Here is a 258559-nt window from a genome sequence, read left to right as displayed (position 1 = left end):
TACAGCAAAGTTGAAGACAGAAGAGAAGCCGGGCTATGCGAACAAGTGAATTAAGGTGAGTTAAATTATTTTTTATTTATTTTTAACCCCTCCAGCCCTATTGTACTATGCATTCTGTATTAAGAATGCTATTATTTTCCCTTATAACCATGTTATCGTCTCCTAGCAACCGTGCGTGAAAATCGCACCGCATCCGCACTTGCTTGAGATTTTCACGCAGCCCCATTCACTTCTATGGGGCCTGCGTTGCGTGAAAAACACACAATATAGAGCATGCTGCGATTTTTCATGCAACGCACAAGTGATGCGTGAAAATCACCGCTTATCTGCACAGCCCCATAGAAATGAATGGGTTCAGTGCGGGTGCAATGCGTTCACCTCACGCATTACACCCGCGCAAAAATCTCGGCCGTGTTAAAGGGGCCTTAAGTAATGCAATTTGGGGGCGTGGCTAGCGGCGCATGGAGCAAGTCGCATGATTTCGCGCTCCTGAGCCCTCAGCCTAATCTCGGCCTTAAAGCATTGAAAGCCCTGCTCTCTGCGCTCCTCAGAACGGAGGACGAGCGGCCCTGGACCTGCGGACATACCTGGGCAGCATGCCGAAAGGAAAGAGACGCCGGAGTCCTATGAAACTCACCAGCTTCTTCCCCTCCGCTGGCGCGCTCCAAAATCGCGACTCCCGCACCTCTGCTGCGCTTCCCATCCTGCTGCCGGCCTCACCTGCTGCCTCCTCACATAGAGGTAACTCAGCGTCCCCCTCCTCCTCGCCGTCCTCTGGAGTGGCTGTCTCTGCATCTCAGCCTGCTTCTAGATCGTCTCCAGGGACTCAGCAGAGCAAAGCAGCAGCAGCACAGGGGCAGGGGGCACAGAAGCCAGTGACTACCGTGAGTCCCAAAACCTCTGGGAGTGATCCTGTTAAAACTCCTCCCACAGAGGCAGTTATAAATGGCATTAAATACCTACTGGCTGATCTTAAGAAATCTCTGCAAAGGGACCTGAGGGATGCTGTCCTTCAAATCCAGCATGATATTTCTTCCCTGGGATCCAGGACTGCTCATGTAGAATCTAAAATGGCGGAATTAACAGCTGCCCACAATGAGCTAGTGGACATTACAAATGCCCATAAAGACGAAATTTCAGCGCTAAAGATTGCTGATATGGAAGATCGCTCTCGCAGGAATAACCTGCGCTTCCGCGGCATTCCGGAATCGATTTGAGGAGACGATCTATCATCCTACCTGCAGGAGTTCTTCGGTTGCCTCCTGCCTCAGATGTCTACTGCAGACATTCTTGTTGATAGAGCGCATCGGCTTCCTAAACCGAAATCACTACCAGCATCCACACCGCGTGACGCCATTGCACACATCCACTTTTTTCACGTTAAGGAACTGATCCTGCGAGCTGTCCGTACCTCTTCCTCCCTGCCGAAACGCTTCAAGGACATCTCCATATTCGCTGACCTGTCAACGGCTACCTTAGCGAGGAGAAGGGAATTTGCTTCCAGCACTGTTCTACTTCGTAAACACGGAATTTCCTACAAATAGGGCTTTCCTGTCAAACTACTCATATCCTACAAAGGCGCTTAGCATGTGGTGTCTACTCCAGAATCCGCATCTAAATTATGGCAAGATTGGGAACTATTGGCTCCGGATCTTCAATCCAAGTGGGCACAATCGTCCTCTTCTCCTCGCGTCGATGAAGAGTGGGTCACGGTCGACCGCCGCAAATGTAGGACTGTCAGTACTTTGGATGGGTGATATACCTACTCCACGGTAGTTCTGCTTGAGTACTCGTGCTCTCTCTAGCTCTTTTAGTAGAGCTTTTTCTTCCTTTTTATTACCGCTGATTTAGCTCGCGGTTATGTCTAAGTATTGCTATATACTGACCCCAATGTTCTACTTATTACTTTGTTCAACTGTACTTTTCTCACTGTTGTTGTTTTTTTTTTTTTTTTTTTTTTTTCTTCACACTATAGTGAAAGTTGTTGTTTTCATGTTTCCATGCTACATCACTATTTTCTGTATGCCACAGTACTTAGGCTCTTTTGCCATGTGGCCTATACCACCGCAGTGCCTTCGTGGTCTTCTAGGAGTAAAGCCTTCCTTCGCATCTCCGCCTGTTTTACATTATGGTATTTAAGATTGTCTCTTTGAACGCCAAGGGACTTAACTCCCCTTACAAGCGTTCCTTCCTATGGAAGGATGCCAAATGTCTACAGGCGGATATAATGTGTGTGCAGGAGACACACCTTTTGCCCCAGGACCTTTCCAGACTAAAACATAGAAACTTCCCGCATATATTTTCCTCGCCTGCTATTGGCCGGAAGAAAAGGGGTGTATCTATTGCGCTTAAAGATTCTATTGCCTTTACGCTAGACAAAGTTGTAGTGGATGAAGGGGGTAGATATGTTATCGTGATAGGCCTAATTAATAATGTCTGCTATACCATAGTCTCCCTTTATGCTCCAAATAAGCGTCCGTGTGCCTTTTGTAAGTCTCTTTTTGTTAACTATTTCTAAAATTAGGAAAGGACACCTGGTATTAGTAGGTGATTTCAATAAGGTTATGTGGCTGTCTGTGGACTCTACCTCTTTAACTAATGCGCAAGAGCCATCAGCGATATGTACACTTTCAAACTCCTATGACCTGTATGATATATGGCAGATTCAGCACCCTACTGAACGTGATTTTACCTTTTTCTCGTCTGCCCACAAAGTTTACACTAGAATTGTCAACTTTTTGGTAGATATTTCTCATATTGCATCATCGGCCATTTTAACTTTTACCTGGTTTGATCATGCGCCTATCGCGCTGTCTATACACAAGCAATACTCGCCCTCTTCTCCATCTGTGTGGAGGCTCAATAACTACATTCTTCAGAGCCCGTGCTATTCCCCTCAAACTAGTCTATGTTTACAAACTATTTTAAGGATAATGATAATTGCCAAACCTCTGGTATTCTGTGGTGTGCCATGAAGGCGACTCTTAGGGGCCACTTTATCAAGCAGTCCTGTTATGACAAAAAATGCAGACTTCAAACCTCGCTTCAGTTGCAATCTCAGCTAGCAGAGCTTCACCGTTTAAACAAACTTAAAGGGAACCTGTCACTGGGATTTTGTGTATAGAGCTGAGGACATGGGTTACTAGATGGCCGCTAGCACATCCGCAATACCCAGTCCCCATATCTCTGTGTGCTTTTATTGTGTAAAAAAAACGATTTGATACATATGCAAATTAACCTGCGATGAGTGCTGTCCCTGAGATGAGTCAGGGACAGGACTCATCTCAGGTTAATTTGCATATGTATCAAATCGGGTTTTTTACACAATAAAAGCACACAGAGCTATGGGGACTGGATATTGCGGATGTGCTAGCGGCCATCTAGCAACCTATGCCCTCAGCTCTATACACAAAATCCCGGTGACAGGTTCCCTTTAACTACTCCTCTAGTAGAGCAGTGGAAATCTCGCTCATTAACTCTCCTTTACATGAACTTAACTCTTATCAATATGATCTCATGCTGAGGAGACTTAAGCTTCAACATTACTGGCAGAGCAACAAAGGACGAGCTTTTCTGGCTAAACAACTGAAGTCCCATGTCAACAAATCCAAAATTTCTTTTTTTATCTCGCCCAGATGGCTCACGGGTGTTTGACCCTTCAGGGTATCGCTGATGAGTTCACTAAGTATTATGCTGCATTATATAATCTTTCTACTGACGCTTCCACGCCACAACAGTCTTCCTTCAACATTAAGTCCTTTCTGGAGCAGCTTCCTTTGCCCACGTTAACAAGCGACCAGAGCACTGTGGTATCCTCGGATTTCTCTCCAGGCGAGATCTTAGCAGCGATTAAATCCTTGAAACCTGGCAAGTCTCCTGGCCCGGATGGCCTCACAAATGAGTTTTACAAACTTCATTGTGATCTTTTGGCCCCGTACTTGACCAGACTGTTCAATGGCGCAGCCATCTCTGTTACTCTCCCCAGCGAAATTCTGGCAGCCTTGATTGTAACTTTACCGAAACCCGGGAAGCCACCAGATGCTCCTCCTAATTTTAGGCCGATTTCTCTTCTTAACGTGGACTTAAAAATGTATGCAAAGGTCATTGCTACTCTCTTGACTAATATTTTGCCAACGTTAATAAATGCAGATCAGGTTGGATTTGTGAAGGATCGTCAGACGGTTGATGGTACACGTCGCTTTCTAAACATTATGTCTGTGGTGGCTGAGGGTCGGACGCCTTCTCTGCTCCTATCTCTGGATGCTGAGAAGGCATTCGACCGGATCCACTGGGGCTATCTTGAGGCGGTTTTGGGTAAATTTGGGTTTCCTCCTAGACTCTCCTCCTCTATTCTAGCCTGATATTCCACCCCTATGGCTAGGGTCTTTACTTCTAGAGCCCTGTCCTCCCCTTTCTGCATCACGAATGGCACCTGGCAGGGGTGCTCCCTTTCGCCCCTGTTGTTTGCCTTATTGATGGAGCCATTCGCCCAACATATTCGTCTGTCACCTTCCATAAAGGGTATTTCAATTGGTACAGTGGATCATAGGATAGGCCTTTTCGCAGATGACGTTATTATATCTGTTTCTGACCCATTACTCTCTCTGAGGGCAGTCATGGAGATCATTGATCTGTTTAGCCGAGTCAGCTACTATAAGGTTAACTCGCATAAATCGCTCATGTTAAGTATGTGGCTGCCGGATGACCTTAAACAATCTGTGGCTTCGAAATTTCCCTTCAAATTGGCGGAGGGTGGTATAACCTATTTGGGCATTACTTTGACCTTTCCCCTTAAGAACTTAACATCTGTTAATTATTCTACACTACTTGCGCAACTTAAACAGGATACCTTAGCGTATTCACATTATCCTCTCTCATGGTTGGGCCGCATCGCAGCGGCTAAGATGTTTTTGTTGCCAAAAATTTTGTTTTTATTCAGGAATCTACCTATTGTTGTCCCACGTCATCTGATCGCCTCATTGCAAAAACTCATATTACAATTTATTTGGAAAAAACAAAGAGCCAGGGTGGCAGCAAATATTTTATACCGTCCTGTTGGGAAGGGAGGGTTGGGCTGCCCTTGTCTCCTTACTTATTATAGAGCCGCTATACTAGACCAACTTAAAAGCTGGTGGGTTCTCGATACTTCTAAAAAGTGGGTCCAAATGGAAACTAGTCTCACCAAAGCACCTTCGTTGCAACATTTACTTTGGCAGGGAACTCTCTCTAAAAGGCCCCCCCCGATCCATCTCCGTTACCGCCCAGGCAGGACTGTCACTGTGGACGAAATGCCCATTGATAACTAAACTTCTTCCTTTCCAAATCGTGGACGCTCCTCTTTCTGCTTTTACTACTTGCTTACCGGACACTAACTTTGCGCAGTGGGAATCTAGGGGTATACTTACTGTCTCTCACATGACCTCTAACAACACCCTCCTGTCCTTTACTGACCTAAGAGACCGTTTTCAGGTACCTAAATCAGATTTTTACAAATATCTTCAGCTACGTCATCTCCTATCCTCAATGAACACTAAGCAAGAGGCTTTGCCCACCACCTATGCAGCTTACTTCCAGAATCCTTTGGTACATAAGGGAGTTATTTCTGTGGCGTACAGGGAGCTACAGTCTTTTGTCCCTACGCAGAAATTTCCCTTTCAAGAATGCTATTATTTTCCCTTATAACCATGTTATAAGGGAAAATAATACAATCTACACAACACCTAACCCAAACCTGAACTTCTGTGAAGAAGTTTGGGTCTGGGTACCAAACATGCCGATTTTTCTTACGCGTGTGCAAAATGCATTACAATGTTTTGCACTTGCGCGAAAAAAATCACACATTTTCCCGCAACGCACCCGCATCTTATCCGGGACAAAAAAAAGACGCCTGTGTGAAAGAGGCCTAAAACATATTTATTACATGATCAGAATTGAGACTACTCCTAGGATTTCAAGAGCTTGTTTAGACAGAAGTAATAACGGACAGAGATACAACCCTCTTTATTTATTGTACTCACAAACACAGATGAAAAGCAGGCATATCAAGAGCATAAAATCCATGCAGATTTCTCATTTACAGGTCCAACTCAAGTTTCGCTGAAAAAAGCAGTGGGGAACGGTATCTTTTACTGTTAAAGGCCATGTACAACTTCGGAGGCAATTTTTTCATGATTGCAGGTTACTCATTTTTGGCAAAAATATTTTTTTTTCATTTAGCCTTTATTAAAAATATTGAGCTGTTCTATCACAAAGGGTTAACTGTTTTTCTAGCTGTGTGACTGGTACTTTCACTTTGTGCTAGTCATCTAATAACCCTTATCTCTAAACTACTGGGAGGTCATAAACACTTATTTAACCCCTTAAGGCCTCCTGCACACGACCGTTGTGTGCACCCGTAGCCGTTGTGCCGTTTTCCGTTTTTTTTCGCGGACCCATTGACTTTCAATGGGTCCGTGGAAAAAACGGAAAATGCACCGTTTTGCAGCCGCATCCGTGATCCGTGTTTCATGGCCGTGAAAAAAATATGACCTGTCCTATTATTTTCACGGCCAACGGTTCACGGACCCATTCAAGTCAATGGGTCCGTGAAAGAACACGGATGCACACAAGATTGGCGTCCGTGATCCGTGGCCGTAGGTTAGTTTTTATACAGACGGATCCGAAGATCCGTCTGCATAAAAGCTTTTTCAAAGCTGAGTTTTCACTTCGTGAAAACTCAGAACCGACAGTATATTCTAACACAGAAGCGTTCCCATGGTGATGGGGACGCTTCTAGTTAGAATACACTACAAACTGTGTACAAGACTGCCCCCAGCACCCGATCTCTTACAGGGGGCCGTGATCAGCACAATTAACCCCTTCAGGTGCGGCACCTGAAAGGGTTAATTGTACTATCATATCCCCCTGTAAGAGATCAGGGCTGCCAGGCAGCAGGGGGCAGACCCCCCCCCCTCCCCAGTTTGAATATCATTGATGGCCAGTGCGGCCCCCCCCCCCCTCTATTGTAATTATTCGTTGGTGGCACAGTGCGGCCCCCCCCTTCCTCCCTCTATTGTAATAATTCGTTGGTGGCACAGTGTGCGCCCCCCATCGGCCCCCCTCCCTCTATAGCATTAACAACTTTGGTGGCCAATGTGCGGCCTCCCATCTCCCCCCCCCCCCCATCATCATTGGTGGCAGCGGAGTTCCGATCGGAGTCCCAGTTTAATCGCTGGGGCTCCGATCGGTAACCATGGCAACCAGGACGCTACTACAGTCCTGGTTGCCATGGTTACATAGCAATAGTACAATAGTAGAAGATTCATACTTACCGGCTGCTGCGATGTTCGTGTCCGGCCGGGAGCTCCACCTACTGGTAAGTGACAGCCTCAGGTCTGTGCGGCGCATTGCTAAATGAACTGTCACTTACCAGTAGGAGGAGCTCCCGGCCGGACACGAACATCGCAGCTCCCAGGTAAGTATGAATCTTTTACTATTGTACTATTGCTAGTAACCCGCTGCCACCAATGATCGGGGGGGGGAGATGGGAGGCCGCACACTGGCCACCAATGTTGTTAATGCTATAGAGGGAGGGGGGGGGCCGATGGGGGGCGCACACTGTGCCACCAACGATTTATTACAATAGAGGGAGGAAGGGGCGGGGCGGCGCACACTGTGCCACCAACGATTTATTACAATAGAGGGAGGAAGGGGGGGGGGGCGCACACTGTGCCACCAACAAATTATTACAATGGAGGAAGGGGGGGGGGGCGCACTGGCCACCAATGATATTCAAACTGGGGAGGGGGGGGGGGGGTCTGCCCCCTGCTGCCTGGCAGCCCTGATCTCTTACAGGGGGATATGATAGTACAATTAACCCCTTCAGGTGCGGCACTTGAGGGGTTAATTGTGCTGATCACGGCCCCCTGTAAGAGATCGGATGCTGCTAGGCAGCAGGGGGCAATCATGTACACAGTTTGTAGTATATTCTAACTAGAAGCGTCCCCATCACCATGGGAACGCCTCTGTGTTAGAATATACTGTCGGAAATGAGGTTTCACGATCTAACTCATATCCGACAGTATATTCTAACATAGGGGCGTTCCCATGGTGATGGGGACGCTTCAAGTTAAAATATACCATCGGATTGGAGAAAACTCCGATCCGATGGTATAAAAGGGACTCCGAACTTTACATTGAAAGTCAATAGGGACGGATCCGTTTGAAATGGCACCATATTGTGTCAACGTCAAACGGATCCGTCCCCATTGACATGCATTGTAATTCAGGACGAAACCGTTTGGCTCCGCACGGCCAGGCGGACACCAAAACGACTTTTTTTTCATGTCCGTGGATCCTCCAAAAATCAAGGAAGACCCACGGACGAAAAAACGGTCACGGATCACGGAAAAACGGGACCCGTTTTTGCGGACCGCAAAAAAATACGTTCGTGTGCAGGAGGCCTAAAGAGGACCTTTCACCGATCCTGACATTGTGAACTAAGTATCATGACATATACAGCGGCGCCCAGGGATCTCACTGCACTTACTATTATCCCTGGGCGCCGCTCCATTCTCCCGTTATGTCCTCCGGTATGTTCGGGGGACTTGGTTATAGTAGGCGGAGTCTGCCCTTGTTCTGCGGGCGTCTCCTCCTAGGCTGTAGCGCTGGCCAATCGCAGCGCAGAGCTCACAGGCTGGGAGGGTTTTTCAAGATTTGCTTCTAAACTTATAAGCCTTGTAACATCCCCAAAAAATTAAATATAATTTTCAAAATGATCCAAACATGAAGTAGACATATAGGGAATGTAAAGTAATAACTATTTTTGGAGGTATTACTATGTATTATAGAAGTAGAGAAATTGAAACTTGGAAATTTGCAATTTTTTTACAAATTTTTGGTAAATTTGGTATTTTTTTTATAAATAAAAATTAATTTTTTTGACTTCATTTTACCAGTCTCATGAAGTACAATATGTGACGAAAAAACTATCTCAGAATGGCCTGTATAAGTCAAAGCGTTTTAAAGTTATCAGCACTTAAAGTGACACTGGTCAGATTTGCAAAAAATGGCCGGGTCATTAAGGTGAAATAGAGTCCTTAAGGGGTTAAGCTATTCTTATCAGTAAGATGAGAACGGAGATATAATGAGTGTTTCTAATGTAACAGAGCAGAGATAAGGAGTCCGTCTGCTCCTGGTCTGATGGAAAAGACAGAAAATCCAAAGGGTGCTACTACAGCATCTCAGCTCTGTACAGAAAAAAGGATTCCATATTTTTAATAAAGACTAAGTTAATTTAAAAAATGATTTTTAGCTCAAAATGAGTACAATGCAATAATAAATAAAAAAAAATGCCCTCAAAGGTGTACATAGCCTTTAAGAGCTTGTTTAGACAGTGAATTACAGGGAGGTTCCAGTTTTTATGTCATTACACAGAGCATGCTCCGACAATACACTTTTTCAGTATACAAGTCTTAAGAGTCGGGTGCATAGAGCCTGTCTGGTGCAACCCAACGTATATGTGTGCTTTGTTAATAGCTGTATGTACAGATATACACCTCTATACATAGGGCTTCAGATGGAGCTAGCCATAATTTTTTTTGGCCAGATTCATACAGAAATCCTCGGTATCTGAATGAAGATACAGTAGAGGCCTTGTGCACCTCTATGGGAGCCTATTACATTTAATTTAAAACCATAATACAGCAGTTTGGATGAGGTGTTAAAGAGAATAGGTCATAAGAAAATGACCTAATGCTTCAATCAGCGTTTGTGAAATATATTTTTAAGGATTTTTTTTGTTTTAATTTCCATGTCACTATATTTAAAGCGTCAGTAACGTAAAAAAATAACATTTGATATGTCATAGAGACACCAACCTCTAGAACAAGGAGAGAGAAGCAGGTGCATATCACGCTTTCTTTCCTCGCAGCCGAGGACGGAATCAAAATGGGCCCACTTCTATGGAGTCCGTCTTGTACAACGAGAAGAGATGATGTGATATGCACGTGCTTCTGTCCCCTTGTTATAGGGATCGGTGGGGGTCTCGGCACTCAGAACTCCACCGATCTCTGCATATCAAAGATTTTTTGAAAATTCAATGACTCTTTAACCTCTTAAGGACACATGACGTACCGGTACGTCATGATGTCCTGGTACTTAAGGACACATGACGTACCGGTACGGCAGGCGGGATCGCGATCCCCCGCCCGCCTCCCCTTGAAAATTCATTGGTGTTCAGTGGGTATACCAGGGTGCCAGCACATTGCTGGCACCCTGGTATAAACGGCTGACATCTGCGATGCAATGTCAGCCGTTTAACCCTTTCCGGTACGTCATGATGTCCTGGTACTTAAGGACACATGACGTACCGGTGCGGCAGGCGGGATCGCGATCCCCCGCCCGCCTCCCCTTGAAAATTCATTGGTGTTCAGTGGGTATACCAGGGTGCCAGCACATTGCTGGCACCCTGGTATAAACGGCTGACATCTGCGATGCGATGTCAGCCGTTTAACCCTTTCCATACAGCGGTCCTTACGGACCGCTGTATGGAAAAGGTTAACAGCGCAGGGAGCTCCCTCCCTCTCCCATCGGGGGGCTGCTGTGCCTTTGCAGCCCCCCGATGGAGAGGGAGAGAGCCCCCAGACAGCCCCCCGAGATATCCCCTCCTTACCCTTCCCCGTCTGCGAAGTTCTGAGCAGACGGGGAAGGTTCCCATGGCAACAGGACGCCTCTCAGGCGTCCTGCTGTCCATGGTGCTGAACAGATCTGTGCTGAAAGGCATAGATCTGTTCAGTGTAAGTAAAATACAGTGCAGTACAATATATATTGTTCTGTACTGTATTATACAGACATCAGACCCACTGGATCTTCAAGAACCAAGTGGGTCTGGGTCCAAAAAAAGTGAATAAAAGTGAAAAAAAAGTAAAAATCAAAAAACACATTTATCACTGATAAAAAATGAAAAAAATAAAATTCCCTACACATGTTTGGTATCGCCGCGTCCGTAACGACCTGATCTATAAAACGGTCATGTTACTTTACCCGAACGGTGAACACCATAAAAATAAAAAATAAAAAACTATGATGAAATTGAAATTTTGCCCACCTTACTTCCCAAAAAAGGTAATAAAAGTGATCAAAAAAGTCGCATGTACGCCAAAATTGTAACAATCAAACCGTCATCTCATCCCGCAAAAATCATACCCTACCCAAGATAATCGCCGAAAAACTGAAAAAACTATGGCTCTTAGACTATGGAGACACTAAAACATCATTTTTTTTGTTTCAAAAATGAAATCATTGTGTAAAACTTACATAAATAAAAAAAAGTATACATATTAGGTATCGCCGCGTCCGTATCGCCCGGCTCTATAAAAATATCACATGATCTAACCCCTCAGATGACCACCGTAAAAAAATAAAAACAAAAACGGTGTAAAAAAAGCCATTTTTTGTCATCTTACATCACAAAAAGTGTAATAGCAAGCAATCAAAAAGTCATATGCACCCCAAAATAGATGCCAATCAAACCGTCATCTCATCCCGCAAAAAATGAGACCCTACTTAAGATAATCGCTCAAAAACTGAAAAAACTATGGCTCTTAGACTATGGAGACACTAAAACATTTTTTTGGTTTTAAAAATGAAATCATTGTGTAAAACTTACATAAATAAAAAAAATTGTATACATATTAGGTATCACCGCGTCCGTGACAACCTGCTCTATAAAATTACCACATGATCTAACCTGTCATATGAATGTTGTAAATAACAAAAAAAAAACGGTGCCAAAAAAGCTATTTCTTGTTACCTTGCCGCACAAAAAGTGTAATATAGAGCAACCAAAAATCATATGTACCCTAAACTAGTACCAACAAAACTGCCACCCTATCCCGTAGTTTCTAAAATGGGGTCACTTTTTTGGAGTTTCTACTCTAGGGGTGCATCAGGGGGGCTTCAAATGGGACATGGTGTAAAAAAAAAAACAGTCCAGCAAAACCTGCCTTCCAAAAACCATATGGTGTTCCTTTCCTTCTGCGCCCTGCCGTGTGCCCGTACAGCGGTTTACGACCACATATGGGGTGTTTCTGTAAACTACAGAATTAGGGCCATAAATAATGAGTTTTGTTTGGCTGTTAACCCTTGCTTTGTAACTGGAAAAAAAATATTAAAATGGAAAATCTGCCAAAAAAGTGAAATTTTGAAATTGTATCTCTATTTTCCATTAAATCTTGTGCAACACCTAAAGGGTTAACAAAGTTTGTAAAATCAGTTTTGAATACCTTGAGGGGTGTAGTTTCTTAGATGGGGTCACTTTTATGGAGTTTATAATCTAGGGGTGCATCAGGGGGGCTTCAAATGGGACATGGTGCCAAAAAAACAGTCCAGCAAAATCAGCCCTCCAAAAACCAAACGGCGCACCTTTCACTCTACGCCCCGCTGTGTGCCCGTACAGTAGTTTACGGCCACATATTGGGTGTTTCTGTAAACAGCAGAGTCAGGGCAATAAAGATACAGTCTTGTTTGGCTGTTAACCCTTGCTTTGTTAGTGGAAAAAATGGGTTAAAATGGAAAATTAGGCAAAAAAAATGAAATTCTCAAATTTCATCGCCATTTGCCAATAACTCTTGTGCAACACCTAAAGGGTTAATGACGTATGTAAAATCAGTTTTGAATACCTTGAGGGGTGTAGTTTCTTAGATGGGGGTCACTTTTAGGGAGTTTCTCCTCTAGGGGTGCATCAGGGGGCTTCAAATGGGACATGGTGTAAATAAACCAGTCCATAAAAATCAGCCTTCCAAAAACCATACGGCGCACCTTTCCCTCTACGCCCCGCTGTGTGGCCGTACAGTAGTTTACGGCCACATATTGGGTGTTTCTGTAAACGGCAGAGTCAGGGCAATAAAGATACAGTCTTGTTTGGCTGTTAACCCTTGGTTTGTTAGTGGAAAAAATGGGTTAAAATGAAAAATTAGACCAAAAAAATGAAATTCTCAAATTTCCTCCCCATTTGCCAATAACTCTTGTGCAACACCTAAAGGGTTAACAACGTATGCAAAATCAGTTTTGAATACCTTGAGGGGTGTAGTTTCTTAGATGGGGTCATTTTTGCGTGGTTTCTATAATGTAAGCCTCGCAAAGTGACTTGAGACCTGAACTGGTCCCTAAAAATTCAGTTTTTGTAAATTTCTGAAAAATTTCAAGATTTGCTTCTAAACTTCTAAGCCTTATAACATCCCCAAAAAATAAAATATCATTCCCAAAACAATTCAAACATGAAGTAGACATATGGGGAATGTAAAGTCATCACAATTTTTGGGGGTATTACAGAAGTAGAGAAACTGAAACTTTGAAATTTGCAAATTTTTCCAAATTTTTGTTAAATTAGGTATTTTTTGGTGCAAAAAAAAATATTTTTTTGACTCCATTTTACCAGTGTCATGAAGTACAATATGTGACGAAAAAACAATCTCAGAACGGCCTGGATAAGTCAAAGCGTTTTAAAGTTATCAGCACTTAAAGGGACTCTGGTCAGATTTTCAAAAAATGGCCTGGTCCTAAGGTGTAAAAAGGCTGTGTCCTTAAGGGGTTAAAAAATAAATAAAAATCTTTCAGTTTTTCCCCTGCCATCTTAGCCTGAATAGGCCTGTTCAGATCACGTTTCAGTAGTCATCTAATATCACAGGTAGGATTACAAGATAACACAGGATCGACTATTCACAAGAGGTGACTATTGCTTATCTACTATTTCCATGTACAATGACCTCTGCACAGGTCACAGAACAGGTCTATACAACTTTCCCATAGAAGTCATTTTTTAAGACTCACTATGCCAAGTTTTGACCAAAAAAAAAAGACGCACAGGCCCATTATGCAACTTTTTAAATGCCTGTGTGCCTAAATTTAGGCACATGCAGCATACTCTTAGGGCAAATTCACTAACTTGTAGGCCAGGAAACTTCAGTCGGACTGGAGTAGATTTTAATCTAAGCACACAGACTGGCAGAGGATATCAAAGATAAAACGCTTTGATAAATGATCCCCTTCCAGTCTACTGTGTCTGTGGCCCATGGTGGCTGCTGTACAGCATTCCTAACTGCTGTTATCAGCAACTCAGGCAAGATGGCTGCCCCATAATCATGTTCTGGTAATAGAATAAAAATAAAATCTACAATCCGAAAATAAAAACAGATTAGAAAAAAATATATAAGTCACAGATGCCCTTTAATCAACTTGATCAGCTCATCATACAAATATATAAAAGGCAAGCCATTTTGCCAATGACTCACTTCTCTGAGGTGTAGCGGTGGTCACATGGTGTAAGCACTTCAGCCAATCAGTGGGAGGTTGAAGTAGACATACTGTACATATTACTAACTGTGACTGCTGAGGCATGGCTTCTCAGCCTGTCTCATCTACCTCCATGGACCAGTCTAATAAATGTGCTGTTTTACATGTAAACTATATTTAGTGGGGCAGATTTATCACAACTGTCTAAAAGAAAAACTGTTGCACATAGCAGTATGGTAGCCATCATACTGCTTTTATTTTACCAAAGCAGCTTAAGAAATAAAAGCTGAGCTCTGATTTTATATCAGGACACGGAGGCTCCTATTGCTATCCCTCTCTTTACTAAAAATCACAGCAGCAAAGAAAAAAACATTAAATACAGAAAAAAACATGGCAACAAGCCCACCCCTCAGTCCCAGTGTATATACAGTCGTGGCCAAAAGTTTTGAGAATGACACAAATATTAGTTTTCACAAAGTCTACTGCTAAACTGCTTTTAGATCTTTGTTTCAGTTGTTTCTGTGATGTAGTGAAATATAATTACACGCACTTCATAGGTTTCAAAGGCTTTTATCGACAATTACATGACATTTATGCAAAGAGTCAGTATTTGCAGTGTTGGCCCTTCTTTTTCAGGACCTCTGCAATTCGACTGGGCATGCTTTCAATCAACTTCTGGGCCAATTCCTGACTGATAGCAACCTATTCTTTCATAATCACTTCTTGGAGTTTGTCAGCATTAGTGGGTTTTTGTTTGTCCACCCGCCTCTTGAGGATTGACCACAAGTTCTCAATGGGATTAAGATCTGGGGAGTTTCCAGGCCATGGACCCAAAATGTCAACGTTTTGGTCCCCGAGCCACTTAGTTATCACTTTTGCCTTATGGCACAGTGCTCCATCGTGCTGGAAAATGCATTGTTCTTCACCAAACTGTTGGTGGATTGTTGGAAGAAGTTGCTGTTGGAGGGTGTTTTGGTACCATTCTTTATTCATGGCTGTGTTTTTGGGCAAAATTGTGAGTGAGCCTACTCCCTTGGATGAGAGCAACCCCACACATGAATGGTCTCAGGATGCTTTACTGTTGTCATGACACAGGACTGATGGTAGCGCTCACCTTTTACTTCTCCGGACAAGCCTTTTTCCAGATGCCCCAAACAATCGGAAAGAGGCTTCATCAGAGAATATGACTTTGCCCCAGTCCTCAGCAGTCCATTCACCATACTTTCTGCAGAAGATCAATCTGTCCCTGATGTTTTTTTTGGAGAGAAGTGGCTTCTTTGCTGCCCTTCTTGACACCAGGCCATCTTCCAAAAGTCTTCGTCTCACTGTGCGTGCAGATGCGCTCACACCTGCCTGCTGCCCTTCCTGAGCAAGCTCTGCACTGGTGGCACTCCAATCCCGCAGCTGAATCCTCTTTAGGAGACGATCCTGGCGCTTGCTGGACTTTCTTGGACGCCCTGAAGCCTTCTTAACAAGAATTGAACCTCTTTCCTTGAAGTTCTTGATGATCCTATAAATTGTTGATTGAGGTACAATCTTAGTAGCCACAATATCCTTGCCTGTGAAGCCATTTTTATGCACTGCAATGATGGCTGCACGCGTTTCTTTGCAGGTCACCATGGTTAACAATGGAAGAACAATGATTTCAAGCATCACCCTCCTTTTAACATGTCAAGTCTGCCATTTTAACCCAATCAGCCTGACATAATGATCTCCAGCCTTGTGCTCGTCAACATTCTCACCTGAGTTAACAAGACGATTACTGAAATGATCTCAGCAGGTCCTTTAATGACAGCAATGAAATGCAGTGGAAAGTTTTTTTTGGGATTAAGTTAATTTTCATGGCAAAGAAGGACTATGCAATTCATCTGATCACTCTTCATAACATTCTGGAGTATATGCAAATTGCTATTATAAAAACTTAAGCAGCAACTTTTCCAATTTCCAATATTTATGTAATTTTCAAAACTTTTGGCCACGACTGTATATCGTGTCTTCCACTGGGATCCTCTTTCCTTGCTGCTTCCAAAAGATAAGTACACATGTTTTATCTCCTTATCATGGCAGCCTGTTATTTAGCGCCCCCCTTGTAGTCCACTTATCTTTGGGGATTCCTCTTGGGGCGACTTTTTTGTCTTATACATGTTTATATGTATTTATATATTTATTTATATATATATATATATATATATATATATATATATACTGCTCAAAAAATTAAAGGGAACACAAAAATAACACATCCTAGATCTGAGTTAATTAAATATTCTTCTGAAATACTTTGTTCTTTACATAGTTGAATGTGCTGACAACAAAATCACACAAAAATAAAAAAATGGAAATCAAATTTTTCAACCCATGGAGGTCTGGATTTGGAGTCACACTCAAAATTAAAGTGGAAAAACATACTACAGGCTGATCCAACTTTGATGTAATGTCCTTAAAACAAGTCAAAATGAGGCTCAGTAGTGTGTGTGGCCTCCACATGCCTGTATGACCTCCCTACAATGCCTGTGCATGCTCCTGATGAGGTGGCGGACGGTCTCCTGAGGGATCTCCTCCCAGACCTGGACTAAAGCATCTGCCAACTCCTGGACAGTCTGTGGTGCAACGTGATGTTGGTGGATAGAGCGAGACATGATGTCCCAGATATGCTCAATTGGATTCAGGTCTGGGGAACGGGCGGGCCAGTCCATAGCATCAATGCCTTCGTCTTGCAGGAACTGCTGACACACTCCAGCCACATGAGGTCTAGCATTGTCTTGCATTAGGAGGAACCCAGGGCCAACCGCACCAGCATATGGTCTCACAAGGGGTCTGAGGATCTCATCTCGGTACCTAATGGCAGTCAGGCTACCTCTGGCGAGCACATGGAGGGCTGTGCGGCCCTCCAAAGAAATGCCACCCCACACCATTACTGACCCAATGCCAAACCGGTCATGCTGGAGGATGTTGCAGGCAGCAGAACGTTCTCCACGGCGTCTCCAGACTCTGTCACGTCTGTCACATGTGCTCAGTGTGAACCTGCTTTCATCTGTGAAGAGCACAGGGCGCCAGTGGTGAATTTGCCAATCTTGGTGTTCTCTGGCAAATGCCAAACGTCCAGCACGGTGTTGGGCTGTAAGCACAACCCCCACCTGTGGACGTCGGGCCCTCATATCACCCTCATGGAGTCTGTTTCTGACCATTTGAGCAGACACATGCACATTTTTGGCCTGCTGGAGGTCATTTTGCAGGGCTCTGGCAGTGCTCCTCCTGTTCCTCCTTGCACAAAGGCGGAGGTAGCGGTCCTGCTGCTGGGTTGTTGCCCTCCTACGGCCTCCTCCACGTCTCCTGATGTACTGGCCTGTCTCCTGGTAGCGCCTCCATGCTCTGGACACTACGCTGACAGACACAGCAAACCTTCTTGCCACAGCTAGCATTGATGTGCCATCCTGGATAAGCTGCACTACCTGAGCCACTTGTGTGGGTTGTAGACTCTGTCTCATGCTACCACTAGAGTGAAAGCACCGCCAGCATTCAAAAGTGACCAAAACATCAGCCAGGAAGCATAGGAACTGAGAAGTGGTCTGTGGTAACCACCTGCAGAACCACTCCTTTATTGGGGGTGTCTTGCTAATTGCCTATAATTTCCACCTGTTGTCTATCCCATTTGCACAACAGCATGTGAAATTGATTGTCACTCAGTGTTGCTTCCTAAGTGGACAGTTTGATTTCACAGAAGTGTGGTTGACTTGGAGTTACAGTGTGTTGTTTAAGTGTTCCCTTTATTTTTTTGAGCAGCGTATATAGAGTTTTTTGCCTTTTCCTTCTGCCCTGTAGCTCTTTTGGCATAGGGAGGTTTTTCCTCCTCAGTTCTGCGCTCTGTGAGGTTTTAACCCTTCCTGTCCCGGTGGTGTTCTCCGGTCGCAGGGGGAATTATCGGCGCCGCTTTCATTGCTCTTGGCAGGGCGGTTTTCATTACTACTGTGTCTTACCTGTTCCCGATCTTCTGGGGACCCACGCTCCTCCTCCTGTTCTTTATCTTGGGCGCTTAGCTGACCTGTTCTCTGCCATCTTGCGCCCGAGATCTCGCGAAATCACGCGAGATCTCGGGGGGGGGGAAGAGTGTTTTTTTCATTCACGGCGCTCTTTCTCCTCACGTCGGGTAACCACGCCCCCTCTTCCTCCCGCTTCTCGTTGGTTATCGCGGACGTTGTCTGCAGTCTCCTCCGGCCCTGCAGGCAAACGGTTTTCTTCCGCTTTTGATGCTGCAGGCCACAATCTGTTTTTCTTCCCTACTGTGCCCCATTATTCGGGTAGGAGTTTTTTCTGAAGGGTCCATCTGGCGAATCTGTTAGCCCCTTATTTATTTAGTTTTCCTCTGTGGGGTGACTTACCCCCAAGCTTAGGGATCATGTCTCGCCAGCCCTCAAGTTCTGCATCCCCCCCTGCAATACCCTCACAGGACCCTGCGTCCACAGGCCAAAGGTCCCCAGCCCATATAAGGGCTATGGTGCCCGCGGCCTCAGAGGCACAAACCCTTGCTTTACAGTAATCCATTTCAAATGCAATAATGACGGCTATGGGCTTTATGTCCTCCATCCTCACGCATTCTATCTCCCAAGTCCTGGTGGCCCAGCCCCATACCGCGCACCAGGGTGTAAATTCAACACTGCTACCAGCCCCTTCTGCCTCCAGAACCCATATGACTGATGGCTTTGATCCATCAATTGAGAACGCGATTGGATCGCGTAAGAGAGCCTGTCCGCGCCAGGCAGAACGTGCGTGAGGATGGAAGTCGGCGCGGTCACAGCCCGAACTAGAGTCAGACTCCGATAGGGAGTCTGAGGAGGAGGCGCAGTTACACTCTCTGCATGGATCAGAGGATGATTTGATTGATATTGAGGTAGACCAGACTTTACAGGGCGATCCCTCCCCAAGTTTACCACCTACAGGTGCCTACCCAGAGGTAGCATCAGGGTCGGCCGTTTCCCTTATGGATCCGGCAGGGGAACCAATGTTTGACCCTGATTCTTTACATCATCCCCGGTCCTCGGAATGGCTCCCAGCCACACATGTGGCACAAAAGTTTGTGAGACTCCGGTGGTGGACCCGAAAATGGTCCAGTTTTTTTACAAAAACGGGATTCAATCCCCGCCCTCAGTGCATACCAAATAGAGTCTGGATATCCAGCATGCAGAGTGTGGAGCTAGCTAAGCAGCCTTCAGTCTAGGCTATATCTCCAGTGAGACCACAGCTACAATAAGACTATTATTAGTGTATAAGTTTGTATCAGTGATTCATTTTAAGGATAAATAATAAATGTTAAATTTTAGATACCTTAATAACACGTTGTCAACCCAGAGACAATTATTGGTCCTAGTGACCAACTGTAAATTATCTTAGTGTCTTATGTCTCAACACGTGTGAATGGGTTAAATGTAAATATAATAGAGGATAAAATCCTAGACATCACGGGGCCCCTGGCAAATTTTTTTGACATGGCCGAATCGGCTAGAGCGGCCGGTAAACAGGTGGACCCTGAGGAGCTTAGTGGCTGGATCCAAAGGGCCATCTGTCTCACGGGTAACGCCAATACATCGCTCGCCATAGAAAGGCAGAAGGCGATATTAATGAAAATTGAACCCAAGCTGGCCAACTTAGCACTCTCAGAAGCAGGCAAGGATGCCCAAGGGCTCCTATTTGGGGACTCCTTTATTAAGGAGCTAGGGAAGTACGTGGGTGCCTTCACGGCCCTCGACAAGGCACAGTCGTCTATGCGTAAGGTTTTTCCGAACCGTTTCTCCGCCAGGGTCGGCAGTTCCAGGGGCCGTCTGTCCGGCCGGTCCTCCATCCATACCCGTGGTTCGGGTAGAGGCTCCTTTGCTTATCGGGCATCATTACAAGAACCGCGCCACCAACCTGCATTCTTTCCACCTCGAGGCGGTCCAGGACGATCCAGAGGATTCCAAGGACATCCTAGCGCCAGGAGGCCATATGGTAAGACACCATCTTCCTCTACTTTCTTCAGTCACTTGCATAGGGGGCAGACTCTGTTTCTTTTCCCATGCATGGACAAGGGTCACCTCCGACCCATGGGTGTTGTCCACGGTCTGTGGGTTCGACATAGATCTCGGGGCCAACCCGGTGGGTCTGCCTCCTCCACACCCCATGGTGTTGTCCGGCCCGGCTCGCGTCCACAGGGAATTAGCAGATCTATACCAGAAAGGGGCGATAGAACTTGCCCCCATGGATCGCGTAGGCGTGGTCAGCAACATCTTCTTAGTCCAGAAGAAAGGAGGCCAGATGCGCCCTGTCATAAATCTAAAAACGTTAAACACGTTGGGCCAATATCGCCACTTCAAAATGGAGGGCATACATCTCCTGAGGGACATGCTCCTCCCAGGAGATTGGATGGCCAAATAGACCTGAAGGATGCCTACCTGACGGTCGCTGTGGCACCCAATTCCAGGGATTTACTGCGTTTTCAATGGAACGATCAAATTTGGAGGTTCACATGTCTCCCATTTGGCCACACCGTGGTGTTTTACCAAACTGATGCGTCCGGTAGTGGCTTGGCTTCGCAGCCGGGGAGTGCGGTTGATTATCTACCTGGAAGACATCCTGTTCATGGCCCACAGTCGGTCCGATCTTCAGGAACATCTAACGATGTCCACGGCACTCATTTCCAGCCTGGGATTCATCATCAACCAGGACAAATCCTTCCTTTCTGGAGGTCCCAGTCTTGGTTTCCCCATCTGTTAGAACTACTCGTCGACGAGCCAGTCCTCTTGCCCGCTCACCCTTACCTTCTCGGAGGGCCAGCTGGTCAGCTTCACTCGTTGCTTTTAGAAGGAGTCTTGCATCTCCTCGCCTGCAGGGTGTCGGGTGTCCCTGGGACGTCTCAGGCATTTCGGAGACGACTAGGTTCTTACTGGAGAATGCATGGGCCCCCGGGACCAGACGAGTCTATCGAGCAGGCTGGGATGCCTGGGCTTGTTGGTGCCGCTCTCGGGATTTGGATCCCGTTAAGGCGCCTGTAACTGCTATGCTGTCTTTCCTGTCATCTTTGTTCGACGAGGACAAGGCGTACCGCACTATCAACCTTAGCAGGTCTGCAATCTCTTCCAGGCATGGTGGGTTTGATGGGTGCCCAGCTGGACAGCACCCTCTGGTTTGTAAATTACTCCGAGGCTCTCGACTCTCCCGCCCACCGAGACCTCGTTTTTCTACGACTTGGGACGTATCTACTGTCCTAAACTTTTTCATTAACTGGCCATCTAATGGACAATTGTCGTTACGACAGTTGTCCGCGAAGCTGGTCACCTTATTGTGGCGAAAGCCACTTCGCCACAGTGTTTTGGAGGGGGCTGCCAGCCTCCTGCCCCTGGATTACGGCCCTTTAAGATACTTTTCCTGTTTCGCGGTTTCAAGTGTTCGTGTAGTTTGCAGTTCGGCAGACTGGTGCTTGCAGTAGCTGCCTGTGCATTGGAAAGGGGAATATCGTCTGAACGGAGTTGTGTGCTGAACGGTCCGTTACACTTATTATGCCTGATTTCTTGCAAAAGTGTGTCAGATGTTCGGGCATTAGACCATGATGCCCGCTCGTTTACTTCGGAGGGAGTTACGTTCAACATCTCCCCGGCGTACGAAAACCAACATTCGTTCAGTATCCTATCTGTTTTTTCCCTCTTTACCGCAGTTGTGTCCAGTGGCTTGTCTGCAGGAATACAAATCACGCACAAGTAGTTTGCGTTCTTCGAATTCAACTCATCTGTTCATTTCATTCCGCAGGCCTTTTTTCCCCGTGGACAGCGTTACGCTCTCTCGGTGGGTTAAATGGATCTTATCCTTAGCGGGGATTGATGATTCTATTTTCACCACGCATTCGGTTCGGAGCGCGTCGGCCACTTCCATGACAGTTTCCGGAGCTCGGTTGGAGGATGTCATGAAGTTGGCAGATTGGTCTAGGGCAAGCATGTCAAACTCAAAAGCTAACATGGGCCAAAAAAAAAAAAATTAAGTTTATGTGGGCCGCATCAAAAAAAAAAAAAATTTTTTACAATATAATGCAGACGGATCCGTTCTGAACGGATCCACCGTCTGCATTATATGAGCGGATCCGTCTCAGACGGATCCGCTCTGAACGCAAGTGTGAAAGTAGCCTTAGGGGCGAGAACCTGGGATCTTTCATCCCTTGTCCTATTCAGCTCTATTAGGGTGAATAGGACTTCACACTGTCCCTGCTGCTCTGTGCCTTGTGCACACAGCATCAGGGATGTTACCATGGCAACCAGGGCTTCTGTAGCGTCCTGGCTGCCATGGTAACTGATCGGAGCCCCAGGCTTACACAGCTGGGGCTCCGATCAGAAGCTGCCACTGCACCACCAATGAGGGGGAGGGGAGAGGTCCCTGTGGCCACTGCCACCAATGATTTTAATACTGGGGGGGTTGAGAGGGGCTGGCGCACTGTGCCACCAATGATTTTAATGGGATGGGGGGTTGAGGGGGGCACACTGCACCACCAATGATAAATTTCCCCTTTATACAGGAGGCTGGTACTGGCAGATCAGCAGTTAACCCCTCAGGTGCGGCACCTAAGGGGTTAACTGCCTCTGATCGCAGCTCCCTGTCAGCGGCAGGGTGCCGGCAATGCGATTCTGCTGCCGGCACCCGCCTCCTGTATTGTGTTAAAGACTGACTCTTACTATCAGGCCACACAGAGCGGCGCCCAGCGATGTCTCAGCACTCACCATTAGTTCTGTTCGCCGCTCCGTTCGCCTGCAGTGCTCTATTACTGTCTCCTCTCCTGCTCCACATGCTGCTGATTACTATCGGAGCGATGGGAGGAGACATCAGCTTCACCAGTCGGCGTTCCTTCTTCCTGGCTGTAGCGCTGTCCAATCGCAGCGCAGGGAGAAGGAACGCCCACTAGTGAAGCTGATGTCTCCTCCCATCGCTCCGATAGTAATCAGCAGGAGAGGAGACAGTAATGGGGCACTGCGGGCGAACGGAGCGGCGCCCAGGACTAATGGTGAGTGCTGAGACATCGCTGGGCGCCGCTCTGTGTGGGAAATGGGAATAGTCCTATCATTGGTGGCTCAGTGCGCCCGCCCCTCCTCCCCCCCTCCTCCCCCCCTCCTCCCCCCCTCTCTCCTCATTGGTGGCGCAGTGCGCCCGCCCCTCCTCCCCCCCTCTCTTCTCATTGGTGGCAGCGGCATCAGCACAGGGGGGAGGGAGGACAGCGTCCTTCTCCCCGTGCTGCTGAGAGAACATGAGCGCGCCGATAGCAGCGCGCTCATGTTCAGAGATACTAGACTGCCGGGCTGCAAAGATATTCATCGCGGGCCGCATGTTTGACACCCATGGTCTAGGGTGTCCAGCTTCCGGGAATTTTATTTTCGGCCACCATCTCATGCTTTTTCTTCTGTGGTGGCTCAACTTTAAACTTGCAATAGGAGCCTCCGTGTCCTGATATAAAATTTCATGATTTTCCTATTCCATGACGTAAAGTCATGATTTTATGAAGGACACGGAGGCGAGTATTGCCCCACCCCTTTTTTCTGCCCTCCCTGTTTTGTCCATAATTTTAGTTTGATACGCTGTATATTGCCTCCATTACATTGGTTTTCTGTTTTAACAGTGACAGTTTTTTATATGCATTATGGTGATCGCTGTCGAATTTCTCAATACGTTTTATCCAACATTTCTCCATAGGTTGAAGAAGTCAAGCCTTGGGGAGCATGAGAGCGATAGCAATACTCGCCTCCGTGTCCTTCATAAAATCATGACTTTACGTCATGGAATAGGAAAATCATGAAATTGTCTGCTATGGGCAGTTTTTTTTTTACAAACATAAGTCCACTACTCAATACAGGTAGAGTAATATTGAGTAGTGGACAGTATAGAGCAGGTTTCATTGCCCCAGTAGAAGCATATTGAGTGGTGGATGCTTTTGTCATGGGTGAAGTACAGGTTGCCTTGCACCCATCTTCAAGATAACACAGCAGTGTAGTATGAGGATTTTCCATGCAGATTCTGTTGCATTTCTGCACCAGAACACACAAGTGTATTTGCTCCAGATCTCACAAGTCGGTGTGTATGTATCTCTCCTTATAGATATGAGGGACCCAAAAAAAAAAAAAAAAAAAGGCAACACACAGAAAGGGTTCCACAACTTCTGTTATCGGGAGGATTACCATCCTGTAAATGCTTCTGCTTTTTGTATAGCCTCTAAAGGCATTCAGTCATTGAATTGCGTAATGTTACGCAATTCAACGTAAACCCGAAAAAAAACTGAAGCTCGTTCAACCCTAATAACTACTAGATTAGTGGGAGATCTTACACTGGGACCCTTCCGATCAAGAGAACTGGTACCTCATACCTCTTAGAGCTGATGAAATGGAGCAACAGGTTGGGTATGCACACTGCTGCTCTATCTCTGCAGGAGTTCCAGAGATAGAAGAGTACAGTGTTCAGCTATTTCCATAGAGATGGAGGGGCAGTTTGCATGCCTGACCTGCTGTTCCGTTTGGTATGGGGTACCCATTCTCAAGATTGGTTAGGGTCTCTAGCGGTAGGACCGCCACCGATTTAATGGGAATCCCCTATTCTGTGAAAAGGGGATAACTTAACCAGATTACCCGTTTTAAAGGGATTCTGTCAGCCATATTTTTGATACAGAGCTGTTCATATCATCATATCAGTCGCCTTTATCTAAATAAAAATATACTAGTTTTACCCCCACCTGTCCTTTCCGTTTTGATAAAAATCGCTTTTATTTATATGCTAATTACCTTTATAAGGTGCCCAAGGGGCTGTCCCTCTGGCCGTTGGAGCCCAGCGCTGCCCCGCTGTTAATTATTCACTCCTGTCCTTGGGCTCCAAGATGAGGGGGCACGGCTGGGCTCCAACGGCCAGAGAGACAGCCCCTTGCGCACCTTATGAAGGTAATTAGCATATAAATAAAAGCGATTTTTATCAAAAATGAAAGAACAGGTGGGGGTAAAACTAGTATATTTTTATTTTGATAAAAAAGACTGATATGATATGAACAGCTCTGTATCGAAAATCTGGCTGACAGAATCCCTTTAAGGGGTTTATCCAAGAATAAGGGGTTGTGCCAAGTTTATAAGTTATCGGGATAACTATCTTGGGGTGAGACCACTTGAACCCACTCCGATCCTGAGAACCCAAGCTCCACTCCTTTCTGTGACCAGTGCTTTGCCACTGCTTGGTTCTGACAATCAAAGCAGCGAGGGAGGAGCAGGCCACAGAAAGGAGTGGAGCTTGGGTGCAACAAGAGAAATATTGATGCCCTCATTGCACACAGCCTAATTCGCATATTAAGAAAAATATCAACTCAAGAACGGAGCCTCAGATCAACAAAAGAAAATAGAAAAAATGTGATTTTTGTACTCGCCGTAAAAAAAAATTCTCATTCAATTTATTGGGACACACAGCACCATGGGTATACGCCCAGCTACCACTAGGAGGCGACACTAGATAACAAAAAGGTTGGCTCCTCCCAGGTGGGCTATACCTTCTCCACAGACACTAGGCTAATCAGTTTGTACCAATAGCAGTAGGAGAGAGAAAAACAAAAGCAAAGAATCAACATGTCCTGGACCGGGGAAGAAAGAAGAGCAGCAGCCCAGTGACAGAAAGAGAATGAAAACAAAGGGTGGGATCTTACAGCGAGTACAAAAATCCAATTTTCTAGTTAATGTCATTGGTGGACACAGCACCATGGGACGTCCAAAAGCAGTCCCCGAGGGTGGGAAGGAAATCTCATGCAAAAAGTTGGACACACAGGTGAAGGAGAACCATGTGACCCAAACAGGACCAGGAGAGGCCATAGCATGAAATGGTAGATAGAAAACTAAGGAAGTGAGCCGAGAGGCTCCAGGACCAGGAAGAGTCCAAAGAAAAAAATTATGGGAGACCACCAGGATCCCAATGACAAGTGCCTGGGAAAAAGGCCATATGCAAGAAGGGAACAAGTGGAACCGTACAAAGGAGGCGAGAATCGAGCCTCAGAAAAACTGGAACAAAACATCACTGTGAAATGTAAGACCACATGAAGCCTCAGGAAAAAAGGAACCAGTCGCAGGCCCTAGTGATACAAGTGGAGACACACTCGTCTGAGATATATTGGAGTAGAAGAGAGAGGACTCCAAACAGCCTAAGAAGGAACAATTCTCAATTGAGGGAAAGCTCCATCTGCATCATAGGGAATTTTAAGGAATCACATGAGGTTGTAAGGGAAGTATTGTCTGAATTTTGGGGCATCTTACGTGCTGATCCGGATATTGGACATCTGGTTGGAGAGAGACCAGCCATCACATACCAACGAGGCCGGAATATTAAAGACCGCCTGGTACATAGCTTCTACCAACCTGTCATAGCCGGTAGCAACTGGTTACAGAATCCGTTGAAGGGCACATTTAGATTCGGCAAATGTGCCTGCAGTTCTAACAAAAAGGGTAGCACCTTTACAAGTACATCCACGGGCCGGTCCAACGGGATTAGAACATTCATTATATGTAAGACCATGGGACTGGTGTACCTTGCAACCTGTACATGTGGTACGCAGTATGTAGGCAAGACCCTGAGAGAGTCAGGTGCATAGGTGAACATCTTGGAGATATATGCAAAGAGGCTGATACTCCAATTGCGCGCCATATGACAGAATGTCATTCGGATGACACGGCCAGCCTGAGCTTCCAGGGCATTGAAGTGGTCAGACCATCACCAAGAGGCAGTGATATAGACAAGTGTCTGCTTCAGAAAGAGGCCCAATGGACCTTTCTCCTCAGAACAGTTAGTCTGGAGTTGTTTTTTATATGTCATATGATGCGCAAGGAACCTCAGTGTCCTGTTTATGCCCTTGATGGATATGTATCCAGCAGATTAACCCACTTGTCCCCAAATGAATTTTGAAGTGATGGTGGCTGATTTAACAATTCTTTTGGTACCTTTACAGAGTTCAATACCAACTAGGACATCACACTATTGAGGGCAGTAATATCAGGACAATAATGTGTCCAGGTATGCTAGAGTGAGGTAGGACCACGGTTTGATATCATATTCACCTATAGCGCCCATTCAACCTTGACACCTGATGGGGCATGTATTGTGCGGCCCTCACCACTTAATATTGTGATATCCAGCTTATCAAATTACATGTATGGTGATGGCAGTAGAGTACCCACCGGGCACTCATAATTGGGGACATTTTGGATGTTCCATGGTGCTTATAAAATCGGTCGTACTCTATGCCATCCCTATGTTATCTTTATCTCCGTGATGAGGTTGAGATAGACACCTGCAGATAATAGTAATCATATTGAGAGTTATGGGCAGCCTAAACAGGGTTAATATTTTGTTGTGGTCTCTTTATGAACCGATCCCTGCTCTCTGTATTTTGGTGTTGGTTTAGAATTGTTTATTGTACTTTGCGGTTGGCAATTCTCTATCTACATGTCATGTCTTATATATTTATATCAATATAAGTCATTATTTGAAGGTTTTCCCTTTCAATAGGGAATCTGGCATTATATTTCCTCTAGTGGTTAGATCGCCTGATATGTAAATAAATCCGCAGTGATATTATTTACCGCCATATTAGATGCCTGTAATAGAAAGGTTTTGGACCTGTGTCCATGGCCGGTGTTCCGTGAAATTATGGTACCTGTTAAAATCCGGTACCCTAGTCACTTCCGGTAGTGATGTAGGCGCACCAGAAGCTTCAAAAGGAGGTTTGATCTTAGAGCCCGGCACCTGATTGGCTGATAAGAAGGTGTGTTGGCGCCTGCACACAACCAACCTGGGTACCGTCATTTTAGATGCTGCACTTGTGAACACGCACAGGAAGGGAGGGACGGACGGACCTATGATTTACGGGCTGAAAAGGTGTGTTGGCGCCTGCGCACAACCAACTAGGGTACCATAATTTTACATGCAGCGCATGTGAATGCGCACGGGGAGGGTACCTATGATTTACGGGCTGAAAAGGCGGCGTGTTGGCTCCCGCCCCTCCACAAGCACAAGCTGTAATATTTCAGTACCATGTCTGCTTGACAAAGCAATCTGGTTCGCACATGCGTGGTGGCCTGTAAATAAAACAGGCGCTGCATGTAACATTACGGTACCCTAGTTGGTTGTGCGCAGGCGCCAACACGCCTTTTCAGCCCATAAATCATAGTTGTGCGGGTTCACAGGCGCAGCATGTAAAATGACGGTACCCAGGTTGGTTGTGCACAGGCACCAACATGCCTTCTTTTGAGCCAATCAGGTGCCGTGCTCGAAGATCACACCTCCTTTTGAAGCTTCCTGTGCACCTACGTCACTACCGGAAGTGACGAGGGTACCAGATTTTAACAGGTACCATAATTTCACGGAACACCGGCCTCCATATGGTGCAGCTGACGTCTGCCCGGGGGAGTCTCAGTGAGCGCTCCTGCCTCCCGAGTAGCGTTCAGCTGATTAGACGTGCTGGCCATCAGTGGGCAGAGCCGCTTGGTTAAAGTATCCTTGTTTCGGCGGCCGCACAAGTAGTAACTGCACTGCCACGTGAGAGGTGGCGTGCTCGCTTCATGTCTGTCTGTCTTTTATAATCACGACAATCTGGCATCAATAACATTTAGGCTCCTGCTGAGGTGGTTTTACCAGAAACGTGTCGAGCAAGCATTGATCCATAGCCAGTGTGAGCAGACAAATTGAATATGTATTAGGCAGCGTCAGTTATATTATAATGTGAGTGAGTTCAGCATTGCGGTAGGGGTGTTGGAGGATAGGGGGGCTGCTTAGGTATTACACTGAAGGTAAGAGCAGTGTTTACCATTAGTTATCAATCACATCCTATACCTCACCCCCGCCTCCTCGCTTTAGATATTATACATGAGCTACAGATTTAAATATAGGTACCCAGTCAGACCTACTGTGTGCACTATAGGCCGCTCCCAGTTGAATATATAGGAGCTAATGTACCTGTGTATACACATATGTACTCAGCTAGATCAGTAAACAGTACCGTGATAGCTCCCAAGTATGGTATTGTGTGTTTATAGTATCTCTTAAAGGGAACCCTTCACCAGTTTTTAACCATAAGAATCATCGGCATCCTGAGATAGTTCTCCCCCACCCTAATCATCCTAGTTTTTTTTTTTTTTTTTAAAACACCTCCAAGTATTTCTTTTACATTCCACTTTCGCTGTTTTCAAGTTATGTAAATTAAATGCTTAACTCATCACTTCCCATTCCTAACCCCACCTCCCGTTATAATAGTGACAGAATCTAAAGCTCTTACCCTCCTCCCGAACTTAGGACCCATCGCGAAAATCTAGACTATTCGCGATTACAAAGTGCCGATATTTGCAATAAATATTCGCGATTAGAATATTTGCGAACAACACTACTATTGATCATATAATGTATACTGTGCAGCTGCGAGACTTGGAAGAGAAGAGGTGGAGATGAGCAATCGTACAGGGTGTGTCTTATTTATTTGTGGGCATGGCTGCACTCCAAGAGTCAGAGAATGCTGGACTCATCTCTGAAGCATGGAGGAGACAGGACTCGAGGTGAATTTACATACAGTGGATATAAAAAGTCTACACACCCCTATTAAAATGTCAGGTTTCTATGCTGTAAAAAAAAATATGAGACAAAAATAATTCATTTGGGCAGGGATTTCTGTCTGGGAAGTGACCCGAGGACACAAAGGAGGAGCAGGACCTATTTGAAACAACCCGAGGTCGATTACGGTCAGTGTGAGGGTACCCCGTTAGCAGAGGAGTCCCTGGGGGGGCAGAGGCGGTCGCATTTGGGCAGGCAAATGGTCCAATAACTCCAACTTAGATTGGGAGTGTAGGGCTAGATTCCCTATGGCCTGGCACAGGGAAGGGACCCATTGAGGAAGGGCCTACGCAGAAATGGGAGGCAGAGAGCCTGGAGACTAGGCACTGCGCACAAACAGGGTCAGGCTCACCGCAGGGCGACTTTCTACAGCAACAGGCGCACAAAAAATATGTTGCAACCCCCGAAGGTGGGCTGGGAATGGGGGGGGGGACTTCTCAGCATTGCCAGCCTGGAAGCAAAAGAAAAACAAACAGTCAGCCGGAGGCTGTCCTACCGGACCCCAGGTGCTGTGTCCCCGAAGGGGTGCTGCACCAGCCACAGAAGCGTGCAGGAAGGCTGTATGGGATGGGATGATCCTTGATGCTGGCAAGATGGAGGCCCTGAAGCTGGAGTTAAGTGAAAACTCTGCCCAAGGGGCTAAAGCCCGAGCTTAAATGAGATTAGGGAGGGGGGGGGGGGGGGGGGGCGACTCTTCCCAAAAGGCCACAGGAGCAAAGAGGGGCCAGTAAAAAAGCCCGGGAAGCCAGAAGGGGACGAGAGAGGATGCAGCCTAGTCAAGGTAAAGGCAGGGGCCTCGATTAATGAAGCGGATGGAAAAAGTGAGCTGTCAGCAGGAAGGAACCGCGGGAAGTCGGGGTCCCTCCGGAAAGGGAAAAAAACGGCGTGAGGGGCTCCTGAGAAGGAGCGACGCTCAGGGAGAGGAAAAACGGGGCAAAAGGCGCACCTGGGACCAGAGGACAGGCCAGAGAAGATGCGGCCTAGTCCCGGCAGAAGCCGGGGACTAAGGTAGAAGGGAAGGCCAGGGAGGGGCATGGGTGGCCAGGAGGAGAAGGGTTTCCGAGGCCCCCCGAATAAAGTGAAATCCACCCCCTGGCTAAAGAAGGGGAACTAACAGAACCCGTGGGAAAGGGACGCAGGGGGTAATACTTACCGTCCTGCGTCTTCAGGCGCCGCAGGCTCACCCCTTCGGCAAAATCGCACTTACGTAGGATTACCGGCATGCCACTGCAGATACAGTAATGGGGGACTGGGGGACCAGCGAGGTACTCAAAGTACGTGCCCACAGGGGGTGCAACTAAAAAGTGGATATCCACAATGGAGCCCCATCCTGCAGCAGGCAGAGACCCGCAGACGAAAAGAAAAAGGAATAAAATAAAAGAATAAAAATAAAAAAGCAGGAAGACCTGCAAAAAAACAGCAGGTCAGGTCTGCCTCCTACGGACACTAGACTGAAGCGGATTAGCATAGTGTCTGTGGAGAGGGTATAGCCCACCTGGGCGGAGCCAACCTTTTTGAAATCTAGTGTTGCCTCCTAGTGGTAGCATGGTGCTGTGTCCCCCAATGACATTAACGAGAAAATGCATCTTTGCTTTCCACTTCTGTTAATGGGATGAGTATGATCTTGTGTTGATGAGTGCCACAGTTTCTTTATCAAAGTATTAGAGGTTGACAGGATTAGAATCATGTAAGACCTGCTAGAGTGAATAGTCCAAAAAAATTAAGACTCAACAAAGACTGATTATAGTCATAGTTTATTCCCACCCAAAAATACTACAAATAAATGTAACTATTTTATTAAATTTAGAACCAATTACAAATCCACTATGCAAGGAGTGAACCCACCAGACATGGCCGTTCTTGAATGAGGAGTAAACAAGACAGCTGACCATTCAATGAACCACCTACCAGTGTCTGTCTAGACATCTAAAAGCCTATGTACAACATCTAGTTCAGGGATGCCCAACCTGCGGCTCTCCAGCTGTTGCAAAACTACAACTCCCAGCATGTCTGGACAGCCTACAGCGGGGCATGGTTGGAGTTGTCATTTTACAACAGCTGAAGGGCCGCAGGTTGAGCATCCCTGCTCTAGTTTTCTCTCATTTCCAAGAACTGTGTTCTCAGTATTATCTTAGGCACTTTGATGAAATAAGAACTTGCTGCTGGCTTCTAATTTGAATCCACTCCACTGAAATATTTCCTTCCAGGCCAATAAGTACTGTTGGATTGGTACTCTCTTGAAGAATCCTTGTGTCCGCTGAATTAGTACCAGTTATCTTCTTACATTCAGCAAGGTAACAAATATATAGATATAAGTATTTAAAATAAAGGTCCAATCTTTTAAACAGCCATTTAAAAGAAAATAGAAGTGTTTATACAGTCTAATGTCAGGAGGTGGAGAAATTATTTGAGCTTCCTAAAACAAAAAGACACAAGAGTGTTAACGCAACGGTACGAGAATGTATAAAAGCATAGGACATGACTATCAATTAATAGTTTATCCACAGAGCAAGAATACAGTCTTCTGAATGACATCTGTCTCAGCAGAGAGAAGCAAATCGCTTTTTTCCTCTGAGATACAATCTCACAAATTATTCACAGTCACTTCTATTCTCTTAAAGGGGTATTACCATCTCAGATGATGGGGACATATCACATATCTGACAGGTGAGGGTCCCACCTCTGGGACCTGCACCTACATTGAGAAGAGATCGTGGAGGGCGCACTGCGCATGTGCAGCCGCCCTCCCATTAACTTCTATGGGAAGAGCGCTTGGCGGTGGGCTGATTCTGCAAAACCCGGGGTCCTCTGGCCACCACCTTCCCCGCAAGTATCAGACAATGGGGGCATATCCTAGCGATATGCCTCCATTGTCTTAGATGGGAATACCCCTTTAATATCACACGTATTTGGGATTTAAAAGGCATTTTATTTTCCTTTTTATCATCGCATTTTTAAAACCTTTACGTTTCCATGTGGGAGCACTATTTTTTTTTTTAAGGAATTATAATGCTGTGTGTCCCTGCCCGACTTTGACTGTAATGAATTGTACTGACATAATACTGTACAATTCATTACAGCTGATGTCGGTCAGGGACACGTAGCCCAATAACTGATATGTGGTCTTTATGTGGTTACATTTCTCCTCTTCTTAATGGGGGAAGTTTAGAAACCTGTATTAAACTGGTACTGCCCAAAAATAAAAAGGAAAAGTGTAGGGTACAAAATATACATAAACCTCTTAAATGTATGTATACTAATGCCATAAGCCTGACTAATAAAACTGGGGAACTGGAATTAGTGATGTGTGAGGAGGACTATGACATAGTGGGAATAACTGAAACATGGCTGGATAATAGCTATGACTGGGCGGTTAACGTACAGAGTAACAGTCTGTTTAGAAAGGATCACTAAAACCGGAGAGGGGGAGGGGTCTGCCTTTATGTAAAGTCCTGTCTAAAGCTCACACTCCGAGAAGATATTAGTGAGGGACATGAACATGTGGAGTCACTGTAGGTAGAAATACATGGAGGCAAAAACAATAATAAATTACTAATAGGAGTTTATTATAAACCACCTAATATACTAGAGTCCACAAAAAATCTGCTACTAAACGAGATAGACGAGGCGGCAAATCATAATGAGGTGGTTATTATGGGGGACTTAATCTACCCAGATATAGACTGGGAAACTGAAACCTGTACATCTCAAAGGAAACAGGTTCTTGGCAATAACCAAAGACAATTACCTTTCCTAACTGGTTCAGGACCCGACTAGAGGGATGGCCATACTGGACTTGGTATGAACCAATAGACCTGACAGAACAACAGATGTGCAGGTCGGGGGACACCTGGGAAATAGTGACCATAAAGTAATAACCTTCCAATTATCATTCACAAGAGTGTTTCTTCAGGGAGGAACAAAAATACCAAACTTAAAAAAAAACTGGATTTTTGTACTCGCCGTAAAATCCTTTTCTTGTAGGATGCATTAGGGGACACAGCACCATGGGTATATGCCCAGCTGCCACTAGAAGTAAAACGTTTTGGCTCCTCCTATCTGGGCTATACCCACTGCAGATGCAGGAGCAAACCAGTAGGTAGAAAAGCAGTAGTAGCACAAGAAAAAAACTATAAGCCAACAAGTCCTAAACCAGAAGGGACCAACAGAGAGACTTAGCCAAAAGGGTGGGATCTGTGTCCCCCAATGCATCCTACGAGAAAAGGATTTTACGGCGAGTACAAAAATCCAGTTTTCTCTTGAATGCATTGGGGGACACAGCACCATGGGAAGGCCCAAAGCAGTCCACAAGGGAGGGCTACAATAAAACAGCCATGCAACGCAACTAACTCACGGCTGCTTGCAGAACCCTGCGACCTAAACTGGCATCAGCAGAAGCCAAGGAGTGGATGTGCTAAAATTTGGAAAAAACATATGAACAGAGGCCCAGGTGGCGGCCTTACAGACCTGGGCAGCTGAAACCTGATGTCTAACCGCCCAAAAAGCCCCGACCGCCCTAGTAGAATGAGCGGTCAATCGAAATGGAGGAACACGACCCTTGGCAACATAGGCCTCCTTAACTGCCGACCTAATCCAACGGGATATGGTGGCCTTGGAAGCTTGCAGGCCCTTGCGAGAACCCTCAGGGATCACAAAGAGGGAGTCCGACCGGCGAAAGGGTTCAGTCAACCTAAGATAGAGGCGAAGTGCCCTAACAACATCCAAACGGTGAAGTAAACGCTCCCTAGGATGAGAGGGGTAAGGACGGAAGGACAACCTCCTCATTAATGTGGAATGAGGACACCACCTTAGGGAGGAAAGAAGGCACCGGACGCAGAACAACCTTATCCTGATGAAACACCAAGAAAGGGGATCTGCAAGAGAGCGCAGCAAGTTCAGAAACTCTGCGAATAGAAGTAATCGCCACAAGAAAGGCGACCTTAAACGAAACAGAGGAAAGAGAAATATCCTGTAACGGCTCAAAGGGAGAGGCCTGAAGAGCGTCCAAGACAACGTTCAAGTCCCACAGGAGGCCGAAAAGGCGGAACGCGGTGAGCGACCCCCTGCAGAAAAGTCCTCACTTGTCGCCGAGAAGCCAGGGGTTTCTGGAAACGAACAGATAGGGCCGAAATCTGACCCTTGAGAGAGGCCAAACGAAGACCCTTGTCAAAGCCCGACTGGAGGAAAGATAAGACCCTGGGAATGGACAGGTAGAGAGGGTGAAACTGAGCAGCCTCACACCAGGAAAAATAAGTCTTCCAAGTACGATGATAAATTCTGGAAGACTGGGGCTTGCGTGCGTGGAGCATAGTCTGAATAACAGACTCCGAGAGACCGCGGAACTTCAGAACCGTGGCCTCAACAGCCACGCCGTTAAACGCAGCTGATGTAAATTCAGGTGGAGTAGCGGACCTTGGAAAAGGTGGTCGGGACGCAGAGGGATGCGCCACTGCGCGTCTGCGAGTAGGAACAGAAGATCCGCGTACCATGCTCGGCGAGGCCAGTCTGGGGCCACCAGAAATCGCCAGAACCCGGGCCAACTTCAGGCGCTTGAGAACCCTGGGAAGGAGCGGAACAGGAGGAAAAAGGTAAACGAGACCGAACAAGGACCAGAGCATCCGAGGCCAGCGCCTGAGGGTACCGAGACCTGGCGAAGTAAAGCGGGACTTTGTGGTTGAGACGAGAGGCGAAAAGGTATGTCCGGCGTGGCCCAACGCTGACACAGACGAAGAAACACCTCTGGGTGAAGAGACCACTCGCCCGGGTCGGGGCTTTGGCGACTGAAAGAGTCCGCCGCCCAATTGTCGACACCGGGAATGTGGACTGCGGAGAGGACCGGAACGAAGGACTCCGCCCACCGAAGTATGCGGGATGCCTCTTCCATGAGCCTCCTGCTTCTGGTTCCTCCCTGATGATTCAGGTACGCCACCGCAGTGGAGTTGTCCATCTGGACACTAACTGGAAGACCGGAGAGAAGGTGTGTCCAATGAGATAGAGCCAGAAAGATCGCCCTGAGCTCCAGAATATTGATATGCAGGGAGGATTCCACTGCTGACCACAGGCCCTGAGCTGATAGGGATCCGAAAACAGGTCCCCAACCCGTCAGGCTGGCGTCCGTGGAGATCACCTGCCAACAAGGGGGAAAAAAGGACTTGCCCAGAGATAGGGTGCGAGGTAGAAGCCACCAGCACAACTCCTTGCGGACAAGACGGGGAAGACGAAACAGACGGTCGAGGCCAGGCTGGGACTTGTCCCAGCTGGATAAGATCGCCAGCTGAAGAGGCCTGGAATGGAATTGTGCAAATGGGATCGCCTCGAAGTAGGCAACCATCCGGCCTAAAACCCGCATGCATGTCCGAAGAGGTAGAGGGGACAGCTTGCGAAGGCGAACCACTGCATCTCGGAGAGCCACTACCTTGTCCTGGGGAAGGAACACTCAACAGAGGCGAGTGTCTAAGGTCATGCCCAAGAAATCCATTCTCTGGCGGGGAACCAGGGAGGACTTGGGGAAGTTGACCAACCACCCGAACTGAGATAGGACAGACAGGGTGATACTGAGGCTGGTCAGGTTGTCTTCCAGAGACAGAGCCTTCACCAACAGGTCGTCCAGGTAGGGAATCACTGCCACCCCCCGAGTGCGGAGGAGAGCGATTAGAGGGGCCAGAACCTTGGTGAAGACCCTTGGGGCGGTCGCTAAGCCGAAGGGCAGAGCCACAAACTGGAAATGCAGAGAACCCACCGCAAAGTCAAGGAACCACTGATGGGCCACGGCAATGGGAATATAGAGGAAATCACCGACCTGAGTGACTCCATGCGGAAGTGTTGGATCCGCACCAGGCGGTTGAGCGCCTTCAAATCAAGGATAGGACGGAGGGAGCCGTCCTTTTTGGGAACCGTAAAAAGATTTGAATAAAATCCCTGGAAGCGTTCCGACTCGGGGACAGGAACGATCACTCCGAGGGACTGAAGGGAATGAATGGCCCAGAAAAATCAGCGCTTTTACGGGAGACTTGGGGGGGGAAGAGGCGTGACATGAATAAACGACTTGCAGGAAGAGTGGAAAACTCTATTCTGTAACCGTAGGAAATGATCTCCAGGACCCATGCGTCGTCCACGCTTGTCTGCCATGACTCCTGAAAGTCGAGCAAGCGCCCCCCACATGTGGTAAAGCGCAGTCATGCAGAAGAGGTTTTCGCAGACTGGGGCTTTGAAGTCTTGGGGCGAGAGTGCCAGACAGGTCCCCCCCCCCACCCCCGACTTCTGGTCCGAGCGGGAGGTAGAGTCCCGAAAGGAGCAAAAAATTTTGGACCTCGAAGTCGCCAATGGGGGGGGGGGGGGGGGGGTGGCTTCTGAAATAAGCTCCACCAGGCATTTCCCAAACAGCTTTTCGCCCTGAAAGGGGAGAGAGTTAAGAGCTTTCTTTGAAGCTATGTCTGCCGCCCATGAACGGAGCGAGACCGTACGGCGGATAGCCACCGAGTTAGCAGCCGCCCTGCTACATCGGCAAGCCGATTCCAGGGAGACATCACATAGGTAGCGGGAAGCCTGGAGAAGCTGAGAGGCAAGAATAGAAACCTCACTTGGGGCAGAGTCCAGCAGTGAACGGACGAGCTGCTTCGCCCAAACCACGCAGGCTTTGGCAACCCAGGAGGCGGCAAAAGCCGGCTGAACAGCGGAGCCTGCCGCTACAAAAACAGCCTTAGCCAAGGAATCAATCATCTTGTCAGCGGGATCCGACAAGGAAGCTGCATCGGCCAAGGGAAGGGTGGTGGCCTTGGCCAAACGGGCCACCTGAGGATCAACCAGAGGTGGGACTGACCAGAGGTTCACGGATTCTGCACTGAAAGGAAGCAGAGCGTCCGAACCTTTAGAAATTTGCAGGCGCTCATCAGGCTGACTCAATTCTTTGGCTAGGAGTGCGTCAAGATCCGGGTAGTTAGGAAAACCCAACATGGAACGCCTGGAAACGGCGGAGGGAAACCGGGTCTTGAGAAGAAGAGGGAGTACCCTCTTGCACGTTGAGGGTGTCTCTAACCGCCTTAATGAGGTCCTGCATGGCCGCAGATAAAAGTAGAACTCTGCTCTGATACAGAATCGGAGTCAGAGGTGTCCCCAGAAGCGGCAGAAGACGAGACTTTGCCTGTCTCAGACATGTCCAGGGAGTGACCCGAGGACGCTGAGGAGGAGTGGGACGCAGCTGAGATTACTCGAGGTCTTTTGCGGGACCTGGTATCAGAGCGTGGGGGAGCCCCTTCAGCAGCATGGTCCCTGTGAGTGGCAGAGACTGCCGCAATTTGAGCAGGCAAGCGGTCCAGCGACTGCACCATGGACCGGGACAGGCTGGCTAGGTCGCCTATGGCTTGGGACAGTGATGCGGCCCAAATCAGGAGGAACCGCTACCGCAGGGGGGGGCCAGGACGTCAGAAGAGGGCATGGGCGCAACGCACTGCGCGCAGAGCGAGTTAGGTTGCGGAGGAAAAGCTTTACTGCACGTAGTGCAAGCATAAAAAGTAGGTACCCCAATAGGCACCCGGGTTTTAGGGTCCGTACTAGGGATCGACCGATATTGATTTTTTAAGGCCGATACCGATAATTTGAGAACTTTCAGGCCGATAGCCGATAATTTATACCGATATTCTGGGTATTTATATTTTTGAGAAAAAAAAACATTTCCTACACAAATCTGCTGAAAATTAATATGTTTATTGTTAACGTGTATTTATTTTATTTTTTTTGTAAATCTTTTTCATTTATACTTAATATTTTTTTTATTTATTTTTTTACTAACTTTTAGCCCCCTTAGGGACTAGAACCCTTGTCCTATTCACCCTGATAGATCTCTATCAGGGTGAATAGGATCTCACACTGTCCCTGCTGCTCTGTGCTTTGTGCACACAGCAGCAGGCAGCTGAACATGGCAGCCAGGGCTTCAGTAGCGTCCTGGCTGCCATGGTAACCGATCGGAGCCCCAGGCTTACACTGCTGGGGCTCCGTTCGGAGGAGGAGGGGAGAGGGGACCCTGTGGCCACTGCCACCAATGATTAATACTGGGTGGGGGGGGCGCACTGCGCCACCAATGATTAATACTGGGGGGCTTGGGGGGGGGGGGGGCGCACTGCGCCACCAATGAAGTTAAATCTCTCATTCATATACAGGAGGCAGGAGCTGGAGAATCACATAGCCGGCTCCCGACCTCTATGAGCGGCAGCTGCGATCCGCGGCACCTAAGGGGTTAACTACCGCGGACCGCAGCTGCCGTTCATAGAGGTCAGGAGCCGGCTATGTGATTCTGCAGCTCCCGCCTCCTGTATATGAATTAATGAAAGACTCATCTTCATTGGTGGCGCAGCGGCCACAGCCCCTCCCCTCCTCTTGTCTTCTCTCCTGTCATTGGCGGTAGCGGCAGCAGCAGCACAGGGGGAGGGAGACACTGCTTCCTTCTCCCCTGTGCTGCGGAGGGAACACAGAGAGCGCTGAGAGCAGCGCGTTCTGTGTTCCCAATACGTTATCGGTATATCGGCAAAATAGATGCCGATACCGATAACTGTCAAAATCCTCAATATCGGCCGATAACATCGGTAAAACCGATAATCGGTCGATCCCTAGTCCGTACTAGCAGAGGACATGATGGCGCGCAGAGCGAGATATTGAAAAGAAAGAATTGTACAGCCGAAGAGGCTATCCTACCAGGCCCCCAAGGCACTGTGCCCCGCAATGCAGAAGATGATGATGCAGGAACGGTCAGGATGGCGATCCGGCTTTGAGCAGAGGACATGAGCTGCAAAATGGAGAATCTTCTCCCTCAGCTACAGCATACAGAAGAGACCGCCCCCTAGAAGAAAACCCTGTGCTTAGCAGTGATAGGAGCAGGCAAAGAGGTCCCTCCCAGATGAGAGGAGGGGTCGGGTCGAAGCATGGGAAGAAGGGGGGGCGGAGCCAAGTCGCGGCCTAGCGGGCCGAAAAGCCGGGTGCTAAAGTAGAAAAAACGGCCGGACCAGAGCTCCGGTGGCCGGACTGGAACCCCGCCGCAAACTGGAGCCCCGGCGACCGGACCGGAGCCCCAGCGGCCGCACAAGCAAGTGGGGAGAGAAGCGCTTCTCCCTCAGATAAGAGGGCCCAGCAGGGTGAAATGTGCCCTGGGAAGGAAGGTGACCAATTACTGCGCCAGTCGCAGCGCTCCTCACACTGAGCAGGCAAGCGGTCCTGCAAAGAACACTGCCCCCCTGGTCTAACAGAGTGCCAGGCAAGGCTCCCAATAAGGGAGAAACTGCAGAGTCGGGGAAGGGGGGGAGAAAGAAGAAACCTGCAAAAAGAAACAGAAAGAAAAAAATAAAACAATAAAATAGCAGAAAGACCTGCAGAAAAGCAGGTCATGTCTGCCTCCTAAAGACACTAGAAAAAAACTGGTTTGCTCCTGCATCTGCAGTGGGTATAGCCTAGATAGGAGGAGCCAACACGTTTTACTTCTAGTGTCAGCCTCCTAGTGGCAGCTGGGCATATACCCATGGTCCTGTGTCCCCCAATGCATTCAAGAGAAAGCTAAATTTAGCCAACTAAGAGGCCATAGGCCTAACTAACTGGGACAAAGTCCTCTAAAATAGAAATACAGCCACAAAATGGGATATTTTTTAAAAGCATCCTAAAATCTAATTGTGAGAGGTAATTACCTTATGGGAATAAAAGGTTAAAGGAACAAGAAAAAAAAAAAACAATGTGGATAAATAGAACTGTAAAGAAAGCAATAAATGACAAAAAAAGCATTTAAATCACTAAAACAGGAGGGTAGCGAGGAAGCACTGAAAAACGATAAGGAAAAAATAGAATATGTAAAAAAACAAATAAAAGCGAGAGATGAATTCCAAAAGAGCAAAACTAACCCTAAAATGTTTTTCAATTATATAAATGGTAATAAGTATAAATCTGAATGTCGGCCCTCTACAGCAGGCATCCTCAAACTGCGGCCCTCCAGCTGTTGCAAAACTACAACTCCCAGCATGCCCAAACAGCCTGCAGGCATCAGCCTACAGCAGGGCATTGTGGGAGTTGTAGTTTTACAACAGCTGGAGGGCCGCAGTTTGAGGATGCCTGCTCTACAGAGTAACGAGGGGGAGTTGCAGAGAGTGATTAGGAGAAATCAAAGCTATTAAATATTTTTTTTCTCCACTGTATTCACTGAAGAAAATAAACTGTCAGATGAAATGCAGAATGTAAAAGTTAATTCCCCATTAAAAGTGCCCTGTCTGACCCAGAGAGAAGTACAGCGGCGTCTTAAAAAAAAGATTAAAATAGAGAAATTGCCAGGACCAGATGGCATACACCCCCGTATCCTAAGAGAATTAAGTAATGTCATAGCCAGTGTTAAGGGAAATATAAATTGATATTTTGGATAATACCAATAATTAATATTCATAAAATAGAGAATCTAACTATGTTAGCTAGCTAATTGCATAACTAACTACCTCTGTTGCCTATACACTCCAGTGAACTTACACTATGTGCGACTTACTGCTACGGCGGCGACTAATAAAGACCATACACTGTACTATGAATAATAAAAATATTACACAATACAATTATACAAGTCTAATAATACGCTATATCTACATATATTTATAGATCAATGGTTATAAAAATATATACATATAGACGCACACATCGCAATACAAGAATAGCACTACAATAAACCGTATTATTAAACACGATACAAACCTAACTACACAATACACAATTCCCATTCCACCCCACACACACACACACACACACACACACACACACTTACTATCTATACATTACACTCACTTATAAATACAAGCAACCCAACCGCCTGGCTACTCGCTGTCCCTACGGGGTACAAGGGGTAAAACACAAATGGTGGCACTGCAAGAGTTAATACTTGCAGACCAGGATATAGACAGGGATGAGCTGGACAGCAAGGGTTAACTGGGCAGGGGTAACCCAAGAAAGGGTTAACAATGCACTGCTGTAGGGGTATAAGGCCGCAGCAGTAAATGGGTTATAAAGGGCAGGTGTATCAGGGGTTAATGCTAGGGCTGCACACAGGGTCTGAGGGGTTGATGCTGCAAGGATTCAGCAGCAGGCAGGGGTTAGGGAATGGTGGACGGCAGGAAAGGGTTAATTGGGAGCAGAGGTTAATTGTGCAGCAGCAGGGGAGGCTGGGGCTGCAGGGGTACAGAGGACTGTGGGCTGGGTCACTAGAGCAAGGTACAGCAGGAGTTACTACTGGGGTACAGGGCAGCAGGGGTTAAGGAGGAGGCAGGGAAAGCTATACTTAGCCAGCTGCAGGGCTCAACTTCTCAGCCCCTCTGGCTGCTCCGTCCTTCTGCTCTCCTCCTCTGGGTTCAACTACTCTGGACTCAGCCCCCTCCACCTCTCTTCTGAGCGCTGCCAGCCTCTTCCCCCGGTCTGGTCAGGTATGTGCAGGGCTGTGTGGGGTTAGCGCAGCTCCTTCCTTCCTAGCGCTTGCTGCGCTCTCTTCTCTTAGTGGGGGGGGGGGGGTCTTCACTCTGGTCTTCAGAGCGCAGTGCAGCACATCACTGCCTGCGCTCTTCTTCTTGCAGGGGGTGGGTAGACTCCTGAGCGCAGCATAGCGCTCTGCCGGGAGGCAGGTAGAGATTCTGTCTCTAGTGCAGCCTGTCAGGAGAAGGGGTGTCTCTTCTGAGCCCGGCTGCGCTCTTATCTTCTAAGCGCAGCACAGCGCACTGCTTCCGGGAGGCAGGTAGGGGTCCTCTCTAGCGCAGTGAGGACTGCGCCATCTTCCTGGAGGGGTGCCAGTCTTGTGAGCGCCGCACGTGCTCTCCTGGCATCTGGCTGGTGGGGGGATAGTGTGTCCCGAGCGCAGTGCCGCTGGGGTATTTAAACCCTGTGGCACTTTCTCCCGTTTCCCCGCGCTGCATGCGTGCGCACGCACACCTGCAGCCAGGTCCACGTGGGCTGGCGCGGTGATATGACGTCACCGCACCAGCCCGCACTCCCAGGCGGTGGGATCCTTTGAGCCTCCCGCCTGTGGAGATATCACATGCCCCTGGCGCTGTAATTACAGCGCCAGAGATAAGCAGCACACAGGGGCATGGGAACTCTTTGTTACCATGTCCCTGTTAGGCATACCATCTCCGGTGCTGCCGGAGATGTTAACAAAGGGCAGAGCATCTTTATTGATCCTCTGTCCTTTGAAGAGGCCGAAACTGGACATAATTGTCCAGTTGTCAGCCTCTCCCTCCTGTAGGCACATTCCAGAAGGATATATGGATAGATAGATAGATATATATATATACAGTGGGGGAAATAATTATTTGACCCCTCACTGATTTTGTAAGTTTGTCCAATGACAAAGAAATGAAAAGTCTCAGAACAGTATCATTTCAATGGTAGGTTTATTGTAACAGTGGCAGATAGCACATCAAAAGGAAAATCGAAAAAATAACTTTAAATAAAAGATAGCAACTGATTTGCATTTCATTGAGTGAAATAAGTATTTGAACCCTCTAACAAAAAAAGACTTAATACTTGGTGGAAAAACCCTTGTTTGCAAGCACAGAGGTCAAACGTTTCTTGTAATTGATGACCAAGTTTGCGCACATTTTAGGAGGAATGTTGGTCCACTCCTCTTTGCAGATCATCTCTAAATCCCTAAGGTTTCGAGGCTGTCTCTGTGCAACTCTGAGCTTGAGCTCCCTCCATAGGTTTTCGATTGGATTAAGGTCCGGAGACTGACTAGGCCACTCCATGACCTTAATGTGCTTCTTCTTGAGCCACTCCTTTGTTGCCTTTGCTGTATGTTTTGGGTCATTGTCGTGCTGGAACACCCATCCACGACCCATTTTCAGTTTCCTGGCAGAGGGAAGGAGGTTGTCGCTCAGGATTTCACGATACATGGCTCCGTCCATTTTCCCGTTTATGCGAATAAGTTGTCCTGTGCCCTTAGCAGAAAAACACCCCCAAAGCAAAATGTTTCCACCCCCATGCTTGACGGTGGGGACGGTGTTTTGGGGGTCATAGGCAGCATTTTTCTTCCTCCAAACACAGCGAGTTGAGTTAATGCCAAAGAGCTCTATTTTGGTCTCATCAGACCACAGCACCTTCTCCCAGTCACTCTCTGAATCATTCAGGTGTTCATTGGCAAACTTCAGACGGGCCTGCACATGTGCCTTCCTGAGCAGGGGGACCTTGCGAGCCCTACAGGATTTGAATCCATTGCGGTGTAATGTGTGTGAAGGACTTTTATGCAATTGCCTATATGCTTCAGTTTGATTCTCTCCCTGCTATTTTGAGGACTATATTGTTCGGTTCCAAGTGTCAAGAATGAATGTATTCGTGTACCGGACAATGATGTTGAGATTATGTTTGTATGTGGGATAGAAAGTACTTGTGTGAAATTGTTAAGAATTGTAAATGTTCTGGCCAGCAGATAATTGAGCTGTGTGTATTGGTAAAACTCAATTGTCTAGCCTGGCCCAGAGGAGGAGTTTTAGGATAATTGAGCTGTGTGTATTCTTAAAACTCAATTATCTAGCCTGGCCCAGAGGAGGAGTTTTTGCTGCATAAATTGTGAGTTCTGTGTACCAGTAAATCAGTCTTGTTCCAGCATTAAGTTGACTCATGTGTGGATTATTCGGCGATTCCAGGGATATTCCTACTCGTGGAATATTGGGTGATTTTCTTTTATGGGAAGAAGGGAATGCTTGACGAGGATATTTTCTACTACCGTCACAATTGGTTGGCAGCAGCGGGATTTTCCCTTCTACTTTCCTTTACACCAGGATTCCAAGCAGACACTGGGAACAGTGAATGGAAGGCTGGTACACCTTGCTTAAAAGAAATACACTTAAAGAACTACTGGAAGTCCGTGGAAGGATTGCTAGCAACAAAACCAAGCGGGTCATTATAGCAGAAATTAATGGAGCTAGACCAGGAGAACTTGGTTGCAGCAACGCCAGCAGTACAAGAGATGGGGACACCAGTGATTCAGGAGGAGGAATCACCAGCCAACAAGTCAATGAGAGAGAAGCTAGCATGGTTCGGTCCGAACCCAACAGCGGATGTGGTGCTGAAAGTGATGAACCTGTTAGCGGAGGAGGCTAAACAAATAAGAGACGCAGAGCTACAGTTAAAATTGGCAGCAGTCCAACGAGCAGCCGCACATTCTCCAAACAGTGAGTACAGCACAGCAGACACAAGGAAGATTCCGTTTAGCGCTTTTAAAGCTTTTGATGAAAAAGACTGTGACATTGATAATTACCTGGCAGATTTTGAGCGACAATGTAACCTGCACCGAATAGATAGAGGAGAGTGGGTCGCAATATTGTCAGGCAAACTGTCAGGCAAAGCTTCTGATGCTTTCCGGACCGTGCCAGAGCAGGAGATCCATAGCTACGCCAGGGTTAAAGAAGTGCTCCTGGCTCGTTATGCAGTAACCCCAGAGTCCTACCGACAAAAGTTCAGGGACTCACGCAAAACCACGAAAGACTCTTACGTGGAATGGGCATGCCAGTTATCCCTGTCGGCCTCTAACTGGGTCAACAGCAGCCAGGCCACCTCCGCAGAGGACATTTTACAACTAATGCTCCTGGAACAATTTTACAATCACATCCAGACGGATGTCAAAGACTGGGTGAGAGATCGCAGGCCCATGACTCTACCAGAGGCCGCTAAGTTGGCGGATGAATATGCGGATACTCGCCAGACGAACCCGGTCACACCACGGGTACAACCTCCACGACCAACGGTGCCCTCACACCCACCAGCCGCTAGATACCAACCTCCTAACAGACCGGTGACATCTAGCCCTCGCTATCCACGCCAGGAGGACAATGAACAACGCTGCTTCCGGTGCAAACAGCTGGGTCACTACAAGCAGAATTGCCCCATGGATAACAACACCAGGTCAAATTGGTCTCGACCTGGGTACCGCCCACCAGCAGCAGCCCATTGTGTAGACTCGGCTTGGGATCCCCAGGAACTGGGTCAGGAAGAACCATTGGGCACCCTTTACGAAGCCCTCATGGTACAATCTGTTATTACGGACAACAGGAAACACCATTGTCAGCTGGTCATGGTTAACGGAAAAACCGCCCGGGGATTAAGAGACAGTGGGGCAACCATCACGTTGGTACAAAGACACCTTATTAAGGCATCAGAGAAACCGGGGAAATCAATTGCTGTGAGAGTGGCAGGGGGGGCAGTATACCGTATTCCTACTGCACAGGTACACCTAGACTGGGGTGCGGGAGCTGGCAATGTTCATGTGGGCGTCATGAAAGACTTACCTTCTGAAGTCATCCTGGGCAACGACATTGGCCCCCTGACTTCGGCGTTCGCCTCTACCCCCGCTCAGGAGGCCCACGCAGTAACCACCAGAGCACAAAGTCGCGCTGCCGAGAGCCATCCGCTTCCTACTGAGACCCAGGTAAGCCAACCCAACCTATCCTTGACTGTAGAACCCCTACCCTGGGACACCCCAGAGGATTTTGGGCGGGAGGTGACCGGAGACCCTTCCCTCAGAAAGTATCGAGAGAAAGCCAGGAGGGGCCAAGGGGGGTTAGAGAAGGAGCAATTTATCTGGGAGGAAGGCCGCTTGTACAGGCTCACCGAGACCCGGGGTAATACACCAGGGCCTAAGCAAAAACGCCAGCTGGTAGTTCCCCGGAAATACCGCCAGGAGTTATTGAGGATTGGGCACGACGTACCCTTGGCAGGCCATTTGGGAATACGCAAGACAGGGTATCGGATAACCCAGAACTTCTTCTGGCCTGGGGTGTCCGACGACGTCAGGGCGTATTGTCAAACGTGCGAGGTATGCCAACGTATAGGTAAAAAGGGAGACCACCCAAAGGCTAAACTAGTTTCCATGCCCATTATTGAAGAACCGTTCACAAGGGTAGCCGTGGACATTATAGGGCCCCTGGCCCAACCTAGCCGTTCCGGCAAGCGGTATATACTCACCATAGTAGACTACGCCACCCGTTACCCCGAAGCGGTAGCTCTCTCTAACATACAGGCTGAGACCGTAGCAGAGGCCCTAGTTAAAGTATTTTCCCGAGTAGGCTTTCCCAAGGAGGTTCTGTCCGACCAAGGTACCCAATTTACGGCCGAGGTAACCCAGCAGATATGGAAAACCTGTGGAGTTAAATCCCTGACTAGCTCCCCATACCATCCCCAGACTAACGGCCTGTGCGAGCGCTTCAACGGAACGCTAAAGCAAATGTTGAAGTCGTTCACGGGGGCATACAAGGATTGGGAGCGATTCCTGCCACACCTTCTCTTTGCCTACCGAGAGGTACCGCAGGAATCGACCGGATTCTCACCCTTCGAACTTCTCTATGGGAGGCGGGTGAGGGGGCCCTTAGATCTCATCAAGGATCACTGGGAGGGGCAGACAGAGATTGAGGGGACCCCGGTTGTACCTTATGTCCTGGAGCTGAGGGACCGCATGGAGGAATTAGCCCAGACAGTGCGAGAGAACCTCCGGGCGGCCCAACAGCGCCAGAGGGTATGGTATGACCGACGGGCTAGGCACCGGAGCTTTCAGATAGGCCAAAAGGTCATGGTATTAAGGCCGGTCCGAACAGACAAGCTCCAGGCCGCCTGGCAGGGCCCCTATAAAGTTATAGGACAGATATGCGACACTACCTACACGATAGCCAGCTGCGAGGATGAAGATGTGAAACGAACCTTTCACATCAACATGCTCAAGGCCTATCAGGAACGGGCAGAGGAGGTAGCCGCTATCTGTGCACCAGCAGGAGAAGACACAGAGACCCTACCCCTTCCCGACCTATTGGGCAGTAACGAAGGGATGACCCAGATAAAGAAAGTCCAGCTAGGTGAACAGCTGGAGCCGCAAGAGCGGGATCAAGCTGTCCGCTTACTAGAAACAAAACAGGCCACATTCTCTCAGGAGCCTGGATACACACTCCTAGCCATACACAAGGTAGAGACTCCAGGACAGGCACCCCTGAGACAGCCTCCCTACCGTATCCCCGAAGCAGTCCGGGAAGGGATGCGGAAGGAGATAGATGAGATGCTTCGGCTAGGCGTAATCGAACCCTCAGAAAGTCCTTGGGCCTCGCCGGTAGTCTTAGTGCCAAAGAAGGATGGGACAACCCGCTTCTGTGTAGATTACCGGCGCCTCAATGACAAGACAGTTACAGACGCCTATCCGATGCCACGGATGGACGAGCTGCTTGACCGTATCTCTGCAGGGAAGTATCTGACCACAATAGACCTATGCAAGGGATATTGGCAGATTCCCCTAGCAGAAGATGCCATACCCAAGTCGGCCTTCATCACCCCGTTCGGCCTATACCAATTCCGGGTTATGCCGTTCGGGATGAAGAACGCCCCGGCCACCTTCCAACGGATGGTGGATCAGTTACTTAGGGGTCTCCAGAGCTTTGCATGCGCTTACCTGGATGACATCGCCATCCACAGCGATACCTGGGAAGCGCACCTAGAGCACGTAGGGGTAGTATTAGATAGGATCAGGGGGGCCGGGCTGACCCTGAAACCCGACAAATGTCACTTGGGTATGGCGGAGGTACAATATTTGGGCCACCGAGTAGGATGTGGTAAGCAACGGCCGGAGCCGGCTAAGATCGAGGCCGTTGCCAATTGGCCCACTCCCCACACCAAGACACAAGTCATGGCTTTCTTAGGCACAGCCGGCTATTACAGACGCTTTGTACCCGACTATAGTGCCCTGGCCAAACCCCTGACCGACTTGACCAAAAAGAAGCTACCCCGACAAGTCCTGTGGTCCCCGGAATGCGAGGTGGCTTTCCAAGCACTAAAGACTGCTCTGGTTAATGCTCCGGTGTTGGTTACCCCAGATCCTAACAAAAGATTTATTGTCCATACAGACGCTTCAATGTTTGGACTGGGGGCAGTACTAAGCCAGATCGGGGAGGATGGAGGAGAGCACCCGGTGGCATACCTGAGTCGGAAGCTGTTGCCAAGGGAGGTCAGTTATGCCACCATTGAAAAAGAGTGTTTGGCCTTGGTATGGGCACTCAAAAAGCTCACACCTTACCTTTATGGCCGGGCGTTCACTCTCATCACCGATCACAACCCCTTGGTGTGGCTTAACCGGGTTTCAGGGGACAACGCCCGTTTGCTACGCTGGAGCTTGGCCTTACAGCCCTATGACTTTACGATTCATTATCGCCCAGGCAAGCAAAACGGGAATGCCGATGGATTGTCACGCCAAACGGATTTAACCTCGGACTAAAAGCTCTGAACCCGTCAACCCTACTGGACCAGGAAAGGTCCAACCGAGTTGCCGGAGCAGGGAGAAAAAGGGGGGCCATTGTGAAGGACTTTTATGCAATTGCCTATATGCTTCAGTTTGATTCTCTCCCTGCTATTTTGAGGACTATATTGTTCGGTTCCAAGTGTCAAGAATGAATGTATTCGTGTACCGGACAATGATGTTGAGATTATGTTTGTATGTGGGATAGAAAGTACTTGTGTGAAATTGTTAAGAATTGTAAATGTTCTGGCCAGCAGATAATTGAGCTGTGTGTATTGGTAAAACTCAATTGTCTAGCCTGGCCCAGAGGAGGAGTTTTAGGATAATTGAGCTGTGTGTATTCTTAAAACTCAATTATCTAGCCTGGCCCAGAGGAGGAGTTTTTGCTGCATAAATTGTGAGTTCTGTGTACCAGTAAATCAGTCTTGTTCCAGCATTAAGTTGACTCATGTGTGGATTATTCGGCGATTCCAGGGATATTCCTACTCGTGGAATATTGGGTGATTTTCTTTTATGGGAAGAAGGGAATGCTTGACGAGGATATTTTCTACTACCGTCACAATGTGTTTCCAATGGTTTTCTTGGTGACTGTGGTCCCTGCTAATTTGAGGTCATTAACTAACTCCTCCCGTGTAGTTCTAGGATGCTTTTTCACCTTTCTCAGAACCATTGACACCCCACGAGGTGAGATCTTGCGTGGAGCCCCAGAGCGAGGTCGATTGATGGTCATTTTGTGCTCCTTCCATTTTCGAACAATCGCACCAACAGTTGTCACCTTCTCTCCCAGCTTCTTGCTAATGGTTTTGTAGCCCATTCCAGCCTTGTGCAGGTCTACAATTTTGTCTCTGACATCCTTGGACAGCTCTTTGGTCTTTCCCATGTTGGAGAGTTTGGAGTCTGCTTGATTGATTGATTCTGTGGACAGGTGTCTTTTATACAGGTGACTAGTTAAGACAGGTGTCCTTAATGAGGGTGACTAATTGAGTAGAAGTGTCTAACCACTCTGTGGGAGCCAGAACTCTTAATGGTTGGTAGGGGTTCAAATACTTATTTCACTCAATGAAATGCAAATCAGTTGCTATCTTTTATTTAAAGTTATTTTTTCGATTTTCCTTTTGATGTGCTATCTGCCACTGTTACAATAAACCTACCATTGAAATGATACTGTTCTGAGACTTTTCATTTCTTTGTCATTGGACAAACTTACAAAATCAGCGAGGGGTCAAATAATTATTTCCCCCACTGTATATATATATATATACACACACACATACACACACTAATTTAATCAGTTTCTATGAGGAGGTAAGTTCTAGACTTGACAGTGGCAAATCAATGGATGTCGTATATCTGGACTTCTCCAAAGCATTTGGCATTGTACCACATAAAAGGTTAGTATATAAAATGAGAATGCTCGGACTGGGAGAAAACGTCTGTATGTGGGTAAGTAACTGGCTGAGGGATAGAAAACAGAGGGTGGTTATTAACGGTACACACTCAGATTGGGTCACCATCACTAGTGGGGTACCTCAGGGGTCAGTATTGGGCCCTATTCTCTTCAATATATTTATTAATGATCTTGTAGAAGGCTTGCATAGTAAAGTATCAATTTTCGCAGATAACCCTAAACTGTGTAAAGTAAGTGACACTGAAGAGGACAGTATACTACTACAGAGGGATCTGGATAGATTGGAGTCTTGGGCAGATAAGTGGCAGATATATAATTAGGTTATGCACATGGGAAGGAATAATGCAAGTCCCCATTATATACTAAATGGTAAAACACTGGGTAACACTGACATGGAAAAGGACCTAGGAATTTTAGTTAACAGCAAACTAAGCTGCAAAAACCCAGTGTCAGGCAGCTGCTGCCAAGGCGAATAAAATAATGGATTGCATCAAAAGGGGCATAGATGCCCGTGATGAGAACATAGTCCTACCACTTTACAAATCACTGGTCAGACCACACATGGGAGTATTGTGTACAGTTCTGGGCTCCTGTGAACAAGGCAGACATAGCAGAGCTGGAGAGGGTACATTAGAGGGCAACTAAAGTAATAACTGGAATGGGTGGACAACCGTACCCTGAAAGATTATCAACATTAGGGTTATTCACTTTAGGGTACTTTCACACTAGCATTATTCTTTTAATGCATAGAGTTACGTCCTAGGGACTCTATACCGGAAAAGAACTGATCAGTTATATCCCCATGCATTCTGAATGGAGAGAAATCCGTTCAGGATGCATTGGGATGTCTTCATTTCAGTCTTTTTGACTTTTCAGGACGGAGATAATACCGCAGCATGCTGCAGTTTCATCTCCGGGCCAAAAAACTGAACACTTGCCTGAATGCCGGATCTGGCAATTTTTTCTATAGGAATGTATTAGTGCCGGATCCTGTATTCAAATTGCCGCATTGACGGATCCGGAATTACGGTCTGCGCATGTGCAGACCTTTAAAAATGTGAAAAACATAAATACCGGATCCGTTTCGCCTGATGACACCGGAAAAACGGATCCGGTATTGCAATGCATTTTTTAGAATGATCAGGATCCTGATCAGCCTGAAAAATGCCTGATCAGTCAGAAAAAATGACATGCGTTTGCATACAGTTTGCCTGATCAGGCAGGCAGTTAAGGCAACGGAACTGCCTGCCGGAATCAAACAACACAAGTGTGAAAGTACCCTTAGGAAAAAGACGACTGAAGGGAGATCTAATTACTATGCATAAATATATCAGGGGTCAGTACAGAGATCTATCCCATCATCTATTTATCCCCAGGACTGTGACTGTGACGAGGGGACATCCTCTGCGTCTTGAGGAAAGAAGGTTTGTACACAAACATAGAAGAGGAGGATTCTTTACGGTAAGAGCAGTGAGACTATGGAACTCTCTCCCTGAGGAGGTGGTGATGGTGAGTACAATAAAGGAATTCAAGAGGGGCCTGGATGTATTTCTGGAGCGTAATAATATTACAGGCTATAGCTACTAGAGAGGGGTCCTTGATCCAGGGAGTTATTCTGATTGCCTGATTGGAGTCGGGGAGGAATTTTTTCCCCTTAAGTGGGGAAAATTGGCTTCTAACTCAGTTTTTTTTTTGTCTTCCTCTGGATCAACTTGTAGGATAACAGGCCGAACTGGATGGACAGATGTCTTTTTTCGGCCTTATATACTATGTTATACTTACTGGCTAAAACCCCTCTGCTCCAGCACCACCACTGCAGTCATGATGTCATGTTCTTGGCTGCGGCGAAACATATACTGTACACTGCACATGACTGCTGCAGCCATCTGCTGGCCTCAGAGGTATATGGAATGTGATCAAAGTCAGTGAATGGCTGCAGCAGTCACACTTAGGCTGGGTTCACACCTGAGCGTTTTACAGCGCGTGCCTACGTGCTGTAAAAACGCTCAACAAGCAAAAACCAATGCTTACCTATCGGCATGGTTCTCACCTGAGCGTTTTACAGCGCGTACGATCGCGCTGTAAAACGCCCCAAGAAGTACAGGAGCTTCTTTGGGGCGTCTTGTCGCACGTTCCCGTACATAGACTTCCGGGAACGCGCGACAATGGGCGTTCGCATACTTCCGGAGCCGCATATGCGAGACGCCGGAGAATCGCGCATACAGAGCGCTCCGGTCTGAACTGGCTGTTAGTATACGGGCACATCACTGCTGCAGTCATGTAAACAAATGGGTTTAAACCAGTTAGCATAACTTTAAATTAATGCCTTCCGTTTGCCTTTTTTTTTTATTCTTGAAAAAAACCTTTTAAAGTGGATTTTGTTGCAAATATTTCACAATATGCATTGCATATCACAGACTGCAAGGTCCATCCACATGTACCGTACAGCCAGTATGAGCAGTTTTCATAAATGAAGCGGTTCAGGTGAATGTCTCCTAAATCCAGCGCTGCACTGCGTTACTGCCTGACAAATATTTTCCAACCTAGTGCAGGTAAGAAAATAAAAGCAGCGCTGTGACTTTGGTGGTGTACATTGTACACAAGGAAATAATCTAAATATTAATGTTAGTAATACCTTTTTAATGTGCGCAACACTGTCAAAACAGATTTCATTTACCATCTGGTGACGAATTCAGGAACAGTTCTAAGTATCCTTGTTCTAGAATGGGAAAAGAATATATGGTAGTTACAAGTTGAATATATACACATTTTTAATATATACTAGTGAATCTCAATAAAATCTGAATCTCTGAAAAGTTAATTTATTTCAGTAATTCCGTATAAAAAGTGAAACTCATATATACAGTGCCTTGCAAAAGTATTCACCCCCCCTTGACTTTTTTTGTGTTTTGGTGCCTCACAACCTTGAATTAACATGGATTGTTTGAGGATTTGCATCATGTAATTTACAAAACATGCCCACAACTTTGAAGATTTTTTTATTATTATTGTGAAGCAAACAAATAGGACAAAATAACAGAAAAAGTCAATGTGCATAACTATTCACCCCCCTAAAGTCAATACTTAGTAGAGCCACCGTTTGCAGCAATCACAGCTCCAAGTCGCTTTGGATAAGTCTCTATGAGCTTGCCGCATCTTACAACTGGGATTTTTGCCCATCCCTCTTTGCAAAACTGCTCCAGTTCCTTCAAGTTGGATGGTTTGCGCTTGTGAACAGCAATCTAAGTCTGACCACAGATTTTCTATTGGATGGAGATCTGGGCTTTGCCTAGGCCATTCCAACACATTTACATGTTTCCCCTTAAACCACTCAAGTGTTGCTTTAGCAGTGTGTTTGGGGTCATTGTCCTGATGGAAGGTGAACCTCCATCCTAGCCTCAAATCACGCACAGAGTGGTACAGGTTTTGCTCAAGAATATCCCAGTATTTAGCACCATCCATCTTTCCCTCAACTCGGACCAGTTTCCCAGTCCCGGCTGCTGAAAAACATCCCCACAGCATGATGCTGCCACCACCATGTTTCACTGTGGGGATGGTGTTCTTTGGGTGATGTGATGTGTTGGGCTTGCGCCAGACAGCATTTTCTTTGATGGCCGAAAAGTTAAATTTTAGTCTCATCAGACCAGAGCACCTTCCTCCATACATTTTGGGAGTCTCCCACTTGCCTTTTTGCAAACTCACAATGTGCCTTTTGTTTTTAGCTGAAAGTAATGGCTTTCTTCTGGCCACTCTGCCATAAAGCCCAACTCTATGGAGCGTATGGCTTATTGTCGTCCTATGTACAGATACTCCAGTCTCTGCTGTGGAACTCTGCAGCTCCTCCAGGGTTACCTTAGGTCTCTGTGCTGCCTCTGATTAATGCCCTCGTTGCCCAGTCCATGAGTTTTGGTGGGCGGCCATCTCTTGGCAGGTTTGCTGTTGTGCCATGTTCTTTCCATTTGGTTATGATAGATTTGATGGTGCTCCTAGGGATCATCAAAGATTTGGATATTTTTTATTTATAACCTAACCCCTACTTCTCAACAACATTGTCCCTTACTTGTTTGGAGAGTTCCTTGGTCTTCATGGCAGTGTTTGGTTACTGATGCCTTTTGCTTAGGGTACTTTCACACTAGCGGCAGGACGGATCCAACAGGCTGTTCACCCTGTCGGATCCGTCCTGCCGCTATTTTGCCGGACCGCTGCTCCGTCCCCATTGACTATAATGTCCGACTTTTTAGTCCGGCGGCCTCTCACCGCGAACTGCGCCGGAGCTCCGCCCCCATCCCCATTATAGTCAATGGGGACGGAGCGGCGGCACGTCGAAATAGCGGCAGGACGGATCCGACAGGGTGAACAGCCTGTCGGTTCCGTCCTGCCGCTAGTGTTAAAGTAGCCTCAGGTGTTTTTTAAAAAATGATTACTTAGCGGTAATTTGATTTTCCGAGCCTATGACAGCACCACAAGAGAGAGGATCCGCCCCCACAGACAGGAAACCTGCAGAATAAAAGGGCGGACACTCTCTTCCCAATTTAGTGGGATATCCAAGCATCGGAGGAAGTCTGCCAATATAGTGTTAGATGAATAATCATAATTTTTTTTATTTTTTTTTTATGAAACACCCATGTAAATGTAAAAGAACCAAGATAACCTAATAGGGAGGGAATATAAGGGTGCTGTCATGGGCTCTGGAAAATCAAATTACCGGTAAGTAATCATAATTTTTCCCTTCGCCCATGACAGCACTACGAGAGATTTACTAGAGGAAAAATCAGGGTGGGAGAGTAGAAAGAAGCACCTTTTACCCAAAGGACGACCCCGAAGGAGAGGAGTTCATATCAAGCCGATAGTGTTTGAAAAAAGGTTGAAGGAGAAGACCAGGTAGCCGCTCTGCAAATATCCTCTATGGAAACAGAGGATCTTTACGCCCAGGAAGTAGCAACTGCCCTGGTAGAAGGTGCCTTAAGACCAACCGGAGGAGACAACCCGGAAGCAAGATAAGACAAAGGTATAGAAACATAGAATGTGTCGGCAGATAAGAACCATTTGGCCCATCTAGTCTGCCCAATATATCTGAATACTATGGATAGCCCCTGGCCCTATCTTATATGAAGGATAGCCATATGCCTATCCCATGCACGCTTAAACCCCTTCACTGTATTTGCAGCTACCACTTCTGCAGGAAGGCTATTCCATGCATCCACTACTCTCTCAGTAAAGTAATACTTCCTTATATTACTTTTAAACCTTTGCCCCTCTAATTTAAAACTGTGTCCTCTTGTGGTAGTTTTTCTTCTTTTAAATATGCTCTCCTCCTTTACCGAGTTGATTCCCTTTATGTATTTAAAAGTTTCTATCATATCCCCTCTGTCTCTTCTTTCTTCCAAGCTATACATGTTAAGGTCCTTTAACCTTTCCTGGTAAGTTTTATCCTGCAATCCATGTACTAGTTTAGTAGCTCTTCTCTGAACTCTCTCTAGAGTATCTATATCCTTCTGGAGATATGGCCTCCAGTACTGCGCACAATACTCCAAGTGAGGTCTCACCAGTGTTCTGTACAGCGGCATAAGCACTTCACTCTTTCTACTGCTTATACCTCTCCCTATACATCCAAGCATTCTGCTGGCATTTCGTGCTGCCCTATTACATTGTCTTCCCACCTTTAAGTCTTTTGAAATAATTACTCCTAAATCCCTTTCCTCAGATACTGAGGTCAGGACTGTGTCAAATATTCTATATTCTGCATTATCTTGCACTTATCCACATTAAATTTCAGTTGCCAGAGTTCTGACCATTCTTCTAGTTTTCCTAAATCCTTTTCCATTTGGCGTTTCCCTCCAGGAACATCAACCCTGTTACATATCTTTGTGTCATCAGCAAAAAGACACACCTTCCCATCGAGGACTTTTGCAATATCACTTATGAAGATATTAAACAAAATTGGTCCCAGTACAGATCCCTGTGGAACCCCACTGGTAACATGACCTTGTTTTGAATGTTCTCCATTGACTACAACCCTCTGTTGTCTGTCACTCAGCCACTGCCTAATCCACTCAACAATATGGGAGTCCATGCTCAATGACTGCAGTTTATTGATAAGTCTTCTATGTGGGACAGTGTCAAAAGCCCTACTAAAATCTAGATATGCGATGTCTACTGCACCTCCACCGTCTATTATTTTAGTCACCCAATCAAAAAAATCTATAAGATTTGTTTGACATGATCTCCCTGAAGTAAACCCATGTTGTTTTTCATCTTGCAATCCATGGGATTTTAGATGTTCCACAATCCTATCCTTTAATAGGGTTTCCATTAATTTGCCTACTATTGATGTCAGACTCACTGGTCTATAGTTGCTCGATTCCTCCCTACTACCTTTCTTGTGAATGGGCACGACATTTGCCAATTTCCAATCTTCCGGGACGACTCCTGTTACTAATGATTGGTTAAATAAATCTGTTAGCGGTTTTGCCAGCTCACCACTAAGCTCTTTTAATAATTTTGGGTGTATCTCATCAGGCCCCTGTGACTTATTTGTCTTCACCTTAGACAGCAAACTTAGAACATCTTCCTCTGTAAAGATACATGCATCAAATGATTTATTAGTCATCCTTTCTAGTGGAGGTCCTTCTCCTTTTTCTTTTGTAAAAACTGAACAGAAGTATTCATTAAGGCAGTCGGCTAGCCCTTTATTCTCTTCTACATACCTTCCGTCCTTTGTTTTTAATTTAGTTATTCCTTGTTTTAATTTCCTTTTTTCATTTATATATCTGAAGAATGTCTTATCCCCTTTTTTTATAGACTGAGCTAGTTTTTCTTCTGCCTGCGCTTTAGAAGTTCTTATAACTTGCTTGGCCTCTCTCTGCCTAATCTTGTAGATTTCCTTATCTTCATTGCTCTGGGTTTTTTTATAATTACAAAATGCTAGCTTTTTATTTTTAATGATTTGGGCCACTTCTGCTGAGTACCACAGTGGTCTCTTCCTTTTTTTGCTTTTACTGACAAGTCTAATGCAATTTTCTGTTGCCTTCAATAATGCACCTTTTAAGTAGTCCCATTTCTCCTGGACTCCATGTAATCCGTTCCAGTCTGATAAGGACTCATTTATGACTAATTTCATTTTTGAAAAGTCTGTTTTTCTAAAATCTAAAACTTTTGTTTTTGTGTGGTGGGACTCTTTCACAGTTCTTATATTAAACCACACTGACTGGTGATCACTAGATCCCAAGGTTTCGCCTACAATGACATCATATACCGAATCCCCATTTGTGAATACCAAATCCAAAATGGCCTCCCTCCGGGTTGGCTCCTCAACCGCTTGTTGTAGAGATAACCCCAGTAGGGAATTTAGAATATCTGTACTCCTGGTAGAACTTGCTATTTTGGTTTTCCAGTTTATATCTGGAAGATTGAAATCTCCCATAATGATAACTTCTCCTTTCATTGTCATTTTAGCTATTTCTTCAACTAGTAGATCATCTAGTTCTTTAACTTGACCAGGTGGTCTATATATCACACCTACACGAGTTACTGCATGGTTAGCAAACTGCAACGTAACCCAAACTGACTCTATGTTGGCCTCACCAACTTGTATTAGGTTAGATTTAATGCTATCTTTCACATACAGGGCCACTCCTCCTCCTTTCTTGCCTTCTCTGTCTCTTCTGTATAAAGAGTACCCTGGTATGGTTATGTCCCAGTCATTTCTTTCAATAAACCATGTCTCCGTAACAGCCACTAAATCTACATTCTCAGATGCCATTATTGACCCAAGTTCATTGATTTTTTTACCTAAACTGCGAGCATTTGTAGACAGGACTCTGAGCTTATAATTTCTTAACCTCTGTGCTTCTGACCTGTTCTGGCATTGTTGGCATATAGTAGAGACAATCCACCTAGCTATAGAACTTTTTGTGGCCGCCTTTCCCTTATTCACTCCTTGAAAGAGTACAAAGAGTGAAGAAGATCTGCGTCACTCTTTAGTGCGAGATAGGTAATTAATCAAATCAATTAATAATGTCTAGGCAGTGAAGAGATTTTTCTTTTTGAGACCCAGGGTTTCTAAACAAACAGTGAAGGAAGAACAATCTCCTGGGACCTATGAAATTTTAAAACGACTTTTGGAAGAAAAGCCAAATCAAAACTTTATCCTCTAAAATAATGGAGGATAAATGGAGATGGTCTGAATCTCATTAATCCTGCAAGCAGATGTTAAGGCTATTAGAAGGCACAACTTCAAGGTGAGACATTTATTGGAGATGGTCTCTAAAGGCTCAAATGGAGGTCGAGTTAGAGCCTTTAACACTAGGTTTAAATGCCAGGGAGGAGGTCTAGTGGAAGTTGTTGGGGTGAATCTGGCTACTGCTCTAAAGAACCTGGACACCCATGGGACCCCTGCTATGTCCTGATCAAACAAAGCTGACAGAGCTGAAAACGTGTACCTTCAAAGTACTACTTGCTAGCCCTAAATCCAGTCCCTTCTGAAGGAACTCTAAAATTAGATGAATAAGAGCAGAAGAGGGGATGTCAATCTGGATCTAGGAATTTTTGCCAAATCCTAGCATAAATAGCCACCGTCACTTTTTTTCCCTACTCTTAAGAAGGGTAGAGATTAGGGCGTCAGAGAATCCCTTCTTACCTAACAAGTACCTTTCAAGTTCCAGGCCGTTAAATGGAGATTTTTTATGCCCGAGTGAAATACTGGGCCTTGGCTCAATAGATTCCAGAACTCAGGAAGAACCCAGGGATCCGAGATGGACATGATTCTGAGCCAAAATGGGGCAATGAGAATTACACTCGCCCAATCTTCCCTGATTTTCCGTAAAACACGAGGAATCGAGGGAAGAGGAGGAAAGTCGTAAGCTAGGGGAAAATTCCAGTTCTGAAGGAAAGCATCTATCCCACAAGAGGATCCCGCCGGGTCTAGGAGGAAGAATCTCTTGAGCTTACTGTTCTGGTAAGTAGCAAAGAGGTCGATGTCTGGTTGTCCCCAGAGGGCCGTTATTTTCTTGAAAATGAATTGGTCTAGAGTCCATTCGCCCTGAGAGAAAAAGAAAATGGCGACTCAGAAAGTCTGCCTGTCCATTTTCCACACCTTAGATATGTACTGCCGAGACCGAGGCAGTGTCTTTTTTTGAAAATAGGAGGATTTTCTGGCCTTCCTGCATCAGAGTTCTGCACCTTGTGCCCCTGTTTGTTCAGATACGAGACTACTGTCTTGTTGTCTGTAATGACCCTGATATCTTTTCCTCTTATTCTTGGGAGGACAGAGCTCATTTCAAGGTGTACCGCAGTTAGTTCTTTTAGGTTGGAGGATCCTCTTTCCTGGGTATCCCTCCAACGACCCTGAAGGGAGATCTCTTGGATGAGAGTACCCCACCCCCAAGGGCTTGCGTCTGTAGTTAGTAAAGCAAATCCCAGCGAGTGCTTACAACGAACTTCAAGGGTTTTATTATTTCATATTATATCCAATTAATACATGGATGCATTTCAGCATATCCAGCTTTCATCAGCATAAACATAGAAAGTAAATCTCCATCTTTATATAAGAATACAATTCACATATCAATGAAATCAGACCCATCTGGGGGCGGTAAGTCACATGATTAAATAGCAACCAAACGTAATTTCCTAGTTACAAAATAACAAATCACCATATCACTACTAAACAATAATCATCAGTGTATAAATAAATAAAAAGATAAATGAATAAACAGGAGCTTAACTTGATGCAGCTCATATTTTATCTTTGATTCGCTATCTGTAAGGCTACTTTCACACTGGCGTTTCTGGGTCCGCCTGTGAGATCCGTTTCAGGGCTCTCACAAGCGGCCCAAAACGGATCAGTTCAGCCCCAATGCATTCTGAATGGATAAGGATCCGTTCAGAATGCATCAGTTTGCCTCCGTTCAGCCTCCATTCCGCTCTGGAGGCAAACACCAAAACGCTGCTAGCAGCGTTTTGATGTCAGTCTGACGAAACTGAGCCAAACGGATCCATCCTGACTTACAATGTAAGTCAATGGGGACGGATCAGTTTTTACTGACACAATATGGTGCAAATGAAAACGGATCCGCCTCCCATTGACTTTCAATGTAAGTCAAAACGGATCAGTTTGCATTATCATTTTTTGTTCATGGTAATGCAAACTGATCCGTTCTGAACGGATACAAGCGTTTGCATTATAGGTGCGGATCAGTCTGTGCAGATACCAGACGGATCCGCACCTAAACATAGGTGAGAAAGTAGCCTAAGAAACATTTTTTTTTTTTTTTACAGATAGCGAACCAATGAAGAAATATGAGCTGCATCAAGTTAAGCTCCTGTTTATTCATGATTATTGTTTAGTAGTGATATGATGATTTGTTATTTTGTAACTAGGAAATTCTGTGATCTACCGCCCGCAGATGGGCATCTGATGTCATTGATTATGTGAATTGTATTGCTATATAAAGATGGAGATTTACTTTCTATGTTTATGCTGATGAAAGCTGGATATGCTGAAATGCGTCCATGTATAATTGGATATAATATGAAATAATAAAATCCTGAAGTTCGTTATAAGTACTCGCTGGGATTTGCTTTACTTATGCTGTGGTCTCGTGTCCTCCCTGTGACGGTGCGCCCTTGGTCCAGAAGCTGGCTATTGCTTGGATTACTGCGTCTGTAGTTAGACATATCAGGTCTTACAGATTCCATGACACTCCCTGAAATCAGATTCTTCTCCTCAAGCCACCACCTCAAGCTCTGAAGAGTAAGGTCTGATAATCTTATTTTTGCCTCTAGAGTCGTTCTTCTCCCAGAATGACAGGATTTCCCACTGGAGTACCCTTGAGTGGAGTTGTGCCCATCTTACTGCCGGGATGCATGATGTGAGGGACCCCAAAATAGACATTCCCTTCCTCATTGTGATCACTGGGTTCCTGATCAGATCTCAGATTTTTTTCCTGGACAAAGGATTACTTTTTCCTGTGGTAAAAAACATTTCTGGGAGGAGGAATCTAATATCAGTCCCAGAAAAGACTGTCTTCTGGTGGGATCTGGTCTTGACTTTTCCAGATTCAAAATCCAGCCCAACTTGTTCAGAATTTCTGATATGGTCAATACTGCTGCTCTGCAAGCTTCTTCTGTTCCCACTATCAGAAAAATTGTCCAGATATGGTAGGAAGAGAAAATCTTTTTCCCTTATGTGAGTTGCCATTTGTGCAATTATTTTCGTAAACACTCTTGGAGCCATGGACAGGAGAGCCCGGAACTGAAAATGTCGAAGGTAACCCCCTATTCTCACTGCAACTCTTAGGAATTTTTGATACTCTAGAAAGATTGGGACATGGTAATATGCATCTTTGAGATCAAGTACTGCCATGAAACAGTGAGGAGGAAGGAGGTTTATGTCTGATTTTATAGTTTCCATTTTGAACTTTATCTGTAAAAACCTGTTAAATTTTTTTTATTATTGTCCTCAAGGACCCGTCCGTTTTTTTCCACTAAAAACGGGGGGAGAGTAAAACCCCTCACCTTCTTCCAATTTTGTTACTGGCACTAAAACAGATTTTTCTACTAATTTTAGCACCTCGCTTTCCATGGCCGAATTTCCTAGAGCAGAGGCCTGATCTTTTGTAATTAAGAATCTTGCTGGCAGGGCCAGACAAAATTCTAGTTTTAATCCGTTGTGAATGGTGTCTAGTATTCATGAACTTGAAGAAATCTGGGACCAGCCAGGGAAAAAATGTTTTCAATCTGCCCCCTACCTGACTTTTGGAGTCATTGCTGGTCTTCTTTCTTTTTGTCTCCAAAGGATTGGTTGAAAAAGAAATTACTACCTCTCCTTTGGTTCCAAAATCTGTCCTCCCTGGATTTGTCTCCTTCTTCACTACTTCTAAAAGGACAAAAAGGGAGGTTGAACCCATTTTTTTTTTGGGGGGGGGGGGGGGGGGGGGGGGGGATTGGGAGAATTTTGTCGACCGCTTTATCTAGTAAGTCATCTAGAGTTGGTCCAAAAAAGGTACTCCCCTTCACAAGGGACCCCACATAGTTTATTTTTAGATGGGAAGTCTCCCACCCAATTTTTTTGCCAGAGTGCTCTACGGGCTGAATAAGACAAAGCGGCAGATCTGGCCGCCAGTCTAACAGATCAGCTGAGGTGTCCGCCAAGAAGTCATCTGCTTTTCTTTATAGTTGGCAATGCTGATAAAATTTCTTCCCTGGGGCCTCTAATTTTTTTATTGATTTTCTAATTCAGAGAGCCATACTATCAAAGACAGGGCCGTACAAGTAGAGGCTATGCTCGGTCTGAACGAAGAAGTAGATGCTTCCCATGCCCATTTAAAAAATGTATCAGCTTTTTTTTTATCCAGTGGGTCCTTTAATATCCCCATATCATCGAAGGGAAGAGCCATCTTCATAGATACTTTAGAAATGGCTTTAGAAATTCTTGGTGCTTTATCCCATGTGGCACAATCTCTCTTTGAAGGGATATTTACGTTTAAGATTTTTAGATATGTAAACATTTGTTAGGTTTTTTCCATTCTCCTTTGATTAAAGCTAAAACATTTTTATGAACCAGAAAGGCGCTATGGTGTCTAGATTCTAGCCCCCCAAAACATAATAACCTAGATGGACCTGGGTTCTTTTGTCTCTTCAATGCCCATAGTTGAACGTACGGCTTTTAGGAGTTTCTCTGTGTCTTCTATAGGGAAACAGGGTCTACCACTTATTTCACCTTCTTCAGAAGACGATAGGGATGAATCATCAGACTGCCCAAATAACGAGGAATGTATGTCGTCTTCACCAGAAATCAGACAAAATATGTTCCTGCACAGTATTATGTCTTCTTATTTTGGACTCTTCTTTTAAAATAAGGTAGAATTAACTTCCTATTTGACTAGTGCCTGAAGACATTTGTAAAAAGATGGCGATTCTTCAGCCACCGTTTTATCAATACATGGCTGACACATCCTCTTCTCCCATTCAGATGACAACCCAGTTTTACAAATAACACATTCCTTATTCTTCCTTTTTGTCACCACCATCCTAGGTTTTGTCTGTAATGCATTAGCATAAGTACATCAGCAGAGAGAAGCACAATATTATGCCCAGAGCACTCACCCCTTCAGAGGTACCAAGGCTGGAGGGACTGCAGACTCTTCCATGCGCTTGTCCTCCTCCATGCTGCTTCGGTTACTGCACCAGAGCGCTGCTAGGACGCCGGCTTTCCATCCACAGTGTGCCCTCATAGGCGCTTCTTTGATGGCGTTACGTCCGACGCATGTGCCGGTCACGTGATACATGCCTCTCTCCCCGGCCTAACTCCTTGCGGGAAGCTCCTCCTCCTCCCCCTGGGGTCCGGAAGTCTGTGCCTGAAGTGCATCACCGATGCCACCAGGCACTGCATGCTCCAGCACACAAAGTACTCCCCTCAGGAGTTTTGCTGTGCCTCTGCCCATCCCTTTCAGCGCACCAGAGATGCCGCAATATAATCCCGGGAATGGCAGGTACGACGGGGAGAAATTCAGTCCACTATAGGGGTCAGCGTAGGTGCACCACCAGAGGGAGGGAACCTGAAAGGAAAAAAAACTGCAGGCTTCCCCAGAGACAGGAAACCACACTGAATTGGGAGGAGTGTCCGCCCTTTTATTCTGCAGGTTTCCTGTCTGTGGGGGGCGAATCCTCTTTCTCGTCGTGCTGTCATGGGCGAAGGGGAAAAAAAGGTGTGTATATGTAATGACAGATTTTATTTATATATTTTGACTATTGTATCCATCACATAAAATTCAGATTAACAAAACATTGAACTTAAGGCTGTAATGTAACAAAATACGAAAAAAGTCAAGGGGGGGGTTATTAATTTTTGCAAGGCACTGTAGATTCATTACTGAGAGAGTGATCCATTTCAAACATTTTTTTTTTTATTGTTGATGATTATGATGGCCTACAGCTAATGAATACCCAAAAGTCAGTATATCAGAAAATTAGAATATTGTGAAAAAGTTCAATATTGTGGTGTCATTCTCTAATCAGCTAATCAACACAAAACCCCTGCAGAGTCCTAAGCCTTTAAATGGTCCCTCAGTCTGGTTCAGTACGCTACACAATCATGGGGAAGACTGCTGAGTTGATAGTTGTCCAGAAGATAGTAATTGACATCCTTCACAAGTGCTGTATCTAAGTATTTTAATGGAAAGCTGAGTGAAGGGGAAAAAGTGTTTTAGAAAAAGGTCCACAAGCAACAGGGATAATGGCAGCCTTGAAATGATTGTTAAATGGCAATTCAAAAATGTGTGGGAGATTCACAAAGAGTGGACTGTGGCTGGAGTCAGTGCTTCAAGAGCCACCACTCACAGACATATCCAGGAAATGGGCTACAACTGTTGCATTCCTTGTTTTAAGCCACTCATGACCCAGAGACAAGTCAGAAGCATCTTCTATGGGCTAAGGAGAATAAGGACTCTATTTTAGACCACTTCATGCTTCTTTCTGCTGACAAGCTTTATGGTGATGCTTTTTTTCCAGCAGGACGCAGCACCTGCCCACACTGCCAAAAGTACCAATCCTTGGTTTATTAACCAGAGTATCACTGTGCTGTGCTTCATTGACCAGCAAACTCACCTGACCTAAACCCCATAGAGAATCTATGGGGAATTGTCAAGAAGAAGATGTGAGACAACAGACCCAACAATGCAGGCGAGCTGAAGGCCGCTATCAATGTAACCTGGACTTCCATAACACCTCAGCAGTCCGCAGGCTGATCGCCTCCATGCCATATTGATGGAGTAATTCATGCAAAATGAGTCCTGACCAAGTATTGAGTGCATGTACCGTACATACTTTTCAGTAGGCCAACATTTTTGTATTAATCATTTTCTAATTGGTCTTTATAATATTCTAATTTCTGAGATACTAACTATTGGGTTTTTATTAGCTATAAATGTTGATTATGGCTTATAAGAAATAAGTGTTTAAAACAGATCACTCTGTGTGTAAGGAATACACTGCTCAAAAAAATAAAGGGAACACTTAAACAACACAATGTAACTCCAAGTCAATCACACTTCTGTGAAATCAAACTGTCCACTTAGGAAGCAACACTGAGTGACAATCAATTTCACATGCTGTTGTGCAAATGGAATAGACAACAGGTGGAATTTATAGGCAATTAGCAAGACACCCCCAATAAAGGAGTGGTTCTGCAGGTGGTTACCACAGACCACTTCTCAGTTCCTATGCTTCCTGGCTGATGTTTTGGTCACTTTTGAATGCTGGCGGTGCTTTCACTCTAGTGGTAGCATGAGACGGAGTCTACAACCCACACAAGTGGCTCAGGTAGTGCAGCTTATCCAGGATGGCACATCAATGCAAGCTGTGGCAAGAAGGTTTGCTGTGTCTGTCAGCGTAGTGTCCAGAGCATGGAGGCGCTACCAGGAGACAGGCCAGTACATCAGGAGACGTGGAGGCGGCCGTAGATGGGCAACAACCCAGCAACAGAACCGCTACCTCCGCCTTTGTGCAAGGAGGAACAGGAGGAGCACTGCCAGAGCCCTGCAAAATGACCTCCAGCAGGCCACAAATGTGCATGTGTCTGCTCAAACGGTCAGAAACAGACTCCATGAGGGTGATATGAGGACCCGATGTCCACAGGTGGGGGTTGTGCTTACAGCCCAACACCGTGCTGGACGTTTGGCACTTGCACCCTGTGCTCTTCACAGATGAAAGCAGGTTCACACTGAGCACATGTGACAGACGTGACAGAGTCTTGAGACGCCGTGGAGAACGTTCGGCTGCCTGCAACATCCTCCAGCATGACCGGTTTGGCATTGGGTCAGTAATGGTGTGGGGTGGCATTTCTTTGGAGGGCCGCACAGCCCTCCATGTGCTCGCCAGAGGTAGCCTGACTGCCATTAGGTACCGAGATGAGATCCTCAGACCCCTTGTGAGACCATATGCTGGTGCGGTTGGCCCTGGGTTCCTCCTAATGCAAGACAATGCTAGACCTCATGTGGCTGGAGTGTGTCAGCAGTTCCTGCAAGACGAAGGCATTGATGCTATGGACTGGCCCGCCCGTTCCCCAGACCTGAATCCAATTGAGCACATCTGGGACATCATGTCTCGCTCTATCCACCAACGTCACGTTGCACCACAGACTGTCCAGGAGTTGGCAGATGCTTTAGTCCAGGTCTGGGAGGAGATCCCTCAGGAGACCGTCCGCCACCTCATCAGGAGCATGCACAGGCGTTGTAGGGAGGTCATACAGGCACGTGGAGGCCACAGACACACTACTGAGCCTCATTTTGACTTGTTTTAAGGACATTACATCAAAGTTGGATCAGCCTGTAGTGTGTTTTTCCACTTTAATTTTGAGTGTGACTCCAAATCCAGAGTGTGACTCCATTTTTTTTTTTTGTGTGTGATTTTGTTGTCAGCACATTCAACTAATGTAAAGAACAAAGTATTTCAGAAAAATATTTAATTAATTCAGATCTAGGATGTGTTATTTTTGTGTTCCCTTTATTTTTTTGAGCAGTGTATAATCTAGAAAAATCTGAGGCGGCAATACCGATCCTGAAATACAGCCTGTATACACAGTTCTCTGTCAGTCTTATATCAGTGAATGGAGCAGTGGAAGGACATGCACTGTCCACTGCATTCAGAAAGGGGACATGGGGACTGTGGATATTTTTTGTTGGATAATCCCTTAATATTTTCTTCCCAGAAAATGAAAGGCAGGCATTCACCAATGGGAATGGCAGCAAGACTTACGCATGTGGCATCTGTTTTTGGCCATGGCAGATACAGCATCCTCGTGGGTCAAAAATCTTACTACTGCTTCCCCAGAAGTACCTCCTGCATCTGCACTGTATTCAATATTTATCTTCAGTGGCATCACAGGGTGGAAAAACTGTGGGAACAAAAGTGGTATTTAGAGCAGTATCCTAAAGGCTACTTTCAGAGCTCTTGGCAGAGGTGGACTTCTTTCTTTTTTTTATTTTTTTTTACTGCCCATCATTAACTCACATTTGCAATATCTTGCCCAGAAGCATGGAAAGGGAGACCTCGAATGTGGATATCATGGACTGGTGATACAACTGTGAATTCACTAGCATCCACAACCTTCCCAGACATGTCCTTCCCATAATCTGCAGGAGGAGAATAACACAATGCCAATTAAGTTCCCTTATTCATCAATTTCTACTCCTTGTGTTAGTACAATTCTATCCTCCACCAGAGCGGATTACGGTATATCTCTTTATATATCAGTAACGTAATCCGGTCCAGAAAAATTGCCAGTCAGTGGGATCATTTATCACACAAGACGTTTCAATTTGCTTCACACTGATGTAAATGACCCACAGGGTCCAGTAAGAACCATATTGGACATACAATAGTAAATGTACAATGGCGAGTGATCCACTTGATGCTCATATCTAAATATCCTTACATATTGCAATTTTTTTTATTTATACTCTTTCCTATCTACAAATGTAAAGTAAAAAAAAAAACTGTAGGTCTCTTGCTCTATTACACAAAAGATTTTGGGGCAAGCGTATTAATCCTATAGATGGCGTACACTCCGGCACTCTAAAGAGGCACCAAATCTATTACAGTGGCTCAAGCTGCATGATGAATTTGGCGTGCGCCCAGACCCATGTCTAACTCTATACCAATGATTAGTTAACTTAAATATTGGAGAAAATTTTTTCATCTCATACCTTGCACTTCCTTGCTAAGCAATATATTCTTCCTTCTAAACCATGCCCCTTGGTAGGAGAGGTGCAGCAGATTATTATTTTTTGCTTACTTTTTGGTGCAAATTAGGTCAGAACTCAGACAATAGTAAATATTTGGCTAAAAGACCTTGGAATATAAACCAGGAGGTAATGTCTATGACCTACTTCATATTCATTACACTGGTTAGCAGGTAGTCCATTCTAAAGGCAAACATACACCATTGCAGTCAGCCAGCAGATACAGTTGCAAGAAAAAGTATGTGAACCCTTTGGAATGATATGGATTTCTGCACAAATTGGTCATAAAATGTGGTCAGATCTTCATCTAAGTCATAACAATAGACAATCACAGTCTGCTTAAACTAATAACACACAAATAATTAAATGTTACCATGTTTTTATTGTCCACACCATGTAAACATGCACAGTGCAGATGGAAAAAGTATGTGAACCCTTGGATTTAATAGCTGGTTGAACCTCCTTTGGCAGCAATAACTTCAACCAAACATTTCCTGTAGTTGCAGATCAGACGTGCACAACGGTCAGGAGTAATTCTTGATCATTCCTCTTTACAGAACTGTTTCAGTTCAGCAATATTCTTGGGATGTCTGGTGTGAATTGCTTTCTTGAGGTCATGCCACAGCATCTCAATCGGGTTGAGGTCAGGACTCTGACTGGGCCACTCCAGAAGGCGTATTTTCTTCTGTTTAAGCCATTCTGTTGTTGATTTACTTCTATGCTTTGGGTCGTCGTCCTGTTGCAACACCCACCTTCTGTTGAGCTTCAGCTGGTGGACAGATGGCCTTATGTTCTCCTGCAAAATGTCTTGATAAAACTTGGGAATTCATTTTTCCTTCGATGATAGCAATCCGTCCAGACCCTGACGCAGCAAAGCAGCCCCAAACCATGATGCCCCCACCACCATACTTCATAGTTGGGATGAGGTTTTGATGTTGGTGTGCTGTGCCTCTTTTTCTCCACACATAGTGTTGTGTGTTTCTTCCAAACAACACAACTTTGGTTTCATCTGTCCACAGAATATTTTGCCAGTACTGCTGTGGAACATCCAGGTGCTCTTGTGCAAACTGTAAACGTGCAGCAATTTATTTTTGGACAGTAGTGGCTTCCTCTGTGGTATCCTCCCATGAAATCCATTCTTGTTTAGTGTTTTACGTATCGTAGATTCGCTAACAGGGATGTTAGCATATGCTAGAGACTTTTGTGAGTCTTAAGCCGACACTCTAGGATTTTTCTTCACCTCATTGGGCAGTCTGCGCTGTGCTCTTGCAGTCATCTTTACAGGACGGCCACTCCTAGGGAGAGTAGCAGCAGTGCTGAACTTTCTCCATTTATAGACAATTTGTCTTACCGTGGACTGATGAACAGCAAGGCTTTTGGAGATACTTTTATAACCCTTTCCAGCTTTATGCAAGTCAACAATTCTTAATCGTAAGTCTTCTGAGAGCTCTTTTGTGCAAGGCATCATTCACATCAGGCAATGCTTCTTGTAAAAAGCAAAGCAAACCCAGAACTGGTGTGTGTTTTTATAGGGCAGGGCAGCTGTAACCAATACCTCCAATCTCATCTCATTGATTGGACTCCAGTTGGCTGACACCTCACTCCAATTAGCTCTTGGAGATGTCATTAGTCTAGGGGTTCACATACTTTTTCCACCTGCACTGTGAATGTTTACATGGTGTGTTCAATAAAAACATGGTAACATTTAATTCTTTGTGTGTTATTAGTTTAAGCAGACTGTAATTATCTATTGCTGTGACTTAGATGAAGATCAGATCACATTTTATGACCAATTTGTGCAGAAATCCATATAATTCCAAAGGGTTCACATGCTTTTTCTTGCAACTGTATCTCTTCTAGCCTCCTCCATACATGTTCTTCTCAGCCAAACTTGTATGTGTGTTCAATAGACAGACACTACTGGGAGCGGCTTAACTCTGAAATGTCCTTTATTCTTTCGCTGACGGAAGTTTCCTTAACCCCTTCACGTACTTTAATGTAAAGGTCTCTTTAAATGGGCCAATTTTGCAGGTGATTTTCGGGAAGGAAGCATTCCTTTCTGACAAGTGCCTGCTCAACATTGAAGGAGACCACTGCATGAACGCTTCCACAGTATGGGGAGGAGAGATCACCAATGCCATCGCTCGTCCCCATACACACTCATTTTTTGCCGGCAGCAGAGCGTGTTTACACAGCACAATCTGCTGCCGGCAAACGATTTAGGCTGTCACATTAGCGTTTTCAATTCCGCTATCGAGATCTGTCATAGGATCTCAACAGCGGAAGAAAACACTTCAGTTTTGTCCCCCTTCATTGTCAATGGGGACAAAACTGAACAAAACAGAATGCACCAAAATGCATTCCGTTCCGTTTGGTTGCGTCCCTACCGCGGACAGCGTTTCAGTCCGCGATGTGGTGCGGAGCAAGACGAATCAGTCTTGACACACAATGTAAGTCAATGGGGACGGATCAGTTTTCTCTGACACAATCTGACAATAGAAAACTGATCCGTCCCCCATTGATTTTCAATGGTGTTCAAGAATAGAAGATATAGATATATACACACACACACACACACACACACACACACACATATATATACAGTACATACATACATGTATTATAAAACAGGCAGCACAAGGCGGGACACACAGATGAGGAGCAGGACCCAAGGAGAGGCCGGGAGATCAGTGCACAAAAATACAGGGAAAAAGAATACTAGCTGAAAGAGCATACCTCAGTCTCATAGCAGCAACGCCCCAAACACAATGCAACAGAGGCGATTGTGGAGAGCATACCTCAGTCCCCACAATCGCCTCTGTTGCATTGTGTTTGGGGCGTTGCTGCTATGAGACTGAGGTATGCTCTTTCAGCTAGTATTCTTTTTCCCTGTATTTTTGTGCACTGATCTCCCAGCCTCTCCTTGGGTCCTGCTCCTCATCTGTGTGTCCCGCCTTGTGCTGCCTGTTTTAGAATACATGTATGTACTGTACAGTAATTTTTTTGGTGATTATGGCTATATAAGACACAATACAACCGGATCCGTTCATGACGGATGCATGCGGTTGTATTATTGTAACGGAAGCGTTTTTGCAGATCCATGATGGATCCGCAAAAAACGCTAATGTAAAGTAGCCTTAGGTGTCTGCATGAATGAGCGTTTCCTATGAACACCCGTTAGCGATTATCTGGTAGATTCTCGGTCAGTGTAAAAGGCCCTTAACTGTATATCTGAAGTGTGTGAGGCGATTATTGAGCAGGCTCGCAGGTTAAGTGCGCTCTATATGCAGCTGGTGCCGGCTGTGGAATACTGCTGACACCTGCAGCATCTGAAAGGTTAGAGGGAAAGGGTTCCATTTGACCTCCGATCAGCACCTCAGTGGCTAAATTGTGGGTGCAGATGATTTGCTACAGGATTTAATAGGCAGTATAGATGATCCCCATAGACTGCAATAGTATACTTAAGCAGTCTATGGTAGTAGCGCTTGAACAATCATATGTTCAAGTCCTCTAGTGGGACTAAAGAAAAAAGTTATTCAAATCACCTCCTTTCTCAGTTTTACATATAATCTAACATATACATACAGTGCACCCTGTATAAAAAAATTAAAAAATACAAAATTGTTTTCCTTTTCAATTAGACTACATTATTTCTCCATTTTTCATTTCATGACATGTTAAATTAAATACTGCCAGTAAAAAAAAAAAAAAAACACACAAACAAAAAAAAATAAACTGTGGATGGCTATGGCATTGCCTCTAAAGAGAGGCAATGAGAAGAAACGTCTGCGGTCCCTGAATGTTGCGTATTCCATGAAATACCCTGCCAAATTGCGGATAGTGGCCTTGGGGACTACGACTTTCCACGACAACCCAGAGGAAGCAAGGAAGTGGCTGGACCGTCATGAGAGACAGCTGGCGGCAGAGGGAAACTGATGGCCGGAAGATGTGGTGATAATTTAAACAACCATCATTGAGGGCGTGTGGTGTGTCAGTCGGTATGTGTGACAGTATGACTGGTGAGATTATTATAAGTGGGTTATAATGTAGAGAGTAAAATGGCTCCTAAAAAACCTATTAATGGAGGGGTCATCTTGCATTGGGTTCAATACTTCCTGTTCTAAGCGGTGCAGATGGTGTGGGTGTATGTCGCATACTTTGTGTATTTGCTAAGTGTGACGAGAATTGTTCTCTGTTATTTCCTATAGATTTTGCTGATACCGCCCTACATTTGGGGTAGATAGGCTAACTACTGGTGCTTGGCCTTGTCGGCGGGTGCCAATTGGATCCCACGGGCCTGGTAACACGGGTGTCATTGGTGGGGCCCCGCTGTTGAGGCTAGAGCGCCTTTTTGGGTTTTATTTGTTTACTTAGTTTAAAGACAGGGGAGGGGAGCGGTTCCCATTCTTGCTAGTTAGAGTCTGTAAAGTTAGAGTCCTAGAGCATGACGTGAGAAATAGGTTGTGCCCTTTAACAGTAGACTCCCAGGGTCGCATCCGATTTAATGTCCCGATGAATAAACTACTATCATGGCAGGGATAGTTCACTTCCTCAGCTGGAATACCAGAGGGGTGAAGGAATGTAATAAAAGGAGGGCTATTCTAGATAGTGTCAAACAGCACTACCCTGTGACATGCTGCATCCAGGAAACACATTTACTGGAGGACCAAACGAAACTGCTCAGTCCGCATTGGGCTGCACACTGCTATCATGCTACATACTTTACATATGCGAGAGGCGTAAGCATTTTAGTACACAAATCCATAGCGTTTACTTGCATCTCACATAGGATAGATAGGGAAGGGAGATATATTTGCCTACACTGCACGCTGTATACTATCCCGTGTGTAATAATAGGGGTTTACATCCCACCGCCTTACTCTCTGCAGGTGCTAAAATCTATTCTGAGTTATTTGGCGGAAGTGCCGGATGTCCCAGTCATAGTTATGGGAGACCAACAGTATTGTTAACCCTGCACTAGATAAGATGGGATGGGGCTCTCATCCTCTTGGGTGCGGCCTCACCCCATTTGGAAAGCTTCTGCGGGAATCCCTTTTGTTAGATTTCTGGCGGTTGAAAAATCCATTGATGAAACAATATTCGTGTGTCTCCTCTACCTATGACTCTTTATCAAGGATTGACCTCATATTGGGGAATGCTGGTATGGGGCGTTTTATCCGGGATATCAAATATCTACCACGTAGACTCTCGGACCACTCTTCAGTTCTGGCGATCGCTGATTTTCAGCCCAGCAGGATACGGAGAAACATGGTCTGGAAGTTTAACCCGCACTGGCTGTATGTGTTACCAGATCTGGGGGGGGGGGGGGGGGAATAGGTGACAAACTGAAGGAATATTTTGACATCAATCTCCCATCGGCATCTAAACTTGTGGTGTGGGATGCCATGAAGGCCTATTTAGGGGGCCATTAATAGTGGATATTAATGCTAAAAAAAACTAAACTAAACTGACGGTGCAAAGATTGGACTGCCGCGGTGGGGCTCTTGGAGGCAGCGCATGTCGCTGCTCCAACGGCGGACACTGAGGCAAAGTGGAAGGAGGCGCAGGAAAAATTAAATGACAAATTGTTGCAAAAGGCAAAGAATAGGAGATTCTTCCAGAAGCAGTCTTATTATGAGGAGGGCGAAAAAGCGGGGAGGCTGTTGGCCTTAATTTCCAGAGCTCAACAGCAGACATCATATATAACAGCGCTCAGGGATTCAGAGGGAGTAATAAGAGATGATCCTGACATGATAGTTCATATTATGCAGTCCTTCTATTCATCGCTGTATAAGTCCAAGATCGCAGCTTCAGAAGAGGAAATTCAGAAATTTTTACAACAGCTGCCGTTGCGTACCCTTTTGGTGGAACACAGAGATATGTTAGATGCCCCAGTAACCCTTAAGGAGTTGGAGGAGGCATTAGGATCCATGTCTAATAATAAGGCACCAGGGAGAGATGGCCTACCACCAGAACTATATAAAAAGGTATGCATCCATACTTTTGCCGCAGTTGCTGGAGGTTTGCAAGGAGGCGAAGGAAGCGGGGCGCTTGCCTGCCTCGATGAATGAAGCTATAATTGTACTCATTCCGAAACCCAGTAAAAATTACAAAGAAGCAGATTCTTATAGACCTATTTCGCTCCTGCAGACTGACGTGAAATTGCTGGCGAAAGTGATGGCAAACAGACTAAATCGGGTTATTACGATGCTTATTCACGCAGACCAGGCGGGCTTTATGCCGAATGCATCCACTGCTGTTAATGTCAGAAGACTTTTTTTGAATATTCAGGCAAGCCAAGTCCACACCTCGTGTGTGGCGGTCGCATCTCTTGATGCGGCCAAGGCATTCGACAGTGTGGAATGGCGATATTTATGGCTATATATATTTATGAATATATATTTAAGGCTGTATTGCGGGTTAATTGTATTCTGTCGGACCCCTTTGAGTTGCATAGGGGGACGCGACAAGGGTGTCCCCTGTCACCGCTTTTATTTGTGGTGGTGGTGGAGCCTTTGGCGGAAGCTTTGAGACAAGCAGTCTCAGTGCAAGGTTTTCAGTATGGTGAGCTGACTGAAAAAGTTGCTCTTTATGCTGCTGATCTACTGCTGTTCATAGAGGATTGGAGGAACTCTCTTAAAGGAGCCATGCAGATCATTAATGACTATGGTACATTGTCTGGTCTCCGCATTAATTGGGCGAAGTCTGTGGTTATGCCATTAACTAATGGAGGTGCTCCGACCCCGGAGGACTCCATGGGTCTAACGATAGTAGACCCATGGCCCGTTATTAGCTGTCAGTGAAGCGCATAGAGTCTCCCAATTGTACCTATTGCATAGGGTCTACAGAACGCCGGTGGTCCTGAAAAAAATGGGATATAGGGGCGATGACCTCTGCCCAAGATGTGACATGCCCAATGCGGACTTAATTCATCTCTTGTGGAACTGTCCGAGATTGAGGCGGTATTGGACAGAGGTCATAGAACTAATAAACACTGTCTTTGATGTAAGCCTTGATGTTGCACCCCTATCATGTGTACTAGGATACTTTGAGATCTTGCCGGGCATGGCAAAAAAGAAGCTGGCCATTGGACGGATCCTATATCAAGCTAGGAAAACTATTGCATTCCACTGGATAGACACACCACTACCGACGATACACGAGTTGGTGGCTAGGATACACAATCTGGTTCAAATGGAGAAATATGTTTATCACAAGAGAGGTTCCATAAAAATTTTTGAGACAGTCTGGTTTTCCTGGATGCAGCATTACAGTAATATACACTCACCTTAATAATTATTATTAGGAACACCTGTTCTATTTCTCATTAATGCAATTATCTAGTCAACCAATCAGATGGCAGTTGCTTCAATGCATTTAGGGGTGTGGTCCTGGTCAAGACAATCTCCTGAACTCCAAACTGAATGTCAGAATGGAAAAGAAAGGTGATTTAAGCAATTTTGAGTGTGGCATGGTTGTTGGTGCCAGACGGGCCGGTCTGAGTATTTCACAATCTGCTCAGTTACTGGGATTTTCACGCACAACCATTTCTAGGGTTTACAAATAATGGTGTGAAAAGGGAAAAACATCCAGTATGCGGCAGTCCTGTGGGCAAAAATGCCTTGTGGATGCTAGAGGTCAGAGGAGAATAGGCCGACTGATTCAAGCTGATAGAAGAGCAACGTTGACTGAAATAACCACTCGTTACAACCGAGGTATGCAGCAAAGCATTTGTGAAGCCACAACACGCACAACCTTGAGACGGATGGGCTACAACAGCAGAAGACCCCACCGGGTACCACTCATCTCCACTACAAAAAGGGAAAAGAGGCTACAATTTGCACAAGCTCACCAAAATTGGACTGTTGAAGACTGGAAAAATGTTGCCTGGTCTGATGAATCTCGATTTCTGTTGAGACATTCAAATGGTAGAGTCCGAATTTGGCGTAAACCGAATGAGAACATGTATCCATCATCTGATGGCTACTTCCAGCAGGATAATGCACCATGTCACAAAGCTCGAATCATTTCAAATTGGTTTCTTGAACATGACAATGAGTTCACTGTACTAAAATAGCCCCCACAGTCACCAGATCTCAACCCAATAGAGCATCTTTGGGATGTGGTGGAATGGGAGCTTCGTGCCCTGGATGTGCATCCCTCAAATCTCCATCAACTGCAAGATGCTATCCTATCAATATGGGCCAACATTTCTAAAGAATGCTATCAGCACCTTGTTGAATCAATGCCACGTAGAATTAAGGCAGTTCTGATGGCAAAAGGGGGTCCAACACCGTATTAGTATGGTGTTCCTAATAATTCTTTAGGTGAGTGTATATAGCCCATAGGCCAAGCACAATGTGTTGTTTTACTATTACTATAGCTGGCGCGCTTGAAAGATTTGTATGTAGAGCGAGTGGATGTCATGTGTTACCGGGATGAGTGTGATTATGAGATAGACATATGAGATGTGAATTGGGATATAGGGCACAATGTGCGTATGTTAGTACATGCTGATCTACTGCCGGACTCATTACTGGATCCATGCACTTTGGACTCTACTGGTCACGAGACTCTGGGAATGGGGGGGGGGGGGGGGGGGGAGAATCACCCTTGTTCTTAATATATTATTGAAAATCATATAAAAATATCCTTTTTAAAAAAAAAAAAAAAAAAAAAAAAAAAAAAGAGAGGCAATGAGCGCAGATTTTTTTTTTCCGCTAATGTATAGGGACAGAGATGAGGAATAATATTTATTACTAATAAATGGACTATAACTATAATATATAGACTATAACTGTCTAATCTATACTGTAGGACAGCTTCTCCCTGCATTGACAATAACGAGCGCTTTCTGCTTGCTGTCATGTATCCCCCAGTGGCTAGTTAGTTACTCCGTACCACGGATACAGCAGAATCCCTCTGTCAGCGCTAGCCACGCTGATCAGTGAGAAATGGCAAATAAATATATATTTATGGTATAGGTAGGAAAAAGGCAGCACTCCAAAAAATAAAATTAAAAAAACACTTTATTAACCTTAGTGGCAATGGCAACGTTTCGGCACTACATCAGAGTCTTTCTCAAGCAAAGTAACAGGACACAGTGAACAATATATATACAGCCACAGCTGATTGCGTCATAGCATTATGTCCATTATGACGTGGGTGTATATATATATATATATATATATATATATATATATATATATATTGTTCACTGTGTCCTGTTACTTTGCTCGATAAAGGCTCTGATGTAGTGCCGAAACGTTGCCATTGTCACTGAGGTGAATAAAGTATTTTTATTTTATTTTATTTTTTGGAGTGCTGCCTTTTTCCTACCTGTTGCTGTGGGATTGACATTTCCCAGTGGGCCGTGCACCCATTACAGTCTTGAGGCTGTGCTGCCCCTTTTTTTCATTTTATATTTAGGGTATAGATATTAATATACTATACAATATGTGACTGAGCAGTGAGGGCAGCAGCCCAGCCAGTCTTCACAGTCCGTACTGTACTAGGAAGACGGATTTGCCTTAGTAACGCTCATTTAGAGAGCTCTGCTAAGGAACATTTCTCGGCAAGGTTATAAATGTACAACTTCACTAAATAAATTATATTAAAAAAAATATTCCCCCAACCCACAAAGAAAAACTTGCTTGGCCTAAAAAGGATCAATAAAAAGTAGAAGTGAAAGGGTCACTGGTAGGGCTGCAGTAAACGATTATTTTAGAAATAGAGTTCTCTATCGATTATTCTAATAATAAAAAATGAATTAATAGACTGTTTTCCTTTATAAAAACTCATCAGACGCCCTGCCATCAGTCCCCAACACCCTTCATTCCCCCCTATGTGATCAGCCCAAGTGCTTCAGTTCCCCCCAGTACCATCGGCTCCACTATCCCCCAGTGACTTCAGCCCCCCCCCCCCTTGTGCCAGCAGCTCTCACCCCCCCCCCTTGTGCCAGCAGCTCTCACCCCCCCACCCCTTGTGCCAGCAGCTCTCACCCCCCCACCCCTTGTGCCAGCAGCTCTCACCCCCCCACCCCTTGTGCCAGCAGCTCTCACCCCCCCCCCCCCTTGTGCCAGCAGCTCTCACCCCCCCACCCCTTGTGCCAGCAGCTCTCACCCCCCCCACCCCTTGTGCCAGCAGCTCTCACCCCCCCCACCCCTTGTGCCAGCAGCTCTCACCCCCCATGTGCCAGCAGCTCCCCCCCCCCCCCATGTGCCAGCAGCTCACCCCCCCCATGTGCCAGCAGCTCACCCCCCCCCCCCATGTGCCAGCAGCTCACCCCCCCCCCCCCATGTGCCAGCAGCTCACCCCCCCCCCCCCTTGTGCCAGCAGCTCTCACCCCACCCCCCCTTGTGCCAGCAGCTCTCACACCCCCCCCTTGTGCCAGCAGCTCTCACACCCCCCCCCTTGTGCCAGCATCTCTCCCACCCTTGTGCCAGCAGCTCTCACACCCCCCCCCCCCCTTGTGCCAGCAGCTCTAACCCCCCCCCCTCTTGTGCCAGCAGCTCTAACCCCCCCCCCCCTTGTGCCAGCAGCTCTCACCCCCCCCCCCCTGTGAAATCATATCTCCCCCCGCTCCTCCAGACACCCGGATTGCTCAGCGTCATTGGTTGCTATGACACTGTGCACTCCGGGCGCCCAGCCTTAGTCGCACCAACTTACCTTTCCAGCAGGGGCGCCGCTAACACTCCATCGTTCCACGCTGCTCTGCGTCTGACGTCACACAGTGCGTCAGGTCACGGCATGCGTACGTCAGGACCATGTATGTGCTGTGGAGTGTCCGGAGGCCCCCTGCTGAAAAGGTTAGTATTGCGGGCTAGCGGGAGACCACGGAGCAGAAGTAATAGCAAGTGCTTCCCTCCCGCTCCATGGTCACGTGACAAACGAATCTTTGAATCAAAAAATTTGCATCGAGGATTTTTTGTGTAGAATTACTCGATTCAATCCAGCAATCGTTTCAGCACTAGTCACCAGGTTTCCAGTAAAAGTTTGATGTGTTATAGCGACATAGCAAAAGTTTTGATCGGTGGGGGTCTGGAGTGCTGAGGCCCCTACCGATTGCTAGAACGAGAAGTAAGAAGCGCTTGAATGTCGCACTCTCTCTCCTAGCTGCAGTAAAGGAAATTAGATGGACTCAGCATAAACTCTAAGGGCCCGTCTCATATGGGTCACCTGCAGTTAGGAGACAGCATGCTATGAGAGTGCTTCTCTCTCTTTGTTCTAGCGATCATGGTCTCAGCAGTCATATCCCCACCGGTCTCTGACATCAAAAATTTTCTGAAAACTCAGTGACCCTTTGATTATGCAAGGTGTACATGCATACTGTTTAGGCTACTTTCACACTAGCGTTTTCAATTCTGCTATTGAGATCTGTCATAGGATCTCAATAGCGGATGAAAACGCTTCAGTTTTATCCCTATTTATTGTCAATGGGGACAAAACTGAACTGAACGAAACGGAATGCACCAAAATACATTCCGTTCCATTTGTTTGCGCTCCCGTCGCAGACAGAATAACGCTGCATTTTTCTGTCCGCAATGTGGTGCGGAGCAAGACTGATCTGTCCTGACTAGTGTTCAGCGAACCCGAACTTTACGAGTTCGGGTACCCGGACCTGAATCTTGCAGCAAAGGTTCAGGTTTGAGCACTTAATAAAGCTTGTTAAAAGGCTGCAGGGCAGCCAATCAACAAGCTTTTAAGCTGTGGGCACTTAGAAGCCATCACAGCCATGCCTTGTAATGGCATGGCTGTGATTGGCTGGTGCATCATGTGACCCAGCCTCTATACAAGCTGGATCACGTGTAGCACCGCCCATCAGCTCCGAGTAGTGCAGGGACAGGAAGCAGGCAGCTGACGTGAGAGAGTGTGTTAGGAATCTCATCTGGCTATTTATTCTGTGGGTGACCTATAGCGATCTTTTATGGGTGCAATGTACCATCTTTGTAACCCTGACACAAAAACATAATAGTTAATCTGGCTGTTAGATCGGTGGGTGACTAATACACATTTTTTGTGTGAGGTACACCTGCACCGCAACCATGACAGGAAAATTAATATAGGTAATCTGTCTGTTAGTTCAGTGGGTGACCTCCAAAAATGAGGAGAGTGTCAAATAAGGGATGTGGCCATGATAGTGGTGCTGCTGGTGTTGGTGGAGCTCCTGTTGCAGGGAGAGGACGTGGTCGATCTGTACCAGCTACAGGCCCAAATGAAACATCTTCCTCAGATGCACGTAGGCAACAGAACGTACAGCGTTATTTTGTAGGTCCGAATACAGGTGTACGAACGGTGAGCTCAGAACAAGTAGAGGCTGTAGTAGATTGGGTGGCTGACAGTGCCTCCAGTTCCTTCACATTGTCTCCCACCCAGTCCCCTGCTGAATGCGTAGAGTTGGCACCTGCAGCCCATGAGCATCTGTCTTGCACCTCACCCCCTTGCAAATCAGCCAAGCAGTCTGAGCCCCAAGTCATGCAGCAGTCTTTTATGCTTTTTGACGACTCTGCTGGCAGGTTTTCCGTGGGCCATTCACATAGCCCTGCCCCAGAAGTGGAAGAGATTGAGTGCACTGATGCCCAACCACTTATGTTTCAGGATGTGGACAAGGGAGGACCATCGCAGCACGTCTCTGATGACTACTAAACACAGGTGCCAACTGCTGCGGCTTTCTGCAGTGTGCAGACCGGCAAGGAGGGCAGATGATGTGGAGTTTGATGAGGTCCTAGACCTCACATGGAATCAAGGTCATGCGAGTTTGGAGGAAGAGGCGCCAGCCGCACAGCAAAAAAGGGAGCAGGGTGCAAAAGCAGAGTTGCCGTGCCCTAGCCAGTACGCCTGCTACTGCCCACCGCACCCAGGGACTGAGCACACCCAAGCCAGCTCGAAGGAGTTCCCTGGCGTAGCCGTTCTGCAGACAATGTGCTGACGACAAGACGCGAGTGGTTTGTGCGCTGTGCAATCGGAGCCTGTAGCGGGGCATAAATGTTCTAAACCTGAGCACAACCTGCATGACCAAGCATCTAAATGCAAAGATCCTCCTGCTCCCTCTTCTGCTGCAGTCTCGACCTCTTCCTCCCCCTCTGGAGTGACAGTGGCACCTGCCACCCCGCAAACAGAGGATATGGCAGCAACACCACCACCACCTCCACCACAGTCACCAAGCATCTCCACACTGTCCTATGAAAGCGTTCAGCTGCCCATCCCCCCAAACACTGGAGAGAAAGAGGAAGTACCCCTCTACCCACCAGCGATACCTGGCCCTGAATGCCAGCATTTCAAAATGACTGGCCTTTAAAATGCTGTCATTCCGTCTGATGGAGACAGATTTTTAAAAACCTTATGGCGGTGGCTGTCCCACAGTACGTGGTTCCCAGCCGCCACTACTTTTCCAGGCGAGCCATCCCTGCCCTGCACAACCAAGTGGCGGACAAAATCAGGGACGTTGTATTTCTCTAACAGCACACTGGGTAAATGCAATGGAAGCTGGGCCTGAGGCAGATAGCAGTTTGGCGCATGTCCTACCACCACCGAGGATTGCAGGACGTTTCTCATTACCACCTCCTCCTCCTACACCACTTCCTCCTCTACCGCCTCCTCATCTGGTCAATGTAACACCTGCACCACCAACTTCAGCACAGCCAGGGGGAAATGACAGCAGGCTGTTTTGAAACTCATCTGTTTGGGGGAAAACCCTACACCGCGCAGGAGCTGTGGACGGGCCTTGAACAACAGACCGATGAGTGGTTGGTGCCAGTGAGCCTCAAGCCCGGCCTGGTGGTGTGCGATAACGGGTGAAATCTCGTAGCAGCTCTGGAACTAGCCGGTTTGACGCACATCCCTTGCCTGGCGCATGTACTGAATTTGGTGGTGCAGAGGTTCCTGAAAAACATCAAACATCTTCTAAACGTAAGTGTTGGTTCCCTGCTTATTAATATATCAATAGAACATCTTTTACCCTTATGTCCAGGGTAGGTTTGCTTGCATTCTAGTCTGGCTTACAAATTAGTATCATAGAAATATTTGGAATGATGCTCTTTTAATATCACTAATTAAAAGTTTTTTTTTTAAATAGGTAGCTACATATTTTCTGTGATAAAAATTATATATAATATATATATTTTTTTTTTTTTGTGTGTGTTTTTTTATTTCTATTTTTTGAGTATTCATTCATACTCAACCCCTCCTTAATTCGCAGGGGGGGGGATATCTGGGCAGTCATGGTGGACTCAGATGGCATTCCCACCTGACAGCGGGGGCACAGTGGAAGCACAAGGTGAAGGCAGAGGAGGAGGAAGAGGTCGCCACCGTAGCTGGGGCACCACGTTCATTAAAATGAAGCAGACATGGATCCCACAGGACTTGTCCGTACCTTGTGCTGAATAGACAAGTATACCGGCCGCACCTAGCCATTGTTATACGCCAGCGCACTTTCTCTTTGCGTTCTCTTTTCCATTTCCCAATGTTTTGGGGCCTTCACAAATTTATTAAAAATAAATAAATAAAAAAAAGTCTCGGCCATCTCCTCATCCACCGCCACATCTACCGCCTCCTCAACCTCCTACTCCACTTTGACCTCCGCCTCCTAGTTCAAGATTGTTTTATACATTTTTTTCTATTCTATATTATTTTAAGTCATTTCCATTTTTTATTCGCAGGGCAATTGTCCTGCTCTTACCCCCCATTTTGCAGCACTCTAGCCTTTACTATGACTATTTTACAGCCATTTTAGTGCACCAAAGTTCAGGTTCCCATTGACTTCAATGGGGTTCGGGTCCCGAACCCGAACTTTGACCTGAAACTCAGACGAACCGAGAACCCAAACATCCACGGGTCCGTTCATCCCTAGTCCTGACACACAACGTAAGTCAATGGGACAGATCCGTTTACTCTGACACAATAGAAAACGGATCCGTCCCCCATTGACTTTTAATGGTGTTTATGACTGATCCATCATGACTATAGAAGACATAATACAACCGGATCCGTTCATGACGGATGCAGACGGTTGTATTATTGTAACAAAAGTGTTTTTGAAGATCCATGACGGATCCGCAAAAAACGCTAGTGTGAAAGTAACCTTAACTGTAGGTTCACACAAAATTAGATGCAAAATCAAAAAACATCCAGTAGATCATCATAAGGACAAGCCAAGTTCCATTGAGACCTATTATAGCCAGCTCAATGAAACGGCAGCTTTTCAGGACAGACCTGCAACCGCCCTGACAGCGTCCTGCTCTCCTGTACATGTTGGAGCTACCTGCAGAATACTAATGTATGTCTCTTGACTTGCTGGCAGTTTGTAACAATATAAATGTCATGTGGGAAACTCAGCCACATGACGGTTTACGTTTAACATGTGCATTTAGTCAGGTCCAGAAATGTGGTAAAATGGAGACTAAAATATCCAGTATCTCACCATTCATGTGATTGTTCTCACTGGCTAGGTCAGACTGCCGCTCTTTATTTTCATTATTAATGGAAAGGTCTGGGTCATAAAGTTCTTTCATCGTCGGGGCAAAAGTGACTCCTTTCCTTTTTCTAACAAGGAAGCGAGCATTTTGAATTTCATTTTTTCGGCTTGGAAAAATTTCAATGTACCTTAAAAAAGATAGACGAGAAAGATAAAAATTAACACATAGTATGCCAAAAATGTATTCATATCTGAGAAACAAGGAATGTATGCATATCAAATTACTGTTCAGCACAGGAGGTCATAAACAAGTATTTCAATAACAGAGCAAAAATTTGCGTCTTTTTCTATAAAGAATGATATCAAACATGATTTCCTAATTACACAGTGAAACCTTTAGGACAACCTTTCAAAATTTAATTGAAAAAAGTGGTTTTCTGGGGGTGGTCTTCTGGAGAGGGGGGCTTTTTGAGAGGTTTTCTGGTTATATATAACTATAACAAATCTGGATCTTCTGAAAAACCGTAATTAGACTTACCGGTAATTCTGTTTCCTTGAGTCCACCATGACGGCTCTAAGTGGGTGCAGCCTTAATTTAGGCAAAATATAATATAATATATCTTTTTTTTGTGTGTGTTTTTTGATTTTTATTTTTTGAGTATTAATTCATACTCAACCCCTCCTTTATTCTCAGGGGGGGGGGGGGGGGGGATATCCGGGCCATCATGGTGGACTCAAGGAAACAGAATTACCGGTAAGTCTAATTACGGTTTTTCCATTTCATCCACCATGACGGCTCTACTATGAGAACTACCAGATTACTAAATAGGGTGGACAACTGCTTGCAGAACCTTGTGACCGAAGGCCAAGTCAGCAGAAGCCGAAACATTAATAAAGGTAATGTTTGATAAAAGGCATTTATACTTGACCAGGTGGCCGCTCTACAAATTTTGTCTAAGGAGACACCCCCTTTTTCTGCCCACGAAGAAGCCATAGCTCTTGTAGAGTGGGCTTTTATATTTGTGGGGCTGTTTAGACCTGACTTTTGATAGCAACAGGCAATGGTAGATCTAATCCATCGTCCAATGGAGGCTTTGGATGCCTTTTTTCCCTTGTTTGGACCTGCGTATTGAACAAGACGATTATCATCCTAAATTCCTTTGTTGCAGCTAGATACTGTATGATAGTATCCCGAACATTCAGGAGCTGAAACTGATCGTGTGATGGACAATCCTTGGGAAAAGATGGAAGGACAATTTCCTGATCTCTGTGAAAGTCTGACACTACCTTCGGCAAGAAACCAGGATCCAAACGTAATACTATTCTGTCTGGAAAGATAGTGAGGTATGGTTCCCGGCAGGACAGCGCCTAGATCTCGCCCAATCGTCTGGCTGAAGTTCTGGCTACTAGGAAGGCCACTTTTAATGACAGGTGTTTGAATGAAATATCCTGAATAGGAAAAAATTTAGATTTTGTAAGTCCTCTCAGGACCAAGTTCAAGTCCCATTGAGGCGTCCTAGACGTTAAGGATGGTCTTAACCTGGAGGCGGCTCTTATAAACCTCCTTATCCACCTATGACTGGCTAAGTCCTGCATCATAGCAAGCCCCCAAGGCTGAGACCTGTACTTTAAGAGTACTTGGTCTCAGGCCCAGATCTAATCCTTTTTGAAGAAAATCAAGTATTTTCTCAATATTTGGGGCAGAATCTACCGGAGGGTTCTGGCCTAGCCAGCTACAATACTTCTTCCAGATTTTAAGATAAATCGCAGAGGTGACTACTTTCCTGCTGGATTTGAGGGTGTTTATAACCTTTTCAGACAGACCTCTGCTTTTTAGGACCTCGCGCTCAGGATCCACGCTGATAACTTGAATAGTCCTGGATTCTGATGAAAGATTGGACCCTGAGAAAGGATGTTCCCCTGTGGGGGAATTCTCCAGGGTTCTTCCAGAGCTAGTTCCCTTAGTACTGGGATCCAATTTCTTTTGGTCCAGTATGGAACAACCAGTATTACTGTTACTGGGTCTGATCTCATCTTTTGCAGTACTCTGGGTATTAGCGTCCAAGGGGGAAAGGCATAGTCTAGACCCCAAGTCCACCTGATTGAGAATGCGTCCACTGCCCAAGGGTTGTCCCTGGGGTTTAGGGAGCAGAAAGGATGGACTTTTGCGTTTTTTTCCTGACGCAAACAGGTCTATCTGGGGAGTCTCCCATCTCCTGGTGAATACCTCTGAGTTTAGGGCCCATTCTCCTGGATCTATGGTCTTCCTGCTGAGAAAGTCCGCCTGTATATTTTCTGTACCCTTTAAATGGATAGCTGTGAAGGAGGGAACATTTCTTTCTGCCCAGAAGAATATTTTTTCCGCCAGATTTTTTAAGCTTGGGGATCTTGTGCCCCCCTGATGCTTCAAATATGCGACTGCTGTTACATTGTCTGAAAGGATTTTCAGGTGTCTTCCGGATATCTTGTCCTGTGACGACTTCAGAACCTCCCAGATCGCCCTCAGTTCTCTGTGGTTCGAGGACTTTATTCTTATGATGTCCGACCAAGTGCCCTGGTAGTTTAGTGAGCCTACCTTTGCTCCCCATCCTGTGCCACTTGCATCTGTATATATTTGTATTTCTGGATTCTTTATCCAGGGTACACGTCTTAGCAAGTTTCTATTTTCCGTCCACCAGTTTAAATCTGATCTTACGCGGTTTGGGATGGAGATTCTTTTTTCTAGAGAGCACTGCCTCTTGTCCCAATTCTTCAGGATCCAAAACTGGACTATCCTGGTATGAGCCTGGGACCAAGATACTGCCGTTATACATGAGGTCATCATTTCCAAGAGGCTCATGGCACTGCGGATGGAGCACTGAGACTGACATTGGAACTTTCTTGTTTTGTCTATAAAAGGATTTTATTTTCTCCTGAGGGAGGGATGTAATCTGGGAAACAGAATCCAGGATCACTCCCAAAAATGTAATTCTGGTTGATGGAATTATGCACGATTTCTTTAGGTTTATTACCCAGCCTAGGTCTGAGAACCTGTGTATTAGGTCGTTGGTAAGGCTGGTTGTTACCAGTTCCGAGTACCCTAGAACTAGGAAATAGTCTAGGTACGGAAATACTTTTATTCCTTCTGCTCTGAGGGGGGATATCATTTCCACTACGAGCTTCGTGAATACCCTTGGGGCAGAGGAAATTCCAAAGGGTAACACGGTGAACTGGAAGTGATTTACTTGTCCCGAGTTGTCTACTATGGCGAATCTGAGGTATTTCTGAGATGTTTTGTTTAAGGGGACGTGATAGTAAGCGTCCTTTAAGTCTATGGACATCATGAAATCTCTGATTTATAATAGTGCGGAAGGCACCGTCTGGTTTCTGAACCAGGAATAAATTGGAATAGTAACCTCTTCCTCTTTCCGCGCTGGGGACTTCTGCTACCACTCCTGAATCTATAAGTTGAAGGACCCCCTGCCAGATTTTTTCTAGAGTTTTCGGGCTGCGAGATGTTATTCTGAACTTTTTTGGAGGGACTGAGGAAAGATGTCTAAGGCCCACGGATTTTTGGTGACGGATTCCCAACGGGACAGAAAATTCCCCAGTCTCCCCCCTACTCTGGCGTCATTGTTTATCCGATTGTTTATCCTGGGGGTTGAGAAGGAATCCTCTGCCTTTCCCCCCTTTCTGGTAACTCCACCTACCCGACTTCCCTTTGACCCTATAGAATCTAGTCTGGGAATTAAAGGAATGAAAGGGCTTCTTTTTACTTTCCTCCGGAAAACCTTTTTTGTCTGCAGCTTTCTCAAGGATGGAGTCTAACACAAGTCCAAAAACGTATTCCCCAGAAAAAGCTATAAAACATAGCTTGGCTTTTGAGGTTCTATCCCCTCCCCATGGTTTCATCCACAATGCCCTTCTAGCTATATTGGTGAGAGCAGCATCCTTGGCGGCAAACCTCACAGACTCAGCTGAGGCATCCGCCAAAAATGTGGTGGCTGATCTAAGGAGTGGAATAGAATTTAATATTTCCTCTCTTGGGGTTTTATTTTTAATATGGTTTTCCAACTTATTGAGCCAGAAACACATGGACCTAGCTACCGACATCGCAACTATGTTTGTTTTAATACCAAACATGGACGCCTCCCAGGATTTTTTTTTAGAAGTGAGTCGGCCTTCCTCTCCATCGGGTCCTGCAATTGTGACGAGTCCTCGAATGGGAGGGAGGTCTTTTTGACTACCTTAGCCACCTGGACGTCAATTTTTGGGGTCTCATTAAACAATTTTACATCAGCCGGATCAAATAATAGCCTATTCCTGAATTCCCTGGATACCCCCAGTCTTCTCTCAGGATCTATCCATTCATCCAGGATCATATCTTTTATGTTTTCGTTCACTGGAAATACTTTTAGTTTTTTGGCTCTGAGTCCGAAACATCTCATCCAGGACAGATCGTGTTTTTTTCACCTCCTCAATGTCCATGGTTGCTCTGACAGCGCCCAATAATTCCTCCATGTCCTCGGATGAGAAAAAATATTTCTTACTATCCTCCACAATTTCTCCCTCCGATAGAGCGTCAATATCAATATCATCTGTCTAGAGATGGAGGCCTCCTCGTCCATGTCCTCTGAATCAGAGGAGGATGGAACAGACACCCTAGGTTTTTTCGCCGGTGGAGTAGGAGGGACAGATCTGAGAGAGGCCAGGGAGGACTATTTCGCTCTGAATTAAGGATTTGACCTCCATCAGTATGGATGGTTGCTCCTCTTTTACAAGGTCATTGATGCAAACTTGGCAGAGTTTCTTTTTGTGATTTTCTGGAAGTCTCTTGCTACAAGTCGCACACCTATGAATTTTAGTTTTGGTTCTGGGCTCTTTTACTCCCTATAAAAGAGAGGAGTAACCAGGTATCAGTAGACATGATAAGTATAGCAGGTCGATAGGATAAATCATTTCTTTCTCCCCACAGGGGAACTCACAGTTGGAGTAGCCGAGGGGGCTTCAGAAGATTCCATCTGTACTGCAGGGGCGTCAGGGACAGACATCTGTAGTTTGGAGCACTAAGAGGAAGACCAGGTTGTGTTCCATCGCATATTCAAACTTGCCGCTTCTAATACCCAGAGCTGCGTCTGAAGTCATTGCGGTGCGCGCATGTGCGAGCGTCCGGTCCAAGATCCGCCCCTTCAGCCTCCTGCCGGTCCGTAGCAGAGTGCAGCGCTGAGGCTATTCCACCAGGAGTAGGCAAGCAGCGTGTCTCTGCGACGTGTGGTCAGCTTCCTCAATGTAGGGAAGGGGGACCGACGCTGTGAGGAGAGATACAGGCCCCTGCAGACAGGAACGAGATCAGCTCCATTGGTATCCTCTGCCCAGCTTTGGACTATTTAAAATAATAAAGTCTTCACCTCCATCAGGATGCCTCTCTGTGAGGTGCCCCCGTAGGGACAGGAAACACTGAAGGTAAGAGTGGGTGGTGGCCTTTTAAACTCTGTGTTCCTGCCCCTACAGAGGTCAAGGGGTCAATCTCATAGTAGAGCCGTCATGGTGGACGAAATGGAAAGATTAAATTTTAAGTTTAAAGGAGCCAATATCAACTGATATGACATTATGTGCCCTGTGTTTCAGATTTAGGGATACTTCAGGGGGTTTACATGTTCAGGTACATCCTTCAACTGCCTCCTGAGCTGCGATAGGGAAGAGCTGTAGGGGACACTGCCCCTGAGCCACCAGCATGAATGGGGAGATCTCTGGATCCATGTGAGGTACAGGGCTGGTTCTAGCTTTGTTAGAAAAAGGTTGTCATGTTCCATATGATGTCTGATTTTCATTTTTATTATACATTAAAAGGGGTTATCCTATGATTAAAGGTGCTACTGATCACCCCATGAATGATCTCGTTTATTGGGTGAAAGCATCCTTGAGTCAGCATCCAAAAATAATCATTTCAAAGCAGCATTCCTAACAACTGCCTCAGTCAGTCCATGAAAAGGGGCCTTTAGTCCTTTGTCTCGGGTTTAGAAACAATGGGGAACCACCATTCTCCATATCAAACGCTGAATGAATCGGAAATGCCTTAAAAGGGTTATCCCATGATCCCAGACATCATATAGTACATGACAACCTCTTTCTAAGAAAGCTAGAACCAGCCCTGTACCTCACATGGATCCAGAGATCTCCCCATTTAATGCTCTGCTAGATTGATATCAAGCTGGCCGCTCAAAGGGAGTGTCTTTTCTGCTGCAGCTAAGGGGGCGTGTCCATGCTCTCCCTATCCCAGCTCAGGAGCCAGTTGAAGGATGAAACTGAGCATGTGCGGCCATCTCAGTGAGCAGGTCAAAGAAATAAGAAAAAACAAACAGCAGGTGGCGCTACACAGACACATTTTATTGACTAACTCTGGGGATATGCTAACTTTTTAATTACATATAAATACAAAAGTATTCAGACCCAGGTGCTGGTTTATAAACTGTAGAATATTTTCTGTGGGACAACCCCTTTAAATGTGAATTGCCAGGACATTCCTTTTAGTGATACAATGAACAAGTATACCCTATAACTGATATAATAAAATGCAATACTAGTATGCAATGCCAATGGTACATGAAAAAACACACAAATTACCTGCTGCCTATTTCCTTCTTGTGTCTCAAAAGTGCTTGTTCTGCATGTTCTTCAGAAATAAACTGTACAAATGCCTCTCCAGACTTGCGCCCCCGGTGGTCAAACACAAATGTTATGCCTTCATCGGCTATACTCAGGCCTGTAAAGACATGGATTTTCATAAAACAAAGACGGCTGTACTGAAAATGTGAACTTACCTTTTCTAAAGCAGGGCTGTGTAACTAGCAACTTACAGAGTGAATGTGTCCCCACTGCATATAGTAGCTAGAGCTGTATGGAAAAATGACGGACCCTGATGGGTGCATTGCCACCACTTACAGCATCAGAGTTTAGCCTATTTGCAGAGCTTTACAACCATTGAATCCTCATGTTTAGTATTAGCAATAAGGCCGGTCATACAAGAGATAAAGTATTAGGCTGACCATAGTTTTAAAAATTGGTGCAAACAACCATTCATGATGGCTGTGGGCATAGCATACTACTGTCTGCTGAAAATGTGATCGCTAGGTCTGAAAAAAACGTGTATGCTGACTTTGGCCGTTGTGTGCAAGGATCGGGAAGTCCGTTTTATGGATTTTTCTTTTTAAAGCAGACTCCCTGGTCGGCCAGGTTAGTCTGCCATGTTGACAGTGGGATTCTTGGTAAAAAGTTGTCTTAGGGTAAGTCCCAAAAACAACCAATTGGACATCATGCGATAGGAGAGCCTCAACTTTTTATTTTATGTAAACGCAACATATTTAAAGGGGTGTCCAGGTTAAGAGATGAACCCGGACATAAGCTCCCCTTCACTCATTTGCCATGTCTGATTGGAGCATTTGTAGCTGCAATGCTTCCTCCTGCGCTGCATAGCTGTACCAATGAAATTTACCTGAAAAGAAATTGACAATATCCTGTTCGCTACAGCTGTATGGAAGACCGCGGAGGCGCACCGTGCCATCGCTTGGGGCACCAGCCACTGACTGTGCAGCTTGAGACACAGAAGAGGATGTGGTGGGTGACATGGGAGCCTGCAGCCTCTGCAGCAATGACTCTGCATCTTTCTGGCTCATTTCAAACACTGCAAAACAAGTACAAGTACGGGTTAGAAAAAACAGTTTTAAACAATATTATATAATCAATATAAACTTAAAGGATAGCTGCCTTACATCTGGAGGCACTAGAGGCAGAAAGTGCAAAGAGCTCATTTGCATCCCTTTCTGTCCAGAATTGCAGAGGAGCATGTATGGCCTATAAGTCTCCTCCTACGCAGATTAAGGTGTAGTACCCCCATTTAATGAAAATGATATGTTATTTCATTTTACCCTTTAACCACCTCAGCTCCCCTAGCTTAAACACCCTTAATGACCAGACCACTTTTTACAATTCTGCACTACACTACTTTCACGGTTTATTGCTCGGTCATACAACTTATGCAATAAGTGTATATTTATTGGTTTGGGTAAAAGTTATAGCGTTTACAAACTATGGTACAAAAATGTGAATTTCCGCATTTTGAAGTAGCTCTGACTTTCTGAGCACCTGTCATGTTTCCTGAGGTTCTACATTGCCCAGACAGTAGAAAAACCCCACAAATGACCCCATTTCGGAAAGTAGACACCCTAAGGTATTTGCTGATGGGCATAGTGAGTTCATTGAACTTTTAATTTTTTGTCAAAAGTTAGGAAAAAAAAATATAAAAAATCATTTTCCATTAACAAAGTCTCATATTCCACTAACTTGTGACAAAAAATAAAAACTTCCATGAACTCACTATGCCCATCAGCGAATACCTTGGGGTGTCTTCTTTCCAAAATGGGGTCACTTGTGGGGTAGTTATACTGCCGTGGCATTTTAGGGGCCCTAATGCGTGAGAAGTAGTTTGAAATTCAAATGTGTAAAAAATGTCCTGTGAAATCCGAAAGGTGCTCTTTAGAATGTGGGCCCCTTTGCCCACCTAGGCTGCAAAAAAGTGTCACACATGTGGTATCGCCGTACTCAGGAGAAGTAGGGCAATGTGTTTTGGGGTGTATTTTTACATATACCCATGCTTTTAATTTTATTTATACAAAGTTGTCAATTTACAGAGATATTCCTCTCACCCAGCATGGGTATATGTAAAAAGACACCACAAAAACGCATTGCCCTACTTCTCCTGAGTACAGCGATACCACGTGTGACCCTTTTTTGCAGCCTAGGTACGCAAAGGGGCCCAAATTCCAATGAGAATCTTTACGATTTCACAGGGCATTTTTTACGCATTTGGATTCCAAACTACGTCTCACGCTTTAGGTCCCCTAAAGTGCCAGGGCATTATAAAAATACTCCACAAGTGACCCCATTTTGGAAAGAAGACACCCCAAGGAACTCCGTGAGGGGCATGGCGAGTTCCTAGAATATTATTTTTTGGCACAAGTTAGCGGAAAATTATATATATATATATATATATATTTTTCCTCTTACAAAGTCTCATATTCCACTAACTTGTGACAAAAAATAAAATTTTACATGAACTCGCCATGCCCCTCACGAAATACCTTGGGGTGTCTTCTTTACGAAATGGGGTCACTTGTGGGGTATTTATACTGCCCTGGCATTTTAGGGGCCCTAAAGCGCGAGAAGAAGTCTGGAATATAAATGTCAAAAAAATTTTACGCATTTGGATTCCGTGAGGGGTATGGTGAGTTCATGTGAGATTTTATTTTTTTGTCACAAGTTAGTGGAATATGAGACTTTGTAAGAAAAAAATAAAAATAAAAATCTATTTCCGCTAACCTGTGACAAAAATAAATAAAAATCTTCTATGAACTCGCCATGCCCCTCAAAAGTGATCTTTTTATAGCGCTGCAGCGATTTTACAGTGTTTTTGCAGTGATCAGAAAAAATAAAAAATCAATTTCTGTGACTGCGGTGGGGCGGACTAAACGCAAGTGTGCGCACAAGATAAGGCCTGATCGGGCGAACACTGCGTTTTTTTGTAGAGCCTATAGAACATGTCCTATTCTTGTCCGCAATTGCGGACAAGAAAAGGCATTTTCTATATAGTTCTGGAAATGTGCGGATCCGCAAAATGCGGAAAGCACATTGCTGGTGTCCGTGTTTTGCGGATCCGCGGTGTCCGTGTTTTGCGGATCCGCAAAACACATACGGACGTCTGAATGGAGCCTTACAGGGGGGTGATCAGGGAGTCTATATGGGGTGATCAGGGGTTAATAAGGGGTTAATAAGTGACGGGGGGGGGGGGTGTAGTGTAGTGGTGATTGGTGCTACTTACAGAGCTGCCTGTGTCCTCTGGTGGTCGATCCAAGCAAAAGGGACCACCAGAGGACCAGGTAGCAGGTATATTAGACGCTGTTATCAAAACAGCGTCTAATATACCTTTAAGGGGTTAAAAAAAAAAAAAAAACGCATCTACAGCCTGCCAGCAAACAATCGCAGCTGGCAGGCTGCAGATCCACTCGTTTACCTTCGGTTCCTGTGAACGCGCGCTCCTGTGTGCGCACGTTCACAGGAAATCTCGCCTCTCGCGAGATGACGCGCCGGCGCGTGCAGGAGGAATGAATCGACCGCCTCCGGAACGCAATCCTGCGTCCATGCTTTTTAATTGGTGACCTATCCTCAGGACAGGTCATGAATATCAGATCGGCGGGGGTCCAACACCCAGCACCCCCGCCGATCTATGGTCTACCGCTGCTGCCATCTATGGTCTTTGCCATAGACAGCAGCGGTGAAAAGGAAGAGACGGGGGTGCCAGGTGTCAGACCCCCGCCGATCTGATATTGATTACCTGTCCTGAGGATAGGTCATCAATAGTAAGAGCTTGGACAACCCCTTTAAAAGGGTTTGTCCGGGCTACAAGTACTAATAAGATATCCTTTCAGATCGATAGGGGTCAGAGTCCTGACACCCCCCCTAGCTGTTTGAAGGGGCTGAGGAACTTATGAGCGCTGTGTCTCTTCAGTGTTTATCTGCACGCTGTCTACAGCACTTCCTCCCCCATTCTTTTTATTAGAACGCACTTCCCCTTTAAACACCTAATTGGCAGGGGTGCCAGATGTCGGACCTCCATCGATCTGATACTGATGACCTGTCCTGAGAGTAGGTTATCAGTATCTGTAGCCCATACAACCCCTATACGTTTTTTTCATATCTGCATTTCGAAAGACACAACTTTTTGGAGGGGGAAGGGGGGTTTGATGGGGATTCTGCACTCTTGGAATTTGTTTTATGTGCACTCACTGTGTGGTATGAGTGACATGATACCATTTAAGACGTGTGCAGCCCAGAATAAAGTTAAGTGAAGAATTTAGAAATTATATCCAGTGATACATTTTGGTTAAATAGAAGACTTTTTTAAGCATGCTGGTTACAATTCATTAAAAGTGCCTTCACTTAATATTTAAGACGTTTGCCGCCTTCCTTCCGTATTAGCATTACACCATAGGAGCTGGAGTGGACCTGTACCCTAGGGTGAGTACCGAGTTCTGTCCAACTTTCCTCTTTCTAAATGTATTCTGGGGTCAGTACAATAAGGGTAAAAAGCAGTTTTTTGTTTTTCTACTTTCACAAAAAAAAAAAAAAAAAAAAAATGTGGATCATCACACTCAAAGACCCATAACATTTTTCTTTTTCCATTGACGGAGCTCTCCGAGGGCTTGTTTTTTGTTGGCCAATTTGGGGTTTTCATTGTGCCATTTTCAGGTCCATATGAATTTTTGATCATAAGTTATTGTATATTTTTAGGGGGTGGAATGAACAAAAAAACAGCAAACTTGCCATTTTGCATGATGTTCACCGTAAGGGATAAATAATGTGACTAGCGATGAGCGAAGCAAGCTTTGGATGCTACATCCCAAGTCGCTTTATTAAAAACTTTAGAATAATACTGTACGGAGATCATTCTCTGTACAGTATTAAAATGTATGGGCTCTGATGAGCCAAAGTTAGTTATTCGCGAAGTCGGCTACTTTCACACTAGCGTTTTTACTGGATCTGGCAGGGTTCAGCAAAAATGCTTCCATTACTGATAATACAACCATCTGCATCTGTTATGAACAGATCCGGTTGTATTATCTTTAACATAGCTAAAACGGATCCGTCATGAACGCCACTGAAAGTCAATGGGGGACGGATCCGTTGTCTATTGTGTCAGATTGTGGCAGAGAAAACGAATCCGTCCCCATTGACTTGCATTGGGGGTCATGCTGAATACATCTTGCTCTGCATCCCAGGAACGAAAACAAAATACATGTTGCGGTTTGCTCTCCGGTCTGGGAACGCAACTAAATGGAACGGAATGCATTTTGGAGCACTCCGTTCTGTTCAGTTTTGTCCTCATTGACAATGAATGGGGACAAAACTGAAGCGTTTTTTTTCCTGGTATTGAGCCCCTATGACGGAACTCAATAGCTGAAAACTAAAACGCTAGTATGAAAGTACTCTAGGACTTCGTTGAATAATTTCGCTAATTGATTTTTCAAGTGGAAAAACACTTTAAAACTTGGAACCAAACTTGGCTTTGGTTCCAAATGGGCAGGTTGAACACGCTCAGTTTAAATCTTCAACCGATACCAGCCGTATCTTCTGTTAGAAGCTGTGGCAGTTACAGGGACAATTTTGCAGCAGAGAGGATGCACCCCCTGAAACAGGACGTGTCCCCTGTCCCCAGACAAATAAATCTAGCAGAACAGTTGGAGCAAAATGGGGAAATCTCTGGATCTATGTGCAGTACAGAGCTGGTTCTAGCTTTGTTAGAAAGAAATTTCCAAAAAGGTACACTTCCAGCTCACCTTATTCACAAATGCTCCGCGTGCTCGGAATGAACAGGTAGTCCTTGAAACATCAAAAAGAAAAAGTTTCCGGCACTGTAGTGTTTTTCAGTATAATCTTCCTCTTTATTAATGTAACATAAATCCATGTACAGACAAATCCTTAAACCATGCGATAGTTTACGTGTTTCGGACACAATGTCCTTAATCATAATTCAGAGTGATGTTCGAATAGGGAAATTTTAAGTCCCTCCAATAGCCCCAACCGGAAGTAGGGGGTGGAGAGGTAAGATCAAACCACCCGTTATAAAAATCACATGTAGGTTTTAAAAATTAGTGTCGGGGCAATGCGGCCATAAAACAAAACATCACATAAGTTCACACTTGTTGCCAAACCGCACCCACACCCCCCAACTCATTGCTCTAGATGGAGCAACATGTATGTAAAACAAAAAACGCACAATGTGAATAAAGACAAACGCCATATTTGCAAAATTGGAAAAATAAAATAAATACAAAATGTACAATAGCGTTAAACTTAACTGTAGTCGATCTCTGACCAAATAATGTATATTTAATTCGATCACTGATAGAAAAACATAAGCTCTTTTCTTTGGTTCAAACCTGTGGGCATCCTAGTATTAAGTCTGAAGGTCCAGTAGGCTTCTCTTAGTAAAATAGCTTCTCTTATGGCCTCTCCCTCTGGGGGGAGCAGTGACTTTCTCAATGGCAAAAGCACGGAATTCACCCTGCGACTATGTATGTGGATAAAATGTTTTGCCGCATTGAACACATTCAAAGCAGCGGGATTCGAAATATAATTCAAATGCTTCAAGATTCTGTTTTTAAATTTACGTGAAGTGCGGCCGGCGACATGCACCAAATCTCAGGTAGTACATTGACATAAATTACACCCGTGCTGTTGCATTTGATATAAGTTATTATTGGAAAAGTCATTGAGTGATCGGCATTTCAGAAAGTTTTGGTTGCAAGCACATAGCTGCACGTTTTGCATGGATGGCTTCCACATCTGGTGAAGCCATTGTATTTGATCCATGTAGTCCGTGCAGCTTTTGTGGATGTAAACAAGGAAGGAGAAGTTGGTGCCCCTCCTGGAAACAATTCTGCAGCCGTTTTTAAGAGTATTGTATAAGATGTCCTCATCATATAATATAGGCAAACTATTTCTAATGACATTTTGTATTTGTCTAAATTGTAGACTGTACGTCAGTACCAGGGTGGGTAAATTCCCATTTTGTCCCTTCCTATTACCATCCAATGTACTGGTTTGTCTAATATGTCCATTTTGGCTTTTGTTTATATTTTTATTGGGAATGCTCCCATTTGATTTGGGCCCCACATTGAACAGTAACTTAAACCTCGATTTATTCAGTGCTATATTCATAGCTCCTTGTAACATCCACTGCAGATAACCTCGTGTGCTCAATCAAGAGCTAACGATCTGGCATTCTTTTTGGAAACTATTTTTCGTTTGATACTCAATTTTATTAGAAAATCAGGGTTGTGTCTATGGTGGCGAAATTCTCGCCCTCCCTAGCCAACCTTACTATGGCCTATTGGGAGGAGCGGTACGTCTACAGTCTGGAGAATCCATTTTCACAACATATAGTTTGGTATGGCAGATGCAGAGATGTGTCTGCCATAACAGACTTCAAACAATATTTGAATAAAAATACGTACAACTTGCATTTTACATGCATAGCTGATACGTGTGATATATGCTTTCTGGACCGTAGATTAACCGGCCTTTCAAATAGACCAGTCTTAACAGAAACGGATCGAAAAGAAACAGCAGGCAATACCAGTCTGCATGCTAACAGTCAGCACCCTACCCATACTATTAAAGGGATACCTGTTGGGGAATTTGTGCGTGCACGTAGAAATTCTAGCACGGAATCAGCTTTCCAAAAAGAATGCCAGATCATTAGCTCTTGATTGAGCACACAAGGTTATCCGCAGTGGATGTTACAAGGAGCTATGAATATAGCACTGAATAAATCGAGGTTTAAGTTACTGTTCAATGTGGGGCCCCAAATCAAATGGGAGCATTCCCAATAAAAATATAAACAAAAGCCAAAATGGACATATTAGACAAACCAGTACATTGGATGGTAATAGGAAGGGACAAAATGGGAATTTACCCACCCCAATACTGACGTACAGCCGGCAATTTAAACAAATACAAAATGTCATTAGAAATAGTTTGCCTATATTATATGATGAGGACATCTTATACAATACTCTTAAAAACAGCTGCTGTGAGAGATGTGTATCTGGTGTGAACATTATTCTGTAGTACACATTTTTGTCCACAAGATGGCCGCAAGCCAGATGTTTGAGAGCCATGTGTGCATTCTTTTGTTTAAGGTAAATAAGGGAGGGGGAAAATGGGGATTACATTGAAGTTTTCAAATATACCTATGAACTCAGTTGAAGATGCTGAAACGACTCCTATCAGGTTAAGGAGCCAATAGTCTCTTCTTAAGGAACACCCCTTTTTGTGATGTCATGTCTGCTATTTAAGTCAATGTAATGTGAATAAAGTGTTGTTCTACCATGGCTCAGGGAAGAGAGAAGATGCTTTCATGAAACCACCTAGTGTGTCTGGACTCATTATAAAAGCAGTATGGTGTACACATACTTATACTTCTAATTGATTTGGCACCACACAAAGAAGAAGGAGAAGCGTATGAATTGCGCTGACACTGCAGAATTGTTTCCAGGAGGGGCACCAACTTTTTCCCTTTCTCCTTCCTTGTTTACATCCACAAAAGCTGCACGGACTACATGGATCAAATACAATGGCTTCACCAGATGTGGAAGCCATCCATGCAAAACGTGCAGCTATGTGCTTGCAACCAAAACTTTCCGAAATGCCGATCACTCAATGACTTTTCCAATAATAACTTATATCAATTGCAACAGCACGGGTGTAATTTATGTCAATGTACTACCTGAGATTTGGTGCATGTCGGCAGCACTTCACGCAAATTTAAAAACAGAATCTTGGAGCATTTGAATTATATTTCGAATCCCGCTGCTTTGAATGTGTTCAATGCGGCAAAACATTTTATCCACATACATAGTCGCGGGGTGAATTCGTGCTTTTGCCATTGAGAAAGTCACTGCTCCCCCCCAGAGGGAGAGGCCATAAGAGAAGCTATTTTACTAAGAGAAGCCTACTGGACCTTCAGACTTAATACTAGGATGCCCACAGGTTTGAACCAAAGAAAAGAGCTTATGTTTTTCTATCAGTGATCGATTTAAATATACATTTTTTGGTCAGAGATGGACTACAGTTAAGTTTAACGCTATTGTACATTTGTATTTAAATTTTTCCAATTTTGCAAATATGGCGTTTGTCTTTATTCACATGGAGCAACGTGTATTTAAAACAAAAAACGCACAATCTAGAGCAATGAGTTGGGGGGTGTCGGTGCGGTTTGGCAACAAGTGTGAACTTATGTGATGTTTTTTGTTTTATGGCCGCATTGCCCTGACACTAATTTTTAAAACCTACATGTGATTTTTATAACGGGTGGTTTGATCTTACCTCTCCACCCCCTACTTCCGGTTGGGGCTATTGGTGGGACTTTAAATTTCCCTATTCCAACATCACTCTGAGTTACAATTAAGGACATTGTGTCCGAAACGCGTAAACTATCGCATGGTTTAAGGATTTGTCTGTACATGGATTTATGTTACGTTAATAAAGAGGAAGATTTTACTGAAAAACACTACAGTGTCGGAAACTTTTTCTTTTAGAAAGAGATCGTCATGTACTATATGATGTCTGATGTTCATTTTTTTACATGGCATAACCCGTTTAACTCGAGTTCTGGTACTGATCTTTCTTTTCAAAAATATAACAGAAATTCAGCAAGCTGTAAAAGTATTTAATGTATGAAACCAAAGACAGCAGCACGGGGTACTGCAGTTGCTCACCTTCTACATAGCGCTGTCCCAAGTACTTTTTGTGTTGTTCTAATGCTTTTACCAAGTCATCTGCCGTCTCAAACTCAATGACTGCATCTCCCCGCGGTTTTCCATCCCTATTAAATATGAAGTGCACCCCGTCTATGCCATTCCGCACATTGCAACCTGAAAAATTCCAGCAACAACATTCTAGAGAAGAGTCACATGCAAAACTTTAAAAACTACAAATATTACTTCCCAGAATTAGCATTATTTTAATTTATTAATTTAGAATTATTTTAATGCTATAACAAGTATACCTGTGTAGCCAATTACAAAATATATAAAAAAGGGGTCCTAATAGGTTTCGGTTTATCACAGGGTAGAGAACCATCCATAAGAAAACCTAAAATAAAGTGTTAACAGAATCTGTCCAGTCTTCAGCTTTTGGAGCTGTGATGAAATACTGCAGTGGCGTGCTGAGAACATATGCAGGATAAAAAGGACTTTTGCTGTATCTAAAACATTTAAGGGGTTCTCCGAGATTTTGATACTGACCGCCTAGGTCATCCATATCTGATCGGTTGGAGTCAGACTCCCAGCACATCTGTCAATCACTGGAGCACTGCAGCCGCTTCCTGGGCTAGCGACGTCTCGTACATCGGGCCTAGGAGCAGCCCAGTCACATAGAAGTGAATGGAGCTGTGCAATTATTCAGCGCTGTGCTTGGTAAGCGGTCTTCAAACAGCTGATCTGTGGAGATGTTGGGAGTTGGATCCTCCACTGACCAGATATTAATGACCCATTCTGAGGATAGTCCATCGATATGAAAATCTTGGACATCCCCTTAGAGTTAGTTGTTAATAGTACCGATATCTATAAGAGAAATGTCCACGTGGACTAATGTCATTTGAAAACCTTCTAGATACCTGTAAGCCTGTATTAATCTTTGACATGAATTTTGAGATACATTTTTATTAAAGTTCATATTTTAAGCTTTAGCTCAAGCATTCCCCATAATTAAAAGGTATCAGAGTAGAAAGACATACCAGAGAAAAAACTGAGCACATCTTCAGCAGTGCAAGACCATGGCAGCCCTCTAGCACGCACAATGAACATCTTACTTGGTCCGTTATTTACAGGCCCTGGTTCATACTCTGGTAAATCAAAGTAGTCTTCAGTTTCATGTGAACCGTACGGACTCTGCCAAAACAAAAAGCAGAAAACATGTCAAAAAATACACCAGACACGAAGGTCTCCAGCTTTATGCTGCCCTAAAAAGAGGTGGGCTTGGGAGAGCCAGGTGCTCATAAATAGGAAGGCTCCCAAGCTTGAGCAGCGTACTGAGCAGACTCCAGGGCTTTACTCCTACTGGCGCAACTCAGTAGTGATCATAGCAAAAGTACTGGGTTACTAAGAACCTGGAGACGATCGACACATCCTTGTGATCTCTGTCTGGAGCGGCGCGGTCATGTATGCCCTTTGTATGCCCTCCATCTAAGGATGTTGATGTCCTGACATATACAACTGCCAATATAAAAGCTAGGGAGGAGGTGGCCTTTGGCCCAGATTTACTAATCCTGTAGATGGTGGAAACTTAGACATCAGATCTATCACAATGCCTCTGGATGATAAACATGGCGCAGGGGTAGACACTTTTCTCTGACTCTGTACCAACTATTAGTTGGCTCACTGTGTGACAGAATTTTATGCCAGAAATGTGGTGCACAATATCATGTCGGCACCACCCCTTCAAATGTTTTCACATAAGGTGCTCTAAAAGGGCCTTCTTCTGGAAGGTCTCTTTCACAATGACAATTTAGTGCCATATCACCACCTTCAGGGAGGATAAAAATCTATGATTTATTTTTAAATAAGAAAAATCAGATTATTTTTTTTTTATTTAAATCGGATTTTTGGGATTTAAATCGGATTTTTTTTAATACAAAATGCTTTTTGAGGAAAATATATTACCATCCAAAAAGTTATTCCATCATGAAATAAAGATTAGTTTTTTAATTATGTAAAATAAGGCTGTATATGTTTAATTTCTTTGGTAAATAAATTCCATTAATGCATTCACAATGTCATGCTCTTCCAGAGGTCTTTGTAAGATTATTGGGCAGTTTCTCTGCCTACACGATACAGGGCTGCAGATGGCGACCAAAATGGTCGCAAATGTGACCTAGAATTACTAAAAATGGCGACAAGACTTTGTAGTCTTGTCGCAATTTGCGCCTAGACCTCTGCCGCTTTCACATTACTGACATGGCACGCACTGCTCTCAGCACGTGCCATGTTCTCAACAACACAGGGGAGAAGGAGGCAGTCCCTCCCCCCTGTACTGCTGCTGCCGCCGCCACCAAAGGACTGATAGCAGGGAGGAGGGGAGGGGCTATGGCCACTGCGCCACCAATGAATATCGTTTATGCTTAATACAAACGCAGGCTGCGGGTGCCGGACATATCCCATACCCGGCGCCCAGCCTCTGTCTGCGCGCTACGATCCGCCGCCATTAACCCCTCAGATGCGGCATCTGAGGGGTTAATAGCGGCGGATCGCAGCGCGCAGACATAGAGGCTGGGTGCCGGGTATGGGATATGTCCGGCACCCGCAGCCTGCGTTTGTATTAAGCATAAACGATATTCATTGGTGGTGCAGTGCACCGCACCCCCCCCCAACCCCAGTATTATAAAGTAAAATCATTGGTGGCCCTTCCCCCCCAAACTATTATAATCATGGGTGGTGCAGTGCGCCCCCAACCCCCAAGTATTATTATTGGTAGCAGTGGCAGCTTTCAATCGGAGCCCCAGCAGTGTAAGCCTGGGTCTCCGATCGGTTACCATGGCAGCCAGGACGCTATTGAAGCCCTGGCTGCCATAGTCAGCTCCATGCTGCTGTGTGCAGAAAGTACAGAGCAGCAGGGAAGAGTATGAGATCCTATTCACCCTGATAGAGGGTGAATAGGACAAGGGATGAAAGATCCCAGGTTCTAGCCCCTAAGGGGGTAAATAGTTATTAAATAAAAAGTAAAAAAAAAAAAAAAAAAAAAAAAAAAAAAATAAATATTAAGTTTTAAATCACCCCCTTGCCCAATTTTACATATAAAATATATAAACAAAAAAAATTACATATCGCCACGCCCAAAAAAGTGCTAAATATTAAAATATTTAAAAATATCTCCTATGCGGTGAACGCCGAAACAGGAAAAAAAAAAAAAAAAAAAAAAAAAAAAAAAAAAAGTGCAAGTTGCAATTTTTTGGTCACCTTGTCCCAACAAAAATTAGGTTAGGACTGTTCTATTATGGTGCAGACGTTCCATAAAATCTGGAATGCACGCAGCTTTTTTGGTGTTTTATTTTGTTCACGTGGTATCGAGTATCGCAATACTTTTTATGGTATCGAAATCGAATCAAAATTTTGGTATCGTGACAACCCTAGGTAACACGTGTGTTTTTTTTTTATTATACCGTAATTATATGCATTTTAAGTTTTAAGTTTGGCGACTAAAAATTTTAGTTTGGCTCCTAAATTTTTCAGGTTAGGAGCCAATGGCTCCTTGATATTTTTTTTTTTTGCCTGGAGCCCTGAGATATTATCACAGATGCTTGGTTCACTTTTGCAGTTCTCAAAACTGAATTTGACTCAGCAGAGATCACATGCCTCTTCTTCACAGCAAAAATTTTATAACATGAACAGAGTTGAGAAAAAGACCTTAATCCTAACTTCTACAAACCTATGAATGCAGAATCAACCGAATCAAACTAATATGAAAAGTTGTTATTCTAAAAATCTTCATTTACTTGCATATTATAAGTTATACCAGCAAGAATTTGTCTTTATGTAGAAAACTATGATTTAAATCACTAGTCAGTAAGGCTTGATTTAAATCAAATCCACCCTGACCACCTTCCTATCTGCTGACCTTATTACCTCAGTGCAAGCTCTCTGTTCTTCTCTTTGACAACTGCCGCAGGTCTAGAGTCTCTCTACTTCCTGGCCTACTGCTCAGAATAAGTCCTCTTCTAGTGCCCGACGCTTAGTGCTCCGTCTCCAAGCTGCTGCTGTCACTTGCGTCTCTTAAAGGGTAACATTTGACAGAGAACAATAAATGAGAATATTAACAAGAAAGGAGCAGAAGACGGAGCAGAGAAGTGTCAGCATAAAGAGAAGAGGAGATTTTACCCACACCGATAAATTGCGCTGCTTGCCGTTTTCTAATGTGGGATGTAAAAAACAGACACACTCCATTACCCCACTGGCATCTACTGGCAAGGTAGGGTTGGGACTGCATCCACATTAGATAGACGGCCAGTCCATGCAAAACTGGCTCATTGGACTGGCATGCATCTAATGTGTTAAATGCGTTGGCCACATCATAACCATTTTTCCTACATACCCATAAAGTGCATACTGTGGCACAATACACTGAGCAGGCTTTAATTTCACCTCAGAAGGCCCTGGCTGCCCGTCCATGGGCTATGGAAACAGTGCAGAGCTATGACCGCCACATCCATGAGAAGTAAGTGGTGGTAGAGTCATTATGATTAAATATACTCGCCGAGTTTACACCAATGGCTTGATCATATTTTGCGGCATTATTTTAAAATAAGGCTAATTTTTACCTCTCTTTATATACAATACAACAAAAAATGATGCACTGGCTGCATATGTGAACAGGTATAATGAACAAGCTCTTGTGGAGAAGCAAATCGCCACAAAGAGGAAAAACTATCCCCTACACTTACTTGCTGCCCCTGAACCTTGTGGCTCTAGGCAGGAGCCCAGTTTGCCCAGGTTTGTCATACTGGTTTGTTCTGTCAAAGTAATTGAAAATTATGGTTGATGGCGACAGAACCAGAAATCTATTAGATGCCTCTTTAACCCCTTAGGGACTTAGGGCCTGTTTCCCAAGTCCTTAAGCACCCAGGGCGTCCAAACTTTAAAACGCGATTGCGGCGCGGCGGGGGTTAATCGGAATAGGATATCCGCTGAAATCATTCAGCGGGCATCCTGTCACAATGCCGGGATGGGTCCAGTGACGCCCCAAGCCCCCCCCCCCCCCCCCCCCCCCGTGTCGGAGATCGCCGCAAACCGCAGGTCAATTCAGACCTGCGGTTTGCGGCTTTTACCTAATGCGGCAGCGGTGGTGCCATCGGTTCCCCATGCGGCTGTAGGGGGGACCCGATGGCATGGAAGGCAGCGCGATGTCTAAGGAAGGCATCGCGCTGCCTTCCGGTGACGAGCCTGTGAGATCCAGCCCCCTGGATCTCACAGGCCGGAAGCTGTATGACTAATACACACTGAATTACTCAGCCAGCCAATGCATTCCAATACAGAAGTATTGGCATGCATTGTAAAGGGGATTAGACCCCCAAAACTTCAAGTCCCAAAGTGGGACAAAAAATAAAGTGAAAAAATAAAGTTGAAGAAATAAAGCTTTCCCCCAAAAAAATTAAAAGTTTCAAGTAAAAATAAACAAAAACATCATTTTCCCCAAATAAAGTTAAAAAAAATTGGTAAAAAATAGGGAGGGGGGTGGGGGGAGAGTATACAAATTAGGTATCGCTGTGTCCGTATCGACCGGCTCTATAAACATATCACATGACCTAACCCCTCAGATAAACACCGTAAAAAATAAAAACGGTGCTAAATAAACCATTTTTTTGTCACCTTACATCACAAAAAGTACAAAAGCAAGCGATCAAAAAGGCGTTTGCCCACCAAAATAGTACCAAACAGTCACCTCATCCCGAAAAAAATGAGCCCCTACCTGAGACAATCGCCCAAAAAATACAAAAATTATGGCTCAGAATATGGAGACACTAAAACATGATTTTTTTTGGTTTTAAAAAAGCTGTTATTGTGTAAACCTTACATAAATAAAAAATAAGTATACATATTAGGTATCGCCGCGTTCGTATCGAAAGGTTCTATAAAAATATCACGTGACCTAACCCCTCAGATGAACACCATAAAAAATAAAAACTGTGCTAAATAAACCATTTTTTGTCACCTTACATCACAAAAAGTGTAATAGCAAGCGATCAAAAAGTCATATGGACCCCAAAATAGTGCCAATCAAATTCATCTCATCCCGCAAAAAATGAGACCCTACCTAAGATAATTCGCCTAAAAACTGAAAAAATTATGGCTCTCAGATTATGGAAACACTAAAACATAATTTTTTTGCTTCAAAAATGAAATCATTGTGTAAAACTTACATAAATAAAAAGAAAGTATACATATTAGGTATCGCAGCGTCCGTAATAACATGCTCTATAAAAATATTTAACCTAACCTGTCAGACGAATGTTGTAAATAACAAAAAATAAAAACGATGCCAAAACAGCTATTTCTTGTTACCTTGCCTCACAAAAAGTGTAATATAGAGCAACCAAAAATCATATGTACCCTAAAATAGTACCAACAATACTGCCACCCTATCCCGTAGTTTCTAAAATGGGGCCACTTTTATGGAGTTTCTACTCTAGGGGTGCATCAGGGGGGCTTCAAATGGGACATGGTGTCAAAAAAAAAAATCAGTCCAGCAAAACCTGCCTTCCAAAAACGGTATGGCATTCCTTTCCTTCTGCGCCCTGCCGTGTGCCTGTACAGCGGTTTACGACCACATATGGCGTGTTTCTGTAAACTACAGAATCAGGGCCATAAATATTGAGTTTAGTTTGGCTGTTAACCCTTGTTTTGTAACTGGGAAAAAATTCTTAAAATTGAAAATCTGCCAAAAAAGTGAAATTTTGAAATTGTATCTCTATTTTCCATTAATTCTTGTGGAACACAAAAATGGTTAACAAAGTTTGTAAAATCAGTTTTGAATACCTTGAGGGGTGTAGTTTATAGAATGGGGTCATTTTTGGGTGGTTTCTATTATGTAAGCCTCGCAAAGTGACTTCAGACCTTAACTGGTCCCTAAAAATTGGATTTTTGAAAATTTCTGAAAAATTTTAAGATTTGCTTCTAAACTTCTAAGCTTTGTAACATCCCCAAAAAATAAAATATCCTTCCCAAAATGATCCAAACATGAAGTAGACATATGGGGAAAGTAAAGTAATAACTATTTTTGGAGGTATTACTATGTAGCATAGAAGTAGAGAAATTTAAACTTGGAAATTTGCAATTTTTTACTAATTTTTGGTCAATTGTGAATTTTCTTTACAAATAAAAATGCATTTTTTTTTTACTTCATTTTAGCAGTGTCATGAAGTACAATATGTGACGAAAAAACAATCTCAGAATGGCCTGGATAAGTCAAAGCGTTTTAAAGTTATCAGCACTTAAAGTGACACTGGTCAGATTTGCAAAAAATGGCCAAGTCCAGAAGGTGAAATAGGGCCGAGTCCTTAAGGGGTTAATGAGAGTCACTATCACTAGAGAAGTGGTCCGCATATTAAACTCTCCAGTTCCCTTACGGACAGGAGGACAGTGTAAAATGGTTTTATTGATGTCTACTAATATGATCCTGGGATCCTGACGCTGGTAAATGTCTGGGTCGTGGCGTCAATAAAAGGCCTAATTGGGTACAGAGAGGTGATCAGATGAGCCAACACTTGTCTTCTAACTCCTTTTCTAGAAAAGGGAAGACCCTCCATACGTGACAATCAGAGAACAAGTATGATCTGAGTGATGGGGGGGGATTGGTTAGGTTTTCTGATTTGCGTTCACTTTTTTGTTGTTTTGTTCCATCAGGGACAGAAAAAAATGTATCCATTAAACAAATTTAATAAGGGTCCAGCAGACAGTACTTTTTTCTCCTGTCAAAACTAATGGAAACATGACAGAAGGGAGTACGGGTGGTGCTAACATTACACCACTGAAATCAACACTGCTAAGAGCAGAAATGTTTGTTTTCCAGTTCTCTGTTCTTTAAAGGGAACCTGTCATCAATGTTATGCTGCCAATACTAACAGCAGAATAAAGTAGAGACAGGCGAGTTGATCTCAGCGGTCTGTCATTTATAAGTTAAAAGTAAGTGGTTGCCGTGAACCAACATCACAATCATTGCAGACTGGACCTGGAAAAGAGTCCCGGCCTCCTGAGAAGAGTCCTGGTTACTCATGAAGTCCTGCTCTCCTGCCCACCTGCTGGTGACTGACAGTCTTCTACCTAGTTTTCTCCCTTCCTCTCTAGGAGAGAACTGCCAGTCATCAGCAGATGGGCAGGGAGTGCAGGAGATTATGTATAACCAGGACTCTTCTCAGGTAGATGTGACTCTTTTCCAAGCCTGTGCTGCAATGATTATGATGCTGGTTCTCAGCAACCACTTACTTTTAGCTCATCAGTGACACGCCGCTGAAATCAGCATTTCAGTCACTAATTTATGCTGCCCTCAGTGAGGTCACCAAAAAGTTTATGACAGGTTCCCTTTAAGTGAACAGAATAGAAACCATTGATGCGCTGGTGTGAGGCTCCATTAACTCCTGCATCAGGTGCCCTATAAGGGGCCTCCGTTGCAGATTCCATCAAAAATATGGGACAAAATCGTTTTTATATGGTAAAATGCCAAGTTTTTTAATGCAAACCAGATTCCATTATAGTCATAGGAGGTCGGTTAAGTGGCATTGGTTTCCATAATTTCACAGAAACAGAGCCTCCATTGATTTCACTGCTCTTCTCCTATAATACAGAATAGCAGAAATAAAAATATTAATGTAAGTAATGTATTAAAAATACTGCAATGCCGGATCCGCCTACAAATGCTGTCCGTTTGCATGCAGATTGCCGGATCACTCTGCTGCAAGTGTAGAAGTAGCCTAAGCCAAGCATCTAAGACTAGGATCGTGGTGCCGACCACCATAGAGCCAGAGATAGTAAATTCACGTGACAGCTGCCATCTTGCCTACTCTGGATGGGGCGGCCGCAGCTCTCTACTAATATTTTTTTCTGAAATATGTCTTTTTATCAATGATTTTAGACCCCGCACTATTGGCATACCCTATGGATAGACAGCTGAGGACATTCTGACCAGCCGCCGAGGTGAAATAAAAGCCCATTTAAAATGTATTGTACCACTGTAGGAAGTTCATGAGCATTTAGGTCATATTGGGGGAGATTTATCAAACTGGTGTAAAGTAGAACTGGTTTAGTTGCCCATAGCAACCAGATTCCTCATTTCATTTTTTACAGCTCCTTTGGAAAATGAAAGGTGGAATCTGATTGGTTGCTATGGGCGACTAAGCCAGTTCTAATTTATACCAGTTTGATAAATCTCCCCCATTGTTTCTAGCCCTTTAACACAACTATCTGTTCTATGGCGAGTTGAAAATGCACACGGCCGTTGTTTTGGTCCGCATCAGAGCTAGGGATCGACCGATTATCGGTTTTACCAATATTATCGGCCGATATTCAGGATTTTGACAGTTATCGGTATCGGCATCTATTTTGCCGATATACCGATAACGTATTGGGAACACAGAACGCGCTGCTCTCAGCGCTCTCCGTGTTCCCTCAGCAGCATAGGGGAGAAGGAAGCAGTGTCTCCCTCCTGTGATGCTGCTGCCGCCAATGAAGAGACAGATAGGAAGAGGAGGGGAGAGGCCACTGCGCCACCAATGATGTTGACTTACTCATTCATTCAAATTGAACAGGAGGCGGGAGCTGGCTGCAGAATCACATAGCCGGCTCCCGACCTCTATCAGCGGTAGCTGCGATCCGCGGTAGATAACCCCTCAGGTGCCGCGGATCGCAGCTACCGCTCATAGAGGTCGGGAGCCGGCTATGTGATTCTGCAGCCAGCTCCCGCCTCCTGTATATGAATAAATGAGAGATTTATCTTCATTGGTGGCGCAGTGTGCCCCCCACCCCCGTATTAAAAACATTGGTGGCGCAGTGCGACCCCCCAGCCAAGCCCCCCCCCAGTTTTAATCATTGGTGGCAGTGGCCACAGGGTTCCCTCTCCCCTCCTCCTCCGATCGGAGCCCCAGCAGTGTAAGCCTGGGGCTCTGATCAGTTATCATGGCAGCCAGGACGCTATTGAAGCCCTGGCTGCCATGGTAAGCTCCATGCTGCTGTGTGCACAAAGCACAGGGCAGCAGGGACAGTGCGAGATCCTATTCACCCTGATAGAGATCTATCAGGGTGAATAGGACAAGGGTTCTAGTCCCTAAGGGGGCTAAAAGTTAGTAAAAAATAAATTAAATTAAAAAATAAAAATAAAACCACACACCAAAATATTAAGTATAAATAAAAAAGAAAGATTTACAAAAAATAAAAATAAATACACATTAACAATAAAAATATTCATTTTCAGCAGATTTGTGTAGGAATTTTTTTTTAAAAAAAAAAGAAATTTCACAGAATAATCGGTATAAATTATCGGCTATCGGCCTGAAAGTTCACTAATTATCGGTATCGGCCCGAAAAAAGTCAATATCAGTCGATCCCTAATCAGAGCCACAGTTTTTGCGGCCTGGATGCAGACCCATTCACTTCAATGGGGCTGCAAAAGATGCGGACAGCACTCCGTGTGCTATCCGCATCCGTTGCTCCGTTCCGTGGGCCGCAAAAAAAATAAAAAAAAATAACCTGTCCTATTCTTGTCCGTTTTGCGGACAAGAATAGACAGTTATATTAATGGCTGTCCGTGCCGTTCCGCAAATTGCGAAATGCACACGGACGCCATCCGTGTTTTGCGGATCCGCAATATGTGGACCGCAAAACACACAACGCTCGTGTGCATGAGGCCTAAATCTGTGTTAGTGAGCACTTCTCCTTTGTGCCTTAGACTGCCCACAATAAAAGACCACTCTGAAATGTGCAGTTTTGCCTTACTGGGGGGGGGGGGGGGGGGGGGGGGTATATGGCGTGGCCACCATTTTCTTTACGCAGTGCAACACATGTCCGTCGCATACAGAGTTGATCAGGTTGTTGATTGTGGCCTGTGGAATGTTGGTCCACTCCTCTTAAATAGCTGTGCGAAGTTGCAGAATATTGGCAGGAACTGTAACACGCTGTCGTATACGCCGATCCAGAGCATCCCAAACATGCTCAATGGGTGACATGTCCGGTGAGAATGCTGGCCATGCAAGAACTGGGATGTTTTCAGCTTCCAGGAATTGTGTACAGATCCTTGCAATATGGGGCTGTGCATTATCATGCTGCAACATGAGGTGATGGTCGTGGATGAATGGCACAACAATGGGCCTCAGGATCTTGTCACGGTATCTCTGTGCATTCAAAATGCCATCAATAAAATACACCTATGATCGTTGTCCATAGCATACGCCTTCCCATACCATAACCCCACTGCCACCATGTGCCACAACGTTTACGTCAGCAAACCGCTCACCCACACATGCCGTCTGCCCTGAATAGTGAAAACCGGGACTCATCCGTGAACAGAACGCCTCTCTAACATGCCAGACGCCATTGAATGTGAGCATTTGCCCACTCAAGTCGGTTACAATTACGAACTGCAATCAGGTCCAGACCCCGATAAGGACGACGAGCATGCAGATGAGCTTCCCTGAGACGGTTTCTGACAGTTTGTGCAGAAATTCTTTGGTTATGTAAACCGATTGTTGCTGCAGCTGTCCGGGTGGCTGGTCTCAGACTATCATGGAGGTGAACATGCTGGATGTGGAGGTCCTGGGCTGGTGTGGTTACCACGCCAGCCCAGGACCTCCACATCCAGCATGTGCACCTCCATGATCGTCTGCGGTTGTGAGGCCGGTTGGATGTACTGCCGAATTCTCTGAAACTCTTTTGGAGACGGCTTATGGTAGAGAAATTAACATTCATTGCATGGGCAACAGCTCTGGTAGACATTCATGCAGTCAGCATGCCAATTGCACGCTTCCTCAAATGTTGCAAAATCTGTGGCATTGTGCTGTGTGATCAAACTGCACATTTCAGAGTGGCCTTTTATTGTGGGCAGTCTAAGGCACACCTGTGCAATATTCATGCTGTCTAATTAGCACCTTGATATGCCACACCTGTGAGGTGGGATGGATTATTTCGGCAAATGAGAAGTGCTCACTAACACAGATTTGTGAACAATATTTGAAAATAATGGGTCTTTTGTGTATGTAGAAAATGTTTCAGATCTTTGAGTTCAGCTCCTGCAAAATGTGATCAAAACCGAAAGTGTTGCGTTTATATTTTTGTTCAGTGTAAATGAAAGTCACAGCCGTCTATAGAGCACCTAACCCCTTCCAGAGCCGCTAGACTTCCATCACTACAAAGGTCCTATCATTCTGGAGTGCCAACTATAGGGACACCTACCACACTGTCAAACAGACCAGTCAGAAAGTGAACTGGTACAAGGATGGGATACGCTTGATATGAAACTTTAGATCTAGGAATTTATTAGGAGGATAACATTTGAAGTCAGTTTTGCAGTAGTCTATGTTGGCATACTCTAGGCCAGTGATGGTGAACCTTTTAGAAGCAGTGTGCCCAAACTGCAACCCAAAACCCACTTGTTTATCGCAACGGGCCAACCTGAAATCTACAGTCTAATATAGTATATCTTCCATGTACTTTGTTATTTAGGTACAATAGCCTGCCTGCATTCAATGCGCTGCAGGAAAAGTCTAAGGCATATTGGTACACCATAGATTCTTTCCAGGGTGCCCACAGAGAGGGCTCCGAGTGCCGCCTCTGGCACCCGTGCCGCCACCACCACTGGTATAGACTAAATTTATAAAATATTGCTATCTCTTACACTTTGTTAAATTTCGTGCCCCATTAAACCTAACACTTTTGTCCAGTAATGCTACTCCAGTTTTAAATGTCTGCCCCTACTAATAAATTGGGAGTTAAACTAATTAACATAGCTAACCACACCCACTGCCCCACCCACTAAACTGTAGTGGGTGGTGGTACGCAACTAACCCCAAAAAGTCACAAAGCCCTATTCTGAGACTTTATGAAGCCAGCATTCTGGAGGGCAGGGTGTGATAAATTCCCCCGTGTGTTAACATTGGGGGAAACTGCCAGCATGTCCATGTGATAGTGTTCCTTTGTAAGTGGGAGCAGCTCTATTCATATTAGGGTTATGGCTTCATCTAACAGAGCCTTTACAGGTTTGATGGATTGCTGTGAATTTAATCCTGCTGCCCAGGATAGCTCATCAATATCAGATTGGCGGGGGTCTGACACCTGGCACCCTTGCCGATCAGGAGTTTAAAGCGGTTGTAGCGCTCTACAAGCACTGCTTCCTCTTTAAAAATACCTGTGCGCGTCACGACCCGGTGAAGGGAGTCAGATCCTCGCCGATCTGGTGCTCATGGCCTATCCCGAGGACACGTAACCAATATTTTTTAACTTTTTATCAACATAGAAAATTTAACATCAGCATCATACAGTCCTGTTACATGTCATAATACGGACACAGATAAAGAATCTTTACTATTGATTTCTTCAGTTACCCACTGCACTATTACCGTCTCATAGGACAGTAAATTAATTGACATTATATGACACATTCGGATGATCCCACTTAGGCGATTAAGCCAAAGTTCCTGGAGCCGCCGTCAGAGCTTGTCGCAGTCTCGCGGCTGAACACCAAGTGAGAGGTGACCCGCACCACAGGCCCCAGACCTTGTCAGATTTTTGAGGTTTGTGGCGGTGTTTAAACACTAACACTATATACGGTAGTATCTGGTTTATTTGCAATTTCCACATGGACAGGTTCGGCGTATTGGGGGTCATACCATCTGAGAGCAATACATTTACGTGCCATGAAAAGTGATTCTCTCAGAAATGTTGTCGTGTAATGATCCCATATATCCTCATTCACTATTCCCAGCAGGCAAACCTCAGGGGTGCCATCCACCCGAACCGGTAATAGATTGGAGAGAAATGCTGGCACTTCCTTCCAGAATACATCAGGTTCATCTCCATATCATGTGCCAGAAGTCCGCTTCCAGTGCCCTGCATCTTGGGCATGCCGTGGATGATGCCCTGCCCATTCTATATTATCTGGTTGGCGTGAGATAGGTCTGATGAATAATGTACAGTTGGATTATTTTGTTACGGACTGCTGGTGATACTTGTAGATGAGATTCTAATAAATCCGTTAGACTCTTCAGTGAGTGTGGGTATCAATCCTTTCCATTTATCCATCACCCTGAGGGGACTGGTATTAGCCGTCACATGTACTAAGTCCGAGTAGGTTACTGACACTAGTCCTCTAGGTCCTTGGGTTTTGACGACTCCTATGAGTGGGTACTTAGAGATCGTGGTGCTAGTATTCGGGAATGTACCCTGTATGGCAGATCTAAGTTGTACAGGTAACCAATATTAACCCCTTTCACAACCTTTTTAAAGAAAGAATAAGATCAGATTTTATTATTATTTTTTAAACTCAACGGGGGTTGAATTTTCAAGACCGATGTTTTCTATGCTGGTCTTGGTATCTCTTCTGCCACAGGAGGACCTGCCTAACTTAGGCCTCCATTCACACATCAGTGATGAAATCCGTGATAGGGTGAGCAGTGATTTATCCGTGCAGATGTCAGTGTTTGGTCCACGTATCCGTATTTTGCTCTCCATGTGTCATCTGCGTTTCAGTGACACTGAACAGCGGAAAACAAATTTTCATAGCATCTCCTCCTAATGGTCCGTGAAACACGGTTTGCATCCGTGTTTTTCATGGACCCATAGACTATAATGGGCGTCATGAATCTGTGAACACAAACAAAATAGAGCATGCTTCCTAAAAACACGGACCGTTCTAAAAGACGGATGTGTGAATACACACATTAAAATGAATGGGAACATGTGCTGTCTGTGGAGAACACGTACAGGACACGTCCATGAATCACTATCATGTGAATGACGCTTTAGGATGAGGAGTGCACCTCGTCATAAATTAGGATATAATGATAAACTATCCTCCGGATAGGTTACCTCTATCACATTGGCAGGGTGAGTGCCCAACCTCTTCTAACAGTTGATTGGTGGGGGTCCTGGGAGTCATACCACCGCTGATCTTATATTGATGACCGATCCAGAATATAAGTTATCAATATTATTTCGAGGATAACCCCTTTAGGCGCATCTTCCAGCAATCCATTCACCTAAAATTAAATGTATGCCAGATAATGGCCCCTGTAGATTTCCGGCATCTTTTAGGCCACACAATCAATCTGCCGGGGTTATAGCCTTGCCCACACCACCTTTTCAGAAAATGGCAAGGGCAGCATAACACCATCAGAACAAATGGCATTTAAAGGGAACCTGTCACCGGGATTTTGTGTATAGAGCTGAGGACATGGGCTGCTAGATGGCCACTAGCAGATCCGCAATACCCAGTCCCCATAGCTCTGTGTGCTTTTATTGTGTAAAAAACCCGATTTTGATACATATGCAAATGACCTGAGATGAGTCCTGTCCCCGACTCATCTGACGTACAGGACTCATCTCAGGTTAATTTGCATATGTATCAAAATCGGGTTTTTTTACACAATAAAAGCACACAGAGCTATGGGGACTGGGTATTGCGGATCTGCTAGCGGCCATCTAGCAACCCATGTCCTCAGCTCTATACACAAAATCCCGGTGACAGGTTCCCTTTAAAAAGGTGCAAACCATTAAAAGGGACCCACCAAGTTTGGGATCCATCAGTAAGAATTATGGAATACATAAATTTTACACGGACTGTCAAGTGCCATACCAACACATGACCCATTCAGCCAATCGCTGGCAGTAAGAATGCTGTATGATCGCTGCAGCCAGTGACTGGTGATCAGAGAGACCAGCAGGGACAGCAAGGGATTGGTGAGGAGAGTATCCCCCTTTAAAAAAAAAAAATGTATGCTATACCACTCTGAGTCTATGTAACAAATAAATAATCACGGTGATAACTCCCACCGGTGTATGCCACTTGTATCAGGGGCTTTGTACATCTGTATCAAGGTTTCTGATGGATCAAAATCGAAGCCTAAGGGTATAGTCACACTTGCAGGTTTCGATCAGGCTTTATTCTAGATGTTAAATGATATTTCTGAGGACACCCCAGAGACTTCTAAGCAATCCATCCTGGATAGAGCAGATCCGACTTGAGACATGAGGGCAGAAGCCGCAGAAGCCGCCCAACCCCCCTCACTGACCACACACGTCCCTGGGCTCGTTACCTGGTAGCTGCGGGTGCAGAAGGACCTCTGAAGCCTCCTGCTGGCCTGCGCTGAAGCCCACAGCCTCCCTGCCGGCCACACACAGCTCTGCAGCTCGGGCGTTGCTCTCCGCAGCACTGCAGCTCCCTGGCCCCTCAGCAGAAGCTGAGCTATTGAGGCGCTGATGATTCTGCAGCTCCCGGCCATGCAGAGGAAGGGCAAACACCGCACCCCGAAACCCAGGAGGAGCTCACCAAGGACCAGCCGACGACTGCCCGGCTCCGAAACAGGAAGAAGAACTACAGCTCCCACCAGCCCCTGCTTCAAGTACAACCAATGGGGAAAGGAGAAAAGCTATAGGAACTACATCTCCCAGCGACCCTCGCTTCATCCTGACCAATCAGTGAAAACGTGCAAAACGTGAAGTAGAACGGCTACTTCCGGTACGTACGTTCGGCCAATGAATGGGAGCAGCAGGACAGAACTACATCTCCCGTCATGCAATAGTGTGCGCAGCCTGTAGATAGTGCCGGCTGTCACGTGGAGAAGTGGATTCTGGTGACATTGTGTGAGACACCTGACCTTGTCACCTACTCCTTGTAAAATCATTCTAGGAGCTAGTGTCCCAAAACAACCTTTACTCTACACCTGCATGCCTCCCAAGGAGGGACAACAGCAGCCTCAAATTATTATTTTCACTAGCTCCACCTAATCTCTAGCAATAAAAGCCTAATCCCACCCAGTCCTCTTTCTCTCCACACAGTAGTTATTCCCTCACTGTAGTAAGCCCCCTTTATGCCCCCACATGGTAGTTATGCCCTTTATAGTAGTGCTGCCTCCTTACGGTAGTGCAGTCCCTGTAGTGTTAAAGGGCATCTGTCAGCAGATTTGTACCTATGAAACTAGCTGACCTGTCACATGTGCCCCTGGCAGCTGAATGCATCTGTCCTGGTCCCATGTTCATATGTGTCCGCATTAGTGAGAAAAATGAAGTTTTAATATATGCAAATGAGCCTCTATGAGCAATGGGGTCGTTATCGTTACACCTAGAGGCTCTGCTCTCTTTGCATCTGTGGTGCCCTCACCAATTTGATTCACAGGGCCAGCAGTGAAATGTCATGCCTGTCTGTCCCTGTCAATCAGAGTGGAGGGAGTGGCAGTTGCAGAGAGAGCAGAGCCTCTAGGTGTACTGGCAATGCCCTAGTTGCTCCTAGAAGCTCATATGCATATAGTAAAACATCATTGCTCTCAGCAATGCGGACATATATTCCCATGGGACCAACACAGATGTCTTCAGTTGTCAAGTGCACATGTAACACGTCAGCCAGTTTCATAGGTACAAATCTGCGGACAGAACCCTTTTAATAAAATAAAAAAAGTTATACCTAGCCCCGTTCACCTGATGAACGGAGCACATCATGCACTTCCCTGCAGCAGGCATAATGCTTTGATGTCATCACGACAGCTGAGCAGGAGAGTGCACCCTTCCTTCACCATTGCAGTAACAGCATCTGTCCTCAGAATACAGAAACAATTCAAATTGGGACATACTGCAGCCCTTCCATGACCAAAGGAAGGCCGCCAAAATCCTGTCCCACCGAATTCATGACAGTTGGGAGGTATACACCTGAACCATACACGAGACTAGGGTTGTCACGATACCAAAGTTTTGATTTCAATACCGTGAAAAAGTATTGCGATATTCGATACCACGCGAAAAAAATAAAACACCAAAAAAGCCGCATGCATTCCGCGTTTTATGGAATGGACAACGTAACTTAAAAAAATGGCAAATTGCGTCTTTTTTTCTGTGACGGCGTTCACTGCATAGGAGATATTTTTTCTTATTTTAATAGTTTGGACTTTTTTGGACGTGGCTATATGTAATATGTTTATTTTTTTATTGTGTATATATTTTTAATGTAAAATTGGGAAAGGGGGTTATTTAAACTTTTAATATTTATTTATTTATTTTTACTTTTTATTTAATAACTATTTCCCTCCTTAGGGACTAGAACCTGGGATCTTTGAATCCCTTGTCCTATTCACCTTAATAGAGCTCTATTAGGGTGAATAGGACCTCACACTCTCCCTGCTGCTCTGCGCTTTGTGCACACAGCAGCAGGGAGCTTACCATGGCAGCCAGGACTTCAGTAGCGTCCTAGCTGCCATGGTAACCGATCGGAGCCCCGCGATTTCACTGCTGGGGCTCCGATCGGAAGCTGCTACTGCACCACCACTGAAGAGGCGGAGGGGACCCTGTAGCCACTGCCACCAATGACCCATTTATTCAAATGTAGGCTGCGGGTGACGGCGGTATCACATACCCGACACTCAGCCTCTATGACAGGGCACTGCGATCCGCGGCACCTGAGGAGTTAATTGCCACGATTCGCGGGATCACATGCCCTGTCATAGAGGTCCGGTATGTGATACCGCCGGCACCCGCAGCCTACATTTGAATTAATGGGTCAATTATCTTCATTGGTGGCGCAGTAGTCACAGCCCCTCCCCTCCTCCTCAGCGCTATCCCCTCATTAGTGGCAGCGGCATCACGTGGGTAGGGAGGGACTGCATCCTTCTCCACTATCCTGCTCTGGAGAACATGGTGCGCTCAGAGAGTGGAGCGTGCCATGTTCCCTAACAGATACTACAGAAGCGCAGCCTAATAATTGGAAAATGGCAAATCCCGGTATCGAATCGATCTGGGTCTAAAAGTATTGATTGGGTATCGATACTTCAATACCCGATGCAACCCTACATGAGACCACACACTTAAAATAGAAACACTCTCACAGCCCCTAAAAAACTGAACACACCCCAAATACTACTTTTCCCCACCACCTGTCTCAGAGTGACATGACCTCTTCTTGCGACCTAAGCCTCCTGGGAGCCCTAACTATACTGGTAACCAGTTATGGTGACACTTGTGAAATTTTGGTGTGTTGTTGTTTACTACATGAGCACAAACCCTAAATACTTAGGGTGCACTTACAGATAGTGATCCGACCCAAAGCAGGTAGAACCGGCCATGCCTTTCCTGTGCTTGATGTGGTTTAAAGGGTTACTGTCATTTTTTTTTTTTTTATTTGCTAGTTTATTAGAGCTAGGCATGTGTACCTGAGTAGTCTGTCAATGATTGTCAAAAGATCTGTAATTACCTTATAATAACAGCTTTCATTAATGTCCCCTGTCCCTTTCCACTGCTCCCTTAAAAGACCGTTTCTATGGCTCATCTGTCTCCGGCTAGGAAGACAGAGCGGCGGTCCTTCACACTGCATGCCTGCATTAGGCTTCAGAGTGAGGAGGCGTGTCTCTCAGTAATCCAATCTGATTGGCTGGCAGGAAGCTGCTGGCTACAGCAAGTTTGTATGTGACCTGAGGGGATGCAGTTTTGACCTCAGATAACTGGCAGAGGAGCCATCTTGAGAAGATCCTCATATTGTAGAGGTTCAAACAGTCATAACTAAGGGAAAAACTCAAGGAAAACCGTAGTGTGTGAAGAAACTAAAGATTGCTTTATGCATAATGCTGCAGCAGCAGTAACATGCTAAAATACACTTTAAGCTGCAAGTACAGCTACATAATTAGTGGCAATCCACATGTGGGTACGGCAGAGGGGTTTGCGCTGTGTACGGGCACCCTTATACCCCACCATCACCCACATGGCTCAGTTTATTCATGTGTAGAGAGCCTGGCATCATTCCTGACTCATCCATTAGGAAGAAATCTGTGGCACTCACCAATAAAACGTAATCCTTTATTCCATTAATCCATAAAATACAGCCAGGGCTAGAGGAATGTTTTTCGTAATTGTCTATAAAGTCAAAAATGTGTCATAATTACTATGTTTATAAGATGTCATTTTAAAGGGATTCTCCAGGATCACGATGGTTTTTAACACATGTGCTCATGTAGGTGCTTTCCTCATATACATCTTCCCCATGACTTTATTTTTTTTTATTTGGACTCTCCTGACCTGTTTTTATCATAGCACTTCCTGTTCCTGTATCCAACCAAACCCATGATGCACTTCTCCTTTCTCTACCCCAGAACCAGCACCGCCCCTTACAACACCCAGCTAGTTATAGCATCTCCTACCCAGCTAGTTACATATATACTACCCTATCACTGCCACTAAGAATCAGGGGCAGACTGGGAACTTAACCTCTTGGATACCAAAGGTTTTCGCATTTTCATTTTTCTTCTCTGTCTTCCTGGAGTCATAACTTTTTTTATTTTTCCGCTCACATAGATGTATGAGGGCTTGTTTTGTTTTGGGACAAGTTGTACTTTCTAATGCCACCATTTAATGTTGCATAGGATGTAGTGGGAAGGAGGAAAAAAATTCCAAATGGACATGGGAGAAAAAAAGAACTTTTTGTTTAAGGCGTTCACTATGCAGTAAAACTTGTGCTCTTCATTGTCCAGGTCAGTATGAATCCGGCGATACCACATACTTTTTTTTTATATTGCAATATTCTGTCCCCCATAACTTTTTGGAGTGTGTGTGACTTTTTGATCACATTTTATTTCATTTTTTTTGAGAAGCAATGAAATAATGGCGAATTGGCCATTTTGATTTTTTTTTTTTTTGGTACACCATTTGCTGTATGGGATAAATATTTTTAATATTTTAACCACCTCAGGACCGCCGTACGCAGGATTGCGTCTTTGCGGCGGTCCTGTTGTTCTGGGTGGACGCGCCGGTGCGTCCTCTCGCGAGACGCGAGATTTCGTGCATTGCCGGCCCGCGCATGCGCATCGCGGGCCGGCAAAAGTTAAAGAAGTATTTCGTCACCAGCCTGCCAGCAACGATCATTGGCTGGCAGGCTGGCGATTTTCAAAAAATCGAATCAGAAGCCAGATAACAGATCATATTAGTAAATATGATCTGTTATATGGCTTGTCTGCTCCTGTGCTGGTCCTTTTCGTCGGTTGGATCCAGCAGAGGAGCAGACTTCACAGTGAGTAGCACCAACACCACACTTTAGCCCCAGATCACCCCCCTGCACCCCAATTAACCCTTTGATCACCCCTTTGATCGCCCCTGTCAATCACTATTGAAAGGAAAAAAAGTGATCAGTGTAAACTGTCACTTTTTTTTCCCACTGGTATTGGCTGTTAGGTTTTAGGGATAGTTTAGGCCCCTTGGTTAGGTAGTTAGCGTCAGTTAGCGCCCAGCCCACCGCACCGCAGTCACTTTTATTCGCTGATTAGCGTATCGCTAATCAGCATTTGTACTTTTATAGTATCTGTAAGTGATCAAAACTGATCACGGTCAGATCTATAATAGTATTAGTGTCACTTTAGTTCGCCCTCCACCCAAAACGCAGTGTTTGCCCGATCAGGCCTGATCGGTCGCCCACACGTGCGTTCACCCACGCCCGCCCCACCGCAGTGACAAAAAAAATTTTGTTTTTTGATCACTGCACATTCACTTTACAAGCACTGCGGCGATAAAAAAATCAGTTTTGATATTTTTTATCAACCGCAGCAGCCTCCGGTACTTCGCTAGCCTCCCCTTTGTAAGACAGGTTTGCTTTTTTTCTTGGGTAGTCTCAGGGAATACCCCTAAATTTAGTAGTCCAAATGTCAAACAGGGGGTATTCTTCTGAAGAGGCCTACAGGATTCTGACCCAGTCGGATGAGGAGTGGGAACCCTCATCTGATGAATCTAGCGGGTCAGAATATGAACCTGTGGAAAGCAGTGGCTCTCTGACCCAAAGTTCGGACGAGGAGGTGGAGGTCCCTGGCAGCACCAGGCGTACCCGGCCCCGTGTCGCTAGACCACAGGTTACGCAGGATCCGTTTCAAGAGCAGCAGAGTGGGGCTGTCGCTGCCGGATCACGTGGTGAGGCATACACCAGCAGCGCAGCCCTTCCTGGACCTAGTACCAGCACTGCCGTACAACATGGTGACGTGGCGAGCACCAGAAGGGCAGTTGAAGCTGGTACGGTGGCACGTGCACTAGTTACCCCGTCGCAGCCACCGCGCAGACAGGCCCGTAGAGCCCCTAGAATCCCTGAGGTGCTGGCAAACCCTGATTGGCAGTCACCAACTTCAGCCGCACCTGTAGTTCCCCCTTTCACCGCCCAGTCTGGAGTTCGGGTTGAGACGGCTCAAATCGGTTCGGCCCTGGGATTTTTTGAGCTGTTCTTGACTGCGGAGCTCTTGGACTTAGTCGTGGCAGAAACAAATCGGTATGCCACACAATTTATATCCGCCAACCCGGGAAGCTCTTATGCCCAGTCTTTCCGGTGGAAACCAGTCCAAGTTTCCGAAATTAAAATTTTTTTGGGCCTTCTCCTCAACATGGGTCTAACTAAAAAGCATGAATTGCGGTCATATTGGTCCACGAACCCAATTCATCACATGCCCATGTTCTCTGCTGCTATGTCCAGGACACGATTTGAGACCATCCTGCGTTTTCTGCATTTTAGCGACAACACCACCTCCCGTCCCAGAGGCCACCCAGCTTTTGACCGGCTCCACAAAATTCGGCCCCTCATAGACCATTTCAACCAGAAATTTGCAGATTTGTATACCCCTGAGCAAAACATCTGCGTAGACGAGTCCCTAATACATTTTACCGGGCGCCTTGGCTTCAAACAATACATCCCAAGCAAGCGTGCCCGGTATGGGGTCAAATTGTATAAGCTCTGTGAAAGGGCCACAGGCTATACCCACAAATTTCGGATCTATGAGGGAAAAGATCAGACCCTGGAGCCGGTCGGTTGCCCTGACTACCTGGGGAGCAGTGGGAAGACAGTCTGGGACTTGGTGTCACCCTTATTCGGCAAGGGGTACCATCTTTATGTGGACAATTTCTACACAAGTGTGGCCCTCTTTAGGCATTTGTTTCTAGAACGGATTTGCGCCTGTGGCACCGCGCGAACTAGTCGCGTGGGCTTCCCCCAACGGCTTGTAACCACCCGTCTTGCAAGGGGGGAGAGGGCTGCCTTGTGTAACGAAGAACTGCTCGTGGTGAAATGGAGAGACAAGCGTGACGTTTACATGCTCTCCTCCATTCACGCAGACACGACAATCCAAATTGAAAGGGCAACCCGTGTCATTGAAAAGCCCCTCTCAGTCCACGACTATAATGCGCTCATGGGAGGGGTGGACTTCAATGACCAGATGTTGGCTCCCTATTTAGTTTCCCGCAGAACCAGACGCTGGTATAAGAAGGTGTCTGTATATTTAATTCAATTGGCGCTGTACAATAGTTTTGTTCTCTACAGTAAGGCTGGGAGAACACGATCTTTCCTCAAATTCCAGGAAGAGATCATCGAGAACCTCCTTTACCCAGGAGGTTCCGTGGCCCCATCCACCAGTGTAGTTAGCCGTCTACACGAGCGACATTTCCCCAGTGTCGTTGCTGGTACCTCAACCCAACCGCCACCCCGAAAAAAATGTCGTGTCTGTAGCAGGAGTGGAATAAGGCGTGACACCCGCTATTTCTGTCCTGACTGTCCTGACCACCCTGCCCTATGCTTTGGTGAGTGTTTCCGGAAGTACCACACACAGGTACACCTAGCATAGGGATTGCATCTCACAGGACAGGCACACAGGGCTATTAGGGCCCTTTTACTCACAGCTGCTGCAAACCTCTCCTTTCACCTGGGATAAAGTGCATAATGTACTTCGCCACATCTTTGGGCAATTTGCGCTTTGCACATTGTCCCATGGGGAAGGAGAGGTTTGTTCTATAAAGGTAAAAAAAACTAAACAAAAAAAAAATTACCGGTAAGTAAAAAGTTAAACGTTCAGTTAAAAAAGTTAAAAAAAAGTTTCTATGTTCTGTTCAACAGTTAATAAATTTATTGCGTTGCGGCCTGGTTTTTTCTTTTTTGTTTTGTTTTTTTTACCTTTCAGGTGGACCAACCGATCGACTAGCTGCAGCACTGATGTGCATTCTGACAGAAGCATTGCGCTGCTGTCAGATTACACGCAAGTCGGTGTATGCGGCGCTGCAAGACGAGATTTCTCCTCTGCAGTAAAAGATATGTTTGCCGAGGCATATGAGCTGAGGAGGTGGCGGTGTTCATATACTTTGGCAAACACTTTGTATATATAAAAAAAAAAATCCCGGCAATGATTTATTCATCCACATCGATTGATGTGAATGGAGAAATCTGGTTTGCCAGGGCATACGAGCTGAAGTGGGTATGGATGTTGGGCGGAGCTCCTATGTCCTGGCAGACGCCTTTCCCCTCCTTTTTTTTTTTTTGGCAGAGATTTTTTCATCCACATTGATCGATGCGAATGAAGAAATCTGTGCCGTTCATTTTTTTCTTTCAGCCCAGAGGCTGAACGGAAAAAAAAAATCTCATTACCCGTATGCTCAATATAAGGAGAATAGCAGAAACTCCTAATGCTGGGCATACATGTAATGATTGTGGAGACCCTCAAATGCCAGGGCAGTACAAACACCCCACAAATAACACCATTTTGGAAAGAAGACACCCCAAGGTATTCGCTGAGGGGCATATTGAGTCCATGAAAGATTGAAATTTTTGTCCCAAGTTAGCGGAAAGGGAGACTTTGTGAGAACAAAATCAAAAAAATCAATTTCCGCTAACTTGTGCCAAAATTATTTTTTTTCTATGAACTCGCCATGCCCCTCATTGAATACCTTGGGGTGTCTTCTTTCCAAAATGGGGTCACATGTGGGGTATTTATACTGCCCTGGCATTTTAGGGGCCCCAAAGCGTGAGAAGAAGTCTGGTATCCAAATGTCTAAAAATGCCCTCCTAAAAGGAATTTGGGCCCCTTTGCCCACCTAGGCTGCAAAAAAGTGTCACACATGTGGTATCTCCGTATTCAGCAGAAGTTGGGGAATATGTTTTGGGGTGTCATTTTACATATACCCATGCTGGGTGAGATAAATATCTTGGTCAAATGCCAACTTTGTATAAAAAAAATGGGAAAAGTTGTCTTTTGCCAAGATATTTATCTCACCCAGCATGGGTATATGTAAAATGACACCCCAAAACACATTCCCCACCTTCTCCTGAGTACGGAGATACCAGATGTGTGACACTTTTTTGCAGCCTAGGTGGGCAAAGGGGCCCACATTCCAAAGAGCACCTTTCAGATTTCACAGGTCATTTACCTACTTACCAGACATTAGGGCCCCTGGAAAATGCCAGGGCAGTATAACTACCCCACAAGTGACCCCATTTTGGAAAGAAGACACCCCAAGGTATTCCGTGAGGGGCATGGCAAGTTCCTAGAATTTTTTATTTTTTGTCACAAGTTAGTGGAAAATGATGATTTTTTATTTTTTTTCTTACAAAGTCTCATATTCCACTAACTTGTGACAAAAAATAAAAACTTCCATGAACTCACTATGCCCATCAGCGAATACCTTGGGGTCTCTTCTTTCCAAAATGGGGTCACTTGTGGGGTAGTTATACTGCCCTGGCATTCTAGGGGCCCAAATGTGTGGTAAGGAGTTTGAAATCAAATTCAGTAAAAATTGACCTGTGAAATCCGAAAGGTGCTCTTTGGAATATGGGCCCCTTTGCCCACCTAGGCTGCAAAAAAGTGTCACACATCTGGTATCCCCGTACTCAGGAGAAGTTGAGGAATGTGTTTTGGGGTGTCTTTTTACATATACCCATGCTGGGTGAGATAAATATCTTGGTCAAATGACAACTTTGTATAAAAAAATGGGAAAAGTTGTCTTTTGCCAAGATATTTCTCTCACCCAGCATGGGTATATATAAAATGACACCCCAAAACACATTCCCCACCTTCTCCTGAGTACGGAGATACCAGATGTGTGACACTTTTTTGCAGCCTAGGTGGGCAAAGGGGCCCATATTCCAAAGAGCACCTTTCGGATTTCACTCGTCATTTTTTACTGAATTTGATTTCAAACTCCTTACCACACATTTGGGCCCCTAAAATGCCAGGGCAGTATAACTACCCCACAAGTGACCCCATTTTGGAAAGAAGACACCCCAAGGTATTCCGTGAGGGGCATGGCGAGTTCCTAGAATTTTTTATTTTTTGTCACAAGTTAGTGGAAAATGATGATTTTTTTTTTTTTTTTTTTTTCATACAAAGTCTCATATTCCACTAACTTGTGACAAAAAATAAAAACTTCCATGAACTCACTATGCCCATCAGCGAATACCTTGGGGTCTCTTCTTTCCAAAATGGGGTCACTTGTGGGGTAGTTATACTGCCCTGGCATTCTAGGGGCCCAAATGTGTGGTAAGGAGTTTGAAATCAAATTCAGTAAAAAATGACGAGTGAAATCCGAAAGGTGCTCTTTGGAATATGGGCCCCTTTGCCCACCTGGGCTGCAAAAAAGTGTCACACATCTGGTATCTCCGTACTCAGGAGAAGGTGGGGAATGTGTTTTGGGGTGTCATTTTATATATACCCATGCTGGGTGAGAGAAATATCTTGGCAAAAGACAACTTTTCCCATTTTTTTATACAAAGTTGTCATTTGACCAAGATATTTATCTCACCCAGCATGGGTATATGTAAAAAGACACCCCAAAACACATTCCTCAACTTCTCCTGAGTACGGGGATACCAGATGTGTGACACTTTTTTGCAGCCTAGGTGGGCAAAGGGGCCCATATTCCAAAGAGCACCTTTCGGATTTCACAGGTCAATTTTACTGAATTTGATTTCAAACTCCTTACCACACATTTGGGCCCCTAGAATGCCAGGGCAGTATAACTACCCCACAAGTGACCCCATTTTGGAAAGAAGAGACCCCAAGGTATTCGCTGAAGGGCATAGTGAGTTCATGGAAGTTTTTATTTTTTGTCACAAGTTAGTGGAATATGAGACTTTGTATGAAAAAAAAAAAAAAATAAATCATCATTTTCCACTAACTTGTGACAAAAAATAAAAAATTCTAGGAACTCGCCATGCCCCTCACGGAATACCTTGGGGTCTCTTCTTTCCAAAATGGGGTCACTTGTGGGGTAGTTATACTGCCCTGGCATTCTAGGGGCCCGAATGTGTGGTAAGGAGTTTGAAATCAAATTCAGTAAAAAATGACGAGTGAAATCCGAAAGGTGCTCTTTGGAATATGGGCCCCTTTGCCCACCTAGGCTGCAAAAAAGTGTCACACATCTGGTATCTCCGTACTCAGGAGAAGGTGGGGAATGTGTTTTGGGGTGTCATTTTATATATACCCATGCTGGGTGAGAGAAATATCTTGGCAAAAGACAACTTTTCCCATTTTTTTATACAAAGTTGTCATTTGACCAAGATATTTATCTCACCCAGCATGGGTATATGTAAAAAGACACCCCAAAACACATTCCTCAACTTCTCCTGAGTACGGGGATACCAGATGTGTGACACTTTTTTGCAGCCTAGGTGGGCAAAGGGGCCCATATTCCAAAGAGCACCTTTCGGATTTCACAGGTCAATTTTTACTGAATTTGATTTCAAACTCCTTACCACACATTTGGGCCCCTAGAATGCCAGGGCAGTATAACTACCCCACAAGTGACCCCATTTTGGAAAGAAGAGACCCCAAGGTATTCGCTGATGGGCATAGTGAGTTCATGGAAGTTTTTATTTTTTGTCACAAGTTAGTGGAATATGAGACTTTGTAAGAAAAAAAAAAAAAAAAAAAAAAAAAAAAAATCATCATTTTCCGCTAACTTGTGACAAAAAATAAAAAGTTCTATGAACTCACTATGCCCATCAGCGAATACCTTAGGGTGTGTACTTTCAGAAATGGGGTCATTTGTGGGGTGTTTGTACTGTCTGGGCATTGTAGAACCTCAGGAAACATGACAGGTGCTCAGAAAGTCAGAGCTGCTTCAAAAAGCGGAAATTCACATTTTTGTACCATAGTTTGTAAACGCTATAACTTTTACCCAAACCATTTTTTTTCTACCCAAACATTTTTTTTTTATCAAAGACATGTAGAACTATAAATTTAGAGCAAAATTTCTATATGGATGTCGTTTTTTTTTGCAAAATTTTACAACTGAAAGTGAAAAATGTCATTTTTTTGCAAAAAAATCGTTAAATTTCGATTAATAACAAAAAAAGTAAAAATGTCAGCAGCAATGAAATACCACCAAATGAAAGCTCTATTAGTGAGAAGAAAAGGAGGTAAAATTCATTTGGGTGGTAAGTTGCATGACCGAGCAATAAACGGTGAAAGTAGTGTAGGTCAGAAGTGTAAAAAGTGGCCTGGTCTTTCAGGGTGTTTAAGCACTGGGGGCTGAGGTGGTTAAAGGGGTTCTGCAGTTTGTTTAAACTGATGATCTATCCTCTCGATAGATCATCAGCATCTGATCGCCAGGGGTCCGACACCCGGGACCCCCGCCGATCAGCTATTTGAGAAGGCAGCGGCGCTCCAGCAGCGCTGTGTCCTTCTCACTGTTTACCGCTGGCCCAGTGACGTCCCAACTAGTATCAATGGCCTGGGCGGGGCTAAGCTCTGTTCACTTGAATGGAGCTTAGCCCCGCCCAGGCAAGTTGATACTAGTCGTGACGTCACTGGGCCGGCAGTAAACAGTGAGAAGGCCACAGCGCTGCTGGAGCCCCACTGCCTTCTCAAACAGCTGATCGGCAGGGGTCCCGGGTGTCGGACCCCTGGCGATCAGATGCTGATGATCTATCCTGAGGATAGATCATCAGTTTAAACAAACTGCAGAACCCCTTTAACCCTTTAAGGACCCTGAGATTTTCCTTTTATGCATTTTCGTTTTTCACACCCTGCCTTCCCATAGTCCTAACTTTTTTATTTTTCCATTCACATAGCCTTATGAGGGCTTATTTTTTGCGGGACAAGTTGTACTTTTTTGCGAGCGGCTTCCGCTTCCGGGCTGATCAGATGCCGTGGTCACATTTGACTACGGCATCTGAAGGGGAAAATGTATGCGATCAGCCTTATGGCTGATCGCATACATGTGTCGCGGGTCTCTGCTATTTAAAATAGCAGAAACCTGGCAGCTATGGTGCCCGTTGCACTTGCGAGCGGGCGCCATGTTTAAAGACTAGACAGATCGCCGTAATCTCGCGATGCGCGAGCTCGCGCATGCACAGTGCCGGCATAGTGTTCCTTCCCTGTGCTGGCATCAGCCTCAGGGAAGGAACTGCGCATGCGCGAGCTCGCGCAACGCGAGATTACGGCGATCTGACTTCTTGAGCAAGGAGGAGATTGCTGGATACAGGCGGAGCTGGTCTCCTTCACAGGGGGCGTGGCTGGGCTCCGGATCGGTTAGTACAGCCCCTTGGGCTCCTCACCAGGCTGATTTACATATATATAAAATCATTTTTTCCCCTAAATAAAACCACTCAGAGATATAGGACAAGTATATTGGAGACATGCTAGCGGCGATCTAGCCGTGCATGTCCGCATCTCTATAGGGTAAAAAGAGGTGACAGAATCCCTTTAAGAAATTTTTATAAAAAAAAATTGTAATACAAAATTGACCCCTTAATCTGACTTCTGTGGCTGAAAAAGTGGAACAAGTGCTTCTTAACTATGGCACTCATTCTCATCTATGTATTTCCCAATGTATTTACACCAGACAACTGGTATAAATAAACTGATACATTTCTTCTATTACAAAGCTGTTTGCATGCAACCACCACTAGGGGGAGCTCAGCACATAGGAATTTACATACCATTCAGCTGTTTGTACTGAGCTCCACCTAGAGGTCATTGCTCTAAAATCATTGCTTTCTTACCCCTAGAAGTGCTATAAGGCCCCCCTCCCCCAGGCCCTACATTGAAGGAATGTCAGTATTACATGTAATTCTTTCTTTTTTTCTATACAATGTCATTTCAATATTTAGGACCTCCTTAACTGATTAGGTACAATCAGTAAGGACATTCTGCAAAAACTAGAAGGTTTGGATTAAAAGTACAGATGGGTGTCCCTGCACAGTCTGATTGGACAGTGTAAGACTGTGCAGGGACAGACCCCTAACTAGTAACATCTTGTTAAACATTTATTAATACATTTCTAGCAGGAATAACAAGAGGAATGGCACAACACCTGGAATTGTTATTACATGCGGAATACAAGTAGCTTCTAAAATAGACATGTCTGGAGAGGTGTCATGTCCTCTTTAAAGGGGTTCTTCAAGATAGGTTATCAATATCAGATCAACGGGGGTCCGACACCTGGCACCCCCGTCGATCAGCTGTATAAGGAGACGGTTCGCACAAAGACCAGGGACAGTTGCAGCGGACAGGAAGAAAGAAGGGAGACGGCACACGAGCACTGCGCACGTGCTGCCTCCTCATACAGCTGATCAGTCGGGGTGCCGTGTGTCGGACCCCCACTGATCTGATATTGATAACCTATCCTGAGGATAGGTCATCAATAGTAAAAGCCTGGACAACCCCTTTAAGTTACTCTGCAGAAACTGATTGGTATTATTTTCTGTGGCCCCGTCTGATGGACACTGTAGTATGACTGCTACCACTATCGGAGCATCTTGAGTATTATCATCGCATACCTCCCAAATTTTGAAAAGAAGGAAGAGGGATATTATGTGTGGTGCGCAAATTTGTTTACCACTAGGCCACACCTCTAACTCTGCCCAACACATAACTAAACACCTAATCCCACTCAGTCCCCTAAATGCACCCAAATAGTACTTATTCCTCCTTTATGCCACCATACAGTAATTATGCCAGCATTGTGCCCCCTTCACAGGTTATGTCCAGATATGTGCCCCCTCACAGTACCTATACCCAGATATGTGCCCCCTCACAGTAGCGATGGCCAGATATGTGCCCCCTCACAGTAGCAATGGCCAGATATGTGCCCCCTCACAGTAGCAATGGCCAGATATGTGCCCCCTCACAGTAGCAATGGCCAGATATGTGCCCCCTCACAGTAGCAATGGCCAGATATGTGCCCCCTCACAGTAGCAATGGCCAGATATGTGCCCCCTTACAGTAGCAATGCCCAGATATGTGCCCCCTCACAGTAGCGATGCCCAGATATGTGCCCCTCACAGTAGCAATAGCCAGATATGTGCCCCCTCACAGTAGCAATGGCCAGATATGTGCCCCCTCACAGTAGCAATGGCCAGATATGTGCCCCCTCACAGTAGCAATGGCCAGATATGTGCCCCCTCACAGTAGCAATGGCCAGATATGTGCCCCCTCACAGTAGCAATGGCCAGATATGTGCCCCCTCACAGTAGCAATGGCCAGATATGTGCCCCCTCACAGTAGCAATGGCCAGATATGCTCCCTCTCACAGTAGCAATGGCCAGATATGTGCCCCCTCACAGTAGCAATGCCCAGATATGTGCCCCCTCACAGTAGTTATGCGCAGATATATGCCCCACTCACAGTAGTTATGCTCAGATATGTGCCCCCTCACAGTAGTTATGCCCAGTAAAGTGCCCCCTCACAGTAGTTATGCTCAGATATGTGCCCCCTCACAGTAGTTAGGCTCAGATATGTGCCCCCTCACAGTAGTTATGCCCAGTAAAGTGCCCCTGACAGTAATATGCCCGGTAAAGTGCTCCCTGCCAGTAATATGCCCAGTAAAGTGCCCCCTGACAGTAATATGCCCAGTAAAGTGCCACCAGGCAGTAATATGCCCAGTAAAGTGCCCCCTGACAGTAATATGCCCAGTAAAGTGGCCCCTGATAGTAATATGCCCAGTAAAATGTCCCCTTCACAGGCAGTAATATACCCAGCTGTGCCCCCTTCATAGGCAGCAATATGCCCAGCTGTGCCCCCCTTCACAGGCAGTAATATGCCCAGTGAAGTGCCTCCTTCACAGGCAGTAATATGCCCAGCTGTGCCCCCTTCACAGGCAGTAATATGCCCAGCTGTGCCCCCTTCACAGGCAGTAATATGCCCAGCTGTGCCCCCTCCACAGGCAGTAATATGCCCAGTGAAGTGCCTCCTTCACAGGCAGTAATATGCCCAGATGTGCCCCCTTCACAGGCAGTAATATACCAAGCTGTGCCCCCTTCACAGGCAGTAATATGCCCAGCTGTGCCCCCTTCACAGGCAGTAATATGCCCAGATGTGCCCCCTTCACAGGCAGTAATATGCCCAGTGAAGTGCCTCCTTCACAGGCAGTAATATGCCCAGATGTGCCCCCTTCACAGGCAGTAATATGCCCAGATGTGCCCCCTTCACAGGCAGTAATATGCCCAGCTGTGCCCCCTTCACAGGCAGTAATATGCCCAGATGTGCCCCCTTCACAGACAGTAATATGCCTAGCTGTGCCCCCTTCACAGACAGTAATATGCCTAGCTGTGCCCCTTTCACAGGCAGTAATATGCCCAGATGTGCCCCCTTCACAGGCAGTAATATGCCCAGATGTGCCCCCTTCACAGACAGTAATATGCCTACCTGTTCCCCCTTCACATGCAGTAATATGCCTAGCTGTGCCCCCTTCACAGGCAGTAATATGCCCAGTAAAGTGCCCCCTTCACAGGCAGTAATATGCCCAGTAATGTGCCCCCTTCACAGGCAGTAATATCCCCAGCTGTGCCCCCTTCACAGGCAGTAATATGCCCAGTAAAGTGCCTCCTTCACAGGCAGTAATATGCCCAGCTGTGCCCCCTTCACAGGCAGTAATATGCCCAGATGTGCCCCCTTCACAGACAGTAATATGCCTAGCTGTGCCCCCTTCACAGACAGTAATATGCCTAGCTGTGCCCCTTTCACAGGCAGTAATATGCCCAGCTGTGCCCCCTTCACAGGCAGTAATATGCCCAGATGTGCCCCCTTCACAGACAGTAATATGCCCAGATGTGCCCTCTTCACAGGCAGTAATATGCCCAGATGTGCCCCCTTCACAGACAGTAATATGCCTACCTGTTCCCCCTTCACATGCAGTAATATGCCTAGCTGTGCCCCCTTCACAGGCAGTAATATGCCCAGTAATGTGCCCCCTTCACAGGCAGTAATATGCCCAGTAATGTGCCCCCTTCACAGGCAGTAATATGCCCAGTAATGTGCCCCCTTCACAGGCAGTAATATCCCCAGCTGTGCCCCCTTCACAGGCAGTTATATGCCCAGTAAAGTGCCTCCTTCACAGGCAGTAATATGCCCAGCTGTGCCCCCTTCACAGGCTGTAATATGCCCAGATGTGCCCCCTTCACAGGCAGTAATATGCCTAGCTGTGCCCCCGTCACATGCAGTAATATGCCCAGCTGTGCCCCCTTCACATGCAGTATGCCCAGCTGTGCCCCTTTCACAGGCAGTAATATGCCCAGCTGTGCCCCCTTCACAGACAGTAATATGCCCAGCTGTGCCCCCTTCACAGACAGTAATATGCCCAGCTGTGCCCCCTTCACAGGCAGTAATATGCCCAGCTGTGCCCCCTTAACAGGCAGTAATATGCCCAGTTGTGCCCTCTTCACAGGCAGTAATATGCCCAGTAAAGTGCCCCCTTCACAGGCAGTAATATGCCCAGCTGTGCCCCCTTCACAGGCAGTAATATGCCCAGCTGTGCCCCCCTTCACAGGCAGTAATATGCCCAGATGTGCCCCATTCACAGACAGTAATATGCCTAGCTGTGCCCCCTTCACAGACAGTAATATGCCTAGCTGTGCCCCTTTCACAGGCAGTAATATGCCCAGCTGTGCCCCCTTCACAGGCAGTAATATGCCCAGATGTGCCCCCTTCCCAGACAGTAATATGCCCAGATGTGCCCCCTTCACAGGCAGTAATATGCCCAGATGTGCCCCCTTCACAGACAGTAATATGCCTACCTGTTCCCCCTTCACATGCAGTAATATGCCTAGCTGTGCCCCTTTCACAGGCAGTAATATGCCCAGTAAAGTGCCCCCTTCACAGGCAGTAATATGCCCAGTAATGTGCCCCCTTCACAGGCAGTAATATCCCCAGCTGTGCCCCCTTCACAGGCAGTAATATGCCCAGTAAAGTGCCTCCTTTACAGGCAGTAATATGCCCAGCTGTGCCCCCTTCACAGGCTGTAATATGCCCAGATGTGCCCCCTTCACAGGCAGTAATATGCCTAGCTGTGCCCCCTTCACATGCAGTAATATGCCCAGCTGTGCCCCCTTCACATGCAGTAATATGCCCAGCTGTGCCCCTTTCGCAGACAGTAATATGCCTACCTGTTCTCCCTTCACATGCAGTAATATGCCTAGCTGTGCCCCCTTCACAGGCAGTAATATGCCCAGTAAAGTGCCCCCTTCACAGGCAGTAATATGCCCAGTAATGTGCCCCCTTCACAGGCAGTAATATCCCCAGCTGTGCCCCCTTCACAGGCAGTAATATGCCCAGTAAAGTGCCTCCTTCACAGGCAGTAATATGCCCAGCTGTGCCCCCTTCACAGGCAGTAATATGCCCAGCTGTGCCCCCTTCACAGGCAGTAATATGCCCAGCTGTGCCCCCTTCACAGGCAGTAATATGCCCAGCTGTGCCCCCCTCACAGGCAGTAATATGCCCAGCTGTGCCCCCTTCACAGGCAGTAATATGCCCAGATGTGCCCCCTTCACAGACAGTATTATGCCTAGCTTTGCCCCCTTCACAGACAGTAATATGCCTAGCTGTGCCCCTTTCACAGGCAGTAATATGCCCAGCTGTGCCCCCTTCACAGGCAGTAATATGCCCAGATGTGCCCGCTTCACAGACAGTAATATGCCCAGATGTGCCCCCTTCACAGGCAGTAATATGCCCAGATGTGCCCCCTTCACAGACAGTAATATGCCCAGCTGTGCCCCCTTCACAGACAGTAATATTCCCAGATGTGCCCCTTCACAGGCAGTAATATTCCCAGATGTGCCCCTTCACAGGCAGTAATATGCCCAGTAATGTGCCCCCTTCACAGGCAGTAATATCCCCAGCTGTGCCCCCTTCACAGGCAGTAATATGCCCAGCTGTGCCCCCTTCACAGGCTGTAATATGCCCAGATGTGCCCCCTTCACAGGCAGTAATATGCCTAGCTGTGCCCCCTTCACAGGCAGTAATATGCCCAGATGTGCCCCCTTCACAGGCAGTAATATGCCCAGCTGTGCCCCCTTCACAGGCAGTAATATGCCCAGTTGTGCCATCTTCACAGGCAGTAATATGCCCAGTAAAGTGCCCCCTTCACAGGCAGTAATATGCCCAGCTGTGCCCCCCTCACAGGCAGTAATATGCCCAGCTGTGCCCCCTTCACAGACAGTAATATGCCCAGATGTGCCCCCTTCACAGACAGTAATATGCCTAGCTTTGCCCCCTTCACAGACAGTAATATGCCTAGCTGTGCCCCTTTCACAGGCAGTAATATGCCCAGCTGTGCCCCCTTCACAGGCAGTAATATGCCCAGATGTGCCCGCTTCACAGGCAGTAATATGCCCAGATGTGCCCCCTTCACAGGCAGTAATATGCCCAGATGTGCCCCCTTCACAGGCAGTAATATGCCCAGATGTGCCCCCTTCACAGACAGTAATATGCCCAGCTGTGCCCCCTTCACAGACAGTAATATTCCCAGATGTGCCCCTTCACAGGCAGTAATATTCCCAGATGTGCCCCTTCACAGGCAGTAATATGCCCAGTAATGTGCCCCCTTCACAGGCAGTAATATCCCCAGCTGTGCCCCCTTCACAGGCAGTAATATGCCCAGCTGTGCCCCCTTCACAGGCAGTAATATGCCCAGCTGTGCCCCCTTCACAGACAGTAATATTCCCAGATGTGCCCCTTCACAGGCAGTAATATGCCCAGATGTGCCCCCTTCACAGGCAGTAATATGCCCAGCTGTGCCCCCTTCACAGGCAGTAATATGCCCAGTTGTGCCCTCTTCACAGGCAGTAATATGCCCAGTAAAGTGCCCCCTTCACAGGCAGTAATATGCCCAGTAAAGTGCCCCCTTCACAGGCAGTAATATGCCCAGCTGTGCCCCCTTCACAGGCAGTAATATGCCCAGATGTGCCCCCCTCACAGGCAGTAAAAAAATAATTAAATCTCCACATAGTCACCTAGTTCCCCAGCAGCAGTAACACGCCCCCTCCCCAGACCTGCAGTGTGGAGCGCCGGAATGATGGAGCAGGCAGCCGACGGACAGCTCTTGCCTCATCATTACAGGCAGCTGCCAGAAAGCAGGACATGCCTCCCGCCGGCTCCATTATTGTATAGTAACTGCATAAGGAAATCTCTAATACGTGTCACTCACCCAGGACATTACCTCAACTCTGCAGAATGTTCTATATTTTCAGTGAGCTAAAAAGTTCTAGGAATCAAATGACATGGCACCAACAGATGCCACAGCACTGTACAGAGATCGCCATCACTTACTGGGACTCACACTCTATATGCCTCGCACACAGTAGGGCCAATTATGTAGAAAGTCAATTAACATGAAAAGACAAAGCATGTCAAAAAACGGATACTGATTGCGGTCTAGGTTTTGGAACATTTTCTGCTCGTCCTTGTTTTGTCATCCTTGTCCATTTTAAATAAAGTTGCGGTGAAAAAAAAAAGGCGTTGTGCAGCGTGTGGTTCACACCCCCATCTCTGGCAGAAGGCGCACAGCTGCTGTTCGGAGTGGACTGTCACCTCCTGCGCTCTGCTGCCGCCCCCGCTGCAAGGACATGAGCTTCTTGTTGTGAGTGTCACCATGTCATTCTCTGCCCCTTGTCACCCTGAGTTAGGTGGCCGTCACTCTGTGGTTTTGCCCTTTGCCTGTCTGGAATCAGAACTGAACTCAATGCGTTTTTATGGGTAGGCTTTTTCTAGTGGTAGGTCGGTCCGTGCAATATACAGTGTGGGTTTGTATTCTCCTCTATATGTGTCATGTACAGAATGGCAGTAAACTTTTCAGGACCTCTGGGCCTAGCCTGTGCCGTTACTACCAGGCAGTATGGTAGGCTGGGGTTGTCGTGGGTGATAGAATTGGATGTGTTCTATTCGTCAGCTATCCTCCTAGTCACCGCTGAAAAGGACCTTCAGTCGGTGGAGCTGATGTGTGTGGTTGACTGAGAGGGACCACTGATCCATGAAGAAGAATGGTGCTGTGCAGGTGCAGCCCTAGTGGCAGTGGGACCCACCGCTCTACTACAGGTGAAACTCGAAAAATTAGAATATCGTGCAATAGTCCATTTATTTCAGTAATGCAAATTAAAAGGAATTGCATTAATGCAGCTTAAAATTAGAATATTGTGAAAAGGTTCCATATTCTAGGCTCAAAGTGTCACACTCTAGTCAGTAATTAATCCATACCCCCTGAGCAAAGGGGACCTCAAAATTGTGACTTTGGGGTTTCATAAGCTGTAAGCCATAATCATCCAAATTATAACAAACAAAGGCTTGGAATATCTCGTTTTGCATGTAATCAGTCTATCTCATATGTTAGTTTCACCTTTTAAGTTGCATTACTGAAATAAATGAACTTTGCACGATATTCAAACTTTTCGAGTTTCACCTGTATAGAGTAGTTTAGAGGAGTTGTCCAATTTAGAGCCTAGTTTCATGGACCGAGTTAAGAATTTCTGAGTTAAGCCTTAGGCCTCTTTCACACTACCGTATGGCTATTTCAGTGTTTTGCGGCCCGTTTTTCACGGATCCGTTGTTCCGTTTTTTTTGTTTCCGTTGTGTTTCCGTTTCGGTTCCGTTTTTCCGTATGGCATATACAGTAATTACATAGAACAAATTGGGCTGGGCATAACCTTTTCAATAGATGGTTCCACAAAAAACGGAACAAATAGGTCTCCAGTATCTGATCGGTGCTGATGACCTAGCCAGATGATAGGTCGGTCATCAGTTACAAATAGTTGGACAATGTAAAAAAAACAGTCTTCTAAATGTCCCCCAATGTGGTGAGTATAACGTAGCCTTTATGTTCATTAAGATAGATATGAATATTATACTTAAGTTTTTTTTTTTTATATTTTCCAATTCTTGTAACCTATAAATGATGCTGGTCAGCAATCAGAACATATACAGCAGTTTCTCTGTTAAACCATCTTAAAGGACATCTGTCAGCAGATTTGTACCTATGAAACTGGCTGACCTGCTGCATGTGGCGCCTGGGTTGGTCCCATGTTTATATGTGTCTGCGTTTCTGAGAAAAATTATGTTTTAATATATGAAAATGAGCCTCTAGGAGCAACGGGGGCGTTGCCTTTGCTCCTAGAGACTCTGCTCTCTCTGCAACTGCCACGCCCTCTGCACTTTGATTGACAGGGCCAGGCGTGATGACGTTTTCAGTGCCTGACCTTGTCAATAACATTCTCAGAAATGCGGGGACATATGAACACAGGACCAAAACGCACTTGCAGCAGGTCAGCCGGTTTCATTGGTGCCAGTCTGCTGACAGATGCCCTTTAGGGAGGGTGTTGAAGATGGTCATTTAGTAGGTCCTGCAGGCTTTAAGCATCTTTTATAGCTCCAAACTTCTGGTTGGAAACATCTTTTTGTTGCTCAAGTGAAGTTCTAGTGTCCTTTACTTTCCATGACCTAAATCTCCTGTACAAGCGTGGCCCGGAAAGGCTGAAGGAAAGAGAAAAGCGCAGCTGCCTAGTTTATCAGTGTGTGTTTCCATAAAAAAAGTGAAATAACACTTTAGTGTTATCAACCCCCTATTGTGTTGGTTTAAAGGGGTTTTGTCACTTCCGCAAATGGCATTTATCATGTAGATAAGGCCTGTTTCACATGTGTGCGCTCCTCGGCCATATTGCGGACTGCATTTGTGGAGCCGCAATACACGGGCGCCGTTCCGTGGGCATTCCGCATCACAGATGCAGACCCATTCACTTGAATGGGTCCGGAAATGCGGAATGGAAGCACGGAACAAAACCCTACGGAAGCACTACGGAGTGCTTCCGTGGGGTTTCGTCTCCTACTTCCGTTCCGCAAAAAGATGGAATATGTCCGATCTTTTTGCGGAACGGGCGGATCCGCTGCGGCTGACCCATGGTGGGTGTTCGTGCATTGCGGCCCACAGCACGACCACGGGGCGCACACGGTTCGTGTGCAAGAAGGATAAAGTGAATACAAGGCACTTACTAATCCATCTGTGGTGGCCGTTCTTGCTCACTATAGAAAAAAGTGCTGGTCGGGACTGTGGACGTGTGCATAGGATGACGCTTTTTCCTATATTGTTCTACCTCTGCTGGGTTGCATGGTGTTATTAACCCTGGATACAAGCGGTGTATAATGTGATGGAAAAATGTAACCAGCCAGCAAAGGAGGCAATATGGACAATCGCAACACATTAGTAAGTGCCTCGAATTAACTTTCTCTACATGACAAATGCCGTTTGCTGAAGTGAGACAATCCCTTTAACAAGGTTGCAGGCAGTAATACAAGCTAGTCAGACCAAATAATAATTTATTTAGTGAGAATCCTTTAATTCAGCATCCAATAATCTGGCACTTGTTTGTAGCACAGAGCACAGAACTGCAGTGTAGATGAGTTGTGGGACCTCACATGACCAGAAGACTTTGTAGAGAGAAAAAAAAAATAATATATATATATATATATATATATATATCTCCCCAATGCACGGGCAACATCTGTGCAGCGGGCCGGACCTATTCAACTTGAAAGGGTCCGTGGTATGTCCACAGCGCAAAAAAATATGACATGTCATATTTTTTCGCGGTGCAGAACCACGGAAAGAAACACCACGGAAGCACTCCGTAGTGCTTCCAGTGTTCCGTTCCGTGACTCCGTTCTGCATCTCCGGAATTGCGGACCCATTCAAGTGAATGGGTCCGCATCCATGATGCGGGGTGCACATGGCCGATGGCCGTGGATTGCAGACCCGCCGTTTGCGGGCCGCAATACGGCCGCCCAACGGCCGTGTGCATGGGGCCAAAGATAAATAATTTCAGAACTTTTTTCACCTTTTAATGTGACCTATAAACTGTGCAACTCGATTGAAAAACAAACTGTTCTATTTTTTTTCTGGAGCCACGGACCGGAAGACCAGGGTCGCGTTCCGGAAATGCGGATTCAGACACTGTGTGCTGTCCGCATCTCTTCTGGCCCCATAGAGAATGAATGGGTCCGGATTAGTTCCGCAACGGGCCCATTCTACGGACGTGTAAATGGACCCTTAAGAGAGTTTTTGTTTTCCGAATTTTTTACTAGTTGTAATTCACATATGTGCATTTATTTCCTACATCGCCTTTGAAGAATATACTTGCTGCAGTCTGCTATGTGGCAGTTGGCTTTGCACTGGTTACAAGAAGACTCTGATTGGTGGGCACCATGCGTACCAGTCCATTTCTATAACATAGCACCTATTGTGTCTTATATTGTTTTAGTATTCATGTATGATTCCTGAGAGATCTCAGAATTTCGGTATTCATAGAACAGTGGGTTGTTGATGGGTTACGATAGGTTGCGTCTTAGGCCTCTTGCACACGAACTTTGTGCATCCGTTCCGTGCATTGGGGACCGCAATACGGCCACGGGCACACAACATTTGCGTGCAAGAGGCCTAAGGATAATGATTATCTATCAGCCTGGATTTCTGGTGAAAAGCTATGCATCAGCCATACCCTGACTTCAGCATATTCCACTTTCAGAGAACAGGTCAGAAGGCGGAGGAAGCTCGGATTTCCTTAGTTCTGTAAATATGATTTCTGACTTCCTAAAGCCTTCTGATATAATATTTTTCTAGTAGTCGTGACTCTCTAGGTAATAAGTACTTATGCAGTGAAGATGTGGTATTATACAGCGGAACGCTTGTTCAGCTAACCGCTATTCCTTCTGACCATCCTATACATTTTAATGCTCAGCCTTAGGGCTCATTCACACGATCGTATCCGTTTTGCGGACTGCAAATTGCGGATCCGCAGAACAAAAATATCGTCCATTTGTATGGCACATTTTGCTGAACCGAACGTCCGGCCCTCTATAGAACTGTCCTATCCTTGGTGAGGACCAAAAATCCATTTGTGTGCATGAGACCTGACCTATACTAGACAGGCCACTACTTTGTCACCCTTGAGAGATCGAGAATGTTGAAATCCAACATGCCCAACCCTCCTTTCTCGCCATGTCGTTGGGAGACCCCTAATATGTGTATGGCCACATTTAGTCTTTGCTATATAGATGTACATTTGCATGAAGAAGCATAGCATGTTCCTACAGCCCTGTTATTGCAGTCTGTAGCATGATTCCAAAGTTCTCTGTGTCTTTGCTGTTGTGCCAAAAGTCGGAAAACAGACAATGTAAATTGTGGTTTTGAAGTCGAGGGGGCAGCAGCTTTCTCGCTTGAAGTCATGCTTGCCGCGCCCCCTTTCTCGCCCCTTAACGTTTGATTAATAGAAGTTTTCATTCCCTCATTGGCGGACACCAGAACGTAGTCTCGCACATGTGCTGTTTCCCCACCGTTCCTGTCCAAAGCTCATGACAGGGCCAACCATTATGACTGTAGGTGTAATGGCAACACCCCCGTTGCTCCTAGAGGCTCATATGAACATGAGACCAACACAGATGACTTCAGTTACCAAGCGCAGATGTAACCGGTCAGCTAGTCTCATAGGTACAAATCTGCTGACAGATGTCCTTTAAAGGGGTTCTCCGGGCTAACCCTAAATTTGGGGCATAATTCTAACCTATGGAGGGAAGAATGTTGGTCTGGTACTTACCTTCCACAGCTCACCCTTTTCCAAGATTTGCCTCCCGGTCTTTTGACTGCTCCTGTCGGGGTTTCTGGTCTTCCGGTAAGTCTCCGTCTTCTTCTCTTGCTTTCTTGAGCAGGAGACGGATCGTCATGAATGACCTCACTGCCTCCTGAAAAAGAAAGCTCCGGCCGGCTTCACTCACCGCGCATGCGCACTAGCATTTAGCTAGTGCGCATGCGCGGGATTGCCGGCCGCTCTCTGCAGTGTACAGGCTTCTATGTAAAGCCTGTACTGACTCCTGCACAGCACGATGTAAGAGCTGTGCAGGAATGACAGCATAGCCACAGTGGCTGATAGCTATGCTTTGGATCTCACTGGGGGAACTGACTGGCACTGTGGAACTGTGGATGGCACATTGGGGCAATGAGGATGGCACATTGGGCACTGTGGATGGCAATGGGAGCACTATTGATAGCACCTGGGGGCACTGGATCTCACATTGGGCACTGTGGATCTCACATTGGGCACTGTGGATCTCACATTGGGCACTGTGGATCTCACATTGGGCACTGTGGATCTCACATTGGGCACTGTGGATCTCACATTGGGCACTGTGGATCTCACATTGGGCACTGTGGATCTCACATTGGGCACTGTGGATCTCACATTGGGCACTGTGGATCTCACATTGGGCACTGTGGATCTCACATTGGGCACTGTGGATCTCACATTGGGCACTGTGGATCTCACATTGGGCACTGTGGATCTCACATTGGGCACTGTGGATCTCACATTGGGCACTGTGGATCTCACATTGGGCACTGTGGATCTCACATTGGGCACTGTGGATCTCACATTGGGCACTGTGGATCTCACATTGGGCACTGTGGATCGTCACTCGGGGCGCTGTGGATCGTCACTCGGGGCGCTGTGGAGGTCACTGTTGTGGGGGCTCAGTATGAGTGATAGGGCTCAGGCACACAACTGTATCCGTTTTGCGGTCTGTGTGTGATTTACATTTTTTTTTTGCATTCCCATTGTTATATGAGTTTTCGATCTGCATTTTGAGGACCAGAATAGGACATGTTCTATCTGTCACAGAACTGACACACGGATGTGGAAAGCACAGGGACTTCATCTGTGTACTTTCCATATCCATATGTCAGTTCCAGAAAATATAGAATATGTCCTATTCTGGTCCTCAAATTCATAGAACTCAATGGGACTGCAAAAAATGCTAGGGTTCCAAAAGATCTGGGGCCCAAGCCCCAATGCATATGGCCCAATTCTCTGAGTCGACCAAACGCACCCCCAACCAAACCCCCTCCAATATACAGTCCCACGTAAATAACATCACCCCCTCAATATTCAGTCCCATGTAAATAAAATCACCCCCTCCCCAGCCGCCTCCAACATGCAGTCCCATGTAAAAAGCATTACCCATCAACATTCAGTCCCATATAAATAATATCACTCCCTCCCACAGCCACCTCCGACATACGTTCCCATGTAAATAACATCACCCCACCCCACTGTCCCATGAAATAACTTTCCTCCCTTCAGCCTTAACATACAGTCCCAGTTAAATAACTACAACTCCCAGCATTGCTCTGCCTCTCCCTTCATTTACCTCTCCTCATGTAGCAGACCTCACCATAGCTTCTTCTTCCCAGGACTTCTCTTTACTGCTGAGCCGTCCTCTCCTGCACTGGTCACATGACAGTGACATCATCGCAGGTCTTTTTCAGCTACTGCATTAAGAACTGATCACATGGACTGTGATGTCATCAGAGGTCCTTCAGTTCTTTCAGTGCATTAGATTCAATTGTATTGCCGTCCTGAGGATGGCAATACAGTTGTATCTGTCTGGCAGGCAGGACATTAGGGTCCTGGGACAAAACATCAGGGGCCCAGGCACCGAATGCCCCTGGTAAAATGGATACCGTTGTGTACATAAGGGTTGAGATACACAGCTCAGCAGGCAGGATCATAGAAGATGGCATTAGATACACACTTCAGCAGGCAGTATTGCACACAACAGGCTGTGTATCAGGCAGATACCTGATAGTAGGAGACAGAGTGAGAAGTAGATTCCTGTCTGGGTGTATGCTGCAGGCAGAGCGAGGGGGGGCGTGTCCAGCCTGTGACTCATCTCTGTGCACTGCAGTCAGGCTTGGTATTAATAAAGTTATGTATTCAACAAAACAAGAAGGGGAGAAAGTAAACAGATCTTTAGTGGGGTGACAGAAGCCAGAGTGAGGAGGCGTGTCTCTCAGTAATGTAATCTGATTGGCTGGCTACAGCAAGTGTGAATGGGAAGTGGGGGAAAGCAGTTTTGGCCATCTTGAGAAGGTCCTCATATTATAAATGTTTAAACAGCCGTAACTAAGGGAAAAACTCAAGGAAAACAGTGGTATGTGAAGAAACTAAAGATTGCTTTATGCATAATGCTGCTGCAGAAGTAACATATGCTAAAATAGATTTTTTGATAAAAACATGACAGTTACCCTTTAAAGTCATTCCAGTTATATTAAGTTATCCCCTACCCCAGTGCTGAGACCCCCACCGATCATGAAAACAAGGTACCTGTAACCTGTGGAGCGGCTGTTCGGGCATGTGCATTGCCTCTACTTATTTCTATGGGAGTTCCTGAGATAGCCACTGCTCAAAAAAGTAAAGGGAACACTTAAACAACACAATGTAACTCCAAGTCAATCACACTTCTGTGAAATCAAACTGTCCACTTAGGAAGCAACACTGAGTGACAATCAATTTCACATGCCGTTGTGCAAATGGGATAGACAACAGGTGTAAATTATAGGCAATTAGCAAGACACCCCCAATAAAGGAGTGGTTCTGCAGGAGGTGACCACAGACAACTTCTCAGTTCCTATGCTTCTTGGCTGATGTTTTGGTCACTTTTGAATGCTGGCGGTGCTTTCACTCTAGTGGTAGCATGAGACTGAGTCTACAACCCACACAAGTGGCTCGGGTAGTGCAGCTTATCCAGGATGGCACATCAATGCGAGCTGTGGCAAGAAGGTTTGCTGTGTCTGTCAGCGTAGTGTCCAGAGCATGGAGGCGCTACCAGGAGACAGGCCACTACATCAGGAGACGTGGAGGAGGCCGTAGGAGGGCAACAACCCAGCAGCAGGACCGCTACCTCCGCCTTTGTGCAAGGAGGAACAGGAGGAGCACTGCCAGAGCCCTGCAAAATGACCTCCTTCAGGCCACAAATGTGCATGTGTCTGCTCAAATGGTCAGAAACAGACTCCATGAGGGTGATATGAGGGCCCGACGTCCACAGGTGGGGATTGTGCTTACAGCCCAACACCGTGCAGGATGTTTGGCATTTGCCAGAGAACACCAAGATTGGCAAATTACCACTGGCGCCCTGTGCTCTTCACAGATGAAAGCATGTTCACACTGAGCACATGTGACAGACGTGACAGAGTCTGGAGACGCCGTGGAGAACATTCTGCTGCCTGCAACATCCTCCAGCATCACCGGTTTGGCATTGGGTCAGTAATGTTGTGGGGTGGAATTTCTTTGGAGGGCCGCACAGCCCTCCATGTGCTCGCCAGAGGTAGCCTGACTGCCATTAGGTACCGAGATGAGATCCTCAGACCCCTTGTGAGACCATATGCTGGTGCGGTTGGCCCTGGGTTCCTCCTAATGCAAGACAATGCTAGACCTCATGTGGCTGGAGTGTGTCAGCAGTTCCTGCAAGACGAAGGCATTGATGCTATGGACTGGCCCGCCCGTTCCCCAGACCTGAATCCAATTGAGCACATCTGGGACATCATGTCTCGCTCTATCCACCAACGTCACGTTGCACCACAGATTGTCCAGGAGTTGGCAGATGCTTTAGTCCAGGTCTGGGAGGAGATCCCTCAGGAGACGGTCTGCCACCTCATCAGGAGCATGCACAGGCGTTGTAGGGAGGTCATACAGGCACGTGGAGGCCACACACACTATTGAGCCTCATTTTGACTTGTTTTAAGGACTTTACATCAAAGTTGGATCAGCCTGTAGTGTGTTTTTCCACTTTAATTTTGAGTGAGACTCCAAATCCAGACCTCCATGGGTTGAAAAATTTGATTTCCATTTTTTTATTTTTGTGTGATTTTGTTGTCAGCACATTCAACTATGTAAAGAACAAAGTATTTCAGAAGAATATTTAATTAATTCAGATCTAGGATGTGTTATTTTTATGTTCCCTTTTATTTTTTTGAGCAGTGTATATATATGTGTGTGTGTATATGTGTGTGTGTGTGTGTGTGTGTGTATATATATATATATATATATATATATATATATATATATATATATATATATTATATATATAGTGAGACAGTGACCGATCTCACACAGGTTAGAGGCAAGGAAGGGGTGGATGGTGCGGTCCACACCCCTATTCCACCACAGGTGAGACCATAAAGCACCTCCCAGGGTGTCAGTAAGGGGGGAGTGTGTTACCCGTGGACAGAGGCCTGGAGGCTCTGGGAGTGTGGTCTCAGCCATGCAAGGCTGAGGGGCCATGAGGCTGGGTGGTAGCCTGGAGTTGGGGGATTCAGCGACGCCTGGGAGGGTCGCAGGGCCATAGTCAGGCGGACTACTGAGCCTTAATCCCTCACAAGAGACATTGGACTCGAGACAGTGGGTGTGCTGTGCTCTGTACAGCCAGGAGGCTGTGGGGCATTGGCTGGGAAAGCCGCATCTGTTCACAGGGTGTGAACTGTATCTAATAGGTGAGTCAGGGACGTTAATGTATTAGTTAGAGCCTGGAAGGGCGAGTGTTTGTTTTGTGGTTCTGCTTTTGCTGGTGTGCCACAATAAATGCACTGTTTGGACCTTAAACCTGGTGTCCTGAAGCTGTATCTGTGAGGATGATCCCCTGAAAGAAAGCTACCCCTCACAATTGGTGGAGGATGTGGGCACCAGCAATGACGGTGTCTGTGCAAAAGGGACACAACGTTGTTGATAGCAGCAACAGAAAAGTGAAGTGTTGCTAGGGGCAACGGGAAAGAGACTGATCGGTGGAAAAAAAAATTGGGTCAAAATGGTGACCTGGGTGAAAGATGGTCCGGTGTGATGGAAAGTGCTTATACCTGAGGTGATATGTGCCGTTTCTAAGGGCAACCAACGAGAGCAACCTGAGGTGGAGAGCGGTTCGGCTCTCAGTAGTTCCTATATTCCATGTCAGTCTGTACCGAGTCCTGGGGAGGACGTGTAGATGAACCGTTATGCTGTTGCTAGGAGCAACCACTACTCGGTCAAAAGTGGTTCGGTCTGGCGGAGTGGTGCCCTTGGGAGCGCCGACCTTGTGACATCTGTGGGTAATAACGTTCCAATTATTCCGTGTGTTGCAGAGGGTCAGGTGATCCTGGTTCAGACCAGCCCGGTGGCTGAGAACTATGTGCGGGACATTCATGGGGATAATATGAACTGTCCGGTGGCTCTCGCTGAATGTGAGACTCCAGTGAGAACTGGGACTTAGGCTACGTCTACACGACGACATTTCTCGCGCGACAGATAGGGCACAACTACACTGCATCATTTGTTGCACTAATGTCGCGCGACAATTTTTATAATGGCAGTCTATGGTGTCGCACTGCAACATACTGCGACGCAACAGTCGCAGAAAAATCCATCTCGAATGGATTTTCTGCGACTTGCGTCGCAGTCGCAGCATGTTGCAGTGCGACACCATAGACTGCCATTATAAAAATTGTCGCGGGACATTAGTGCAACAAAATGTCACGCGACAAATGTCGTCGTGTAGATGTAGCCTTATGAACTTGGTAATACTAAAGTGCGTATACATGAGGTGAAGTGGGGCCGCGTTGTCCTTTTGGCATGGGGACTGTGGGGAAATAGAAACCCTTCTGCTATAATATAATATATATATATATATATATTATACTCACCTAAAGAATTATTAGGAACACCATACTAATACGGTGTTGGACCCCCTTTTGCCTTCAGAACTGCCTTAATTCTACGTGGCATTGATTCAACAAGGTGCTGATAGCATTCTTTAGAAATGTTGGCCCATATTGATAGGATAGCATCTTGCAGTTGATGGAGATTTGAGGGATGCACATCCAGGGCACGAAGTTCCACCACATCCTAAAGATGCTCTATTGGGTTGAGATCTGGTGACTGTGGGGGCCATTTTAGTACAGTGAACTCATTGTCATGTTCAAGAAACCAATTTGAAATGATTCGAGCTTTGTGACATGGTGCATTATCCTGCTGGAAGTAGCCATTAGAGGATGGATACATGTTCTCATTCTGTTTACGCCAAATTCGGACTCTACCATTTGAATGTCTCAACAGAAATCGAGACTCATCAGACCAGGCAACATTTTTCCAGCCTTCAACAGTCCAATTTTGGTGAGCTCGTGCAAATTGTAGCCTCTTTTTCCTATTTGTAGTGGAGATGAGTGGTACCTGGTGGGGTCTTCTGCTGTTGTAGTCCATCCGCCTCAAGGTTGTGCGTGTTGTGGCTTCACAAATGCTTTGCTGCATACCTCGGTTGTAACGAGTGGTTATTTCAGTCAACGTTGCTCTTCTATCAGCTTGAATCAGTCGGCCCATTCTCCTCTGACCTCTAGCATCCACAAGGCATTTTTGCCCATAGGACTGCCGCACACTGGATGTTTTTCCCTTTTCACACCATTCTTTGTAAACCCTAGAAATGGTTGTGCGTGAAAATCCCAGTAACTGAGCAGATTGTGAAATACTCAGACCGGCCCGTCTGGCACCAACAACCATGCCACGCTCAAAATTGCTTAGATCACCTTTCTATCCCATTCTGACATTCAGTTTGGAGTTCAGGAGATTGTCTTGACCAGGACCACACCCCTAAATGCATTGAAGCAACTGCCATGTGATTGGTTGACTAGATAATTGCATTAATGAGAAATAGAACAGGTGTTCCTAATAATTCTTTGAGTCTCCTTATTTGCTTCAATATAGAACATAAAGCTTCTCATAGCTGAGACGTCTGGTGTTTGTAGAATACTTACAGGTGAAACTCGAAAAATTAGAATATCATGCAAAGTTCATTTATTTCAGTAATGCAACTTAAAAGGTGAAACTAACATACGAGAGACTTATTACATGCAAAGCAAGATATTTCATGCCTTTATTTGTTATAATCAAATTTGTTCGAGTTTCACCTGTATGTGCCTCAAAATATCTGAGTTGTATTCATGATCCTTAACTGTTCCTTGCTGAGTTGTAAGGAGCCTTTCTGGACTCCTCTGAATTCAGATGATGTTGTGTGATTGTTCATGCCACACGAGTTTTGTCACTGCAGGGCATTTAGTCCCTTGATGTCTCGGACGTTCCCGCGACAGGTGGCAGGAGATCGGTGAGACTGGCAACACGCGGTTTGATCTGACAGGTTTTACTTGTGGATCAATAGGCGTCTGTGTTGTTTCTAGTACTGGCCACACCCCTTGCCTCAGGTGTTGCTAATGTGGTCATTTAACCTTCTTTCTTTATTGTTGCTTCTCCCACAATGCTGTGCGGTTTATAGCTTGTTTCAGTTGGGGAGAGCTGGTGTGTGGATCTCAGCGGAGTTCCTGGTGCTTCCATAGAAATTAAGTCTTTTCTTTGCCTTTTTTGTATTTTGTTTGGGTTCTGTGTGTTGCATTTCCCTATTGTTTGTATTAGATTAGGCCTGAAGGAGACTCCTGTTCATCCTTCCTCTTGGAGGAACAGGTGGTCTCGTCCCTGCCATTAGTACCAGGGTCCTATAGGACTCTAGGTGTTCCTGCGTATGAACACACCTACCTCTGGAGTCTGTTCATACTGGTAGTCAGTTAGGGTTTTACTAGGAGGTGTCCATCTTCCTTCCCTAGTTCTCAGGCCTGATTGCTTGTTCCGACCCCCCCCCCCCCCATGGTTGGTGTGGTGTTTTCTTCCCCACACCGAAGCGTGACACTTTAGCACCGACCACACCATGAGCTGTAAATACACTTCCAGCGGCACAGCTTGCATGTGTTGATTGTTTCCTGACATTATGATATTGATTGTTGCTCAGGGATGCTTGGATCTGTGCCTGGGGGGGGGGGGGGGGGGACAGCTGGGCCTCTTGCTTTCTTTTATTTTTCTTCCCACGTGCATTGTGTTGTTGCTCTGTGAAGGCCATGTGTTTCCATTAAGCTAACTGAAGTATATTTATATATTTTTTAAATTTATTTCATCACACCGAAGTAATGGTTTACCACAAAAGAACAAGAAGGAGGTATTTTAAAAGGTTCAGAAAGAAACTGAGAACCTCCTATAGATGTCATTCAATATCAAAAATAAATTCTGAAACTTCTTTCTAGAAAACTTTTTGGTACACAGTGTTTTGTCAGTCGAACATGCCGAGAACGGTGAGATTGGCTGACAGTCTAATGTGTTTGGGGAGATCCCGACTGTCCACCGAGAGATGATGTCGGGAAAGAGAAGGATTGGGCGAAGTGAATATTTTTGCCCAATCCCTTTGTATTCCCAGGAGATACCTATCTGGTTGTTCCAGGTCCTTAATTGTCCTTTTGTGATCAAATTAAAATTGGATCACCAGGCGTCCGACACCAGCGACCCTGCACTGGCAGTGGATCGCCAAAGTTATGTAGAGGCGAAGTTAATACAAGGCACTTACTAATGTATTGTGATTGTCCATATTGCCTCCTTTGCTGGCTGGATTAATTTTTCCATCACATTCTATCTACACCACCCATTTCCAGGGGTTACGACCACTGCAGCAACAGCGCAGATACGATGTGGTGGGGACGGGAGCTGCTGCACATGTGTGCCTATGCATGGTCCCCACTAGGGATAAGCGAATTTCATATTTTGAAATTCGAGTTTGGGTTACCACAGACCATAACGGAATGCCTTTAGAGGCATTTCGTTATTCATGCCGTCATAATAGAAGTCAATGGCCTGCATAATTGATCTGAGACAGATCTGTTATGCTGGAGTCCTCTCCTGCATAACGGAAACGAGACGGATCTGTTATGCAGGCCATTGACTTCTATTATTGACTTCAAAGTGTCTTGTATTAAAGTATTCTAGTTAATTGAAGTTGAATTTATACTTATCAATATAATAAAGTCCTCAATACACTAAGTATAAGTTCAACTTCAATTAACTAGAATACTTTTTTAATACAAGGCACTTACTAATGTATTGTGATTATCCATATTGCCTCCTTTGCTGGCTGGATTCATTTTTCCATCACATTATACACTACCAGTTTCTGGGCTTACGGCCACTGCTGTAATCCAGCAGCAGTTGCTGTGCTTGTACACTGTAGAAATTTGGGTTCGGGTTGTGGTATAATTTGAATTGCATTATGGATTCCGTTACCACGGACCATAACGCAATTCCATAACGGAATGCCTTTAGAGGCATTTCGTTATTCATTCCGTCATAATAGAAGTCAATGGCCTGCATAACGGATCCGTCTCATTTCCGTTATGCAGGAGAGGACTCCAGCATAACAGATCTGTCTCAGATCCATTATGCAGGCCATTGACTTCTATTATGACGGCATGAATAACGAAATGCCTCTAAAGGCATTCCGTTATGGAATTGCGTTATGGTCCGTGGTAACGGAATCCACAATGCAATTCAGATTATACCACAACCCGAACTCAAAGGTAAAAATATGAAATTTGCTTATCCCTAGTGGGGACCATGCATAGGCACACATGCGCAGCAGCTCCCGTCCCCACCACATCGTATCTGCGCTGTTGCAGCAGTGGCCGTAACCCCTGGAAATGGGTGGTGTAGATAGAATGTGATGGAAAAATGAATCCAGTCAGGAAAGGAGGCAATATGGACAATCACAATACATTAGTAAGTGTATTGTATTAAAAAAGTATTCTAGTTAATTGAAGTTGAACTTATACTTCTCAATATAATAAAGTCCTCAATACACTGTTATTTAAAGTATATATTGTAGTCCTCCCTGCCTAATAGTTACCCTCCGTTTCCCTTGGTTATGACCTGTAGTCTCTTGTCTCCTTCCTCTCTTGTCGGACCGAGTCTCTGCACAGCGATGTGAACGTGCATTGACACACATTCACGTTCATCTGGACAGTGGAACTGAATGAGTCCACCATCTCTACAATCTATGGGATGCAGAGGAATTACTGTGATGTCCATGTCACATGGCTCCCCTACAAGCCAGTGAAGTAGCAGAGGTAGTCATAAACGCATCTGACCACAGCAGCAAAGGATTATGGTCATGTGGGCAGGCACCGTGGCCATGACTGTCTAAAATGGAGTGGGATTACAGCGAGAGCGAACAGGGTGAATAAAAAGGTACAGAGGATCCATATACTGTAGTTGGATTTTTGAAAAATAGAATAGGTAACTGGAATGCCCCTTTAACTTTGTCTACATGATAAATGCCATTTGTTGAGGTGAGACAATTAGAGATGAGTGAAGTTCTCAAAATTTCGATTTGGCTGCTACGCCGAATTTCACAAAGAAATTTGCTTAGTGACAAATAACTTTGTCACAAAGCACATTTCTTCGTGAGTAGCAGGTGCAATGATGGGGAATGGCGATGGTGCAGCCTCCCCATCAGTGATCCCCTCAGATGCCACATTCATAGCTGATCGTGGCATCTGAGATGACTAATGAGGGCTCTTGGGGGTTAATCTCGCCTTATCCATTTGCTTGTGAGGAGTCCGCTATGGGCATCTTGATTGAAGACCCAGCATGTAATCTCGCTCTGTGCGGGATGACATCATCACGCTGGCTGGTGTGGTGATGTAATACGGGATCTTCAATCAAGATGGCTGTGGCGGTGTCGTTTCATGCAAATGGACGATACGAGTATGAATTTTGTTTACTGCCATTTTAGGGAAAATTTATTTGTTACCACAAAGCACAAGGAAATTCGGCTTTATAGAGAATTGAATTTTCCCTGAAATTCTAATCTAAGTCCACTTTGTGTACTTTGATTCGCTCAACATTAGAGACAACCCCTTTAAGGATCAAATAAGGTTTCCACAGGGTGATTTTAGTTGTCCAAGATCATTAAAAATCTCAGACAATCCCACATACAATGTGACAGCACGTCACTGGCCTCAGTGGTATACAGTTACAAGACCACTGAGTTCAGTGATCACATGCCGTATATAGCTTTGTCACTGCTACAGCCTGGAAACAGAAACTGGAGATGGGGCCCGGAGAAGCAGTGCAAAAACGGTGGGGACCAAGTGACTGGTATATTCTTTTTCTCACATATAACTCATATGGGAGACCTTCCAAAGATTGAAGCTCTATTGAAACTGGATTATGCAGGATGACAATATCCCTTAGGCCTCATGCACACGACTTTCAATGGGTCCGTTGAAAACTCGGAAAATGCACCGTTGTTCATCGCGTCCGTGATCTGTGTTTCCTGTCCGTCAAAAAAATATGACCTGTCCTATTTTTTTGACGGACAACGGTTTGCGGACCCATTCAAGTCAATGGGTCCGTGAAAAAACACGGATGCACACAAGATTGTCATCCGCGTCCGTGATCCGTGTCCGTAGGCTACTTTCACACAGACTGATCGCAGATCCGTCTGCATAAAAGCTTTTTCAGAGCTGAGTTTTCACTTTGTGAAAACTCAGATCCGACAGTATATTCTAACACAGAGGCGTTCCCATAGTGATGGGGACGCTTCAAGTTAGAATATACTTTGAACTGTGTACATGACTGCCCCCTGCTGCCTGGCAGCACCCGATCTCTTACAGGGGGCTGTGATCCGCACATTTAACCCTTCAGTTGCCGCACCTGAGGGGTTAATTGTGCGTATCATAGCCCCCTGTAAGAGATCAGGTGCTGCCAGGCAGGAGGGGGCAGACCCCCCTCCCCAGTTTTAAATTAATTGGTGGCCAGTGCGGCCTCCCCTATCCCCCCCCCATATACTATGGCCCCAGTTGTGCCCCCATCTTTATATTATGGCCCCAGTTGTGCCCCCATACATATATTACGGCCCCAGTTGTGCCCCCATACATATATTATGGCCCCAGTTGGTGGCAGCGGAGAGTTCCGATCAGAGTCCCAGTTTAATCGCTGGGGCTCCGATCGGTAACCATGGCAACCAGGACGCTACTGCAGTCCTGGCTGCCATGGTTACTTAGCAATTTTAGAAGCATTATACTTACCTGCGCTGTCTGTGAACGGCCGGGCGCTCCTCCTACTGGTAAGTGACATGTCTGTGCTATAGGCAATGCGCCGCACAGACCTTTCACTTACCAGTAGGAGGAGAGCTCGGCCGGCCACAGACAGCAAGGTAAGTATAATGCTTCTAAAATTGCTAAGTAACCAGCGATTAAACTGGGACTCCGATCGGAACTCTCCGCTGCCACCAACTGGGGCCATAATATATGTATGGGGGCACAACTGGGGCCATCGTATATGTATGGGGGCACAACTGGGACCGTAATATATGTATGGGGGCACAACTGGGGCCATAATATTAAGATGGGGGCACAACTGGGGCCATAGTATATGGGGGGATTTTAATTAGGAGGGGGGGAGAGGGGAGGCCGCACTGGCCACCAATGAATGTAATACAGGGGAGGGAGGGAGGGGGGGGCCGCACTGGCCACCAATGAATTTAAAACTAGGGAGGGAGGGGGGGTCTGCCCACTCCTGCCTGGCAGCACCTGATCTCTTACAGGGGGCTATGATACGCACAATTAACCCTTCAGGTGCGGCACCTGAGGGGTTAATTGTGCGGATCACAGCCCCCTGTAAGAGATCGGGTGCTGCTAGGCAGCAGAGCACAGTCATGTACACAGTTCTTAGTATATTCTAACTTGAAGCGTTACCATCACTATGGGAACGCCTCTGTGTTAGAATATACTGTCGGATCTGAGTTTTCAGATATAACTCAAATCCGATGGTATATTTTAACATAAAGGTGTTCCCATAGTGATGGGGACGCTTCAAGTTAAAATATACCATCGGATTGGAGAAAACTCCCATCCGATGGTATAATAGGGACTCCTGACTTTACATTGAATGTCAATGGGGGACGGATCCGTTTGCAATTGCACCATATTGTGTCGACGTCAAACGGATCCGTCCCCATTGACTTGCATTGTAAGTCAGGACGGATCCGTTTGGCTCCGCGCAGCCAGGCGGACACCAAAATGACTTTCCTTCATGTCCATGGATCCTCCAAAAATCAAGGAAGACCCACGGAAGAAAAAACGGACACGGATCACGGAACTACGGAACCCATTTTTGCGGACCGCAAAAAAAAAAACTGTCGTGTGCATGAGGCCTTAGGCTACTTTCACACTTGCGGCAGTGTGATCCGGCAGGCAGTTTCATTGTCGGAAACTGCCCGCCGTATCCGCTGCTGACTGAAAGCATTTGTGAGACGGATCCGGATGCAGATCCGTCTCACAAATGCATTGCAAGGACGGCTCCGTCTATCCGCTTGTCATGCGGACAGACAGATCCGTCTTGTATCTTTTTTCACATTTTTACCGGTCTGCGCAGGCCGGAAGGATAGATCCGGCATTCCGGTATTTTGAATGCCGGATCCGGCACTAATCCTATGGGAAAAATTCAGGCATGTCTTCAGTTTTTTTCGCCGGACATAAAACCGTAGCATGCTACGGTTTTCTCTTTTGCCTGATCAGTCAAAATGACTGAACTGAAGACATCCTGAACGGATTACTCTCCATTCAGAATGCATGGGGATATGCCTGATCAGTTCTTTTCCGGTATAGAGCCCCTGTGACGGAACTCTATGCCGGAAATGAAAAACGCTAGTGTGAAAGTACCCTAAGGCTACTTTCACACTAGCGTTTTTGCTGGATCGGGTAGGGTCCAGCAAAAACTCTACCATTACTGATAATACAACCGTCTGCATCCGTAATGAACTAATCCGGTTGTATTAGCTTTAACATACCCAAGACGGATCCGTCATTAACTCCATTGAAAGTCAATGGGGGACGGATCCGTTTTCTATTGTGACAGAAAACGGATCCGTCCCAATTGACTTACATTGGGGGTCATGCCGGATGCGTCTTGACGAGTTTCCCAGGATGGAAAGCAAACTACAACATGTTGCGGTTTGCTCTCCGGTCTGGGAAGGCAACTAAACGGAACTGAATCCATTTTGGAGCACTCCGTTCTGTTCAGTTCAGTTTTGTCCCCATTGACAATGAATGAGGACAAAACAGAAGCGTTTTTTTTTTTTTTTTCCGGTATTGAGCCCCTATGACGGAACTCAATACTGGAGAACTTAAACGCTAGTGTGATAGTGCCCTAAACCTACTGTAACATTTGCCAAGGAGTGGCTGAAAAATGAAGGGTTCTTGAATGATAAAGTTAAAGCCTGGTTCTATATCTATTTAGATGCTGTTGGGGGTGTTTGAAATGGGTTATCTGTGCAGGATTGGGCAAAATATCTCTCAATCCATGTCATTTAACAAACCGCTTCAGGAAATCGTTTCTGCTAACTGAATTTCTGTTGCATACGTTTTTGTTGCTGTCAGCAGCAGGTTTCTTCCTGTTCAGTATACATAAGGTTTCCTCTGGCTTGGCTCTAATTTTAGTGCTGCTTTCTTGTCCATGACGGCACAGTACAATTAGCGTTCTCTAGACCAGCTCCAATCTTCTTTTTCCTGTTTTCTTCTGGGTGGCTGGAGTCATCCATTTCCTTATTGGCTTTAAACAATGCAATTATGTTTAGACAATTGGAGTAATATTTCTTACATACCCTGTAACCTCATCATGACTCTTGTTTGTCTTCTGGACAGAGGAAACAAAGCATCTACTTCAGTTGTGGTCCGTAAGCAGATGTGCTTGTGTGCAAGAGGTCTAATGCCTGGACAATACTTCTGTAGTAATACTTCGTTCCACCGGCTAATCACAACATGTTGGCAACTTTAGGTTGAAGACCTCCTTTACCACCGTGGCGCATACTAATCCTAAGGGCTGTTTCACATTCGCGGTAAACAGATTTGGCAGGCTGTCTGGCCCAATTTACTGTAGATGTGTGGCCTAACAGAATGTGAAAACTTAGGGTACTTTCAGACTAGCGTTAGAAGAATCCGGCAGGCAGTTTCGTTGCCGGAACTTCCTGCCGGATCCGGAAATTGGTATGCAAACGGATATCTTTTTTTCCAAATCCGTTAGATTTTTGCATTGGAATACCGGATCCGTCTTTCCGGTATCATCTGGAATAATGGATCCGGTATTAAATTTTTTCAAAGATAGAAAGAACTGCGCGTGTGCAGACTGGAAAACCGGATCTGGCGATGCGGCAATTTTTAGAACACTTGGTACCGGACCCGGCATTAAAGGGGTATTCCCATCTTAGACAATGGGGGCATATTGCTAGGATATGCCCCCATTGTCTGATAGGTGCGGGTCCCACCGCTGAGACCTGCACCTATATCAAGAACAGAGCGGGGAGCGCTGTGGCTGGAGGACCCCAGATTTCCCGGGGTCCGTCCACCACCGAGCACTAATCCCCCGCCTCTCCCATAGAAGTGAATGGGAGCGTGCCGCGCATGTGCGGCCTATGCTCCCATTCATTTCTATGGGGCAGACGGCAATAGCCGAGCCAGCGTTGCTGGCGAAACGGCGTTGGGACAAGGAGACTGAGGGACCGGCGCACTAATATTGGGTACTTTTTCTGAGCTTGTCTTTATTTCAACACTGCCTATGTATATTTCTCATTGGATCCAACCATTCAGAGTTACTTTTTCTTTTCTTTTTCTGGCTTTGTTGCGACGCTCCTTACTAACTTATGTGAGCCCATGTGTGTCAATCCCCCGGTCCTCCTCGGGTCTTTCCTCACTACAACATACCTGTTTATTGCTGTTTTTATGACAATGTTATTGTGTTTATTTAATAAAGAGAATTTTTGTACTTATAATTGGAGCCTTAGTTCTATTGTTTGGGTATCGAATTACACCTATATAGGATTAGTAAGGCTAGGGCTACATGGCAACACGCGCAGCAGAAAAGTCGCTGAACATTTTTTATAATGATGGTCAATGGTGTTGAATTTTTGTGCGACTGTGGCGTCCTAGTTGCAGCATGTCAGTGTGACACCATTGACTATAATTATATAAAATGTCATGCCACATGAATGTCACAGTGTAGTTGTACCCTTTTGTCGCCGTGAAGCCCTAGCCTGCATCTGGGCCTGTGTGTGATTTCAGCCTTGAAGCAACTTTTCTATTTGGCCCCTTTCACACGGGCGTTCCGGATTTGCTCCTGATGCGTCGCATGTGCATTGCGGGAAACCCGCTCGAGTAGGCACGCAATTGGAGTCAGTTTTGACTGCGATTGCGTTCCGATGTTCAGTTTTTTCCGCCCGAGTGCAATGCGTTTTGCATGCGCTTGAGAAAAAACTGAATGTGGTACCCAGACCTGAACCCGGACTTCTTCACTGAAGTTCGGGTTAGGTGTTCTGTATATTTTATTTTCCCTTATAACATGGTTATAGGGGAAAATAATAGCATTCTTAATTCAGAATGCTAAGTAAAATGTGGATTGAGGGGTTAAAAAAAAAAAAAAAATTATATATATATATATATATATATATATATATATATATATATATATATATATATATTAAAATTTACTAACCTCATCTACTTGTTCGCGCAGCCGGCATCGTCTTCTTTCAGGACCTGCAAAAGGACCTTTGATTACGTATTTTGCGCTCACCACGTGGTGAGCACGGTGACATCAGCGCAGGTCCTGCTGAATGAAGATAGGTCCTGAAAGAAGAAAGAATACGATGCCGGCTGTGCGATCAAGTGGATGAGGTGAGTTAATTTATTTTTAATATTTTAACCCCTCAAGCCACATTTTACTAAGCATTCTGTATTAAGAATGCTATTTTCCTTTTCCTGTTATAAAGGAAAATAATACAGGGAATACACTTTAATGGGGTCCGGGGTTGCTTTCATCCCTATCATCTCCTAGCAACCATGCGTGAAAATTGCACCGCATCCGCACTTGCTTGCGGATGCTTGCGATTTTCGCGAAGACCCATTCATTTCTATGGGGCCTGCATTGCGTGAATAACCCAGAATATAGAACATGCTGCGATTTTCATGCAACGCACAAGTGATGCGTGAAAATCACGTGTTCTCCACGGACATCACACGTCCCTATTCATTTTAATGTGTGTATTCACACATCAGTGTTTCAGCACGGTCCGTGGGTCAGTTTTTTTACCACAGATGCATGCTCTATTTTGTCCACGGATCCATCACGCCTATTATAGTCTATGGGTCCATGAAAACCACGGATGCCATCCATGTTGCATCCGTGTTTCACGGATCATTAACAAGAGATTCTTTGAAAATTATTTTTCAGCTGTGGAGTGTTAGTGAAACACGGACATCAAAAAACTGACCCACGGATCTGTCACGGAAGAAAACACGGATTGAACAAGGTCTGTGTTACCACTGATCCTAAACTGACACGGGCGTCCGCATGAGGCATTAGGCTGGGTTCACATAACCTTTTTGCTTAAAATAAATGATTTTATTTTGTTAGCTTTTTTTCTGATCTTCTGATGGATTAGAAGAATGGAAATCAAAACGGTGATTTGAACCAGGCCTTAGTTGTGTTGAGCTGTTTACCAGTAAATTGTTCTTATTTGATTGGTTTATCACAAAGAGTTGACATTTGGTAAATTTGTACAGAATCGCAGGTATTTTACTACATTCAAAGAACAGAAATGAACAGACTTTAACAGAACCTAAAAGCAGTGTTTCCCTTTAAAAGGTGCAGCTATCAGTATGGTATGTGTAGAATACCTATGTATCTATCTGTACTTCTTCATTGATAGAGAACATCATTTTTCTCAGCAATGAAGACACATATGAACATGGGACCAACACAGACGCCTTCAGCTGCCAAGCGCACATGTAACAGGGCAGCCAGTGTCATAGGTACAAATCTGCTGACAGATTCCCTTTAACTATGGGGTGCTGGTTGGTTATCCCAGATGGACTTTAGTGACAGAGGGAAGGGGTCTAGAACCTCGGTTTATCTCAGCTCCTCAGTTCTCCAGTACTGGCCATTCCCCTTGGTGCAGTCAAGTCCTCATTTGTATACAGAATAAAAGTTTAGGTTTTTTTGGGGGGGGGGTTTTCGCCGGGGAAGCCACAACAGATTTTAATCAGCAGGGTCAATCCTACTAGGGAGTAGGTCTGCTTTTATAGGGTTGATCCTGCTGACACGTGCTCTCTAAAGTAGCTAGTTAGATTCTCTATTATTGTGTAACTGATCTTTCACACTACTTAACGGCCTGACGTCAGGTGTGGAGAGACATAGGTGGCACGCCAGCTTGGACACTTGCCAAGTAAACTGTACAACGCCTGAGGAGTCCTGTGCCCGGGCTGTTGAATAGGACCCATGCTAAGTGTGCTTTCTGCATTTCTCCATGTCTGGTGTAATGTCAGCGGAGGTACAGTGACACTTTAATACTATGTTCCCTATGTCATGACTTATTCCTCTAGACACAGGCTGTAGCCTGTCATTCGGATGTATATGTAAAGTATGTAGGTTACTTCTGTACATACTGCAAAGTGATGCTCAAGGATGGACACGTTTTTCGTTATTCCATGATGTAGACTTAAATCACTGGGTTAAACCATTGGGTTGGCATTTTCTTGTGTTTAGGGAAGGAGCCCATGGTGCCAGGTCTCCAACTAATAACAGACTATATATATAATGCAGCTGAGATCTTAAAATACGGTATTCGTGAGCAAAGGAGCCAAAATGATACTGGGGAGCTTAATGCTACATTGTCAAAGAAGGAACAGCTGATAAATTATAGTTATTCCGGTCTTTCACTGCATCATGCCCACATACAGTTGCCAAGAGGTTTTGGATAGGAATGATCTTTCTCTGAAGGAAACAAATGGAGAAGTAGATTGTGTCACAGTTCCAAGACTCCCAAGTGTTGTGCATCCCCTGCAGGTGGGGATCAAATATATGTGGTAAATAAAGACTTCTTGTGGGCGGTAAGATTGGATCTGTGCTGTGTCATTTGTGCTAAGTTGAGCAAAATTAAACTGGAAAATAAGAAAGAATTACTTTTTAAAATATCTTTACATGTATGCAGCTGCTTCTCTAACGTGGCATAGTAATTAGAACAGTCATTGATGGGTTCATCCCTTCTTCTACCCAACAAGGCGAGATACACCTATCCCAATTTCCCATGTAGACCTCCATTGTATTTGTGGTACTGTCAATCATGTTTCTATAGAAACACCCTAAAAATCTGTGAAAAATAAATGGCTTTTGCTTTCTTCACACTTGTGTCAGAGGTTCCATTAGGCCTCTTTCACACGGGTGTTGCGAGAAAAGGTGCGGGTGCGTTGCGGGAACATGCACGATTTTTCCGCGCGAGTGCAAAACATTGTAATGCGTTTTGCACGCGCGTGAGAAAAATCGGCATGTTTGGTACCAAAACTTGGGATCGTTGTTTTGTAGATTGTATTATTTTCCCTTATAACATGGTTATAAGGGAAAATAATAGCATTCTGAATACAGAATGCATAGTACAATAGCGCTGGAGGGGGTTAAAAAAATTAAAAATAATTTAACTCACCTTAATCCACTTGATCGCGCAGCCCGACATCTCTTCTGTTTTCTTTGCTGTGTGCAGGAAAAGGACCTGTGGTGACGTTACTCCAGTCATCACATGGTCAGTCACATAATCTTTTACCATGGTGATGGATCATGTGATGACTGGAGTGACGTCACCACAGGTCCTTTTCCTGCACACAGCAAAGAAGAAGACAGAAGAGATGCTGGGCTGCGCGAGCAAGTGGATTAAGGTGAGTTAAATTATTTTTTATTTTTTTTTAACCCCTCCAGCCCTATTGTACTATGCATTTTGTATTCAGAATGCTATTATTTTCCCTTATAACCATGTTATAAGGGAAAATAATAATGATCGGGTCCCCATCCCGATCGTCACTTAGCAACCGTGCGTGAAAATCCGCGCTTGCGGATGCTTGCGATTTTCACGCAACCCCATTCATTTCTATGGGGCCTGCTTCAACTCGCGCATTGCACCCGCGCGGAATACTTGCCCGTGTGAAAGGGGCCTTAGGGCTTGTTGCAGCCTTTTTTAAGGAAGCTCCTATCAGTCGCCATGAAGGACACCACAATAGAAATGTTAGCAAAGCCTTACATGGGTGTTTTTGCTGCAAATTTCCTAGGTTATCCCCTTTGTATAAATCCAAATTGAAAAGGAATTAAGAATGATTGCATGAACTACTTTAGTGATACAAAAAGGTGATTTTACATCCAAATAAAGTATATAAAAATGATGAAACAAGAATCCCTTCATTGTCTCATGATAGACGCACAAAAACAGCTGATGAGCTGTGTCCTAAAGTGATACTTTGGAGCCATTTTAAATATTATCAAGTACAGTGATCCCTCAAGATACAATGACCTCAGGATACAATATTTTCAACTTGGTGTTTTTTTCCTGGGCCATCGTAAGTTGAAACCAGACTCAACATACAATGTCTCAGATTCACAGGATCCTACCAATCAACATGGCCATTTCACTGGTAAAACACCTGTATTGGCTGTCTAGTAGCTCCTCTTTACAGTACAGAGTGGTACTACGTGTCCCGTACTGCCCTCTGTCTGTGCCAGGAGGAGCTGCTTCTTTGGACGTCGGGTGAGGGGTGAATACATTTTATTTTTCTGGTGTACTGTGAACTGTACAGGACACTGATGAATCTCCTGTCTTCATCATAGAAAGTGACTTCCGCATCTATTTCTGACTGTAATATGTAAGGCATTGCTTGATCTGTCTTAACTATCTGCTTATTTTTCTTAAATCATAATTTCCTCTTATTTTGGGGCTTTGGAACCAATTACTAGTTTTTCCTTGAAGTCCTGAACTCAAGTTACAGTGGCTTCAACTTACAGCGGTTGTTCCAGTTGATTGACTGGCGAGTTCTCCTCTTCGTCCAGTAAATCCTGCGCCGTCCCTTTTAGCAGTGAGAAGGACGCGCTCACTCACTGCGCCTGCGCCGAATACTGAACGGGGCGGCACAGGATTTACTGGACGAAGAGGAGAACTCGCCAGTCAATCAACTGGACCTGGGTGGGCCAAAGGGTGAGTAGACAGAGCCTCTAGGTCAGGCATCCTCAAACTGCGGCCCTCCAGCTGTTGTAAAACTACAACTCCCACAATGCCCTGCTGTAGGCTGATACCTGTAGACTGTTCGGGCATGCTGGGAGTTGTAGTTTTGCAACAGCTGGAGGGCCGCAGTTTGAGGATGCATGCTCTAGGTGCTGATTTTACGCCCTCATAGCACCTAGAGGCTCATTAGCATATTATAAAAGTCTTTATTTTAAGAGAACGGCGACAGGCAGGAAGTTATAAAGCACACTGTTATGTACTGCTGACATTAGCCCATCGCTAATGTCAGTCAGCTACATAAAGGATTTCTGTCATGAGAAATAACGTTAATATTGCAACTTGAGAGACCACCGTACGATGTTTGGGAAGTGCATTATAAACAGAAGCAATTCCAACAGTAAGCTGCTGCCCTCCAAGAATATCTGTAGATCATGGTCTATCATCCCTCCAATACAAACTGCCATACACGACGTATTGCTAGATGTACAGGTGCTAGGATTTAGATTTTCTATGCAGTCTTTCAAGTCTACTATCCTGTCTCACTTGTAAAAGGAGTGATAATGTAGCTGTGTTTGCATGCTTCAATATTTTTTACACAGAAAATACAGAAAAATATTTTTCATGGACATAAGCTTAAAATGTTAGAAAGTTTCTCGGTGTGCATTCCAACTGAAATGCTTAAAAAGGTGGGCCAATTTTTTTGTGTGTGTAAGATGACAATATAGCACTTACGAATATAGCCTTTGTTGATATTCTGTGCTGTTTGCTAAATTTCATAAGCCATGCACCCTTTTTAACCCCTTCAGGACACAGCCTTATTTCACCTTAAGGACCAGGCCATTTTTTGCAAATCTGACCAGTGTCACTTTATGTGGCGATAACTTTAAAACGCTTTTACTTATCCAGGCCATTCTGAGAGGTTTTTTTTCGTCACATTTTGTACTTCATGACACTGGTAAAATTGAGTAAAAAAAATTCATTTTTATTTATAAAAAAATACCAAATTTACCAAAATTTTGGAAAAAATTAGCAAATTTCTAACTTTCAATTTCTCTACTTCTATAATACATAGTAATAACTCCAAAAATAGTTATTAATTTACATACCCAATATGTCTACTTCATGTTTGGATCATTTTGGGAATGATATTTTATTTTTTGGGGATGTTACAAGGCTTAGAAGTTTAGAAGCAAATCTTGAAATTTTCAAAAACCAAATTTTTAGGGACCAGTTCAGGTCTGAAGTCACTTTGCGAGGCTTACATAATAAAAACCACCCAAAAACCCCATTCTATAAACTACACCCCTCAAGGTAGTCAAAACTGATTTTACAAACTTTGTTAACCCTTTAGGTGTTCCACAAGAGCTAATGGAAAATAGAGATACAATTTCAAAATTTAACTTTTTTGGCAGATTTTCCATTTTAATATTTTTTTTTCCAGTTACAAAGCAAGGGTTAACAGCCAAACCAAACTCAATATTTATGGCCCTGATTCTGTAGTTTACAGAAACACCCCACATGTGGTTGTAAACCGCTGTACGGGCGCAGAAGGAAAGGAATGCCATACGGTTTTTGGAAGGCAGATTTTGCTGGACTGGTGTTTTTGACACCATGTCCCATTTGAAGCCCCCCTGATGCACCCCTAGAGTAGAAACTCCAAAAAAGTGACCCCATTTTAGAAACTACGGGATAGGGTGGCAGTATTGTTGGTACTAGTTTAGGGTACATATGATTTTTTTGGTTGCTCTATATTACACTTTTTGTGAGGCAAGGTAACAAGAAATGGCTGTTTTGGCACCGTTTTTATTTTTTGTTATTTACAACATTCATCTGACAGGTTAGATCATGTGATATTTTTATAGACCAGGTTGTCACGGATGCGTCGATACCGAATATGTATACTTTTTTTTATTTTTATTTATGTGAGTTTTACACAATGATTTCTTTTTTTGAAGCAAAAAAAAATCATGTTTTAGTGTTTCCATAGTCTGAGAGCCATAATTTTTTCAGTTTTTGGGCGATTACCTTGGGTAGGGTAAGAATTTTGCAGGATGAGATGACTGTTTTATTGGCACTATTTTAGGGTGCGTGTGACTTTTTGATCGCTTGCTATTACACTTTTTGTGATTTAAGGTGACCAAAAATTGTATATTTAGCACAGTTTTTTTTTTTTTACGGTGTTCATCTGAGGGGTTAGGTCATGTGATATGTTTATAGAGCCGGTCAATACGGACGCGGCAATACCTAATATGTATACTTCTCCCCCCCTATTTTTTTTATAATTTTTTACCAATTTTTTTTAAACTTTATTTGGGGAAAATGACGTTTTAGTTTATTTTTACTTGAAACTTTGAATTTTTGGGAGGGAAAACTTTATTTTTGTAACTTTTTCACTTTATTTTTTGTCCCACTTTGGGACTTGAACTTTTGGGGGTCTAATCCTTTACAATGCATTCCAGTACTTCTGTATTGGAATGCATTGGCTGTATGAGTAATACTGTGTGTATTACTCATACAGCTTCCGGCCTGTAAGATCCAGGGGGTTGGATTTCACAGGCTCTTCACCGGAAGGCAGCGCAATGCCTTCTTTAGGCATCGCGCTGCCTTCCATGCCATCGGGTCCCCCCTACAGCCGCATGGGGACCCGATGGCACCGCCGCCAGCAGCCTCAAACCGCAGGTAAAGCCGCAAACCCCCCATTTAGCCAAGGTGCCTTCTCAATGATTTGAGCAGGCACCGGGTTCCTATCACCGCCGCCCGGGCGGTGATCGGAAATACACATGATGTACCCGTACGCCCTGTGTCCTGAAGAGGTTAAGAAAACCTACTGTGCTGTCCACATAGAGGTCCTGATCATAAGATGGTTGCTGATGGAGGGTCTCTCAACAGTGCAAGTGCAGTTAACAGGCGCCTATATTATGCGTATTTTAGGTGCAGATGGCGGCGTAGCGGTTAGTTGTGCCGCAGTCTGTGACTTTTCCCCGCTCACTCCAGCTCTAAAAAAGAGGGCATGGCATGGGCAGGCAAGGGGACAGGGCAGGCAGGCCCATCTCATTTATCATTTTCTACGCCTGTTTTATATATAAAGGCTCACAGCTGATAACAAATATCAGAGCAAAAACTTAGAGGGTCAACCCATCACTGCAGCACTCCACCAGTCTAGGCTTTATGGCAGAGTGACCAGAAAGTTTGCAAAAAAGCACCTAAAGGACTCTCAGACTGTGAGAAATAAGATTCTCTGGCCTAATGAAGCCAGGATTGAAAGTTTTGGCCTTAATTCTAAGCGTCATGTCTGGAGAAAACCAGACCCTACAGTGAAGCATGGTGGTGACAGCCTCATCTTGTGGGGGTTGTTTTCAGGATAATGGACAGGGAGACAGATCAGGGTTGAGGGAAAACTGAACAGGGCAAAGTACAGACATTATCTTAATGAAAACATGATCCAGAGTGCTCTGGACTGCTGACTGAGCCAAAAGTTAACCTTTTAACATGATAATGACGCTAAGCACTTAGCCAAGACAACACAGGAGTGGCTTAGGGACAACTCTGTGAATGTCCTTGAGTGGCTCAGTCAGAGCCCTGACTTGAACCCAATCAAACCTGAAAATGGCTGTCCACCAATGGTCCATATTAAACCTGACAGAGCTTGAGAGGATCTGCAGAGAAAAATGGCAGAACCACACACAGGATCTTTGGAGCACAGCCAGAGTGACCATTGGGTTCTAACAAGAGCATACTGGGAACTTAGTGGCGATGGAAAAAAAACAAAAAACTAAAAGTGGCCCCAGATACCACGTGCAGCACAAAATACAACCTCAGCAGAACCAGATACCACAGTGCAGCACAAAATACTGCCTAAATTAATTAATGCTAAGAGCATTGCATCTTATGTAAATGGATTTTGGCCAAAAGGAGGGCTTAGGTGGCCTTCTAGGCATCGGCCCACCGGGAAATTTCCCTAAAGGGTGTATGGCCAGTCCACCCCTGGGTTCTTCTAGGTCAGCACTCTTATAAGACCCTTCTCTCCTGATTGGAACAATCATGACTCTTCATAGAGCTGGCTGAACCACCAAATTTAGACAAACTTTTTCTATTTAAGAATTATGAAGGCAATTGTGGTGTGGGAATTTTTTTTGTACCCTTCTTCAGATATGTGCCTTCACACAGTGCTGTCTCTGAGCTCTATAGGCAGTTCTTTACTCCTCATGGCTTGGATTTTGCTCTGACATGCATTGTCTACTGTGTGACCTTTTATAGACAGGGGATGTCTTTCCAAATTATGTCCAATCAACTGGATTTTCCAGAGGTTGACTCCAATCAAGGTGAGAAACAGCCCAAAAGCAATCAATAGGAGTGGAGGGCCCCCAGAGATAAATTTCAAGTGTCATAGCAAAGGGTCTGAAATTTTAGTTTTTCCTTTTTAATAAATTAGCAAATAATCATCTATTAAAAATTCTCTTGTTATTGTGCCCATTGCTGCTCTTTAAGTTTCCTCTCAGAACGTCCACCTAATGTGTCCAGTGCTAAGCAGGAATCAAAAAAACTCCATAACAAGTTTGTAACCCAAGTGTCGCACAGGAGACGCTGGAGGATGTTTTCAAATGATTCCAGTTAAAAACCTATGTTTTTCTTGATCTAACAGAGGAATTAACATTTAATTAGAACTTCTTTATTGAAGCTAAGAATATATACCACTTTTTGCTTTCCTCTTGGTTTTCTGTGTCAGATCCAAGTCTGCATACTGATTACAGGGCACATGTAACTTATATTCCTTCTTTGCATGGAAACAGTGAGGAGAATGTATAGAGAGGGTTTCTCAAGTATCAAAGAAGGCTCAGTACTGGTTTTCCGCACAGCAACTGAGCCAAGCTTGGAACGGGGACAACTTTTACTGCTATTTATATTAGTTCTTAACATGGCTATTTCTAATTATTTTGCCATCATTTATAAAAGAAAGAAAATGAGCCAGAAACAAACAAAAAATTGTGTGCAACTGGCAATATTATATTTTTATTGTTTTAATATACTTTTGTATGGATAAACACTACTGTAGGCATTATATTTTTAAAAAGTACCAGTACTGTGCTTGGTGGAAGGAAGCTTGAAATATAGTGCTAATTTTTAGACGAAGACCTCACTCTCACTTTGATCAGTATTTTGGTTCCTTTTTTTTTTTTTTTTTTTTTAATGAAAATCAGTAGTGGGTTTTAAACTCAGAAAAAGATAATAGAAACATTTATGGGGGAATTTATTATTTCCCCAATGCCACTTTTCTGGCATAAAAAAGTCGCACACCTCATGTCGCATGCAACAAATTTTGGAACAAGTGATGTTACTATGCCTCTCTTGCCACTTTCCAAAAAGACGTAGTGAAGAGCTGCCATAGATTTCTGTTTAGGCTCACAGATTGCCAGAGGATGCGCCTAATTTATGACGAAGAGTGTGGTTTGTCATAAATTAGGTGCATCCTCCGTCGGCGCAGGGGATATTATAGACTGGCGCAATGACTTCTTTTTCTCCAGTCTATTTCTGATCTTGGTTTAAAGAAAGTGGATAAAAAATACTTATCAAATACATAAATGTGAATGAGATCTCATGAGTCTAATATGAGAACAATTTTTTTAAAGCGTCCTTATACTTTCAGATAACTTTTCAGAAAAGGCTGCCATGTGTGTACAGGAGTTATAGCACTATATCTGACCATTGTATCTTGTCAGATATAGTGCTGAGCAATATAGATGTGAGTAAAGCACTTGGGTGATTTTTATATATATATATATATATATATATATAAGTATTAACACCTTAGGGACCCATGACGTACCGGTACGGCATGGTTCCCGAGTCCTTAACCCCTTAAGCCCTATTTCACCTTAAGGACTTGGCCATTTTTTGCAAATCTGACCAGTGTCACTTTAAGTGGTGATAACTTTAAAACGCTTTGACTTACCCAGGCCGTTCTGAGATTGTTTTTTCGTCACATATTGTACTTCATGACACTGCTAAAATTGGGTCACAAATGTTAATTTTTTTGCATAAAAAAATACCAAATTTACCAAAAATTTAGAAAAATTTGCAAATTTCAAAGTTTCAGTTTCTCTACTTCTGTAATACATAGTAATACCCCCAAAAATTGTGATTACTTTACATTCCCCATATGTCTACTTCATGTTTGTATCATTTTGAGAATGATATTTTATTTTTTGGGGATGTTACATAGCTTAGACGTTTAGAAGCAAATTTATAAATTTCTCTGAAATTTTCCAAATCCCACTTTTTATGGACCAGTTCAGGTCTGAAGTCAGTTTGTGAGGCTTTTACGTAATAGAAACCATCCAAAAATGCTAGAAATCCCCATTCTAGAAACTACACCCCTCAAGGTATTCAAAACTGATTTTACAAACTTTGTTAACCCTTTAGGTCTTCCACAAGACTTCATGGCAAATGGACATAAAATTTAAGAATTTCAATTTTTGGGAAAATTTTCCAATATAATCAATTTTTTCCAGGAAAAAAGCAAGGGTTAACTGCCAAACAAAACTGAATATGGGTTGCCCTGATTCTGTAGTTTGCAAAAACATCCCATATGTGGTCGTAAACTACTGTTTGGCCAAACGGGAGGACATAGAAGGAGGGGAACGCCATATGAGTTTTGGAAGGCAGATTTTGCAGGACTGGTTTTGTTCATACTATGTCCCATTTCAAGCCCCCCGTTGCACCCCTAGAATAGAAATTCCAAAAAAGTGACTTCCATCTAAGAAAGTACACCCCTCAAGGTATTCAAAACTGGGTTTACAAACTTTGTTAACCCTTTGTGTTCCACAAGAGTTAATGGCAGATGGAGAACCAATTTTGGAATTTCTATTTTCTGGAAAAATTTTCCATTTTAACCCTTACTTTATTACTGGAAAAAATGGGTTAACAGCCAAACAATATGGGTTGCCCTGATTCTGTAGTTTGCAGAAACACCCCATATGTGGTCGTAAACTACTATTTGGCTAAACGGCAGGACATAGAAGAATGGGAACGCCATATGGTTTTTGGAAGGCAGATTTTGCTGGACTGGTTTATTTACACCATGTACCCTTTCAAGCCCCCTGATGCACCCCTAGAGTAGAAACTCCATAAAAGTGACCCCAACTAGGAAACTACGGGATAAGGTGGTTGTTGTTTTGGGACTATTTTAGGGGTAAATATGATTTTTGGTTGCTCTATATTACACTTTTTTGAGGCAAGGTAACAAAAAAATTTAAATTCTAAAATTGTTTCTACATTCGCTATTTAGTTTTGTGGAACACCTAAAGGGTTAACATAGTTTGAAAAGTAACTTTTGAATACCTTGAGGGGTGTAGTTTCTTAGATGGGGTCACATTTTTTTTGGAGTTTCTAGTCTAGGCTGCATCAGGGGGGGCTTCTAATGGGACATGGTGTCAAAAAAAAAACAGTCCATCAAAATCTGCCTTCCAGAAACCATATGGCGTTCCCTTCGTTCTATGCCCTGCCGTGTGGCTATATAGCCATTTACGACCACATATGGGGTGTTTCTGCAAACTACATAATCGGGGCAATAAATATTTAGTTTTGTTTGGCTGTTAACCCTTGTTTTATTACCGGAAAAAAAGGATTCAAATGGAAATTTTGCCAAAAAATTGATGTTTTGGCACCGTTTTTATTTTATATTTTTTTTAACGCTGTTCATCCGAGGGGTTTGGTCAAATGTTATTTTTATAGGGCAGATTCTTACGGACGCGGCGATACCCAATATGTCTACATTTTAAAATTAATTTCGATTTTACACTATCATTTTAGGAACCCAAAAAAATTATTTTAGTATCTGGGAGCTACAGTTTTTTTTTTTTTTTGTTGGGCGACTATCTAATATAGGGGCTCATTTTTTGCAGGATGAGATGGCGGTTTTATTGGCACTAATTGGGGGTGCATATGACATTTTGATCGCTCGCTATTACACTTTTTGTGATGTTAAGTGACAAAAAATGGCGCTTTTTTACACTTTAAAAAAAAAAAAATTTTAACGCTGTTCATCCGGGAGGGTTGGGTTAAATGTTATTTTTATAGAGAAGATTTTTACGGACACGGCGATGCCCAATATGTATGGCTCTCAGACTTTGGAGACACTAAGCAGGCATCCTCAAACTGCGGCCCTCCAGATGTTGTAAAACTACAATTCCCACCATGCCCTGCTGATGGCTGTAGGTTGTCTGGGCATGCTGGGAGTTATAGTTTTACAACATCTGGAGGGCCGCAGATTGAGGATGCCTGCACTAAAACTAATATTTTTTGGGGGAAAAAAATTGTTTCCGTGTCTCAAGTCTGAAAGCCATAGTTTTTTATGTTCTCTAGGAGACTGTTGAGGATTCAAAAAATTTAGTACTCCATGGAAGTGTGATACTCCCTGAAGCAATCGATAACGCAGAGGCCCGGATGATCGGGGCAAGTGTCACATTGAGTGGTGGTGTCCTTCCGTATCCCCCTCTTGTGACACACACTGCATCTTTTTTGGGTTCGTCCCTTCTTTCCAGTATGGGGGACCACACCTGGAAAATGTTGGCCAGGGACGATCCGGGCGCCTCCAATTCCTGAGGTACTCCGGCCTGCTCTTTCCCGGTCTGAAAAAATCAGGTCTTTGAGGACTGCCTCATAGAATTGGAGGAATGTCCCTGTGCTGCCAGCGCTTCGGGATAGTACAAAAGAGTTGTACAAGGCAACCTGTACCAAGTAGACCGCATGCCCGGGTTTTGTGCATGGCATTATATGGCTTGAGGACTTGATCAGAGAGATCAACTCCTCCCATATACCGATTGTAGTCGACGATACAATCGGGCTTGAGGACAAGTGGCAGGGGGGGTCTAGGGTCTCAAAGCAAAAAAACAATAAGTTTAGATAAAAAAATATAAAAATTTCCTAACTTTTCCCTTCTATCCCTGCCTAACGGTGCCTCTCCCTCACTGACCCTAACCTACCTGGAGGGTGATGGGTGCCGATTGGGGGATCGCAGGAGCCTGGTGAGGAAGGTGCTGCACGGTGCAGGTGCTGAATAGGAAGAGGAGTGGAGAGAGGAGCGCTGGAAGTTTGAATCTCGCACCTCTCTCCCCTGCACCAATCAGCACCCTGGACAGCAGGCATCAGCACCATGGCCAGCACCGCCTCTCCAAATGTTCGTACTGCAATTGGTGGTGTGTAATCACGCCACTGATTGCAGTATTTTTCCAGTTCATCGGGTCACCGGAGACCCGAATGGACCGGAAACGCAGCAAACCGCTGGTCTGAATTGACCTGCGGTTTTCTGCGATCACCGATATGGGGGGGTCACATACCCCCCCCCCGGCATTGTGACAGGATGCCGGCTGAATGATTTCAGCCGGCATCCTGTTCCGATTAACCCCCGCGGCGCCGCAATCGCATTTTAAACCCATGACGTACCGGTACGTCATGGGCCCTTAAGGACTCGGGAAACATGCCGTACCGGTACGTCATGCGTCCCTAAGGGGTTAAGGAACCATGACGTACCGGTACGTCATGTGTTGTTCCGATCACCGCCGCCCGGCAGGCGGTGATCGGAACACGGTGCCTGCTCAAATCATTAAGCAGGCACCTCGGCTAAATGCGCAGGGGGGGTCCCGTGACCCCCCCCATGTCGGTGATCACCGCAAACCACAGGTCCATTCAGACCTGCGGTTTGCGGCTTTTACCTGGTGCGGCGGTGGTGCCATCGGGTCCCCATGCGGCTGTAGGGGGGACCCGATGGTATGGAAGGCAGCACGATGCCTTCCTGAGGCATCTGCGCTACCTTCCGGTGAAGAGCCTGTGAGATCCAGCCCCCTGGATCTCACAGGCCCCGGAAGCTGTATGAGTAATACACACAGTATTACTCATACAGCCAATGCATTCCAATACAGAAGTATTGGAATGCATTGTAAAGGAATATACCCCCAAAAGTTAAAGTCCCAAAGTGGGACAAAAAATAAAGTGAAAAAAAAAGTTGAAAAATTAAAGTTTTCCCCCCAAAAAATTCAAAGTTTCAAGTAAAAATAAACAAAAACGTAATTTTCCCCAAATAAAGTTGAAAAAAAATTGGTAAAAAATAGGGGAAAAATAAATATACATATTAGTTATCGCCGCGTCCATATCGAACCGGCTCTATAAACATATTACATGACCTAAACCCTCAGATGAACACCGTAAAAAATAAAAACACTGCTAAATAAACCATTTTTTGTGACCTTACATCATAAAAAGTGTAATAGCAAGCGATCAAAAAGTCATATGCACCCCAAAATAGTGCCAATCAAACCGTCATCTGATCCCAGCAAAAAATGAGACCCTACCGAAGAAAATCTCCCAAAAACTGAAAAAACTATGGCTCTTAGACTATGGAGACACTAAAACATGATTTTATATTTTTTTTTTGCTTCAAAAATGAAATTATTGTGTAAAACTTACATAAATAAAATAAAAAGTATACATATTAGGTATCGCCGCATCCGTGACAACCTGGTCTATAAAAATATCACATGATCTAACCTGTCAGATAAATGTTGTAAATAACAAGAAATAGCAGTTTTTATTTCTTGTTACCTTGCCTCACAAAAAGTGTAATATAGAGCAACCAAAAATCATATGTACCCTAAACTAGTACCAACAATACTGCCACCCTATCCCATAGTTTCTAAAATAGGGCCACTTTTTTGGAGTTTCTACTCTAGGGGTGCATCAGGGGGGCTTCAAATGGGACATGGTGTCAAAAAAAACAGTCCAGCAAAATCTGCCTACCAAAAACCGTATGGCATTCCTTTCCTTCTGCGCCCTGCCGTGTGCCCATACAGCTGTTTACGACCACATATGGGGTGTTTCTGTGAACTACAGAATCGGGGCCATAAATATTGAGTTTTGTTTGGCTGTTAACCCTTGCTTTGTTACTGGGAAAAATGGATTAAAATGGAAAATTTGCCCAAAAATTTAAATTCTGAAATTGTATCTCTATTTTACATTAATTCTTGTGGAACACCTAAATGGTTAACAAAGTTTGTAAAATCAGTTTTGAATACCTTGAGGGGTGTAGTTTATATAATGGGGTCATTTTTGGGTGGTTTCTATTATGTAAGTCTCGCAAAGTGACTTCAGACCTGAACTGGTCCCTAAAAATTGGGTTTTTGAAAATTTCAGAAAAATTTCAAGATTTGCTTCTAAACTTCTAGCCTTGTAACGTCCCCAAAAAATAAAATATCATTCCCAAAATGATCCAAACATGAAGTAGACATATGGGGAATGTAAAGTCATAACTATTTTTGGAGGTATTACTATGTATTATAGAAGTAGAGAAATTAAAACTTGGAAATTTGCAATTTTTTACTAATTTGTTTTGTAAATTATTTTTTTTTTATAAATAAAAATGAATTTTTTTTACTTCATTTTGCCAGTGTCATGAAGTACAATATGTGACGAAAAAACAATCTCAGAATGGCCTGGATAAGTCAAAGCTTTTTAAAGTTATCAGCACTTAAAGTGACACTGGTCAGATTTGCAAAAAATGGCCAAGTCCTTAAGATGAAATAGGGCTGAGTCCTTAAGGGGTTAAGGTAGTCTACCTGATTCAACATATTTTTAAGATTCTGTTTACATTGGCACTATTGTCTGTCTGTAGGGGTTTCCAGTGTTTTTGGTGCAAGAATATTGCAGTCGGCAGTGTTGTTCTTCCCATCAAAAATACTGGAAACCTGGATGACTTTATTACAACTCTACTCATTCTTCTGGATCTCTCTGCAGTGTTTCACTCTATAGACTACCTAACTTCTACACAGCATGCTCTACTCGACTGGCCTAAAGGATAATGCTCTCTCTTGGTTTCCTTCTTACATTTCTGACCACTCATTCAGTGTATTGTTTCCTGGTGCTACTTCTTCTCTTTCCTTTGTTTTTTTTTTTTTTGTTTTTTTTGGGGTGCAGTCTCACGATCTTTTTTTTTTTCTGCTATGCTGCCCTTATTAGTCAAACTATCAGAAGATGTTCGGTACCATCTCTACATTGTTGACACCCAATTGTATCTTCCTGTGACATCATCCTTGCACTACTACAAAACACCAGTGATTATCAGCTATTTCTAAAATCATATCGTCTTTTTGTGTAGCGCCAACTTATTCTGCAAACCTTCCAATCAGAGGGTACAAGTAAAAATAAGATCAGACATTACGTTGTAACAAACTAATCAACATCTCAAACAATAGAAGGACACTTCACAAGAGTTTACAATGCATGAGGAAATCTGGATGACACAAGAGCTAAAAGTGCTTGTTTTGTACAATAGCTCAGCGATCTCAAACTGAAAAGTGGAGCACATATAAAGCTTCATGAACTGGTCACCAGCCAGTATGAAGTGTATTTAAGTGTATGGGGTTTGGGGCTTACTACTAATCTCCCTAAATCTGATTTTTCCATTTCAGACTTTAGTACTCCCTGAACTCTTAGTCAGGCATGCTGTCTTGGGGTTATGTTTGATGCAGATTTTTTGTTCACCCCTATGTTCAATCTCTTGCACACTTTTGTCACCTGCACCTCAAAAACATTTCCATAATCCACCCTTTTCTTTATGTGAAAACAATAAAAACTATGTTACTCTGATCCATTCTCACCATTCTTACCTATTGTAACTCGTTACTCATTATCATTCTGCCCCTCAGTAAACTTTCCCCTCTCCAATCTATCCTAAATGTAGAAGCCAGGTTCATCAGTCTGTCCTGCGCTGATGATGCCTTCACCCTGTGCCAGTTGCTGCACTGGTTGCCCATCCAATATAGAATACAGTTAAAAATGATCGTGCTCATTCACAAAGCTCTCCAGACTAATTTACCACCTACATCTCCTTTCTCATCTCTTTCTAACACCCTGTCCATTATCTATGTTCTGCCAACGATCTAAGATTAACATCCTCCATAATCTGAACCTCCTACTTATGTTTCCAAATCTTTTCTCATGCTGCACCAATTCCTTAGAATGCACTACCTAAGACAATCAGGTTAATTCCCAATATTCATAGCTTTAAGTGTGCCCAAAAATCACATCTCTTTAGGGTGGCCTATTACATTCATCTCTCAGCAGATTTGTACCTATGAAACTGGCTGACCTGTGTGCTTGGCAGCTGAAGACATTTGTGTTGGTCTCATGTTCATATGTGTCCGCATTGCTGAGAAAAATGATGTTTTACTATATGCAAATAAGCCTCTTGGAGCAACGGGGACACATCTGCGATGCTGAGTTTACACTGCCAGTGCCCGAATTTTGTGGACCACTATTTGTGGTCCGCAACATTGGCAAGGTGACCATACAGTCGTATGAATGGGCCTAAATGCAATACATATCTGTGCATACACAGATACTGGTTGGGTGACTGGATCATGCAGATTTAGGCTACTTTCACACCTGCATTAGGTGCGGATCCGTCTGGTATCTGCACAGACGGATCCGCACCTATAATGCAAACGCTTAGATCCGTTCAGAACGGATCCGTTTGCACTACCATGAACAAAAAAAACAAAAACAAAAAAATTTTTATTTTTATTTTTTTTGTTCATGATAATGCAAACGGATCCGTTTTGACTTTACATTGAAAGTCAATGGGGGACGGATCCGTTTGAAAATTGAGCCATATTGTGTCAACTTCAAACGGATCCGTCCCCATTGACTTACATTGTAAGTCTGGACGGATCCGTTTGCCTCCGCACGGCCAGGCGGACACCCGAACGCTGCAAGCTGCGTTCAGGGGTCCGCCAGCGGAGCGGAGGACAAACGGTGCCAGACTGATGCATTCTGAGCGGATCCACATCCACTCAGAATGCATTAGGGCTGGACGGATCCGTTCGGGGGCGCTTGTGAGACCCTTCAAACGGAACTCACAAGCGGAGCCCCGAACGCTAGTGTGAAAGTAGCCTTATGTGTACCTCCTTGTCCTAGAAAAGATGGCTAGACCATTGTGCATGACAAGCACTTTTTACCTTTTGTGTCTACACCTATTTCGTCACAAATTGTAATTGATTTGTTAATAAGCTTATTACTCTGTAATGTCTGATTTTTTTGAACACCTACCCTCTGTAAAGTGCTGGTGGAATATGTTGGTGCTTTTTATTAAGATTATTATTATAACTCAATAAAGATTATTATATTATAACTCAATTAGGTTCTACGGATTTTTGCCAGGTTTCAGATTCACATTTGGAAAATAAAAGAAAATACTTGGTGAATCCATTCTTTGGACTGGTGGATCAGGGGAAACTATCTGTTCATCTGTATTAGGCTCCATTTACACGTCCGTACAATGGGTCCGCATACGTTCCGCAAATTACTGAACGGGTGCAGACCCATTCATTCTCTATGGGGACGGCGCATCCGCATTTCCGGAGCTCGCCCCCGATCTTCCGGCCTGTGGCTCCGGAAAAAAATAGAACATGTCCTATTGCGGACAAGAATAGGCAGTTCTATGGGGGTGCCGGCTGGGTGTATTGCGGATCCGCAATGCACTACGGACGTCTGAATGGACCCTTAGAAGATGATCCCTATATCCAGGAGCTCCAACTACTGTGTGCTCATATACCACCAAAAACATGTATATGTAAATAAGTTGCAGTGATGAGATTACCTCTTTAAATTGTGAAACATAAAGAAATATTAATGCTATTTTTCGGTTTTATTTTTCCAGTGGCAATCGATCCTCTAAAACCTTTAAGCCAAAAAAGAGTATTCCTGAGGGTTCCCATCAATACGAGTTACTAAAACATGCGGAAGCCACCCTGGGTAGTGGAAATCTGCGCATGGCTGTCATGCTTCCAGAGGGAGAAGATCTCAATGAGTGGGTGGCCGTGAATAGTAAGTGCTTAAAGTATGCTAAACAGGTGTATTTGGTGAAAGAAGTTACCTACGTAATTCTGTTTAATAGTTGAGGTGGCATGCCCTTGCTGCCATTCTCGGCCTGTACAATGCCAGTCCAGCTATGACTTGAATGGCTGAATCTCGTCTGCCAATCTACTTGTTAAAAATACACTGCAAGTCTTTTCAATGGAGTTTGTCAGGCAACTTTTCCCTACTAACCACAGGACAGAGGTCAAAGCAGAAGTGCCAGTAAAATGTGGGCACAGTTTGAGCAAGGAAGTTTGACGGTACTCATGCCATATGTTTCTTGTAGTGCCAACTTACATTCAGTTATACAAAAAATATCATTACGTACAGATTCTCATAAAGGGGTTTTCCAGGTCTTCGATATTGGTGACCTATACTCAGGATAGGTCATCATATGTGATTGGCGGGGGCTTGCAGCATACCAAGCACAGTGCCATCCATTGGATAGCCACTGTGCTTGGTATTCCAGCTTAGGCCCATCCACTTGAATAGAACTGAGCTGCACCTAGGCCATGTGTAATGCCACTGGCCTAGGAAGAGGTCAAGGTGCTGGCTCACTGGAGCGCGGTAGCCTCTTCAAACAGCTGATCAGCAATAGTGTCACGAGTTGAACCCCCATCATTATAGAAGAACTGGTAAACCCTTTAAAGAGCCTCTGTCAGCATGATCAAGCCTATTAAACCAGGCATACTGCCTGGTAGGGCTCATCATGCGATTAAAACTATACCTTACTTTTGTCTTTATGCTAAATAGCTGCAAAGATATCTGCAAGTTCGAGCACCAAGGGGCCAGGCTGAATCCTTTGACCACTGCTTTGTAACACCCCCCTATGCTCTGCAAACTCCCACCTCCATTTGATTGACAGGGCTAGACATCAGCATGCTGAGGGCAGAGCTGTGTCCTATAGTTGTCTCCTAGCATCTACATATAGCTTTACCATATTGAGATATGCTCAGAAAGCTAGGAATATTTCTACTTTATTCACAGGCAGAATATATGATTCTAAAGACATCAGTAATAAGTGTTCGCTTTCTGTGCACAGAAAACCATTCTTCTGTATGTAGAAAGGTTATAGCTTAGTGTTAAGGGCTCAGTCTTGTATGTAAACATCCTAAGTTCAAATCCTAGGAGAGATGTGTTAAATTTTTTTCCCCTCACTCATTTAACCTGTAATAAAAGGCTATATTATATAATTATTAAATACCTTTTTTAAAAATACCAGACCGCATGAAAAATAATGACCATATTTATTGGCAAAAATAATTAAATAAATACAATAAAATCAAGTGCAGGGAAAGGCACCAGAGGAGGACACAATGGCACTAACTCATACCGCTCCGAAAATTCATCAAAAACTATGTAAAGAACAATAACAACAATTGCAAAAAACTGAATCAGTTACCCAGAATGTCTCCCCTCTGGGATGGCGCCAAACCTGATGAGCATTTCGGCGAACCTTCGTCTGGGGGTGGCGTCCTCACTGCAGGACACACAATAAATACCCCTAGTAACCAATCATATTGTTCCATATAATTATAGACTACACACACCTGGATCTCAATTACACACAAGCTTGTATACAGCGGGCTGCATATTTGTGACGTGATGTGTCGCATGACCTCCAGTCACGTGAACAACCATCCAGTCACATGATGGCGCTGGCGAGCCTCGCGATATTCGTGGGACAAGTACCAGCGGCATCAAAACAAGTATAGGTCAGGCCTGGCATAATCCCACTAGGAATAAGACAATCCACAATGCCCCACAATAAACCACATTAATAATGTGTGTGTGTAATATATATATATATATATATATATATATATATATATATATAATTATATTCACAGGCAGAATATATGATTCTAAAGACATCAGTAATACGTGTTCGCTTTCTGTGCACAGAAAACTATTCTTCTGTATGTTATCGCTTAGGCTACTTTCACACTCGCGTTTGGTGCGACTTGAATCTGCACAGACTGATTCGCACCACTAATGCAAACGCTTGTATCCGTTAATAACGGATCCGTTTGCATTATTTATTAAAAAAAAGTCTAAGTCAAAATGGATCAGTCTTGACTTACATTGAAAGTCAATGGGGAACGGATCCGTTTTCAATTTCACCATATTGTGTCAGTGAAAAACGTATCCGTTGTAAGTCAGGATGGATCCGTTTGGCTCCGCATAGTCAGACGGTCACCAAAACGATGCAAGCTGCGTTTTAGTGACTGTGTAAAAAACGCAACGGAGGCCAAACGCAGCCAAAGTGATGCATTCTGAACGGATCCTTATCCATTCAGAATGCATTGGGGCTTAAGGCCCCTTTCACACGGGCAAATATTCCGCGCGGGTGCAATGCGTGAGTTGAACGCATTGCACCCGCACTGAATCCTGACCCATTCATTTCTATGGGGCTAAGCACACGAGCGGTGATTTTCACGCATCACTTGTGTGTTGCGTGAAAATCGCAGCATGCTCCTTTTTGTGCGTTTTTCACGTAACGCAGGCCCCATAGAAATGAATGGGGTTGCGTGAAAATCGCAAGCATCCGAAAGCAAGTGCGGATGCGGTGCGATTTTCACGCACGGTTGCTAGGTGACGATCGGGATGGGGACCCGATCATTATTATTTCCCCTTATAACATGGTTATAAGGGAAAATAATAGCATTCTGAATACAGAATGCATAGTAAAATAGGGCTGGAGGGGTTAAAAAAATAATTTAACTCGCCTTAATCCACTTGTTCCCGCAGCCAGCATCTCTTCTGTCTATCTGTGAGCAATAGGACGTCACTACGCTCCTCACATGATCCATCACCATGGTGATGGATCATGTGATTGACCATGTGATGAACGCAGTGACGTCATCAAAGGTCCTATTGCTCACAGATGAAGACAGAAGAGATGCGGGCTGTGCGAACAAGTGGATTAAGGAGAGTTAAATTTTTTAACATTTTTTTTTAATCCCTCCAGCCCTATTCTACTATGCATTTTGTATTCAGAATGCTATTATTTTCCCTTATAACCATGTTATAAGGGGAAATAATACAATCTACACTACAACTAACCCAAACCTGAACTTCTGTCAAGAAGTTCGGGTCTGGGTACCACAGTCGGTTTTTTATCACGCGCGTGCAAAACACATTGGAACAACATCGGAACGCAATCGCAGTCAAAACTGACTGCAATTGAGTACTTACTCGCGCGGGTTTGCCGCAATGCACCGGGACGCATCCGGACCTAATCCGGACACGCTCGTCTGCAAGGGGCCTAACTGATCCGTTTTGGACCACTTGTGAGATCCTGAATGGATCTCACAAGCGGACCCAGGAACGCCAGTGTGAAAGTCGCCTTCGTGTTAAGTGCTCAGTTTTGTATGTAAACATCCTAAGTTCAAATCCTAGGAGAGATGTGTTCAATTTTTTCCCTCTCTCATTTAACCTGTAATAAAAGGCTATACTATAATATATAATTACTAGCAAAAGGATCTGGCTTTGCACAGGTATATTTCATATATTTCATTTAATGTTTGTGTGTGTCGTTAAAATGTGTCAACACTATCCACTATAACAGTGACATCTACAGCACTGTTCCATCGATGGTTGCGTTTTTGAGTGATCGCGGAACATGGATACATACATATATACGATATATATATTATATATATATATACCATATTTTTCGCCGTATAAGACGCACTTTTTTCCCCCCAAAAATGGGGGGGAAATAGCAGTGCGTCTTATACGGCGAATGCTGCAGATTTTGCCGAGTTTTCAATGATACACCCGCCGCGATGCCGTGCGGCGGGTGTATCAGCTGTGAGGGAGGCGGGACTGGGGGCTGGCATCTGCTTTTATAATGACAGCGGGCCCGTACAGTGACTGTATTCTACTACACGGGCCCCGCTCACTGTATATTATTGTATCTCTAATAGTAAATTGTTATGCATATAATCGCATAATGAGCGCTGTGTATTACTTACAACTACAGTACAAGCGCTCGGTAGGTAGCAGAGAGGAGGGAGGAGGCAGGCCGGGAGGACGGGCGCTGGCAGTGTGAGTCATACGTCACGCGCCTGCGCCGCCTACTTTATGAATGAAGCAGGCGCGTGACGTATGACTCACACTGCCAGCGCCCGTCCTCCCGGCCTGCCTCCCTCCTCTCTGCTACCTACCGAGCGGCGAGCGCTTGTACTGTAGTTGTAAGTAATACACAGCGCTCATTATGCGATTATATGCATAACAATTTACTATTAGAGATACAATAATATACAGTGAGCGGGGCCCGTGTAGTAGAATACAGTCACTGCACGGGCCCCGCTGTCATTATAAAAGCAGATGCCAGCCCCCAGCCCGTGTATTGAGGGTCATTCACTACAGGGACACTTATGGAGGGGATCTGTGGAGGACACATAGCATAAGATGCTATATATGTGTCATCCACAGATCCCCCCCATAACTGTCATCCACAGATCCCCCATAAGTGTCCCCCACAGATCCCCCATAAGTGTCCCCCACAGATCCCCCATAAGTGTCCCATCCACAGATCCCCCATAAGTGTCCCATCCACAGATCCCCCATAAGTGTCCCATCCACAGATCCCCCATAAGTGTCCCATCCACAGATCCCCCATAAGTGTCCCATCCACAGATCCCCCATAAGTGTCCCATCCACAGATCCCCCATAAGTGTCCCATCCACAGATCCCCCATAAGTGTCCCATCCACAGATCCCCCATAAGTGTCCCATCCACAGATCCCCCATAAGTGTCCCATCCACAGATCCCCCATAAGTGTCCCATCCACAGATCCCCCATAAGTGTCCCATCCACAGATCCCCCATAAGTGTCCCATCCACAGATCCCCCATAAGTGTCCCATCCACAGATCCCCCATAAGTGTCCCATCCACAGATCCCCCATAAGTGTCCCATCCACAGATCCCCCATAAGTGTCCCATCCACAGATCCCCCATAAGTGTCCCATCCACAGATCCCCCATAAGTGTCCCATCCACAGATCCCCCATAAGTGTCCCATCCACAGATCCCCCATAAGTGTCCCATCCACAGATCCCCCATAAGTGTCCCATCCACAGATCCCCCATAAGTGTCCCATCCACAGATCCCCCATAAGTGTCCCATCCACAGATCCCCCATAAGTGTCCCATCCACAGATCCCCCATAAGTGTCCCATCCACAGATCCCCCATAAGTGTCCCATCCACAGATCCCCCATAAGTGTCCCATCCACAGATCCCCCATAAGTGTCCCATCCACAGATCCCCCATAAGTGTCCCATCCACAGATCCCCCATAAGTGTCCCATCCACAGATCCCCCATAAGTGTCCCATCCACAGATCCCCCATAAGTGTCCCATCCACAGATCCCCCATAAGTGTCCCATCCACAGATCCCCCATAAGTGTCCCATCCACAGATCCCCCATAAGTGTCCCATCCACAGATCCCCCATAAGTGTCCCATCCACAGATCCCCCATAAGTGTCCCATCCACAGATCCCCCATAAGTGTCCCATCCACAGATCCCCCATAAGTGTCCCATCCACAGATCCCCCATAAGTGTCCCATCCACAGATCCCCCATAAGTGTCCCATCCACAGATCCCCCATAAGTGTCCCATCCACAGATCCCCCATAAGTGTCCCATCCACAGATCCCCCATAAGTGTCCCATCCACAGATCCCCCATAAGTGTCCCATCCACAGATCCCCCATAAGTGTCCCATCCACAGATCCCCCATAAGTGTCCCATCCACAGATCCCCCATAAGTGTCCCATCCACAGATCCCCCATAAGTGTCCCATCCACAGATCCCCCATAAGTGTCCCATCCACAGATCCCCCATAAGTGTCCCATCCACAGATCCCCCATAAGTGTCCCATCCACAGATCCCCCATAAGTGTCCCATCCACAGATCCCCCATAAGTGTCCCATCCACAGATCCCCCATAAGTGTCCCATCCACAGATCCCCCATAAGTGTCCCATCCACAGATCCCCCATAAGTGTCCCATCCACAGATCCCCCATAAGTGTCCCATCCACAGATCCCCCATAAGTGTCCCATCCACAGATCCCCCATAAGTGTCCCATCCACAGATCCCCCATAAGTGTCCCATCCACAGATCCCCCATAAGTGTCCCATCCACAGATCCCCCATAAGTGTCCCATCCACAGATCCCCCATAAGTGTCCCATCCACAGATCCCCCATAAGTGTCCCATCCACAGATCCCCCATAAGTGTCCCATCCACAGATCCCCCATAAGTGTCCCATCCACAGATCCCCCATAAGTGTCCCATCCACAGATCCCCCATAAGTGTCCCATCCACAGATCCCCCATAAGTGTCCCATCCACAGATCCCCCATAAGTGTCCCATCCACAGATCCCCCATAAGTGTCCCATCCACAGATCCCCCATAAGTGTCCCATCCACAGATCCCCCATAAGTGTCCCATCCACAGATCCCCCATAAGTGTCCCATCCACAGATCCCCCATAAGTGTCCCATCCACAGATCCCCCATAAGTGTCCCATCCACAGATCCCCCATAAGTGTCCCATCCACAGATCCCCCATAAGTGTCCCATCCACAGATCCCCCATAAGTGTCCCATCCACAGATCCCCCATAAGTGTCCCATCCACAGATCCCCCATAAGTGTCCCATCCACAGATCCCCCATAAGTGTCCCATCCACAGATCCCCCATAAGTGTCCCATCCACAGATCCCCCATAAGTGTCCCATCCACAGATCCCCCATAAGTGTCCCATCCACAGATCCCCCCATAAGTGTCCCATCCACAGATCCCCCCCATAAGTGTCCCATCCACAGATCCCCCCCATAAGTGTCCCATCCACAGATCCCCCCATAAGTGTCCCATCCACAGATCCCCCCCATAAGTGTCCCATCCACAGATCCCCCCCATAAGTGTCCCATCCACAGATCCCCCCCATAAGTGTCCCATCCACAGATCCCCCCCATAAGTGTCCCATCCACAGATCCCCCCCATAAGTGTCCCATCCACAGATCCCCCCCATAAGTGTCCCATCCACAGATCCCCCCCATAAGTGTCCCATCCACAGATCCCCCCCATAAGTGTCCCATCCACAGATCCCCCCCATAAGTGTCCCATCCACAGATCCCCCCCATAAGTGTCCCATCCACAGATCCCCCCCATAAGTGTCCCATCCACAGATCCCCCCCATAAGTGTCCCATCCACAGATCCCCCCCATAAGTGTCCCATCCACAGATCCCCCCCATAAGTGTCCCATCCACAGATCCCCCCCATAAGTGTCCCATCCACAGATCCCCCCCATAAGTGTCCCATCCACAGATCCCCCCCATAAGTGTCCCATCCACAGATCCCCCCCATAAGTGTCCCATCCACAGATCCCCCCCATAAGTGTCCCATCCACAGATCCCCCCCATAAGTGTCCCATCCACAGATCCCCCATAAGTGTCCCATCCACAGATCCCCCATAAGTGTCCCATCCACAGATCCCCCCCATAAGTGTCCCATCCACAGATCCCCCCCATAAGTGTCCCATCCACAGATCCCCCCCATAAGTGTCCCATCCACAGATCCCCCCCATAAGTGTCCCATCCACAGATCCCCCCCATAAGTGTCCCATCCACAGATCCCCCCCATAAGTGTCCCATCCACAGATCCCCCCCATAAGTGTCCCATCCACAGATCCCCCCCATAAGTGTCCCATCCACAGATCCCCCCCATAAGTGTCCCATCCACAGATCCCCCCCATAAGTGTCCCATCCACAGATCCCCCATAAGTGTCCCATCCACAGATCCCCCCCATAAGTGTCCCATCCACAGATCCCCCCCATAAGTGTCCCATCCACAGATCCCCCCCATAAGTGTCCCATCCACAGATCCCCCCCCATAAGTGTCCCATCCACAGATCCCCCCCATAAGTGTCCCATCCACAGATCCCCCCCATAAGTGTCCCATCCACAGATCCCCCCCATAAGTGTCCCATCCACAGATCCCCCCCATAAGTGTCCCATCCACAGATCCCCCCCATAAGTGTCCCATCCACAGATCCCCCCCATAAGTGTCCCATCCACAGATCCCCCCCATAAGTGTCCCATCCACAGATCCCCCCCATAAGTGTCCCATCCACAGATCCCCCCCATAAGTGTCCCATCCACAGATCCCCCCCATAAGTGTCCCATCCACAGATCCCCCCCATAAGTGTCCCATCCACAGATCCCCCATAAGTGTCCCATCCACAGATCCCCCCCATAAGTGTCCCATCCACAGATCCCCCCCATAAGTGTCCCATCCACAGATCCCCCCCATAAGTGTCCCATCCACAGATCCCCCCCCATAAGTGTCCCATCCACAGATCCCCCCCCCATAAGTGTCCCATCCACAGATCCCCCCCCCATAAGTGTCCCATCCACAGATCCCCCCCCCCATAAGTGTCCCATCCACAGATCCCCCCCCCATAAGTGTCCCATCCACAGATCCCCCCCCCATAAGTGTCCCATCCACAGATCCCCCCCCCATAAGTGTCCCATCCACAGATCCCCCATAAGTGTCCCATCCACAGATCCCCCCCCCCTAAGTGTCCCATCCACAGATCCCCCCCCCCATAAGTGTCCCATCCACAGATCCCCCCCCCCCATAAGTGTCCCATCCACAGATCCCCCCCCCCCATAAGTGTCCCATCCACAGATCCCCCCCCCCATAAGTGTCCCATCCACAGATCCCCCATAAGTGTCCCATCCACAGATCCCCCCCCCCATAAGTGTCCCATCCACAGATCCCCCATAAGTGTCCCATCCACAGATCCCCCCCCCCATAAGTGTCCCATCCACAGATCCCCCCCCCCCATAAGTGTCCCATCCACAGATCCCCCCCCCCATAAGTGTCCCATCCACAGATCCCCCCCCCCATAAGTGTCCCATCCACAGATCCCCCCCCCCCTAAGTGTCCCATCCACAGATCCCCCCCCCCATAAGTGTCCCATCCACAGATCCCCCCCCCATAAGTGTCCCATCCACAGATCCCCCCCCCCATAAGTGTCCCATCCACAGATCCCCCCCCATAAGTGTCCCATCCACAGATCCCCCCCCATAAGTGTCCCATCCACAGACCACAATTAGTTCAAAACCCACCAAAAGCACACCTTTTGGTTCAAAATATTTTTTTTCTTATTTTCCTCCTCAAAAACCTAGGTGCGTCTTATGTGCCGGTGCGTCTTATAGGGCGAAAAATACGAGATATATATATATATATATATATATATATATATATATATATATATATATATATATATATATATATATACACATATATACACTGCTCAAAAAAATAAAGGGAACACTTAAACAACACAATGTAACTCCAAGTCAATCACACTTCTGTGAAATCAAACTGTCCACTTAGGAAGCAACACTGAGTGACAATCAATTTCACATGCTGTTGTGCAAATGGGATAGACAACAGGTGGAAATTATAGGCAATTAACAAGACACCCCCAATAAAGGAGTGGTTCTGCAGGTGGTGACCACAGACCACTTCTCAGTTCCTATGCTTCCTGGCTGATGTTTTGGTCACTTTTGAATGCTGGCGGTGCTTTCACTCTAGTGGTAGCATGAGACGGAGTCTACAACCCACACAAGTGGCTCAGGTAGTGCAGCTTATCCAGGATGGCACATCAATGCGAGCTGTGGCAAGAAGGTTTGCTGTGTCTGTCAGCGTAGTGTCCAGAGCATGGAGGCGCTACCAGGAGACAGGCCAGTACATCAGGAGACGTGAAGGAGGCCGTAGGAGGGCAACAACCCAGCAGCAGGACCGCTACCTCCGCCTTTGTGCAAGGAGGAACAGGAGGAGCACTGCCAGAGCCCTGCAAAATGACCTCCAGCAGGCCACAAATGTGCATGTGTCTGCTAAAACGGTCAGAAACCGACTCCATGAGGGTGATATGAGGGCCCGACGTCCACAGGTGGGGGTTGTGCTTACAGCCCAACACCGTGCAGGACGTTTGGCATTTGCCAGAGAACACCAAGATTGGCAAATTCGCCACTGGTGCCCTGTGCTCTTCACAGATGAAAGCAGTTTCACACTGAGCACATGTGACAGACGTGAAAGAGTCTGGAGACGCCGTGGAGAACGTTCTGCTGCCTGCAACATCCTCCAGCATGACCGGTTTGGCATTGGGTCAGTAATGGTGTGGGGTGGCATTTCTTTGGAGGGCCGCACAGCCCTCCTTCTGCTTGCCAGAGGTAGCCTGACTGCCATTAGGTACCGAGATGAGATCCTCAGACCCCTTGTGAGACCATATGCTGGTGCGGTTGGCCCTGGGTTCCTCCTAATGCAAGACAATGCTAGACCTCATGTGGCTGGAGTGTGTCAGCAGTTCCTGCAAGACGAAGGCATTGATGCTATGGACTGGCCCGCCCGTTCCCCAGACCTGAATCCAATTGAGCACATCTGGGACATCATGTCTCGCTCTATCCACCAACGTCACGTTGCACCACAGACTGTCCAGGAGTTGGCAGATGCTTTAGTCCAGGTCTGGGAGGAGATCCCTCAGGAGACCGTCCGCCACCTCATCAGGAGCATGCACAGGCGTTGTAGGGAGGTCATACAGGAACGTGGAGGCCACACACTACTGAGCCTCATTTTGACTTGTTTTAAGGACATTACATCAAAGTTGGATCAGCCTGTAGTGTGTTTTTCCACTTTAATTTGGAGTGTGACTCCAAATCCAGACCTCCATGGGTTGAAAAATTTGATTTCCATTTTTTAATTTTTGTGTAATTTTATTGTCAGCACATTCAACTATGTAAAGAACAAAGTATTTCAGAAGAATATTTAATTAACTCAGATCTAGGATGTTATTTTTGTGTTCCCTTTATTTTTTTGAGCAGTGTATGTGTATATATGTATGTGTATGTATTATTTGCAAAGTGTGTGTGTGTGTGTATGTATATATGTGTATATATATATATATATATATATATATATATATATATATATATATATATATATATATATATATATATATATAAATAAAAGGCCTTACTATATATTTGAAACCTATATTATCTATTATATTAGAAACCTAAAACCCATTACTGGTTTATTCAGAGGCACAATATATGATGATAAAGAAACCAGCAATATTTACTAGCTTTTTAAGCATAAAAAACATTATTTTCAATATAAAGATATCAATTTTTATTATGGGTTAAATGTGGAAGAAAAGAAGATGCAAACCTGGGAACGCTACATACAAAACTGTGCACTTAGCACTAAGCCATTGTCTTTTCACATAGAGAAGACACATTTTTTTTTCTATGCTTAGACGCTAACTCACATTACTCATGTCTTTATAATCATATATCCTGCCTGTGAATAAAGTAGAAAAAGGCTTATTAGCTTTCTGAGCATATGTCAATGTGGTAAAGCTATAGTACATAGTGTATATGATATGTTGATGCTAGGACAGCATGCTGATGTCTAGCCTTGTCAAGTGGAGGTGGGAGTGTGCAGAGCATAGAGGGTGTTACAAAGCAGTGCTCCAATGGTTCAGCCCTGCCCCTTGGTGCTTGAACCTGCTCATTTGCATATGAATAAAACACATATATTTCTGTAGCTGTTTAGCATACAGACAAAAGAAAGGTATAGTTTTTCTCAGCATTATCACCAGGCAGTATGTCTGGTTTAATAGGGTTAATCCTGGTGGCAGAGCCTCTTTTAAATACTGGTCTAGTGCAGTAACAGTTTCGTCTTATGCAATGCCAGCAGCATGGTCTCTCCATGTTCCTGCTGGTAGTTTATTGTATGACACAAATACATATTATTATTATTTTTTTTTTTTTTTTTATCAGTTGTATTAAATTTGAACTTCGAAGTTTGATCCATGATGAATTTTATAGCCTTTCTTGTGATATGAACTTGCACATTGTTTACTGTGATATTATCAAAAGGGTTGTATGAGACTGTATGCATGATTCTGAGCTGCAAAAAATGTAGATTTGAAAACATGCAGATCCTTTATTCTAATCACTTCCACCAAACGTTTCTTGTAGCTGAAAATAAGATTTGCACAATGTTGAGGAGGGGTTTTGGACCATTTCTCTCTGCGAAAGAGGTCCAGCTGCTCAATATTTCTGGGATTCTATCCATGAACAGCCCTCCTCAGGTCTTGCCATAGCATCTCAGTAGGGGTAAGGTCAGGACTCTGCCATTAGCCATTTCAAAGATCTTCAACCAACTTTTAGTTGTTTTACTTGTGTCTTGTTAAATCGCCCAGCTTGAGATCACTTACTTTTTCTTGCAACTGTATGTCTATGCAGAAGAGCTGTATATCATAAAAACTGAGCTCTGGCTACTATAAAAATGTGTGATGAAATTATAGGCTATGGACACCTTTGGGCCAATTTTTTTTATGATTGCATTTTACTCATTTTGGGCTAAATCATTTTTTTATAAAAAAAAGAATTCAGCCGTTTTCAGTCCATTTGCAGAGTATCACTTCTCAGTCCAATCAGCTGACGGCTCAAGTAAAGCCTTATCTCTGAGTCTGATCTCCTGACCTCATAATCACTCATTATAGCTAAACTCTTAAAGGGGTTGTCCGGGTTCAGAGCTGAACTCGGACATACCCATAATTTCACTCAGGCAGCCCCCCTAATGTTAGCATGAAATGCTCCAATGCTTTCCTTTGCCCTGCGCTGGGTCGCGGGGCAAGGGCTCTTTTATTTACAATAACACACTGCGGGCCGGAGGCTTCCGCTCAGCATTGTGTTCGGTGATGTCACAGACTCTGATGGGCAGGCTTTAGTGCTGCCCTAGCTGGGCTAAGGCCCGCCCATTAGTGCCGGTGACATCACCGGGCTCACTGCTGGTCGGAAGGTTCTGCCTGGCAGCCCTATGAATAGCCTGGTTCTTCACCGGAACTCCAGAAAATGCCTTCGCCCTGCGCGATTTAGCGCAGGGCAAAGGAGAGCATCGGAACATGAACTGCTCTGATGCTTAAGTCAGGGGGCTGCCTGGGTGAAAATGGGCATAGCTCTGGGTTCAGCTCTGAACCCAGACAACCTCTTTAATAAACTCTTAGGAATATGGGTTAAATGAGTGTTTGAAGAGGTTAGGAGATCAGAGATAAGGCTTTACATGAGCTATCAGCTGACAGGACAGAGAAGTCATACTCTGCAAACAGGCTGATTTTTAACCTTTGTATTTCAAAATAGCTAAAAATGTTTAATAAAGACCAATTGAAAAAATGATTATAGCCCAAAATGAGAAAAATGCTATCATAAAAATTGTCCTAAAAGTCTCCATAGTCTGTATGTAGCACACAATGTTGAATCTATTGAATTTTTCATCATAAGAATGCTAAATGGTGTGCATGGATGGACATACATTTTACTTTAGATGTGAAGTTACAGTACTTTTACCAAAAAATACCTCTGTAACACTGACATCTGATACAGTCCTGATCAAAAGTTTAAGACCACTTGAAATATGGCAAAAAATCATATTTAGCATGGCTGGATCTTAACAAGGTTCCAAGTAGAGCTTCAACATGCAACAAGAAGAAATGGGAGTGAGACAAAACATTTTTTGAGCATGCAATTTAATGAAAACAACGAATAAACTGAAACAGGCTGTTTTTCAGCTGATCAAAAGTTTAGGACCACATGCCTTTAAAAGGCCAAATCTGTGCAAAGATGTGGATTCATTGTCATTTTCTGTCAGGTAGTCACACGTTGTGATGGCAAAGGCAAAAAAACTCTCCCTTTTTGATCGTGGTCGGGTTGTTGAACTGCATAAGCAGGATCTCTCACAGCGCGCCATCGCTGCTGAGGTGGGACACAGTAAGACAGTCATTTGGAATTTCTTAAAGGATCCTGAGGGTTATGGAACAAAAAAGTCAAGTGGAAGACCCCAAAAAATTTCATCAGCACTGAGCCGGAGGATCCAATTGGCTGTCCGTCAAGACACTGGACGATCCTCGACCCAAATTAAGGCCCTTACTGGTGCTGACTGCAGCCCTATAACCATCAGACGGCATCTGAGACTGAAGGGCTTCAAAAACAAAAAAGTCTTCAAAGACCTCGTCTCCTTGAACGCCACAGAACTGCTCGTTTAGACTTTGCAAGAGAGCACCAAACATGGGACATTCAAAGGTGGAAGAAAGTTTTATTCTCTGATGAGAAATTTAACCTTGATGGTTTCCAACGTTACTGGCATGACAAGCAGATCCCACCTGAGATGTTTTCTGGGCGCCATAATGGTCTGGGGTGCTTTTTCCTTCAGTGGAACAATGGAGCTTCAGGAAGTCCAGGGTTGTCAAACGGCCGCTGGCTATGTCCAGATGTTGCAGAGAGCATTCCTCATGACTAAGGGCCCTCGTCTGTGTGGTAACGACTGGGTTTTTCAACAGGACAAGGCTACACTACACAATGCCCGCAGGACAAGGGACTTCTTCCAGGAGGATAACATCACTCTTTTGGCCCATCCTGCGTGTTCCCCTGATCTAAATCCAATTGAGAACCTTTGGGGATGGATGGCAAGGAAAGTTTACAAAAATGGACAACGGTTCCAGACAGTAGATGGCCTTCGTGCGGCCGTCTTCACCACTTGGAGAAATGCTCCCACTCACCTCATGGAAACGCTTGCATCAAGCATGCCGAAACGAATTTTTGAAGTGATCAACAATAACGGCGGAGCTGTTTGATTTCTGTTTTGGGGGGGTTTAGTTTTTTTTTTTTTTGGAGGTGTGGGCCTAAACTTTTGATCAGCTGAAAAACAGCCTGTTTCAGTTTATTCCTTGTTTTCATTAAATTGAATGCTCAAAAAATGTTTTGTCTCAATCCCATTTCTTCTTGTTGCATGTTAAAGCTCTACTTGGAATCTTGTTAAGATCCAGCCAGGCTAAATATGATTTTTTGCCAATTTTCAAGTGGTCTTAAACTTTTAATCAGGACTGTAATTTATTAATTTACCAGGGTAGTACAATACAATTGTTACTGTGAAAATACTGGTGAAATGATTTGATTAGATCTAATTAGCTATATTCTTGCACAGTGTCATCCATCCTTAGTGATTGTTCTCGCCATATTTCATATACTTGTTTTTGCTAATTGCTTATACGGTATGTCCAATGCTAACCAGATTTCCTTTCATTTACAGCTGTGGATTTTTTCAACCAGATCAATATGTTATATGGGACCATAACAGATTTCTGTACAGAGGAAAGTTGCCCAGTAATGTCTGCTGGTCCAAAGTAAGACAGTGATATTTTCTTTGCTACTAGTATGTGCCTGAATGACTAGAAGTTCCAGTAGAATCATTAAATGTACTGCTTAAAGGTGTTTTACCATCACAGACAATGGGGGCATCGCGATAGGATATGCTCCCATTGTATGATAGGTGTGGGTCCCACCGAGAATGGAGCGTGAAAGGTGGCGGAGAGCGCACTGCACATGCGCAGGCTCCCTCTATTAATTTTTGTGGGGTCGCGAAAATAGCTGAGCGCTGGCTTGGCCATTTCTGTCTTCCCCATAGAAATGAATAGGAGCGTGGCCGTGCAAGCACAGTGCGCTCCCATTCACTTGTATGGGGAGAGCGCTTTGTGATGGCCGGACCCCGGGGTCCTCCAGCCACCACTTTCCCAGCTCCGTTCTCGGTGTAGGTGTGGGTCCCAGAGGTGGGACCTGCACCTATCAAACAATAGGGGCATATCCTAGCCATATGCCCCAATTGTCTCTGATAGGAATACCCCTTTTAAGTTAGCTACAGATGAAGTAGTGCTGAATATTTAAGCTTTATACATTTGTTTTAAATTAAAAGGGTTGTCTGGGTTCAGAACTGAACCCGGACATATCCCATTCTTTCCCCACTCAGCCCCTCTGACACTAGCATCGTGGCATTTCATACTCCCTTGTCCTGCCCTGAATCACGCAGGGCAAGGACTTTTTCTGGAGATCTGGTGACGTACTGGGCTTTTAATGTGTAAGCTAGGCGGAGGCTTCCGCTAATCAGTGAGCCGGGTGACGTCACAGGCGCTAATGGGCAGGATTTAACGCTGCCCTAGCCTGTAAAATGGCTAGGTCAGTGCTAAAGCCCACCCATCAGAGCCGGTGACGTCACAGGGAACACTACTAGGCAGAAGCCTCCGCCTAGCAGTGCAAGAATGTAAACAAAAAAGCCCTTGTTCAGCGCAGGGCAAGGGAGAGCATCGGAGCATGAAATGCATCCGATGCTCATGTCAGAGGGGCTGAGTGGGGGAAGAAGAGGATATGTCCTGGTACAACCCCTTTAAATAGCCATAGCCCTTTCAATCAGCTGATCAATGGTGGTGTCTAAAGGGGTACAAAGAGTTGGACCCCCACTGATCTAATGATAGCCTATAACAACCTTAACCTTTTAGGATTTTATCATAATACATTGTCATGGTAAGGCAGGCCATATGACCTTGGTACGATCAGTTGTCAAAAGTGGGTTTTAACCAGCTTAATTCTTAGTTTCCCAGAGAGATGGGTGTCTGGCAGTGGTTTATTCCTCCCATGTTCAAGCTCAGGATAACCATCAAGTCGTGCCTTGGACATCTGGATTTCTGCAAATCCACATAAAGCACTAATAAGTTAATGAAAATTGGGCATAAAATTGTGTTTTCCTGAAACTTAAATATTGTGACCTAGCCTTCGGATAGGTCATTAACCCCTTCCTGCGCCTAGGCTGCTGCAGGTAAGTAGTTAGCACCCAGCATCGTACATGTATGTCGGGATGTACATGTATTGTACAGCTGGCACCCTGCTGTTGCTGCCAGGAGTGGCAGTGACCCATTTGTGCATAAAAGCTGAATATTGCATAGCCTCTGTTTCAGCTTTTGAGAGCACAAGCTCTTATCGATGTCTACACTTGTCTATATGAGCTTCGTACACCTTGACATTTTATTTCTACATCATATTTGTGTGTAAACCTCTGCTTGGTTGTGAGTTTTTGGTGCAAATGCTTGTTTTAAAACATTCTTTTTTTTTATCAAAAAAAATAATAATTCCTGTTTGTGACAAAGTTTTATATAAAGATGGACATGGTTGTCAACAGCCCATCAATACAACTGCAATCATTAGGAGACATCCTACAGGAGATGGATATCGATGTGTCAGAGATTCACTTACTTTTCAAGATGTGTAATCCTTGTTTTTTATAGGTTGTTTTTTTGTCATTTCCAGCTGAAAAACATATTTTTGGTCTTTCCAATTCTAGTTTTTTTTATGGAGATATGTGAATGTAGGCCTATTTGGGACCAGGGGATTCACCTGCTCCCCTGTGGGCCAGTCTGAGCTTGGAAATGAATGAGAATAACCATTTATAACAGATTTGCTTCCTCGCTCAGTGGAAAAACACTAGTCTAGCTCTTAGGCCAAGTTCACACTTCAGTTATTTGGTCAGTTATGTCCATCAGTTATTGGGAGCCCAAACCAGAACAGGTGCAAATCTTTACATTACACCTGATCTCTGTGGAGACCTCACTACCGGTTTTGGCTCACAATAACTGATGGAAATAACTGACAAAATAACTGAAGTGTGAACTTGGCCTTACACTGTTAATTACATACTGACAAACAACCTGACCCTGTTGTTTTTTTATGGTGGAGATCAATGGGCACATAACAAAAACACCAGTAGCAAAAGAACACGTGTGATTTGCAATTCATATTTCCCAAAGGTTCCTGCCAACATCTGGAGCTGGTATTTTTACAAAAACATACCACACCAGATGCAAAAAAACATCTATGAGGAAATGCACTTGCAATAGTTTTGTAGATTGAAAATATGGCATAACACTTGTTTCCTCTCAAATAAGACCTAATGATGTTTTCATTTTTCCATATACTTTATTAAAACTTATTGTAAATGCCATAAAATAAATGTTTGTAATGTACTTTATTTTTTTTACGTTTTCCCAGCGAAATAGGCAGCTGAAGTTCACATTTCATACTCACATTGGTGTTACATTAAGATTAAATAAAACTTAAAAAATGATAAAAAAGATCCTATTTTGTTTCCAGGTATGAATACCACTGGGCAGATGGAACAAATATAAAGAAGCCGATTAAGTGCTCTGCTCCCAAATATATTGATTACCTAATGACTTGGGTACAGGACCAGCTTGATGATGAAACACTTTTTCCCTCAAAAATAGGTAAGAATATAAGCACAAATAAGGAATTAGTATATAATTTTTATTTCACACTTATTATTTAACAAATCTGGTTGGTTAGAGCTCATGCACATAAGTGCTGTCCAGGCAACACCCACAGTCATAAAGGACCCATTAAAGTCAATGGTGGAGATTTATCAAGACTGACGTTTTCTTTATATCCCCTGTGCCACAGCCCTGTCATAAATTAAGCACATCATCCCGCAGTCCATGCACCTATATGAGGTCTACACATGCCTTTTCGTTAAGTGAAGAAGGCTCCATAAATTATTTTTTTTTTTGCACAAATGACATATAAAAACCTGCACTTTTTTACGCCAGTTTTCTGGCATAGGGGGTTGGTAAATATCTCCCAGTGGGTTTATACACATGATTGCTTTGTGTGAAAGAAAAAGCAGCACACTAGATGGTGGCTCATTTCTCCCTGATGGTTGCTAGGTAAAGCGGTGTGTTATTCTTCAGTTTTTCACACGCACATGAAAAATGCATGAAACTTGATAGGGGAAAAAAAATAACTTTTACAGAAAACACTGAAACAAAGTGAAGCAGGTGGTGAATAAAGATGATGTACCTTTCAAGTCACCCTCCATGCAACTGATATACAGAACTAATCCACTTGTCAGTTATGCAGTATTCCTCAAGAGATGTGCACGGGCTTGGGTATTACTTTGATAATACTGACTTATCACTTGCTACACTATTTGACATCTCAAAAACTGTGTATGTATATGTGTGTACACACACACACACACACACGTACCCTGCTTTGTTTTTACAGCAAAATTTTATACGCAGACAGATCCAAACATATACACTACTCAAAAAAGTTTGGGATATTTGGCTTGTGGGTAAAATTTCAGGATGAACCTAAAATGCACTTTAACAGTTACAGGTGAACTTAATGTGACTTTCTCTAAACTTTTGAATGCACATGTCCAACAGTTCAATGTTTCAGTACTGTTTGCACAACTTGCTGTTCTCTAACAAGGAGCTTAAAGAGGACCTTTCACCACTCCTGACACTCCTGTTTTAATAGTTTAACCACCTCAGCCCGCCTAGCTTAAACCCCCTTAATGACCAGACCACTTTTTACACTTCTGACCTACACTACTTTCACGGTTTATTGCTCGGTCATACAACTTACCACCCAAATAAATTTTACCTCCTTTTCTTCTCACTAATAAAGCTTTTATTTGGTGGTATTTCGTTGCTGCTGACATTTTTACTTTTTTTGTTATTAATCGAAATTGACCGAATATTTTGCAAAAAAATGAAATGTTTCACTTTCAGTTGTAAAATTTTTCAAATAAAACTACATTTCTATATACATTTTTCTCTAAATTTATTGTTCTACATGTCTTTGATAAAAAAAAAATGCAATAAGTGTATATTTATTGGTTTGCGCAAAAGTTATAGCGTTTACAAACTATGGTACAAAAATGTGAATTTCCGCATTTTGAAGCAGCTCTGACTTTCTGAGCACCTGTCATGTTTCCTGAGGTTCTACAATGCCCAGACAGTAGAAACACCCCACAAATGACCCAATTTCGGAAAGTAGACACCCTAAGGTATTTGCTGATGGGCATAGTGAGTTCATGGAAGTTTTTATTTTTTGTCACAAGTTAGCGGAAAATGATGATTTTTTTTATTTATTTTTTCTTACAAAGTCTCATATTCCACTAACTTGTGACAAAAAATTAAAACTTCCATGAACTCACTATGCCCATCACGAAATACCTTGGGGTGTCTTCTTTCCAAAATGGGGTCACTTGTGGGGTATTTATACTTCCCTGGCATTTTAGGGGACCTAAAGCGTGAGAAGAAGTCTGGAATCCAAATGCCTAAAAAATGCCCTGTGAAATCCTAAAGGTGCTCTTTAGAATTTGGGCACCTAGGCTGCAAAAAAGTGTCACACATGTGGTATCGCCGTACTCAGAAGAAGTAGGGCAATGTGTTTTGGGGTGTATTTTTACATATACCCATGCTGGGTGAGAGAAATATCTCTGTAAAATGACAACTTTGTATAAAAAAATGGGAAAAGTTGTCTTTTACAGAGATATTTATCTCACACAGTATGGGTATATGTAAAAACAAAAAAATCAATTTCCGCTTCTTTTTATAGCACCGCAGCGATTTTACGGTGTTTTTGCAGTTATCAGAGAAAACGTGGATCCGCAAAACACATATACAGACGTCTGAATGGAGCCTTACAGGGGGGTGATCAGGGAGTCTATATGGGGTGATCACCCCCCTGTAAGGCTCCATTCAGACGTCCATATGTGTTTTCCGAAAAACACATACGGACGTCTGAATGGAGCCTTACAGGGGGGTGATCAATGACAGGGGGGTGATCAGGGAGTCTATATGGGGTGATCATGGGTTAATAAGGGGTTAATAAGTGACAAGGGGGGGGTGTAGTGTGGTGTTTGGTGCTACTTACAGAGCAGTGTCCTCTGGTGGTCGATCCAAGCAAAAGGGACCACCAGAGGACCAGGTAGCAGGTATATTAGACGCTGTTAACAAAACAGCGTCTAATATACCTTTTTGGGGTTAAAAAAAATCGCATCTACAGCCTGCCAACGAATGATCGCCGCTGGCAGGCTGTAGATCCACTCGTTTACCTCCGGTTCCTGTGAACGCGCGCTCCTGTGTGCGCGCATTCACAGGAAATCTCGCGTCTCGCGAGAGGACGCATCGGCGTGTCCAGGAGGAATAACAGGGCCGCCGCCAGGACGCAATCCTGCGTTCGGCGGTCCTGATGTGGTTAATGCATTCCCCATGTAATAACAATTCTGGAACATCTATTCTTAAATATCTATGTTGGGCCATTGCTTTATTATTTCTACTAGAAGTTATGAATAAATTGCTAGTAGTCTGCAGTAAGGGTACAGAGGGGAGGTAACCAGCTGAGGGTGGGTATCTGCACCGACTCACTCTATCCAATCAGTGCTGCCACTTTTAGACTGTGCAGGTACACACCCCCAACTTGTCACCACCCCTCTGTACCCTTACTGCAGACTGCTAAAAATTCATTCACAACTTCTAGTAGAAATAATAAAGGAATAGCACAACATAGAGCCATAAAAATAGATGCTCCATAATTATTGTCTCTTGTATGTCTCTTTAACGGCAAAATTGAGTGTCATCAGCCGGTTGCAACAGAGATACAGACAGACTGGAAGAGTAACAGAAAGCCATAGAGGGTAGACATCCTTTGGCCACTTCCTACACGGATAACCGCTTCATTGTGAACAATGCCCTGCGGAACCGGATGATGAATGCCACACAACTCCAGGCACCTTTAAGGGAAGTGAGAGGAACCGAAGTGTCACATCAGACCATGCAAAACCATTTACATCAGCGTGGTCTGCATGCTAGATGACCTGCAAGGGTACCTGACCACACCACCAGGCACAGGCGTCATCGTCTTGTCATCTACGCTGGACGAGGGACCAGTGGCCCTTAGTCCTGTTCACTGATGAAAGTCGATTCACGCTGAGCAGAAATTATGCCCACCAACGATGTTGGAGACATCAAGGAGAACGCTATGCATCAGCCACTGTTGTCACCAGACGAGCCTTTGGAGGTGGTGGTATTACAGTAAGGGCAGGTTTGTCTAGTTAATACAGAACTGCCCTACACTTTGTGAATGGTACAGTGACAAGCCCATACTACTTGAATAACATCATTAATCCGGTGATTGTCGCTCTGCATGAACAACACAGTCTTAATTTCATCTTAATGGATGACAATGCGCCAGCTCATCGAGGTCGCATCATTAGGGAACAGCTGCTGGAGACTGGGGTACCTCAAATGGAGTGGTCTGGACTTTCTCCAGACCTGAATCCCATTGAAAACCTATGGGATCAGCTGAGTCACCGTGTAGAAGCTCGGGTCTCTGTACCCCAGAACCTCAATGACCTGAGAGCCACCCTTCAAGAAGTCGACTTGTGAACAGCATGAGACATCGTTATCAAGCTGTAATTGCATGACAAGTTATTGAGACATTGACATTTTTTGGGGGGCATACCCACCACTGTTGTTGGCTTTTTTTTCTTTCAATAAATTGTTTGAGATGAGGAAATCACCATTGCGTACTTTTACTTAAATGTCCTACTTTCAGGATATAATATCACTCTAGTGTGAACTTTTTACGTTTTCCATAAATGTCACCCAAAACCCAAATATCTCAAATTTTTTGTGAGTAGTGTCTAGAAAAAAACATAATGGCTCTGCTTGCATATAAAAAGTTTATTTATTTTTAGATAGACCTGTTAAATGGAGCTTTGAATGACAAATGTAAGTATATGTCTACAAAGATATATATATATATATATATATATATATATATATATATATATATATATATATCTCTCTGTAATTGTGCCAATTATCAGGATGCTCTAGGCTAATGTTAACTGTCTGTTGTTTGGCTGTGGTATAATTTATAATTTTCTTACGTTTTAGGAGTTCCGTTTCCAAAGAACTTTATGTCCGTAGCCAAAATTATATTAAAGCGACTTTTCCGAGTTTATGCCCACATCTACCACCAGCACTTTGACTCAGTTATCCAGCTGCAGGAAGAGGCACATCTCAACACATCATTTAAGCACTTTATATTTTTTGTCCAGGTAATAATGTTATTCTCTACTCATTTTGACACATTTTAGGAAAATCTGCCTGCACTGTTTGCCAGTGTCAGTTATTCAGACAAAACCTATGGTCCTGATGACAGTCATTTTTATCGCTGTTGCAACATAAATAAAATAAAAAAAGCACAGTGCCATTTTTATATGTTATAAGTGCTCTCAGTTTGTAATAGAATTCAAGCAAAAGTTTAAAAGCCCCGATCATATGGTCTTTTCAGATACCTTACATTGCCTCCTGCTTTTTTGGTATTTAGTTAGAACTTTTACAACAGAAAGCCTGTTAAAGGGAACTTGTTACGTTGTGCATGCAGTGGGCAGCATGGCATACAGCAGGAGGAGCTGGGCAGATTGATATATAATTTTATGAGAAAAAAAGCCATGTATATTATTCCATTAATCCCTGTTCCTTCGATGCTGAGAGGTCATGGACACGTCTATCTCTGTATGCACAGCTGAAGGATGTCAATCATTGAGCAGGACTGCCCATTGGACTCCTAATGATAGAAAAAGTGAATCGTTTCCAACAAAACTGTATATCAGTCTATACATTCCCCTTAATGGGAACATGTGAGGACAAAAATGCAGTGCAATCAGTAGGCAGAATGTTATAGAGCAGGAAGGGCGTACCAGATTGATGTATAGCTTGGAGGGAAAAGATTTAATACAGCTGCAATGCTTCCGCTGTGTCCATGTTCCACTGGAACTAATGCCTGGCATTATCGGTGACGTGCTGCTTTTGTCTACATGTAAGCATGCACATGTAGTGCTGGAAGAAAACAAGCTGGGGACTGGACATAGCAGATGCATTGCAGGGAGCAGGTAAGTATGAATCTTCTGTTTACGGAGGCAGCCTGGTAGTACTTGCTGAAAAACTGTATAACACTTTTAACGACCGGGACAATTTTAATTTTTGCGTTTTTTAATTTTTTTTTTCCTGCCTTCCAAAAGTCATAACTTTTTTACTTTCCCATTAGCATAGTCATATATAAGGGCTTATTTTTTGTATGCAAAATTGATGGAGCCTTTTACCATATAGTGTTGTGAAAAAAATTCACTGTAGTTTAAGGGGGAGAACGCAAGTCCACCATGTTTTTTTTAAATTTATTTATTTTTCTAGTTTTTTTTTTTATATGGAGTTTACTATGTGCTAAAAATGACATTAAATATATAATAAAACAAAAAGGAGTCGGGTGAACAGGGATGTAGGACGGCAAAGGAGGGAATAGGATATGAGGCGCCAATGGATATCTGCAATGGATGGTAGTGAAAGGTCTAGATGTGATGACTCAAAGGGAATAAGGCAGCTCCCCAAACCATGAAAATCAGTGCACACCAGTGAACTGCTGGAATGATAAGAAAGAAAGGCGGTTATACAGTGCTGTTTCACGTATATCCTGGGAGCACAGTGGGGGCGCCAGAGAGCCAGACACCGGTCTGCAGTATTCAATTATCGTCCAATGCCAGAGTGGTGAACAAAATTAACAGTACCCCTTTATCAAGTTTCCTGCTCTTGATAAAGGGGTACTGTCCCGAAACGTGTCAAGATTATGTATTAAAGACCTCTACTTTGGAACTTGGAGCCCTGGTGTCATCCTTTGGGGGACATAGAAGTCACATCCACCATTACAAGGCGATCTCTGCAGGAGAGGTACAAATATAGGTGTTATGTGCTTAGCCTATACTTCCCTCCCCGGTAAAGTAAGTCCTTTACCAGTGCTTATTTTATGCTCATAAAGGTGATACACTGAGATTTGTTGATATACACCAAGTTGAGTATATTTAAATACAATCCATGTATCCTATAATGGATTTTTAGATGATTTTATACTACAATTACTAATTTTATACTGTCTATTTGTCACTTAGAGACTTTTTTTTATTCACTTCCTGGTACACTTTTACCTTACTACTCTAATAAGAGTTAATTTTGTTCACCACTGGCATTGGACGATAATTGAATACTGCAGACCGGTGTCCTGCCCCCAGGATATACCTGGAACAGCACTGTATAACCGCCTTTCTTTCTGATCTCTAAAAATGACATAGCAGACATGATAAATATTTTTATATTTTAATAGTTCTGATATTTTCAGACATGTCAATACCAATTGTTTATTTTTTGTTGTTTGCTTTATATGTAAAAGTGGCAAAGAGGATGATTTGAATATTTTTTTTTTTTTTTTTTAATATTTTACAAACATTTTTTTATTATTTAGTCCAACATAGGGGATTTGAACTTGCAATCCTCTGGATCAGAGTTCCTTAACTCCAGTCCTCAGGGCCCACCTGCTGATCATGTTTTCAGGATTTCCTTAGTATTGAGGAGGTGATATAATTATTGTCAATGCATCAGGGCGTACCACAGGTATTCATTCTGTGGGATAATTCTCAAATCATGACCGGCATGTGGGCCCTGAGGACTGGAGTTGAGGAACACTGCTCTGGATGCTTACATTATAGACAGCATTGTTATACTATTGTATTTTTACAAGATTTCTATTAAGCCCTGCTGCAGCCAGGTCTTAATAAGCAGCTTCCCATGAGAGGCCTGGAAGCCTTCACAAGGCCCCACGCTGCCATAATAACTGATTGAAACCCCACGTTTATGCAGTTACGGTCCAATGGGAGGCCAGAGGACCCTACCTAGCGCCGTTAGCAGTTGTCATGGTCATGGGCAAACTCTTTTGAAGATAAAAAGAAGAAAATAGCATGTTATGGAAACGTGTAGGGCCTAACTATACATCTACAGTAATTTGGCTTCCACAAATACAGGTTGAGTAGCTACCATAGCAAACATGATGTAATTCTATGAGCTTCTTGGCTTGCTTTAATGGTAAATGTTATTGACAATTCACAGGAGTTCAACTTAATTGACAGAAGAGAACAAGCTCCTCTGCAAGAACTAATTGAAAAGCTGACGTCCAAGGACAGATAAGATCTAAGACCCAGTGCACAGATGCCTTTCATGCGAGCAAGCTTTGTGTTCTCATTTCTGTTCCATTTATAACAGCCAAAACCAATTTGATTTTTGTTCATTTTTTGCGTGTGCTTACAGAGGGAATGTGATGTATCTATTTTCTTGCCTTCTAGTGATTCCAGTTGAATGTATTTTACATAAGCAGTTTTGGAGGAGAAGGAATCTGTTGTACCCCTGTAATACTTTGCACACCCTTTACTGCACTGATGAGGTTGTTATGTATAATGTGCCTAATTGAAATAACGCCTCAGTTTCTACTCAACCACTAAAGATATTGTACATTATTACATGAATGCTTGCTGATTTCCTAGCTAGTGTAGTAAACAGCCAAACTGAACATGAGCTCCAATGTGAAGGACGCGTGCTTTGCCCATAAACCAGACACTGTAAACACATTTTCATGGTATGTATGCATCCGAAATAGACTCTTTTAAAGATGAGAAATAGCATAAAAGTTGAGATTTTTTTCTATTTGGTTTCTGGTTTACAGTCAGTTGAGCTAATATACAGTATGTATATTTCGGACCGTAGCAGCGTTTCGGACCTTAATGTTTCAATAATGTATGCCTTAAGCTAAAGCAGTTCCTACACCTAACAAGGAAGAGTTGAGAGTTTTGAGACATAAAAAATCCTGAATTCTTTTGTGGTTTGGCTTTGTAACAAGAAGCCGGTAAGCAGTAAGAGGACTGTAATATGTCATGAAAGTGCACATAGAACAAATACTTTCATTTGTATAGCAATATTTGGAAATGTTTGGACAAAAAAGATTAAAAACTGACATATGACAGGGCTGGATGGTACCAGGAAATTAAGTCTGCTGCATCATGTCAAAGAAACCAACAGGTTAGTCCAACATGTGGACACAGTCAAGGGCACTACTCTGGTCAACCTCCACAAACAGACTTATAGGGATCATATACTGGTAAGCAAAATAAGTATTCAAACACTTACATGACTTGGCCATATCTCCACTTCTGTGCATCATATCTATGCTGTTTATCTGGGGGAAAAAAAACTATGAAAATGAACTCCTCAGTACTAAAAGAGTCAATGGTCTCGCCAAGATACTAAAGGTAACCATATAAAATAAATATGGTTATAGCAGAGCAGGCCAACCATCCAACTATATGAGGGTGTCGCAACTCTTTCTAGACAGCAAATTTGGCGAGAGAGAAAAAGGAGTGGGCACATTTTGTTTGCATCCTGCCAATCCTTTTATTTTCAAGGGTGATAACCCATCACCAGAGAAGTCCTCTGCCATGCTTGTGCATTGGGTGAAAGAGTGGAAAGGAATAGCTATCAGATAAATGAGATGTTAGATATCTAAGGTGTATGGCTACCATAAAGGCCCCCATACACATTAGTGTATTGCCGGCGGAACCTGCTGAGAATGGCAAGTTCGTCCGACAGTTTAATGTGTGTGGGGAGCTCCCCACTCTACCTGGACAGATGATATGGGTGGAGAGAAGGATCAGGTTAAATGACTATTTTTGCCCAATCCTTTCTCCCGGGAAATAAGCCATCACCAGAAGTGTCTAGCAATAGCTTTGTCCATTCTCCCCATTAAAGACAGATACACATTTGGCGAAATCGAACATGCATGTATGCAAGGGATTCCAGAGACATAGCTGTCGGTCGAATGATCGTTTTGCTTACAGCTATGAATGTGTATGGCTACCTTAACCCTTAATCTGAGAAATGGGCAGTTGCTACTAATATGTACAGTGAGGAACAGAAGTATTTGAACACCCTGCGATTTTGCAAGTTCTCCCACTTAGAAATCATGGAGGTGTCTGAAATTCACACTGTAGGTGCATTCCCACTCTGAGAGACAGAATTTAAAAACAAAATTCAGGAAATCACATTGTATGATTTTTAAAGAATTTATTTGTCTTACACTGCTGAACTTAAGTATTTGAACACCTGAGAAAATCAGTTTTAATATTTGGTACAGAAGCCTTTGTTTGCAATTACAGAGGTCAGACGTTTCCTATAGTTTTTGACCAGGTTTGCACATACTGCAACAGGGATTTTGGCCCACTCCTGCACACAGATCTCCTCTAGATCTGTCAGGGTTCGGGGCTGTCGCTGAGCAACACAGAGTTTCAGCTCCCTTCAAAGATGTTCTATTGGATTTCGGTCTGGAAACTGGCTAGGCCACTCCAGAACCTTGATATGCTTCTTGCGGGGCCACTCCTTGGTTATCCTGGCTGTGTGCTTCGGGTCATTGTCATGTTGGAAGACCCAGCCACGACCCATCTTCAATGCTCTGACTGAGGGAAGGAGGTTGTTGCTCAAAATCGCACAATAAATGGCCTCAGTCCAAGGGAGACTGATAGTCGTCTTTAGCCTCTTCCATTTTCTAACAATTGCTCCAACAGTTAATCTATTTTTACCAAGCTGCTTGGCAATTGCCCCCTAACCCTTTCCAGCCTTGTGGAGGTCCACAATTTTGTTTCTGGTGTTTTTTGACAGCTCTTTGGTCTTGCCCATGGTAGTAGTTGGCGTCTGACTGACTGTGGGGTGAACAGGTGTCTTTAAAGAGCTCAGACAGGTGCAGTTAGATTAATGAGTGGAGTAGAGGTGGACTTTTTAAAGGCACAGTAACAGGTCTTTGAGATCCAAAATTCTTGCTGTTTCTCAGGTGTTCAAATACTGATGTTCAGCAGTGCAAGACAAATAAATTCTTTAAAAATCATACAATGTGATTTCCTGAATTTTTTGTCTCTCAGAGTGGGAATGCACCTACAATGTGAATTTCAGACCCCTCCATTTCTAAGTGGGAGAACTTGCAAAATCGCAGGGTGTTCAAATACTTCTGTTCCTCACTGTATATCACCATGAAGTCTACAGTATCAGTAAAACTAAAGATGCAAAGGAAAACTTTTGCCAGTTTGATAGTTATAGACCAGTGATGCCCAACCTGCAGCCCTCCAGCTGTTGTTAAACTACAACTCCCACCATGCCCTGTTGTAGGCTGATAGATATAGACTGTCTGAGCATGCTGTGAATTGTAGTTTTGCAACAGCTGGAGGGCCACAGTTTGGGCATCCATGTTATAGACCATAGTGTTCTCATAAACTGCTGATACAAATGTCAACCATGGCTGCTGGTGGGTAACTGTATTGGATAATGATATTGACATTATAGTTATTGGCAATGCAATCCACATAAAATTGAGGTTTTATGGTCAGAATTTCTGAAGACCCGATATTTGACAACTTAGGCTGACCTGTACTTTGCTTTATTAAAATGATTTTGATATGCATGTTCCTTAAAGGGGTTATGCCATGATTGATATACAAAATGAAAATCAGTCATCATATAGTATATGACAGTCTCTAAGAAAGTTACAACCAGCTCTGTACCTCATATGGATCCAGAGATCTTCTCATTCATTGCTCCAGTTGCTCTCTTTATTTCAGGCTGGCAGCTTAGTGGGTGTGTCATTTGTCAAAGGAGGTGTCCTTTCTGCGGTAGCTCTTTCCCTGTAACTGCCACAGCTTTCAACAGAATATATAGCTGGTAGCAGTTAGAGGTAAATAGAACATGTGTGACCACCTCAGGGAGGTGGGCAAGAAATAAGGGAAAGAACAAACAGCAGTTGGAGATATACAGATACATTTTATTAAATAACTGAGTGACTACTAAATTTTTTATTTCATACAATTACAAAAATATTCAGGCGCTGGTTTGAAAAACGTATAATATTTTTTTTGTGGCACAACCCCTTTAATATCATACAACTATGATATATACAGTAAATCTGTAGATGACAGATCTGGATCATCGTGAGAAGATCTGGAAAGAAGCATTTGACTTTGTGTCTTCTGTTGTATTTCCAATATTAAACATTGTGAACAATTACTTTTGTCTGGAAATATTAATGCCGTAACATAGGAATATCATACCACAGCATATATAAATCAGCTAACAATATATACTGCTCCATTGTACTGAGTAGTCCTGGTTAGATATTTGTTATACTGTACATGTACACTTATCCAATAAACTTAAAGTGGAACTAAACCCAATGGACTGAAACATGACCTCACCACTTAAGGAAAGCAAATACCCCCAAAGAATGAGGCACAGCCTATATTGCCTCTAACAGGGTCCAATCTACTGCGCAGGAGTACTGAAGGAAAATTCTTACGATGTGTTACATGGCCATAGTTTTCCTACAGTCAATGGCCAACATGCCCACCCTCTCCACTCATTCTTTTCTTATAGGTTTAGCTCTAATTTAAGTGATCAACATATTATTTTTTTTTATTCTACGAAATAACTGATATAGCATTTACTGGTAAAGATATGTCCATTATAATGAAACATTACTTCTAGGGATGAGCTAATCGACTTCGGGATTAGGGAAAGGTGGTGACCCCTGACTCTCACCTTGCGGCTGGCACCTGACTGCCCTAACGTCCCTAGACGGGTTCCTCACCCGTGCGGCGATCACGTGCCTAAACCCTGGCTTTCCCTACAATGAGCCCTAGATAGTGAACGGGTCGGTGGGATCGCTAGTCCGCACCACTGACACTAAGAGGGAAACACCAGGGAGAGGACAGACTATACAGACACCTACACCCAGGTGGGCGACCACAGCAGACCACAAAGGTCCAACAGGGATCCGGAGGGTAACGTTCTGGACCAACTACCAGAGAACGCAGCAACACAGCTCCAGAGGGTCAGAATAGATGTCCAGGCAGGAAGCTCTATATCTGGCAACCAGAGAAGTGTGAGAGGGGAATATAAGGAGGTTGGGAGTGCTGGACAAGGAACAGCTGAGGAGAAGGAGCTACGGATCCCTGAGTGAGCCAAAAAGGGTTGCAAAGCAAACCCAGAAAGCTACAATAAGGAAACAGCCCTATCTTACATAGAGCGCGCAGCCAACCGCTGCGACTTCCTGACCCCGGGTATAACGGAGTCAGGCGTGGTTCTTGACACCCTCGTGACAGATGCGTGACACAAACACAGCATCTGGACTGAATCCTGACCCATTTATTTCAATGGGTCTGTTCTGCATTCAGGAAAAATCGCAGCATGTTCTATATACTGCGTTTTTTCACACAGCTCTGGTTCCATAGAAGTGAATGGGGCTTCAGTGAAAAATGGATTGCATGTGGATGCAATGCGTTTTTCACTGATGGTTGCTGGGAGATGTAGATTGTTATTCTTCAGTTTTTTCATGCGCATTAAAAATGCATCAAAAACTGATTGCACCCGCAGAGAAACCATAATTTTTTTTTCCTGAACAGACCCGGAGGGAATCTGTAATGCTTGTGTGTAAGAGGCCTAAGGCCCCTTGCACATGGGCGTCACAGATTTGGTCCGGATGCGTTGCGGGTGCATTGTGGGAAACCCGCACGAGTGAGCACGCAATATCAGTAAGTTTTGTCTGCGATTACGTTGTTCAGTTATTTCCACGCGAGTGCAAAGCGTTTTAATGCGTTTTGCACGCGCGTGATAAAAAACTGAATGTGGTATCCAGACCCGAACCCGGACTCTGACTTCTTCACTGAAGTTTGGGTTCGGTGTTCTGTAGTTTTTATTATTTTCCATTATAACATGGTTATAATGGAAAATAATAGCATTCTTTAATACAGAATGTCCCTTAAAGTTAAAAAAATAATAAATAAATTACTCGCCTCATCTTCTTGATCGTGCAGCCGTTATAGTCTTCTTTCTTCTTCTTGCAGGACCTGCAAAAGGACCTGCGCTGACGTCACGGAGCGCGGTGACGTCAGCGCAGGTCCTGCTGAATGAAAGAACAATAAACAGCCCAAATAGTTGCAGAGTAGTAATTAACCACCTCAGCCCCCAGTGCTTAAACACCCTGAAAGACCAGGCCACTTTTTACACTTCTGACCTACACTATTTTCACCGTTTATTGCTCGGTCATGCAACTTACCACCCAAATTAATTTTACCTCCTTTTCTTCTCACTAATAGAGCTTTCATTTGGTGGTATTTCATTGCTGCTGACATCTTAACTTTTTTTGTTATTAATCGAAATTTAACGATTTTTTTGCAAAAAAATGACATTTTTCACTTTCAGTTGTAAAATTTAGCAAAAAAAACGAGATCCATATATAAATTTTGCTCTAAATTTATTGTTCTACATGTCTTTGATAAAAAAAAAATGTTTGGGTAAAAAAAAAATGGTTTGGGTAAAAGTTATAGCGTTTACAAACTATGGTACAAAAATGTGAATTTCCGCTTTTTGAAGCAGCTCTGACTTTCTGAGCACCTGTCATGTTTCCTGAGGTTCTACAATGCCCAGACAGTACAAACACCCCACAAATGACCCCATTTTGGAAAGAAGACACCCTAAGGTATTCGCTGATGGGCATAGTGAGTTCATAGAACTTTGTATTTTTTGTCACAAGTTAGCGGAAAATGATGATTTTTTCTTTTTTTTTCTTACAAAGTCTCATATTCCACTAACTTGTGACAAAAAATAAAAAGTTCTATGAACTCACTATGCCCATCACGAAATACCTTGGGGTCTCTTCTTTCCAAAATGGGGTCACTTGTGGGGTAGTTATACTGCCCTGGCATACTAGGGGCCCAAATGTGTGGTAAGGAGTTTGAAATCAAATTCTGTAAAAACTGACCAGTGAAATCCGAAAGGTGCTCTTTGTAATATGGGCCCCTTTGCCCACCTAGGCTGCAAAAAAGTGTCACACATCTGGTATCTCCGTACTCAGGAGAAGTTGGGGAATGTGTTTTGGGGTGTCATTTTACATATACCCATGCTGGGTGAGAGAAATATCTTGGCAAAAGACAACTTTTCCCATTTTTTTTTTTATACAAAGTTGGCATTTGACCAAGATATTTATCTCACCCAGCATGGGTATATGTAAAAAGACACCCCAAAACACATTCCTCAACTTCTCCTGAATACAGAGATACCACATGTGTGACACTTTTTTGCAGCCTAGGTGGGCAAAGGGGCCCATATTCCAAAGAGCACCTTTCGAATTTCACTGGTCAGTTTTTACAGAATTTGATTTCAAACTCCTTACCACACATTTGGGCCCCTAGAATGCCAGGGCAGTATAACTATCCCACAAGTGACCCCATTTTGGAAAGAAGAGACCCCAAGGTATTCGCTGATGTGCATAGTGAGTTCATGGAAGTTTTTATTTTTTGTCACAAGTTAGTGGAATATGAGACTTTGTATGGAAAAAAAAAAAAAAAAAATCATCATTTTCCACTAACTTGTGACAAAAAATAAAAAATTCTAGGAACTTGCCATGCCCCTCAGCGAATACCTTGGGGTGTCTTCTTTCCAAAATGGTGTTATTTGTGGGGTGTTTGTACTGCCCTGGCATTTGAGGGTCTCCGCAATCATTACATGTATGCCCAGCATTAGGAGTTTCTGCTATTCTCCTTATATTGAGCATACAGGTAATGAGATTTTTTTTTTCCGTTCAGCCTCTGGGCTGAAAGAAAAAAATGAACGGCACAGATTTCTTCATTCGCATCGATCAATGTGGATGAAAAAATCTCTGCCAAAAAAAGAAAGAGGGGAAAGGCGTCTGCCAGGACATAGGAGCTCCGCCCAACATCCATACCCACTTAGCTCGTATGCCCTGGCAAACCAGATTTCTCCATTCACATCAATCGATGTGGATGAATAAATCATTGCGGGGATTTTTTTTTTTTATATATACAAAGTGTTTGCCAAAGTATATGAACACCGCCACCTCCTCAGCTCATATGCCTCGGCAAACGTATCTTTTACTGCAGAGGAGAAATCTCGTCTTGCAGCGCCGCATACACCGACTTGCGTGTAATCTGACAGCAGCGCAATGCTTCTGTCCGAATGCACATCAGTGCTGCAGCTAGTCGATCGGTTGGTCCACCTGGAAGGTAAAAAAAACAAACCAAAAAAGAAAAAACCAGGCCGCAACGCAATAACTTTATTAACTTTAGAACAGAACATATTAACTTTTTTTTAACTTTTTTACTTACCGGTAATTTTTTTTTTGTTTAGTTTTTTTTACCTTTATAGAACAAACCTCTCCTTCCCCATGGGACAATGTGCAAAGCGCAAATCGCCCAAAGATGTGGCAAAGTACGTTATGCACTTTATCCCAGGTGAAAGGAGAGGTTTGCAGCAGCTGTGAGTAAAAGGGCCCTAATAGCCCTGTGTGCCTGTCCTGTGAGATGCAATCCCTATGCTAGGTGTACCTGTGTGTGGTACTTCCGGAAACACTCACCAAAGCATAGGGCAGGGTGGTCAGGACAGTCAGGACAGAAATAGCGGGTGTCACGCCTTATTCCACTCCTGCTACAGACACGACATCTTTTTCGGGGTGACGGTTGAGGTATCAGGAACGACACTGGGGAAATGTCGCTCGTGTAGACGGCTAACTACACTGGTGGATGGGGCCACGGAACCTCCTGGATATAGGAGGTTCTCGATGATCTCTTCCTGGAATTTGAGGAAGGATCCTGTTCTCCCAGCCTTACTGTAGAGAACAAAACTATTATACAGCGCCAATTGAATTAAATATACAGACACCTTCTTATACCAGCGTCTGGTTCTGCGGGAAACTAAATACGGAGACAACATCTGGTCATTGAAGTCCACCCCTCCCATGAGCAAATTATAGTCGTGGACTGAGAGGGGCTTTTCAATGACACGGGTTGCTCGCTCAATTTGGATTGTCGTGTCTGCGTGAATGGAGGAGAGCATGTAAACGTCACGCTTGTCTCTCCATTTCACCGCGAGCAGTTCTTCGTTACACAAGGCAGCCCTCTCCCCCCTTGCAAGATGGGTGGTTACAAGCCGTTGGGGAAAGCCCCGGCGACTAGTTCGCGCGGTGCCACAGGCGCAAATCCGTTTTAGAAACAAATGCCTAAAGAGGGCCACACTTGTGTAAAAATTGTCCACATAAAGATGGTACCCCTTGCTGAATAAGGGTGACACCAAGTCCCAGACTGTCTTCCCACTGCTCCCCAGGTAGTCAGGACAACCGACCGGCTCCAGGGTCTGATCTTTTCCCTCATAGATCCGAAATTTGTGGGTATAGCCTGTGGCCCTTTCACAGAGCTTATACAATTTGACCCCATACCGGGCACGCTTGCTTGGGATGTATTGTTTGAAGCCAAGGCGCCCGGTAAAATGTATTAGGGACTCGTCTACGCAGATGTTTTGCTCGGGGGTATACAAATCTGCAAATTTCTGGTTGAAATGGTCTATGAGGGGCCGAATTTTGTGGAGTCGGTCAAAAGCTGGGTGGCCTCTGGGACGGGAGGTGGTGTTGTCGCTAAAATGCAGGAAACGGAGGATGGCCTCAAATCGTGCCCTGGACATAGCAGCAGAGAACATGGGCATGTGATGAATCGGGTTCGTGGACCAATATGACCGCAATTCATGCTTTTTTGTCAGGCCCATGTTGAGGAGAAGGCCCAAAAAAATTTTAAGTTCGGAAACTTGGACTGGTTTCCACCGGAAAGGCTGGGCATAAAAGCTTCCCGGGTTGGCGGATATAAATTGTGTGGCATACCGGTTTGTCTCTGCCACGACTAAGTCCAAGAGCTCCGCAGTCAAGAACAGCTCAAGAAATCCCAGGGCTGAACCGATTTGAGCCGTCTCAACCCGAACTCCAGACTGGGCGGTGAAAGGGGGAACTACAGGTGCGGCTGAAGTTGGTGACTGCCAATCAGGGTTTGCCAGCACCTCAGGGATTCTAGGGGCTCTACGGGCCTGTCTGTGCGGTGGCTGCGACGGGGTAACTACTGCACGTGCCACCGTACCAGCTTCAACTGCCCTTCTGGTGCTCGCCACGTCACCATGTTGTACGGCAGTGCTGGTACTAGGTCCAGGGAGGGCTGCGCTGCTGGTGTATGCCTCACCACGTGATCTGGCAGCGACAGCCCCACTCTGCTGCTCTTGAAGCGGATCCTGCATAACCTGTGGTCTAGCGACACGGGGCCGGGTACGCCTGGTGCTGCCAGGGACCTCAACCTCCTCGTCCGAACTTTGGGTCAGAGAGCCACTGCTTTCTACAGGTTCATATTCTGACCCGCTAGATTCGTCAGATGAGGGTTCCCACTCCTCATCCGACTGGGTCAGAATCCTGTAGGCCTCTTCAGAAGAATACCCCCTGTTTGCCATTTGGACTACTAAATTTAGGGGTATTCCCTGACACTACCCAAGAAAAAAAGCAAACCTGTCTTACAAAGGGGAGGCTAGCGAAGTACCGGAGGCCGCTGCGGTTGATAAAAAAATATCAAAACTGATTTTTTTTATCGCCGCAGTGCGTGTAAAATGAATGTGCAGTGATCAAAAAAATATATATTTTTTGTCACTGCGGTGGGGCGGGCGTGGGTGAACGCACGTGTGGGCGACCGATCAGGCCTGATCGGGCAAACACTGCGTTTTGGGTGGAGGGCGAGCTAAGGTGACACTAATACTATTATAGATCTGACCGTGATCAGTTTTGATCACTTACAGATACTATAAAAGTACAAATGCTGATTAGCGATACGCTAAACAGCGAATAAGTGACTGCGGTGCGGTGGGCTGGGCGCTAACTCACGCTAAACTACCTAACCAAGGGGCCTAAACTATCCCTAAAACCTAACAGCCAATACTAGTGAAAAAAAAAAGTGACAGTTTACACTGATCACTTTTTTTCCTTTCACTAGTGATTGACAGGGGCGATCAAAGGGGTGATCAAAGGGTTAATTGGGGTGCAGGGGGGTGATCTGGGGCTAAGGTGTAGTGTTTGGTGTACTCACAGTTCAGTCTGCTCCTCTGCTGGATCCAACCGACGAAAAGGACCAGCAGAGGAGCAGACAAGCCATATAACAGATCATATTTACTAATATGATCTGTTATATGACTTGTGATTGGATTTTTTGAAAATCGCCAGCCTGCCAGCCAATGATCGTTGCTGGCAGGCTGGTGACGAACTTCTTCTTTAACTTTTGCCGGCCCGCGATGCGCATGCGCGGGCCGGCTTGGAGCGAAATCTCGCGTCTCGCGAGATGACGCGTATATGCGTGATTGTGCGCAGCGCTGCCACCTCCGGAACGCGAATCTGCGTTAGGCGGTCCGGAGGTGGTTAAATAAGCAAGTAGTCATTGTCTTAAGGCATCTTGCCCACGAATGTTTTTTTTTCTGTTTACATTCCATTTTTTGGGTTCCATAAATGGAACTATTCATTTCAATGGGTCTGCAAAAAAAACTGAATGTACTCCGTATGCAGTCCGTTTCCGTATTTCCGTTCCGTTGTAAGATAGAACATGTCCTATTATTGCCCGCAAATCACGTTCCATGGCTCCAATCAAGTCAATGGGGCTGTAAAAAAAACGGAATGGATACGGAATGCATCCGTATGTCTTTCGTATCCGTTCCATTTTTGCGGAACCATCTATTTAAAATTTGATGCCCAGCCCAATTTTTCTATGTATATGGCGCCTCCTCCCTGGTCCTTTTAGCGTTTCCACGCAACACCACTTTCCTTCCCTATCACCTATCCTGAGGTTATCAAGGTTAGGTTGAGACCATTGGCAGCCTGCCCTCCTATGCCCTACCAATATAAATAAATAAAAATTTGTCCATTTATATTTTTGTCCAATATATTAGAACCTTCCTCTACCCTTTTTTACACTGTTTGCCCCCTGCCTTCCTTTTGGCGCCCTGCGAAGTTATCCCCGGACCCTCTTCTTGAAGGTCCAGCGACTAACGCACTCTTTTTCTTTTCCCGTTTCTGACTTTCTAAAAGCAGAACGGCAAAACGGAACGGAAACATTACACGGATCCGCAATACACGGGTGCCGTTCCGTGGGCATTCCGCATCACAGATGCGAACAGGTCTACTGACAGCAAAGGATAATTTTTTTAGCCTGCAAAAAAATTGTGATTGCCCGAGTTTTCTCATTGGATAATCGGCGGCACTTTTACACAGGGAGATCATCACTAACTAGCTTTCCTAAGAACACTTGTTAGGGTGGGTTCACATCAGCGTTATGTATTCCGTTATGGCTTTCCATTATAACATGGTTATAACGGAATCCATAAGACGGAAGTCAAAACGGAAGCCTTTAAGAGGCATTCCGTTTTGATCCGTCATAATAGAAGTCTATGGGAATCATAACGGATCCGTCTGGTTCCCGTTATGCAAGACGGAAACCAAAGTCCTGTCGACTTTTTTTTTTTTTCGTTCTGCATAACAGAAACCAGACAGATCCGTTATAATTCCCGTAGACTTCTATTATGATGGAAAGCAAAACTGAATGTCTTTTAAAGGCTTCCGTTTTGGATTCTGTCATAATACAAGTCTAACGGCAGCATAACGGATCCCTCTGGTTTCCATTATCCAGGACTGGACTTATGAAAGTTCAAAACGGAATGCCTCTTAAAGGCTTCCGTTTTGACTTCTGTCTTATGGATTCTGTTATTTTCCGTTATAACCATGTTATAACGGAAAGCCATAACGGAATATATAACGCTGATGTGAACCCATCCTTAGCGATGATCTGGCCAACCATCTCCAGGTCTAACACAGCCCTTACTCCTTTTCTGGAAACAAGAAAAAAGTCCTCTTGCACACGAACATGTGTGCCCCGTGGCCATGCTGCGGCCCACAATGCACGAACACCAACCGTGGGGCAGCCGCAGCGGATCGCTGACTCATTCACTTTAATGGGTCCGCGATCCACCCGTTCCGCAAAAAGATAGGACATTTCGCGGAAGGGAAGTACAGGACGAAACCCCACGGAAGCACTCCATAGTGCTTCCGTAGAGTTCTGTATCTCCGGATTTGCGGACGCATTCAAGTGAATGGGTCCTTATCTGTGATACAGAATGCCCACGGAACAGCGCCCGTGTATTGTGGATCCGCAAATGCGGTCCGCAATACGGCCACGGAGCACACCTTTTTACTACGATCACGAAGGGGCCTTAGGCTAGGCTGACACATTTTATAGCAGCCTGATCTAAACGTTGCAGCGGTCTCCCATGCAAACCTTTCTCATGAAATGCGATCTCTAATGAGATCACAGGTTGCCAATATCTGTACACAGCAGCTGGGTTTGCAGAGAAGGCCCCTGGGTCTGCCCTCTGTGTATGCCTCTTAGGCTGTGCCAGAGGCAGAGTCTAATAGGCTGCCTTTGAGTATCCTTCTGACAGCATAATACACTGCTCAAAAAAAATAAAGGGAACACTTAGGCTGGGTTCACACGGGCGTTGCGGGAAAATGTGTGGGTGCGTTACGGGAACACCCACGATTTTTCTGCGCGAGTGCAAAACATTGTAATGCGTTTTGCACTCGCGTGAGAAAAATCGCGCATGTTTGGTACCCGAACTTCTTCACAGAAGTTCAGGTTTGGGATCAGTGTTCTGTAGATTGTATTATTTTCCCTTATAACATGGTTATAAGGGAAAATAATAGCATTCTGAATACAGAATGCATAGTAAAACAGCACTGGAGGGGTTAAAAAATAAAATAAAAATTTAACTCACCTTAGTCCACTTGATCGCGCAGACCGGCATCTCCTTCTGTCTCCTTTGCTGAACAGGACCTGTGGTGAGCATTCATTACATGAACAGGACCTGTGGTGACATCACTCCGGTCATCACATGAGCCATCACCATGGTAAAAGATCATGTGATGGATCATGTGATCACCGGAGTGACGTCACCACAGGTCCTTGACCTGTAATGAATGCTCACCACAGGTCCTGTTTAGCAAAGGAGACAGAAGGAGATGCCAGTCTGCGCGATCAAGTGGACTAAGGTGAGTTAAATTTTTATTTTATTTTTAACCCCTCCAGCGCTATTTTACTATGCATTCTGTATTCAGAATGCTATTATTTTCACTTATAACCATGTTATAAGGGAAAATAATAATGATCGGGTTTCCATCCCGATCGTCACCTAGCAACCGTGCGTGAAAATCGCACCGCATCCGCACTTGCTTGCGGATGCTTGCGATTTTCACACAACCCCATTCACTTCTATGGGGCCTGCTTTGCGTGAAAAACGCAGAATATAGAGCATGCTGCTATTTTCACGCAACGCACAAGTGATGTGTGAAAATCACCGCTCACCTGAACAGCCCCATTGAAATGAATGGGTCGGGATTCAGTGCGGGTGCAATATGTTCACCTACCGCATTGCACCCGCGCGGAAATCTCGCCCGTGTGAACGCAGCCTTAAACAACACAATGTAACTCCAAGTCAATCACACTTCTGTGAAATCAAACTGTCCACTTAGGAAGCAACACTGAGTGACAATCAATTTCACATGCTGTTGTGCAAATGGGATAGACAACAGGTGGAAATTATAGGCAATTAGCAAGACACCCCCAATAAAGGAGTGGTTCTGCAGGTGGTGACCACAGACCACTTCTCAGTTCCTATGCTTCCTGGCTGATGTTTTGGTCACTTTTTAATGCTGGCGGTGCTTTTACTCTAGTGGTAGCATGAGACGGAGTCTACAACCCACACAAGTGGCTCAGGTAGTGCAGCTTATCCAGGATGGCACATCAATGCGAGCTGTGGCAAGAAGTTTTGCTGTGTCTGTCAGCGTAGTGTCCAGAGCATGGAGGCGCTACCAGGAGACAGGCCAGTATATCAGGAGACGTGGAGGAGGCCGTAGGAGGGCAACAACCCAGCAGCAGCACCGCTACCTCCGCCTTTGTGCAAGGAGGAGCACTGCCAGAGCCCTGCAAAATGACCTCCAGCAGGCCACAAATGTGCATGTGTCTGCTGAAACGGTCAGAAACAGACTCCATGAGGGTGATATGAGGGACCGACGTCCACAGGTGGGGGTTGTGCTTACAGCCCAACACCGTGCAGGACGTTTGGCATTTGCCAGAGAACACCAAGATAGGCAAATTCGCCACTGGCGCCCTGTGCTCTTCACAGATGAAAGCAGGTTCACACTGAGCACATGTGATAGACGTGACAGAGTCTGGAGACGCCGTGGAGAACATTCTGCTGCCTGCAACATCCTCCAGCATGACCGGTTTGGCATTGGGTCAGTAATGGTGTGGGGTGGCATTTCTTTGGAGGGCCGCACAGCCCTCCATGTGCTCGCCAGAGGTAGCCTGACTGCCATTAGGTACCGAGATGAGATCCTCAGACCCCTTGTGAGACCATATGCTGGTGCGGTTGGCCCTGGGTTCCTCCTAATGCAAGACAATGCTAGACCTCATGTGGCTGGAGTGTGTCAGCAGTTCCTGCAAGACGAAGGCATTGATGCTATGGACTGGCCCGCCCGTTCCCCAGACCTGAATCCAATTGAGCACATCTGGGACATCATGTCTCGCTCTATCCACCAACGTCACGTTGCACCACAGACTGTCCAGGAGTTGGCAGATGCTTTAGTCCAGGTCTGGGAGGAGATCCCTCAGGAGACCGTCCGCCACCTCATCAGTAGCATGCACAGGCATTGTAGGGAAGTCATACAGGCACGTGGAGGCCACACACACTACTGAGCCTCATTTTGACTTGTTTTAAGGACATTACATCAAAGTTGGATCAGCCTGTAGTGTGTTTTTCCACTTTAATTTTGAGTGTGACTCCAAATCCAGACCTCCATGGGTTGAAAAATTTGATTTCCATTTTTTTATTTTTGTGTGATTTTGTTGTCAGCACATTCAACTATGTAAAGAACAAAGTATTTCAGAAGAATATTTAATTAATTTAGATCTAGGATGTGTTATTTTTGTGTTCCCTTTATTTTTTTGAGCAGTGTACATTGTGCTACACAAGAACTACAGTGTATAATGGAAGTGATCGGAGGATTGCATGTCAAAGTCCCCTTATAGGACTAATAAGTGGGCATGGCAGCAGGACGCAGATTCAGAGAGCTCCGTGCTGCCAGCTTATATCCCTACTCATTAAGGCAGCGGCTCACCTCATACAGATCCCTCCTGGTGTGCTGACCTCTAGGGACCCTGGATCGCCCCTCCTATGACCATCGGCCCTTCCTTTTCGGCCCTTGTTATGGTGATGCCTAGCAGTGTGGAGTGGCGCCTTTTTGGAGTAGCAGCGTAGACTCCTGCAGCTCCCCGGCCTGGACGAATCACATTGTGCCCAGTTTTGGCCTTCCACTTGCGGGATCCCCGTTTTGTGTGCCTTCTTGAGGGTGATGTGCCGCCGATACAGTGTCCAGGCAGCCCAGACCCGCAGCCCTTGATTCATACAAGCACTTTGGCGCCATTGTCTGGACGCTCACTCCTACCTCTGCAGCCCCTGAACAAAAAAAAAACTGTGGACACTACCCTACATCTGGGGAATACTCTGTCTACAGGGGGCAATCTTCCTACCATAGTGGCTTACACAGCCCCTCCTGACCTAAGTGGACTCTGCATAAAGGTACTGCTATTTTCCTTTAACCTCTAGCTGACCAGTGGTGCTCCATTTTTATTTCAACTGCGTAGTTGCTAGCATTTCTATTTTCTGGGACCTAGAGCTCCTCCTACAGGTCCTATTCTGCAATATGGAATATTTTTTACACATTACTCTAACCAATGTACCACTATGGCTTCTTCTTTTCGTGAAAATAATGATTATGGAGCCAAACTCCTGATGACATTCTTCGCCCCATTCGTGGCATGATTTTTTTTTTTCATCTTTCCTTATTTTTCTGATATTTTATTTTATTTTTTTCTTATGGCCTAAATATATATCTATTCTAAAACCGCATGGGCAAGCTTCCTCCTGGCAAACCCTTCCTGAGCTCTTTCATACTCCACATGTCTGACATGGACCATCCTGACTCCCCAACGCAGTACTAGTTCGCTGCTGCCATCTGAACCTGAGCCTGCGAGGGATTCTCCAGCACCAGCCTTTGATCCTTCTGAACTCTATACAAACATTAAAAACCTTTTTACCACAGAACTGTCCAAGGCAGTGGCGGACTTCACTAAACAAATTCTGGAACTAGGTTCTCAAGTATCTGAGGTGGATGCCATGGAAGTGGATAACTCCCGCCTGGACGACCATGCACATAGACTGGAGGCGCTGGAATATAAATTGGAAGATTTGGAAAACTGTAATCGCATAGCGAACCTAAGGATCAGAGGTATGCCGGAGGTCATAACAGCATTACAGCCCGCAGTTCTTAATCTGTTCCAAACATTAGTGCCCCAAGTGGACTCTAATATGTTTAGAATGGATCGTGTTCACAGAGCTCTGGGACGTCCAAGGATTCCTAATGTTCCTCAAGACATCATAAAAAGCTGCACTACCCTGAGATGAGGGATCAACTTCTAGCGGCGGTTCGCAATTTACAAGCTCTTCAAGGGGTTTAATCTTCCATACAACTGTTTACTGATCTGGCTCCAGTCACATTGGAAAAACGAAGAGCGATGCGACCAGTGACTATGGCCCTTCAAAGAGCTCAAAAACACTATCGCTGGGGCTTTCCTTTTCTTGACATCCTGGACGATCCTAGGCGAAAGCGTGCCCCCCTGCTGTTATAAAGAAGATTTCTACCCTGCAGAACCGTATGTCTATGCTGACTATTTATTTTGATTCCAGTATCGTGCTTCAGAGACTGCCATGGTCTTTTTTCTTGATTTAGTGTTTGTCCTTATGATATGTCCTTTGATCCTTATATTATGACAGTGCCCCCCTTTGCCACAGGTTGCAACTTGAGGTTGTGACAGGTGAATATTTTACTCCCGATCTATTGTTGCTGGTTGTGCCTTGGTTTTTTGAGCTTCTTTGGTTCCTGTTAGCTAGGTGACCCCCTTGTCCAGTAGCACAGGATGAGATAGTGATAGGTATACTTAGGCCCCTTTAACACGGGCGAGATTTCCGCGCAGGTGCAATGCGCGTTGTGTGAAAATCGCAGCATGCTCCTCTTTGTTTGTTTTTCACGTAACGCAGGCCCCATAGAAATGAATGGGGTTGCGTGAAAATCGCAAGTATCCGCAAACAAGTGCGGATGCGGTGCGATTTTCACGCACAATTGCTAGGTGACAATCGGGATAGGGACCCGATCATTATTATTTTCCCCTTTATAACATGGTTATAAGGGAAAAAATAATAGCATTCTGAATACAGAATGCATAGTACAATAGGGCTGGAGGGGTTAAAAAAAAAAAATATATATATATAATTTAACTCACCTTAATCCACTTGTTCGTCTCTTCTGTCTTCTTTTGTGAGGAATAGGACCTTTGATGACGTCACTACGTTAATCACATGGTCCGTCACATGGTGAGGGATCATGTGACGGACCATGTGATGAGCGTAGTGACGTCATCAAAGGTCATATTCCTCACAAAAGAAGACAGAAAAGATGCCGGCTGCGCGAACAAGTGGATTAATGTGAGTTAAATAAAAAATTTTAACCCCTCCAGCCCTATTGTACTATACATTCTGTATTCAGAATGCTATTATTTTCCCTTATAACCATGTTATAAAGGAAAATAATACAATCTACACAACCTTGAACCCAAACCTGAACTTCTGTGAAGAAGTTCGGGTCTGGGTACCACATTCAGTTTTTTATCACGCGCGTGCAAAACGCATTGCACCCGCGCAATAAAAACTGAACAACGGAACGCAATCGCAGTCAAAACTGACTGCAATTGCGTACCTACTCGCGCTGGTTTGCCGCAATGCACCGGAACGCATCCGGACCTAATCCGGACACGCTCGTCTGCAAGGGGCCTTATTTATACCTGATACGAGGCTGCCTCCTGGACGACTTGGGTCACTTCAAATTCTTATGCAGATAAGCTACTTCACTTTTCATAGTTTGATGCCCCTAGGGGCAATTTACCTGATATTGTTGACTTAACATGTGGCTTTGTGGATGTAGATACGTGGTGGGTGCTGGGATCCTCCTGGAATTGACGATTTAGCCATTATTTGATTGTTGTTTTTCACTAGAGTATCCCTTCTTAGTTTAGGATGAAGGACACGCAGCATCCGACACATTCATAATTCCATAATGACGCGTTTTCCTCTGTCATACTATAAGGCTGTGTTCACAGCTCTCCTGGGGCGCTGTGTGTAGGGCCTCCCTTCTTTCTCCTCTCTCCCTCCTCCTGATCCCTTTTTTATTTTACTTTTATTCATAATTTATTTGTTCTTTTCTCTATTCTGCCACTTTCGCTATTATTTATTTTAATAATTGCCGCAGATCTGGATTCCATGATCTCCCCACGCTTTAGGCGTTTCAGGACACGTTGTCCACACATTTTGTTTGATGCGTGGTTCCTGACTGTTAATGTTCAAGTACTTCTGTTAAATTTTGAGAGTTATTGACTCCTTTCTTACGAAGCTGATGTGTGGCTCTCGATCGCCTCTCCTGGTCTTTTTCCTTTTGCCTTCCCATTGCGTTCCTCTTTCTCTTTTAATATGCTCTGGACATGACTCACGGTCTCAAGGTTTATATGCTACCTTGTTACTTTTTAGTCATGTGTAGAATAATATCCCATAATGTCAGGGGGTTTAATTCTCCACAAAAGAGACGTAAGGCTTTCCTCCAATATGATTGGCTTAAACCTGATATTATTTGTATTCAAGAATCGCATTTTACTCCAACCTCATCTCTTAGGTATTTCCATAATCGATATACCTTGCTGACTCATGGACCGTTTCCCACTAAAAGCAGAGGCGTCGCTATTTTTACTAAAAACTCCTTACCTTTTCAGATTGATTCCACTATTATAGACCCTGATGGACGATATATTATTGTGGTAGGCTCTCTATATAATAAGACGGTGGGTGGACTCTCAGTGCAAAACACTGAAATAGCCATACGGTAGTGTGAAAGAGGCCTAATGGAGACCTCTTTAACCCCATAGGGACACAGCCTTATTTCACCTCAAGGACCAGGCCATTTTTTGCAAATCTGACCAGTGTCACTTTAAGTGGTGATAACTTTAAAACGCTTTGACTTATCCAGGCCGTTCTGAGATTGTTTTTTCGTCACATATTGTACTTCATGACACTTGAAAAATGAAGTCAAAATGTTAGTTTTTTTTGCATAAAAAAATACCTAATTTACCAAAAATTTAGAAAAATTAGCAAATTTCAAAGTTTCAGTTTCTCTACTTCTGTAATACATAGTAATACCCCCAAAAACTGGGATGACTTTACATTCCCCATATGTCTACTTCATGTTTGAATTATTTTGGGAATGATATTATATTTTTTGGGGATGTTACAAGGCTTAGAATTTTTCAGAAATCCAATTTTTAGGGACCATTACAGGTCTGAAGTCTCTTTACAAGGCTTACATAATAGAAACCACCCAAAAATGACCCCATTCTATAAACTACACCCCTCAAGGTATTCAAAACTGATTTTACAAACTTCGTTAACCCTTTAGGTGTTGCACAAGAGTTATTGGCAAATGGGGATGAAATTTGAGATTTTCATTTTTTTGCCTAATTTTCCATTTTAACCCATTTTTTCCAGTAACAAAGCAAGGGTTAACAGCCAAACAAGACTGTATCTTTATTGCCCTGACTCTGCCGTTTACAGAAACACCCCATATGTGGCCGTAAACTACTGTACGGCCACACAGCGGGCCCATTTGAAGCCCCCCTGATGCACCCCTAGAGTAGAAACTCCATAAAAGTGACCCTATCTAAGAAACTACACCCCTCAAGGTATTCAAAACTGATTTTACAAACTTTGTTAACCCTTTAGGTGTTGCACAAGATTTAATGGAAAATAGAGATACAATTTCAAAATTTCACTTTTTTGGCAGATTTTCCATTTTAATATTTTTTTTCCAGTTACAAAGCAAGGGTTAACAGCCAAACAAAACTCATTATTTATGGCCCTGATTCTGTAGTTTACAGAAACACCCCATATGTGGTCGTAAACTGCTGTACGGGCACACGGCAGGGCGCAGAAGGAAAGGAATGCCATACGGTTTTTTGAAGGCAGATTTTGCTGGACTGGATTTTTTGACACCATGTCCCATTTGAAGCCCCCCTGATGCACCCCTAGAGTAGAAACTCCAAAAAAGTGACCCCATTTTAGAAACTACGGGATAGGGTGGCGGTTTTGTTGGTACTAGTTTAGGGTACATATGATTTTTGGTTGCTCTATATTACACTTTTTGTGAGGCAAGGTAACAAAAAATAGCTTTTTTGGCACTTTTTTTTGTTATTTACAACATTCATTCACAGGTTAGATCATGTGGTAATTTTATAGAGCAGGTTGTCACGGACGCAGCGATACCTAATATGTATGCTTTTTTTTTTATTTATGTAAGTTTTACACAATGATTTCATTTTGAAAACAAAGAAAATGTTTTAGTGTCTCCATAATCTAAGAGCCATAGTTTTTTCAGTTTTTGGGCGATTATCTTAAGTAGGGTCTCATTTTTTGCGGGATGAGATGACGGTTTGAATGGCACTATTTTGGGGTGCATATGACTTTTTGATCGCTTGCTATTACACTTTTTGTGACGTAAGATGACAAAAAATGGCTTTTTTTAGGCGATACCTAATATGTATACTTTTTTTAATTTATGTAAGTTTTACACAATGATTTCATTTTTTAAACAAAAAAAATCATGTTTTAGTGTTTCCATAGTCTAAGAGCCATAGTTTTTTCAGTTTTGGGGCGATTATCTTGGGTAGGGTATGATTTTTGCGGGATGAGATGACGGTTTGATTGTTACAATTTTGGCGTACATGCGACTTTTTTGATCACTTTTATTACCTTTTTTTTGGAAGTAAGGTGGGCAAAATTTCAATTTCATCATAGTTTTTTATTTTTTATTTTTATGGCGTTCACCGTTCGGGTAAAGTAACATGACCGTTTTATAGATCAGGTCGTTACGGACGCGGCGATACCAAACATGTGTAGGGAATTAAATTTTTTTCATTTTTAATCAGTGATAAATGTGTTTTTTGATTTTTACTTTTTTTTTCACATTTTTTTTTACCCAGACCCACTTGGTTCTTGAAGATCCAGTGGGTCTGATGTCTGTATAATACAGTACAATACACTATATAGGGTATTGTACTGTATTTTACTTACACTTTGTCTGAACAGATCTATGCCTTCAGCACAGATCTGTTCAGCACCATGGACAGCAGGATGCCTGAGGAGGCGTCCTGTTGCCATGGCAACCTTCCCCGTCTGCTCAGTTGTGGCCACAACTGCGCAGACGGGGAAGGGTAAGGACTGGGCTGTCGGGGGGCTGCAAAGGCACAGCAGCCCCCCGATCGGAGAGGGAGGGAGCTCCCTGAGCTGTTAACCTTTTTCATACAGCGGTCTGTACGGACCGCTGTATGGAAAGGGTTAAACGGCTGACATCGCATCACCGATGTCAGCCGTTTATACCAGGGTGTCAGCAATGTGCTGGCACCCTGGTATACCCACTAACCACCAACGATCATTCAAGGGGAGGCGGGCGGGGGATCGCAATCCCGCCTGCCGCACCACCCGCCTCCCGCACCGCCCGCAACCCTCCCCCTGCACCTCCCGCCGCCATAAAATAATTCAGGGGTGCAGGGGGGGGGGGTGAAACATTTATATTTTGGGCATTATAAAGTTTCTGATCCTCGCGGTCAGGGACCGCGGGGATCAGAAACTGCAAAAAGCGCATCAAACCGCAGGTCTGAATTGACCTGCGGTTTGTTGCGATCGCCGACATGGGGGGGGGGGGTCACGGGACCCCCCTGCGCATTTAGCCTAGGTGCCTGCTCAATGATTTGAGCAGGCACCTTGTTCCGATCACTGCCGGCCGGGCGGCAGTGATCGGAACAACACATGACTTATCGGTACGTCATGTGTCCTTAAGTACCAGGACATCATGACGTACCGGTGCGTCATGTGTCCTTAAGAGGTTAAAGATACTTCACAGAGTTTATATGGTGCCTTCTAGAGTACACCTCCAATGGTTTCTCCTTTATGTTTTAGAGGTTGCCAAGAAACCGGTAACACCCTTCATATTTGGTGGACTTGTCTCATAGTGAGACAGTTCTGGACCAACATCAAAAGAGGACTATTTGAAGTGTTTAGGAAAGATCTCCCCTTGACGGTAACTGTATATTTGCTAGGTCTTAAACCATTGACATTTAACACTGCCCATAGGCTTCTACAATATATTCTAATGTCCGCAAGGATTCTTATTGTCTCCAGGTGGTGGTCTCCCTCACTTTCATTATCAGCGGTTATTCTCAGAGTTAAACTCATTGCGTTATATAAAACACTAAATGCCACTTTGAATGATACCAGGTAACGATGCTTGCCAATATGGAATTCCTATGCTAACTCACAGTATTTCCTATCTCTCTAAATATATTCTTTAGTACATGGAAGAGTTGACTACTTATCCCCCCCCCCCCCCTTATCCTATATGAATATATATATATATATATATATATGGTCAAAATGGCCCACAGGGATACAGATGAATCCCCCGGTGGGCCCCTGAGCAATGTGGGCCCCTAGTCTCCCACCCCCTGCACAAGTGGCACATAACACAGTAGAGTTACTGTACTATATACATATATTCAATGTACAGCACCTCAACCAGCCTATGTACATATAAATTACTTGACAGATTATTAAAGAAACTCCCCAGTTTATTATTATAGACACGATCAGAGCTGAGATGACTTCTAGGTATAGAGGAAAGGTACCAGTGTCCTCTTCTCCCCAGGACCTACCTTCTCTATGCAGGGACCCCCATATTCAATCATCTGGTAGCATCTTGCTGCTGTGTGAACAGGTAATATTTGATTGTCATGGGGTATATATAGTCCAACCCCTACATACAATAATCAATACAGCAATTAACATCAATCAACATATTGAGTGTAGAAAAAATTGTTAAAATTACATTTAAAAAATCCATTATCCCTATAAAGTGCACATGGTCCATGTGAGGACATATCAATATAGAAATAAAGTGCATGTATATTTGCGATCATGAAAAAATACAGGATAGAGTGCCAAGTGCTATCAATTGCATACATGTGTATATCATCAAATAATATATCAGTGGGAGGAGTGACGCGATGCATGGAAATCTGGAAAACAGAAAAAACAATAACATACCCTGCAAGAACACCTGAGTCCCACACGCAGACTATCGCATTTTTTCTGAATGCTAGCCCTGGGTCATCAGGAGATCCCTGACAGGGGTATAAACCAGAGGTGATTTGTAGACTCTGTGAAGGCAAGCGTGGCGTGTCCCGTCATGTTTGCCGACACATTATGCCCACTCAGGTAGAGGGTCCGTACCTTTGACTGGGTACGGCCTCCCCATACACCTATTTTCAAATACCCTGTATATATGACTTTGTGCTGGCGGACATACTCCGTGATGGCGCTGCCCGCATCTAGTACAAATGGGCATGCGCGCACGGCAGTAGATGTTTTACCTATTGTAAAATGGCCGCTTATGTGGCCCATAGCTAGAGCGCATGCTCCACAAACGGCACGCTGTGACCTCATGCCGTAGGTCTTTGATGCAACCTGGCGCTTGCGCAGTAGCAACTTCGGAACGCCGGGTTTGGCGATAGTCTGCGTGTGGGACTCAGGTGTTCTTGCAGGGTATGTTATTGTTTTTTCTGTTTTTCAGATTTCCATGCATCGCGTCACTCCTCCCACTGATATATTATTTGATGATATACACATGTATCCAATTGATAGCACTTGGCACTTTATCCTGTATTTTTTCATGATCGCAAATATGCATGCACTTTATTTCTATATGGATATTTCCTCACATGGACCATGTGCACTTTATAGGGATAATGGATTTTTTAAATGTCATTTTAACAATTTTTTTCTACACTCAATATGTTGATTGATGTTAATTGCTGTATTGATTATTGTATGTAGGGGTTGGACTATATATACCCCATGTTGCACTTGTGTTCATTGCTTGAAAAAGGCTCTTTGTATGAGCTGAAACGTTGCCTATACCACATGGGTGAATAAACCATTGATTTTTACTTGGAGTGCTGTCCAGTTTCCTGTTTTATATATATTTTTTTATATATATATATATATATATACACACACACACACACACAGTATTTTTATAAGACGCACCTAGGTTTTAGAGGAGGACAATAAGAAAAAGATATTTTTAATTGCACCTCAGGTCAGACCACCAGTGTTGGGCTACTTTCACACTGGTGTTTTGGCTTTCCGTTTGTGAGATCCATTCAGGGCTCTCACAAGCGGTCCAAAACGGATCAGTTTGCATTATAATGCATTCTGAATGGAAAAGGATCCGTTTAGTTTGCCTCAGTTCCGTCTCCATTCCACTTTGATGTCCGTCTGACGAGCTGAGCCAAACGGATCCGTCCTGACACACAATGTAAGTCAATGGGGATGGATCCATTTTCTATGACACAATCTGGCACAATAGAAAACGGATCCGTCGCCCATTGACTTTCAATGGTGTTCAAGACGGATCCGTCTTGGCAACGTTAAATAATACAAACGGATCCGTTCTGAACAGATGCAGACGGTTGTATTATCTGAACGGATCCGTCTGCACCAAACGCGAGTGTGACAGTAGCCTTAAAGGGGTATTCTCATCTTGCAAATTTGTTCTTACCTGCAGTCACTCTGCTGTTCACTTCCTGGTTTTCTGCAGCTAAGGCTGGGCGGGCCTAGGCAGCTAGAGTGAAGGCCGGCCACACCTCCTGACATCACACTGAGAACTCAGTCCTTGCTAGTTCATGTGAAGACTATGAGTCATCAGTCTGGCAGCCTGCAGTGTGTGTGAGTCCCCTCTCCCTGCTGGGGAATCAGATTGCTGTGATAAGTGAGCTCAGTGCACAGTAACACGTGGCTGTTCTGCAGTTTTACACACAAAATCTCTGATCTCTTACAAATCCATTTTGTTTATCCAAAAATATAATTCCATATTATACATTAGCTCAAAAGATTGTCAGCTAGTAGAGTTCTAATCTGTGCTTTTGTCTCCCATAAAACACGACCATCCCCCACCAGCACTGATGCAGATTTGTTTCCATTATAGCTGTACTCCAGTTGTGTATAAACCTTACAATATGTATCTGTATAGATGCATATACAGCTCAGCTACATGTGGCTACTCCAGTCCCCTAACATCATTTTGGCTGAATGGCTTCCTATACAGCTCTGCTACATCTTTATTCTACTCCCCCACTAGCACTGTGTCTAAAAAGCTTCATATACAGCTCTGCTACATCTGTCTGGTGTCTGAAAAGCTTCATATACAGCTCTGCTACATCTGTCTATCTCTTCAACCAGCACTGTGGCTGAACAGTCTCATATACAGCTCTGCTATATCTGTTTCTCTCTTCCATCAGCATTGATGCTGACCCACCACATATACATCTCTGTTACATCTGTCTATTTCCTTCACCATTAGTACTGTGGCTGAACAGCAGCTTATTCAGCTCTGCTACATCTGATTCTATCTTTCACATGCATTGATTCTAAACCGCCACATACACATCTCTGCTAAATCCGTCTATTTCCTTCACCATTAGTACTGTGGCTGAACAGCAGCTTATTCAGCTCTGCTACATCTGCCCCGTGTCCCTACATTCCATACAGTTGCCCCCTTTGTCCATCCATTTCATATAATTGCCCCTGTGTCCCTACATTCCATATATTTGCCCCCTGTGTCCCTACATTTCATACAGTTGCCCCCTTTGTCCTTCCATTTCATACACTTGCCCCGTGTCCCTACATTCCATACAGTTGCCCCCTTTGTCCATCCATTTCATATAGTTGCCCCCTTTGTCTATCCATTTCATATAATTGCCCCTGTGTCCCTACATTCCATATATTTGCCCCCTGTGTCCCTACATTCCATACAGTTGCCCCGTGTCCCTACATTTAATACAGTTGCCCCCTTTGTCCTTCCATTTCATACACTTGCCCCGTGTCCCTACATTCCATACAGTTGCCCCCGTGTCCCTACATTCCATATAGTTGCCCCCTGTGCCACTCCTATTCAAATTGTCTGCCCCTCTGTGTCATTGCATTACATAAATGTGTCCCCTTTGTTCAAAATAAGTGTTTTCTGTCCCCTTTGAACTCAGAATGAACCCCTTTATTGGCACATATTCAATAATCGTTGGTGGATTTAGTGGGGCGAGAAATTATACTTTCCTATTAGGAAATAGTATCCCGGTCCTCCAACGTCCGTCCGCACACTCCGCTGCCTCGCCCGAACTGTTCGGACGGCCGCGCATGCGCGGCTCTATCTCAGACGCGATGGATATTCTGCGCATGCGCGGCCGCCCGAAAGAGATAAAGATGTGCGCGCTCACAAGTAAATGAACAGGCCGGCCGCATGATCGCAGACGATAAAGTGCGCAGGCGCGGCCCATAGATGCGGCAGGCGAGATGTGGCCGTATCCATGGGCAGCCCCAATAAACAACACTGATACAAAAAATAAATTTTAAATAGAAAGGTTGGTTATTTTTAATGACATGTATAGGAAAAAGTTTTCAGTGGGGGCAAAAGATTCTAATTAAAGGGCTTCTGCCACCCCACTAAACTCTTTTTTTTTTGTGTACTTATAATCCCTATCCTGCGATATATCTATACATTATGTTATTAATCATTTTCGTTCAGTAGATAATGCAAAAAACGTACTTTTATAATATGCAAATTACCTGTCTACCAGCAAGTAGGGCGGCTACTTGCTGGTAGCAGCCGCAAAAAACCGCCCCCTCCTCCTGTTGATTGACAGGGCCAGCCGCGATCTCCTCCTCCGACTGGCTATGTCTGCATTTCAAAAACCGCGCGCCTGTCTTGATTCGGCGCAGGCGCTCTGAGAGGAGGCTCGCCTCCTCAGCACTCCCTCAGTGCGCCTGCGCCGATGACGTCACCGAAAGAGAAGACGTCATCAGCGCAGGCGCACTGACGGAGTGCTGAGGAGGCGAGCCTCCTTATCTCAGAGCGCCTGCGCCGAATCAACACAGGCGCGCGATTTTTGAAATGCTGACAGGGCCAGTCGGAGGAGGAGAGCGCGGCTGGCCCTGTCAATCAACAGGAGGAGGAGGAGGTTTTTTGCGGCTGCTACCAGCAAGTAGACGCCCTACTTGCTGGTAGACAGGTAATTTGCATATTATAAAAGTATGTTTTTTGCATTATCTACTGAACGAAAATGATTAATAACATAATGTATAGATATATCGCAGGATAGGGATTATAAGTACACAAAAAAAAAATGAGTTTAGTGGGGTGACAGAAGCCCTTTAAGACTGATCAATAAGATAATACCCCTTTAATCAGACCTCAGCTGACAGCCCCAATCAGACCCCCAATGTTAACAAGACCCCAATAAGACCTCAGCTCAGACCCCAATGTAAATGAACCCCAATCAGATCTCAGATAAGAGCCCCATGCTTCTTATCAGCCCTTCACTGCTTCCTGTTCCTCATGAGCGCTTCCATAATGGCATGATGTGGCAAAATGTGAGCATAACTACTATGAGGGGGCACAATGTGGGCATAACTATTGAGAGAGGCAGAATATGGGTATTACTACTAAAAGGGGGCACAATGTGGGCATAACTACTGAAAGGCAGAATATGGGTATTACTACTGAAAGGGGGCACAATGTGGGCATAACTACTGAAAGAGAGGCAGGATATGGGTATTACTACTGAAAGGGGGCACAATGTGGGCATAACTACTTAAAGGGAGGCAGAATATGTGCATAAGTACTGAAAGGGGGGCACATGTGGGCATTACTACTGAAAGTGGGTACAATGTGGGCCTACGTACTATGAGATCTGATTACTTTGTAGGGGCACTAAGAGGACTGCGCTGGGTATCTACAGATGTGCATTAGGTGGAGTTAGGGTGAGGGTTAGTACATTTGCCTGGCGCTGGTGCTATTGTCCCTTGTCGGGAGCGGAGTACACTGCGGGAGGATCAGCAGCCATGTCTCCCGCCTCTTGTTTATTAGGCAGCATTGGCCTCGGTCAAGAGCTCAGCTGACAGCCCTCGTTTCAGGCTTGGGAGCCCCGTATGTGCTGTCACCCTGCCCCCGCACACCTTTCCTCCATTGGTCGGCCGCTTTCTGTCCCGGGTAAACTGCAGCCTCTGATTGGTCCAGGCCGGAGGTTTTGAAAGGTCTGGTGCCACTATGTCCCTAACTCCGCCCACTTCTCCCGGCGCCAAAACTCGCAGACAGAACAGAGGGAGATCCAGAAGTCCGGTGCCAGTCTGTACCCTGCCATGGCCACCCCGCCGAAGAGAAGCTGCTCCGACCTCCCTCCATCACCCTCCTCTGATACGTCCTCCCCGGGCACAAGGAGCAAGGTGAAGCGGATCTCCATAGAGGGGAACATCGGTAAGCGGGGGACTGGGATAGGCGCGCACCTGCTGCCTGTGGTGTCGCCTGCCCTATTCACACTGGGCATTTATATATCAGGGTAGACTGTGTGCAGTCACTTCTTCCCGCCATCACTCTGTATGCATAGACTTCTACTATAAAAGTCTGCTGGGAAGCTGCTGCAGCCTGTTTGGTGGCCAGCTCTATTGAAATTGAAAAACCGTGGCTGTTTCTGCCGTGGAATACGTTTTTTGATATCGTCAAAATCTGCTGTGTGAACATTGCCTGACGCCTCATGCACATGGCTGCGTTGTCATCCGTGTCCCATCCGCATTTTTTGCAGATAGAACACAGACCCATTAGGTTCTACGGGTCCGCTGTCCGTTCTGTAAATTACAGCGCAGAATAGGCATTTCTATTCATGGGAGAGAGAAAAATGGGGATTGTACACGGAAGGGACCCGTGGTGTGCAGACGGAGATACGGATACAGGGGGCTGGATGCGTCAAAGTTAGGCTACCTTCTCATCTGCGCTTTCCTTTCTGGTTTTGAGATCGGCAGAGGATCTCAAAACTGGAGGAAAACGCTTCAGTTTTGTCCCTATTCATTGTCAATGGGGACAAAACTGAACAAACTGGAACATTGTTGCATTCCCATGTCAGACACACAACCGCTGCAAGCAGCGTTTTTGTGTGCGGCATGGGAAACTGAATATGCCGGATCTGTTTTTTCCGGACATGAAAAAACTGGATCCGGCACCCATTGATTTTGAATGGTAATTGATGCCAAATCTGGTATGTTCAGTTTTGATGTAATAAGAGCAGATCTGTTCTGAACGGATGCGGTTTCCTCCGGTTTTGAGATCCTATGCTGGATCTCAAAACTGGAAAGTAAAACGCAAATGTGAAAGTAGTCTTATGTAGAGGCGCAGGCTCTTTGGCGCTTTCTGCCGCTGGCCGTGCAACCTCCCTTGCTAGTGTAGTTTAGGGTCATTTTCCACACCGTAAACTAGTGTGGGAAATGATGAATGAGACCGGATGGCTGGTCCGCCCTCTTCCCGCCCACACCACACCCCTTTTCCCGCTACTTCTCAGAAGTGGCGTGAGCTGTGTAAAGTCATAGATTTTGTCGCAAAACACCTTTGCAACAAAATCTGTGACCTAAATACACCAAAAAGTAGCGTATAATAAATGAGCACCGCAGTGCTTGCTAGGCTGTGGCTGTCTAATGTATGGCGGCATCAGTCCATGTTCCCACCCAGGAATAGTGTGCAGAAATCCATGGCAGAGGGGCACGCCCTCATATTTGTGACGTCCACAGTACTACTGAAGTACTGCAGATTCTAAAATCTGAAAATAATGGGGGAGATTTTATCAATACTGGTGTAAAGGAACCAATCAGATTCCTCATTTCATTTTTCCAAAGGATCGCTAAAAAATTAAAAGTGAAATCTGATTGGTTGCTAGGGGCAACTAAGCCGGTTTTCCTCTATACCAGTTTCAATTTTGGTGGTCCCATTGAATCTGAGGGTTAGCCTTGGCCTGAATCTGCCATGATGGAGCAAGCCGCACGCAATATTTATTTTATTCCCAGATTCATTAAGAGTCGGGAATAGAGAATAAAAACCGCCACATGAAATCTTAGACAAATGGCGTTACAGTAGGCCACATCGGACCCTATGGCTTTGTGCATCTCCTGTGTACACAGTTTATTTAACACACACCCCCAATAAAAAAAAAAGCCTGCTTTATGAACCATGTGAGATGTGCAGCCAGGCAGGCAGGCTTCCAGTCACACAGGACACAGATGTCCGCCTTGCGACTAGATTTAGCACATGTAACGGACTGGTAAGAGGAAACTGTCAGCAGGTTTGTGCAGTCCTCCTGACAACTGGCTAGGCTCTGGAGAAGATTCCTTTGGCTTTTTGCCTGGCTCAGCTTGACTTCTTGCTAGAGACCTATGAATCAGGCAGGTCTCTGACATGTGGGACATTAGTGGCATAGTGTCAGATAGATGCGGGTCCTACCCCTAGGACCCACTCCTATCTCCAGAAGGGCGTGGACATCCTGTGTGACGGACAGCTTGCCTGTCTGGCTGCGTTCCCATAGCGGTAAGTGGAGAGGTGGACGCGCTTGCTCTCCATTCACCACTATGGGACTTTCCAAAGTAGCTGAGCGTGCTCATTTGTCTATTTTCAGAACTTCCATAGTGGTGAATGGAGGGTGGCTGCTTTTCTTTACTTTGGGGTCCTCATTCTGGAGATAAATGCAGGTCCTACCGCTGGGACCCGCTCTTTTCTGATACTGATGACATATCCCGGCGATGTGCCATTGATGTCCCATATGGACATATTCCGTCAATGGTGGTTTTGTGCACTTTTATGGTGTTAGTCCCTTTTTTTTTGCACCTGCTGCGGCAGTGCTTGTGACCCCGTCCATGTGGTAGTTGACAGACAAGCACTGAAAGTCCAATGAAAGCGGCCATGGAGCTGGGACAGACTGGCGGGGGGAGCAGATAAGTATAGATCAGGGATCAAGTATAGATAGATTAGGGGATTTGAAACAAAAACAAATCCTGGACGATTCCTTTAAGGTGTAACATTTCTGTTAATGTTCTGTCTTTACTGCCTTTGACAGCTGCAGGAAAATCCACATTTGTCAATATCCTCAAGAAATGCAATGAGGACTGGGAAGTGGTTCCTGAACCCATCGCAAGATGGTGCAATGTACAGAGCAATCAAGATGAATTTCAGGTACCATCTAGGACATTTAGATTGTGTTTTATTTTAAAGGGGTGTTCCCTTCTCAGACAATGGGGTCAATATGCCCCCATTGTCTAAGAGATGTGAGTCCCACCCACCTATCTCAACTGGCTAGTTTCAGAATTCCCATAGAAATGAACGGGAGCACACTGCGCATGAGCGGCCACTGCTTCCATCCACTTCTATGCGGCGATGGGAATGGCCGAGCCAGCGCTTGGCTATTTTCACCTTTCCACTTTCCTGACACTGTAGTACAATGCATTCAGACCCTTCACTTTTTTCACTTTTGTTATGTTGCAGCCATGTGCTAAAAAAACCGAACTTTATGTTTTTATCTATCCCCATCACTCTGCACTCAACACCCCATAATGAGAAAGTGAAAACAGAATTTCTCGCCCAGTTTCCTTGGGGGACACAGAAGACCTTGGGTATAGCTCATCTCCCTAGGAGGCGTGACACTAAGTGAAGACTGTTAAGCCCCTCCTCCACAGCTATACCCTCAGCCTGGAGAGAGAGACTGCCAGTTTTTGCTTAGTGTCCAAGGAGGCAAGACACTCCCTGCTCTGCAGGGCTGGTTTCTCCTTGTTTAAATTTTAGATTTTTACTTTTTTCTTTTCTTTTTGTTCCAGATCATCAGGGACAACAGAGACGCACTAGACCTCTCTGTTTCTCCCGGGGTTGAGCTGCGCCAGTGCCGGTCACCCGCACGGCTGCCTCCCCCACAGAAGGCAAGGTGGATCAGGGCAGCCCAGCTCCCCTACATCCCGCCAGCGCAAGGGTCGCCCGCACGCCAAGTCCCCCTTCCAGCGTCCTGCCACTACGGTGCCAGTAGCTGAAGGGGCGACCCTGCTGGAACGGACCGAGGGTGAAGACGTCTATGGTGAGAGATTGGCTGCTCCAGCCCAACGTCCCCGTCCCCCCCGGTCTCCTGCGTGCCTGACCCTATACTGGGCCTATGGACCTTTCTGTCCCTGCTAGACCTAGGCTGGCCCCTGGGCTGCCGCAGGGCGACATTCTGCTCCCTCTCTCCTGGCCTCCATAGGTCATTGGCACCCTTCTCCCTACAAGAAGAATGCCTGGGGAGCTGCAGTGGTCCGCAACTAGCTGCCCCTGACGGAGGGGTTATGCAGGCATCCCACCCTCACAGGCACCCGGTCTCAGGGTCCCCCTCCCTCTTACCGGCTACTGCTTCAGGGCCAGAGCCTTGCTGCTCCTGACCCTCCTCTGCCCTCACGGGCACCGGCCCAAGGGCAAGGTGGTTGTGGCTGTTGGCCACATGGTGCGCTGTTATAAGCCAGGGCCCGCTCCATGGGTAAAATGGCTGCCGAGCGCAGGGTCCTCGCTTCTGGGCAGCGGGGTGGGCACCCGCGGCCTGCAATATGAGCGCTATGCTTCAACAGCCCCAGGCCGACCGTCGGAACATTCCGGTCGGCCGGGCACCGCAGGCTTTACGGCCGCGATCCCGGCGCTCTATCCGGGTCCCCGGCTCTTCCGGCCCGCGGGGTGGGCACCCGCGGCCGGCATGTGCATGCGCCGCTTCGTTCCCCGGCCGGTACTGGAATACTGTGCGGCCCCGGTCAGCCGGGCGCCGCTAATAATTTAGGCCCCGGCTTCACGGCCTACAATTACTAGGCCGCAAAATTCCGGCCTCTGTTGGAGGGGGCTGGAACTTATCCAGGCGGGAATTCTTCCCTCCGGGAGGTTCCCCCGCCCCCAGGGGATCGCAGCGCCGCCCTCCAGGCCGGATCCCTGTTAACCCTTTGGGTACAGGCCGGCTTCAGATGGCCTGTATGGGTGCCCCCAGGGGATCGCAGCGCCGCGGTACAGGCCGGCTTCAGATGGGGCTGTATGGCTGCCCCCAGGAGATCGCAGCGCCGCCCTCCTGGCCGGATCCCTGTTTAACCCTTTGGGTACAGGCCGGCTTCAGATGGGCCTGTATGGAACCCCCCAGTGCTCCTGTAGGTGGCTCCCCTTTCTGATATATATATATATATATATATATATATATATATATATATATATATATATATTAAAAAAAAAAATTTTTATATATATAACTTGTGGGCTGCGCAGGACGCTGCAGCCTCATGTCAGTACATGCCCCCCTTCCCTAGGCGGCATGTCGCACTCCCTGGCTGCGGCGCTGCCAGGGTCATTTTACCCTCCTAGCCCTCTCTCACGATACGGCGCTGGTCAAGTGCATGCGGCCTTTTCTGTAGGCAGCATTCGTCACCCTCTTCAGTTATGGTACTGCCATGTGCGGGACCCCCCTTCTGGGCGGGATACTGTACTCTCCCTGGCTACGGTTTGGCCTTGTGCATGATCCCCCTTTCATTGGCGGATACCGTGCTGGCCTTGTGCGTGACCACCCCTCATTCCATGGGAGGAATTTTGCACGCTCACGAGATCCAAGGCTGTCCTTGTATGTGCCGTATTGGACTACTGCAGTTTCACCGGATACGGTGCTGGCCATGTGCACGACCTCCTTCCATAGGCGGAACGCTACACTCTCACTAGATTCGTTGCGATCTGTGCATGACCCCTTTTTTTCTTAGGCGGAATACTGCACTCTCACCAGATACGGTGCTGGCCATGTGCACGATCCCTTTCCATTGGTGGAACGCTGCACTCTCACTGGATTCGTTGCCGATCATGTGCGTGACCCCCTTCCATAGGCGGAATGCTGCACTCTCTGATTTCGCTGACGCCCATAGGCATGACTCCCTTCCGTGGACGGCATTTGGCACTCTCACTGGATTCACTGCCAGCCATGTGCATGACCACTTTCCATAGGTGGTATGATGCACTCTCATTGGATTTTCCCTGTGGCGGCATACATACACTCCCTCGGTCGGTGATGTTCTCTCGCCGGTACGTTGTTGGCCATGTGCATGAACCCCATACATGGCGGGGTGCTTGCACTCTCACTGGATCCGCTGCCGGCCATATGCATGACCCCTCTTCCGTGGGCGGTGTACGCACTCTCACTGGATTCGCTGCCGGCCATGGGCATGCCTCCTTCAGGTGACATGCACACATTCTCACCGACTGATCGCACTCTCCCTGGATGCGATGCTGACCGTGTGCATGACCCCCCCCCTCTTTTCTGGGCGGCATACTACACTCTCACCGGATACGTTGCTGGCCTTGAGCATGGCCCTCTAACATGGGTGGAACGCTTGCGCTCCCATTGGACTTGCACATGTTCCCCTTCATTGGGAGTAGTTACACTCTCACGAAGTTTCGGTGTTGGGTGAGTTGTTGCACACTCACTTAATGCTAGGATAGCCCTGTGCATGTCCCCCTTTCACTAGGTGGACCTCCTGCATTCCTGCTGGATACTGTGTGGCTATGTGCATGGCGCCCTTCGGGGCGAAGTATGGTATGCCCTACTTCTCTGACGTAGGTACGGCCTTGGGCATTCCCCCCTTTTTTTGGGGCGGGCTTTTGCACCCTTGCCGACTGCAATTTGCCAGGTACATTTCCCCCCTTTCGGGGCGGTCAGTTTTGCGTTCCATCGCATACCATACTAGTCTTGTGCATAACTCCTTTTCAGTTTGCACTTTGCACTTCCGTAGATACTGTAGCACTCTGGCTGGCCTTCGCTGAGTGATATTTTGGCAGTGAGTGGACGTTTTTGTGCGTTGTTTGGGCCGTGTATACCTTCTCGTCCCGTAGATGGGTTGGCCTTCTCACTGCTTACGGGGCTACTCGTACGTATCCCTCCTTTCCTCCTGCGACATATTTTTTTCTCTTGGGAGACGGTGTTTGCAGCAAGCCTTGCACTATTCTCTAAAGAGATCATTCTGTCCACCTGTGTAAGCCTAAGGTGTTGTCCAACAAACAATAAATGAATGCCTTATATATAAGTAGACGGCCTCTACCTGCTCGCTACTGCTCAGAGCTGGGCGGTGCTCATTCATTTCGTTGGCCCTTCCGCCGGGGAGTGTTCGTGGTTCCTAGACACGTACCCATTCGTCTTCCCGCAGCATTGTTTCCCTGCGCTAGTGGTCACATGGTCGAGAGTGCTGTCTGCAGCGCCCTTCGCATTCTATGTTGGCTCTGGCGGGACTACGGTCCCCTCGCCTACTACTATTTCCTTCTACCAGGTTCGGGCCGCTCTTCTTGGGAAAGGTCACCCAACTTCTCTTGGGTGCTCGCTTACCCAGGTCCGGAGGACATCCACCTTGAGTTCTTCAGGATATTCGCCTTCTGCGAAGCGGTGAACCGGGCGTCTCAGTGTAGCGGGGTTCTGCTTTTGAGCTGTCCTATGGCTTCTCTATGCCCACTCCTCCTTTCTTTTGGAGGGTGTTATCCCGGCCTCTGTCTCGACTGCCTTTTCTTGCCGGTTCTGTTTGGCTCCCACTCGGTACGGATCTCTCCGATGTGGCTTCTGTTCCGGCCACGCTTCAGAGGATGTTCCTTCTCTGCCCTCCCCTCTGGGAAGAGCATGGTTGTTCAGGTGGATGGTTCTGGTGTCTTGTCCACACTGACTGTACTAGCTGTGTACCTATCTAACGGGTCTACCGCGTTCTGTCCTCCCGCTGGGTGCAGATTGCGTTTTTTCCATTCTAGGCAATGGATTTACCTTCTCGGTAACTTGGGAGGACTACCGTTTAGTCCGTCTTCCTGTGGTGGCTACATCGGCTTGGGCTTTAGCCTGTCTTGTCCTGGCATCGGGCGGTTGCTGGGCGGACCCTTCGGTTCCTGTCCGTCTGCTCCCCCACTCCGGGTGGATACGGGACAACATTGTTCGGGGCCGACGGGACCCGTTCTACCGACCGTTCTGCCCGTGTTACTGATCATTGGGTTTTCGCCCGCTTGCCCAGGCGACTCTAGTGAGCTCGCTAGTGTTCGCTTCTAGCCGAGTTTTCGTCCAGGATCTGTGGTAGGACTTAGGACTTTACCTGGGGTTCTGTGGGAAGCTGGGCGTTCCCCCACTCTGCCTTTCTCTCTCCATGGTTCTGTCTTTCTCCAGCCCGGCCTGGACCTGGGGCTGGGACTCCGTTGCTTGAGGTATCAAGTGTCGTTCCTGTCCTTCCTCTTTCAGCGTTCCCCGACCCTCTGGGCCTGTCAGGAACTTCTTCCATGAGCGGCTCTTGGGTTCCTTTGTACTGCCCTCCGTTACCGTCCTGGGAACCACATACTGGGCTCTTGGCGCTCCAATTTTTCCTTGGAGCCGTTACAGAAGTCCTCTCTACTCCTTCTGTCCTGTACGGTTGGGTTTCTGTAGCCATCGTGTCTCTGACTGGTGCCTGAGTGGCGGCCCTTCTTGTTCCGAGCCATCTGTCTTCCCCCAGGACAGGGCTGTTCTCCATTCCGTCTCTTCCTTCCTTCTGAAGGTGGTGTTTGTCTTTCATTTCATTGAGGCAGTCGTCCTCCCCTTCCCACCCCAGGGAACGGACACTTCACCGATTTGGACGTTGTTTGGGCCTTGCAGTTTTTACTTGGAGATCTCCGACTCTTGTCGACGTTCGGTCTCTTGTGTTTCCAGGAGGTCCGCGCAAAGGGTTGACGGCCTCCAGGGTGGCTTTCCTCCGCTTTCTCAGAGTGGCTCTTGTTGTGGTTGCCGCACCAAGGGCAGGGTTCTGCTTTTGGTGTCACCATTCATTTGGCCAGAGTTGTCGGTTTTTTCCTGGGCCGGAGGCATTAGGCTTCGGCCATGCATTTGTGCAAGGCGGTCACTGGTCTTCCTTGCACACCTTACCGAGTTCTACAGGGTGCATACTCGGGCTTCGGCGTATGCTGTTTTGGGCCGCCTGGTCTGCAGGCGGCGGTTTTTTGATGCCTTCGGGTGCTTCGCCTTGGTGCTGTGGTCCCTCCCCCTTTGGACTGCTTTTGAACGTCCCAAGGTCTTCTGTGTCCCCCAAGGAAACTGGGCGAGAAAACGAGATTTTTGTATAACTTACCAGTAAAATCTCTTTCTCGCTCTTTCCTTGGGGGACACAGCACCCACCCATTCTTTGTTCTTCTCTGACTGTTTCCGAGTTTGTTTTACCCTTTGGGTAGTTGGCTTGTTGGTTCCAATTTTTGGACTTTGCCTTTTCTCACTACTTGGACACGCAACTGGCAGTCTCTCTCTCCAGGCTGAGGGTATAGCTGTGGAGGAGGGGCTTAACAGTCTTCACTTAGTGTCACGCCTCCTAGGGAGATGAGCTATACCCAAGGTCTTCTGTGTCCCCCAAGGAAAGAGCGAGAAAGAGATTTTACTGGTAAGTTATACAAAAATCTCGTTTTTAGAAATCTTTGCTAATTTATTGAAAGGGAAAAATGTAAATCTTGGATTAACATAAGTATTCACACCCATTACTCAGTACTTAGTTGAAGCACCTTTGGCAGCCATTACAGCCTCCAACAGCTGGCCCATAATAGAACAGTCCTATCCTTGTCCATAATAGGACATGTGTTTTTTTATATATAGATAGATAGATAGATTTTATTTGAATTTTTTTTTTCTTGCAGAATTGAAATACGGAAACGGAGTGCACATGGAATAACTTCCTGCTTTTTTTTTTGTGGACCCATTGAAATGAATCTGCAAAAAAAAACGGAATGGGCACGGAAAGAAAATACGTTGGTGTGCATGAGCCCTTAGGCCCCTTTCACACGAGCGAGTATTCCGCGCGGATGCGATGCGGGAGGTGAACGCATTGCACCCGCACTGAATACTGACCCATTCATTTCTATGGGGCTGTGCACACGAGCGGTGATTTTCACGCATCACTTTTGCGTTGCGTGAAAATCGCAGCATGCTCCTCTTTGTGCGTTTTTCACGTAACGCAGGCCCCATAGAAATGAATGGGGTTGCGTGAAAATCGCAAGCAAGTGCGGATGCGGTGCGATTTTTCACGCACGGTTGCTAGGAGACGATCGGGATGGAGACCCGAACCTTATTATTTTCCCTTATAACATGGTTATAAGGGAAAATAATAGCATTCTGAATACAGAATGCATAGTAAAACAGGGCTGGAGGGGTTAAAAAAAAATAAAAAATCATTTAACTCACCTTAATCCACTTGCTCGCGATGCCCGGCATCTCCGTCTGACTCTTTTTTTTACTGTCTAGGACCTGTGGAGAGCATTAACTATAGTTTAAGGACCTGGGATGACGTCACTCCGGTCATCACATGGTACGTCACATGATCTTTTACCATGGTGATTCACCATGGTAAAAGATCATGTGACGTACCATGTGATGACCAGAGTGACGTCATCCCAGGTCCTTAAACTATAGTTAATGCTCTCCACAGGTCCTAGACAGTAAAAGAGTCAGACGGAGATGCCCGGCATCGCGAGCAAGTGGATTAAGGTGAGTTAAATGATTTTTTATTTTTTTTAACCCCCTCCAGCCCTGTTTTACTTAGCATTCTGTATTCAGAATGCCATTATTTTCCCTTATAACCATGTTATAAGGGAAAATAATACTATTTACAGAACACCGATCCCAAGCCCGAACTTCTGTGAAGAAGTTCGGGTTTGGGTACCAAACACGCACGATTTTTCTCACGCGAGTGCAAAACGCATTACAATGTATTGCACTCGCGCGGAAAAATCGCGGGTGTTCCCGCAACGCACCCGCGCATTTTTCAGCAACGCCCGTGTGAAAGAGGCCTTAGGGAGATATTGGGAGATACAATGACTTAGTGCCATGCGATATATTGTACATTGTCCCAACATAGAACATGTTCTATGTTGGGACAATGTACAATATATCGCATGGCACTAAGTCATTGTATCTCCCTAAGGGCTCATGCACACCAACGTATTTTCTTTCCGTGCCCATTCCGTTTTTTTTTGCGGATTCATTTCAATGGGTCCCCAAAAAAAACTGAAGTTATTCCATGTGCACTCCGTTTCCGTATTTCAATTCTGCAAGAAAAAAAAATTTAAATGCCGGAACTGTCTGCCGGATCCGGCATAACGTACGCCAACTGATGGCAGTCTTAAAAATGCCTGATCAGTCCGAAAAATGCATTGAAATGCCGGATCCGTCATTACGGTGTCATCCAGCAAAACGGATCTGGCACCTTTTTTTTTTTTTTTTCGGTCTGCGCATCGGTTCCGGCATTGAGGCAAGTCTTCAGTTTTTTTGGCTGGAGATAAAACCGTAGCATGCTGCGGTTTTATCTTTGGCCTGATCAGTCAAAATGACTGAACTGAAGACATCCTGATGCATCCTGAACGGATTTCTCTCTATTCAGAATGCATGGGGATATAACTGATCAGTTCTTTTCCGGCATTGAGCCCTTTTGACGGAAAATAAAAACGTGTGAAAGTACCCTTAGTGATCACTTTAAAAACTGGTATACATTCAGGCTTGGACCCATCGTCCAGGGACAATCAATCCCTCTAGGGACACCAAAAATGTAATTTATAGACACTGTGGCTTATTTACTAAAGACTGGCATTTCACACTCGAGAGTTGGTAAAATACTCGCTGGAGGATGATCGGATAGGAGGCGCGCACCTTGTAGTAATCTTGTCTTTCATCCCCTAGGTCAGTGGTGGCGAACCTATGGCACGGGTGCCAGAGGTGGCACTCAGAGCCCTCCCTGTGGGCACCCACATCCTGGAATAAGTCTGTGGTGTACCAATATGCCTTAGACTTTTCCTGCCATTCATCAGAGCAGGGCGCACTATGAACAGCGCAGGCAGCGCACTGAATGTAGGCAGGATATTATAGCTAAATGATAAAGTACATGGAAGATATACTATATAGTACTGTAGTATTCAGGGTGAATTATCGTGTCGGCACTTTGCGATAAATAAGTGGGTTTTGGGTTGCAGTTTGGGCACTCGGTCTCTAAAAGGTTCGCCATCACTGCCCTAGGTAGAGCAGATTTCAGCTTCTAACGCATACATAGAGTAGTTTTTGGTTATAATTTAAAATTTTTCTTACGTAAATTCTTGTTAATGTGTCAGACTGTGGTCCGCATGGCTCATTCGTGGACATATGCGAGCACGAAGATAAAAATCACAGATTTGTAATGGGTGTCTGATTATTGTAGTTGGGGGAGGGGGGGTTCGGAGGGGACACATTCAGTTCGGGGTATCTGCTCGCACATATCGTTTATGACAAGTGGATACAAAGTGACAATACCATGTGATACATCAGGACTAATCTTGGCTGCCGTGTATTGTTCTGGAGTCCAGGCTGTGTGTGTCCTTTAGATGATTATGTTTTTGTTTTTTTTCCCTTCCATACTTCATGTACACAAATAGGAGCTCACCACTTCACAGAAAAGTGGTGGCAATCTTCTCCAGATGATGTATGAGAAGCCTGAACGCTGGTCCTTCACCTTTCAATCCTATGCCTGTCTCAGCCGTATTCGAGCCCAGTTGAATGCCTTTGGAGGGAAGCTGAGAGAAGCTGAAAAACCTGTGCTCTTTTTTGAGCGTTCAGTTTACAGTGACAGGTAATGCCCTTGCTGTTCACTAGGTTTATTATAAGGCTATGTTCACACATTTTCTATTTATTTATTTTTTTAAGTTTTTTTTATTTGTCATTTTAAGAAATAAACCTTTAGAACAGTTTAAAGAACCAGATTCACACAAATCCGTGAAACATGTTGGCAACGGTTTGGTACATTAAACAGCTGTCATAAAAGTCTGGCAGTGTGATTCCTTAAGGACTGCCTTTTCGCCGTAATTATCTTATACAGTTTAATATCATTCACTGTCTCATGCACAGCACCGCCGGGCTCCCGCATTCCTTTAGACCACAGATGTTCTAGCAGTCAACCACAATCCCCATGTTTTGTCAAATCTCTCAGGATTATTTCTAGCCAAATGTCATTTTATACATTGGTAAGGGTCCATTCACACGTCCGCAAAATGGGTCCACATTCGTTCCGCAATTTTGCGGAACAGGTGCAGACCTATTCATTTTCAACTGGGCCGGAATGTGCCATCTGCATTTGCGGATCCGCACTTCCGTTCCGCAAAAAAATAGAGCATGTCCTATTCTTGTCCGCAATTGCGGACAAGAAAAGGCATTTTCTATGGGTGCCGGCGATGTGCGGTCTGCAAAATGTGGAACGCACATTGCCGGTGTCCGTATTTTGCGCAAAACTCATACGGATGTGTGAATGGAACCTTTAGGCTTGATCTATAAGTTGCATCCAATGTTGGATTGAGAGGGGGCTTCCAATTCAATAGGATAGACTTCTTAGCAGAACATTAGAAGTCTGTATAGTTTTTTAGAGTATTTGGTTTGCAAAAGATCCTCCACTACTTTCAGGGGAGCATACCGCCGGCAATCCCAGTTTCAAGTTCAAAAACTCATGAGTTGCTGACCAGAATTCTGAAATTTTCGGACATTCCCAGATCATGTGCATTAGAGTGCCAGTCGCTCTATTACATCTAGAACATACAGAACTATTAAGTTGACGCATTTGTTCCAGCCTGACTTCACCTGTATCCAGTGATCCCTAGCACTTATCACTGTATTCCTCCAGTTATACTTGAGCTCTCTTTCATGCCTGTCTTCTAGTCTAGGGATATCCTTCTGCCACTTTGCCAATGCTTTGGTCAGCAGAGAAGCCAATTGGCAAATGAGTACTGTGTAGAAGGATACTGGTTTACGTAGATTTGTGTCTAGCAATTTTTTCAATCTCTCCATATTCTATCTTGACCCTACTACTACCAAATTGCTCTGCAGAGGCATGTCTTAATTGAAAATATCTAAACAGGCTATTCCTAGGTAGACCAAACTCCTCCTTTAACTCAGGAAAGGTTTTAAAAGCTCCTTTGGAGAACAACAGAGTCAAAAAAAATTATTCTATGTTTTGGCCAAAACTCAAAATCGAGAAGTGAATCTAGTTCCGGTAATTTTACATTCCTCCACAATGGCAACACAGGGGACCATCCCTCTCCACCTCACACTTATTCTTTCCATATTTTTATTATTGCAGTCATTGATTCTGCAATACAAATCCAGAACAGTTGACTGCTATACATGTGGATGGGTTTTTGAAAACCACATTCACAAGTAGCAGGAAAAAAACTCATGTGTTATTCAGGGCAAGCTAATGATTTTTAAGGGAACCTGTCAGTCACATGGTGTCTGAGCAGATTGCTATATAGACTTATGGGAAATGATTCAGTAAAATTTGCAATTTATTCATTTAAATTCTTGTGTGTTATGGGCTTTGAAGACAAGGAGGCGGTCCTACCAGTGATTGACAGCTATCTGTGTATACACAGTCATAGAGAGAAGGCTGTCAGTCACTGATGGGACAGTCTCCTTGTCTTCAGTCAGTGACTGACAGCTATCTGTGTATACACAGCCATTGAGGGAAGGCTGTCAGTCACTGATAGGACCTCCTCCTTGTCTTCAGTCAGTGACTGACAGCTATCTCTGTATACACAGTCATAGAGGGAAGGCTGTCAGTCACTGATAGGACCGTCTCCTTGTCTTCAGTCAGTGACTGACAGCTATCTCTGTATACGCAGTCATAGAGGGAAGGCTGTCAGTCACTGATAGGACCTCCTCCTTGTCTTCAGTCAGTGATTGACAGCTATCTCTGTATACACAGTCATAGAGGGAAGGCTGTCAGTCACTGATAGGACCGCCTCCTTGTCTTCAGTCAGTGACTGACAGCTATCTGTGTATACACAGCCATTGAGGGAAGGCTGTCAGTCACTGATAGGACCGTCTCCTTGTCTTCAGTCAGTGACTGACAGCTATCTCTGTATACACAGTCATAGAGGGAAGGCTGTCAGTCACTGATAGGACCGCCTCCTTGTCTTCAGTCTGTGAGTGACAGCTATCTGTGTATACACAGTCATAGAGAGAAGGCTGACATCACTGATAGGACCGTCTCCTTGTCTTCAAAGCCCAGAATGAGCAGGAATTTAAATGAATAAAATACAAATTTTGCAGAATCTTTCCCCATTAAACTACATATCAGTCAGCTCAGCTGCTCCTGCTCTATAATGTGCTGCGTTCAGCTCAGACACCATGTGAAAGTACCCTAAGTCTGCAGCATGTGATTATGTTGTGGAAATACAATGTGGATTCACTGCAGACAGGCTCCACCATGTTTGGGTGTATTGTAAGATCTGGATATTTTTGTTTTGTACTTAAAGTAACTACTAACTTCCCCCCTTTTTTTTTTTTTTTTCTCCCCCCCCCCCCCAGATACATTTTTGCCTCCAATTTGTACGAGGCAGAGTGTATGAATGAAACAGAATGGACAGTTTATCAAGATTGGCATGAATGGATGAATTCTCAGTTTGGAGCTGATCTTCAGCTTGATGGTATTGTCTATCTCCGTGCAGCACCTGAGGTAAATATTCTTTCGGCAGGATCAGCCCTATTAAACCTGACGCACTGCCCTGTTCCCATACAATTGTATTGTTTCTGGACGGCAGGTCTGTCTGTTAGATATACTATTTTAGGTGATGCCCTTTTTCAGTCATTGCCTGATAAATAAGTGTGTGCTTGTTCATTGGGTGATCGCTGGCGCCTTTTACACAGGCCAGTTAGAATGGGCGCTACTACAAACGCTTGTGCCAGATAATTGGTCTGATTGACAGTCCGTGTAAAAGGACCATTAGACCGTTTCATGTCTTTTTAGGCCTAGTTCAAACTTCAGTGTTTGGTCCGTGATTTTCAGCTAAAACCAGGTGCAGGTCAAAAACACAGAACTAGTGTGGATCTTTCCATTCACCTTATCTGTGAAGGCTCCATTCCGGGTTTTGGTTTAAAAATCACTGATGGAAATCACTGAAGTGTGAGCTAGGCCTTAGGCTACATTCACACAACTGTATGTGTTTTGCAGTCCGCAAATTGCAGACCCGCCAAAAAAAAAAAACCGGATTAAAATAAGTCTGTATGGCAGTTTGTTTGTTTGTTTGTTTTTTTTGGCAGATCCATTGTAACAGTGCCTATCCTTGTCCGCAAAACGGATTAGAATAGGACGTGTTCTTTTATTTATTTATATTTTTTGTGGGGCTATGGAACGGACATACGGATGCGGATAGCACACTGTCTGCATTTTTTTGCTGACCCATTGACATGAATGAGTTCTCATCCAATCCGCCAAAAAAACCAGAACAGACACTGAAACTAAATACGTTCATGTAAATGTAGCCTTAGGCCTCTTGCACACGACCGTATGGCTTTTTCAGATTTTTACGGAACAGCTGACCCCTGATAGAACAGTACTATCCTTGTCCGTTATGCGGACAATAATAGGACATGTTCTATCTTTGAATGGAAATACGGAAACCTTCCGTGTTGTTTTTTTGTTTTTAGTTTTTTTTTGCGGATCCATTGAAATGAATGGTTCCGTATACAAAACGCAAAAAATGGAACGTAAATGGGGGGGGGAGTTTGTGCGCAAGAGGCCTTAGGCTATTTTCACACTAGCGGCAGGACGGATCCGACAGGCTGTTCACCCTGTCGTATCCATCCTGCCGCTATTTCGCCGTGCCGCCGCTCCGTCCCCATTGACTATAATGGCGGCGGAGCTACGGCAGTGCGCGGCGAAAGGCCGCTGGACTAAAAGTACTGCATGTCCGACTTTTTTCCGGCGGTCTCTCGCCGTGCTGCGCCGGAGCTCTGCCCCCGTCCCCATTATAGTCAATGGGGAATGAGCGGCGGCACGGCGAAATAGCGGCTGGACGGATCCGACAGGGTGAACAGCCTGTCGGATCCGTCCTGCCGCTAGTGTGAAAGTACCCTAAGTCATATGTTTTTACATGCACTTTCAATGTGAGTTTGTAGCTCATTTTTGTATTAAAATGTATTTATTATCCAGAGTTGCCTAAAAAGAATTTATACTCGTGGAAGAGAAGAGGAGCAAGGAATTCCTATGGAATATCTAGAGAAACTTCATTATAAGCATGAGAGCTGGCTCCATCACAGAAACATGAGGTTAGCTGTTTATTCACTCTTCTAGTGTGTAACACTTCACGTCTTTGTTTGTAATGGGAAGCAACGTGTAACTGAATCAGATGCTTTAAAGGGGTTGTCTCATCGCTAGGATATGCCCCCATTTTCTGATGTGTGCGGGTCCCACCGCTGGGCCCCGCATCTATATCAAGAACGGAGCCTTACAAGTGAAGGAGGGCGCATGCACAGCCGCCCTCTATTAATTTTCTATGGGGCTGGCGAAAATAGCCAAGCGCTGGCTCGGCTATTTCCGTCGGCCCCATAGAAATGAATGGGAGTGGGGGCCGAACATGCGCGGTTTTCTGAGACTGAAAATCTGTTCCATTCAGGCCTCATGCACACGACCATTGTGTGCATCCGTGGCTGTTGTGCCGTTTTCCTTTTTTTTTTTTTTTTTTTTTTTTTTTTTTTCGCGGACCCATTGACTTCAATGGGTCCGTGGAAAAATCGGAAAATGCACTGTTTTGCAGCCGCATTCGTGTTTTCTGTCCGTCAAAAAAATATGACCTGTCCTATTTTTTTGACGGACAACGGTTCACGGACCCATTCAAGTCAATGGGTCAGTGAAAAAACACGGCTGCACACAAGATTGGCATCCGTGGTCCATGGCTGTAGGCTACTTTCACACAGACGGATCCGCAGATCCGTCTGCATAAAGGCTTTTTCAGAGCTGAGTTTTCACTTTGTGAAAACTCAGATCTGACAGTATATTATAACACAGAGGCGTTCCCATAGTGATGGGGACGCTTCTAGTTAGAATATACTTTGAACTGTGTACATGACTGCTGCCTGGCAGCACCCGATCTCTTACAGGGGGCTGCGATCCGCACAATTACCCCCTCAGGTGCTGCACCGGAGGGGTTAATTGTGCGTATCATAGCCCCCTGTAAGAGATCATGTGCTGCCAGGCAGGAGGGGGCACACCCCCCTCCCTCCCCAGATTTAAATTCATTGGTGGCCAGTGCTGCCGGTCCCCCCTCTCTCCCCTGTAGTACTGTAGATTCATTAGTGGCCAGTGGCCCCCCCTCCCCCTCCTAATTAAAATCCCCCCTATCATTGGTGGCAGCGGAGACTGTACCGATCGGAGTCCCAGTTTAATCGCTGGGGCTCCGATCGGCAACCAGGACGCTACTGCAGTCCTGGTTGCCATGGTTACTTACCAATTTTTAGAAGCATTATACTTACCTGCGAGCTGCTTATAGCACAGACCTGTCACTTACCAGTAGGAGGAGCGCCCGGCCGGTCACAGACATCGCAGCTCGCAGGTAAGTATAATGCTTCTAAAAATTGGTAAGTAACCATGGCAACCAGTAGCGTCCTGGTTGCAGTAGCGTCCTGGTTGCCATGGTTACCGATCGGAGCCCCAGCGATTAAACTGGGACTCCGATCGGTACAGTCTCCACTGCCACCAATGATAGGGGGGGGGGGGGGGTTTAATTAGGAGGGGGAGGGGGGGCCCACTGGCCACCAATGAATCTACAGTACTACAGGGGGGGGGGGGGGGCCGCACTGGCCACCAATGAGTTAAATACAGGGGGGAGGGGGCAGTCATGTACACAGTTCTTTTAGTATATTCTAACCTGAAGCGTCCCCATCACCATGGGAACGCCTCTGTGTTAGAATATACTGTCAGATCTGAGTTTCACGATCTAACTCAAATCCGATGGTATATTCTAACATAGAGGCGTTCCCATGGTGATGGGGACGCTTCAAGTTAAAATATACCATCGGATTGGAGAAAACTCTGATCCGATGGTATAAAAGGGACTCCTGACTTTACATTGAAAGTCAATGGAGGACAGATCCGTTTGCAATTGCACCATATTGTGTCAACGTCCCCATTGACTTGCATTGTAATTCAGGACGGATCCGTTTGGCTCCGCACGGCCAGGCGGACACCAAAACGACTTTTTTTTTTTGTAAAAAATCAAGGATGACTCACGGACGAATAAACAATCACGGACCTCGTTTTGCGGACCTTAAAAAAAAAAAAAACGGTCGTGTGCATGAGGCCTCACTTGAAGGGAGCTTGCAGAAATCCATGTGCTTGCCGCCAAAACAACCCTTTTCAAAAGAATGGAGCTGATTTACAGTCAGACATTTTCTGCAGCAAAATGTACTACTTGTGAAGGCACCCTAAGGCCTCTTTCACACAAACTATACGGATTGGCTCCAGGTGCGTTCAGTGAAACTCGCACCATTTTGCAAGCCAGTTCAGTCAGTTTTGTCTGCGATTGCGTTCAGTTTTTTTTTTTTTTTTTTTTTATCATTTTAAGGCTCCTTAATGACCTTTTATAAATGATGTTTTTGAATTTTTTTTCATTTTGACCTATAAGGGATTAAAAAAATGACTTTCTTTGCATTTTGTTCATTTCTTATGTTGGCCTGCCATCTGCTGGCCAAAATAAGAATTGCAGTATTAATGCTCTGAATTTCTTCATAGAGACTCATTCAGCGCATGTACTGAAGTCCTGATTGGCCGCACAGGGCTTCAGTACTAAGGTTTTTGCACTTTCAGGTGCCATGATCTCACTTGATCACAGGATCTAAAGCATTTAATTACTGTGGTCGGCATTATTGCCGGTTGCGGTAATTAGCCGCAGGTCTCTGATGTTTGAAACATGCCCACTGCACGCGAAAGGTTTAAGACAAACTCTGTTTTGATTTCCTAAGCAACGTTTCACACAATGTAGGCACGCTGATTTGTTCAAATATGTTTGAATATAGTTATGAATTGTTATAGGAAATATTTCAATATCTATTTACATGAATTAACTGAAAGGCTAACATCAGACTTTATGCCTTTTCAGGATGGATTTTGCATATTTGCATGATGTCCCCATTTTGACACTCGATGTCAATGACGATTTTAAAGATGATAAACAGAAACAAGAATGCCTAATAGAGAAGGTATGTTCAAATCGCATGCATTTTTCTTGTGTAAAATTTGAAAAATATAAGAAAATTTTACATCACCCCAGTTTCCTATTTTAAAAATAAAGATTGTGGGTATTGCCATGTCCCAAATTGCTCATGCTGTTAAAGGGTTTCTACCACCTCATTTGGACCTAATTAGCTGTCAGACAGCTAAAAGACCTTTTTGTGTGCAGCCGTTACACTAAAAAACCAAAACTTTTATTGCTATGCAAATGAGCCTCTAGGTGCTATGGGGGCGTCTTTTCAGCACCTAGAGGCTCCGTCTACTCCCCATGTCTGCCGCCCAGCTCGTCCGTCAAGCCCGCCCATCTCTAGATTGCCAGCCTCCATCTCATCCATCGGCCTTATTCTCGCGCCTGCGCCGTGTGCGTCTGCATTCGGCGCAGGCGCAGTGACTGTCTGACTGCTCCTGAACAGACAACGCCCGGCCGGTCAGACAGTCACTGCGCCTGCGCCGAATACAGACGCGCAGGCACGAGAATAAGGCCGATGGATGAGATGGAGGCTGGCAATCTAGAGATGGGCGGGCTTGACGGACGAGCTGGGCGGCAGACATGGTGAGTAGACAGAGCCTCTAGGTGCTGAAAAGACGCCCCCATAGCACCTAGAGGCTCATTTGCATAGCAATAAAAGTTGGTTTTTTTAGTGTAATGGCTGCACACAAAGGTCTTAGAATAGCATGGTTAGGTAGAGCAGACACTAGCAGATCGCTAGTGTCTGACAGCTAATTAGGTCCAAATGAGGTGGTAGAAACCCTTTAAAATGTAAACAAACAAAATATAAGTTAAGGGCTCTTTCACACTTGCGTTCTTGTCTTCCGGCATAGAGTTCCGTCGTCGGGGCTCTATGCCGGAAGAATCCTGATCAGGATTATCCTAATGCATTCTGAATGGAGAGAAATCCGTTCAGGATGTCTTCAGTTCCGGAACGGAACGTTTTTTGGCCGGAGAAAATACCGCAGCATGCTGCGCTTTTTGCTCCGGCCAAAAATCCGGAACACTTGCCGCAAGGCCGGATCCGGAATTAATGCCCATTGAAAGGCATTGATCCGGATCCGGCCTTAAGCTAAACGTCGTTTCGGCGCATTGCCGGAGCCGACATTTAGCTTTTTCAGAGTGGTTACCATGGCTGCCGGGACGCTAAAGTCCTGGCAGCCATGGTAAAGTGTAGTGGGGAGCGGGGGAGCAGTATACTTACCGTCCGTGCGGCTCCCCGGGCGCTCCAGAGTGACGTCAGGGCGCCCCAAGCGCATGGATCATGTGATCACATGGATCACGTCATCCATGCGCATGGGGCGCTCTGACGTCACTCTGGAGCGCCCCGGGAGCCGCACGGACTGTAAGTATACTGCTCCCCCGCTCCTACTATGGCAACCAGGACTTTAATAGCGTCCTGGGTGCCATAGTAACACTGAACGCATTTGGAAGACTGTTCCGTCTTCAAATGCTTTCAGTACACTTGCGTTTTTCCGGATCCGGCGTGTAATTCCGGCAAGTGGAGTACACGCCGGATCCGGACAACGCAAGTGTGAAAGAGGCCTAACACCGTAGCTGGGAATTTTTTTTTTTTACAATTTCCTTATTTTTATTTTTTTCTGTCACATTACTTCCTCAAAAGAAATTAAACAGAGATCAAAAAGTCATACACACAGTAGTATAAATAAAAACAAACTACCGATTTCCCAACAGCAAATGAGCCTCACACAACTCCATAGAGCTAACTATAAAACATTATAGGAGCAGAATATAATTATGCAAAAAGTCCGTTGTGTTTTTTTTTTTTTTTTTTTGTTTTGTTTTTTAAACATTGAAATGCAAGAAAAACTATTCCATTTGGTATCGCTGTAATCGTACTGATCAGAAGAATGTATGTAACAGGTTAGTTTTACTGCATTTTCTTTCCCCACCCAACCTCATTTGAATAGAATGCAGTGGGAACCTGACAAAATGAAGTGGAATGGGGGGGAAAAAATGCAATTCTTCCACAGTTTTATGGGTTTTGTTTTTATTCTGTTCCCTATCCGATAAAGATGACCTGTTACCTTCATTCTCAAGGTCAATCCGATTACAAAAAGACAGACAGCATTTATGGGTCATGCGTATGACCGTATGTATTTTGCGAAACGGAACAGCTGGCCCCTAATAGAACAGTACTATCCGTTCCGCAAAAAAAAAAAATAGAACATGTACTATTATTGTCCGCATTACAGACAAGAATAAAACTGTTCAATTAGGGGCCAGCTGTTCCGTTTCGCAAAATACGGGATGCACACAGATGTCATCCGTATTTTTTGCAGACCACAAAATACATACAGTACAGACCAAAAGTTTGGACACACCTTCTCATTCAAAGAGTTTTCTTTATTTTCATGACTATGAAAATTGTAGATTCACACTGAAGGCATCAAAACTATGAATTAACACATGTGGAATTATATACATAACAAACAAGTGTGAAACAACTGAAAATATGTCATATTCTAGGTTCTTCAAAGTAGCCACCTTTTGCTTTGATTACTGCTTTGCACACTCTTGGCATTCTCTTGATGAGCTTCAAGAGGTAGTCCCCTGAAATGGTTTTCACTTCACAGGTGTACCCTGTCAGGTTTAATAAGTGGGATTTCTTGCCTTATAAATGGGGTTGGGACCATCAGTTGCGTTGAGGAGAAGTCAGGTGGATACACAGCTGATAGTCCTACTGAATAGACTTTTAAAATTTGTATTATGGCAAGAAAAAAGCAGCTAAGTAAAGAAAAACGAGTGGCCATCATTACTTTAAGAAATGAAGGTCAGTCAGTCAGCCGAAAAATTGGGAAAACTTTGAAAGTAAGGGCTATTTGACCATGAAGGAGAGTGATGGGGTGCTGCGCAAGATGACCTGGCCTCCACAGTCACCGGACCTGAACCCAATTGAGAAGGCAAAAGGGCCAACAAGTGCTAAGCATCTCTGGGAACGCCTTCAAGACTGTTGGAAGACCATTTCAGGGGACTACCTCTTGAAGCTCATCAAGAGTGTGCAAAGCAGTAATCAAAGCAAAAGGTGGCTACTTTGAAGAACCTAGAATATGACATATTTTCAGTTGTTTCACACAGTTGTTTGTTATGTATATAATTTCACATGTGTTAATTCATAGTTTTGATGCCTTCATAGTCATGAAAATAAAGAAAACTCTTTGAATGAGAAGGTGTGTCCAAACTTTTGATCTGTACTGTACGTTTGTGTGTATGAGCCTTAAAGGGAACCTGTCACTTCCCAAAACAATCCCAAGCTGCCAGCAGCGTGTTTCTGATGATTCCTTTCTTCCTGAAGGCAGATGCAGCAAAAGTACAGAAATCGTTGTTATATCCCCTGTCTGGCGCACTTCTCCAGCGGCCTCCTTGCTTCAAGTCAAGGTAACCACGCCCCCTTCGCTGTGACTGACAGCGCTTATGCACGAGAGTTCGGCAAAGCCAGCCGAACTGCCAGCTGTCACTCACAGCGAAGGGGGCGTGGTTACCTTGACTTGAAGCAAGGAGGCTGCTGGAGAAGTGCGCCAGACAGGGGATAAAACAACGTTTTCTGTACTTTTGCTGCATCTGCCTTCAGGAAGAAAGGCATCAGAAACACACTGCTGGCAGCTTGGGATGGTTTTGGGAGGTGACCGGTTCCTTTTAATACTGATGACCTATCCTCTGGATAGGCTATCAATATCTGATCAGTGAGGGGTCCGAATCCAAACACCTCTGGCGATCAGCTGTTTGAAGAGTCTGCAGTCCTCCTCTTCCTAGGCCAGTGCCCTCATGTTCCTCAGTCACATCCCCTTCAGGTGCATAGACCTGGGCTGCAATACCAAGCACAGCCACTATACATTGACCAGAAGTGTTCTTGGTATGCTGCACTCTCCAGAGCGCCACAACCTCTTCAAACAGCTGATTGGTGCATATGCCAGGCTCATTAAGGTTATACAGATTAAATCAGCTCATCTCCATCCACTAGATTGGTGGACGACCACAGGGCTGGCTCTCAGTTGATCGAATTTTGCTTTTATTTAGTCTTGAAACATAGAAAAATTTCTGTGAAATTTATTTTAAATATTTCAAGACTAAAGTACTGAACAAACCTATTTTTCATTAGAAAAACCCCTTGATGGTTAAAAAAAATTTCTGTGCAAGTAAATTATGGCTCTGCGTATGAACTATATATGTAAAGCAAGAATTACATCTGATCCCATAATAAAAGCCTTTGTCATGGGGTGTGATCTGCCTTCGCTACTAAATATAAAACCTGTGTGTGTAACCATTAGCCAAAAGCAACCAATGAGGTGTATGGGTAAAGAAGAAAATAAAAAGGAAAGAATTTGTATCTGAGCACTGCAGCAATCCTTGTTCTGCTATTCTCAACAGAATTTTTTTATTTTATCTTTTTACAGGTTAAAGAATTCTTAAGCACGTTATGACAAGTGGAATGACATACTGTAACTGTACAATTAATCCTTTTTTTATTTGCTGTAAGAGGGGCAGGCATTTTTTATTTTTTCAGCCATTATTGTGTGAGAACTTTTTTTGTTTGTTTGTTCCCCCTCTCTAATTTACAGTTCAGCCACTTAACAGGTTTAGTGTATTAATTATGTATTTGTACATATATTTTTATTTAAAAAAAATTGCTGTCCCGTCAATTATTTTATATTTGTGTAACGTGTCTACAAATATCATGCTTTGGACACCTCCTAGTTATAAAGCTGGCTGGCTAATGTGTAGTGGGGGATCTTCTGAGTCTACCCTGGTGGCAGATGGGGGCAATTGCCACTTGCCAAATACTTGCATGTGATGTAGTCTGGAGAAATCTTTGGAAGCGCAAACATTCAGCCAACAGCTATTTCAAGTATATGGGGGATTATGCAGGGGGTTTATATTGATGACCTATCCTCAGGATAGGTCATCAATATCAGATAGCCACGGATCTGGCACCCCTGCCGATCAGATTTTGGAAGAGGTGGTGAACGTTGCTTCCTATTCATTATTGCGCTGTGCGCCTTCTCGCTTGTAGTGGTGGCGCAGTGTAATTACAAGTGCTCGTCCCGGTGACGACGTAAATGTGGCGAGTGTTTGTAATTACACTGCGCCACCAAGACCACGCACAGTGTAATGAAGAGGACACAACGCTTATATGAGGTCCGCGTCTTCTTCAAAAAGCTGATCGGCGGGGTGCTGGGACTTGGAACTCCTCCGATCTGATATTGATGACCTGTCCCGAGGATAGGTCCTCAATATAAAACCCTGCACAATCCCTTTAAGCCCACTTTCTTGAAAGCCTTAAAGGAAATCTGTCACCAGGATAATCACTATTGAAGTAAAGCCTTAGCCTAATAGCACTTAGTACCTTATTTCCAGATGTGCCTTTGTTCCAGCAATACATGTGTTGCCTGGGCTCCTTCCTACAAGAGTGACGCCCCTCTGGGCACCTTACTGGCTCATTTGCATATGAAATAAACTGGATTTTCAGAGGATAAAAACATCTATTGCTGGAACAAAGGCACATCTAGAAATAAGGTACTAAGTTCTATTAGGCTATGGCTTTACTTCAATGGTGATTATCCTGGTGACGGATTTCCTTTAATATTAGAGCTTTTCTTGTACCTCTATTGCAGACAATACCATGCTCTCCTATGAGAACTGGAGTTCAAGCACCATAGGAGGTTATGATTATCTAAGGCTACTCGCGTTTTGTGCGGATCCGTCATGGACTGATCCGTTCAGATAATAAAACCATTTGCATCCGTTCAGAACGGATGCGTTTGTAATATCTTTAACATAGACAAGACTGATCCGTCATGAACACTAATGAAAGTCAATGGAGGATGGATCCGTTTTCTATTGTGTCAGAGAAAACGGATCCATCCCCATTGACTTACATTGTGTTCCAGGACGGATCTGTTTGGCTCAGTTTCATCAGACGGACACCAAAACGCTGCAGGCAGCGTTTTGGTGTCCATCTCCAAAGCAGAATAGAGACTGAACGCAGCCAAACTGATGCATTCTGAGCGGATCCTTTTCCATTTAGAATGCAAACTGATCCGTTTTGGACCACTTGTGAGAGCCCTGAACGGATCTCAGAAATGGAAAGCCAAAACACCAGTGTGAAAGACTAACAATTTTTACTGAACTATGAAAGGTCTGGGTGTTGACTGTTGTCTGTAATGT

General features: G+C 45.0%; 3 protein-coding genes across 5 annotated transcripts; 2 read left to right on the top strand and 1 right to left on the bottom strand.

Moving 5' to 3' along the window:
• Positions 1 to 31635: 31635 nt before the first annotated feature.
• GRSF1 (G-rich RNA sequence binding factor 1) lies at positions 31636 to 116395 on the bottom strand. 3 transcript variants are annotated; one of them, XM_040417942.1, is made up of 11 exons: positions 116098 to 116236; positions 103934 to 104079; positions 101050 to 101203; positions 100031 to 100186; positions 91189 to 91377; positions 90321 to 90459; positions 83724 to 83905; positions 67575 to 67696; positions 67320 to 67458; positions 53242 to 53283; positions 31636 to 32308 (listed from the first exon to the last, which is right to left on the bottom strand). In XM_040417942.1, the coding sequence occupies exons 3-11, from the start codon at positions 101117 to 101119 to the stop codon at positions 32280 to 32282; spliced, it is 1068 nt and encodes a 355-aa protein (XP_040273876.1). In that variant the 5' UTR covers positions 101120 to 101203; positions 103934 to 104079; positions 116098 to 116236; the 3' UTR covers positions 31636 to 32279. The 3 variants fall into 3 exon arrangements, with proteins under 3 accessions (XP_040273876.1, XP_040273874.1, XP_040273875.1); XM_040417940.1 differs by lacking the exon at positions 103934 to 104079 and having other exon boundaries at positions 116098 to 116395; XM_040417941.1 differs by lacking the exon at positions 103934 to 104079 and having other exon boundaries at positions 53200 to 53283; positions 116098 to 116394.
• Positions 116396 to 136487: 20092 nt separating this feature from the next.
• On the top strand, positions 136488 to 204516 carry MOB1B (MOB kinase activator 1B). The gene is made up of 6 exons (XM_040417939.1): positions 136488 to 136621; positions 177482 to 177648; positions 192852 to 192945; positions 195737 to 195870; positions 200356 to 200519; positions 203395 to 204516. Exons 1-6 carry the CDS (start codon positions 136608 to 136610, stop codon positions 203470 to 203472), a joined length of 651 nt encoding a protein of 216 aa, XP_040273873.1. The 5' UTR covers positions 136488 to 136607; the 3' UTR covers positions 203473 to 204516.
• A 28136-nt stretch (positions 204517 to 232652) lies between these two features.
• On the top strand, positions 232653 to 257529 carry DCK (deoxycytidine kinase). Its single transcript, XM_040417938.1, has 7 exons — positions 232653 to 232801; positions 235419 to 235534; positions 244766 to 244959; positions 247686 to 247833; positions 249310 to 249425; positions 252254 to 252353; positions 256789 to 257529. The coding sequence occupies exons 1-7, from the start codon at positions 232687 to 232689 to the stop codon at positions 256813 to 256815; spliced, it is 816 nt and encodes a 271-aa protein (XP_040273872.1). The 5' UTR covers positions 232653 to 232686; the 3' UTR covers positions 256816 to 257529.
• Positions 257530 to 258559: the final 1030 nt, after the last annotated feature.

This window comes from Bufo bufo, chromosome 2 (assembly GCF_905171765.1).
Source record: "Bufo bufo chromosome 2, aBufBuf1.1, whole genome shotgun sequence".
Taxonomy (NCBI): Eukaryota; Metazoa; Chordata; class Amphibia; order Anura; family Bufonidae; genus Bufo; species Bufo bufo.
The sequence above is the reverse complement of the archived record's forward strand: the minus strand, read 5'-3'. Positions and strand labels throughout refer to the sequence as shown.

Bases quoted from the DNA above. Each gene is read 5' to 3' on its own strand.
- DCK (XM_040417938.1), top strand. From the start codon at position 232,687: ATGGCCACCCCGCCGAAGAGAAGCTGCTCCGACCTCCCTCCATCACCC. The intron at 235,535-244,765 runs GTACCATCTAGG...GTACACAAATAG, and splicing joins GCAATCAAGATGAATTTCAG to GAGCTCACCACTTCACAGAA. The intron at 247,834-249,309 runs GTAAATATTCTT...TTTATTATCCAG, and splicing joins ATCTCCGTGCAGCACCTGAG to AGTTGCCTAAAAAGAATTTA.
- MOB1B (XM_040417939.1), top strand. The intron at 177,649-192,851 runs GTAAGTGCTTAA...TTTCATTTACAG, and splicing joins TGAGTGGGTGGCCGTGAATA to CTGTGGATTTTTTCAACCAG. The intron at 200,520-203,394 runs GTAATAATGTTA...GACAATTCACAG, and splicing joins ACTTTATATTTTTTGTCCAG to GAGTTCAACTTAATTGACAG.
- GRSF1 (XM_040417940.1), bottom strand. From the start codon at position 116,283: ATGGCCGGGAGCTGCAGAATCATCAGCGCCTCAATAGCTCAGCTTCTG. The intron at 90,460-91,188 runs GTAAATTTCATT...ATGTCTTTACAG, and splicing joins TATTGTCAATTTCTTTTCAG to GCCTGAGTATAGCCGATGAA. The intron at 53,284-67,319 runs GTAAGTCTTGCT...TTCCCATTCTAG, and splicing joins CAAAAACAGATGCCACATGC to AACAAGGATACTTAGAACTG.